A 288,358-nucleotide genomic window follows, 5' to 3' on the forward strand; every position below is an offset into this window, starting at 1 on the left:
CATGGCCACGCTAAAGCTGCAGACTAGACCGAGCTCCAGCTAGCTCAGTTCTTCCTTTCACTGCGCGTGTACCTCGGTTGACATATTCCAACTGGGTTGTCTGAAACCGTGATATCCATAATGAGCTTGGACCGTGCTATCATACAGCAAGGTCCTAAGCAGAAGCCAACATACTTCGGCCCAATATAGTATGACCGAGCTATCTGTCACCGCGCCGACCGTGGTGACCGAGCTAACCACCAAGCTCCTTCGGACCGGACTATCTACAAGGCTCTTCTGGACCGGACTAATTACAAGGCCCTTTTTACTCAGCCCTTCTTACCGTGGCCCACAGAATGGCCCTTTACCCAGCTCGACCCAATTTATATTTAAATTACCCTCTCACTAACTAACTGTTTACATGTATTAATCAGCTACACCTCTTCTTCATTCTTATTATTGTGTGCATCACTTGAATGTGAGCTGGTTGAGTGTGATTCTTATCAAGCTTATGGGCATATTGTAAGAATTTTTTTTACATAAATTAAATAATTATACATTGTATAATGTTAAATAAAGTATGAGTGAAAATATTATGGTCATGCTATGTTCACGTATGGGTTGAACAGTATGTATAGAGACCATTTTAGGCTTACTTATAATTCCATTATTTATGATGGCCTAATATACAATTGGGACTTTATATATATGTGTGTGTGGGGGGGGGGGGGGGGGGGTTTAACTTCCTCACTCCAACGAACCCTAGCTTCCATCTTATATTTTCTCCCATCTGTGTGTGAAAGAAACAAGAGTAGAGTTCTTAAACAAAAAACAATAACTATCAAGAAATCTATCACTTAGATTAAGTCCATCAATGGCGTCTACTATGTAACTATTATTGTTTTCTTCTGTTGATTTGACTTGAGATCTTTGGGTTTAGACTTCTGTTGAAATTCTACACATATTACCTCCTAATTGAAAATATCCACGTAGCTGCCTTGTGATTTTTTTTTAATGGAAAAAATTAGTGATTAGTTGTTAGCTTAGCACATTGAGGGAGTTAAAACTCACACTCATACGCCTTGTTAAAAAATCTTGCCATCCTATTTCACTCTTAGGAGTGGAACACAAGACCTCCCCTTAAGAGAGACTTGGTGGCCAAAGGGCTAGCCAACTAGACTAAAGTGCACTATTCCGTTAACGATTCAATGAAAAATATTAAAATATCCATGTTTATAAGTAATTTAAGTGTGTGGATTATGAATATTTTCATCATTTGTTTGATAGACAAAAATGCACCTTAAAGCACCCCCCCAAAAAAAAGACCCTAACACTTTATTCCACGTTTGAAGAAATTTGAAAATGAACATATGACCCATACACTTCTTGTTAACTTGAATATAATGTTCAATAGTGCAATTCAGTTAACAAACCACAAAGGGTTTATGCGATGATTTTCAAATGAGAATGGGTAATTTGCACATTAGCAAAAGTGAAGGGGTAAAATGAAAATTTTCTTTTATAATTTAATTTATTTTTATTTTAAATTTTATTTTACAACGACAAATTGACCCTTATTGTGGGCAAGTAATACCCATGACACCCGTAGACATAAGGCAAACAGAGGGAACCCATTTGCTAGTGGCTACATTTGTAGCAACTGTGACGTTCATAGCAGGTTTCACGATACCCGGTGGCTTCAATGGCAACGATGGCCGAAACCAAGGCATGGCAATTCTAACTAGAGAAGCAGCTTTCGAAGCTTTTATGGTAACAGATACAATAGCCTTGTCTTCATCCATTTCAGCAGTGCTCTTCCACTTCTATGCGGCTATTACTAACAACCAGGGTATGCTAGAGATCCAAATTCATACGGCTGCTTATCTAATTATTTGTCCTGTGGTTGCAATGGTGTTGGCATTCGTTACAGGCCATATGCTGTCTTAGCACATTCATCTGGCCTTGCTATTTCAGCTTGTGTTATCGGCAGCCTCCCCGTATTCTTTTTCTTGCTTACCCGCATCATCAAAAACATCAATGATGTATTCGCAAACACCTTTTCGGATCCGGATAAATTCCTAGTGTTTCTTAATGCTATGTTTTCTTCATTTTATTTATTTACAAGTTTGAATTGTGGCAGGTTTGTGTTCGAAAGGGCAGGGCACCCCAATCTGTATCAGTAGTAATTTCTATATACTAATATATGGTTCTATAAATAAATAAAATATTACCAAAACTCTGCAATTGTTGACACATATATTTCTATATATTTACTTGTGCCTGTCTGATGGGTGTGCGGTTAAATATGTAAAATGTAAATTTTAATTTTGACTTAAGAAGATACATATTGTTTTGCTTAAGTGGTAAATGTGTTGTTTATCACATCAAAGTCCCACTTACATCACTATATAATTTTGTACTTCATATTAAGAAAAGAGAAGACAGGGCTTCAGAACACCACTGGAGTTGTTCATATAATAGGAGAAGTAGCCCCTCCAATGCTGTTTGGGCCCGTGAGACTCATCACAAGCCCTGTTTTGATGATCCAAATCGTTTATTTTGTCAGGTATTTCGTATATTTCATCCACACAAAAAATTAAGTCGATTTGATAATTGTAACTTGTTCAATTTTTCATTAAAAAAATAGAAAACAATTATGTTTCTAAAAAGAAGTCATACATCTTTTTAGTCACAAACACAATAAATTGAACAAGTTAAAGTTATCAAATCGACCTAATTTTTTGTGTGGATGAAATACACGAAGTACCCGACAAAATGAACAGTTTGAATTATCAAAATGAGACCCGTGGTGGCTCCACGGGCCCAAACAGTGCCCTCCAGTCCAAAATCTGGACTGGAGGGCATCCTTAATAATAGTTAATAACTGTTAGGTTTTATTATTGGCAATCCCATTTGACAATGATTTCTTTAAGAAGTTGATTTTCTTGCAAAACTAGGATTACTTTTGGATTTCTATAAGTAATTGGATTTCTTCCAAAATTAGGATTACTTTTGGATTTTCTATAAATAGTTGGTTTTCTCCCAAAACTCCTCAATTCCTCCAGATCTTCTTTTTGGTTCTTAAGGTTTATATCTGGGGATTTTTTGTTAGTTTTCTTTGATGTTTTATTGAGTATTCAACTCATAGTTTAAAAAGAGTACATCAAAGGTTTTTTTTGTTATACACAAGAGAGAGAGAGTTGTTCTTCAGTGGATTCTGAAGAATTCGAGCCTGAAGCTTCGGTGGATTCTGGAGTGGCTCATTGTAAAGACAATTCCGAGGTGAAGACGGGGTTGGAAGAGGCACATAGAGGTTGGTTCAATTAGGCGTGGATTCGCTAGGTAATTGAGAGTATACCTGTGTAATTCCTTTAAATATTCTTAGTGGATTGTTTTGTGGCTGTTGCCCGTGGTTTTTTAATCACAGTTGGAGGTGTCCAATTGTGGTTTTTCTACGTTAAAATCATTGTGTCGTTTTGTCTTGATTGCTTGATTGGGATTGTTTTATTGCTTAAAATTGATACATAATCACAAATTAACATTTAGAGGATTTCTAGATTTTTCAATTGGTATCAGAGCAGGTCGTTCTATTTTTTTTAAAAAAATAATTTTAGAACGAGATTTTGTTTGATTTGTGATAATGGATTCAATTCGTGAGGGAAATTCTATGGTTCAACCACCTCTACTTGACGAATCCTCGGAGAGTGATGATGAAGAGCTTGAGCAAGCTTATGAAAAGTTGTATAAGGTGTCTCTTAACTTATTCAAATTAAATAACAAACTCACAAAGAAACTCAAAGCATGTGAAAGTGAGAATGTCAAACTTAAGGAGGAGATTTCTGAGGCCAGGATTGATGCCATCAAGATAGCTGATGATCGACAAGCTCTTTGTGCAAAACTATTGACTTGTGAGATAGAGATGAATGAGCTATAGGAAACCCATGCCATCTATGAAGAAAAAATTGAAACTCTCGAGATGTCTCAAGTTGCTTTGGAAGAACTTATGATCAAGAAAGAGGAAGAACTCAAGTGTGCTATGGCTACCATTGGTCTTTGGAACAGAGAATCAAAGACTTTGGACACTATCATTGGGTCTCAACAAATTTGTTCTGATAAGAGTGGCATTGGCTTTGGTGACAACAAAGAGCAAAAACAGAGTGCATCTACATCTCATGATACAAGAACTCAAGGAAAGGGAGAACAAAAAATTCAATATAAGGATGGACTTCTCAAACTTCCTAGAGTTGGTAAGGTAAAAGAAAAGAAGGTACACCCTGTTTTTATTTGTCATCATTGTGGCATGCATGGTCATATTCGCTCGTATTGTTATAAGTTGCATGGGAGAGTGTATTTGCCTAGACCTAAAAATAGGATGTTGGAAACCATGTCGAGACAGGTCCCCATTGAAAGCAAAAGGAACCACAACGTCAAGACACCACCCAAGAACTGCAATTCTCACAACTTTGTTCGTACTAAAGCAGTTTGGGTGAGAAAACTTGACTTGTGTTAATTTGTTTTGTCATTTTAGTTTTTGGGTTTCTGTGTGTGTGTTTTTTTTTTGTCATTACATGTGTGCTTGTTCATTTTTTTGTCTTGTTTTTTTTTTGAAAAATAAAACATAAAAAAAAAATCTCAAAAAGATTTTCTTAGTATGGTTTTGCAAGCTTGAAATTTTTGAGTGGTCCTTGGTGCATATTGGAATTGATAAGAATATCCATTACATGTTAATATATGTGTTCTTTTTGTGGTCATTACTCGTTTTGGAGTGTGTGTTTTCTGATTAGTATGTCTCATTCTGTACACACTCTTAGATTAGTCAATTTTGGAGTCTTCCACCTTAGTGATTATTTTTTCTCTATAGACTTCTGTCATTGATCTTTTGCGTTTCTAGAGGAATTGACCTATACTAGCATATGATGGGTGATGTTGAGTCTCTTAACCACCTTTCATCTTTTTGCTTCTCCACGGCTTTCCCCTCGATTCTTTGTAGTCCAGCCATGAGGAAAAGGCTACCTCAGAGTCACCAACCAGGCAATCCTTATTATACCCATGCTTCTCTGGTTCGGTTTCCATACTCTTGAGCGTGTCAGCCGCCAATGAGTGTGCAAAAGAAAAGAAAAGAAAAAAAAAATGTGCACAAGAAAGAAAAGAAAAAAATGTGCAAAAGAAAGAAAAGAAAAAGTGTGTGAAAAAAAAAAAAAAAAGATTCATTGATTGAGGGGGAGCCTCCACCTTTACTCACCAAATACCCCTTGATTCCTAGTGGTTTGACTTTTCTTTGTTGTGCTTAGATTCTCTTGTCGGCGGTCCAACTTTCAGATCACTACTAGGATTGAATCTAGTGTTTGTCGAACTCCAAGAGTCACACGCACAATTTTATCATGGGATCTATGCTTTTCACATAATGCATCACTTTCTTGCATGAGTAATCTTCTACAGACTGTGCACATTGTGTTTACTAGTAATTGTGCTTCTTGGATAATCTTGTGTGTTTTAAGGTACAAATCTGAGATTTTTTGCTTGCTCCACCATATTATTTTTTGTCGTTTTCTTCTTGTTCATTGTTTTTAGTAAGGGGGAGTTTGGTTTATCATTACAAGAGTTTGTTAGCATGAACACTTTGTTTTATTTGGTAAGGGAGATTGGCTTTAGTTGTTTTACATGTTGCTATGCACTGTTTGCTTATTATTTCCTTCTTGCATGCTCCTGATATTTACATCATCATATCATTGCTTGTGTGGTTTATGATATGGCTTTAGTTGATTGCGCTTCCTTTGTCAATTCGTGACAACAAAGGGGGATTATGTGTCTTAGTTTTCAGGTTTTCATGCTACATGTTCTTAAAGTTTTCAGGTTTTCATATTACATGTTCTTAAAATCTCCAAGTCGCATCTATTCATGTTTTCCATCTCATGCTTCAAATGCTTCAAGATAATCTAGCCATATGTTTATTACTTTTTCATATACTCTTGTGAGACTAATAGTTGTTTTGGAAATTGTGGCACTAATAGCTGTTTTGTAGATCTTAATCTTGAGAAAGAAGTTTGTGTTTGTTGGTTGTAATGGGTTGGGGTGATTAGGATTTTATTTGTTAGGTGTGTTTTGTCACGGCATTGCCAAAGGGGAAGATTGTTAGGTTTTATTATTGGCAATCCCGTTTGACAATGATTTCTTTAAGAAGTTGATTTTCTTCCAAAACTAGGATTACTTTTGGATTTCTATAAGTAATTGGATTTCTTCCTAAACTATGATTACTTTTGGATTTTCTATAAATAGTTGGTTTTCTCCCGAAACTCCTCAATTCCTCCAGATCTTCTTTTTGGTTCTTAAGGTTTATATCTGGGGATATTTTGTTAGTTTTCTGTGATGTTTTATTGAGTATTCAACTCATAGTTTAAAGAGAGTACATAAAAGGTTTTGTTTGTTATACACAAGAGAGAGAGAGAGAGAGAGAGAGAGAGAGAGAGAGAGAGAGAGAGAGAGAGAGTGAGAGTTGTTCTTCGGTGGATTCTGAAGAATTCGAGCCTGAAGCTTCGGTGAATTCTGGAGTGACTCATCGTAAAGACAATTCTGAGGTGAAGACGGGGTTGGAAGAGGCACATAGAGGTTGGTTCAATTAGGCGTGGATTCGCTAGGTAATTGAGAGTATACCTGTGTAATTCCTTTAAATCTTCTTAGTGGATTGTTTTGTGGCTGTTGCCCGTGGTTTTTTAATCACAGTTGAAGGTGTCCAATTGTGGTTTTTCCATATTAAAATCGTTGTGTCGTTTTGTCTTGATTGTTTGATTGGGATTGTTTTATTGCTTAAAATTGATACATAATCACAAATCAATATGTAGAGGATTTCTAGATTTTTCAATAATAATATAGATAAAAAGTTGACTGTAGCAATCAAAACTTAAGAGACTAAATTTAAAATTATATTCTAATAGTTGGACTTAATTTTCATAAAATCTTATTGAAAATAAGTTATAATAAAATCGTCGCTAAAAATAATTAATTTATAAATATTCAATGATTGAAATCAACAACCCCTCACATGATTCGATTAAATTTCATTCTTGTAAATCAAATACAGTCTTGGTTTCTTCCTAATGGAATGACCATGTTCACCTGTTTGTGTAAGAGAATAGTTTCGATGAAATTCTTCTCCCTTAGGCTGAGTATGTTCCATCAAATTCGAATTCAAAATTTTATGCAGAGCTTAGAACATTTCTGCTTCCAAAAAAATGGGCATTTTCCATTTTAGCTCAAGCCTTTTAACAAAATTGTTGTTCAATGAAGGTGTCTATGTATCACCATGTATTCCATTAGTATTTATGCAATCTTTATAAGACTTGTTATTATTATTATTTTTAAAAAGCTGGAAATGCCTCCATTGGTCTATTTTTATGCACTTGGTATTTGTTATGTATTCCTAATTTTCCAAATGACAAATTTCATTTTGTAGATTAGTACCCATAACTTGGATCAGGTTCGTAAATTGAAGAGCGCAATGACAAGGTTAACTGCTAGGATTCAAAAGGAATAACTACTTCCTATCATAGCTTCCAAGTTTTTTTTAATCATTAAATTCCTTTCTTTTCTAACATGGTCATATTTGCATTTTATTATTTAGTATTGTTGTCTCTTATTCGGCTTTGAAGTTTTAATGTTGAATGACTCGTGATGTTCTGAATTCTGTGCTTCTGATAATAATTGTGCTTATAAATCAATTTGATCTATGCTCACTAGTATTTCTACCTGTAGGTGAGAGATGAGCTTGAACAATTACTGGATGATGATGACGATATGGCTAGTCTTTACTTGTCAAGAAAATTCGCAGGCGCATCTTCGCTTGTTAGTGGCATGGGTGTTGGCAATTGGTGTCCTGCCTCACCTACCACAAGTTCAAAGAAATCCAGAGCAAGTAGGGCAAGTGTGGCAACATTTCGAGGAGATGAGAATGATGTTGAGGAGCTTGAAATGCTACTTGAGGTTATAACATTGGCCTACTTCTTTGTTTGTTATGTCCTCTTAATTTTAACAGTTCTTCTACTTGCACATAAATCAACCATAAAATCAGACCTATCACATGGGTGTGAAATCGATATCATGTGAGATAGTTGTGTCTAGTTTAGTAATCATTTTCTGTGTTGTTAGGCTTATTCTAATTTTAATGTCTCGGTGGTATATTTCGAGGCTTACTTCATGCAAATTGATGCAACTTTGAACAAATTGACTACAGTATGTTGGATAACTTGTATTTATTTTCTACAATTAATTCTGCTCACCAATTTCTATTGTTGATTATCAGTTTGTGGCAATATAATTATGATGATCAATATGAAATTAGTGAAAACTTTCTCTAAATTTTTATTAAACACAATCAATTGCTAACTAGTCTCAATTTCTTAGAATCCTATTTATAGGAGATGTGGCTTGCAAGCTATGCCACAATTACTTCCTAATAATGTCATGATCACAGAAAATAAATAAATAGAAAAAAAAAATTCTAAAATAATTTCAAATCTAAAATGAAAGAATTTTCTTTAAAAAATTCTAACTCAAAATGAATTTGACTAGAGTTTTGAATTAAGTAATCAAAATTTTCAAAAAATAGTAAAATTTTAAATTTGAAGACATAAACGAAGGAATTTGGCCAAAATTTAGCGCCAGCCACCACGTAGCCATAATTTGCGATAATTGGGCTGCTTTGGATTGAATATGGGTTTTTTAGCTAATCCGACACCTTGAAAAATTTATCAAATTACAATTTTTCTATCAAACTGTCAAATTACTCCATGAACAGCCGCTAATTGTAGTAGTTTCATTTAGAATGAACAAGCAACAACCAAAGGAAGTTCAAGAGGGTACCCCTAATTAAAATTGTAGCTTAGATTCTTCAACATTCCATATTAAAATAATCAAAATAATCTATTTATTTGTCTATATTTGATTGAAGAATCTCCCTTATTGCATCATCAGAATTGATCCACATTCTTAAATTTTGCAGCTGCACAAATATATTGATGATACTGAAGATTACATTAATATTCAAGTAATCAACTAGAAATGGGAACAAATATGAAAATTGAATTCATTGATCAATTTAAATATATTTAGATTTACTTCTGTTGTTCTAATTAATACACTTCATGGTTCCATTTTCCTACTTGACAATCATCGAAATCAGCTGATTCAGGTAATGTATCAATTATGCGTACTTCGTACAACATTGAATACATTGATTTCTTGTTCTGTTTTTGTGTATTTGAAAACATTGTTGGGACAATACATTTATCTTATTGTTATTATTATTATTTTACTTCGATTATGCAGCTAGAGCTTTTTCTAACCTCTGCAAGTATTTTTGTGTTGCTTTGTTCAACGATGGCTGGAATATTTGGAGCGAATATCCCATTACTTGGAACTCAAACCACAGGTACATGTTTAAATGGATATGCATACAATTTTGAATATAGTGCACATAATTCGATTCACACAGAATTAGACACGACTCTCTCACGTGAAATTTGTTTGATTTTGTGATCAGATTTTGTAACTGATATAATTTTGAATGGAAGTTTTATTTCGGCTAATTGGAATATTCTTATTCCTATTGTTGCCAGGTGGTAATCGTCACTGTGGCATTTTGTACCTGCATTTTTATACTTATCATTTCATATGCTCGCTACAAGGGTCTGGTTGGATCTTGAAATTTATAAATAAGTAAGAATTATTTAAATTACAGTAGAGGTAATTGTAGTTTTTGTAAGGGATCTCCCGTTCGAAAGAAGTGCAGATGGATCCGTGGGTCTCACAAGTTTCGCTTTGTTTTGTAAATCATTATATATAATATTGAAATGACAATTGTAGTTTCATAGTTTTTTATGAAAAGAAATTGATGGTCTATTTCATAATTATAATTTTTTTTTTAAAATGGACCCGATAATGTGACGATGATTATTGGATCAATTATTTTTTTTTTTTCTATAAATTTCATGAATGATCTACTCATAATGTCCCAAAAATAAAAAAACTTAAGTCACTGAAATGAAATGTGAAAAAATGCTTTAGAGTTCGAAATTCTGAGGCTCGATTGGCCTGAACTCAAAACGACGTCGTTTTGATTTGATTTCCCGCCCCCCTCCTCACTTTTATTTGTGAAACATAGGGAGGAAGAGAGACAGAGAGAAGAGAAAGGAATAGAGAAGAAGAGAGAGGAAGAGAGAAGAAAAAAATGGAGAAGCGCCATCACCGGCCATCCTCGCCATCATCGGCCATCCTCTGTGTGTATACGCAGATCTGTATTGATCTGTATCTCTCTCTCTCTCTCTCTCTCTCTCTCTCTCCGTGTGTTTTGTGTATCCCTCTCTCTCTCTCATTTGCGGGTTTAATTTTCGGTTTGATTTTTGTGGTTGATTTGTATTGGTTTTGATTTGTGGGTTTGATTTTTAGGGTTGATTTGTATTGGTTTTGATTTTTGATGTTTGATTTTTTTTTCCCCTCTCTCCTTTTTTTTTTTTTTTTTTTTTGATTCTATGGATAAAGAAAAGAAAAAAAAAAGTGGTTGATTTGTATTGGTTTTGATTTTTGATTTTTGATGTTTGACTTTTTTTTTTTAATTTTTCCTCTTCTCTCTCTTTTTTTGATTCTGTGTAAAAAGAAAAGAAAAATAAAAATGAGGAAGAACAGATTTAGACAGAGGAAGGAAAAAAAAAAGTAAAAAGAAAACAAAGGTGCCAAAACGATGTCTTTTTGGTACCTCGAGCCATTCGAGCCTCGGAGGATTCAGGCAACCTAGCGGGACTGAATTTGTTATGACCTCCACAAACTTAGTTGGACAGGACTACACTTCTGTCCTGTACCTTATTGAGTGTGAATTTTCTTTTGATTTTTTAGACTGCTCTTATTAGCTATTTGAATTAATAAGTTCTCTCTCTACCTTTCACCATGAAATTCCAGATTGCAAAGAAGATCCAGAAGCAGTGTTATTTCCAACCTAACCTGTTTCGAATGCGAACATAGATAATTGTGAACAACTTTTGTAGAGTCATACGTTACACATTTGATCTTTTGATTTGGAGTTCCTTGTTATTTTGTTCTTTATATACGAAGTTGGGTCAATATAGTGTCCTTTATTTTTCCATAATCTTAGTAATTATCTCTACTTAAATTGCATCATTAATGTGGGGACGTATTTTGTGAGGGATAACACGTGGCCAAGGTGACGCTGGAGTGTCAATCGAGATACCACATGGCCTGGTTCTGACGCCGAGGTGATCTCGACTAGGCCAAGGTTATCTACAGAGATATCGAAATCTGGGATGAGCAGATAAGGGACAATAGTCCTAGAACAGGGGAGGATCTCAGTCTGGATAAAGATAAAACTCTTAGGGAGTTTATCCGTATCTAGCTGAGAGTCCAAGATGAGCATTGAGCCTGAGTCCATTAAAGTTAGGCCTCTACAGGAATCAGGTCAATGTTAGCTATAAAAGTAGGGCACCCCCTTGGGTCTGAGGTATGTGTGATACACTGTAAGTGGTAAGTTCTTTCGTGTGAGTTAAGCACAATTGGCTACCTTTGAGAGATAATTACTGTTGATCGTCGGAGTGCCCCCGAGTGGACGAACCACCACCGGATTCTTATCTTTCTATGTCAGGTTATTCAGGCTTGATCTATTCTGCCGGTGCCCTCCTGCCGAGTTTCCCTGTTTAGTTATGTCGTCAAAAATCAACACCTACAATTTGGTGCCGTTTGTGAGAACGTAAGGAGAATAGATGGCTAACGACAGGCAGAAAGAAAAGATCGAGAACAACATCCCTAGTAGGAGTGGTAAGCATGCTGATCCAAACATGGAGGAAGAAAACCATAATGAAGGAACACAGGATCAGAATCCCAGGGAGAAAGACGTCAGCCAAGAGAGAGATGCACCAAAGAAAGCAGGCCGACACGAGTATTACAACAAAAGCGATCTCCAGGTATGGAAAGATAGATGCCTGAGAAGGGACGGTAAGATGAAGGGAATGGCAAACAAGTTGGCAGACCTACAATCAGTTGTCAACTTCATGATGCAGAACAACATCATGTAGCCACCGTTTCCATTAAAGGACACGTTGATTCCAGAAGCCAAGAACAACGCCCAAAAGGGGGAGCAGATAGCAATCCCATCAATCCCTCAACATGACAAAGTGAAGGAACGCTCACATCGGCCTTCACGGGACACTGAGCGAGCAAATTCAATGAGAGGAGAGTCTTAGAAGACACCTCGTACCAAGGGAACTTACGTCAAAGAACATCGGCGCATTTAAGGGAAGAAACTTTGCTTTGATACAGTGAATGAAAAGAAGTCCAAAAGGACACATAACGACACTGGGAGTAGCGCACCGAAGAGACTGAAATCCGTTAATAGCCGTGCCCCTGGTCAGACTAAGGAGGATTTGCGGGACTACCTCCAGAGGAAGAGGCAGAATGCCGAGGTCACATCACTCGTCAAGCTAAGAACGCCATTCTCAGTAGAGATGGATAAGTTTGAAGCCTCCAGAAGGTTCCATATACCGAGGTTCCAAATATATGACGGTAAGTCAGATTCAAACTTTCACATCGGCTTATACCTGAATCCAATGGCACTGTATACCAGGAATGAACTGTTGCTCTGCAAGGTGTTCCCCTCATCCTTTGGGGAAATCGCATCAGACTGGTTTCTCAAGTTGCTGAAATGAACTGTGAAGAGTTAGGAAGGCCTAGACGAGATATTTGTGGCCAGGTGCAGACACCCCATTTTTGACCGTCCTCAAGACTTGGATGTTCATGCAGGTACATCCAGTGACAAGTTTGATTGCTCATCGAGCACTCGAATTCCGAGGCAGAGTGCCATAGGTTTCAGTTTTCTAAACCCTACATCCATTCTATCTCATTTTTGGACCATGTTTTGGTCCTTTCAACATGTTGTTTTTGGTGCACTGCTGGCCATGGATTTTTGCCAATCGGCCATTGATGTGCCCTGTCGGCCATGAATGAGCCCCTGCCGGCCATCACTGATGGTCGGCCGGCCACCAGTGCATTAGTAGATATTTTCTAATATTTTCGTGCTAGCTGTTTGCACAGATTGAAGCATCTACTTACATGTGGATGGTTGGATCTTTTCAAGAGGATTTTGTATCTTCTATATATAGAAGTCATCCTCTTGCATGTAGGGGGTTACAAAATTTTGTGAGCAAAATTTCACTCACTCTCTCTCTCTAGAATCTTCTCTCTCCCCCTATTTTGTGCTTGGAAGTGGGAATTCTCTACATATTTGCACTAAGACTCTTGACCAAACACCTTCATCTTGGAGCTGAGGTTCTTAGAGGTTTTGTTTGAGCTCATAAGGTTGGTTTTAGCACAAAGTTGTAACTGTTTTGTTGCTGTGCTTCAAAGGTATAAGCTTACCTCTTTTAAGCTTTGTTTTAATTGATTGTTTGGCCACCTTTTCATGCTGTTTTGAGGCTGGTTTTAACCTCTAAAAATCTCTATTTTTAAGGTTTTAAAATGATGGTTTGAGTCTTGTTTAGTTAGGGGGTGGTCTCCTCCCCTTGGTCTTTGGCTTGTGAAGCCTTTTGTGTCTCTTTTCAAAGCTTTTAAAACAATCCTTTTTTGGCCTTTTAGCCACTGAATTCCAGGGGAATTTCAGTGGTGAAAAGTATGTTTTGAGGTTCAAAATAGGAGGGGGTGGCCTCCCCTCCCTATGCCTTGTTTGTAAGTGTAGATAGCCTAACGTGTGAACATGCTTTTCTACCTTTTTGGGACTTGATCTCAACATGTTTTAGGCTCTGATTTAGCATGCTTTAGCTCTGGTTTGAGTTGTCTTGATCATATGAGCTTTGTCTTACATGGTTGTAGTGCAAAGGCCTTCACTAGCTCAGTGTTGTAAGGCCTCTAATATGCTTTGCTTGAGTTGATTGCATGATATAGCATCATTTAACATGTGATTTTAGTGCATATATCTCTGTCACACTCTCACTTCTATCAGTCTTTCATTTTTTTGGAGAGTTGTGTTTTGAGCCTTGTTTGCGAGCTAACATGTGCGCATGATTTTCTTGCCTTTTATACTTCTATCTCAGCATGTTTTAGCCACTGTTTTGGCATGTTGTAGCTCTGTCTAGAGCTATTTTGATCATTTAAGCTTGCTATTGCATGCCTCTAGTGCAATACTCTTCACTAGCTTTGATGCTTTTGGCTTTTAACATGTTGTGCATGTGTTGCTTGCATGATCTAGTGTCTTTTTGCATACCATTTCAGTACTAAAAAGTCTGCAACCTCCCTCATTCCTACATTTTTCTATATTTTTTTTAGGGTTGGTTAACCTTATGATTGTGTTTAAGCTTGAGATAGAGCTTGTGCTCAATGGCTTTAACCCTCTTTTAAGGGTTCCTCTTAGCCAAAGGCATGATCTCTCTCATGTCTTAAGTCATCCTTTGGTTGACCCCTCTCTCATTAGAGGACACTCACCTTGGACCTAATCGGTTAAAGAATGGATCGGTAACTAAAATGTGTAAATAAAACATGACAAGTAAAACTTGAGTAAGTTAGGCATGTTGTGTTGCATTGCATGTATTCAATCGGGCGCTATATTGAACACAAGGTAGATTGGAGCATTTCATACTCAAAGTGATGAAATAGGCCAATCTTCTTTGTCTCTATTGCCTTTGATCATCCATGACAAGTTAGTGGTCTAGAGTCTTGTTTTTGTGCATTTGTTGAAAGTGTACAACTTGGATCTTTGTCCATCATGCATTGAAAGTGTTTGTTTGATGGTTTTGGATCCAAGAGTGCCACACCTGATGTTTTGAGATGATAAGGAGAGGCACAGTACAAACATGTCCTTGGAAAACCCTCATTTTTCCTCTGTTTTGGCTCTGTTGCAGTTTGGTGGTTCAGTGCACCAGTGGCCGGCAGTGCTTCATTGGTGGCCGACAGTACATCATCCTTGGCCAGCAGAGGCACACTTTTGGCCGGCAGATGGCCGACAGCAAGCACTCATGGTCGGCAGGCCACTGGTGCATTCTTTAGCATGGAATTGGTAAGGTGTAGCAGAAAGTTCCTGGAGTAACCCTGCAAACAGAGCCTCTCAAGAGCAAACAAGAGAGCTTTTCGGGGCGAATACCGAGTGCATGCATCCTCCATTACCCGAGGCAGAGCTAAGGCAGTGTGGTTCAGTGCTCTAAATGTTTAATTAGTGTACATCGGTTTTGTAATTTAATTAACTAGTTGCTAATTAGTTAAAGTGTTGTAATAATTAAGTAGCTTAGCTTAGCTATTTCTTTATTTTGTTTTGTAATAATTAGTCTAATTAGCTTAATTAGATTAGTATGAGTAGTTTAGCTCTTATTTATTCGGACCGTCCTTCGCGAGGGCACAATGTTGTAATAAGTGTGAGTGCATGCGTGTGTGCATGTCTTCTAACCCCACTTCTTTCTCATTTTTATTTAACTTCTTTCGATGGTTAGATTAGGGCACGTTTTGATCAGCATACCTTATGCTTGCATGTTTGCATCATTCATTTGTCTTACATGCACCAAGGCTCGGCGCATCATTCAAACTGCATTGTATTTCAATACACTTCTTTGAATACGTGTTTATCGCATGTTGTTCAAGTTGCTTCGTATGCCATGATTTAGATAGTCGAGCCTAGTTAATTGCATTCTTTGCACGTGTTGCATTAGTCACTTAACATAGTTGGGATCACGCATATTTCTAACTAACTTTTGTTTTGGCTTGGGGTACACTGCAAGTTTTACGCTTTAGCATACTTGCATGAGTGTGAGTGTTGCCATGATAGCATGTTTGCCATGAGGCTATTTGCTTAAATAACTAACTGCATGAATGCCTATGGATGAAGGCTTAGTTGCTTAAATTGGACAATTCATCAAATGGGCGTTTTAAGCCTACTTTGCGAAGTGGCAAATCATGTTTTAAGCCCACTTGAGGGTGGCATTTTCAAACCATTTTTGAAAACAAAACATGAGTTGATTTGTTCCAAATCTAGCGATTTAGTCTATACTTGTATGTATGCGTCACATAGTAAAGTTAGCTAATAACCGGAATAAGAACACGTGTTTATAAAACAACATATCATGATTAGTAGAGGCCAATCTTTCGATCGGGCGAGCGGGGGTGCTCATTTCAGGACTTTCCACTCTCGTACCCAAGTTCCTGAGCCAAGGCAACTTTGGTGATGATGGACACATGACCTTTGGCATGAATCAAGGTTTTCTAAATTTTCCAAAAATAAAATATTTAGGCAGTGAATCTATAATCTGGCAAAGCAGTCCAATTTTGGCATTATTTGATCTAAAATCAATTTTCTAAAATGATTTGCCGGATTGGACTCTTTGGTGTTTATCAGTTTCACATTGTACTTGTGAAACTAGATTCAAAACTGTGACAGGAGTCCGAACTATAGGATCAATTCGAGCTCTCCGAAAGGGGGCACGAAGAAGTCGAGTCTACACCAGGTTTGTTACAAACAAATTGCAACCGTTGAGGGTAGACTCCCTAATAGCTCTGAAAATTGGCGAAGGTGAAAGCCTCGGGGCGTATGCTAAAAGATATTATGAGGTGTTTAATTGAATACCAGGATGTAACTAGGAGTTGGCGGTCGTGTCTTTTAAGAACGACTTGGAGGAAGACTGCATGCTTCAAAAGTCACTAGTAAAGACTATGCCAAAGAGTATGGAGGAGCTCATGGCAAAGATCGAGAAATATGCCAAAGGAGAAGAGAATACACTAGGAGCAAAGGCACCAAAGTAGGAAAAGAGAAACGGCTCGCCGAAGCGAGGCTGAGGTAATACTGCATTTAATAGACAAGAAACAAGGCTAAGGGTTGCACAGGCAGTCACCACTGTGTTCTAGATCCCGGTTTATAAAGTACTAGAAAGGATCAGGAACTAGTTGTACTACAGAGCATCGGAGAGGATCTTTGGCGAATTTATGGGAAGAAGTCTAGGGAAGCACTGTGCTTACCACAATGAAGATGGACACCTAATGTAGGGTTGTAGAGCCCTAAAGGCGCATTTGGAAGATCTGGTCAGACAAGGTCACTTAAGGGACCTAGTAAATGAGGTCAGAACGAGAGAAGAACAGACGAGACTGCCCCAGGCACCGGTAGCATCACCTCCACCAGCATCACAACAGCAATTAGACGGACCTCGGGTGATCAATGTGATTCACTCGAGGGTCAATGGGAACGAGGTACATGGGGAGACTTAAAGGGTGAAACACTTATAACACGTGTATCAGGTCCAATAAAAGAGACCTAGGACAGACGAGTGCCAGGGACCAATGGTGTCCTTTACTGAAGCAGACCTAAACATAGTGCAGCATCTGCACAACGATGCTCTGGTAATAACCATCAAAATTGGAGAATGCCAGGTAAGGCGCATTCTGATTGACCAAGGCAGCTCTTGTGACATCTTGTATGTGTTACAAGGAGCTCGGCCTTTACCAAGATAATTTGGACTAGTCCAATAGCCTAATGGTTGGGCTCAATGGAACGCCGACATGGCCCATGGGAGCAATGAATTTGGAGGTACAGGCAGGCACCAAGAAGGTAAGTAAAGAGTTCACAATAATTGACACCCCCTCCCCTTACAATGTTATCCTGGGGAGGCCATGGTTGCACACAATGAGGGCTGTTCCCTTAACACTCCACTAGCTGTTGTGATTCCCAATAGAGCATGGAATTGAGGAGGTCAGAGGACATCAGGTATAGGCAAAGAACTACTCCATGGAAGCAATGAAACCCACTTGCAACGTGCGAGAGGCAGAAATAATAGAAATTGAGGACGAGGACATGGAGGTCCTGGATGATGTCCGCAAAGAGTCAGCCGAAAAAAACAAAAAAGCCTTAAAGAAAATTCTGGTCCAACAAGGTGATGAAGTGTGTTTCTTCCTTCTCGGCTCAGGACTGGCCGAGGAGGAGGAAAAGGAGTTAGAGTCATTCTTGCGAGCAAACATAGAGGTGTTTTCCTGGACGCCATACGAGATGCCTGGCATTGATCCCAAGATCATTTGCCATAGACTAAATGTAGACAGGTCGGGTAAACCTGTCATTCAACAAGCAAAGAAGCCGATGTTGGTCCATGTGGAGGCAGTAGAGAAAGCAGTGGACAAATTGTAAGAGGCCAGAGCCATTCGGGAGGTAAACTACCCAACTTGGTTGTCAAACACAGTTATTGTGAAAAAGAAGAATGGGTAATGGAGGGTCTGCGCATACTTCATCATCCTGAATAAGGCTTGTCCCAAAGACAGTTTCTCACTTCCCAAGATCGATCAATTAGTAGATGCCACTTCAGGGCATGGAAGGATGAGCTTCCTCCATGCTTACAAGGGATACCATTAGATAGCAATGTAGCCCCCCGACAAGGAGAAGACTATATTTATCATCCCAAAAGGGCTGTATTTCTATAGAGTGATGCCTTTTGGGTTAAAAAATGCAAAAGCAACCCACTAGAGGCTGGTGACCATGATGTTCAGACATCTGATTGGCAAAATAGTGGAAGTGTACATTGATGACATGGTCGTGAAAACCAAAGAACCTAAGAATCACCTGGTTGACTTAAAAGTAGTTTTTGATATCCTTAGAACATATCAGCTCTAACTCAATGCTTCGAAATACGCATTTGGAGTTGGGTCTGGTAAGTTCCTAGGATACTTGGTTACTAAAAGGGGCATTGAGGCAAGCCTAGATTAAATCAAGGCTATCCTGGACTTGAAAAGCCCGACATCGGCAAAACAAGTACAAATATTAACTGGAAGGGCCGCAACCCTGAACAGATTTATAAGTAGAAGTTCAGATAAGTGTAAACCATTTTTCAGTTTGTTGAAAAAGGCCATATATTTCTTATGGATAGAGAAATGTGAAATCGCCTTAGTCGACTTGAAAAAGTACCTGACAATAGCTCTAGTTCTGTCAAATCCAGTACCTAGAGGAACTATTCTTATACTTGGCCGTTTCAGAGCACACAATGAGTGCAGTGATAATCAGAGAAGGGAAGAGAGAACAAAGGGCAGTATACTATGTGAGTAAAACCCTAGCAGGCGCAGAGACCAGGTATTTACCCCTAGAGAAATTGATATTGGCCTTAGTGATGGCTTCCAAAAAGATGAATCATTATTTCTAGGCCCATAAGATTGTAGTGTTGACTGAGCATCCCTTGAAGTCCCTCTTGCAACAAGGAGATCTGATAGGCAGGGTAGCCAGATAGGCAGTGGTATTGGGCCAATATGACTTAGAGTTTGGGCCTAGAACGGCAATCAAACGCTAGGCTTTGGCCGACTTTGTGGCCGAGTTCACACCTGGTGCCATCCCACGTCGGGCTCCGGTGAGTCGCAGCTTAGGGTGTCCAGGAGAATAAACAGAGACCCAACTGGGATTGAAAAACCCGACAGCATAGCAAAATAAAGAAGAAAAACCCAAGCCCTGCGATATCTACATCGGCGACTCCTTCTGCCTATTTGTTGATGGGAGTTCAAACCGTCAAGCAGCGGGGGCAGGAGTGGTGTTGGTATCACCAGATAGGCAAATATTGGAACAGCCTATCCGTTTGGGGTTTAAAGCTTCAAACAATGAAGTAGAATATGAGGCACTAATCACGGGATTGAAGTTATCAGCAGCAATGAAGGCCGATGAGGTGGTAGTCTTCTGTGACTCTCAACTTATTGTGAACTAGGCAACAAGCAAGTATGTAGCCAGAGATGAAAGAATGATAGCCTATGTCAAAGAAGTACTTAGACTGCTAGCCTTGTTTCAAAATTGCCGACTACAGTAGGTTAACCGAGATGACAACAGCCATGCCGATGCCTTCGCTAACCTGGCTAGTGTAATGAAATCAGGGGAGGCAAGGACTATAATGGTTAATTATTTGTCAAGCCCAAGTATGGAACCACTAATCACAGAGTATGAAGCAATGTGTGTAGAGATGGGTCCAAGTTTGATGGATGCAATAGTGATGTTTCTTAGGGACGGCAAGCTACCAGATGATCGCAAAGAGGCATATAAGACCTGACTAAAGTTAGCAAGGTTTAGCCTAACAGCAGAAGGACATCTCTACAGAAGGTCTTTTACCGGTCCCCTTTTGAGGTGTGTGCATCCCCGTTCAGGTTGAGGACTTCTTGTATGAAATACATGAAAGGGTATGTGGAAGCCATGTTGGAGGCAAATCACTTGCTCATAGGGCCATTACTCAGGGGCACCGGTGGCCCTACATGCTGAAGGATGCTAAAGCATACGTCAGAAAGTGCAAAAAGTGTCAGAGATTTGCATCTTTGATACATCAACCAGCCGCAGATTTGAACCTAGTAACTAGCCCTTAGCCATTTGCCCAGTGGGGCATGGACCTAGTTGCACAACTGCCCTAAGCAATTGGGCGAAGGAAGTTTCTGCTGGTAGCAACTGATCACTTCACAAAGTGGGTAGAAGTTGAACCCCTTGCGAAGATTCGAGATATTGATATGAAGAACTTCATATGAAAGAACATCATCACTAGGTTTGGGATAAAAAAGGCAATAATAGTAGACAATATTACACAGTTTGATAGTAAGCTTATCAAAAGCTTCTGTATAAAGTACAAAATCAAGAACTATGACTCTACTCCAAGTTTCCCTCAGAGTAATGACCAGGTAGAAGTATCCAATAAGACTATCTTGGATGGGATCAAAAAAAGGCTAGAAGCAGCAAAGGGAAAATAGGTGGAGGAGTTGCCAAATGTACTCTGAAGCAGTTATCCCACTAGAAGTCGACATTCCAGGGATCAGAACCCAGGGAGTGGAAAATGGTACTAATGAGGCATTTCTAGCCTAAGATCTAGACCTACTGTCACGCCCTCAAAATAAACCCATTATATGTATATCATTGACATGCATTATTTAAAGAAAATAATTTATTAATTCATTCATCAGAGTATTACTAAATAAAAGCATTACATGTAACATCAAATTAAATGCCCTACGGGCTAACATCTTTCCAAGCCAACACTTGGACACAAAAATATGAGTTCTAACTCAAATACAAATAAAGCCCTAAGCTTGAATGTTTATCAAATAAAAACAAATAACTAAAGATGGTCTTCAAAATCCAAATCCTTCCAAGCTAAGTCCTTGGAGGTAGCTTATCACCTGGACCTGAAAATGATGTTCCCATAAAGGGTGAGCCACAGCTCAGTAGAAAAATACTAAACCAAATATAAGCATTGAATAAAGCTATAGCATTCAATAGATGGTTAACCAAGATAATCAATTACATCATTATACAGTTTTATGACACTAATGTCTATGACACGTTTCACTTTTCTTTATTATCAATATGGCTCAGAACCTGGCCAAACTTACAACAGTGAACTATAAATGTTATATTCACATTACTTCCAATATCAAACAAACAAATGAGACTCAGGCTCATATTAAAACACTTCATACTTCCCATTTGATACACATTTTAGTGTTGTATCAATGACATGTAAAAACACTTCAATATAATAAGCACACATAATAGTGATGCTAATGGAGTCCATCCCCTATCTCCTCTCAAACAAAATCCGGTTTAGAGGTCCATCCCCTATCTTCCCCTAAACCGTGGAGTACATCCCCTATCTCCTCCCAAACAATATGCATATGCAATGCTCAAACAATACATGTATTTTCTGTATTAATTCAATAGACAAGTGATTTAAATTGTCCAACTACACCATTTAATCAATAAATTCCTCAATTTCATGAATTTAACTAAATTCCCCAATTTCCTTAAATTAATTATACAAATTAATTTATTAATACAACTAGGGTTTTTCCCAAAATTACCAAAGTAACCCCAACATATCAATATACCAAAACTTAGAACAAAACTTATAAAATGGAGTAGGAATTCCCTACCTCGAAGAAAATAACCCGAATGGAGAAGACGGAGATGAAGACCCAAATTCCAAAGTGCTCCAAACCACCAAACGTTCAGATTAAATGGAAGCCCTCGACTCACTTTATCTTTTTAATAAAGCAACTAGGGTAGAAACACCCTAAAAGGTGATGAAACCGAAGAGAGAAGGTGAGTAGAGGGAGAGAGAACTCGAAACTAGGGTTTTAGGATCAAAATGATGTGAAAAAACGTTTTAAAAACCGCTGCTGCGTATATAAACCCGACAGGCTCGCTCGAGCGAACACTTGGTCGCTCGAGCGACCAGACACACGAAAACCTCGATCGAGCGAAGAAAATCTCGCTCGAGCCAAGAATGCAATGCTTCAGGTCTGCAACCCAGGAGCACGCTAGAGTGACAGAATTCTCGCTCGAGCGAAGAACTCGAAAAACAAACACCTCGCTAGCTCGAGCGAAGAAAAGCTGGATCGAGCCACCAGACACAAAATACAACACTCGCTCGAGCGACCAAGCCCTCGCTCGAGCGACCAACCCAAAAACTGGACAGCAACACTTGGTTTACGAGCCCAACCAACCTGAAACAAACCTGCCCAACACATCCTATAACTCCAAAAGAGAAAATAAAGGACGACAACAACAATTATACTATGACAGAATAAACGGAACCTAAGTCCGGATACAATAATCAAATGGGAAAAGACCGGGGTCGCTATAACCTCCCCCCCTTAAAAGAATTTCGTCGCCGAAATTAAGCATAAGTTTTTGAAAACTTTTTTTTTTTAATAATATGACAATTCAATAGTACACCACTTGACCCAATACTGGTCATTTCATCTCTTATCAAGAGGCATCTCAAATAAATCTCAACCTGCATTATTAATTTGCAATTTTCCTTCCAATTTCAACAATTTCAATATACGTGATTTCCATTTCCATATCATATTCAATTTCATGATAGAACTCTAATTCATCTAATTCAACAATATATATTCAACATATGCAATGTTACCATAAACTTCCATAATGAGGCAAGTTTCCATGTACTTCCATTAAACCAAAACATTTACAATGTTTTACAACTTAAAACATATATACCATGTTCTTAAAGTTCATTAAAATTACGAAATTTCGACACATGATTACACATCAACAAACAAGTCCGGATATTTCTCGCGGACTTCCAATTCACGTTCCCAAGTGGCTTCCTCCACTCCGTGATGCTTCCACAGAACTTTTACCAAAGGGATGGTCTTGCCTCGCAAAACTTGATCCCGCCTATCCAAGATCCGAATCGGGCTCTCCTCATACGAGACAACCTCGTCAACCACTAAATCAGTCCAATCCAACACACGTGATGGATCTGGCTCATACTTTTGAAGCATACTCACATGAAACACGTCATGTACTCCGGATAACTGCGGTGGCAAAGCTAAACGATAGGCAGCCTCGCCTATCCTCTCAAGGATCTCAAAAGGACCAATGAACCGAGGGGACAACTTCCCGCTCTTCCCAAACCTCATCAATCCCCGTCTAGGTGATATCTTCAGAAAGACATGATCTCCCATGTCAAACACCAAAGGTCTCCTCCTACGGTCGGCATAAGATTTCTGACGACTCTGTGCTGTAACAAGCCTTTTACGGATCAGCTCAACTTTCTCCGTCGTTTCCCTCACCAACTCCGGGCCCAACAGAGGTGCATCACCCACCTCGGCCCAACAAACAGGAGATCTACACGGTCGGCCATACAAGGCCTCAAACGGTGCCATACCGATACTAGACTGGAAACTGTTGTTGTAGGCAAACTCCACCAATGGCAAGTGCCTCTCCCACGACCCACCAAAGTCTAGAACACAACCCCGAAGCATATCCTCAAGGATCTGAATAGTACGCTCGGACTGGCCGTCAGTCTGAGGATGATAAGCCGTGCTAAAGGTCAACTTAGTGCCTAAGGCACTCTGCAAACTCTGCCACAACCTGGCAGTAAAATGAGGATCTCTATCTGAGACGATCGTCACTAGGACCCCGTGCAACCTCACTATGTCCCGAATATATAAGTCGGCCAAATGATCGACTGAATCTCTAACACGCATAGGAATAAAGTACGCCGACTTAGTCAACCGGTCTACAACCACCCAAACAGCATCACTACCCCGCTGAGTCCTCGGAAGACCTACAACGAAGTCCATAGTGACATGCTCCCACTTCCACTCAGCAATAGGCAAGGGTTGTAACAAACCCGCTGGCCTCTGATGCTCGGCCTTCACTTGCTGACAAGTAAGGCACTTAGACACAAAAGCTGCCACATCTCTCTTCATACACCGCCACCAAAACTGGCGACCCAAATCCCGATACATCTTAGTGCCTCCCGGATGCACCGCAAGGCGTGAATGATGAAACTCTCGGAGTACCTCCTCTCGACAAGACTCCGGCACAAACAGACGGTCTCGGTGTCTCACACTCAGGTCGGGATACACCGTCAAACCCTTCTCAACCTTCCCACCGAAAATCTTCTCACGGAGGGATTTTACCTCCTGGTCACTCCTCTGAGCCTCTAACACTCGAGTCACAAGTGTAGGCTGTACAACAACAGAAAACAAGGCCGCAACCTCAACGGATTCGCCCAGAAGTAAATCAAACTCCCCAAGTGCACCCAACATCTCCCATTCCCGGATGGCTATACTAGCTATGTCACCAATAGATTTCCTGCTAAGGGCATCGGCCACCACATTGGCCTTCCCTGGATGATAATGCAACTCGAAGTCATAATCCTCAATAAACTCTATCCACCTCCTCTGCCTCAAGTTCAAGTCTTTCTGTGTAAACAAATATTTCAAACTCTTATGATCCGAGAATACCTCGAACCTCTCACCATAAAGATAATGCCTCCAAATCTTCAAGGCAAATATCACAGCTGCTAACTCTAAATCATGCGTAGGGTAATTCTTCTCGTGGATTTTCAACTGACGTGAGCCATAGGCAACTACTTTCCCTTCTTGCATCAACACACAACCCAGACCCTCTCGTGAGGCATCACAATAGACTGCATAACCCAACCGTCTCTCCGGAATAATCAAGACTGGAGTGGTGGTCAGTCTAACTTTCAACTCCTGGAACGACTTTTCACAAGTCTCACTCCATACAAACTTGACTCCCTTCCGAGTCAATCTAGTCAAAGGTGAAGCTAACCTGGAGAAATCCTTCACAAACCGGCGATAATACCAAGCTAACCCCAAAAAACTGCGGATCTCAAACACACTCTTAGGCTGTGCCCAATCTTGCACTGCCTCAATCTTGGATGTATCAACAGACACTCCTTCCCCAGAAACTACATGGCCTAAGAACTTGACCTCTTCTAGCCAGAACTCACACTTCCCAAACTTAGCATAAAGCTTATGGGCTCTAAGTAACTCAAGCACCACTCTCAAGTGTTCCTTGTGCTTCTCCTCAGAAGGTGAATAGATAAGGATGTCATCCACGGAGACGACTACAAAACGATCTAAAAATTCCCGGAATATCCGGTTCATCAAATCCATAAAAACTGCCGGTGCATTGGTGATCCCAAATGGCATCACCAGAAACTTATAGTGGCCATACCGCGTACGGAATGCCGTCTTCGGAATATCCTCCTCCCTGACTCTTAACTGATGATAACCCGATCTCAAGTCTATCTTCGAGAAACAACGGGAACCCTTCAACTGATCGAACAGATCATCTATACGAGGCATAGGGTACTTATTCTTAACCGTAGCCCGATTCAATTTCCGGTAATCTATACAAAGTCTCAAAGCACCACCTTTCTTTTTAACAAAGAGGGCCGGTGCTCCCCATGGCGAAACACTAGGATGTATATAGCCCTTATCTAGCAACTCCTGGAGTTGGATCTTCAACTCAACTAACTCAGCTGGGGCAAAACGATAAGGTGCCATAGAAATCGGCGCCGTGCCGGGCACTAAGTCAATAGAGAACTCAATCTCTCTGTGAGGTGGCAAACCAACGAGGTCCTCGGGAAAGACGTCCGAGTACTCACAAACCACTCTTGGCAACACAGTTTGGGTCTCAATACACTCACCACTCTCAAAGCTAGCAAGTAGACCACTAAGCTCACTCCGCCCTCGTAGATCATACCCCGGTGGCAAAACACTACCAACCCGGTCCCCCAGAAAATGAAAACACTCCCCGCTCACGGTACAACATGTGACCCTCTGGCGGTAGCAATCAATAACTGCCCGGTATGACGATAACCAGTCCATATCCAAAATAACATCAAAACCCTTCATAGGCATAACTACAAAAGGAAACGGAAGTCTATGATCGACGACCTCTATATCACAACCCCTGACACCTTGTTTCAAGATCAATTCACCCCCAAGAGGTGACACTACACAAATAGGGGATGCTAACTGTGCTAACTCCAACTCCAAAACAGATGCAAATGCAGCAGACACAAAGGAATGAGATGCACCCGTATCAATCAAAACACTAGCAACCGAGTTGCAAAACAAGAAGGTACCTCTCACAACTGATGGTGCCGGCACAAGATCCTGCGCGGTAACAGCGTACACGCGCCCAGACGACCTCTGATCAACCTGCTCACCCCTAGGAGCATAAGATTGCTGCACCGACTGGGACGATGAAGCCCTCTGATTGGCCCTCGAGGCCTGACCCGACTGAGCTGGCTGCTGACCCTGAATCTGCCTCAAACCAGATGCACCAGGTGTGCCACCCAACTGCGGGCAATACCTCTTCATATGCCCTGGTTGACCACACTGATAACACGAGAGTGGCTGGCCTCTACCCTGACTCTGGCTCTGAGATCAAGCCGAAGATGATGCTGCTCTCTGCACTCCTCCCCTCTGAGGACAAACTGGAGACTTGTGGCCCAGCTGGCCACACTTGAAACAGGTAATGTCTCCCTGACTGCCTTTCCCCGAACTAGCACTCGGCACAGGAAAAGTTGATCTAGAAAAGCTACCCTGAGACTGCTGAGGATTAAAACCCTTCTGTCTCCTACCATCACTCTGACCATCCTGACTCCTCTTGGAGCCCTTCTGTCCTTCCTCCTCCTCCTGCATCATGATTTCCATGTGGGCTGCAGCATCAACCATACGCCCATAATCCCGAATCATAGTTCCCCCAACTCTCAGCTTGAGGCCACGCCTCAACTTCTTCTCAAACTCGATACAACGGCGTTCCTCAGACGCCACCAACTCAGGTGCAAACCTGGACAAGCTAGTAAATGCAGCCTCAAACTCGGCCACTGAAGAACTTGACTGCTTAAGCTGGCAGAACTGGTCTCTCAGCTTCTCCCTAACTGCTGGAGATAAGAACCTCTCCTGGAAAGCATTCACAAAAGCCTCCCATGTACCTCCTATACGACCCTTAGTGAACTTCCACCACTGACCCGCATCCCCCTTCAGCTGGAAAGATGCCAAGGTCACTTTCAACCCCTCGTCTTCGATGCCAAGCATCTCAAACGTCTTCGTTGTCTGTTCGAGCCATTCATCTGCCTTAAGCGGCTCTTTAGGATCACCCACAAATTCATCCGGGTTAGACCGGAAGAACTCCCTCTTCAGAAAAGAAGGTCCTGCATCCGCAACAACAACCCGAGCTTGATTCTCAGCTTTGAGAATGCCTACTGACTCCCTGAATGCCCCTGCTATCTCTCGGGCTAGAGCGCCCACAGCCTGCTGGCCTACTGGCTCGGCCACATTGGCCTGGCCAATTCCCTCCTGAACTGCCTGAATCTCCTCTGGCACAGGCACCTCCTGCCTACCCGGCCTACCACGCCTACCGCGTCCTCGTCCTCGTCCTGACATCCTAATAAAGGAAACAAAGACGTTAGCACATTAATAAATGTGCCGAAGCTAAACACTCGCGTCCTAATGCATTGGACAACAATAATTCATTCCACGTAAGCACATAATCACATAAGCACCTACGAATTTCATTCCTGGATGATGATAGTCCCGAAGCGTTACTATAGTTCCGGTTGGAAACGGCATTGATCAAGTGCCTTTCCAACAAGACTACTAGAAACTCAAGGGTCCAATCAACATCCTAGGAACTACATTCCATACCCACATAGTCACATAAACATGTTGTCATGTAAGCATATAACATTACACTAAGTCTCTATCAAACGAGACGAACCCATTGTGATACTAATCACTTCCCACGTACCCAAAGTATTCAAACCCGGCACGCTCTGATACCAAGTTGTCACGCCCTCAAAATAAACCCATTATATGTATATCATTGACATGCATTATTTAAAGAAAACAATTTATTAATTCATTCATCAGAGTATTACTAAATAAAAGCATTACATGTAACATCAAATTAAATGCCCTACGGGCTAACATCTTTCCAAGCCAACACTTGGACACAAAAATATGAGTTCTAACTCAAATACAAATAAAGCCCTAAGCTTGAATGTTTATCAAATAAAAACAAATAACTAAAGATGGTCTTCAAAATCCAAATCCTTCCAAGCTAAGTCCTTGGAGGTAGCTTATCACCTGGACCTGAAAATGATGTTCCCATAAAGGGTGAGCCACAGCCCAGTAGAAAAATACTAAACCAAATATAAGCATTGAATAAAGCTATAGCATTCAATAGATGGTTAACCAAGATAATCAATTACATCATTATACAGTTTTATGACACTAATGTCTATGACACGTTTCACTTTTCTTTATTATCAATATGGCTCAGAACCTGGCCAAACTTACAACAGTGAACTATAAATGTTATATTCACATTACTTCCAATATCAAACAAACAAATGAGACTCGGGCTCATATCAAAACACTTCATACTTCCCATTTGATACACATTTTAGTGCTGTATTAATGACATGTAAAAACACTTCAATATAATAAGCACACATAATAGTGATGCTAATGGAGTCCATCCCCTATCTCCTCCCAAACAAAATTCGGTTTAGAGGTCCATCCCCTATCTTCCCCTAAACCGTGGAGTACATCCCCTATCTCCTCCCAAACAATATGCATATGCAATGCTCAAACAATACATGTATTTTCTGTATTAATTCAATAGACAAGTGATTTAAATTGTCCAACTACACCATTTAATCAATAAATTCCTCAATTTCATGAATTTAACTAAATTCCCCAATTTCCTTAAATTAATTATACAAATTAATTTATTAATACAACTAGGGTTTTTCCTAAAATTACCAAAGTAACCCCAACATATCAATATACCAAAACTTAGAACAAAACTTATAAAATGGAGTAGGAATTCCCTACCTCGAAGAAAATAACCCGAATGGAGAAGACGGAGATGAAGACCCAAATTCCAAAGTGCTCCAAACCACCAAACGTTCAGATTAAATGGAAGCCCTTGACTCACTCTATCTTTTTAATAAAGCAACTAGGGTAGAAACACCCTAAAAGGTGATGAAACCTAAGAGAGAAGGTGAGTAGAGGGAGAGAGAACTAGGGATTTAGGATCAAAATGATGTGAAAAAACGTTTTAAAAACCGCTGCTGCGTATATAAACCCGACAGGCTCGCTCAAGCGAACACTTGGTCGCTCGAGCTACCAGACACACGAAAACCTCGATCGAGCGAAGAAAATCTCGCTCGAGCCAAGAATGCAATGCTTCAGGTCTGCAACCCAGGAGCACGCTAGAGCGACAGAATTCTCGCTCAAGCGAAGAACTCGAAAAACAAACACCTCGCTAGCTCGAGCGAAGAAAAGCTGGATCGAACCACCAGACACAAAATACAACACTCGCTCGAGCGACCAAGCCCTCGCTCGAGCGACCAACCCAAAAACTGGACAGCAACACTTGGTTTACGAGCCCAACCAACCTGAAACAAACCTGCCCAACACATCCTATAACTCCAAAAGAGAAAATAAAGGACGACAACAACAATTATACTATGACAGAATAAACGGAACCTAAGTCCGGATACAATAATCAAATGGGAAAAGACCGGGGTCGCTATACCTACTAGAGGAGAAAAGAGAGAGTGAGAGAGAGAGAGAGAGAGAGAGCAACAATTCAACTGGGAGCATACCAGTAACAACTTGCTAGGGCTTACAACAAGAAGGTCAACCCAAAAGAGTTCAAAGTGGGGGACCTTGTGCGGAGAAAAGTAGTCGGTAACAAGAAGGATCCTAGGGAGGGCAAGCTAGGCCCAAATTGGGAGGGGCCTTATCAAATCATCTCGTTCGCCGGCATTGGGGCATATTGGTTTGAGGACAGTGATGGCAAAGAGTTGTTGAGACCCTAAAACACTTGCAACTTGAAGTTTTTCTATCATTAGATTTTTGTTTTTCGAAGTATATGTCATAATTAGTTTGATGAATTTGAAATTTGTGTGATAGGACTTACTAGTCCCATGGCGATGTTTTTGAATGAAACATAACGAATAACTTAGACTTATTATATGGCAAAGTTGAATTATACTTGCATATAATAGAGTTGAACTTAGTTGGCGATGTTTCTGAATGAAACATGACGAATAACTTAGACTTATTATATGGCAGAGTTGAATTATACTTGCATATAATAAAGTTGAACTAAGTTAGCGATGTTTCTGAACGAAACATGACGAATAACTTAGACTCATTATATGACAGAGTTGAATTATACTTGCATATAATGGAGTTGAACTAAGTTAAATTAACCTAGACTTGCCATATCGGCTGAGTCAAACTTAGAATGGAACTAAGTTCATTAATAGAGAAACCAAGGTTGAAACACCTTAGGAAGTCTTGCAATAACTTAGGTACACATTAGGGGGCAGGGAGCTAGGAATGATAAATAAACTTAAGAGCTTGGGACTTGTTGAAATTTTTAGAGAATTTTCAGAAAAATTTACAAGTTAAAATGGGCTGAACACTTGTTAAAAATTTAGAAAAAATTAAAAGTTGGAGTTAGCTGAGGTAATTATGAATAAAGTATCCAAAATACATATTACCCGAGGTAACCAACCAGGTTGTCCAAGCTTGGAAAGGGTGAAGTCTTAATAAAATATAGCATATAAAGGTAAAAAAGCAATACTCAATAACACTTGTAAAAATATTTTGATATTTTTAAAGTGTTAGCCGAGGTATGCCAATGGTTGGCCGAGGAAAACATTCAAGGTTTATATCCGAGGTATTATATCTCGGAGTTATTATACAGTTAAGGTATATTTTGAAAAAATACAAAAAATTTCTAAGTATGGAAGTATAGAAGCATGAAAGGTATGAAAGAAAGCAGTAAACATGCATAGAAGAAAGGAAGGCATATATTCAACACTTGGAAGAAAATATAAGACTTGCATTCAAAAACAAAAAACAACTTGTTCAAGTACATAAGCTGGCACATCGGCCCGATAAAACAAACACTATTCAAAACAAAGGAAAAAGTACAAACAAAGAAAAGATTCTAAACAGACTATTTTGTATTGGCAGTTGATTGTGTTTCGGCCTCAACAGATAGTTGGAAGAGCTTCTCAGCAGCTTTCTCGACCTCGATCTTGGTGTCAATCTCTAGAAGAGTCTTGTCAAGGCTCTTCTCAGCGCTTTCAACCTCAGCTTTAGGCGTGTTCTTAGGGACCTCATCCTCATCGTTCTGAGTCAAGTCCACAGCTTGCTCATTCAGAGTTGGGGACTTGGCCCCAACAACTTCAGTCTTCTTAGCCTTGTCGGCCTCAAATTTTTCATCCTCCTCAGCTGCATCCTCAAATTGGCTTGGAACAGGAGGGAATGGCACGACAAGTTGGCTCTCGCCCCAGAGGGGTGAGTCCACAATGACAGCCAACTTTTTCAAAGCAACCATCCAACCAAGGATGTAACCCATATTGCATGCCTGTTTGACTTACTTTTTGTATTCATCACGGACGTCGGCTGCCCCTTTGGCATAGGACTTCTCATCTGCCTCCTTTATCTTGGCCGCCTTGGTAGCAAGCGCCACTTGTAACTCGGTTTGGGCTTGAGACTCCTTATCTTTGGCCCCTTTTGCCCTAGCCTGAGCAACCTCAGTAACATTTTCTGTAGCCTCGGCATGGTCCGAGGCTTTCTTCAAGGCCAACTCAGTAGCCTTGGCCTGATCCAGAAGACCACGGATACGAGCCTCGGCTTTGTTTAGTGAGGTAAGGAGTTTGGCTGCCTCCTTTGTTTTTTGGGTTAGTTCTTTCTTGAACTCATCAGTCTTGACTGTAAGGGAGTGACCCTGCTGGATAGCCTGCAAAAAAATGAAAAGAAAATTCATTAAGTATGAAAACCAGAGTTGAAATTAAACCAAAAAATTACAAGTGTTGTGACTTACCAAGACACAATGTTGCATTATCATCGCGTAATTTTCATACTTCGAAAGCTCGGCCATCCGATTGATGTCGGCTAGGAGTAAAACATTGGTGGAAATGGCGGCACCGACTTCCAAAATATCAAGCGCGCTATCCCCAGCTAGAAGAGGTCGGTCTCCGACCGTGACAGATGGAGTCCAAGTAGCGTCAGCGTGGAAACCAAAGAGATTAGGAGACCTGCCGGACCTCGACTTTTTGGAATGTGGTGGGCCAGACGTCTCGGCCTTTGCAGGCTTCTTCCTAGCAAACGTAGATTTCTCAATTTCAGCTAATTTTGAAATTGGCATTATATCCTCTGACTCCACCTCGGTGACACTAGGTTTGGCCTTCGTCCTTTTAACCCTTTTTGCCTTGGGTTTTTGCTGAGATTGAGAAGGACTGAAAGAGTGGATTGACACCACGCCTGGAATGTCGGCAAGAAGGTCGTCCAGGACGATTTTTGCATGACCTATTTTTTCGGTGGTAGCAACAACGATAACTTTGGTACCAAAGTGGATTGCAAGAAGTGTAGTAAGTGGGTTTGTTGGATCGTAAGCCGAGGCCTCAAAGTTTTGGCATTTACGGCTACGAGTTCTACTGACAGGAGTGAAAGCTGGAGCTTAGCGTTGGCATTGGCGTTGGCATTGGGATAGAGGAATTACTTGAGGAACAGAAGTGGTTGGTTGCTCAACTAGGTCAGAAGTGGAGGCCTAGTCTGGCTTTGGAGATGAAACTGTTGGAGGAGTTAAAGCAGATAAATGAGTCTTGCTGTGCCTAGGAACGTTGGGCAGAGCTGACTTGTATGTGGGGATATAGTTAAGTAGCAAGGGAGCTTTGCGAAGGTCAATAGGAAGGCCCAGCAACCTCTTCAAGTCTTTGCTGGGGAAGAAGGAATGGCGGACGTCCTTCGATGGTTGGGGAAGAGCTGCAAAAGGTAGAAAACAGACATTAGAACAGATAAAGAGAATAAAGTGGTAAAGTCTTAAACAGAGAAGTTAACACTTAGTTCTTACCCTCATCCTCTTTAAACACCGATTGGCGTAGAGGGAAGAGATGAAGATCATCATCTAGAGAAAATTCCCAGTTACTCGAGACAATCAGGTAATCATCTCCAGCACTCTTGTTAGAGTTTGGGAGGTTGGCTATGATTTTGTAAGCTGTGGATCTTGGTTTGAGGTAGTAAATGTAGCCTTTTTCAGACTTTAGGCCACACATGGTATAACAAAATTGGATGCCGGCTAGTGTTATCGTAGCGTTTTCTTGGTGAGCTAGGGCAATTATACCATTAATGACCCTATAGGAGTTAATGACCAGCTGCATAGGGTTGAGTTTGTAGTAGTGAAGGATTTCCCCAAACAGGATGTCTAAGGGAAGCTGAAGTCCACACTCGATAAATGCTACCACAGGAAAGGGCATGGAGTCCCCAACTGGCATGATAGAGTCTTTATCTCCAGCCAACCTGATCTGAACGTTGATTGGAATGGAAAACTCTTGCCTAAAGTACTCTAGCTTGGCAGGGGTGTCAACTCTCCACCTAAACATTCCCATGATGTCGGCTTAGGGAGGATTGGTGCAAAATTTTAGAAAAGATTATTTGGTATGGGTTTGAAAACCTCGGCTAAACCCTAAACTGGCACCGAAGTTAGGATTTTGAAGATATAAAGGGATCTTGTTTTAGTTTTCCTAAGGAACAAAGTTCTAAATCAAATCCCAAACCTTGGTCTATACTGAAATAAGAATCAAAGGCAAGAATCTGAAGGCAAAGCAAGACAAAGCAAAAAGGTATGCGAATCAGAATCAAGAAAGCAACATCCAAGAAACATGGAAAGTATAGATTCACGAACACTAAGTGAGTGTATGAGAGACTGTGTGCAAAAGTCACAAAAAGAAAACATGATTGGCATTCTAGTGATGAACTTTAAAGCACAACACAGATTCAAGAAATGATTCGTACAGACAGAGTATAGCTACAAATATAGATGCAAAATGGCAACAGACAGAATGTATACAGGTGGCGGATTCAAATAAATAAATCAAAAGAATAGTCAAAGACTAAACTTAAAAAGGAATGAAATTGTGAACCTACTGAGTGAAATGGACACCAGAATGAGGCTTGTTGAAGACAAACGACGTAAGTATTCGAAACTAAATGGCTGAAAGCTGGCTAGATGAGGTGATTGAAGCAGTTGCAGAGGGCTTGAAGAAACAACAATGGAGAGAGAAAATCTTGAGCATAGAGAGAATGTGAGAATACGAAGTGAGAAGACGAAGAGAGAGAAATAGAGTTTTGTTAAAAACTAAAAATGCAGCAAAAGAAAATTAATACATCTTGGATGATGTGTCTCTCAAGCGGCGTGTGCAGAAACGACACGACCTGATGGTGCGTGTTAGGATGCGTGCAGAAGTGACGCAACTAATGAGAGAAGGACGCATGGTGAAAACGGTTAAGAAAACCGTACGTGACAGTTCATGAGCAGATAAAACTTTTGGAGTTCTTAATTTAATGAAGCAAAAACCTTGGCTACAGGAACGACCTCAGTTAAGATACTTAAAGAACTTGGTTCTTGGTTCTTGGTTCTTGATCCCTGATAAAAATGGACAGTTAAGTGTTGGGTACTTGAAGCCGACGAGTAGTGATCTTAGTCGACATGAATGAATGAATTTTTAGCCGACATAGTATTTGAACAAATGATGTAGGTTCGATCAGCTCAGGATGCCGAGGTAATAGAACCTACGGGATAGTTGTGGGGACGTATTTTGTGAGGGACAACATGTGACCAAGGTGATGCCGAAGTGTTAATGGAGGTGCCACATGGCTTGGTTCTGACGTCGAGGTGATCTCGGCTAGGCCGAGGTTATCTACGGAGATATCAGAATCCGGGATGAGCGGATAAGGGACAAGAGTCCTAGAACATGGAAGGATCTCAGTCTAGATAAAGATAAAGCTCTTAGGGAGTTTATCCCTATCTAGCTGAGAGTCCAAGATAAGCATTGAGCCTGAGTCCATTGAAGTTAGGCCTCTACAGGGATCAGGTCAGTGCTAGCTATAAAAGCAGGGCACCCCCGTGGGTCTGAGGTATGTGTGATATATTGTAAGCAGTAAGTTTTTTCTTGTGAGTTAAGCATAATTGGCTATCTTTGAGAGATAATTACTGATTTAATCATCGGAGTGCCTCTGGGTGGACGAACCACCGCCAGATTCTTATCTTTCTGTGACCGGTTGTTCGAGCTTAGTCTATTCTGCTAGTGCTCTCCTACTGAGTTTCCCTGTTTGGTTGTATGGTCAAAAATCAACACCCACAGTTAAATACTTGTAATGGAATAAGTTGTTTCTATCAAATTCACGTTATTAACTTTTTGTTATTTTTAGTGTAGATCTGATTTTAGAATTCATTATTGGTTCATAAACCATGTGATCAGTGTAAACCATGTTTTTGAAGGTCTTCAGTGCTGGATTATTTCTAAATGTATTTATTTAATTTTTTCTTTTAACGTAAATAATTTTACAAATGGTTGTTAGATTATGTTAAAGTTATGTAAACCATTAGATTTTTTTTCCCAAGAAAATAATTAGTTGGGGGAGTTACAGACCAGTGCTTTGGAGCAGACTTAATTCCCATGATATCTTAACCTAAAATAATTTAGTCCATCTTTCTATTTTACCTGACATAATCACTCAACCATTCCACTCTCTTCAACAGTTTGTCTTTGTCTTTGTCTCTGTCTCTGTCTCTGTCTCTCTCTTTGAATCACTCTCAACCTCCTCTGCCGCCTTCAACGCCCCTTGTTTCAACCACCGCCATCCTCTGTTGCCTTCAGCGCCACTTGCCTTAACCACCGTCGTCCTCATCCTCCTGCTCCTCCCTCGCCATCATTGTCGCTCTCCTCACACTAGCCCTCCTCCTCTCTTGTCTTTACCATCGTTGTCACCATCCTTCTCTCCCATCATTGATCTGATATATTCAATGCCTCTGCTAGCTTCTTCCTTCATCACGGATTTATTATTTTCTACGTTGACTTCACTGAAGTCTTTAGATCTGGTCATTTCGAATGTCAATCTAGTATCGTTGCCCTCGTCGATGCCGAGATGTGGCCATGATATGAGCTCCTATTAGTGAGTTTGAGTCATGCTATGAACCACATTTGCTAGCTATAAAACTGAAGAATCTGCCAAATTTGCTATAATAAAAATTTCACTAATAATGAACAAAATCATATTGAACATCAACATCAACATCATATTGAATAAAATTAGTGATAAATTTATCATGTAAAAATCTAGCACAACAGTAACAACAATATATTGAACAAAATCAGTGATAACCCCAGCACATCAACAGTCCATAACATATTAAACAAAATTAGCTATAAATTTATCCCTACAGTAATATCAAAGTTCCAGCATAGCAACAACAATAGCATATTGAACAAAATTAGTAATAAATTTATTGTTAGGTGTTTATTCTTGGCAATCCTGTTTGACAAAACTCCTTTCAGTTGTAATTTTATTCGATCTTCTATGTCAGTGAGGCTATGCATTTTAGAAGCGAATCCAACTCGAATTGTGCTCATGTAAAGAAGTTTATGAATGAGCTGAATCCTATCATGTTTGCCACTTCGCTGACCATCCCGGGATCGAGCTACTCGGTCAGCTCGTGGGGGTCCAGGGAACAGTGCCCCTTCCTGGGTCTAGGGTAGCGCCCGAGCAGGGTCAAAGGGCAGCGCCCCTGAAGCCAAAATGAAAAATTACAATCAAAGTTGGTTTTCTGCTTGAGCGGCCAATTCTGCGCTTAAGCGGAGATGCAATCCGTTCAGAAGTTTCACTCGCCTGCAAAAGTATTGGGAGTTATTTTTTCCTGCTCGAGCAGCCATTCCTGTGCTCGAGCATCAGTCCGCTCGAGCAGCCATTCTTGCGCTCGAGCGGATATCGCAGATCTGTTTTTCTATAAATATGTGGTTCAGTCAGATCTTAGGGTACGACTTCCAGATTTTCTTCTTAGATATTAGGGTTTTCTTCTGGAGCTTCTTTTCTAGTTTCTTTGATATTTGTTTGAGTTTAACTTATGGTTTGAAAAGTATACATTAAATGATTTCTTGTTTTATTCAATACAAAGAAAGAGTTGTTCTTCGGTGGTTTCCGAGGAATTTGGGCCTGAAGCTTTGGTGGATTCTGGAGTGGTTCATAGTCGTGGATTCGACATCGGCGTTGTGGATTCAACGTTGGACAAGACAATTCCAAGGTGAAGACGGGACTGAAAGAGTCACATAGGGGTCGGTTCAATTCGGGCGTGGATTCACTTGGTAATTGAAAGTACACTTATGTAATTCCTTTATGTCTTCTTAGTGGATTGTTTTGTGACTTTTTCCCGTAGTTTTTTTTTATCACAATTGGAGGTGCTCCAATTGTGATTTTTTCACATAAAATCGTTATGTTGATTTGTTTTTAATTGTTTGATTGGATTGATATTTGCTGGTTTAAATTGATACATAATCACAAATCAATATGTAGAGGATTTCTAAATTTTTCATTTATCACTCAATATTTCAGCACATTGACAACAATAGCATATCAGTTCCGATTCGTAGCTTGAAATTCGAAGGCTCGAATTTGGCTCGACACCAAAACGACGTCGTTTTGGTGTCTTTTTTTTTTCTTTCAACCAAAAAAGGGTTTTTGAAAAAGGTGACTTTTTATCTTTCGGAGGATGAACCCAGAAATCAAGCAGAGAGAGAGATCAACCAAAAAAAATTCGTCGTTTTGATGAACCCAACAGAGAGAGAGAGAGAGAGAGAAAGAGATTAACCAAATCAAACCCATAAGAAAAATGATAAAAAGAGAAAGAGATGTTGATGAAATCAAACAAAATGATTAGTAGAGAGAGAGAGAACAACCAAATCAACCAAATCAAGCTCGTTTGGGTTTCATCAACATGAACCCGCGCAGAGAAAGAGAGAGATCAACCAAATCAAACCCAAATCAAACAAAAATCAAACCCAAATCAACACATCGTTAATCAACAACAACAACATCTTCATCAACATCATCATCATCAACCAACAAATTTTTTTTTAAAATTTTTTCTTTCATCTTCAAATTCAGAAAAAAAATAAAAAAAGAAAAGAGAAAACAAATCTGCCGGTGATGGCGAGGGCAAAGTGGAAGAGGAAGATCAAATCGTGGAAGAGGAAGGAAGATCAGATCGGCCCTTTCTCCCTTTCTCTCTCTTTCTCCCTCCTTCCCACTCTTTCTGCCCTTCTTCTTGCGTTTCATAGACAGATAAAAGAGAAAAAAAAAAATCAAAAAGGCGACGATTTGATGATTTCGAGCCATTCAGGCCTGGGGATTTCGAGGATGGTGGTTGAGGCAAGTGTTGTTAATGACGACAGAGAAGGACAGTGGTGTAAGCGAGCAACAGCAGCGGAGAGGGAGGAGGACAGTGATGGTGGTTGAGGTGAGCGGTGGCAGCGGTGAAGGAGTCAAACAACGTTGACCGTTGTGCCGGCGAGAGAAATAGTGCAGAGAGAGAAGAGAGAGAAATAGATAGCATAATAGTATTCAGGGCAACATGGGCAAAATTGGAAGAAAGATTTACAACAGGATTTATGTATGCATGAGATAGAAGCTCAAGATCTATCGAGTAATAGATTGACTTATTGCGACCGACTGGTAGATTTCCCTTAATTTTCTCAGTTTCAAAGCCCAATTCGAACTTAATTTTTGAATTCGTTTTCTCTTTTAAACGATTCTAAAATTATGACCTTCATGGAGAATTTGAGAAATTATTTAGTTGTTTTTTAGAATCAAATATTATAATTTATGGTTCGTCAAAAGGAAGATAATCTGTGAATCCAGGATGGTAGATCACTTGTACGTGCAGCACCGTACACGTTTGTAGTCGGTGACCTCTTCGATGAATTTATCCCTAATTATCTGAAAATTTAATCCAATGCCATGTTAAGAGAACTGGTAATTTATTTTTATTTTTTTAAAAAAATCTTGGAATAAACTACAAAATATGATTTAATTGATTGGCATCCAATCATATCAAATAAAATAAAATAGACTGGTCTCTCATGTGAGTTCATATAAATTTTAATTGACCTATTTGTCAAATTTAAGGGGCCTAAGTACAACAATGTTAAGGTAATCATGTTTCTTATCACAATTTATATATCACTTTACATGTCAACACTATATTGGTGTAAATTGCGCTTATTACCAATGTAATTTTGGCATATGAGATTAAAAATTAAAAAAACATTGCAGGAAAATGTAATCATCTTAACATTATTGCATTTAATAATAGTCAAATAATTTTACGAGTTTACAGAAAATGATTAAGAGTAATTCTATACAAACATAAAAGGCATATTTTAGCCCATTATGAGTCCATCACTTTAAAATAAAGAATTCATCAAGTTGACTATTAGTAGGGATGGCTATTTTAGCCCAATCCGCAAGGGTCCACCCATATTCGATCAGAACGGGGTGGATATTACCCCAGCCCGACACTTGTGTCGGGTGGGGGTGAATCACATTTTGATCTCCAGCAACGAGGGCGGGGCCAGAATCGCCTCCTCTGATCCAAATCCAACCCGATATAATTAATAATATATATAATTAGACATAAGAAAACCTTAAAGTAGAGAAACCTAAAAATGGTGTATGATTTTATGCATTTTCTTGTTTGGAATATGGAATGTGTATAAGGAATTATAATTTGAAATGTAGTTTGTTTGAATTTTTTTTCCTTGGTTCCACTTTTTTGAAAAATTTGGCCAAAATGTCTCCATTGGGCCCTTTTTTTTGAAGAAAAGGCCAGCTCAGAAATTTTTCCTTCGTAAATCCCCTTACCTAGAGGCTTTTACTTGATGGAAGATATAAAAATATTTTTTTATTTCTTTTTGGACAATCTTGTCAGTCCATATTTACGTGAGAGAACTGAGTTAGTCTTCGTGCAACAAAGGCAGTTCAGAACATGATGATGAAGAATGGTCACCTTGAGGCCGGTGAACATGGCCAATTGTATCCCACCATGACCATAGTTCTTCATTATGGATTGTGGTTCCTAGTTCTTCATCATCGTAGTTCCTATCATACCGCTCTTTTCTTCATCACTTTTTCTTTATTGATCGATTTCGAACAGTTCAGGTTCATTTGATTTTTGGTTGAGGTAGATTTGAAGCTTTGTTCGACTATCTTTGGTTGTTGTGTTTCTTCTTGTGATATGTATTTTGTTTTTTTTGTTGTTAATGTCCTGTTCTGGTCGTAAAATTTTACTATGGTAATGTATTTATTTGATCCAGCTCTATTTAAATGGTAGTAAAATTTTACTCTCGCCCGATAATAATAATGTCATCTGTCATTTATTTGTTAATGCCCTGTTTTAAATTAATAGTAAAATATTACTGTGAATCAGAGTAAAATTTTAATATGAAACAACGTAAAATTTTATTGTTTACATTAATTTTGACAGTAATTTTTTTTTTTATTTAAGAATTTCATAGTCAACTTGCGTTTTGTTTGATAAATCTTAATGAGAGAATTTTAAAAATACTAATTTTATTAAAAACTGACATATAAATTAAAAGTTATATCATTTTAAAATTTAAAATATTAAATTAGTTACTAAGGGTCCGTTTGGCAAGCAAGATTGGGGTTAAAATAGCCACAAAAGATAAAATAGGTTATTTTAGCCACAACAAACAAAACATCACATCCAACTCATAATCATTACACTCTTCTCTCACAAAAAAAGTCAAAAAAGTCAAAAAGCCAAAAAAACTCTTCCCAAAACAAGCTTTTTAGTCCAGGCTAAAATAGCCAAAAAAGTCAAAAAGTCAAAAAATCAACCCACTTTCCAAACGGAAGCTAAGGATATTTTGATAGTAGTTGTGTGTGTTACAGTTTTCAAAAAAAAAAATTGTCCTTTTTCTTAATGCATTATAAGGAGGTTTTGACCTAATTCTTTTTTTTTTTTTTTTTTTTTTTGGCAAGTTCAAATGTTATCTGGTACCTGCACGGACGGAGGTGGATTTAAAAAATTCCACCCGTAGTAAGATTGGAGCGGAGGCGGTGGTGCGGGGGCAAAGGAGGACAAAACCGCTCCAAACCCGTCTTGTGACTTTTCTTAACTATTAGTTTTATAAATGTTACTGTTATACCATTCTTGTAACATATTTTGTATAAATTTTTTGTAAGAACTTTTTTTTTTCCCCCTAGTGATTGATATGTCCAATTTAATATAGAAAATTTAGGCCTCATTTTGGTGGTAACTTTTGATTAAAATAATTAAAAAATCAAAACACTTAGGGTTTGTTTGGTAACGTTTACGTTTTCAGTTTATATTTACAAAAATTTTATAAACTGGTTTTTGTTTATTTTTAGAAAAACATAAACTGTAAACGCGTTTGGTAATTGACAAAATGTTTTAAAAAATTTAAAAATATAAAAAAGAGTGAGAAATAGCAAGTGGTGGCAAGTGGCGGCGGAAGACGGTGGTGAAAAGTGATGACGGTGGGTAACTAGTGGTGGTGGGTGGTGGCGGGTGAGCGGTGGTGGTGGTGGGTGGTGGGTGGGTGGGTGACGATGGCGGGTGGTGGGTGGTAGCGAGTGGGTGGTGGTGGCGAGTGGCGGGTGGTGGCGGTGTCAGGTAGGTGGCGGATGGCGGGTGGTGGCGGGTGGTGGTAGCGGGTGGGTGGGTGCGTGACGGTGGCGAGTGGTAGGTGGTAACAAGTGGGTGGTGGTGGTGGCAGGTGGATGGCGGGTGAGTGGTGGTGGGTGGTGGATGGTGAGTGGTGGTGGCAAGTAGGTGGCGTGTGGTGGTGGCGGGCGGTGGATGGTAGTGGCGGGTGGTGGGCGGTGGATGGTGACGGGTAGATGGCTGGTGGGTGGTGGTGGCAAGGGGTGGGTGGTGCGCGAGTCGGTGGTGGTGGTGGTGGGTGGGTGGGTGACAGTGGCGGTTGGTAACGAGTAGGTGGTGATGGCAGGTGGCGGGCGGTGGTGGGTAGTGGCGGGTAGGTGGCTGGTGGTGGTGGTGGTGGTGGTGGGTAGGTGGGTGGGTGACGGTGGCAAGTGGTAGGTGGTAGCGAGTGGGTGGTGGTGGTGGTGGTGGTAGTGGGTGGTGGTGGCAGGTGGGTGGCGAGTGAGTGGTGGTGGGTGGTGGATGGTGAGTGGTGGTGGCAAGTAGGTGGCGTGTAGTGGTGTCGGGCGGTGGATGGTAGTGGCGAGTGGTGGGTGATGGATGGTGACGGGTGGATAGCTGGTGGGTGGTGGTGGCAAGGGGTGGGTGGTGGCAGGACGGTGGTGGTGGTGGTGGTGGTGGTGGGTGGGTGGGTAACGGTGGCGGGTGGTAACGAGTGGGTGGTGATGGCAGGTGGGTGGCGGATGGCGGGCGGTGGTGGGTGGTGGCGGGTAGGTGGCGGGTGGTGGTGGTGATGGGTGGGTGGGTGACAGTGGCGGGTGGTAGGTGGTAGCGATTGTGTGGTGGTGGTGGGTGGCGGCAAGTGAGTGGCAGGTTGGTGGTGGTGGTGGCAAGTAAGTTGCGGGTGGTGGTGGTGGGTGGTGGTGGGTGGTGGCGGGTTGATGGTAGGTGGGTGGTGGTGGTGGCGAGGGGTGGGTGGTGGTGGCGAGTGGGTGGCAGGTGGCTGGTTGGTGGTGGTGGCGGGTGGTGGATGGTGGTGGTGGGTGGTAAGTGGTTGTGGCAGGTGGTGGTGGGGAGTGGGTGGTAGTGGCGGAAGACGGTGGTGGAAAATGGTGGCTAGTGGTGGCTAGTGTTGGGTGGTAAAAAAAAAAAACTCAAAACTCAAAACGGAAACACATTTTTTGTGTTTTCATTTTTTGGCCAAATTTATAAACTGAGACCACTGATTTATAAATCAAAAATTTTACCAAACAAGTTTTTATTTGTGTTTTTAAAATTTTTGTAAATATAAACAGAAAACTGAAAACGTAAGTGTTACCAAACAGCACCTTAATTATACCACTATTGATTAAAATAACTAAAAAATCAAAACACTTAATCATACCACTCGCTTTATTTTTTTATACATTATTTATAAAAAAATATTAAAAAATTAACGAAAATAATTGATTCAATTGGAAGCTATCTTAAATAATATTTTAATCAACTAACCTGAGCGGACTCACTTTCCTTGGGGCCTCCAATGTTGAAATCTTGGCTGCCCCTAGTCCCGTCCTCATGCATGATCATTTCATATGTCAACTCACATTAATTAAAGTTATAGGTTTTTATTTTTTATTATATATATATATATATATATATTATTTTTAAATTTCACAATATTTTATAAAAATACCATTAATTTGTAAGTTCTCCTTATTTTAATTGCGATGCTTTGAGTGCAACTACCATTATTTAAGGCTGTTTTGGCAACTTACTACAATAATTAAAATGTTAAAAATTTATTACCAAAAAAAAAAAGAATAAATTAAAATTGGTAAATAGTTATTTAGTTGAATTTTGTAATTTTTTTATAAAAATATGTACAGAAAATTACTTACCAAAATGTGAAGGGTACAACTTTTGGTGTGACTTTTTTGCACAAAAAAAATTACATTCCCATGTATTTATAATTATTTTTTATCTACACTGATACGTAATTTCTTCTATTAAAATACAATTTTTTTTTACTTATTTTAAACTTGCATATTATGAAACCATGTCATTTCATTTCAACGTTAGCCTCGAATCCTTAGATTACTACAAATCAATGCAAAAAAAAAATGTTTCTCTCTCTAACCCTGAACCTTCTTTCAATTCTATATTTTGAAGGTCACTTTTTCTCTCATATTGTTTTGTCTCGCCTGTATAATGTTATTCAGCTTGTTTGTTTTTATTTTTCAAAAATTACTTTTTAGAAAATTATACTTTTTTATTTTTTGTGTTTTTTTTTATTTTTACTGAATTTTTTTAATATTCTAAGCAATTTTTCTACTTTTTAGACACACCTAACATAAATACATCTAAAAAGTAAAAAAATTATAAAAAAAGTCTTTTAAAAATTCACTAAATACAAAAAATATAAAAAAAAAATACAAGAATTCAGTACATTTTTTATATTTTTATGTATTTATTAATTTTTTAAAATATTTTTTCACATATTTGTTACTATTTAGATACATCTAACTAAGGTGCATCTAAAAAAGTAAAAAAAAAATGTTTAAAATTTAAAAAATATTTACTAAAAACAAAAGAACACGAAAACTAAAAAATCTAATTTTCAAAAAACTTAATTCAGAAAACTCAAACCAAACACACTGATTAGAATCTCCATTTGAATTTCGGGCCTTAGAGGTGGCTTTGGAAGCCATTTGTTGTTTTCTTGATACTTGTACAACAGAGCTGGTGGCAGGGCCGGCCCTAGGCTAAGACCGGTGAGGTCTATGCCTAGGGCCCAAAAATTAGGCCTAGAAAAAGGTCCTTAAATCTATTAGTTTTGCACTATATTAAAAACTTAAAATGATCTAATTCTGTTTAATTAATTTAGGTCATTTTAAAGGGGGTTTCAAAAAAACTATTTGGCCCAATTGATAAAAGGCTCAATTAAAAAATATAGAAATGGTTTGAGACCTCCACAATGGACGACCCTCATAACCCCTACTAATGTATTGGCTATTGATGTGTTTGAATTTTTTTTGGGAGTTGTGTCTGACAGTGACATAAATGGTTCAGATCATTTTAGGGGTTGTGAGGTTTGTATTTTGTGAGGTTTTCTATCATCACTGTAAAAAATATTTATAAGTTTTTATAAGTTTTGGTTGTTAGTCCAATTAAAAAAATAAAATATAAATACATGTATATGTGTTAGTCGTTAGCCTAATTTTGTGTGGCCTCTTTTTTCTCTCTTTATGGCCCAATTATGTGTTTTTAGTGTTTTTCTTTAAAAATTATTTTACACAATTTTTATTTATTTATTTTGTAGATACATCTAATTTAGATACACTTAAAAACTATAGTATTTATGGGTTTTTTTTTTAAATGTTACCAAATACAAAAAATATGAATTTTAAACTCAGACAATTATTTTTGAAAGCTCTAAACCAAATAAAGTGACTTTTATTTTTATTTTTTTTATAAATATCTAAAAAGGCTCTAAAAAATTATTTCGCGTTCGGCTTCGAAAAGTCTGGGCCGGCCCTCACTGGAGACTGCTACTTATCCAGCTTTAGATGAACTCACTTTTAAGGTGTGCTTTTTTCATTTCTTTCAACAACATGCATGTTTTCTATGGAGATCAAAATGTAACAAAATTCATACCTTGAAATGCCATGCGTATTTGATCGTTTTGATTTTATCACAATTTCATGTAAAATTTTAAAATATCTCTCATTCTGTTGTTAATTTTAACAATGCCAATGCCAGATTGATTGCATATTTTAGAGACCAAAGAAAAAATAAATAAATAAATTTAAAAGATTAATGACTAAAGTAAAGTCGATGACATACATTAAGGTCCATTAGAGTAATTAACCTTAAGAAAGGTAACTTTATAGAAGATAAATAAATATTTTTTTTCTTGGTTATGAAAAAAAAAAATAGTTGAAAGAATTAAAGGGCGCCTGTGAATTTTAAATCTTTGCAGTACCTAATTTTGACATAACACTACAACAAAAAGCAGTTTTAGCGACCAAAAATGTAAATTTCGTCGCTAAAAGTAGGACAATTGGCGACTAAAATTGAATTAGTAGCCAAAAGTGAAGACTTTTGGCGACTAAAACAGTTTAGTAGCCAAATGTATACTTATTGGCGACTAAAAATCAGCTTGGTCGCTGATTATATGGGTTTTAACGACTAGAACAATTTTAGTAGCCAAAAGTGAAGGTTTTTGGCGACTAAAAGAAATTCGTAGCAACTAAAAAATGGTTTGGTCGCCGATTGTAGGTGTTTTACCGACAAAAAAAAAAAAAAAAAATTTGTAGCCAAGAGTAAAGGTTTTTGGCTACTAAAAAAAATTTAGTAGCTAAAAGTGGACAATTGGCGACTAAAATTGAGTTTAGTTGGCAAAAGTGGCTGCTTTGGCGACAAAAAATCAGTTTAGTCGCCGAAAGTGGTTAGTTTTAGGCATAAATTTATTTTTTTAGCGACAAAATTATTGGTAGTGGCCAAAACTAAGGTTTTTGGCGACTAAAAAAAATTTAGTCGCCAAAAGTGGCTCCTTTTTTTTAAATAAATAATTTATTTTTTACATAAATTATATTGAATAAAAATAATTATGTTTATATATATAGGTTAATATTAATACGGGTCAATATACTATATAAATAATATATTTTGCATATATATTCATGTGGTGTTATTGTTGCATAGTGGAAAGAGTGTTGGTAGAGGTGGTGGTTCAAAACATGGGAAGAGTAGAGGGCATTTTTTTTTTTCCGTGAAATAAGCTTTTGGCGACTAAAATGGGTGGTCGCCAAAAGCTTCAATATTGGCGACGAAAAAAATGGTCGGCAAATGTATAAATTAAAAAAAAATAATTCACTATTGGCGACTAAAAATTTAGTCGCGAAATGTATAATTTAAAAAATATAAATGAGCTTTGGCGACGAAAATTTTAGTCGCTACAGACTTGGTTTTTGGGCGACTAAAAGTTTGTTTGTCGCCAATACCTTTCGCGAGAGTTTTCCAGCGACCAAGCTAGCGACTAAAAAATTTAGTCGGGGAAACTTAAAACCCGACTTTTGGCTACTAAAAATTCACTTTTGGCGACTAAAAATTTAGTTGCCAATTGTGTTTTTTCTTGTAGTGTAATGTTAACACCAAAAAAAAAAATGTGATTATAATTTTTTTATGTTAAAAAAAATAATTTTCATTTAGAATTATGCATTTAAAAATATTTTAAATAAATTATTTATTATCTATTGTCGTGTTATTTTTATTTATTAAAATTAAAATTTTAATTATTTATATCAATGTAAAGTTAAATTATAGGAAAGGTAAATAAAGCATTTTATAGACTTAAAAATTTAATTGGACAAAAACTGTAAAAATTGAACTTATTAATCAATAAAAAATTTAACAAGAGTTTTTTATACTAAATGTATATATATATATATATTTAACCAACGGGATTAGCCCGATTGACCAGAATTCCTGCACCTCAGTAATTCAAATCTCCACACCTATGTGTGAGTCTTATTTGCCATATATTAATTGGGATTTTCTCTCTCACTTCGAAAGTTTCTTGTAAAATTTCATATTTGATCTTCATTATTATGATTGTATTAATTCATTCAGTTTCATTATTATATGTTATATGAATCATATATATACATATATATATTTGTACGACCTATATGTAAATATTCAGTGACTAAAATCATAACCCCTCACATGAGAATAGGTATTCAACATTCATTAGATTAAATTTCACTATAATAAACCAAATACAATCTTAGTTTCTTCCCGTTAGAATAACCATGTTCACCTGTTTGTGCAAGTAAATAATTTCGATGAAATTCTTCTTCGTTAGTTTGATTGTCTAAGTTTCATCAAATTTGAATTCCAAATTTTATGCGAAGGTTAAAACATTTCTGCTGTTAAAAAATGGGTATTTTCCATTTTAGCTCAAGGCTTTTAACAAAATTGTTTTTCAATGAAGGAGTCAATGGATAACTATCTATGCAATCTTTATAAGACTTTTTTTTTATTTTTTTATTTTGTTTCTGGGTTAAAGTTGGAAATGCCTCCATTGGTCTCTTTTCATGCATTTGGTATTTAATATGTATTCCAACATTTTGCAAATGACAAATTTTATTTTGTAGATTAGTGTTGTACAAGAAGTACAATTAAATTAAATAATAAACCGATTCATATATGATTTAATTCAGATTATAGAACAAAAAATGATAGAACTACTTATGCTAGAGATTATAACTTGACGAACAAAAATATATAACAGATATATACTGAAATAAAAAAGTAATAGAAAGCAAACAGAAGTTGGTGTAATACTACAGTCTTCTTAAAACATATTCACCGGCTCACCGTGGGTGTTGGAGGTATGACAGTGTCTGTCTCACTGGATATGACGATTAGAACCAACTAAGTCAGAAGCATCTTCTGTATAGCTCCGGCGAACTGAAAATGATAGTACTCTCTCATAGAGGAAGAATATAATATGAGCAAACTAATTATATAACTTGAGAGCAAAAAATTCTGTGTTCAAACCAAAGAGGATGGCCTCTTTTTATATACAAAGGGGGAGAGAGAAGGAGCCTTTCAGTAACAAATGCAGAATTCATTAATGCAAAACTGCCCAGCCAATGTACAAATAAATCTTGCAAAAACTGATGGAGTAAGCGTATGAGTTATACACTCTATATATACATGTGTATATCTATATCAGTAACCACCAATCTGACCTAGCCAAAAAAGATTAGGTTGGTAGACCACCAACCCTGTCCAGCCCAAACCTAACCTAACCTAGCATTTTTTGCATAACAAACTTGGATCAGTCTTGGCCTAAGCTCATCATTGAAACATATACAACTCCCTTCCATCGGAAAATTTGGATGTCCCAAAGGGCTCATGCCCTTATCAAAAACTTGGCATTTAAATATCCATCAATGCTTTCCTCTATAATCAATGTAGGATAGGTGGTTATACACCATTCTCAATACCTTATTCATGAGGCCAGCTTTATAAAACAATTTCTCATTCAATTCTTAATGATTTTTTGTCATTGTTTTTGTGGTGTAAAGATCTTGTTACAAAAAATCTAGACACATTTGATCCTGCCTTAACCGGTAGTTGAGACCTACTTTAATTTCACATTAAAGTCACCATAAAATCATATATTTTTTTTCAACAATCCCCTACGTGAATAAAAATTGACCGAATAAAAAAAAAGGGACAGCATTTAACAACAAAGACTCGGAGAGAGAGCACACAGACTAACCTCACATCAGAAAAGGTAGCTGTTGGCCTTGAACCTTTCATAGTGAAAGTCTATCAGATTTACTAGTTGATCAGTGAACGTGATGCATTGAACTGTTTTGCCATTTTTGTAAACTGAGACAATAGAGCTCACACAGGAGTTACTCTAACCATTATTCTTATTCTCAATTGTGTGTCCGGTTTGGTCCTGGAACATTAGCCTGGTTCAGTGAGTGCTTTTAAAGAATTTGGCCTTGTTAATTCTTAAAAAAGTGGCCCCACTCCACACTCACATATGTGACCCATATAAGGTATCTCACCAAAGCACGATTGACTATTCATATCACTTAGATCGTTAAAAGTATTAGCTTAACCTTCCACCCCCACAGGGTATCACTGTATAAAGGAATAGGCAAGAGGATTGACCTCTTCAGTGACTCACCCATTACACACAGTTATGTTATCCCTTTGAACCTACATATTGGGGTCTCCAATCAACTAGGTTGAGTTTTCTGTTCTGGCAACATTTACTAAAGGCCTTAACCCCATTCATCTTGACGATATTTCTACTAACTTTCGAGTTAACCCTTTGGTTAGCAGATCCGCAATGTCATCCTTAAACTTTACATAGTCTAGAGAGACAACTTCATTAGAAAGTAGTTATCGTACAGATATGTCTAGACTTTACTTTATACCTATCCAATTGCTGATTGGCTATCACAATGAATACAGATATCGGATACAAGTTTCGGCTAACGTGGAATATCTTTAATGGATTGGCGTAGCCATTCAACTTCTTTTGTTGCTTCATCTAAAGTAATAAACTCATATTCTATCGTTGATCTCCATATACACGTTTGCTTGGAAGATTTTCAAGACCCGGCTACGCCTCCGAGGGTAAACACATAACCACTAGTGGATTTAGAGTCTTTTATATCAGATATCTGATTCGCGTCACTATTTGATTCGCGTCACTATACCCTTCCAGTGCCGCTGGGTATTTGGTGTAATATAACCTATAATCTCGAGTGTAACGTAGATAATACCCTTCCAATGAATAACATTAGGATTACTCGTGTATCTATTAAGCCTGTTAACAGAGTAGGCTATATCCGACTTTGTACAACTCATCAGATACATCAAAGGCCCAATGACTTGAGAATATTCTAGCTGAGAGACACCCTCACCATTATTTTTGGTCAAATGTAGACTCAAGTCTATCGGTGTCCTTGACACACTCATATATGATTTACCAAATTTCTCAAGTATCTTTTTAACGTAATGAGACTGAGAAAGTAGAATACCACTATATGTTTTAATAATCTTAATACCCAGAATTACATTTGCAAGCCCCATATCTTTCATGTCAAACTTAGAGTTTAACAATCTCTTGGTAGTTCTAATCATCTCATCATTACTGCCAACAATGAATATATCATCAATGTATAGACACAAAATGACATAATCTCTATCAGTGTCTTTGACATATACGTATTTGTCACACTCATTGATTCTAAACCCATTTGACAACATAGCGTTGTGAAACTTCTTATGCCATTGCTTAGGAGCTTATTTCAAATCATACAATGATTTGACAAGCTTACAGACTTTCTTACCTTTCCCAGGAGTTGAAAACCCCTCAGGTTGCTCCACAGAGATTTCTTCATCTAAATCTCCATTTAAGAAAGCTATCTTTACATTCATTTGATGTATCTCCAGCCCATGTAAAGCTGCTATCACAATCACCATACGAATGGATATTATCCTTGTCACAGGTGAATACGTATCAAAATAATTCAGGCCTTCTCACTGCCTGTATCATTTGATAACTAATCTAACTTTATACTTATCAATTAACCCATTAGCTTTCACCTTTCTTCTAAAGATCCACTTACTCCCCAAGGCCTTACTATTTAGGGATAGATCAACCAACTCCCAGGCATGGTTCTATAAAATGGAGTCAATTTTACTTTTAAATGCTTTTTTCCACAAAAGACTTTCAGGCGAAGTCACAATTTCATGGAAAGTTCGGGGCTCTTCCTCTAACATATAAGTCACAAAGTCAGGACCAAAGAACTTGGAAGTCTTATCCCTCTTACTCCTTCTTGGCTCATCTACCTCATCTTCTTGATCACTATCACTAGCATTATCTTCAAGTTCTTTCTCAGAACTTTGATCATCTCCTCGAGTTCGGCAAGGAAACATGTCCTAAAAAAAAGACGCATTGCTTGACTCTATAATGGTATTTTTGTGTATATATAAACTATCAGACCTATGCACAAGAAACCTATATGCACTACTATTCTGTGCATAACCAATGAATATAGCCTATCGTAACCTGTTTGGGTGTAGGTTCCGCCATTTTTGCATGACACCTCCACATTCGTAGGAAATTATAAGAAGGCTTGCAATCTTTCCATAGTTCATATGGAGTCTTATCTACTTTTTTCTGAGGTGTTCTCTTTAGAATGTAATTTGCAAAGAGAATTGTTTTTCCTTACAAGTTCTGTGGCAACCTAGAACTAATCAACATTGCATTCATTATTTCTTTCAATGTCCTATTTTTCCACTCAGCAACACCATTTGACTGAGGGGAATAAGGCGCTGTAGTTTGGTGGATAATTCTAGATTGAGCACAAATCTCAATAAATAGCGATTCATATTCTCCACCACGATCACTTCTTAAAGCTTTAATCTTTCGGCTTAGTTGATTCTCAACTTCATTATTAAAAAGAATAAATTTATCAATCTCCTCATCTTTACTTTTAAGCAAATACACATAGCAAAATTTAGTGCAATCATCAACAAAAATAATGAAATACTTGTTGCCACCACATGATTGTACGACTTTCAAGTCACACACATCACTATGCACTAAATCTAAAGGCTCAGTACTTCTTTCAACAGGATGAAATGAAGTCCTAGTCAATTTTGCTTATACACAAGTTTCACACTTGTGATTTGGATTAATCTTGAAAGACGATATGTGATCTAAATTGATTAATCTACACAAAGAGTCAAAATTCACATGACCTAGTCTACCATGCCATAATTCAGGAGACTTAAGCATATAAGCAGTAGAAGAAGAAATTTTCTCATTAATTTTCAAGATAATAGTCATTACATTGAGTTTAAACATATCACTTAACATATACCCCTTTCCCACATTGACTCCGTTTTTAGTCAACATGACCTTATAAGATTCAAAACCATGTGGAAGCCATGCTTGCTTATGAGAGACCCCGAGACAAGGTTCTTACGAATGTCCGATACAAACAGGACATCATTCAAAGTTATCTCTTTTCCTGAAGTTATCTTCAGGACTACCTTGCCTTTCCCCTCAATAGTTGAGGTTACAGAATTTTCCATGAACAACTTCTCATCATTTAAAAATGGTTTGAAAGTTGTGAAAATCTTCTTCTCAGCACAGATGTTGTAAGTCACACTAGTGTCCACCCACCATTTCTTCGGATTAGACCTAACCATGTTCATCATTGAGACGACAGCTGAAAGGTGCATGTCATCAACATATTGTGCCAGATTCTCCGTTTCAGCCATGTGGGGTTGGTTTTTGTTCGATGGAGGATTCTTCTTGTAAGGCTTCTTCTTCTTGAGGTAATCAACTTCCCTATGCCCATCGCTTCCAAAGTTAAAGTACTTTGCATCAAACTTATAAGTAGGTTTCTGCGGCTTGTAAACCGGTCTCTTGTACCCTGGACTCTTGCGGTAATCAACCGCCTTTGTTTGTTGGTAGCCTTTTCTTGACCACCGAGGACTGGCCATGCTCAACCATATTTGCTTCAGCAGTGGAGGCATTTCCCTATAACACCCTCAAAATAAGATGTAAATCAACCATTCATAAGATCCACAAATATAAAGGACAATTGTAATTCACTCCACATAATCACATAAACACATACGAATTACATTTCCGAATATTGACAGTTCTGTGGCGTTGCTAGAGTTCCAGTTAGAAACGGCAGTGATTGAGTGCCTTTCCAACTGGACTCCCAGAAACCCATGGACCCGATCAACATCCTAGAGACTAAATCCCATACCCATTTAGTCACGTAAGTATGTTATCATATAAGCACATAACATCACACTTTAAGTTTCTAACAAGCGAGACAAACCCATTGTGGTACTAACCACTTCCGACGTATCCAGAGTATTCAAACCCGGTACACTCTGATACCGAGTTGTAACGCCCTCAAAATAAGATGTAAATCAACCATTCATAAGATCCATAAATATAAAGGAAATGTTATATCTTCCATTCACCAGAGTTTATATTACAAAAGAAATTACATGCATTACACTTTCATAAATATTCATCTTGAAACTATAGCATGTAACTCTAATTGATAACAACAAAAATAAATGCCCTACGGGCTTACATCTTTCCAACTTTGCTTGGTTACAACAAAGGAAGAGTCTAAGTCTCTATACGAGTAAAGCCCTTGGCTCGAATAAACACTTAACACAAAAAGAAGAACAACAAAATAGAGTCTTCAGCCCCAAGTCCTCCCAAGTTATACCCTTGGAGGTGGCATGTCACCTGCACCTGAACATGGTTTCCCAAGTAGGGTGAGCCAAAGCCCAATAGAGATATGCCAAAACAATATATGAGAATTAACTAAGGTATCGACATTAGATAAATGTTCAATACTTGCAAATCAACTTACACCCTTTCCATAACCAATACATATTGACATCCATATTTCAGTCCATTTCTACACATTTATCCAACCCAATTCATTGACATAGTTCATTGTTATCTAAACAATTCAAAACGAGACTACAACTCATTTATTAACACTTCAATAACAACCATTATTCAAACACTTCCATTTTCTTGCCAGTTTACAGAATCACATCCGAGGGAACCGGCACCCATATACATATAAGATTTCGGGACTTTCACCCTGGACACTCCGGCCGATTTAATTATCATTGGAGTCCATCCTCTATCTCCTCCCAAACAATGATCCATATACATTGTATTTAAAAGCGTGCCATATACAATGACTACCAAATTCACACATTCAACAATTTGATCAAACCATCATATTCAATGACATAATTCATATGAGTAGTTTCAATTTACCTAGTCCTCATGTAATTTCTACAACAATCATAGCTATCCTCAACCAATAGCCCAAAACAGATATTTCTAAACAGATAAACAAATCTATCAAACAGATAATTTGCCAAATTTTTCATGGGTAAGTGATTTACCAAATCCAACTACACCTTCCACTTATATATCCTTTCAATTTCGTATTTCTCGTTTCAATTTCATTATATATACAAGTAATTTATTTAACTCGTATTAGGGCAAACCTCTTTTTTTTTCCAATATCAACCCCAAGGTTCAATCTCACCATCTATTCTCATATGACATCATAACCAAGACCTCACATACATATATGGGGCCAAATATAGAAAAGCCCTCTTTCAAAAATTCAAATCCAAACCCTAACTTCACCCAAATCTTCCCAAATCCCACCATTATACAAAATGACAAACACCTAGGTTAAAACTCATATTAAAGAGTAGAATATCCCTACCTCAAATGTAGAGCTTAAAGAGGGAGAAAGAGAAACTTGAAGATATCCAAAACTCAAACCTTCTTGGATCAAATAGAAGCTCACAAGTTGCTCTATCTTTTTAACAAAGGGACTAGGGTTGAGAGACCCCCAAATCAAGGTGTATTTATAAAGAGAGAGTATTTAAAAGAGAGAAGCAGCTGGGCTAGGGTTTTAGGTGAAAGAGATACCAAAAGTGATGCAGAAGAGCTTTACTGCAAATTGATAAACTCAGTCCACGCTCAAGTGAAGGAGTCATCACTCGAACGACTAGACACAACAGTGACCTTGCTCAAGCGCAAGAAGCGTCACTCGAGCATAGAATGCAAAGCTTCAGGTCTACCACAGACGCACACGCATGCTTGAGTGCAAGAAGGCTCACTCAAACGAAGAAACAATTTCACCAGGCTTGCTCGAGCGGAGAACTCCCCCTTCCTAGAGAGACTGAGTCTAGGAGAAAACCTGAAGACCCTCAAACCTCACTCAAGCTCAAGAAACCTTGCTCAAGCGAAGAAGCAAATTACACAATGCTTGCTCGAGCGCAAGAAGCCTCGCTCGAGCGAAGAGGCCAAAATATGGGCAATAACCGTTTATACCAACTACCAACCAACCTGTTCCAAACTCGGCCAACAAGTTCCAAAACTCAAATTCAAAGAATTAAAGGAAGGAAACAAAACATAGACAACAACATACCATCACGGAACCCGAGTCCGGAACACACTAAAGGTCGGGGTAAAATCGGGATCGCTATAACCTCCCCTTCTTAAAGAATTTCGTTCCCAAAATTTTAGTACGAGTTTGGAAACCATGATTATCCAATTTTCAAAATGATTACAATTCAACTCTCATCATCATGACCCACCCACCGGTCATTCCATCTCTTTTTAAGAGAAGAATTTCACAAAACATAACTCAACACATATTACCAATATACATATTCCGAAAGTTAGCTAATTTCAACACATACATCCCAGGATTTTCCCAAACATATTCAATGTTTTATAACAAGTTTATATTTCCAAAAACTTAAACATCACACACAATGGTCTCATAAGTTCAAAACATATACAATGTCCTTACAGATTATGAACAAAATTTTAAAATCTTAACATTCACTCAAACATCAATAAGTAGGTTCGGATATTTCTCACGGACTTCCAATTCACGCCCCCAAGTTGCTTCCTCAACCCCGTGTTGCTTCCTCAACCCCGTGTTGTTTCCTCAACCCCGTGTTGTTTCCACAGTATTTTGACCAAGGGAATTGTCTTGCCTCGCAAGATTTGGTCCGGTCTATCAAAGACTTTCATCGGTCTCTCTTCATATGAGGCATCCTCATCTACCTCTAAGTCAGTCCAATCCAACACATGTGATGGATCTGGTTCATATTTTCGAAGCATACTAATATGAAACACGTCATGCACCCCGGAACGTTGCGACGGCAATGCTAAACGGTATGCAATCTCTCCAATCTGCTCAAGGATCTCGAAAGGTCCAATAAATCGTGGAGATAACTTCCCACTCTTCCCAAACCTCATCAAATCCCGTCTAGGTGATATTTTCAAAAAGACGTGATCACCCACTTCAAAAGACAAGGGTCTCCTTCTACAGTCAGCATAACTCTTTTGGCGATTTTGGGCTGTAACTAACCTCTTATGGATAAGTGCCACTTTCTTCGTCGTTTCCCAAACCAACTCTGGATCTAACAAAGGTGTATCACCTACCTCGGCCCAACACACTAGAGATATACATGGTCGGCCATACAAGGCCTCAAACAGTGCCATACCAATACTCGATTGGAAGCTGTTATTGTAGGCAAACTCCACTAAGGGCAAGTGTCTCTCCCACGACCGCTTAAAGTCAAGGACACAGCCTCGAAGCATATCTTCAAGGATCTAAATAGTATGCTCGGACTGCCCGTCAGTCTGAGGATGGTAAGTCGTGCTAAAAGTCAGTCTAGTGCTAAAGGCACTCTGCAAAGTCTGCCACAACCAGGCAGTGAACCGTGGATCTCTATCCGAAACGATCGTCACAGGGACCCTGTGCAATCTCACTATGTCCCAAATATACAAGTCAGCAAGGTAATCTAACGAATCTCTTATGCGCATAGGAATAAAGTACGCCAACTTAGTCAACCGGTCAACTATCACCCAAATAGCAGCACTGCCTCATTGAGTCCTCGGAAGGCCCACAACAAAATCTATCGTGACATGCTCCCACTTCCACTCAGCTATAGGCAAGGGTTGCAACAAACCCACTGGCCTCTGATGTTCAGCATTCACTTGCTGACAAGTAAGGCACTTTGATACAAACTCCGCCACATCCTTTTTCATACCCTTCCACCAAAACTGGCGACTCAGATCATGCTACATCTTTGTGCCTCTCGGATGCACAGCAAGGCATAAATGGTGAAACTCTCAGAGTACTTCCTTTCGACAAGACTCTGGCACAAACAAAAGGTCACAGTATCTCACACTCAGGTCGGTATACACTATCACACCCCAAATCCGGGCATGACCGGCTGTGGCCCACAGGGACTTAGCCCAAGTCACACATAAGCCTAAACATGAATCCAAAACCCTAAAGAATAAATGTGATGATAGCCCAGAAATAAATAAATCAAAACCCAATCTAGTGACATGCCACAATTGAAAAACAAGTCATAACCAACTTCCTAAAAATATATATACTAAATTGGACACAAACCGCCTACAAAATAAAATAATTTTAAATAAAACCCAACCACAATGTATGCACAAAACTCGACAAAGCAACCTAAAACAAATTAAATAAATGCCCTAGAGGTCCATGCAATTGAGTCCCGCTACGCCATGAGTCGACTCTAAGTCCTTCTAACACCTGGAAATGGTAAACAACTAAGTCAGCTGATAGCTCAGTGAGTAGCAACATGGATAGTAAATACAGTTTTGAAAATAGGGTTCAATTCTAAAATAAGATATATATCACAGAAACTAGATTGGCATACAATTTGGTAAATACAATCTGTTTTAAAAAGAAGGTTCCACAATTCAACACTTAAAATACTCATGTGTCGCAAGAACATGATAAACGACATTTTCCACTTAAAACAAATTATAACATGAACACCAATAATTTTCTAGGTACCAAGAAAAACAAATAATATGCCACACAGTTCTCAAGGCTATAGGCCCCGTTGGATCCAATACCGAACTAAGAGTCATCCTCAGGGTGGCACCTGGGCCTTTTCTCAAAGACGATCCGATTGAAGGTCACCTAGTTGTTTTTAAAGGTCATTTCCTTACAATCGTTGAGCATTAGAGTCATCACGGCCCTACCTGGATCTATTCCCTAGTTGCCAGAGTCACCACACACAGTGGAATAATTTTCCTGGACTAAATACACACATGGTCCCAATAATCAATACATATCAGTTTCGCAAAACATGGTAGTTCATCATTATAAATATGAGACCAAAACAAATAGTTTACAGTATGCCAAGTTCACACATATTTCAGAAATAATTTGATTTCATTGATAATATAATAATTTATCAAAACAATTTAGTCTTGAAACAACAATTTAATTTTCCAATAGTTCAGGGTAGGGGAACATTTATAAAAATACGTAGCATGAAACTACTCACCTAGAAACGAAATAATATAATCCTCGAATAGAGTATGAAAGTCCAACTAGTGCCCTGAACCAATATGAAAACTATACGTCACTACTAATTTAAAAATACTAAAGAATACGAACTAAGTAACCCCAAACTAAAGCGCACTAACACGACTCAACCCAACTCACCGTTACTCTTAAATATTACCTAAGTTCATGTTCTTCAAGGTCTAAAATCACCCAAGACATAGGTTCCGATCAAAACTTAACTAAAAATAACTTTAAGATAAAACAGTGTTTTAAACAAGTTTTCTCATATCTATTCGCTAACTTTGAAAATTACAAAACCCACTCCACGCTATTCGAAAAATTCTAAAACCCTCCAGATATCAACTAATATATCCTAAGTTTCAAACATTATACCCAAACAGGTTGTTTTATGCAGCACTTTAAAGAAATTGACGGTTCTCTTAATATACATGAGCAATCAATGCAAGGCCAAAAATGTACGAAACTAGACTCGTAACCGGTTCTAATGACACTAATTTGACAATTTTTGGATTTATACCCAAAGAGAACAACACTCCCGAATTTACTGTTTCGGATTGGTTTCCTAGACAGATTTGAATACCTCAATTTATATGAATTTTGACTCCCAAAAATTATGAAAAAAATTTAGATATGCAATTCAATATGTAATTGATCTACTGTAAAAATTTCAAATTAAAATTCATCCATTTGATATGGTTTCTTGATTTTTAAAGTTTGCGATTCTGTGCAGAATTTTGAACTAAGAATTACACCCATTCTTTACACATAAATTTAGCTCCTCAAATTTCTTAACAGTGTATACATATATATACAAAATACATAAACCTACAACCTGTCCATGAATGAATAAAATAATTATAGAATAAGGATGAAGAACAAAGAAAGAAGAGAAGAAAACTTAGGAGGGCTAACCTTTGATGATCACACACAACACAACACACCCAAAAGTTCTTTGATTGCAACATTTTCTTCTTTTTTTCCTTCTCTCAAACCCTCTCCCGTGGCTGCTGTGTTGTTTCCCTATGTGGTGAACAAATAATAGAGTAGGGTTTGTGTTTATTTTATTTTATACTAGTGGTGGGCACACATAGGTCAAATAAATAGATAAATATACAAAACATATATATAAGTTATATGCAACTCAAATGGTAAGAGTCTTATATATCAACCTTGTGATCTGGAGTTCAAGTCACACCCTCCTCTCTATATATATATATATATATATTTTTATAATAAATCATGCCTCTAAATTAAATACTTTCACCATAAATTTATTTTAGGTTTTAAAAGACCTTCAAATATTTAATTTGCACTTTAGGATTCACCACCAAAATATTTGAGATTACAATATTATTATTATTTAATTATTTACTTAATTTTTATATTCGGGTTCTCACATACACAGTCAAACCCTTCTCTATCTTCCCACTGGAGATCTTCCCCTGGAGGGATTCTACCTCAAAGTCACCCCTCTGCGTTTCTAACACTCGGTTCACAAGTGTAGGTTGTGCAATTACAGAAAATAAGGCTACAGACTCAACAGACTCACCCAGATGCAAGTTAAATTCACCAAGGGCACCCAACATCTCTCATTCCCAGATAGCTATACAAGCTACACTACTAATGGATTTTCAAAGTCATAATCTTCTATGAACTCCATCCACCTTCTCTACCTCAAATTTAAGTCTTTCTGTGTAAACAGATATTTCAGACTCTTATGATCAGAAAACACCTCAAACCTCTCACCATACAAATAGTGCCTCCAAATCTTCAGGGCAAAAATCATAGCTGCTAACTCTAAATCGTGAGTAGGGTAGTTCCTTTCGTGTGTTTTCAACTGCCATGAGCCATAGGCTACTACTTTTCCTTCTTGCATCAATACACATCCCAAACCCTCTCGTGAGACATCACAATACACTGAATAAACCAAACCCCTTTTTGGGATAATCAAGACTGGAGCGGTGGTAAGTCTAACCTTATGCTCTTGGAACAACTTTTCACAAGTCTCACTCCACACAAATTTGACCCCCTTCCTCGTCAATCTAGTTAAAGGCGAAGCTAATCTGAAGAAATCCTTTACAAACCGACGGTAATACCCGGCTAACCCCAGCAACTACAAATCTCGAAAGCATTCTTAGGTTGTACCCAATCCTGCACTGCCTCAATTTTGGATGAGTCTGTAGTCACCCCTTTCCCGGATACCACATGGCCTAAGAACTTAATCTCTCTTAGCCAGAACTCACACTTCCCGAACTTAGCATACAGTATATGGGCTCTAAGAAACTCGAGCACCACTTGCAAGTGTTCCTCGTGCTCCTCTTCAGAAGGTGAGTAAATCAAGATGTCGTCCACCAAGACGATTACAAAACGGGCTAAGAACTCTCGGAAGATTTGGTTCATCAAGTCCATAAACACAGCTAGGGCATTGGTTAACCCAAAAGGCATGACAAGAAACTCATAATGGCCATACCACATACGGAATGCCGTCTTCGAGATATCCTCCTCCTTGACCCTCAACTGATAGTAGCCCGATCTCAAGTCTATCTTAGAGAAACAACGAGACCCTTTCAACTGATCAAACAGGACATCGATACGAGGTATAGGATACTTGTTCTTAACCGTAACCCGGTTCAACTTTCGGTAATCAATACAAAGTCTCAAGGCTCCATCTTTCGTTTAAGCAAAGAGGGTCGGTGCTCCCCAGGGCAAAGTACTAAGGCGAATCAAGCCCTTATCTAGTGATTCATGGAGTTGAATCTTTAACTCACTCAACTCAGCTAGTGCAAAACGATACGGTGCCATGGAAATCGGTGCCGTGCTAGGCACTAAATCAATAGAGAACTCGATCTCTCGGTGAGGTCGTAAACTAACAAGATCCTCGGAAAAAATGTCCGAGTACTCACAAACCACTATTGGAAACTCAACCTGGGCCTCATCACACTCACTACTCATAAAGCTAGCAAGAAGACAACTAAGCTCGTACCGCCCATGCAGATCATACACTGGTGATAAGACTCTACTAACCCGATCTCCCAAGAAATGAAAACAATCATCGCTCAAGGTATATACAGTAACCCTCTAACGGTAGCAATCTATAACAGCTCGGTATGACGATAACCAGTCAATACCCAAAATAACATCAAAACCAGTCATATCCATCAACACAAAAGAAAAGAGAAGCTGACGATCGGTGACCTCTATTCACAGCCCCGACACCCCTGTTTCAAAATCAGCTAACTCCCGACAGGTGACACAACACAAATAAGAGATGCTAACTGTGCCAACTACAACCCCAAAACAGATGGAAATATAAACGAAATAAATGAATGGGATGCACCCGTATCAATCAATACATTAGCAATCGAGTTACAAACCAAGACGGTACCTCTCACAACAGATGGAGCCAGTACGAGATCTGGCGCGATAATAGCATACACGCACCCCATAGGTCTCTGATCTACTTGCTTACCTCTCGCGGCATAAAACTACTGCACTGACTAAGCCAAAGAGGCTCCTTGATTGGCCCTCGAGGCCTGTACTGACTGTGCTGGCTGGTGACTCTATGTCTGCCTCAAACCAGACGCACCAGGTGTGCCACCCAACTGTGGGCAAAATCTCTTCAAGTGTCCCGCCTTCTCACACTGATAACAAGTGAGCGGGTGGCCTCTGCCCTGACTCTAGCCCTAAGAACGAGCCGAAGATGAAGCTGATCGCTGCCTTTCTCTCCTCAGCACGCAAGCTGGAGACTTGTGGCCCAACAGACCACATTTGAAACAAGTAATGTCTCCCTAACCGCCTCTCCCAGAACCCAAACTTGGCTCTGGGAAGGTGAATCTCAAATGCGCTCCCTGGGGCTGTTGAGGGTTAGAACCCTCCTGCCTCTTACTGTCCCTCTGGCCATCCTAACTCATCCTGGAGCCCCTCATCCTCTCATTCTCTATATGCATAATAGTCTTAAGATAGGCTGTGGCCTCTACGAGGCGCCCATAGTCTCTGATCATGGACCCGGCAACTCTAAACATGAGTCTGGTCCTCAATCTCTCTTAAAACTCTAGACAACGGTGTTCCTCAGTCGCCACTAACTCTGGTGCAAACCTATACAAGCTAGTAAATGTGGCCTCAAACTCAACCACTGGTGTATTCAACTACAACAACTTGGAGAATTGATCCCTCAGCTTCTCCCTCACTGTAGCAGGTAAGTACTTGTCCTGGAAAGCATCAACAAAGGCTTTCCAAGTCCCTCTAATGCGCCCTCACGCGTATTTCCACCACCGACCCATGTCTCCCTTCAGCTGGAAGGACACCAAGGTCACTCTCTAACCTCTATCTTCAATGCCGCCCATCTTAAATGTCTTCGTCATCTGCTCCAACCACTCATCAGCCTTTAGTGCCTCCTCAAGGTCACCCAAAAATTCGTCCGAATTCGATCGGAAGAACTCCATCTTCAAAAAAGACAGCCCTGCCTCAGCTACTTGGGCTTGGACTTGATTTTTAACCTTGAGAATGTCCATAGATTCCCTCAAAGCTCCGGCCATCTCAAGGGCTAAGGCATGCATGGCTTGCTGACCAACTAGTACGGCCATGTTGGCCTAACCAACTCCTTACTCTTGCGCCGAAATCTCATCCGGTATCGGCATCTTGTGCCTCCTAGGCCTACCATGCCTACCACCACGACCTCATCCTGACATCCTAATAAAGGTAACAAAAGAGGTTAGCACATTTATAAATGTGCGGAAACTATCTCACTCGCGTTCTAATTCGATGGACAATTGTAATTCACTCCTCATAAGCACATAATCACATAAATACATACGAATTTCATTTTCGGATAATGACCATCCTGTGGCGTTGCTAGAGTTCCAGTTAGAAACGGTAGTGATCAAGTGCTTTTCCAACAGGACTGCCAGAAACCCATTGACCCGATCAACATCCTAGAGAGTAAATCCCATACCCATTTAGTCACGTAAGCATGTTATCATATAAGCACATAATATCACACTTTAAGTCTCTAACAAGCGAGACAAACCCATTGTGGTACTAACCACTTCCCACGTATCCAGAGTATTCAGACCCGGTACGCTCTGATACCGAGTTGTAACACCCTCAAAATAAGATGTAAATTAACCATTCATAAGATCCATAAATATAAAGGAAATGTTATATCTTCCATTCACCAGAGTTTATATTACAAAAGAAATTACATGCATTACACTTTCATAAATATTCATCTTGAAACTATAGCATGTAACTCTAATTGATAACAACAAAAATAAATGCCCTACGGGCTTATATCTTTCCAAGACTTTGTTTGGTTACAACAAAGGAAGAGTTTAAGTCTCTATACGAGTAAAGCCCTCGGCTCGAATAAACACTTAACACAAAAAGAAGAACAACAAAATAGAGACTTCAGTCCCAAGTTCTCCCAAGTTATACCCTTGGAGGTGGCATGTCACCTGTACCTGAAAATGGTTTCCCAAGTGGGGTGAGCCAAAGCCCAGTAGAGATATGCCAAAACAATATATGAGAATTAACTAAGGTATCGACATCAGATAAATGTTCAATACTTGCAAATCAACTTAGACCCTTTCCATAATCAATACATATCGATATCCATATTTCAGTCCATTTCTACACATTTATCCAACCCAACTCATTGACATAGTTCATTGTTATCTAAACAATTCAAAACGAGACTACAACTCATTTATTAACACTTCAATAACAACCATTATTCAAACACTTCCATTTTCTTGCCATTTTATGGAATCACATCCGAGGGAACTGGCACCCATATACATATAAGATTTCGGGACTTCTACCCTGGATACTCTGGCCAACTTAATTATCAATGGAGTCCATCCCCTATCTCCTCTCAAACAATGATACATATACAATGTATTTAAAAGCATGCCATATACAATGACTACCAAATTCACACATTCAACAATTTGATCAAGCCGTCATATTCAATGACATAATTCATATGACTAGCTTCAATTTACCTAGTCCTCATGCAATTTCTATAACAATCATCGCTATCCTCCACCAATAGCCCAAAACAGATATTTCTAAACAGATGAACAAATCTATCAAACAGATAATTTGCCAAATTCTCCATGAGTGAGTGATTTATCAAATCCAACTACACCTTCCATTTATACATCCTTCCAATTTCATATTTCTCGTTTTAATTTCATTATCTATACAAGTAATTTATTTAACTCATATTAGGGCAAATCTCCATTTTTTTCCAATATCAACCCCAAGGTTCAATCTCACCATCTATTCTCATATAACATCATAACCAAGACCTCACATACATATATGGGGCCAAATATAGAAAAGCTCTCTTTCAAAAATTCAAATCCAAACCCTAACTTCACCCAAATCTTCCCAAATCCCACCATTTATACAAAATGACAAACACCTAGGTTAAAACTCATATTAAAGAGTAGAATATCCCTACCTCAAATGTAGAGCTTAAAGAGGAAGAAAGAGAAACTTGAAGATGCCAAAAACTCAAACTTTCTTGGATCAAATGGAAGCTCACAAGTTACTCTACCTTTTTAACAAAGGGACTAGGGTTGAGAGACCCCCAAATCAAGGTGTATTTATAGAGAGAGAGTATTTGAAAGAGAGAAGGAGCTGGGCTAGGGTTTTGGGTGAAAGAGATACCAAAAGTGATGCAGAAGAGCTCTACTGCGAACTGATATACTCAGTCCATGCTCTAGTGAAGAAGTCGTCGCTCGAGCGACCAGACGCAACAGTGACCTCGCTCGAGCGTAGAATGCAAAGCTTCAGGTCTACCACAGATGCACATGAACGCTCAAGTGCAAGAAGTCTCGCTCGAGCGAAGAAGCAATTTCACCATGCTCACTCGAGCGCAAGAAGCTTCACTCGAGCGGAGAACTCCCCCTTCCCAGAGAGATGGCGTTTGGGAGAAAACCTGAAGACCCTCAAACCTCACTTGAGCTCAAGACACCTCGCTCGAGCGAAGAAACAAATTACACAAGGCTTACTTGAGCACAAGAAGCCTCGCTCGGGGCAACAACCGTTTATACCAACTAACAACCAACCTGTTCCAAACTCGGCCAACAAGTCCCAAAACTCAAATTCAAAGAATTAAAGGAAGGAAACAAAACATGGACAATAGCATACCATCACGGAACCCGAGTCAGAAACACACTAAAGGTCGGGGTAAAACCAAGATCGCTATATTCCCCATTTCTTCCTGTTATCTTCCTCAAGCCGAAGCCTGACAACGAGCTTTTCGACTGTCATCTTCTTTCGTTTTTGCTTCAAATTGTTCTTGAAGTCTTTTCAGCTGTTAAACAGCTTCTCAATCAAAACAGCTGTCTGGAGTGATTCATTCAGCAACATTCTCTCAGCATGAATCTTGTGCAAAATTACTGGAAAACCTTGGACTTGGCTAATGACGGTTTTAGAGTACACCATTTTGAAATCCAAAAATTGGCCAATGACAAATTTATTTGCCCCAACATCCACGATTTTGTACTTCTTGTCCAAAGAATCCCACAACTCCTTTGCTAACTTGTTGGCATAAAACAAGTTGAATAATGTATCTGCCAAGCCATTCAAAACATAATTCTTGTAAAGGAACTTCAACTACGTTCAAGCATCTAGAGTCATGAGCTTGCGCTTGTCTTGCTCATTCTCTTCTACTGTTGGTGGATCCTCACTCAAAAATCTCGTAAGGCTAAGAGAATAGAGATCTTTTGCTGCCACCTCTTGAAATTCATGCTGTTAAATTTCTCCGAGGGCTCATGATGGTTGAGCGGTCCCCCCGGAATAGCAGGAGTAGTAACAGGATTGATCACAGGGGTCACAGCAAGGTTGTCATGCCAGTTGACCTCGGATTTTAATCCCCACCAACATTTGTAGCAGTAGTAGTATCAGTCATAGTTGTCATTTTTGAAAAAGACAACATAATTTCATTATTCTATTTTTCCAAAAACCAAACTTAATACTAGAAAATCCTAAAGTCTGAAATTTAATTTAAAACTAATCTCACCACTAACTTCAGAATCAAACATGGTCAGGAAAGTTTTCAGGAAGACTAGATGGGTCACACCGGTCCCACTTAAGACCCTATTGACCTTAGACAAAACTTTCAAGAGCATGTTGACTCTTTATCCATGGGAAACAAATTTAGAATTAAGTTTTCTAGAGGATAAACTAGGTTAAACAAACCAAGTTCCAAACAAACTTATAGGCAATTAAAAATTGCAACCCAAATTACAAGCAATCAATATTGCTACAACAATTTACAAGCAAATAAAAATGCTACCAAAAATTACAAGCAAACAAACTTGCTTCAAAATATTAGGTACTCCAACTACTACTAGAACACAAGCTATAGCGATCCGTGATTGTGTGCTGTGGTTTATGCCTTATGTTTCTACCATTTGTTTCCTTATATTTGAGTTTGGGTTGTGTTGAGCGAGTTTGGAATAGGTTGGTTGTGAGTTGGGGCAAGTGGTTGCTGCCCAAGTTTTTGTTTGTTTGTTCGAGCGAGGCTTTTTGCGCTCGAGTGAGCCTTGGGTACTTATCCCTTCTCTTAATTGAGCTTTCTTGCGCTCGAGCGAGCCTTGCCTGGTATGTCTCTTCGCTCGAGTGAGAAACCTTGCGCTCGAGCATGCGTCTGCATCTCTTTTAGACCTAAAGAGTGGCATTCTTCGCTCGAGCGAGCTCTGTATTCCTTCGCTCAAGTGAGCATTCTTGCGCTTGTAGACGTCCCCCGAACGCCCTGGGGAGGAACAAGTCCCCCCGTTCCGTTCGATATTGGGCTCACAACAGCTTAGGACTCTCAAATTGTCACGGTTCTTAATCTGAACCAAAGAGTCCAAATCCGGCAAATCGTTTTGAGAAAACAGTTTTTTTTTGAAAGAAGTGCCAAACATGGACTGCTTTGCCAGATACAGAGTCGCCACCTAAATATTTTATTTTGGGGAAATTTAGGAAACCCTGACTCGTTTGCCTAAGGCCACGTGTCTGTTATCACCAAAGTTGCCTCGGCTCGGGAACTTGGGTACGATTGGGGAAGGTCACTTCGTGAGCACCCCCGCTCGCCCGATCAAAGATCGGCCTCTACTAACCATGATATCTATTTTTTGAGAACATTATGCGTTCTTATTCCGGTTATTAGCCTAGATTTACTATGTGATGCGCACAGCATACAAGTATAGACTGGATCGCCTGATTTGGAACAAAACATTTCATGTTTGTTTGTTTGAAAATGGTTTGATGGTGCTACTCGCAAGTAGGCTAAGACGTGGATTTGCCACCCTCGGGTGGGCTTAGAAAACATGATTTTGCCACTATCTAGTGGGCTTAAAACACACATTTGATGAATTGTCCCAATCCAAATAACCCAACCTTCACCCACAGGCATTCAAGGCAGTTATATCACATAAGCAAATAGCCTCATGGTAAGCATGCTATCATGGCAGTCACTCACACGCATGCAAGGATGCTAAAGCATAAAAACTCACCGAGTACTCCAAGCCAAAACAGAAACCGATTAGAAATCCATGCATTATCCTAATTATACAGAAATGCCTAATGCAACACATGCAAAAATGCAACTATAGCAGGCTCGGCTATTCTAAACATGGCATATGAGATGCAACAACTAACAAGTACTCAATTTGGAATTGAAATACGAATGCAGTTAGTATGATGCGTCGAGCCTGGTGCGTGCAAGACAGATGAATGAATGCAAACATGCTATCATACTGTATGCTAATTGAAACATGCCATAATCTAACCATCATAAGCTGGTAAATAAAAGGGAGAAAGACGTGGGGTTGGAAGACATGCATCACACACACGCACACTTATTACAATTATGCCCTCGCACAGAGGGTCCGAATAAATAACACAGTCCCGAATAAATATTACAGTCCAAATAATTACAAAATCCTAATTAATTAACAAATTAAACTAGGAAAACAATAAAACTGGCATGCAAGCCAAGGACTGCCTTGACTCTGCTCCGGATGATAGATGATGCATGTCTGGGTCGCCTTTGCACGGAAATCCATTGTGATGCCCCAATTAGCCTCTGTTTTGCAATATTTTTTGGAAAGCGTGCCAAACCCCGGAAGACTGCTGCTTCTTGATTTGCTGCAACAGAGAGCAGGAAAGGGGCATGGCAATGTAGTTTCACACATGTATGCGTGACTACTCTTCAGGGAGTGTAGTCCTCAATCCTCGTGCCACCAATCACGCATATCGATGCATGATGGCCGAGGAGTCGATTTGCATGACTCAATATGGAATGAATGCACACATAAACACAACAAAACCTAAACTCCATCATGGATAATCCGAAGTGTCGGTGACTGGGAATTGAGACACGTTCCGTCACTCGAAGTACGAAACGTCCCTCGTTTCCCGTGCTCGGGCTAACTCCTATCCCAAGCACAATGCAATATGCATGACATGCATGAATGCAACTAATATACAACCTAGCATGCACAGTGCTATGAGATGGCATACACGATGCACGAGATAACATGGCATACACAATGCGCTAACATACAACCTAGCATACGCAATGCTATGAAATGAAATGGCATACTCAATGCATAATGGACTTACACCAATACGAGTAGACCTCAGCCACACTCACATAAGAGGCCATTGGATGAAAATGAGACACTCGAGATGCGTGCACGCGTGCACGCAAACCGAGGACCGAACCTAAGGCACAAAATGCCACTCTAACAAGACATGGCAAGGCATGGAATATGGAATTCAAGCATGCAAATTTCAGTACCGAAATACGATGCAAAACAGCCCCGAAACATGGCAATATGGTACCCGATGCACGGAATGAACCCGAAACACAAAACTAGGCATATGCATTGGCCTATAGCTATACAAAACATGCATTATTTGAACATGAAATGTGAAGAAAGATTCAAGGCAGCCCCAAAAGAAACATATTTACAGTTTTAATCAAGGCCAAACAATGAACACAAATAGGTCTAAACCAATATGTAAAAATGGCCCTAAATGTGAGATAAAGAAGCAAGTCATGGTTGCTGGCCTCAAACAAGAGAGGACCCTTCAACAATGTTTAAGAGGGACCCAAAATATGGCATTTTACAGTTTATGATCAAACCCAAAACAGTGCACACGCAAGCCTAAAATACTATGCAAAATAAGGCCTAAAAAGAGGTTTAAACACAAAGAGCAAGAAGGGGACCTCAAACAGAAAAAGGCCCTTGATCAAACATGAAGAGGGAGTCAAAATAAGTCTATTTACAGTTCGGACCAGAGCCCAAAAATATAAGCACAAAGGGCTAACAAAATATGCAAAAATAAGGCCAAAAGAGGGATATAAAGGCAAGTGGAAAATGGAAGCCTCAAAAAGTGATGAGCCCTTCAACAATGTTTAAGAAGGGCTCAAAATAAGCCACTTTACAGTTTATGACAGAACTCAAAACAGTTTACACGTAGGCCAAAAATACTACACAAGAAATAGGCATACAAGAGAGGTAAAGAAGCAAGTGCAAAAAGGAAGCCTCAAACAGTGAGAGGCCCTTAAACAAACATGAAAAAGAGCTCAAAAAAATATTATTTTCAGTTGGGGTCGAAGCCCAAAAGTGTAATCAAGAATGGCTAAGAAAGTATGCAAAAATGAACTCAAAAGAGGGGAAAAATGACTCACCCTTGTAGACCAATCTTTGACAACCTCTTGGCACAAGAAATGGTGCTCCTCAGCTCTAGAAAGCAGCTCCAAGTGGCTGGAATGGAGGTGGTGGTGTGGTGCTAGGTAGTGGTGTAGAAATGGTATAGAAACTTAAGGGTTTTGAGGGTTAGGATGTAGAGAGGGAGAGATGCAACATATGAGGCTCAAAGCAAAATTTTCTAACCCCTAGAACCAGCTGGGAGTGCTGGCTATATAGACAAAAATGGTGGAAAAGAGGGGGAAAATGGGGGGGAAAACAATTCAAGTTTCCCCCCAAAAGGCCAAACCCTTGGACATAAGGCCTAGAGGAAAACAAAATTCACTTCTAGGACACACTTGGGGAGGGGGTTATGGCCAGCTAGCTAAAAAGGGCAAAAAAGTCATTTCACCAGCTAGGTGGCCGGCCTGCTAGATTTTCTGGCCGGCCTGCTACTTTCAAGACCAAAAAAAAAGGGCTACCGGAAATAAAAGTGGCCGGTGGGTGATTGGGAAGTCCAATGGTAGCTATTCAAGTGTCCAAATTGAAGCCCCGAAAGTTATCTTTCCAATGGCGCAAACCTTGCATTAAAATTCCTCCTGTAGAAAACGTTATGCCCTTTTTGGTGAAGCCGCGCAGATTTCGGTCCAACCGGAGTGATGCCCTACTTCAATCAACTATATCTTCCCCGTCCGGAATTGGATTTCGGAGATTCTTGAGTGAAAAATGAAGCCCCGAAAGTATTATTTCCAACGGTGGTGGCCTCATAGCTTGATTCCAAGTATGCAAATGAATATGCCCGATTCGGCGAGGGCTGTTCGACTCTTTCTTAACGGTTCATGCCCATTTTCTCCCCCAACTGGATTTCTTCGCTTTTCTCCTCTTTTCTTCAACTCCAAACCCCCTAAGTAAGGTGTTTTTGAAAGATTTTTCAAATATTTCATCTCTCTTTCATTCATTTCCACTTTGTCCTTGCTCGGTTTACCGAAAAACGCAACATTTGACAAAATGCGAGCCTCGGAACATCGTAAAAACTTTATTTCAAAAACATTTTGAAAGAGAGGGTTTTAAGGTCTAAAATCTTTTGATCGAGATTGTTTTGGTCCAAAAAGGGGTATGAAGTTGAGCTTTGACTCTCTCCTTGCCGAAGAAACTGAACCTTTCCCTGCACACCTTTCTCCACCATGTAAACCATCAGTCGCGTCCAAGTCTTAAGGGCGGTCAAAAATGGGGTGTCTACAGTGCTCAAGCGTGTGTCTGCATTGGTGGCTTGTAGACCTGAAGCCTCCCCTTGTCTGCTCGAGCGAAGCTTCTTGCGCTCGAGCGAGGTTCTTTCGTTGTGTCTGGTCGCTCGAGCGACAACTCCTTCGCTCGAGCGAGCCTCGCGTACATCAGATCTCAGCAACGAGAAGTTTATCACTTTTTCATTTCCTTCTTCCCCCAAAACCCTAAATCTGACTCTCTCTCTCTCTCACTCATTCTCTCTGCAAATACTCCATTTCTAGGGCTTTTCTATCCATTTCTTTTTATTAAAAAGCTAGAGTTTTGAGCGGGCTTTCTTTTGATCTAAGAAAATACGAGTTTGGAGCATCTTGGGGTTTCTCTCATCTTTCCTTTTGAGCTTCTACTTTGAGGTAGGGAATTCTTGAGTTATATATATATATATATATGTTATGTATTGTTGTTGTTGATTTAAAAGTTCCATGAAGGATTAATGTTGATTTTGATTTTTGTGATCTAAAATGTAGAGTTTCCAAAATGGGTTTAATCTCAAATCATTTTATTAAATTCCTAGTGGGCTTGTTTAGTCATTCAACTCAAGAGGATGATTTAATAGGGTTTCTTTATGGGGATGGGAAATGTTTGGTTTTTGGTGAAAATCCTAGAAATTTAGAGATTTTTGGGGAACATGGAAATGTTCATAAAACTCTTTTCTTTCTTTGAATAGAAGATGAATGGGTGTAAATTCCATAATGGGTTTTGCAAGAATGGTAATCTTTTAAATATATTGAGATAGAGAAATTGTTTTGAAAACTTCATGTGTAGTCCTTGATGAGACCATGTTGCTATGACTTGTGAAACAAGAAAATTGATGCTATATGGTTGACTTGAGAAGGAATGTTATGAACCATGGAAATTTTTGCGTTGCATATCATTTCATTTATTATTGTGCATTGTGGTTCTAAATCGTAGAGATTTACTTTTGTGAAAGAAATGGTATTGTAATGAGAACTACGGGAGTGTGTAAGCGGTAAATACGGTGGTAAGTCCAGTTAGGGGGTGTAGATGAATTTTGTTAAGTTGGCCTGAGTCTCCATGGTGAACAACCAAAACACCGCGCGGATAGGTGTCGAGCCTTCCGGTTAATACCGGTAAAAATGACAGTTTGGTAGTGCTCGTAGAGTCTACTTGCAGACACTAGCCTAAGGATTACCAGTGTCATATTTACCACCCCTTTGTCTAAAATTGAAAGTTTTGAAATGTGTTGAGATTGCAAGCTTTTATTGAGAAATGGAAATCTTTGAGAAGAACATGGAAATGAAATTTCTTTAAAAGAGCATTGCATGGCATTGGAATTACATTTACATTGGGAGTTGCATAACTATATATACTTTGTGAGAATTCTCTACTGAGCTTTATGCTCACCCTTATGGGATTTGGTGCAGATAAAGATGTGCTGATTCCGCTGAACTGAGGGCGTGGATATTTTGTGAAGAGTAAATAGCTCTTTTGTTTGTGTTGTAAACTTGCAAAGCCAAGGGCTAATGTGTATAGGTTCGAGAGACCATTTTGGTGTAACCAAGCTATTGCCTTAGAATTTGTAAGGCCTTAAGGGCATTTTGTTGCTTTGAGAATAGATGCTTCACATGCTATAGATTCATGTTTTTTCTTCTCATTGAATGTATATCCGCATGTGGAACTTTTGTAAAGACTCATTTATTAATTATGCAAAGATGGAAGAATTGTTGTAATTGATGCGGGATTGCTAATTAGTGTGGGTAGTTCATGTTGAATTATTTCGGGGCGTTACACAAGCAACAAATTGCTTCAATTATAAGAAAAATAAATCAATCCAAATAAAGATTCTTTTGGTCCAAAAACTCCTTTACACGCTTAGATATTTCTGATCAACAAAAATGTTAGTAGTCCAAATTTTTGATTTTATAGTCCCAAATTCTATTCATTTGGTTTTGTACTTATTTTTCCATTCCTTTTCGCATAGGTACTCCTATAAAGAAAGTTTGTAGAAAAATATAATATAAAACAAATAATCTAAAGAAAATGTAAATCCTCCTGCAATGCATTAAACTTTTTTTTTTTTTTTTCCATTTTCCCTTTCTAGCAATCTCTTTAATAGCACAATTAACTAAAAATAAAATGCAAGACAAGTTACAAAAGAAAACTTATAACTCCAAATAATTAAATTAAAATTTAATAGGCAATAGTTATATGAAATTACTACAAAGCAATGACCATGCAAATTCTAGAAAACTAGAAGCAATTAACATGCAAATTCTAGGGATCTAGAAGCAAGATCACGCAAATAATTCCAAAACTCTAAAAAGTAATTAGCATGCAAATTTAAACTAAAATCTAGAAAGTAATAAGCATGCAAGTAGTACTAGAAAACTAGAAACAAATAAGTCTGCAAATTAAACTGGAAAATTAGAAATAACTAGCATATCAGCCGGGTCATGTACGAGATAAAATAATATATTATTTATTAAAAATATAATAATTATATTTAATTTTTTTATATTTTGCTTCTCATAAATAAAATTTTATATATAAGTTTAAGGTTTTTGTTTCAAATGTTCATTTACTATAATATATAGTATAGATAAATTAAAATTGTTGTATTGACAATTAATAATTAAAATTAAGCTTTGTTATAATAAAAAAGAATGACATAGTTCTAATACTTCACTATTTTAGAATAAAAATATATGAATTTTAAAAAACTATCTTATTGGTTTTTGAAAATAAAATAATTAAAGGAATTTTAAAAACTTCATGAGTAAGAAAGAATCATCGTAACATGTAAAATCGCTAAAATCACAGTTAAACCAACAAATCATTCAAACCAAAAATGGTTTAGCTTAATCAGTTAGTCAAAAGACCAACCAGCTTGCACAAAAATTAATTAATTAAAACTTTTAAATTTTATTTTATTAAAATTTAAACTGTCACAAAATATGGAAAGCAATCTATTAATTTAAATTTAAAATCGGCACAATATAAATTTAAAATTATAATAGTCTATCTCATAATTTTTGTATTAAGGAGCAGTAAAAGTGACATTGAGATTATTGATATATCTATATATTTTATAAAAGAATATCTTTAAGGAGAGATTTTATGAGAGTTTCAAAATCTCATACAAAATTATTGTTAAAATCAAAACCTCTATGTGGGATTGCAAAATAAAAATTAAATGAAAACTAACCAATTGGGATTTTCTTAATTGTTTAAAATTAAGAAATCAAAAAAATTAGTATGAGATATTGATCATAAGAGTTCCCACTAAAAATCTAAAAATCTCATTTTGTTTATATAAATGAAAACATAAGATTCACTTCGTGTAAGTAAAACAATTTACTTTTTCCTTCTTTTCTTAATGGGAGATTATAAAATAAAAATTGAATGGAAGTTAACCAATGGAGATTTTCTTAATTGTTTAAAAGTTAACAATTGTTTGGGTGAGAAGTTTATTTCGAATGAAGCAATCTTAGTTGTTTAATCTTTAATTAGGTCAATTTTTAATTTATTTCGAATCAAACAAATTTAATCAATATATTTTGATAAAACTGCTAAAATCACAGCTAAACTAGTGAATCAGTCAAACCGAAAATGGTTCACCCTATCAACTAGGTCAAAGGACTAACTGATTTATACAAAAATTAATGAATTAAAACTTTTATATTTTATTTTAATTTTAAAATTTAAATTATCTTGAACTGAAACATACACAACATTAGAATGTTAAATGGGAGTATAAGGTTTATATAGTGAAACAACTCATTTTTTTTTCTCATTTTCCTGATATGGGATTGTAAATATAAAAGTTAACGAAAAATGCTTGGGAGCACTAATTAGTGCTCCCACTAATTAGGTGGCAGTGGGTCCCGTCATTAATGATGTGATGTTTTGGTCTTGGAGTTGTATTTTTTTATTTTTTTTTTTACTTTTTTAATGCATTAGTGCTATTAGTGATGGTGTTTTTAGTGGGATGAATCATTGTTGAAAGTTAACAGTTGTTTTGTGATGACCCAAAATAAAAATAAATAAATATATATATATATATATAGAGAGAGAGAAATGCTAGGGATCATGAAACAATTTTCATGAAAATAATCATGAAAGATTTGTGACATTTAGGTTATCTTGATTAGTGTATGGTGTTTTATTTTAAGTGTAATCCAAATGTCACAAATCTTTCATAATAATTTTCATAAAAGACTTTTCATGATACCTACTATTGCTAATATATATATATATATATATAATATCACCAAACCACCAAACTTGATCATGGAAAGAGAGAAATTTAAATTCTCTGCCGACCAAACAAACCAGTGGGCCCGAACAAAAAAAACAAAAAAAAGGAAAAGGAGTAGATGCTTTTATCATGAAAGGGAACACTTGGTGTAGAAAATGATAAAAGAAAAGAGGAGGTGCTGGAGTGGAATTTGGATCCTCGGCCGCCCTTTTGGGCGGCCCTTCCCAGCAGCCCCCAAAACGACGTCGTTTTGGGGGTTATCCAGGAAAAAAAAAAAAAAAAAAAAAAAATTCAAAAACCCCCAAAACGACGTCGTTTTGGGGGGCTGTTGCCTCGGCCGCCGGAAAGGGCGGCCGAGAATCCGGACTCGCTGGAGTGGGGTTCAAAAAGGTGTAAGGAATATTTTTTCAAGTGAGAGAGGACAGTGAAGAGAAAACTCTGCTTTATGAGTTGAGAGAGAGAACCCCAAAGGGAGCTTCAGATTATTAGATCCAGAGTTTCTCAATGGAGGGTAAGGAAGAGGGTGTGAAGCTTGGAGCTAACAAGTTCACGGAAAGCCAACCAATAGGCACGTCAGCTCAGATGGGCAAGAAGAGAAAGTTCGTAGCTGATGGAGTGTTCTCTGCGGCAGCTGAAGTTCTGGCCAGTTTGAGTTTGAAAGTTGCTGGAGAGACCGGAGAAATGGAGGAACCGGAGATTCCGTGGGTTGAGCTGGATTCTGGAATCTGGATAGCCTAGTTCGGCACTGGGTTCATCGGGATCGTCTAGAAGCTTATCATGTTGAGTGTGTGGCGAAAGATGAGTCATTTGTTGAGTCTGGAAACAGCTGGACTTACAAGTGCCGTAAGAGTTCAAAATTTCCATTGTTTTTGCTGTCTAAAAGCTCTGTGTGAACACTGCATCGCTACTGCAGAGTTTGCACGTGTTAGAAGGAACAAAGGGTTCTGTAATCACTACTTAAAACTTGCACTACTTCGGGAAGAGAATATGAATGTCGACTCTGATGGTGATGTGTTGCTTCACCGTGTTGATGATTTGGAACTACAAGAGGAGGAGATATTAGAAAATGAGTTAGATGAGGAAGCGGAAAACTATTTCATGAAATAGTAGCACCACAGCCAGTTGACTCTCTTTGTATAGTACGAGAATACATTCCATGAATATATGCACCTGCTAGGAATTACAGCAACATAGTTATGTACCGCTTGGCAGCAAACCTTGCCTCCAAAGCGCGTGTTGCCAGGAACACCACTCAACAGATTGGTAGTAGATTGAGTTGGAGCAGAGATTATGGAGCCAAAGACATCACATTTGGCGTGGTGGCTCGGACTTGATGCTACAGGGTATTGAAGAGTTTGCTAATACTGTTAAAGTAACCATGGGCCCCAAGGGTCGGACTGTGGTGATTGAACAAAACTTTGGTGGTTCCAAAGTGATAAAAGATGGTGCACACAAGTTGAACCTTTAATTTTGGCTCACCTTCTTCTCTCTGTCTCTCTTAATTATAATGACTATAAAACTTAAAGTGATGGAAAAATACTATGAAAGGGGAGTCACCCATCCTTATATAGAGGAGAGAAGAGGGCCAGATAAACTCTATCAGAAGAATTCCTAATCCATCAAGGTTTCCTTCTTATCATAGAAGAGTGATTATATTAAAATTCTATTTACTGAACTTGATCTCAAATATTGGCTTTATCTATTTGTGGAGTCCAAATAAATTAAAACATGTAGAAAATATGTAGGCTATTGGGCCACACTAGAAAAATAAATCTAACATTCTCCCACTTGGCCCATTAAGCCGATTATGATGCAATTATGAGTTTTTTTTTTTTTCAAAAATATGCAACTTAAAAAATTTTGACTCATTGGATTCCCCACTAAAAATTTTGACATGTGATCACGAATTTTAAAAAATAGCCAATAAGTTCAGATATATTAGAAACTATAATAATGTGATTACTTCAGATCACCAATGTGAGTCATAGCGGTTATATAACATTTATGTCATATTTCTTTCTATGCACCACACAATTGATAACCTTCACCAACCCAGTCCTTTATTGGGATATATAATTATTTGCCTGAAAGACCCCTGTAATTTGTCTTGTTAAGACATTTCCTGTTTATCAATATTCAAAATAATGTGTACACACACTTTTGGAAACAGAAAAAACAGAAACAAAATTATTATTGCGCAAATAGTGTCAAAAAAATAAGCACTCATGATTAACCATACACATCAAGGGTTGCTTAAAAGACCCATCCTGATAACATGCTCTTTGTATGTCTTTGGTGGCAATCCCTTTGTGAATGGATCAGCAATCATAAGAGAGATGCTTAAGTTTTCAATTAACACTTGTTGTTTCTGGACTCTCTCTCTAACAACCAAGTACTTTACTTCCATGTGTTTGGAACCACTGGAGTACTTTCCATTCTTAGAAAAGAAAACTGCTGCGGTATTGTCACAATATATCTTCAGCGGCCTGGCAATTGAGTTAACAACACCAAGTCCTGAGATGAAATTTCGCAACCATAAAGCATGATTTGTAGCCTCAAAGCATGCCACAAACTTAGCCTCCATAGTAGATGAAGCAATAGTGGACTGCTTCACACTCTTCCATGAAATTGCTCCACTAGCTAGTAGAAAACAAAACCCGATGTAGATTTTCTACTATCAAGGCAACCAGCAAAATCTGAGTCTGAGTATCCGATAACTTCCAACTGTTCTGATCTCCTATAGGTGAGCATATAATCCTTTGTTCCCTAAAGAAATCTCATAACTTTCTTTACTTCTTTCCAATGTTCCATTCCAGGATTACTTTGGAATCTTCCCAACATTCCAACTGCAAAACTAATATCTGGCCTGGTACATGTATGGACATACATCAAGCTCCCTACAGCTAATGCATATGGAATGTCCTTCATTTGTTTTCTTTCCAAGTCATTCCTTGGACACTGTTTTTCACTTAATTTATCACCCTTCATGATGGGTGCATCACCAGCTGAACAAAACTGCATATTGACTCTCTCCAAAACACGATCAATATATCCTTTTTGAGATAGTCCTAGCAATCCTCGAGATCGATCCCTAAAGATCTCTATGCCAATAACATAGTTTGCCTCACCCATATCGACCATTTTAAAGTTCTTGGAGAGATATTCATTGGTTTCATGCAATAAGCCAAGGTCATTACTAGCTAACAAAATGTCATCCACATATAGCACCAACATAATGAACTTGCTCCCACTAACATCCACATATATGCACTGATCAACATCCGAAAGAGGTAATGGTATCATTAAACCTTAAATACCATTGCCTAGAAGCTTGTTTAAGGCCATATATGGATTTTTTTAATTTGCAAGCTAAATGTTCTTTACCTTTCCTTGCAAATCCTTCGGGCTGCTCCATATAAATTTCTTCATCCAAATTCCTATTTAAAAAAGCAGTTTTCACATCCATTTGATGCAACTCTAAGTCATAATGAGCTACCAATGCTAGGATGATTCTAAGTGAGTCCTTCTTAGATACTGGAGAGAAGGTCTCTGTATAGTCTATGCCTTCTTTTTGAGTAAAACCTTTGGCAACAAGTCTGGCTTTAAATCGTTCGATATTGCCTTTTGCGTCACGCTTGGTCTTGAAGACCCATTTACACCCGACCTTTTTGCAGTTATTAGGCAATTCGACGAGATTCCAAACACTATTCTGTTCCATGGATTTTAACTTTTCATTTATAGCATTGACCCATTTAGAAGAATCATCACTATTCATGGCTTGTGAAAATGAGACTGGATCTTTGTTAATCCCAATATCAAAATCAGATTCCTGTAGATACACCATGTAATCATCTGGAATGGCAGGCTTTCTTTCCCTCTGAGATCTTCTCAGAACTGCCGGTTGTGGTGGTTCTACAATATTTTCAATGGTGGTATCTTCATGAAGTGGTGAAACATGAGGTGGTGAAGGATTTTCATCATGTTGTTCGTTTTCCTCAGCCTGTGGAATAGTCTGAGGAACAACAACTTTTCGATAAGGGTCAAATGTTGGCACATCTACCCTAATTTCCTCGAAATTCACCACTCGTGTTTTCTCACTCCCACTGATTTCACCATTCTCTAGGAATCTAGCATTACCAGTCTCCACTATCCTCGTACTGTGATTAGGACAATAAAATTTGTACCCTTTAGACTTGTCTGGATAACCAATGAAATATCCAGATATTGTTCTTGAGTCCAATTTTTTCTCTTGTGGGTTAAAGATTCTTGCCTCTACTGGACAACCCTAAATATGTAAGTGTCTCAAACTAGGTTTCCTACTAGTCCACAACTCAAAAGGAGTTGTTGGAACCGCCTTACTAAGAACCCTATTTAAGATATACATTGCAGTTTTTAAAGCTTCACCCCACATTGAAATAGGTACAATTGAGTAACTTAACATACTCCTAACCATATCTTTAAGTGTACGATTACGCCTTTCAGCAACTCCATTCTGCTATGGCGTACCAGGCATTGTATATTGAGCACAAATGCCTTTCTTTTCTAAGAATTTGGCAAATGGGCCAGGATTTTGGCCTGACTCATCATATTTACCATAATATTCACCACCCTTCTCTGATCTCACTATTTTAACCTTTCTATCTAATTGTCTCTCGACTTCAGTTATGTACACCTCAAGGATGTCAACAGCCTGAGACTTTTCATGAATTAGATACACATATCCATAACGTGAGAAGTCATCTATAAATGTGATAAAATATTTTTCACCACTAAGACATGGGATGTTGAGTAGCCCGCAAATATCTGTATGAATTATCTCAAGAAGCTCATTACTTCTTGTGGCACCTTTCTTAGTGTGTTTGGTTTGCTTTCCTTTAATGCAATCAACACATATCTGAAAATCAGTAAAGTCTAGGTTTTCCAAAATCCCATTCTTCACCAATTTTTCAATTCTATTTCTGGAGATATGCCCCAACCGTCTATGCCACAAGATCGATGATTTTTCATTAATTAGACCACGTTTTAAACCAATATTCGAATGCAGAGTTACTAATGATTGTGCAAACTCATGATTTAAGGTAATTTTATATAAACCATCACATAAATTACCAGAACCAATCACTTTTGAATTAAACATTAAATTGAGTTTTCCACAATTAAATAAAACTGAATATCCAACACGATCCAATTTGAATAACGAAACTAAATTCCTAGAAATTGAAGGAACATAAAAAGTGTCTTCTAGATCCATCTGATGACCCGTCTCTAGGATCAGTCGATAGGTTCCTACAGCTACGACCTCAGCTTTGAGACGGTTCCCCATATAGACAAATCTTTCACTTTCCTTTGGTTTCCTGGTTGAGAGGTATCCCTGCATGTCATTTGTAATGTGGGTCGTGGCCCCAGAGTCAATCCACCACGTATTAAAAGGTACTTCAGCAAGATTTGATTCATAACAAACAAAAGAAAATTTCTTACCTTTCTTTTCGAACCAAGCCTTTCGCTTGCTGTAATCTTTCTTCACATGTCCCTTCTTGCCACAAAAGTAGCACTTGACAGTGAAACCATTCTTAGCCTGATTTTCTTCCCCAGGTTCATTCTTTTTCTTTGGTGGATTTTTCTTTGATTTTACAAACTTACCCTTCTTTTTCTTTATAGCTCCATGAGTTACATCCAATTCAGTTTGACGTCCTTCCTCCCTCAACCTCACTTCCTCCTGAACACACATATTAGTTAGCTCATTCAAATTCCACTTATCTTTATTGGTGTTATAGTGAATTTTGAATGTGCTGTATTGTGATGGAAGTGAGTTGAGAATAAACTGCACGAGGAAAGTTTCATCAACTTGCATTCCTAAAGTTTTAAGCTTTGCAGCTTTGTCAGCCATATTGAGGATGTGATCCTGAACTCCTCGGTTGCCATCATATTTCATTGTTGTCAATTCAGCCATAATAGTGCCAGCAAGTGACTTGTCAGCAGATCTAAATCGATCTTCAACAGCCTTTAAGTATTCCTATGCATTAACAGTTTAAGGTAAGGAGGTCTTGATGTTATTTGCAATGGTCATCTTCATGAACATCAAACTGAGTCTATTGGACTTTTTCCAGGATTCAGAAAGGGCAACTTGTTCTGCAGTACTATATTCATTAATGTCTGCAGGTTTATCTTCAAGCAATGCCATATCGAGGTCCAACACACCCAGTGTAAACTGAACATGTTCATACCATTCCGAAAAATTCGAGCCAGTATGTAGAGGGACGCCCGATGCAAGAGAGTGCAATGAGGTGGGAACTTTTACTGAAATAAGATAGAACAATATACATATTAAAGCTTTGAGAATTATGATGAACTATTGATATCACATAAGTTTTTCCTTTGGGCAAAACTTAGGTATATCTATTGTCCATTCGTCAAGAATCACTTATGTAGGTCTAAAGTAATTTATGCAATTTTTCAGCTAGTCATGTTACCTTTGGGTATTCAATTCTAATCTTTTAAATTACATAAGTTACATTATCCTACCCAGTTTATAATTATTTGAAAGTGACTCTCCTTTGGGCTAGTCTCAATCTCCTAATTATAACTGCAATTGAGAATATTATCGACCTTAATGTTACCATTTTTAACAATTCTTTTATGTAGTTCTATATTCATAAGTTTTACAAATCTAGGCCACTTTGGTAGCTACTAAATTAGTAAACCCTATGAATACGGAACTAACCAACAATATTCTCTATTCATTAATTTTGAGTTATTTAATTATCATTAATTCAATCACAATTTTAATGAGATCACTATTTTTATGATTTCTAAAATTTCTTTTATGTGATTGCTATTACCAATATAATATTAATAACTCTAGATGAACAGGAATATTTATATATGTATTATAACAATCATGAATATCTAAAATAATGGTTAATAAGAATTACACCTAATATGAATTAACCACTTTAATATTTAATATTCAATGTCATAAAATTATATCATGATATCAATTTTAAATCATGAAAATATATAAATATTTAACAATAATAGACAATAAGTGTGCATAATTAAACAAAGCAAAAACATAATCCTCTAATGTGATACAATCAAATAAATATATTTATTTAATAGTCCGAACGATTCAGCAAAATTCTAAAATTGCTTTTAATCTATGCACGTTATTATAACGGCAAGCAATACACTCAATTCAATAACATATTATGATGATTATAAAAATTATTATCACTAAAATTGATAATAAATCAAAACATGCATATGAACAGCATATAGAATTACATAAAAGTTTGCACCTAACATATCACAAAACAAAGTGAGTGAGGGAGTCCATGATGTGCATACTTAGTTACGATTTAGAAATCAAGAATGAAATCTTCTTTTACACAACCTTTGACTTTTAACAACACAAAAAGAGTTTCTTTAATGCATAATGAATATGAAAAAGATTAGATGTACCATTCAGACATTGCCTAATAAATATGGCATGCAGCTTACAAGGTTGAACATACAGCGTATATTCAAGATAACCAACACATGCCGAGAGTTCAAACCTTATGAACAAAAAATATGTTGTTATGAATAATTATAATTATAATATAATAACAATATTCATAAATATATTATTATTCCAAGGTGTATTGATTCACAAACTAAAGCTCTGATACCACATGTAAGATTTAATAATACATGTAACCATAATAATGCGGAATTAAACTTTACAAGATCTTGAATTCAATACAACTCAAGAATAAAACGAATATACCTTTGTCAGCCATTGAATTAGAGAAGTTGAGAAAATACCCCTTAGAGTTGAACCTTTAATTTTGGCTCACCTTCTTCTCTCTGTCTCTCTTAATTAGGATGACTATAAAACTTAAAGTGATGGAAAAATACTCATGATATGAAAGGGGAGTCACCCATCCTTATATAGAGGAGAGAAGAGGGCCAGATAAACTCTATCAGAAGAATTCCATCAAGGTTTCCTTCTTATCTTAGAAGAGTGATTATATTAAAATTCTATTTACTGAACTTGATCTCAAATATTGGCTTTATCTATTTGTGGAGTCCAAATAAATTAAAACATGTAGAAAATATGTAGGCTATTGGGCCACACTAGAAAAATAAATCTAACATCACTAGTATTGGGCTGGGTGATGAAGTTAAGTGGACTTTTCGCAATCACATGAGGCCCTAGGTAGAATGGTCTAGGAAGGTGGACCATAAGGGTATTTGTTAGTAAAGAAAATGTCCCAATATAGCGACCCCGGTCTTTTTCCATTTGATTATTGTATCCGGACTTAGGTTCCGTAGATTCTGTCATTGTATAATGGTTGTTGTTGTTGTTCCTTATTTTCTCTTTTGGAATTATAGGATGTGTTAGGCAGGTTTGTTCAGGTTGGTTGGGTTTAGAAACCAAGTGTTGCTGTCCAGGTTTTTGGTTCTTCGCTCGAGCGAGGAGTTGTTCGCTCGAGCGAGAGGTAGTGTTTGATTTGGACCTGTAGCTGTGCATTCTTGGCTCGAGCGAGCTTTTATTCGCTCGAGCGAGTTAGTTCATCCTTCGCTCGAGCTATAGTTCCTTCGCTCGAGCTATAGTTCCTTCGCTCGAGCGTGTGTCTGGGTTCTGACCTGAGGGTTTGAGTTCTTCGCTCGATCGAGCTTTCTTTCGCTCGAGCGAGCTTTTGGGTTGTTGGCTCGAGCAAGGCTTCCTTGGCTCGAGCGTAGTTTCTCTGTGTCTGGTCGCTCGAGCGACCAAGTCTTCGCTCGAGCGAGCCTGTCCAGTTTATATACACAGCAGCGGGATTTGATCAGTCTTTTTCATTTTCTTTTGATTCCAAACCCTAGGTCCGACTTCTCTCTCTCCCTACTCACCTTCTTTCTTAGATTTGATCCACTTAGGGTGTGTGTCTACCCTAGATCCTTCATTAAAAAGATAGAGTGAGGCAAGGGCTATCATTTAATCTGAGCATTTGGCGATTTGGAGCACTTTGGTACTTGGGCACTCATCTCTTTCTTCACCTTTTGGGTTGTTTTCTTTGAGGTAGGGATTTCCTACTCCATTTTATAGGTTTTGTTCTAAGTTTTGGTATTTTTACATGTTGGGGATACTTTGGTAAATTTTGGGAAAAACCCTAGTTGTATTATTGAATTAATTTGTATAAGTAATTCATGAAATTGGGAAAAGAGGGTTAAATTCATGGAATTCATTGATTAAATGGCGTAATTGGATAATTGGTATCATTTGTCTATTGAATTGTTGACATAGTTATTTTCAGTTTTAGAAATAACTGTTTTGGGCTATCGGTGGAGGATAGTCGTGATTGTTGTAGACATTGCATGTGGATTAGGAATAACTGAAACTAATCACATTGGTTAAGTCATTAATTTTGACTATGGCATTGATACAGAAAATACGTGTATTGATTGAGCATTGCATTTGCATACATTGTTTTGTGTGTGGGAGGAGATAGGGGATGTACTCCACGGTTTAGGGGAAGATAGGGGATGGACCTCTAAACCGGATTTTGTTTGGGAGGAGATAGGGGATGGACTCCATTAGCATCACTTTTATGTGTGCTTATTTATATAGAAGTGTTTTATTGATACAGCACTAAAATGTGTATCAATCTGGAAGTATGAAGTGTTTGATTTGAGCTTGAGTCTCATTTGTTGTTAATATTGGAAGGATGTGAATATGATATATGTGATTTCACTGTTATAAGTTTGGCCAGGTACTGAGCCATGTTGATAAAACTGGAAAGTAAAACGTATCTTTGGCAATAATGTCATGAGTCTGTAAAATGTAGTAATTGATTATCTTGGTTAACCATCTGTTGAATGCTATTGCTTTATTCATTGCTTATACGTGGTTTAGTATATTTCTACTGGGCTGTGGCTCACCCTTTATGGGAACATCATTTTCAGGTTCAGGTGATAAACTACCTCCAAGGACTTAGCTTGGGAGGGTTTGGCTTCTGGATTGGAGAAGACTACCTTTAGTGAATTGTCTTTAATTATTATTACATGTAAACATTCAAGCCTAGGGCTTTCCTTGTATTGAGTTAGAACTCATATTTTTGTATCCAAGTGTTGGCTTGGAAAGATGTAAGCCTGTAGGGCGTTTTATTCGATATTACATGTAATGCTTTATTTAGTATTACTCTGATGAACGAATTCATAAATTGTCTTCTTTAAATAATGCATGTCAATGTTATATAATGGGTTAATTTTGAGGGCGTGACACCCAACAACCTGGACTTGAACCTTAATTTATGAATTTATTTTCTTCTTTGAAGGATCTTTTGGGGCCAATTTTTGGAGATGTCTTTGTTGCAAATTGAGAGTTCTTTTATAGAGGACGACACCTCAAGCAAGGAGTTAATGACACTATGGAAGTGGTATCTCCTTTGACCTGTTCTTGAGGCCAAACTGAAGAGCTTGGCGAGAGCAACATTTTGACCGGTGGAGATCGAAATTCGACAAAATCAAAAATTTGGATTTTTGCATGTCTTCTCGTCAAACTTGAGGTAGAGATTTTCTTTGAGCTATATATATATATATTTTTGCAAGATATTGATGATTTTCGAAATCATCATTTGATTTGTTCTTTTTTTTTTTAAATGAATTTTGTTGATTCAAGAAGATGAGTGATTTTGAAAATGAATTTACTTTCTTGTTTCTTTTATACTAGAAATTGAGAGTTTTGGACTATGTTGGTAAAAGAAAGATGTTTTTGGTGAGATCTTCTCAAATATTTGAAAATGGTTGGTTTTGGTGAGAAAACCTAGAAATTGGAGATTTTAAAAGAGATTGAAAATCCATGGGTAATATTGTTATATTTATTTTTGTGTGCCAAAATAAATGATGTTCATAAAATTTATTATTTATATTTGTATAAATGATTAATTTTGTGGATTATGAGAATTGCTGTCTGTTTTAGAAATGATTATTCAGAATGTTGATATAGTCTTGAAATGACTAAATTGTTGAGAATACTTGAGAAGAGGAAATTGTGTTTATTCCTTGGATGATGAATTGGAATAAAAGTAATTGTGTTCATCTTGTGAAATTGGCATATCATTTCATTTCATTACATTAAAATTTGAAGGTTGATTTGAAAACTTGCATTGAAAAAAGAATGTTAAGAAATAAGTTTTCATGAAATGGTTTTGGGATAAATATGTTGGTAAGTCTTGATAGGTGGCATAGAATAAGTTGGCTTGCGGGTTCGAGGTGGAAGACCAAAAAATTCACGCGGATAGGTATCGAGCCTTCCAGTTAACACCGGTAAAAAGGACAATTTGGTAGTACTCGTATAGTCTACTTGCAGACACCAGCTTAGGGATTACCAGAGACGTATTTACTGCCCTTGAAATAAATTGTTAAGTTTTGAACAATTGAAATTGCATGACATCATTGAACATGATGGTTTTCAAAAGATGAAAATGTAATTTATCTTCAAAAGGGACATAGCATGGCATGTGCATTTCATCTTTTGAGACTTGTATAAAATGTATATACTTTGTTAAGAATTTTCTACTGGGCTTTATGCTCATCCTACGAGATTTTTGTGCAGGAAAAGATGTGGTGATTCCACCCAACTAGGGGCGTGGAAGTATGTGTGTTGAGAGTACAATGCTCTCATTTTGCGTGACTCTGTTTTGTAAGCCAAGGGCTATATTTGTATGGGTTTGAATAACCGATATGTGTAACCGGGCCTTAGCCTTGGAAACTTTTAAACCCATGAGGGTATTTATTTGTTTTATGTTATTTTGATTTGAAGTAAATGTATTATCATTTGGGCATGAAAATGGGGGCGTTATATGTTTGGACGGAAAGTTCATTTCTAATCAAGCAATCTTAATCATTCAATCTTTAATAAGGTCAATCTTAGTTTATTTCAAATCGAACAAATCTAAACAATATATTTTGATAAAATAGCTAAAACTGAGGTTAAACTAGTGAATTAGTCAAATCGAAAACGATTCAACCTAATCGGCTAAGTCAAAAGACTAACCAATTTATAACAAAATTAATTAACTAAAACTTTTAAATTTTATTTTAAACCATCTTGAATTGAAACATGCACAATACTATGATATTAAATGGGAGTATAAGATTTACTTTATATAAGTAAAACAACTCACTTTTTATTTCTTTTCTCAATATGAGATTGTAATTATTTTAAAGTTAAATATTATGAGTGTTTCAAAATCTCATACAAAATTATTTTTAAAATCAAAACCTCTGTGTGGGATTGTAAAATAAAAGTTAGATTGAAACTAACCAATGGAGAAAAAAAAATTGTATTGATTGTAGGAGTTCTCACTAAAAATTCATTTTATATAAGTGAAACAATTCACTCTTTTTTTTTCGATATGGAATTGTAAAATAAAAGTTAAATAGAAACAACCCAATGAGGATTTTCCTAATTATTTAAAATTAAGAAAATTCAATAATCTATATCACTGAAGCATAAGATTCACTTTATATAAATGAAACAATTCACTTTTTTCTTCTTTTTTTTTTTTTTTTTTTTTTTCTGATATGCGATTGTAAAATAAAAGGTAAATGGAAGCTACCCAAGGTGAATTTTTTTAATTGTTTAAAATTAAGAAAATTCAGTAATTTTAAAATGAGGGTTTGGAGCTTCTAAAAGGTTTCTCCCTCAAAACCCCCTTTATAAGATTCACTTTATATAAATAAAACAACTCACTTTTTCTTTCTTTTCCTGATATAGGATTGTAACACTTTATATGAATAAAACAACTTACTTTTTCTTTTTTTTCTCGATGTGGGATTGTAATTGTTTTAAAATTAAATATTATAAGAGTTTCAACATCTCATGCAAAATTATTTTTAAAATCAAAACGTCTATGTGGGATTGTAAAATAAAAATTAAATGGATGCTAACCAATAATTAAGAAAATCAAAGATATTGATCTTATGGCTTCTCATTAAAAATCTTCATTTGTTTATATAAATGGGAGCATAAGATTCATTTTATGTAAGTGAAATAATTCACTTTTTCTTTCTTTTCCCAATGGAGGATTGTAAAATAAAAAAGTAAACGTGAATTTTCTTAATTTTTTAAAATTAAGAAATTTCAATAATTTTAGAATAAGGGTTTGGAGTTTCTAGAAGGATTCTGCCTAAAACCCTCAATTTCCTTATATAATATATAGATAGATAGTGAACAAACTTTGCTTTTTCTTCTTCTCCCAATGTGGGATTATCAAATAAATTATAAAGTAATTAGAGTTTTATTTTTATATGGTTAACTAGAAATTAGACAATGAAATTTTCTTTAATTGTTTAAAATTAATAAAATCAATATAAGAAATCGCGATTTTAAATCGGTGAATCGGTCAAACCCAAAATGTTTCAACCTAATCGGTTATGTCAAATGACCAATCAACTTATACAAAATTTAATTAATTAAAACTTTTAAATATTATTTTAATTTTAAAATTTAAACTGTCTTGAATTGAAGTATACACAATACTACACTATTAAGATTCTCTTTAGATAAGTGAAACAACTCTTTTTTTTTCTTCTTTTTCCGATGTGTGATTATAAATAAAATTTAACAATTATTTGGATGGAAAGTTTATTTCTAATCAAGCAATCTCAGTCTTCCAATCTTTAATCAGATCAATCTTTAGTTTATTTCGAATCAAACAAATTTAATCAATATATTTTGATAAAACTGCTAAAATCACGGTTAAACTAACAAATCAATCAAATCAAAGATGATTTAGCCTAACTGGCTAGGTCATAATTAATTAATTAAAACTTTTAAAATTTAAACTATATTGAATTGAAACATGCACAATACTACAATATTAAATGGGATGGGAGTATAAGATTCACTTTATGAGTAAAATAACTCATTTTTTTTGTTCTTTTTTCAATGTGGGATTATCAAATAAAAGCTAACCAATGGAGATTTTTTTAATTGTTTAAAATTAAAAAAATCAAGAAAATTAATATGAAATATTGAAACTCTCACAAGGCTACTCACTAAATGGGATGGAAGTATAAGATTCCCTTTATATGAGTAAAATAACTGTCTTTTTTTTTTCTTCTTTTCCAGATATGAGATTATCAAATAAAAGTTAGCCAAATGAGATTTTCTTAATTATTTGAAATTAAGAAAATCAAGAAAATTAATATGAGATATTGAAACTCTCACAAGACTCCACACTAAAAACACCATTTTCCTTATATGGTATATAGATAGATGAGCATACATATTATATTATAAAACTAAGGTAAATTACGCTTTGCACCTCTGCACTTTGCACCAAATCTCACTTCAGCCTCTATACATGAAATCATGACAGTTAACCCGCTCCACTTCTACTCAAATCCCACTTTGGTCCCTATATATGAAATTGCGACAGTCAACCCTCTGTACTTTTGGTAAAATCTTACTATAGTCTCTACACAAGTACCAATGTCCCCTTTCTATTACTCAATTATTTAAATCTTTAATATAATTTAATCATGTGATAAGAATGTCACTACGATATGAGGGTAAGAAAGGAAAATCATTTACATTTTTCACTAATACACACTTTATCCCAAAATTTACATCAAAATATGATTGTATTAGGCTAAAACCAAACACAAATTGTGACCAATTAAGAAAATAAACTATGGTTTTTCATAAATTGGAATCACGAAATTATATTTTGTATGATAACACAGTCTTCTGTCTATTCATGTTTCTTTCTTTTTGATTTCTTTGTCATATTTTTATTTTTTTTATTTCAAAAACTCTACATTATTACCTTTTCGTCTCAATTTTTGCCATATTAATGTGCTTATCATGTAAGACAGAGTGTATTAGTGGGAAACACGGATGATTTTTCTCTCTTACCCTCATTTTGTAATCACATTTTTTGTCACATGACTAGAATTTGTTAAAAGATTTAAAAATGAAGTAATAGAATATGGATATTGACACTTGTGTAGGGACCAAAATGAGATTTGAGTAAAAGTGCAGGGGATTGATTATCACAATTTCATGTGTAAGGACCAATGTGGGAGTGGACCAGAAATGCAAAGGGTTGACTGTCATAATTTCATATGTAAAGGCCAAAGTGAGATTCGGTACAAAGTACAAGGGTGCAAAATGTGATTTACCCATAAAACTATAAAAATAAAAATAAAAATAAAAGCGTGCATATCATGGTAGGAAATTAGGAATCTATCAAACTTGCACATAATGTTATAAAACTAGACTAAAAACAAACACAATGTGTTCTGTAATTATAAAATAAATTCAAATTATTAATTCTTAACAGTATGCATGCTGCACATAAGATTGAAACTGTACTATTTAATTAAATAAATATGAATTTCTAATCATGCAATTCATGTTGTTGAAACAGTTTTGATTTTGGGAAAACAAAAAGCTAGTTTTTTTTCTTTTTCTTTTCTTTTCTTATTACTAGTAGAAGCCAAAACAGTGTAATCTACTAGTAGGGAAAATTAATCTATTATGTCAAATGAATCTATTTGTCTATTCCATGAGAAATATAGTATCTGTTTTAAGATTGTTATACAAGATGTATAATTAGATTAAAATAATAATCAGATTCATATATGATTTGAAAGATGAACTTCACAATGGCAATGGATCGAAGTTACCGTGAGGGTGTTTATCACGCAAGACAAAATAGATAATTCGGAAGTAAACGGAGTGTTTGTTTATATATTGTTTTCTGGATATTTGGAAGTGAAAACATAAGAACTATATCTCCAACTATTTATAAGTATTTTGATAACCTTTGCCAAGAGTCATCATGATGTATGGGAATAGATACAATGCTATGAAGCATTGTGTCTCTTTGTGTTTAAATTCAAACACCAAAATACTTCCAGATTATTCTACATCTTGCGGGAAGGTTTATTGATCACCAAATGAAGATTATGATATGGTGTGAGAGGGCTCACCATATTATGGTGTGATCACCACTCATATCTTCATCTCCCACTTGATCACATTATAATATTGGTGATAAAACTTGAGTTGGGCATGTTAACCTTGGTACCAAAATTTTGCCTCATGCCAACTTTCATCTATGAAATTACCTCATAGATCGACGTCTGATTGTGACTTGGCCATACGTGCGCACGTTTTTGTCACCAATCTAACCGCACCTGTACGAATATGTTCTCCCACTGTCAACACATTCCAGATGACTTCAATTCACTACATAACAAGTGAACGTCATCAATTTTTAGTGATGGGTTCATAGTCCATACCCAATCACCATTGACGACTTCAGCCATACACATTTTTCATGTGTCGACCTGCACTGAAATTATTGTTAAGTACTTCCTATAAGACCCATTCCTGAAGGTTTTCCTTAACACACCTTATCAATGACTTTTTGTTGATCAAGTAGACAATATCATCTAGTTAGCACGTTGCATATTATGGACTTTACATCTCATGCTAACTATGATATCTGTACCTTGTCAGTTCCCCTATCTTGTTACCTGACCAAACACATGTTTCCATGCAAGATAGAGTCGCAAAACATCGGTTATCTAGGCGTCCCCAGAGTCATCAGACTATGCTATTATATAATTAGTTAAACCACCTAATTAGGTATTTTTCAATCCCATATTAGCTATATGTTCTCTGAATTTTTCCAGAGACAACCCTTTGGTCATAAGGTTAGCCACCATCTCTTCTGAGGGTATATAGTTGACTTTAATTTCACCTCTCTCCACTATGTCCTGAATATAGTGGTAACTAACATCAATATGTTTTCCTTTAGAGCTATTTGCTCCACTTTTTATTAATGAGATGGCAGACTGATTGTCACAAAACATACTAACCGGTCTGACAGGTATACCTAATTGTAAACTGTCAACAAATCGTTTTATCCAGACCGCATTACTAACGACTGTGCTGCAAGCTATGTATTCAACTTCCATAGTATACTTTGCAACACAACTCTATTTCTTACTTAACCAAGAAACTGTTGTTCCACCAAACAAGAACACATGACCACTAGTAGATTTTCTATCATCTACATCTCCTGCAAAATCCGCGTCATTGTATCCTTTTATATCTAGATCGCATAAACCAAAACATAACTCCAAGTTTTTAGTGCCTTTTAAATATCTGAATATTCTTTTGACTGCTTGCCAATGTTTCTTACCTGGATTGGATTGAAACCGACTTACCAATCCGACTGCATGACAGATGTCAGGTCTAGTGCTTGTCATGGCATACATTAGGCTGCCTACTACCTGAGCATATGGAACATTTCTCATTTCCTCAATGTCAGACTTAGTTTACGGACTCATACTTTTACTAAGACTTTGTTCCTTGCAAACAGGCAAACTTAAAGAATTACAGTTATCCATATTAAATCTTTTGAGCACCTTGTCTAGATATTTCTCTTGATCTAGATATAATGATTTTGAATTTCTATCTCTTGAAATTCTAATTCCTAGAACATAGGTTGCAAGACCCATGTCTTTCATTTCAAATCTAGATGCTAAGAAAGTTTTGGCTTTTATAATCATATCTGGACAATTTCCTACTAACAATATGTCATCCACGTATAAAGATAATATTGCTAACTTGTCATCATTTTTCCAGATATAAACACAGTGATCTAATGGACTTACAACATAGCCCATTTCTAAACTGGCTTGGTTGAATTCAAGTACCGTTGTCTTGAAGATTGTTTAAGTCCATATAGAGATTTCTTCAACTTGTAGACTTTATCCTCGTTACCTTGGTTTTGGAAACCATCAGGTTGCATCATATAAATTTCCTCTTTTAATTCTCCATTGAGAAAAGCTGTTTTAACATCTAATTGATGCAATTCCAAATCCATCTTGGCGACTACCGTCATTAGAATTCTTATTGAGGCAAATTTTGCAACAGGAGAATATGTATCTACGAAGTCTACTCCAGGTTGTTGAGTGAAACCCTTGGCTACTAACCTGGCCTTGTATTTCTTCAAACTTCCATCTATTTTGAATTTCTTTCTAAGAACCCATTTGCAACCAATGGCTTTTCTTCCATTTGGGAGATCAGTTAATTCCCAAACATCATTTTTCTTGATCGAGTCAAGTTCTTCATTCATTGCCTTAAGCCATTGTGTAGCATCATTTGCTACTCATTGTTTCATTATAACTAGTAGGATCATGTACTAAGTTATTAAGTTCTTCAACTTGAAAAACATAATGATCTTTCAAAACCGTAGATGGACGTCTTGTTCTCTTACTCTGACTCCCACTTATCTCAAAATTCGAAGCAGGGAAAACAACGTCATGTAATTTGTGTTTGCTCCCACTAGGAGATGGTTCAGGGAGAATATGTGGATTGTGTGACAAAGTAGGAAGAGAAGAATCCTGAGATACGTCAGAGAGCAATTCAATTTGTTCAATAGGAGTAACAAGATCAGTGGATTCAAGAAAAATAACATCTTGACTTTCTATCAATCCACATTCGGGATGGTAAAAACGATAACCACTCCCATTTTCGATATAACCAATAAACTTACATTCCCAAGTTTTGCTTCCCAATTTATTCCTTAAAGGTTTGGGAATAAATACATGTGCCTTACATCCCCAAACTTTGAGATTTTGAACATTAGGTTTAGTTCCGTGCCAGCATTCGTAAGGAGGAAGAGGTTTGGCTTTTGTTTCGACTCTATTTAATATGTACGCAACGGTGGACAAGGCTTCCCCCAAAAAATGAATAGGAAGATCAGCATGAGCCATTATAGACCTTGTCATTTTCATGAGAGTACGATTTCGTCTTTCTGCGACCCCATTTTGTTGTGGTGTATATGGCATTGTAAACAAATGTTTTATGCTATTTGCCTTATAGAAAAAATCCATAGCTTCATATTCGCCACCTCTATCATTATTCAAGTGTTTAATGGACCGACCAAGTTGCTTTTCTACCTCTAATTTATATTCCTTAAACTTTTCAAGTGCTTCTGATTTGTGTTTAAGAAGGTAGATATGTCCATATCTTAAATAATCATCAGTGAAAGTAATAAAGTATTCCATGCCTCGATGCGTTTTAGTTCTTAAAGGCCCACAAATGTCCGAATGAATTATTTCAAGTAATTCCGATGATTTCCAATGTTTAAAAAATGGTTTGCTGGTCATTTTACCTTTGATACATGGTTCACATATATCAAAATCATCAGAACATACTTTAGGCAATAAGCTATATCTAAACATTCGAGACATTTTATTTTTATTAATGTGACCTAACCTTAAATGCCACAAATAAGAACTATTATTAGTAGAAACATGCAAATAATCAGAAATACATACTTTGAATTCATGTTATAGAACAAAAAATGATAGAACTACTTATGCTGGAGATTACAACTTGACAAACAAAAATATATAACAGATATATACTGAAATAAAACTGTAGTAGGAAGCAAATTGAAACCTGTGTGATACCACAATCTCCTTAAAACGGATTCGTCGCCTCAACGTAGGTGCTGAAGGTATACCGGCGTCTATCTCCCAAGATACGACAGTTAGAACCAACTAAGTTAGAAACACCTTCTGTATAGTTCTGGCGAACTGATAATGACAGCACTCTCTTACACAAGAAGAATATAATATGAGCAGACTAACTATATAACTTGAGAGCAAAAAATTTTGTGTTCAAACCATAGATAATGGTCTCTTTTTATGCACAAAGGTGGAAAGAGGAGAAGCCTTCCAATAACAAATGCAGAATTCATTTATGCAAAACTGCCCAACCAATGTAGGAATAAATCCTGCAACAAATGTAGAATTCATTTATGCAAAACTGTCCAACCAATGCAGGAATAAATCCTACAAAAACTGATGGAGTAAGTGTATGACTTACACACTCTATATACACATGTGTGTATATCTAAAACAATAGCCACCAATCTGACTTAGCCCAAAAAGATTAGGTTGGTGGGCTACCAACCTAGTCCAGCCCAAACCAAATCCATTCCCTCAAGCTTGAAGCTCAAGATTAAGCCTAAGTCCTAAGATCCACGGACTCCGGACCCAGCCTGGTTTGGGCGGGTGGAGTGCGCACACGTGTGGCATTGTTTGCATAACCAACTTGGACCATAGTCTTGGCCCAAGCCCATCATTGAAACATCCATAACTCCCTTCCTTCGAAAAATTTGGATGCCCCAAAGAAGTCATGCCCTTATCAAAAACTTGAGATTTAAATACCCATCAATACTTTCCTCTACAATCAATGTGGGATAGGTGGTTATACACCATTCCAAATACCTCATTCCTGAGGCCAACTTTTTGAGACAATTTCTCATTCAATTCTTAATGATTTTTTGTCATTCTTTTTGTGGTGTAAAGATTTTGATACAAAAAATCTCGACCCACTTGATCCTTCCTCAACCGGTGGTTGGGACCCACTTTAATTTCACATTAAAGTCCCCATAAAACCATTTTTTTCAACAATTAGTACCTGCAACTTGGATCGAGTTCGTAAATTGAAGAGTGCGATGACAAGGTTAACTGCTAGGGTTCAAAAGGTATTATATTAGTACTTTCTATCATAGCTTCCGAGTTTTTAATTATCAAAATCCCTTTTTTCCCCATTACATGGTCATTTTTGCATTTTCTTACTTAGTAATGATGTCTCTTTTTAGGCTTTGATGTCCTAAATTTTGTGATTTTCCATAATAATTGAGCTTATAAGTCAATTTAACTGTAGCTAGGAATGTATAATTCTTAACTTGAGAATGTGATTTTAGACCTTTATGCTCACAAGTATTTCTGCCTGTAGGTGATAAACGAACTTGAACAACTACTAGATGATGATGCTAACATGGCTAACCTTTACTTGTCAAGAAAATTGGCTGGTGCATTTGTTGGAAAAATTTAGAAGTGAATGGAAATGGACTCCATTTGAATGAAATGATGTAACCCTTCTTGATATCTTTTCATATAAAAAGGTGTGGCCCTAGAGTCATGACCTTTATGAATGGTCACAAATAATTCTATAAATATTATCCCCATTGCGTTCATTTGTTAAGGAGTTTCAAGATTCATACATTATGTCTAGTCAAGTATATAAAAGAGATTGCATGATACATTGGTTCGCTATACACACAGAAAGTTGTGCAATTTCTATGCATGGTGATTATGGTATCCTAGAGGCAAGACACCTATCAATCGTAAGCATCAGAGGCGAGGGTGAATTTCTGTCTTAAAGACATAATGTTTAGATACTGGTCTCGGTCACAAACTGTTCTAACTTTTATAGGACTTTTGTAAGATATTTCTTGTATTTTATTTTATTATTTACTTGCATTAAATTGATTTTTCAAAAATATTTTCCTACAGTTTTAAGACAGAAATTCTATCTATAGTGATACAGATTAATTCTTTTCGGTTAAATTAATTTTTTGCAAATTTGGTTTTCTATAAGATTTGTTTCATGCTTTCGATAAAACTCCAGTTTTGTTACTGTCTCTTTTCTCTTATAATAGAATCCATAAACGTTGGTGGCTTTTACCCGACGCTCTGTTTCAGTGGAATTCTGTTTTATATATATTCTATTTCTAATACATAATTTTATTTGATATGTTTTAGGTATGCTTTTTTAGATAGAATTTGCTTCCCATTTAATAGAAATTGGTTAATCTGTTTCTTTGACAAATTTCGTTTACTATTTTCAATTCTGCTTAATATAGAAGTTTTATTCCGTATATTATCAGTTTTGTAATGACCCAGAATTATTATTTTTTTAAATAGCCAATGCATAATTTAATTGAGCAAATTTTCGAATTTGATTGTTGTGTAAATTCTGTGTGAAAATAATTCGGTTTTGTATTTTTTAAAAATAGTTCCTAATCTCAGCAAATTATGAAATTTTTATATGTTGTTCCTGTATGAGTCTAGCACGCTGGATAAAAATTTTAGAATTTAATGATGAGTATTTATTTTATGAAAATTCACGGACTAATAGGTGTTCAGTTTAATTTATAGCAGAATTTGAAATTTGAGTTTTGGGTGTTTGGACCATGATTTGAGATAAATTTGTTGGATCTATTTTGGTACATAATGGGACCGTGTTTGACTTATGGGTGAGACCCATGATTTAGATTTAATTTAATTTGAGTTTGTTTAATGACTCATATTTAACTGTTTGGTCCTTTTTAATTATGTGATGGGTAATAACCACATTGGGAATTCTTATTATTTATTATATAGCATTATAATAAATATTTGATAGTTGATTTTATGGTGTGTACCATATGGTGAAAAATTATATATTTTATAAGGAATGAAAATGTGTATATTTTGTAGTGAGCAAAATATTATCTTTTGTGGTGTACAAAAATGTTATATTTTGTGATGAAAAAAATTATATCATTTTATAATTTATATTATCAAATTTTGAGGTATTATTACAAAAGTTATATTTTTCTTTTGGGGAAACCAATTTTGGAAAAACAAACCCACTTGGGGTTGTCCCCCACCTCTCTCTCTCCATTGTCCCATCTTTCTTTTCCCTACCTTTTCTTTCATTTGCTTTGTTTGAATTGGCAAAAAGCTCATATATCTCTCTCTCTCTCTCTCTCTCTCTCCATTGATGCTTAATCTTTGAGCTTGAAATGGGAGTCTTTAGAGTGAGATTTTGTAAAGTGTTGTACATGAAAGTCAGAGAGCTCGTCGTGATCTTCGCAATGGCAATCTCAGATCCATGATCGGGTGATGTTTGTATTTTCGGATTAGTTTTTCTTCATATTTGAGGTATGGACTTTCTTCATATTTTTACATTAAAACTATGTTAGGGTTATTTTGAGAAAATATATCATTATAAAAGGTATTGCATATATTTTTTTTTTCAGATTTTTGTTAGGTAATTTTTGGAAGAATGATTATGTTGGAATGTTAAGAAAAGTGGTATTTTGAGGTTGATTTGGGAAGGCCTATGTTGAAATTTTGTTACTAAAAATCTAAAAAATTAAGTTTAGTAGTTGTATTGATTGTATTTACATCATATTATGATTAGATGATTTATTTTGAGAAATATTAAGTTGAAATATTTTTTTATCTTTGATTTGTAATTTATTTTTGAGAAAAATAAATTTATGTTGATGAATATTGAGTAAATGCTTAAGTTGGGATTATAGAGTTGTTTTGGGATTAAAAACTCAAAGAGTGTTATATTCATGATATTTTATAAAAGATGATATGTTAATGATTAAGTCGTGTTTATTTTTATGAAAATAAAAATGTGAAATGTGGACTTTCAAACTCATAACCTCGAGAATGTTACTATTGGGTATATTTCATAATTTTTGAGGTAAATAGTAATTTTAGAAAAAGTTGTAAAATTGTTATTGGTAGAGAATTTGGTAAAATATTACCTCTTTAAATAGCTTGGCATGAAAAATAGTTATGTTGAAATATAGTTATGTTTGAGGGATGAGGCATGCGAAGTTAGGTTTGGTATTATTAATTTGAAAATTTTAGAATATAATAAACTTACTAATTTAGTGGATTAAATTAGTTTTGGTTAAAATGTTATATCCGTTGTGGTTAAAAGTATGTTATTAAGATTATACCATAACTTTTGACATAGGATGAAAATGGTAGCATTTAACAAGTAGAGATTTCTTTTGAGTTATATATATGTTTTTGCAAGATCTAGATGATTTTTGAAATCATCTTTTGATTTGTTTTGAAAATTGATTGTTGATTCAAGAAGATGAGAGATTTTTTTTTTTAAAGTGAGTTTACTTTCTTGTTCCTTTTAAAATAGAAATTGAGGGTTTTGAACTATGTGGATTGAACAGAGATGCTTTTGGTGAGAAAACCTAAAAATTGGGGGTTTTTAAGAAAGATGTTGACAATCTTTATAGATATTGTTATATTTATTTTGTGTGCCAAAGTAAATGATATTTGAAAAATTATTTATTTGTTTGCATATAAATGATGGTTTTTATGAAATATGAGAATTGTTGAAGTTTTGGAAATTGTTGTTTAAAAATGTTGATATAGTCTTGAAGTGACTAAATGGTTGAGATTACCTAAGTGTGGGAATTTTGTCGTCCCATGGGTGAATTGGAATAAAAGTATTTATATTCATCTGGAGAAATTATATTGAAATGAGAAATGAGAGTTTTGATCACAATGAGAATATTGTGTGGAAACATTGAAAGTGGAAGAAATATTGCATTGTATTATTAATCATTGCATTGGCATATCAATTCATTTGATAATGATGAGCTTTGAAATTTGATTTGAAAACTTTGCATTGAGAAAAGAATGTTGGGAAATAAGTTTTCATGAAATGATTTGGAGTAAATACGATGGTAAGTCTTAAAAGGTGGTGTAGATGATAGGTGTCGAGCCTTCTAGCTAATGCTGGTAAAATGACAGATTACAGGTGCCGAGCCTTCCAGTTAAGATTGGTAAAAATGAAAAATTTGTAGTACTTGTATAGTCTACTTGTAGACTCCAGCCTAGGGATTACCTGAGTCGTATTTACCATCTTGGAATTTTATTAAAATTGTTGGATTAATGTGTTTTCAAAATGGCATTGCACGTAAGATTTTCAAAAGATGAGAAAAATATTTTGAGCATGACATGACATATCCATACATCTCATAAGACCGCATAAAATGGATTTTATGAATTGTTTAATTATTTGATTCAATTGATAATGAGATAATTGAATAAATTGAAAAGGATGTCCTGTTGCTATTGAAACATGTTTATTTATTTAAGTCAACTTGTTGTGGTTAATTAAATAAATTGGATTTAAGAGATTATGTAATAAAATCATATGGTTTTGACATAATATGATTTCACGTATATGTATAAGTATTTTGGTACCCGTATATCTTCTAATGTTTTAATATGAGATTGCTTGGTGAGCTAGTGGTTGCTTACCCCCTACCTATACACGTGTACAGGGAATACTTTTCGGATTTGAAGACCAAATAATGGTTTTTACCATTTCATAAGTGTAACGTAGTGATGGATAGTATTACTTCATTTGTTGTTTGGCTGAGTGCTATTTTTTTTTTTTTTTGTACAGAGTAGTGTCCTCTCTTTTATTGTAAGCCTCAGGACATTTCTTTTATTTGTACGTAAATGTTATTGTTGCATAACGAGAGGGAATATGTATATTTAATTATTCATCATTTCATCCAAGGATTAAATGTTATTTGTAAATGGACTTAATAAATGAATATTGGTAAGGATTAAATGTTATTTGTAAATGGACTTAATAAATGAATATTGGTAAGGTTATCCGAGTAATAAAATACGGGGTGTTACAAGTTTGTTTGTGATTAAATAGATTTCTATTTACCTGGGTTATGTCTGATTTGTTACAAACAATGGATTCTGATTTTGATTACAATGTTCCAAGTTAAGTTTGCACAAAATTCTATTATGTTTAAATCCAATGTCTGGTAGAATTCGTATATTTTTCTTGGGTAAAGTTTATTCGTTAGAAAATTTTAATGTGTAATTTGTTATACAGATTTCCAATTTTTATTTATATTGTATCTGTTATTTGTTTAAGGACATATCGATTTTATTTAAATTCAATGTCCATTTGTGTAATACATTTAGTATGTATATGTGGCCTATGCTTTATAGACTTGCCTCTGACAAAAGCTTTTCCCTTGTACAGGAATGTTAGTTTTGTAAGATCAATCTATAATGTGTTAGAGTTGGTTTGCTAGTCAAAAGTTTTCTTATTTGACGTGGCTGTAGAAGAAAGTTGCACCAACCATTAAAAAAAATTATTTAAAAAATGCTGCAATAGGAGTGAAAGTAGTGAATTTGACGTTTTCTATTTTTCTTCTATTCTGCTTCTGTTGTTTTAATAGATTTTTGAGTTTTATGTTTTCACAGATGTGGGTGTATTTTCAGTTAAGTTTCTGGTAGATGTTTCCTATCTGTATGTATATATATATAACTGTACATATATATTACTAGTTTTTGGATTGTGTTTTTTTAATACAAACTAGAAGTCAGTGCACAAAAATAATTATGTACACAATAAATTGTTGATGACTATTATTGATGTGGTTTTACATAGGTGTATCAATTAATTTAGAATGAGTTTTTATAACATCATGTTGCCATGAAATTTTTTATGGAGAAATTTTCTGATGATTTAATTTCAGTGCTATGTTTGGGATTTAAATAGGGGTTTTAAAAGTTTGTGAATGAAAAACCTAAGTGTTTCATGATTCAGGCTAGATTAATAGCAGCAATTCCCAAATAATTAAAACTAATAATCTAAATCAACAGGCACATACGAAAGTGATTTAGGTTGTTGCTTCAAAATAAATAAATCGACACAAACGATTTTTACGTGAAAAAACCACAATTGAACCTCCAATTATGATTAAAAAACCATAGGCGAAAAGCCACAAATCAATCCACTATGAAAGAAAGAAAGAATACAAATTTACCAAAACAAATTACCCAAACGCAATCATTTTGTCTTCAACAATGTGTATCTCTTTCACCACAGCCTTCGTCTTAGAATTGATCAGCTTGATGTTGAATCCACAACATCCATGTCGAACCAACAACTGCGCACAACTTCGAACTCCTTCGAATTCTCCACGCATGAATCTTTGGATTCCACCAAAGAAGAAGAACACTCTTGAAGTTGAACAATAAAACTCTTTGATGTATGCATGTCAAACCATGAGTTTAATCCTCAATCAAACACTAAAGAAAACTAATAAAATAGCCCCCAGAAGTAAACCCTAGAACCCACAAAGAAACTTTGGAAGCCGTACCCTGGATTCAGAGCAAACTATAGCTTTCTAGTAGCTAGACACGCGATCTCCGCTAGAGCGCAGGACTTCCATTCGAACAGGGACACTAATACGCGTGTTCCAAACTAAGGCCCATGCTCGAGCGTAAAATCACACCTCACAGTATTTTTGCAGACGAGCCAAAGTACTGAGAAGGTGAAAACTTCGCTCGAGCACAACTTTTCCCGCTTTAGCGGGAAGACCAAAACAACAAGGAAAGAACAACTTGAAGAACACAAGCTTGTTCGCGGAATTGGCAATAAGTAGGGACCTAACAATCTCCCCCTTTGTCAATTTCCAGACAAAACTTTCCTAACACTTTTTTCCTCACAAACACACGCACTAGACACACTAACAACACAATAAAACCAAACTGCAAAAAAACACAATTGCCAATTTGATTGAGAAATACTTAAAAACATTGTAAACAATCCTCTTATGGAAAAAAAAAAACCATATAAACCAAAATTGTGGAACAATTGTAACGACCCCAATATGCGTATCAGAAATTATCTTTATTTAATTATGGGTTAATGTGCTTTAATTTGATAATATCTATTGAATTGAGGAATTATCTGTTGAGTTACGACTTTAAAACTGAAATTGCCGACCTTCATGGATTCAGAAACCAAAATTGAGTACATAGATATGCTAATGGAAATTTTTAAAGCCATTTGGGAAAGTTAATTGAAAATTTATGCTATTTGATTCGTTAAGGTATGTTTGGGTGGTTAACTTTGCACTGCAAATTGAAGGTCTTAGAGGCTTTAGAAAGCATAATGTAAGACATAATTATGATCAGCATAATTTTTAGAATCATCTATGATGTTTAATTAAAATTTGATTTCGTCTGATTCGTTAAGTTGTGTTTGGATGGCCTATATAGATATACATGACTTATTATATACATGGAGCTCAATCTTTATCCTTTTAAGAGGCAAAAACATGTAGAGAAAAGGGAGAAAGAAGGAAAGAAGAAATCAAGCCAGAAGCTTGGAGATTAAAGGAATTTGAGAGAATAACCCAAGGGTTGACTTGAAGTAAGTGTAAATTCTTCTCTAATTGGTTGAAATCAAGTCTTGATATGAAGCTTTAGCATTCATTAAAATTAGGGTTTTGAGTTATGATCTTGGTTGAAAAAATCTCATGAAAATGAACATATAAGCCTTACATTTTCTTGATTTATAAATTGATTCCTTATTTGGAGTTTAATTTGAGTTAGATTATAGAATTGTTAAGTAGCCTTGAGCCTTTGCAGGATTTGAATTCATGAATCTTTATATATATATATATAGATAGATATATGTATTATTGTATTGTGAAAGGATGGAAATGAAGGAAATATGAAGATTAGGATTTTACATATTAAATTAAAAGAAGTTTGATCTCATTGGGCTTGAATTTCATGGTTTTTATAATAATATATGGTGTTTTAGACATGAAATTGCTTGAAGTAAAGCCTTGAAATGCCTTTGGAAGCTTGAAATTGTGGAGTTTTCGGACTGCTCAAGCAGAACTCAGAACTGCACGTGCGGGACCCATGGCCGCACGTGCGGGATGCTTCGCCGCACGTGCGAGGCTCACAGTCGCACGTGCGGGAAAACAAGGGAGTCAAATTGGGGCATTCTATAAAAAAGGCACGTGTGGGCGGCACGTGCGGTGGGGACTTCCGTACGTGCGGCTAATGGGAAGTAATCATGTCAACTTCTTTTTCCCTGTTTGACCCTCCGAAACTGTTGATGTGTACTTGTGATCTTTCTAAAATGCTTAGAACTAATTGAGAATGTACGAACCAGACACAAAACAAGACAATAGAAAGTGAATAACTTATATATTATGTGTATGTGCCTTGTGTAGGCCACGTGCCAGAGGGAACCGCTGCTCGTCCACATCACTGTGAGTAATAATAATGTAATGACATATATATATATATATATATATTTCTGTATTTCTGTTTATGAATTTTGTACCTTGACTGTACTTTGCACGTTCAAGATTATGGTTTATGCATTATGATAGTGAATGGCATAATTGGGATAAATGGTGCTATAATCCATGTATTTTTGCTGATGAGTATAGTATTGTGCAGATAGGTTCATTATGTTTATTAGGATACATAACTGTTATGACAACTTGGAATTATGTCTTACGTGAATAAATGGGTTACAAGACCGATAATAAGATATGATGGGCCTAAGGCCGTTTCATTATACTATGACATGATATGAACTTTTCAGTCTTTAAGACTCATGAGTTATGGGTATGAAACAAAGTGTTATACGGAACTAAGTACTACAATGGGAGTCACCTCTAGGGTCCGTACGAGTCACCTCTTGGGTCCATACATACATGCATTGGACCCAAGGAGAGGTGGAGACATGTCGATATTCCATCTACTCCATGATAAGATACAGTAATACGATAAGATATGTTGGGCCTGAGGCCGTTTTGCATGATGTTGGGCCCGAGACCATTTTGCATGATGTTGGGCCCGAGGTCGTTTTGCATTATGTTAGGCCCGAGGCCGTTTTGCATTTTGTTGGGCTCGAGGCTGTTTTGTATTGCGTTAGGCCCGTGGCTGTTTTGTCATACGTTGGGCCTTAGGTCGTTCCATCTCATGTGAGCCCGAGGCCGTTTTGGAATATGACGAGGGAGACATGTAACGTTAGATAAATATTCTCTAAGACATATACTTATTCACATGAATCTCTTTACATTATTATTATTCACTGAGCCCTGCTCACTTCATTTTGTTTATATATGTTTATGTAGGTGAACAGCTTAGGGGACAGCCCTAGGTCAGCTTCAGGAGCCCTTTTTGGTTGGTCTGTTGTGTTAAGCCTCCACAATTGAAGCTTCTTTTCTGGTTCTTTCAATGTTATATCTTTTGTCATGATTTTTGGTGGCTTTTGTTAAACCCTTGATTAATATGAAATTTTTAGTTGCGAACTCGTTGTATATACCTACATGACTTGAACTTGTATATGTATATATGCATAAAGTGTGTAATGTTTAAGATCCTGGCATTTAAGCACTGCTCAATGGACATTCTGCTCTTATCTTTGGTATCTGCTTCCGCTTAAGGCCCCGTATTTGAATAGTTATTATTTGAAATTTTGTTTTGAGGCCTAAGAACAGGCCAGTCGTGGACCAGACTTTTAGGGGCGAGTTTGGGTCGTGACAACATTATAAGTTGAATATATAGAAATAAGCACCATAGCCAAATATGTATAGATCCAATCTATCTATTCCAAAATTTCAACATATCAGCATATAGAGATAAGCACCATAGCCAAATATGTATAGATCCTATCTATCTATTCCAAATTCCAACGTATCAACATATATATCTATTCCAAAATTCCAACATATCCCAATAAACCCAAATATATACTCCCCCTTTTTGTTTGGGAGACAAGCAAAAAAAAAAAAAAAAAGAATAAGAAGAAGAAACAAGGAAAGAAACTATGCAAAGAGAAATGTACTATCCAAGTAAACAAAAAACATGCATCACGGAGCCGACAGAGGTGGAGCCTGCGGCATCTGTAGCAGGGGCAAAATCTGAGCAAGATGTTAGGAAGCCTGATTAATCGATTGCTCAATGCGGCCAATAGATTCCTCAAAGGCAGTGAGCTGTGCGTTTGAAGAGGTCTCCAAGTCGGTGAAATGGGCATCAAAGATGTCCGTCCGACTCTCCAACCGGTCAAAACGGGACACCATCGCATGCTCAAGCTAACGCAATTAGCCTTTGATAGAATGAGCCGAAGGAGGTTACTCCCCCTCACCTGCAGCAGTAGCATCAAACTCTGCCTCCTCGACCAGAGGATCATCACCTGTAACAGAACCACCCACCCTAGAAGGACCCCCTCAAACATGAGATGACTCTGGGAAACGGTATTTTTGGTGAAAGACTTGACAGTAAAGGCAAACTCATCGTCTGGGACTTCTAATTTAGGCAAGAGACGGTTGAGGAGACAGTCATACGGCAACCTTAAAGATTTTCTCTCAAACGTTGCTACCATTTTTTGGAGAATGAGGGTGGCAAGGTCTATAGAAAGATGGCGATCAATGCAAAAAAGAACAAAGCCTTGGTCCTAATTGATTTCAGAACTATGGGTGGTGACGATGATATTGGCACAGATGATTAGGTTGAGCAAAGGGAACCGAGGAAAGAGCTCATTTTGCTTGATCAAGGCTCCCTTAATCCAAGTACGGGGTGTACCGCACAAAGCAGTGGCCACCTTATTGAAATCACAAGTGGGACAAAAGGGGAAGGGATAATGAATCGGAAAGACATCTATGCCTAATAACTCACGGATAAGATCGGAGGTAATAGTAATGGACTTAGACCGAACCCATGTTTGAAACGAGGGACCAATATCATCAATTCCTTCGATATTACAGTAAAACTCCCATACCTAGACAAAATATTTTGACAACCAGAAATAGAGAGAACTAAATCACTCCCTAACAGATCAAACAAAGGTTGAATGGGGATGGACTCAAAAGTGTTTGGTTGGACATTCCGCTCTAAGTGAACAGTCCTGGAGATGTACGATTCCCTAAATGACTTGGTGTTTTCGACAGAAGAAAACCGGTCAGGGGTTTATATGTAGGGCAGTTGGCTGTAGACTTACGGCTTTTAGAAGTGGACATGGCTAAACCCTAGGGCGACAAAGACAAACACCACCCTCCCAAACCAAAATAGAAACAAAACCATTAGATACACAAAAAAAAAATATTAGTAAACAAAAAAAACATATGCAACACTAGAAATCCAAATAGAAATACCCAAGCCATTGGTTGCCAAAAGAGAATATATTATGAGCAACACTAGAAATCTAGTACCAGTGAGACACAAACCAATAAAACAGACACAAAAATGATATCAAATGCAGACTAAAATTGCAAAACCACACCCATGAGAAACTCAATGCTACAACAAGCAAATGCCAAACAAAACACAAAAATAAGTAAAATGAAATGCACAAACGTAGAAAGAACAAAACATTTATAGTGAAAAAGTCACCATTCCCAAACCCTAATGCAGACGAAGAGAGATAGACCAAAATAAAAGAAAAAAAAATACGAAGAAAAAAAAAACAAACCTGAGAGGATGAGGATGCACTAATGAAGGGGTGAAGACAAGAACTCACGAGCCAAACCACAGCGCCAGTGGCAAGAGAGAAATCGCCAATGGAGCTCTAGGAAAGAGGAGACGAATTTGGGGAAAAAATTGGACTGAAAGGTCGAGGGCTTGGTTTTTAAAGCAAGGCAGTATGCTCGAACGAGACTTTTGATGCTCAAGCAGGAGAATTTACGCACGTGGCTACGCTAGAGCCAAGATTCATGCGCTCGAGCGCAAAAAATAACCTTGTAGAAGTTTGTTGACTTTACAAAAGTGCTGGAATAGTGAAATTGGTGCTTGAGCACTAAAGTGGACGCTCAAGCGAGGAGGAACCAACAATAAAGAGAAAATGCACCCTTCTAAGCAGATAAAAACAGCTCTACCTGTCAAGTGAGACCTAAAACACAAGGAGGTGAGCACAATGGTAAGAATGTAACATTAAAATGAGATAATCCACAAACCATGAGACATGCAAACTAGCAATTTTGACGATATGAAGCACAATAACATGAGCCAATTAAGTAAACATCGATTAATGAGCATAGGCTACATGAGAATACACAAACTCAAAGACAATCAGGAGAGCTCACATAATGAATTTGTGTGTATGCAATCCTTGAGAGGACCTTGAGAGGCCACAGAGCTAAAGTTAATCCTCGTAGTGATCGAATAGCTTGACCTCTGGCAAGAGTAACTAAACATTACAGAGAAAAGTCAAACCACTAGAAATCAAGGGGTATTTGTTGAGTAAACGCAGAGGCTCCCCCTCAAGCAGTGAGTCCTTTTTTTTTTTCATTTGATTTCTAACTTTTCTTGCTAGTGGGCACTCAACAGTGGCTTACACGCTCAAGATGATGGAAACCAAACCAAAAAAGCATGGAAACACTAAGGAAGGCCCGGTTGGTGCCTTTGAGGTAGCTTTTTCCTAATGCCCGGACTTTAAAGAACTGAGGAAGGAACCGTGGAAGTGAAAAATGATGGTAGATGGTTAAGAGACCCAACATTACCCATGATATGCCAGTATAGGTCAATTCCTTTGATTAGTTCATAAAAGACATTGTTAGAGGTCCATAGAAAACTTTGATCACTTGTGTGGAAATCCCTGCAACAGTTTATCTCAAAGATGTATACAGAATGAGATCATGAAGTCAATGAGCATGAGCATGAGCATTTAGAATGAGCTATGAAAAATGAATAATGAAATCTTGCAAGCAGCATGAGAGGTGTTCATATGAGTCGAAATGCAAAGAAGACAAGTATCAATGACAATGAGATTATATCATCCAAGAACACAAAAAGCCATTCACTCTCACTCACTCAAGTAACAGGTCACACCCTAGAGACTGAGCATTACACCCAAGGTCTTTCTAAGGAACTCAAACCTAAGAAGATCAAGGGGCTTTGTAAAAATATCAATTTTTTGATGCTCAGCGGGTATATGTTCAAGAACTACAAGGCCTTCTTCAACTAACTCTTGAATGAAATGGTGACGAATGTCAATATGTTTAGTGCAAGAGTGTTGGACTGGATTTTTAAAGATATTAATGGCACTTGTATTATCACAGAAAAGGGTGAGAGTGTTCTGTTCAATACCATAATCATGAAGCATTTGCTTTATCCACAACATTTGTGCACAATAACTCCCTACAACAATGTACTCAGCTTCGATGATCGAAAGAGAGATGGCATGTTGCTTTTTGCTATGATAGGCAACCAAATTATTCTCAAGGTAAAAACACCCTCTAGATGTGCTCTTACGATCATCAGCACACTCTGCCCAATCGGCATCAATGTACTCAGCCTCGACGGTCGAAAGAGAGATGGCATGTTGCTTTTTGCTATGATAGGTAACCAAATTATTCTCTAGGTAAAAACACCCTCCAGATGTGCTCTTACGATCATTAGCACACCCTGCCCAATCGGCAACAAAAAAACCAGTGATTTCGTATGTATTGTTGGTAGAAAACCAAAACCCATACCCCAATGTCCCATTAACATACTTAATGATGCGTTTGACTCCAAGAAGATGAGACTCTTTAGGATAGTCTTGGTAACGGGCACAAACACCTACACTAAATGCAATGTCAGGAAGATTGGCTGTGAGGTACAAAAGACACCCTATCATACTCCTATAAAGCGTAGGCTCAACATCAGTACTAGAAGAGTCTTTGGAAAGGTGAAGGCTAGTGCTCATGGGTGTGCATGCATGTTTGGAAAACTTTAAACCAAACTTAGACACAAGGTTTTTGGCATACTTGGTCTGAGAGACAAACATACCCGAAGGAGACTGTTTAATTTGAAGACCCAAGAAGTAAGACAACTCCCCCATCATGCTCATTTCAAACTCATGTGTCATGCAATCTGAGAAATATTTCATAAGAGAATCAGAAGTGGATCCAAACACAATATCATCAACATAAATCTGAGCAACAAGTATATGAGACTTAGTATGTTTCACAAATAAGGTCTTGTCTACACTACTCCCTTGAAACTCTTTATCAAGAAGAAATGTAGTAAGTCTATCATACCAAGCTCGAGGGGCTTATTTCAACCCATACAACGCCTTGTCTAACTTGTAGACATGGTGTAGACATTTTGGGTCCTCAAACCCTTTTGGTTACTCAACATAAGCCTCTTCTTTCAAGTATCGATTCAGAAAGGCACTTTTCACATCCATTTGAAACAATTTGAACCCTAGAAAGCATGCAACACCGAGTAAAATCGGAATAGATTCGAGACGTGCAACAGGGGAAAATGTCTTATCATAGTTAACACCCTCTACTTGTGTATAGCCTTGAGAAACCAACCTAGCTTTATTTCTAACCACAGTACCTTTCTCATCAAATTTATTTTCAAAGATTCACTTGGTACCTATGACATTCATGTCTCTAGGTCTGGGAACAAAAGTCCAAACTTTGTTGTGTTCAAATTGACCTAATTCATCATGCATTGCATTAACCCAACTATCATCTTGTAAGGCCTCTTTTACATTCTTAGGTTCAATTAACGAAACATGGCACATGTGAGTTACCTCTTCCCGAACTTGTTTTCGAGTTTTAATTCAGTCTGAAACACTGCCAATTACTTGTTGAACCGGATGGTTCAGTTTTACCCTTGTTGTTGGTTTTAACCGTGGATTATCAGTGACAGAAGCATCAGAAGTGATGTCTCTTTGTGCACTCTTTGAACTCAGACTTACCATTGAAGCTAGTGCTGGCTCACCTTGTTGAACTTGACCTGGGGCTGCTCCTTGACTTTGTGGTTCAGTATCCAAGATTGGAGACTCACCAATTTCTTTCTCATGTATCACTAGAGTAGGAGAACATGTGTCATCTCTAACCACATTGATTGATTCCATTAGAGATAAAGTACATAGATTATAGACAAGAAAAGCTCTACTAATGGTTGAATACCCTAGAAAATACCTTCATCGCTTCGAGAGTCAAATTTTCCCAAAGGCTTTCTATCTTTAAAAATGTAATATTTACACCCAAAAGTTTGAAAGTATTTTACATTAGGTTTAAACCCTTTCCATAATTCATATGGAGTTTGTAAAGTGTTGGGCCTTAAATACACATGATTCACTACATAAACCGCAGTATTTAAGGCTTTAGCCCAGAACTTTGGAGGAACTTTCTTGCTAAGGAGCATGACCCTAGCCATCTCTTGAACAACCCTGTTTTTTCTCTCAACAAATCCATTTTGTTGCGGGGTAATAAGTGCAGAAAACTCATGCTTAATGCCATGCATATCACAAAAATCCGAAAATGAACTATTTTCAAATTCACGACCATAATCAGTTTGGATTTTTATGATACGCCTAATAGACACACCCTGTTCATTTTGGATTCTAAGGACTAAGGCTTGGAAAGCATCTAACGTATCAGATTTTTCTCTTAAAAAATTAATATATGAAAAATGAATGTAATCATCAACAGTTAAAGAAATGTATCTTTTACCTCCAATGCTTTTAGTGCAAGTGGGTTCCATAAGATCCGTATGAGCCAATTCAAGAGGACGTTTGGTTGTGAAGTTGTTCATCTTTTTACGAGGGGCACGAGTTTGCTTCCCAAGTTAACATGGTCCACGCACATGATTCACATTCTTACCCATTTTGGGTACTCCTTTAACAAGCTCTTTGTTTGCTATCTTGGTTAAGTCCTTGAAATTCATGTGACCTAATCTTTGATGCCACAAGTCAAGATTACTTATGATAGACGAGTGACAAGTAAGATCATTAGTGGTAACAATCCCATAGTAATTATCAGGTGTGCGAACCCCATGCATGACAGTATTTCCCTTCTTATCCAAAACTTCACATTTATTTTTTGAAAATAATACTTCATGATGGGAGTCACACATTTGACTAATGCTCAAAAGATTCTCTTTAAGGCCATCAACAAGTAAGACATTTTCGAGCTTAGGACGACCAGCCACACTTATAGAGCCCTTACCAATGACTCTAGAAGTGCCACCATCTTCAAAGGTAACAATTCCTCCTTCATATTTTTCAAGAGACGTGAAGTAGGATTTGTCACCAGAAACATGACGAGAGCACCCACTATTAAGATACCACATGTATGAGTCGCGAGCTTTCAGTACAGTGTGAACAACAAAACAAGCTAAGCCACTCTTTCTCACCCATATCTTTTTGGTCTTAACAGAGGCAGGCCTGTTAGTCTGGGTAAACATCTTAGTGTTGTGAACACCCTCATGAATCTTGGTGTTCCACTTAGATATGTAAGGTTGTCTCCTAACCCATGAAGTATGGGAATTCCTATTTTTTTTAGACACCTTACCAATCAATTCATAGCAATAAGGCCGAATGTGGCCATACCTACCACAATGATGACAAACAAACATAGGTTTTACCTCCCTTTGGTTGCTCTTACCCCCTTTAGGTTGATGAAGAGAGGGATCACCCTGTTGAACCTTTAGCCTTCCCTTTGTTTGAGTCTTGATGTCATATGATGTAGAGGCCTGTCCCTTTTGAACTGTGGCAGTACCATAGCCTACCCCACTTTTGTCATAACTCATCTGTTGAGATCCGAGGATGTCTTCCAGTGTCTTTGACCCTTTGTTCCACATATCAATCGTGGTTCTAGCATCTTTGAGTTCTTCCTCTTTCTGACCAACCATCTCTTCCAATGTAGCTTATGACATCTCAAGAATTTAAATCTTCTCTTCATGTGTGGCATAGACTTTTAGAAGTTTATTCCTGTCGGTCTCACAAGATAGAAGTTTTCCACAGAGATCATGCTTGTCATTTGAGATCTTAATGACATCATGTTTTGCTGTAGCAATCTCTCCATTTAGCTTGACATTCTCGCTTTCACATGCTTTGAGCTTGATAGTCAGTTTGTCATTGATCTTGGACAAGTTCAGAGATTCATTGTAAAACTTTTCATAAGCTTGTTGTAGATCATCACCATCAATCTCATCATTGTTTTCTGAAGTTTCATCATTTTCTTTTTGCTCCTCTTTCTTCTCGATCTTATCCAGACGAGCAACTAAGACATGAAAGTTGGTGGATGGTGATGAAGATGACTCTCCTCTTTCATTGACTTGACTTAAAATGTCCCATGCATCTTTGGCCTTGGTGCAATTAGCAATCTGTTGTTCTTCTTCTTTAGAAATTGCTTTACGGATTGTATTCAAAACTCTTTGATTGCTTAAATTGTCAACACTTTCACCATCCTCTTCAATTACTTGCCAACCTTCAGAGTCATGAGCACTAAGATACATCCTCAATCGGATCTTCCAAAATAAGTAATTACCCCCATCAAAGGTAGGAGCACGGTGTTGACTCTGACCATGAGCAAACTCAACTATCTTCGGAGATAGTTGAGTGATGGTAGACTAGAATATCATGTAGGTACTATCTCTATCTTCACCAGATTCGGTTTCTTCGTGTTCTTGTTCTAACGCTCTTTCATCATCCCAGGTCACTATATAGACTTTCTTGCAGTTCTTTTTTGATAGGCATTCAAGAGCAATATGGCAGAACCCTTCACATTCGTAACACTTGACACCTTGCCCCTTCACAATCTTCTTCTTAGTATTTGGAGCAGCTTTAGGTGGAAAACTTTTGAGTTTTTCAGTACCCTTATCTTTTGAACTAGAGTCCTTGAAATTAGGCTTGTTTTTCTTTTAAATTTTTTTGAACTACTTGGTAAACATCGCCGTCATTTTGGACTCTAGATCAAACTCAACCTCAGGGGTCTTAACAGTCTCATGAGCACTGGAAAAAGCCACACTATCTTTTTATTTTTTCTTAGAAATCTGGTGGGCTTCGTAAGTCTACAAGTTTCCAACCAACTGATCAAGCTTGAGGTTTTCAACATCCTGTGCCTCCTCAATAGTTGTCACTTTTGATGGAACCTCTCAGGTAAAGATCTCAAAAATTTTCCAACTACCTTAGATTCAGGGATTTTTTCACCGAGAGTAAAACAGGAATTCACGATGTCACTAAGTTTAGCATAAAAATCATCAAACGTCTCATCATCACGCATAAAAAGAGTTTCAAAAGAAGAGATGAGACGTTGAAGTTTAGATCTTTTAACAGTAGTAGCACCCTTGTGAATAGTTTCAAGAACATCCCAAGCCTCTTTTGCTACCTCACACATGCAAATATGACGAAACTCTTCAGGTGTGATGGAGCAAAAGAGGGAATTGAGAGCTTTATTATTCCAACTCGAGTTTTGATAATTGAATGTGTCCCATTTATCAAGAGGTTTGGGGATATCGACACCATCAATGATGACAACGGGTTCACTCCACCCATAGATCACACAGTGCCAAACTTTCTCATCAATAGATTTTTAAAACGCCTTCATACGAGCTTTCCAATAAGAATAGTTTATACCATCAAGTAACAGAGGTCTATGGGTCGAGTTGCCTTCACAAATTGAATCCATATCACAAATCACACAAAACCACACTCCTATAGTTTTAATAAAAACAAAGAGTGACATGCTTTGATACCAACTGAAAAACCTAAGTTATTCATGATTTAGCCTAGATTAATCGCAGCAATTCCCAAATAATTAAAACTAACAATCTAAATCAACAATCACATACAAAAATGATTTAGATTGTTGCTTCAAAATAAATAAATCGACACAAATGATTTTTATGTGGAAAAACCACAATTGGAGCACCTCCAATTGTGATTAAAAAATCACAGGCGAAAGGCCACAAATCAATCCACTATGAAAGAAAGAATACAAATTTACCAAAACAAATTATCCAAACGCAATCAATTTGTCTTCAACAATTTGTATCTCTTTCACCACAACCTTCGTCTTGGAATTGTTCATCTTGATGTTGAATCTACAACATCCATGTTGAACCAACGACTGCACACAATTTCAAACTCCTTCGAATACTCCACGCATGAATCTCCGGATTCCACCGAAGAAGAAGAACACTCTTGAAGTTGAATAATCAAACTCTTTGATGTATGCTTGTCAAATCATGAGTTTAATCCTCAATCAAACATCAAAGAAAACTAGTAAAATAGCCCTAGAAGTAAATCCTAGAACCCTCAAAGAAACTATAGAAGTTGTACCCTAGATTCGGAGCAAACTGCAGCTTTATAGCAGCTGGACTCGCGATCTCCGCTCGAGCCCAAGACTTTCCGCTCGAGTGGGGACACTAATATGCGTGTTCTAAACCAGGGTCCACGCTCGAGCGTAGGACCTTACGCTCAAGCATAAAATCACACCTCACGATATTTTTGCAAATGAGCCAAGGCACAGAGAAGGTGGAAACTCTGCTCGAGCGCAACTTTTCCCGCTCAAGCGGGAAGACCAAAACAGAAAGGAAAAAAAACAACTTGAAGAACACAAGCTTGTTTGCAGAATTGGCAATAAGTAGGGACCTAACAGTGAACTTTTAATAAATTTGTGATGATGATTATGACATCCATGCTACTATCAATTGTCGAGTATTATTTAGAAAAGCATATTTCATTTGTAAATGACTTTTCATTTAATTGTGGTAGTAATATTCTTGCAATGTCAAAGTAATCATTAACACTGAATATGTTTAAATATGATGGTTTAAATAGTGGTGTCATTCTATTTTTTTTTAGAAATGGATTGATTAATCTTTTTCTTTGATCATTATTTTGTTAATAATCAATTTGAAAGTTATTTGAGTTTTGTGACATAATTTGTCATAATAATTATGAAACTTGTGAAGTAAAGTTTGTTTATATGTTTTAGTGAATATTCATTTACTTCAAGGATACATAAGTGTTTATTGCACTAAGCATTAATCATGAAATAAGAGTAGATAGTTAATGTTTTTCTCTTGAATTTGAAATGATAATTTAATATTTTGTTTGTCACAAATATTTTTTAGATAACTAAAAGCTAAATTTATCAAGAATGAATTATTAGTTGTGACAGTGATACTTGTCCAAAAAATAAGTCATGATTTGTGTTAATTTATGTATTATTACAAATGTTGGGGGGGGGGGGGAGAGAGAAGCAGAGTTGTCACCTAATCATGTTTTATGACAAATTACCCACAGAACCTCGAACAAAAGTACTCAAATTTAAGAGCTTGAATATTAATTTTGAGGTACAAGTTGGGCAAAATTTTTATGAGAATATGATTTTGTCTAAGCATTAATTTTGACTTCTGTAGTGATAATTATTCTAGGTTTTCTATTTCATAAATTTGATTTAGAATTTTTTTTATTCAAGCACACCATAGTCAATAAGTGATGGATGCTATATTCTGATTTATGTCAAAATGTGGGGGTGTATTAAGAAAAATTAATTTTTCATATGTGGGGGGTGTTTGGAGGATTTTACTAATGCAACGGTTTCAATAATATGTCCACAAAGGATCTCAATTTTTATCTAAGGAAAGCCGGACTAGAAACAAAAAAATAATAATAATAATAAATGGCTTTGTTCCTAGGGAACATCTCCGTGATATGGGAGCGACATAGAATAACGATAAGTCTTGACGTATTTAAAGACTTAATACCGTAAGAAATTTGCTCTTAGTTGTAAATATTGTTTGAGAAAAATATAGTAAATCTACTAACTACTCAATGATATATAAAGGTGAAGATCAAACGAAAAATAGCGGCTGCTAACAAAATGTTGGACTAGAGAGCAAATGAGGAAAAGTTCATCGAACCGAATGTGATTAAAACCTATTAATTTCGAGTCGCCATAATGGCAACCTAACTTAGCTAACTAGAGATCCTAGGATCTAGGTTCAAAGAGACAACCAAATTATGGATGACTCATCAGAAATCTCTAAGGGAGTCTATCTCTTATCCATTCTATGATGAGAGTAATATGTGGAACATGTGTTGTATGTAGGGAACTTAGGATAAACTATTACTTATATCTTGAAAGATCTAGAGGGGTATCTTTTAAGAGGAGTATTTATGAGAATCAAAATAAAAATCACCTATATGAGTGTGAAGAGGCAACTTGATTAAGGTCGAAATGTACATCATTAAGGCCGTTAATTAGAATCTTTTTAATTCTCTTGCTGGTCAAACTGTATACTTTATGTGTGTTGAATGTCAATCAGGTTATACATCGTCGGAGCATAAAATGGGCAAAAAGACAAAATTTGGACAGTGTTGACTTTCCCGCACGTGCGTTGACTTTTCTAGGAAAGTCAAACCGAAGTTTTAAACCTGTTTGGAAGTCAGTAGAAGTATAAAAAGGCAAGGAAAAGGCTTTGGTAGGGTTCGGAAGTTGTTTTGACCTAAAGAGAGAGGTTAGGGTTTAGGAGAGGAAATAAACTAAAAGCTTCAAGGATGCCTCCCATGGTGGTTCCTTCTCCATCTACCTCCTTCCACTCCTCCATGAGTGGCTAGTCTCATTTTCTAGGGTTTTGATGAAACCCTAGCCATGTAATTATTTTGTTTTCTTTTTTATTTTTAATTATGTAAAGATTTGAACAATTGTATGGTGATTTAGAAGTTCTTATATATATTTTTCATTATCTCTTCGAATATTTGACTTTCTATGATCGTTGAATGTTATCCATACATGAGTTTTCTATTCCTTCACATTCAAGGTATGAGACGAACCATGCTACGAGGAACGAGTCGTATCACTACCTTAGTTTAGAGTGAACGATTCGTATTACTTGAAATGGTTTGTGCTCGTATATTGAATGTGATGATCTTCTTGTTAAATGCTTTGAGCTTGTAGTTGCGAAGCATTAATCTGTTCAAACCATAGCATAATTGATTTCAATTGGAAACCCTAATTATGTGGTTAGTGGTGAATTCTCTACCCTAGGATTTTTTCCCAATTTAGTAAACCCAATTTCATTTATTATTGATAATTTAATTCCTTAATTTAATTTATTTGTTATTAATTTAGGCTATGAACAATCAATTTTTTTATCAAAATTAATTTAGGAATTTAACAATTAAATTAGTTTCATTTCACAATTGTCCCTGTGGATCGATACCTGGACTTGCCATTATTCTGAAAGAATTTGGTGTAGTTTAGTATTTAATTTTGGTGTGTTCAACGACCCATCACCACTTCTATGAGGATTGATAAGGCTGACTTCTCTAAAGCACTTATGAAAATAAGGAATTGCCCAAGACCAAAACAGGAAGAACCGAAAGAACCAAGCTATGTTCGGAGATATATTGTGTGAATACTATTCTCTTGGTTTATATAAATAGCTGAATAATCAAGACATCACGTCCACTGATTAACTAGTAAGTCCGATAGTCTTTCACTAAGGAAGGTTCAAGGCCAAAAGCTACTATCCTGATGCAAAATATTTCCATTTTGTACTCTCTTTGTCTCTGTCTACATTTCATTTGCATCATTTCATCAATTTCATTCAGGTGGGGGGATTGTTGGAAAAATTTAGAAGTGAATGGAAATGGAGTCCATTCGAATAAAATGGTGTAACCCTTCATGGTATCTCTTAACATGAAAGGGTATGACCTTAGATACATGACCCTTATGAATGGTCACTGTTAGGTTTTTGTAATTCGCAATCCCGTTGGAAAAAAAACTCCATTTAGTTGTATTTTTATTCGCTTTATTGTATCTATGAGTTATGAGAGTTTAGATATGAATCCAACCCGAGTTGTGCCTGTGTACAGGAGATTGTGCTAACATTCCATATCTTGACTTGAGCATTCCTTGTTTGCCACCTCGCTTACTAAGTACGAGGATCAAGCTGCCTTTAGACACACTGCTTGAGCAATAAGGTGAGCGCTCGAAGCGGTCTTCGCGGCTCTCTTTAGTATAAAGTGTGTTGTTCGCTATGTTAAGGATTTAACCCATCCAAATTCTCAGTGAGGAAGAAAAAACAAAATGTTCTATATTTAAGGGTGTTTATATATGAGTTTCCTTGATGTATAGAAGGTGATTGATTGATCAAGAAACTGCATATTGACCAACATCAAGGGTTGGTTTTGTTCTTTTATTCACAAAAAGAGAGAGGAGTTTATCGATGGATAGCAGGAAATTTGGGTCTTAAGCTTTGGTGCATTCTGGAGTGACTCATCATCGTGGATTTGACATCGGCGTTGTGGATTCAATGTTGGGCAAAGCGATTCTAAGGTGAAGATAGCAGTGGAAGAGGCACATTGGGTTCAATTCAATTCAGGTGTGTATTCGCTTGAGGGTTCTCGCGTGTAATTTATTTTTGTCTTCTTAGTGAATTGTTTTGTGGTTTTGGCCCGTGATTTTTTTTTTATCACAATTGGAGGTGTTCCAATTGTGATTTTTTCTACGTTAAATCTTTGTATTGATTTGTTGTTGATTATTTGATTAGAATTGCTATTTATTGTTTAAAATTGAATCATAATCACAAATATATATGGTGAGAATAATGTTGAGGAGCTCGAAATTTTACTTGAGGTTGTAACATCAATATGCTTCTTTGTTTGTTATGTTCTCTTTCTTTTGTTGGCACGTATATAAATCAATCACAAAATTTGACCTATCAAATGGCTGTGAGACCTACATCATGTGAGATAGATGCATCTGGCTTAGTAATCGATTTCTGTGTTATTATAGATTTATTCTAATTTTAATGTCTGAAGGAAAGCGGTGGTATATTTACAGGATTACTACATGCAAACTGATGGAACTTCGAACAAATTGACTATGGTATATTGCACAACTTGAATTGAATTTCTTAAATCAATTTGTATTATTGATTGTCAGTTTGTGACAGTACACTTATGATGAACAATATGAAACAGAGAAAAATCTCTCTTAATTCTTATTAAACTTAATTAATTACTCACTTCACTAATCTTAATTTCTTACAATCCTATTTATAGGAGAAGAGAAATGGCTTCCAAGGCACGTCACAATTACAGTAATTACTTGCTAATAATATCATGATAACAGAAAGAAGAAAAAAAAAGAAAAAGAAGAAAAAAAAAAGGCTAAAATAATTTGGAATCTGGAATGAAACAAAATTTCTTGGAAAAATTTTGACTCAAAATGGGTATGACCCAAGGTCTAAATTGTAGAGTTAAAATTTTTCGAAAATCATAAATTTCAAAATTTGAAGGCATAAAGAAAGAAATTTGGCAAAAATACAGCATCGGCCATTGTGTAGTTGTGAGTTGTGATAGTTGGGCCGTTTCGGATAAAAAATTTCTGGCTGATCCAACAACATTGAAAAATTTCTTAAATTACTGTTTTACCATCAAATGATCAAATTACTACATGAATGTGCCACTAATTGTAGTAATTTCTTTTAGAATGAGCAAGCAACGACCGAAGGAAGTTAAAGAGGGTTCCCCTAATGGAAATCCAGCTTAGATTCTGGCATTCTGTTTCAAAATTGTCAAACTCGGTATTATTTGTTTACCGAGAATATATTGATGATACAGAGGATTACATTGATATTCAAGTAACTAACTAGAAGTGGAAATGAATATGAAATTTCAATTAATTGATCAAGTTAAATAGGTTCAGATTTACCTTTCTTGGTCTAAATGCACTCTCATGTTTCCATTTTCCAGCTTGACAATCATCGAAATCAGTTGATTCAGGTAATGTATCAATTATGTGCACTTTGTACAACATCGAATACCTTGATTTCATGTTCTGTTTTTGTGTATTTGGAAACATTGTTGGATAATAAATTTGTCTTTTTTTTTTTTTACTTTGTGTCTACAGCTAGAGCTTTTTCTAAGTTCTGCAAGTATGTTGGTTTATTCATTGATAGCTGGAATATTTGGTGTGAATATCCTATATACTTGGAACACACACTCGGTTACACATTTAAATGGGTATGCATACAATTTTGAATATATGAGCACAAAATCTGATTCACACAGAATCAGACACAACTCTCTGATTGTATGGTTGCATTTTGAAACTAATATAATTTTGAATGCAAGTTTTATTTCAGTTAATTTGAATGTTCTTCTTCTTATTGTTGACAGCTGGTAATCGTCGCCGGGGCATTTTGTGCTAGCATTTTTATACTTATCACCTCCTATGCTTGCTACAGGGGTCTGGTTGGATCTTGAAATTTATAAATCAATTAGAAATAATTAATTTGCAGTAGAGGTAATTGTGGTTTTTGTATGGGATGTCCGGTTTTTGTATGGGATTTTCCGATCACACTGCCCAACTCAATATTCAGCTGGAGAGAACTGACAGAATAGATGACACCTAGCTGACCTGCAACAGAAAGAGAAGATTACGGCGGTGGTTCATCTACCCGGGGGCACTCCGACGATCAAGTTAGTATATCTCTCAAAGATAATCAATAATGCTAAACTCACTGTTCAAAATATAAATTGCGTACCATAGACCCATGGGGGTGCCTCACTTTTATAGCAAACTCAATCTTAATCCCACTAGAAGCCTAGCTTCAATGGACTCTTGCTCAGTGCTTATCCTGGACTCTCCAAGAGATAAAGATAAACTCCCTAAGAGTGTTATCCTTATCCATGCTGAAGTCCTTCATCATTCTAGGACTCTTATCCCTTATCCACTTATCTCAGATTCCGATATCTTCGGAGATAACCTCGGCCTTGCTGAGATAACCTCGGCGTCATAACTTGGACACGTGGCACCTCGGCTGACACGTCGGCGTCACCTTGGCCACGTGTTGGGACTCAGAACATATATCCCCACAACTGCCCCCTAGGTTCTATTACCTCGGCATTCTGAGGTGATGGAACCTATATCGGTACTTCATGCCAATACATCGGCTTACGCCGAGACCATTACTATTTGGCCGACATGTCCTCTTAAAGATCAAGAATTCTAAGAACTTCTTCACGCGTTTGAGCAGTCATGCATCACAATTCGACCGTTTCAGTTATATGTCTTTCTCTTATTGGATCGTACTTGTGACGCGCTTGTAAGCCGTCTCATTCTCACGTGCGCCGTCTGACGCATACATTTTTCTAGGCATATTAATGACTTATTTGCTTCCGTTTTCGTGTTTCAACAAAAATCATTTCCCCCTCTTCCATTTTTTCACTTTTCCTATCGTTTCTGAAGTTTTCTCTCTCCCTAGCTTTCTTCCTCAGACCCGCCATTGCTCAAGCTCTCTCAACTCTGTAACTTTGTTTCATTTACTACCTCCGGCGTGATTTCTACCGGTCTTCCATTTCTGCAACCGTCGCCTGACTTCAGAAAATCTCATTCCGGCTTTCCTCTTTCTGGTAAGCCACTGTTTCTCCTGGTTCTTATTTCCTGTTGCTTTTCAAGAAATTCTACTTCATCATTAGTCGCCATTGTTGTTTTATTCAAACATTTGATTCATGAATCATGCATCTGAATGCGTTTATTTCACGACTTTGCCCTTTTCCCATGTCTTGAATACTTGCATTGCTCATAATTTTTCTGCAATTTTTGCAACTATTCTTGACCTTGTACCTTTTTCACACACTCTGTCACAGTGTTCTTGGTAGTTCATCCTTGTTCTTGATTCTGAAGCACGTTCTTGTTTTTTGTTTTCTGTGACTTTTCCAGATTTCTGCCTCCAATCTTGCTCCCATAGAGTTAGGTTTTGGATTTGTCTATAGAACCCTCAAGTTTTTAGGAAAAACTGAAATGAACTCCTTTTAGATCCATACAAACCCTTACCACAGTACATTTTTAGGTTTTTAGCCGAGGTTATTTAAACCCTCTTAAAACCCCTTTATTCTGAAATCCAGTTCCTCCTAGCTAGGCCGATATCATGGGTATATGGAAACATAGGGTAGACACCCCGACAAAATTAGAAAACTTTAGACGAGAGTTTTTCATTCCTGCCGACGTCCATCTAAGGTTGGCTGGGGATGACGACTCCATCATGGCCACTACTGATTCCATGCCCTTTCCTGTCGTAGCTTTTATTGAGTGCGGACTTCGGCTTCCACTCAACATCCTTTTTCGCGAGATAATCCACTACTATAAGTTAAACTCAATGCAACTTGCCATCAACTCATACCGAGTTATTAATGGTATCATAGCTTTAGCAAAACAAGAAAATGCTAGGATCACCCTAGCCGATATCTAGTACTGCTACACCATGTGTGGCCTCAAAAGAGATACGTGCTACGTTTATTACCTCAAGCCAAGATCTACAGAGTACAAAATCGTAGCCGACCTTCCTGACTCCAACAAGGGAGCTGGAGATGATTACTTTATTACCTCAGGGAACTGGGAGTTTGCTCTAGATAAGGACCTCCATCTTTACCCTCTTCCTCGAACCGTTTTTGTAGAGGGCAATGGTAAGAGCCCTGTATTCATATTACTTGTTTGTTTCAAGGTCTTCGATGCTCTATTTGTTTCTAATGTCTGTTTTTCCTTACAGCTCTTCCTCAGCCTCCAAAGGGCTTCCGTCAGTCTTTCTTTCCCAGCAAAGACTTGAAGAAACTTTTGAATTTGCCAGTTCACAAGCGGAAGGCCCCTCTGCTTCTCAACTTTATCCCCACTTATAAGTCTGCTCTTCCCGACATCCCAAAAAAGAAGAAGAAAAGCCTTTCTCCACCTTCTGCCACAACACCACAAGGCGTATCCACATCTCGGACAGATCAAGGATCAAACTCTGATCTTGCCGAGCAACCGTCAACCTCGGCTCCGTACCTAATCCCGATATCCCAGTGCCAACGTCGGCGACGAACAATTTTTGCTACTGAAATGGGCTGCCAAAAGGCAGTTGCCAAAGATCTCTTGGCCAGCATCCCATCATCCATTGACGCTCCACCAGCACAATCTCAACCCCCTGTTAAACCGAAAAGAATAAAGAAGGCACAACCAAAGGCGAAGGTGACTCAGGTTGATACTGAGGACACGTTGTCGATCTCAAAACTGGCTGGAAGTGACAAGTCACAGTCTACCACAGAGAAGAGGCGCGCCGAGGCCCAACCATCCGATTCTCTGAAAACAAAGAGGTCGAGATCATCTTCTACAACCACCTCGGGGTCCAAAAAACATGATGCCCCCTGGGCCCCAAAAATCACTCTGGAAGATAAGTCAGTTATGGCTAGTGATAGCGCTGATGACATAAATGTCGGCGTGGCCCTCAGCACTACTCTGCTCCTCTCCGGCGATCTTGACCGAAACGCCGAGTTGAGCGAGTATGAGAATTACGCCCTGATACTTCAACGCTCCGTTCAAGTAAGTGTCTTTATCTGGCAACTTTTTCTTTCTTTCTATTTTTTCCATACTTGTAATTTTTTCTAATAACTTTTGCTCTGTTTACTTTCAGGCTATCCAGCATGCCCATTCATTCTCAATACAATCTTTTGAGAACCGGGAGAGGCTTGCCAAGATGAAAATGGAGGTCTCTAACCTTCAAAAGACCAACAAAAGTTAGCAATCAAAAATGAAAAAGTTGAAAGATCAGACCGAGGCAGCCATCAAAGCCCAAAACGACGCCGAAAAAAATACAGATTCTGCTGAAGCCATCAAAAAGGTGCTTGAGGCCGAAAAGAATGATGCCAAGGAGAAAATGACCCAGGCTCAAAAAGAACTGCAAGACGCTCTGGCCACCAAAGAGGCCGAAGTCAAGGAAGCCGATGAAAAGGGCTATAATGAGGGGGTGGCCAACGTCATGGCGGACTACGAAAAGCAAGTGAAGTAGGCATGCAACAAGGGTTTCACCCTTGGTTTGATATCTTTTCTAAAAAAGTTTGATGTCCCCGCTGACTCATCCCTTAAGAACGCCGACGCCATTCCTCTTCCATTCCCTCCAACTACAACTCAATTTGATGACAAATTTGAGTCCGAGGAGGAGGTTTTGTTGAGAAACCCCAAGGAAGCTGTTGGGGCCAAATCACCTACTCAAAATGAGCAAGTCCTGGACTTGACTTAGGATGAGGAGGTTGAGGAGGTCCCTAAGGGAGCTACACCTGAGCAGGCATCTTTGGACGTGCCTCTCGCCGACAAGAGCCTTGATCAGACTCTACAAGAGATCGATGCTGAGCTTGCGGCCGAGAATGTGGTAGAGATGTCCTCCCAGCAGTCTTTCGAGATCCAGACCCAGCCTACCAATGATGCAGAGGAGTCTTAGTTTTGATTTCTTTCTTTTCCTTTCTTGTACTTTGTTCCTCCTTTTAAAGTAATGTAAACTCTTTAAGTTGCGGATGTGCTTTTTATGAATACAACTTCTTTCTTGAATGCTTGCATTGTTTGTCTTCCCTTTATTGCTTTTTGTATGTCCTTCATACTTAGAATAATTTGCATATCTTTAATACATACTTCTATCTTGTGCAACCTTCTCGGGGTAACATACCTCGGTTATGACTATTTACTTTGGCAAGTATCCAAGTAGCTTTCTTGGCGTGACCTCGGTTTCAACTTGTAAATTTTTCTCAAATTTCAACAAGTGTGTAACATCTTCTCAGTTTAACTTTAATCTTTAACTTGTAAACTTTTTAAGTTTCAACAAGTGTTAAACATCATTTCGGTTTTAACTTGTAAACTTTTCTCAAGTTTCAACAAGTGTAAAACATCATTTCGGTTTTAACTTGTAAACTTTTCTCAAGTTTCAACAAGTGTAAAACATCATTTCAGTTTTAACTTGTAAACTTTTCTCAAGTTTCAACAAGTATAAAACATCATTTCTTTTCTCTGCCCCCTAATGTGAACCTAAGTGCCACTTGGGGTCTCATTATGCATGTATTCCAAGGTTTATGTATCTTTATCAGTCACAAATATAGAAGAATTCTGCTGAAATTTTACTCATTACATCGGCAAATAACAAGGAAAATCTAATGATAGAAAAACTTCATATTACAAGTATTCCAGGGTCTTGGCAACTCTTTGCACTCACTATCTTCAAGCCGATATGCCCTGTTGCCCAATACCGAAGTGATTCTGTAGGATCCTTCCCAGTTTGGGCCAAGCTTGCCCTCCCTGGGATCCTTCTTGTTGCCGACGACTTTTCTCAAGACTAGGTCGCCGACTTGGAACTCCCTTGGGTTGACTCTTTTATTATAAGCTCTAGCAAGCTGTTACTGGTAGTCTACAAGCTGAATTGCAGCTTTCTCTCTTCTTTCTTCAAGTAGGTCCAAATCTCAAGCTAAGAGTACATCACTAGTCCCATTCTCTACTCCCTGGGTTCTGATTCCAAGAATGCCGACTTCCAGTGGAATAACAACTTCTGTGCCATAAGCCATGGCAAAGGGAGATTTCCCTGTTGATCTTCTCGGCGTAGTCCGATATGCCCAGAGCACACTTGGTAGTTCATCCACTCATTTTTCTTTTGCTGCTTGCAGCCTCTTCTTTATCCCCTCTAGGATAACTTTGTTGGATGCTTCTGCTTGACCATTGCTTTGAGAAAAGCTTGGGGTTGAAAAGTAGTTCTTGATCTTGAACTTTACACAGAAGTTCTTGATTAGCTTGTTGTCGAATTGTGTTCCGTTGTCAGCAACTATTGCTTTTGGAATCCCAAATCTGGTGATGATGTTCCTCTATAAGAAGTTCTTCACGTCTACATCTCAGATCTTGGCTAGGGGCACAGCTTCTATCCACTTGGTGAAGTAATCTATTGCTACCAACAGGTGCTTCCTTTGTCCAGTTGCTTGGGGCAATTGCCCAACAAGATCCATGCCCCATTGGGCAAATGGCCAAGGACTGGATACTGAGTTTAGGTCTGCTGCTGGTTGGTGTATCAATGGTGCAAACCTTTGGCATTTTTCACATTTCTTCACATAGGCTTCTGCATCTTTCTGCATGTAGGGCCACCAATACCCCTGGGTAATCGCCTTGTGGGCAAGTGATCTGCCCCCAGTGTGGCTTCCACAGATTCCTTCATGTATTTCATATAAAAAATCGTCAACTTGTGATGGGTGTACACACCTTAAAAGGGGTCCAGTGAAAGATCTTCTGTAGAGATGTCCTTCTGCTGTTAGACTGAATATTGCCGACTTCAATCTGATCTTGTGTGCTTCCTTGTGGTCATCTGGTAGCTTTCCTTCTTTCAGGAATGCAACAATTGCATCCATCCAGCTTGGTCTCATGTCCACACACATTGCTTCACGCTCTATGGTCAGTGGTTCGATGCTCGGGCCCGACAAGTATTCGACCATTATTGTCCTTGCTTTTCCAGGTTGTATTGCACTGGCCCGATTGGCTAGTGCATCGACGTGGCTGTTATCATCTCAGCTAACCTGATGTAGTCGACAATTATGAAACAAAGCTACTAACCTGTTGACTTCCTTTGCGTAGGCTGACATCCTTTCATCTTGGGCAGCAAACTCACCCGTTGTCTGGTTGACTATGAGCTGGGAGTCACAGAAGTCTATCACTTTATCTATTTCTGCTGCAACCGCCAGCTTTAGTCCTACGATCAATGCTTCATATTCTGCTTCATTGTTTGAGGCCTTGAACCCCAATTGAATGGACTGTTTCAATACTTCTCCATCTGGAGATACCAATACTATTCCTGCCTCTACTCCTTGCCAGTTTGAGCTTCCATCGACAAACAGTCGAAAGGAGTCGCCGATGTAAATGCTGCAAGGTTTGAGTTTTTCCTTTTTCCCTTGTTTTGTTGCATTTGGCTGGGCTTCTCCTTGCTTGCTTGGACATCGTTCACCTCAGCTCAACGGAGCCCGATGTGCGATGGATTCTGGTGTGAACTCGACCACGAAGTCGACCAAAACTTGGCCTTTGATTGCTGTTCTGGGTCTGTACTCCAAGTCATACTGGCCCAAAACGACTGCCCATCTAGCTATTCTTCCTGTCAGGTCTCCTTGTTGCAGTAAGGACTTCAAGGGGTGTTCTGTTAGCACCACAATTTTATGGGCCTAGAAGTAATGGTTCAGCTTCTTTGAAGCCATTATGAAAGCCAGTGCCAATTTCTCTAAGGGTAGATACCTCGTTTCTGCATCAGCTAGGGTTTTACGTACATAGTAAACAGCCCTTTGCTCATCTTTTTCTTCTCGGATTACCATTGCGCTGATTGCGTGTTCTGAAATTGCTAAGTACAGGAATAGCTCTTCTCCAGGTTTTGGATTTGAAAGGACCGGAGCTGTGGTCAAATACTTCTTCAGGTTGGCCAGAGCAGCCTCGCATTCTTCTGTCCATAAGAAATCTGTGGCTTTCTTCACTAAGTTGAAGAAAGGTTTGTACTTGTCTGAGCTTCTGCTTATGAACCTGTTTAGGGCTGCGGCCCTTCCAGTCAACATTTGTACCTGTTTTGCTGACGTCAGGCTTTTCAATTCCAAAATGGCCTTAATTTGATATGGGCTGGCCTCAATACCTCATCTAGTCACCAGGCATCCTAAAAACTTACCAGATCCTACTCCAAATGCACACTTCGCTGCATTGAGTCGAAGCCGATATGTTTTAAGGATGTCAAAGACTGCTTTCAGGTTAGCCAGATGACCTTCAGGTTCCTTGGTCTTTATGACCATGTCATCAATGTAAACTTCCACCGTTTTGCCAATCAGGTGTTTGAACATCTTGGTTACCAGCCTTTGGTAAGTTGCTCCTGCATTTTTCAACCCGAAAGGCATTACTCTGTAGCAGTACAGCCCTTTGGAAGTGATAAACTCAGTCTTCTCTTCATCTGGGGGGTACATGGCTATTTGATGGTACCCCATGTATGCATCCAGGAAGCTCATCCTTCCATGCCCCAAAGTGGCGTCTACCAGCTAATCAATCTTGGATAAAGGAATGCTGTCTTTGGGACAGGCTTTGTTCAGGTTAGTAAAGTCCACGCAGACCCTCCATTTACCATTCTTCTTCTTTACTACCACTGTGTTTGATAGCCATGTCGGGTAATCTACTTCTCGAATGGCCCTGGCCTCGAGAAGTCTGTCTACTTCCTCCTCCACTGCTTTGATGTGTATCAACGTCGGTCTTCTTGCTCGTTGGATTACTGATTTTGCCGACCTATCAACATTCAGTTTATGGCAAGTGACCTCGGGGTCAATATCTGGCATCTCGTAAGGTGTCCAAGCAAACACCTCAATATTTGTTCTCAAGAAAGCTTCCATCTCTCTTTCTTCCTCTTCAGCTAGGCCCGAGCCGAGAAGAAAGAAGCGTTCTTTATCCCCCTCTTAGACGAGGATTTTCTTCAGTGTTTCTTCACTTTTTTTCAGCCGGCTCCTTGCCGACATCCTCTAAGACCTTCACGTCCTCTTCTTCAATTTCTGCTTTCTCGAGTTTTCGAATGCTGCACGTGGATTTCATTGCTACCATGGAGCACTTCTTTGCCTGCAGCTAATCTCCTCTGACCTCCTTAATCCCATATTCCGTTGGGAACCGCAATAGTTGATGCAAAGTTAAGGGAACAGCCCTCATTGCATGCAACCATGGTCTTCCCAAAATGATGTTGTAAAGGGAGGGTGTGTCAATTACGGTGAACTTTGTTGTTATCTTCCTGGTGCCTGCCTGCACCTCCAAGCTGGTTGTTCCCAGTGGCCATGTCGGCGTTCCATTGAACCCGACCATTGGGCTATTGGACTGCTTCATATCGTCCGAGCGAAAGCCCAGCTCTTTGTAACATCGGACGTACATGATGTCACAAGAGCTGCCTTGGTCAATCAAGATGCGTTTTACTTGGTATTCCCCAACCTAAAGGGATACTACTAAGGCATCATTATGCGGATGCTGCACCATCTCAAGGTCGGCTTTAGAAAAAGACATTACTGGTCCTTGGCACTCCTCTGCCCAATGTCTCTTTTTCCCGACTTGGTAGATATGCTGCAGATGTTTTACCTTCTGGGTCTCCCTCCGAATCTCATTTTCGTTGACCCTCGAGTGAATTACATCAATTACCCAAGGTCCTCCTGCTTGTGGTTGCTGTGCTGGGGGAGGTGGAGCTGCTGTCGCCGGAGGCAATCTTGCCTGTTCTTCCCCTATTCTGGCCTCATCGATAAGGTCTCTGAGATGGCCTTGCCTCACCAGGTCTTCCAAGTGTGTTTTCAGGGCTTTGCAGCCCTGAGTCATATGCCCATTTTCATTGTGGTAAGCACAATGTCTGCCAAGGTTTCTTCCTATGAATTCTCCTGGTGCCTTTGCTGGTGTTCTGAAATAGGGCTGATTCTGAATTTGATCCAGGACTTTATGAATTGGGATTCGGAACACAGTTGTCACTGCCTGTGTTGCCCTCAGCTCTATCTCCTACTTGCTGGATCCGTTGTTACATCGGCTTCGCTTCGGCGAGCCGTTTCCCTTTTCTTGCTTTGCCTCATTGGTCCCCGATGTTTCTTCTTTGGCTCTAGCGTACTTCTCGATTCTCGCCATGAGCTCTTCCATGCTTTTTGGCAATGTCTTTGCCAAAGATTTTCACAGTGGACAGTTGTCTTTCACGCCGTTCTTGAAAGATACGACCGCCACCTCTTGATTACACTCTGGTATTCGGTTGAACACCTCATAGTACCTTTTTGCATAGGCCCTAAGGCCTTTTTCCTTACTGATCTTCAGAGCCATCAATGCATCCACCCTTAATGGCTACAGCTTGTTTGTCACGAACCTGGCCACAAACATCTCGGCCAGGCCTTCCCAAGTCTTTACGCTTTCCTTTGGTAATTTTTGGAACCAATCTGATGTAATCTCCCCAAAAGATGAGGGGAACACTTTGCAGAGCAATGGCTCGTTCCCACTATACAATGCCATTGAGTTCAAGTATAATCCAACATGAAAGTTGGGGTCAGACTTACCGTTGTAAATTTGGAACCTCGACATACTAAATCTCTTTGGTGCCTCAAATTTGTCTAGTTGCACTAAGAATGGTGTTCTCGGCTTTTCAGGGGAATTTACCTCAGCATCAGCATTCTGCTGCTTCTTCTTGAGGTAATCTCTCAAGTCTTCTTTGCTTCGTCCAGGAGCTCGGCTGTCTCCTGACTTCAATCTTTTCAGCATACTACTCTTAGCTTCATGGTGAGTCCTTTTCAATCTTTCTCCGTGAGTTGTGTCGAAGCAGAGTGACTATCCCTGAACATGCCGATGTTCTTTGGGGTCTGCCTCCTTCGCGCGATGCGTCCCCCGCGATTCTTCTCTTCTTGACTCTCCTCGTCCGACCTCCCTTGAAGGCCGGTGAGAGTGTTTTCCACTCTTGGTGTGTTGGGGGATTTCTGGGATTGGTTTCTGCCCTCCCTTCTGTGCAATGGCTGCTGGAATCGACATGTCCTGCAGTAAGAATGGTGGCTGCATGACATTGTTTTGTATCATAAAATTGACGACCGATTGCAGGTCCGCCAATTTGTTTGCCATCACTTTTACCTCTTCGTCCCTCCGCAGGCATCTGTCCATCCATACCTAGAGGTCATCCTCATTGTAATACCTGCTTTGTTCTGGTTTCTTTGGTACGTCGCCATCCTGGCCGACGTCTTTCTTGTTATGATTTTGGTCACGAGTTTTTGTGTTACAGTTGTCTCCTTCGATGTCAAGGTCGATCGGTCTGCCAATCTTTTCCTTCTGTCCGTCACTGGCCATTTATTCTACTTTCTTTCCCACAGACGACACCAAATTGTGTGGGTGATTTTCCAATCACACTGCCCAACTCAGTATTCAGCTGAAAAAACCTGGCAAAATAGATGACACCTAGCTGACCTGCAACAGAAAGAGAAGATTCTGGCGGTGGTTCATCCACCCGGGGGCACTCTAACGATCAAGTCAGTATATTTCTCAAAGATAATCAATAGTGCTAAACTCACTGTTCAGAATATAAATTGCGTGCCTTAGACCCATGGGGGTGCCTCTCTTTTATAGCAAACTCAATCCTAATCCCACTAGAAGCCTAGCTTCAATGGACTCTTGGTCAATGCTTATGCTGAACTCTCCAAAAGATAAAGATAAACTCCCTAAGAGTGATATCATTATCCATTCTAAAGTCCTTCATCATTCTAGGACTCTTGTCTCTTATCCGATTATCTCGAATTCCGATATCTTCGGAGATAACCTCGGCGTCATAACCTAGACACGTGGTACCTCGGCTGACATGTCTGCGTCACCTTTGCCACGTGTTGGGACTCAGAAAATATATCTCCACAGATATGATAATTATAGTTACATAATTTATTTTTTTAAAAAAATTGATAATCTATTACAAATCATAATTACCATTCATTTTTTAAAAAACAGAGCTGATAAAATTATATGATGACAATTATTAGATCAATTGAACTTTTTTTCATAAATTTCATGAATAATTTACTTGTAGAGTCTTAGGCCCATTCTAGCAAAAAAAAAAAAAAAAAAAAAAAAGCCACCTCTTTTTTCAAATTTTTTGTCTCTAATGATTTTTTTTTTTTTCAAAATTATATCAAATTTTTACTTTTTTGGTTCATTTTGTGGAAACAAATCTAAAAAAGTATATTTTAAAAAAAATCTGAAAAAAAAATCACTAAAGACTAAAATAAGTGAAAAAGTCAAAAAAATTATTTATTTTGACTTATTTTCGTCTTTTCTTGATGTTTTTGGATTTTTTTTTTTAAATTATAATTTTTTTGATTTGTCTAGTGGAGTTGAATTTAGGAATCTAAACTTTTGAAATTTAAAAATAAAAAAAATTACGAAAAACAAAAATAAACCAAACGAAAAAAGTCAAAAAAAACTTCCTAAAATACATTATGAACAACTTCACCGAAATGCCACTTGTGAGTAGAGTTGTGCAAATTGCCGCTCAATCTGTTAAAATTGTATCGGTTTGTATCACTCTATCTACTAATTGCTGTTTAAATTTTAGAATTTATAATCCATATCCAAAACTGTTTCACTCCACTATAGTTAATACATATATATTTTTTAACTTATAATGAAATATCAAAATAAAAATAAGTATGAGAGAGATTTAATATGTGAAATTTATTACAAATTAATAGTTATATATATAAAAAAAATACTATGTAAAATTAGTTTGTGTTATATATATGAAAAATATTAAGCAAATTAGTGTTATATAATATGCAAAGCTTGATAATTAGTTAGAATATTTTTTAATCCGTCAATTCGTCCAAAACCGCTCAAACTGCAATTTGTCAATTTGTTAATCTGCTAATCCGTCATTCGATTTATAATTCATTCTTAAACCGTTTGAATCGCACCGTGCGCATCCCTACTTGTGAGGGATCCACAGGCTTAACCGGAGTCGGGACCGGACTGCACTTGTGTCCGGTAACTTATTGAGTTTGAGTTTTCTTTTGACTTTTTAGACAGCTTGCACCAAAAAAGTTCTTTTTTCACTCACCATTGACAAATCAGAGAGCTTATTTCACCATGCTGTGCAAGAACGACACGATGGTCATCACTGGCAAGTGGGCTGTGTTGGGGTTGCCGATTCTATGCCACCTGTGGAGGTTGATGGTCGCTAGGATCTATGAGGGGAGGGGAGAGATGCAAGGAGAAGGGGAAAGAGATGGAGAGAGGAGACTGAAATACTTCTCTCATCTGGCTTAAAATCAATGTGTAAGAGCATCTTTAATGGTGTATTTAAAATAAATAAAAATAAATAAAAAAATTGAGTAAAAATTCTATTTGAGTAAAGAGGAGTGATGGAGACCCCCTCCCATCACCACCCCCACCACCCCCACACACATGTGGCAGGTGGTGATTGGAGGAAAAGGGAAATAAAAAAAAAAGAAAAAAAAATTCAACCAATGAGAGAGAGAGGGTCAAAGGGGGTGGGAAAAAAGGGGGTCTTAGACATTTTTCTTGAGTAAAAATTTGTCTTTCAGCTAAATTCCCAAATTTGAGCCCATTTTTGAAGAGTTTCTAAATATGTTTATTGAATTATTTATTTATTATTATTTTTTTATTTTTTGGATACTAACATAAATACTTTACACATCATTGTTAGATTATGTTAAAGTTATTGAAACCGTTAATTAATTTTTTTCCTCAAAAAAGGAAATATTTGAATCAATAAATTAATTAATTAAAATAATATTTTAGTCAATTAACTTGAGCAGACTGATCACTTTCCTTGGCTGACCCTCCAAAGTTGAAAACTTGGCTGCCCAAGTTTGTTTCTTAATTTTATTTTTTTTATTTTATTATTTTTTTTTTAGAACTTGTATAAAAAGGAGTTGGGTATTTAAATATTTAGATTGAAAATATGATATATTTTTCACTTATTTTAACACATTTTTATTGATTTCAGAATTATTTTTTTAATTTATTTATTTATGAAACATTTATCATATAAATTTTAATATCTATACGATAACCAAATGTAGTGTTTTCTTAAAAGGCTCCAAAAATCTATTCCTAAATTCTCATAATTTTAGAAAAATAAAAAAATACGTGGCATATCCCTTCACTTCCCTTCCTACTATTCAGTCTTTTTTACTCCCTCTCCCTGTAATAAAATATAAAAAAATAATAATAATATAATATTTATTTATGTCCATATTCATCTATATCCATCGCCCACAGCTCCCACATCTATATTCATGTAGTGTTTTCTCAAATGGCTCCAAAAGCCTATTCCTAAATTCTCATAATTTTTGCAAAATAAAAAAAAAAAATAAAAATGCATGGCACCTCCTTTCCCTTCCTATTTATAGCGATCCCGGGTTTACCCTTGTTGTATAGTGATCCGGACATGTGTCCATGGATGTTGGTAGTTGTTTATTATCTTGTTTACATCCTTTCTTACTTTGTATTTGAGTTATAGGATGTGTTGAGCGGGTTTGTTACAGGTTGGTTGAGTTTAGAAACCAAAACTAGTTGCCCAGATTTTTGGCCTGTACGCTCGAGCGGAGGTGTTGGCGCTCGAACGTAGATTACATCCATCCAGTATCTTGTTGTGCAGTGTTGTGAGCTCGAGCGTAGAGATTGGGAGCTCGAGCGGGGGCCTGGTTCTGCAAAAGTGCTGGGCGAGTGCATTCTGAGCTCGAGCGGGAGGTTGGCCGCTCGAGCGGAAGTCTGTGAGTGGCCGCTCGAGCGGGGTGTTTTACGCTCGAGCGGAAGACTGGGTTTAAGTCCCGAAATTGTGACTTTTCAAATCACTTTTTCACTTTCTCTTCTCTCTCTTACTTTTCCAAAAAACACCATTGTTGAGTCTTTCTCTCTAGATACTACCTTCTCTCTGGGTTTTGATCTGGTAGGAGTGATTTACTCACCTTTGGCCTTTACAAAAAAGTTGTTGATCGTCGAGGGCTTCATTTTAATCTGAAAATCACGGGTTTTAGAGCACGTTGGGTTTTGTCGTCTTCTCCTTTGGGACTCCGAATTTGAGGTAGGGATAACCTACTCCTCTCTATGGGTTTTGTCTTTAAATTTTGGTATTTTGAGATGTTGGGCTTGGTTTGGTAATTTTGTGAAAGTTTGGGGCTTTTGTGCAATTATACAAAAGTTGGGGTTTTATTCATAATAAACCTAGATGCATGTTTAGCATGAAAAAAATGGAATGATTGCTGAATCATTGAAGAAAATGGGACCTAAGGGTTGAAATGGTAATTATGGAAAATGGCCTAATTACATTGATTAATTAATTGGAATAATTAATTGGTGAGAAATGAGGAAATGAAATGTTGATTGAATATCCATTTGCGCATTTATTTTCTGTTTTAGAAATAACTGCTTGGGGCTATCGGTGGAGGATAGTCGTGATTGTTGTAGACATTGTATGTTGATTAGGCAAACTGAAACTAATCAATGGAATGTGTTATGGAACTTGACAGTTGCTAGAATACATTAATTGTTTGTATTGTGTGATTGTATATAGAACCAATGTGTTTATATATGTTATGTGTAGAGGAGGAGATAGGGGATGTACTCCGCGGTTTAGGGGAAGATAGGGGATGGACCTCTAAACCGGATAGGTATTTGGAGGAGATAGGGGATGTACTCCGTAGACAGAGCTCATATGCTTGTCTAGAGAAGTGAAGATAGAGCTCATATGCTTATCTTTGTGAAGTGAAGTGTGGATACAGCTTGTATGCTTATCTGTGGATATTGTTGATATACATATCTGTTGTAGAGTGTGGATACAGCTTGTATGCTTATCTGTGGATATTGTTGATATACATATCTGTTGAGAATGTGGATGTAGTTTTTTATGCTTATCTGAATGTGAGATATAGTTTTTATACATATCTGTGGAAATGATGATAGAGCTAGTATGCTTATCTGTTGTTAAAAGGAAAATGAAAAGTAATTGGGACTTGTAAGTCGTTGACATAAATATGTTATTTATGTGACTGTATCAGTGTTGACCAACTATCAATTGCTAATGTTTTAGTCATTGTCCAAGGTTGGTTTAGTGTATTTCTACTGGGCTGTGGCTCACCCTATATGGGAATATCATTTTCAGGTGCAGGAAGCATGCCACCTCCAAGGACATAGCTGGGAGGCTTGTGGCGGGCATAGTCTTGTCGTTTTACTTTGATTTATTACATGTAATTTCAAGCCAAGGGCTTAATGTGTAAACGAGTTAGAACCCTTTGTTGTAACCAAGTGTTAACTTGGAAAGCTGTAAGCCCGTAGGGCATTTTGTTATGAGATTAACATGTAATACTTATGTAACGGAATTCTAATGAATGAAAGGAATGTGGTTAGTTTAAATGTAAAATGCATGTCTTATCTGGTGGGTTTATTGTTTTTTTTTTGAGGGCGTTACAACTTGGTATCAGAGCGTACCGGGTTCGAATACGTTGGGTACGTGGGAAGTGATTAGGATCACAATGGGTTTGTCTCGCTTGATAGAGACTTAGATGTAGTATCATATGCTATGTGCTCAATTGATAACATGCTTATGTGACCATGTGGGTATGGGATTTAATTTCTAGGATGTTGATTGGATCCTTGAGTTTCTGGGGGTCTTGTTGGAAAAGCACTTGATCAATGCTGTTTCTAACCGGAACTCTAGTAACGTCTCGGGACTATCATTATCCGGAAATGAATTTCGTAAGTGCTTATGTGTTTATGTGCTTATGTGGAGTGAATTACAGTTGTCCATGCACTAGGACGTGAGTGTTTAGTTTCGGCACATTTATGAATGTGCTAACGTTCTGTGTTGCCTTTATTAGGATGTCAGGACGAGGAAGAGGTGCTAGGCGTGGTAGACCTGCGAGGCAGGAAGTACCGTTACAGGGTGAGATTCCGGCAGTGCAGGAGGGAGTTGGGCAGGCCAATGTGGCCGAGCCAGTAGGTCAGCAGGCTATGGGTGCCTTGGCCAGAGAGATAGCAGGAGCTTTGGGTATTCTTAGGGCTGGGAATCAGGCAGCTGAGACAGGGCCTTCTTTCTTGAAGAGGGAGTTCTTTCGGTGTAATCCGGATGAGTTTATCGGGGATCCTAAAGAGCCGCTTAAGGCAGATGAATGGCTCGAACAGACAACGAAGACGTTTGAGATGCTTGGCATCGAGGACGGAGCACTGAAAGTGACCTTGGCATCCTTTCAACTGAAAGGAGATGCGGGTCAATGGTGGAAGTACGAGAAAGCTCGTGTTGGTAGTACTTGGGAGGCGTTTGTGAATGCTTTTCAGGAGAGGTTTTTGTCTGCAGTAGCAAGGGAGAAGCTGAGGGATCAGTTTAGCCGGCTTAATCAGCAGGGCTTGTCAGTGGCCGAGTTTGAGGCTACTTTTACCAGTCTGTCTAGGTTTGCACCTGAACTGGTGGCGTCTGAGGAACGCCGTTGCTATGAGTTTGAGCGGAAGTTGAGGCGGGGCCTCAAGTTGAGAGTTGGTGGGTCTTATATTCGAGAGTATAGACACCTAGTGGATGCTGCAGCTCATATGGAGCTTATGATGCAGGAGGAGGATGAGGGTCAGAGAGGCTCCAAGAGGAGCCAGGATAGTCAGAGTGATGGCAGGAGGCAGAGGGGTTCTAACCCTCAGCAGTCTCAGGGTGCAGTCTCTAGATCGACCTTTCCAGTGCCTAGTGTAGGCTCGGGGAGAGGCAGTCAGGGAGAATTCACTTGTTACAAGTGTGGCCAGCTGGGTCACAAGGTTTCTGTTTGCCCGCAGAAGGGTGGGGGTCAGAAAGCTGCTTCTTCTTCAGCTAGACCGCCGAGTCAGAGTTTGGGCAGGGGGCAGCTCTTGATTTGTTATCAGTGTGGACAACCTGGGCACATGAAGAGGTTTTGCCCACAGTTGAGTGCCACTTCGGGAGCGTCTGGTTCTAGGCAGACGCAGGGTTTTCAGCCAGCTCAGTCTGTGCAGGCCTCGAGGGCCAATCCGGGAGCTTCGTCATCCCAGTCTGTGCAGCAGTCTTTTGCTCCGAGAGGTGAGCAGGTAGACCAGGGGCCTACGGGGCGCGTGTATGCTGTTACCGCGCAGGATTTAGTACCGGCTCCATCAGTAGTGAGAGGTACTTTTCTGTTTTGCAACTCAGTTGCTAATGTGTTGATAGACACGGGTGCATCTCATTCTTTTGTATCTGCTGCATTTGCATCTGTTTTGGAATTGGAGTTAGCACAGTTAGCATCTCCTATTTGTGTGGTATCGCCTTTGGGTGGTGAGTTGATTCTGAAACAGGGTGTTAGAGGATGTGATATTGAGGTCGCCGATTATAGGCTTCCTTTTCCGTTTGTTGTCATACCCATGAAGGGTTTTGATGTTATTTTGGGTATGGACTGGCTATCGTCATACCGGGCTGTTATTGATTGCTACCGCCAGAGGGTCACGTTATGTACCTTGAGCGGGGAGTGGTTCCATTTCTTGGGAGACCGGGTTGGTAGTGTTTTGCCACCGGGGTTTGATTCGCGAGGGCGAAGTGAGCTTAGTGGGTTACTTGCTAGCTTTGAGAGTAGCGAGTGTGTTGAGACCCAGGTTGTGTTACCGAGGGTGGTTTGTGAGTATTCGGATGTCTTTCCCGAAGATCTTGTTAGTTTGCCACCTCACCGAGAGATAGAGTTCTCTATTGATTTAGTGCCTGGTACGGCGCCGATTTCTATGGCACCTTACCGTTTCGCTCCAGCAGAGTTGGTTGAGTTGAAAGTTCAGCTCCAGGAATTGCTCGATAAGGGCTTTGTTCGCCCTAGTGTTTCACCGTGGGGAGCACCGGCCCTCTTTGTTAAAAAGAAAGATGGTGCCTTGAGATTGTGTATAGACTACCGGAAGTTGAATCGGGCTACGGTTAAGAATAAGTATCCTATGCCCCGTATAGATGATTTGTTTGACCAGTTGAAGGGTTCCCGTTGTTTCTCTAAGATAGACTTGAGATCGGGTTACCATCAGTTGAGGGTCAGGGAGGAAGATATTCCGAAGACGGCATTCCGTACGCGGTATGGCCATTATGAGTTTCTGGTGATGCCATTTGGGCTTACCAATGCACCGGCAGTCTTTATGGACTTGATGAACCGGATTTTCCGGGAGTTCTTAGACCGCTTTGTGGTTGTTTTTGTGGACGATATCCTTATCTATTCGTCATCTAAGGAGGAGCACGAGGAACACTTGAGAGTGGTGCTTGAGTTACTTAGAGCCCATAGGCTGTATGCCAAGTTTGGGAAGTGTGAGTTCTGGCTGAGGGAAGTCAAATTCTTAGGCCACGTGGTATCCGGGGAAGGGGTGTCTGTTGATACATCCAAGGTTGAGGCAGTGCAAGATTGGGCACAGCCTAAGAGTGTGTTTGAGATCCGCAGTTTTCTGGGATTAGCTGGGTATTACCGTCGGTTTGTGAAAGATTTCTCCAGGTTAGCGTCACCGTTGACTAGACTGACTCGAAAGGGAGTCAAGTTTGTGTGGAGTGAGACTTGTGAAAAGTCATTCCAAGAGTTGAAAATTAGATTGACCACCGCTCCGGTGTTGATTATTCCGGAGAGAGGGTTGGGTTATGCGGTTTATTGTGATGCCTCACGAGAGGGTTTGGGTTGTGTGTTGATGCAAGAGGGAAAAGTGGTAGCTTATGGCTCACGTCAGTTGAAAATACACGAGAAGAATTACCCCACACATGACCTAGAGTTAGCAGCTGTGATCTTTGCCTTGAAAATCTGGAGGCACTACCTTTATGGTGAGAGGTTCGAGGTATTCTCGGATCATAAGAGTTTGAAGTATCTGTTTACACAGAAAGACTTGAATCTGAGGCAGAGGAGGTGGATGGAGTTCATCGAGGATTATGATTTTGAGTTGCATTATCATCCGGGAAAGGCCAATGTTGTGGCCGATGCCCTTAGTAGGAAGACCATTAGTGATGTAGCTTGTATAGCCATCCGGGAATGGGTGATGTTGGGAGCACTTGGCGAGTTTGATTTGCTACTGGGCGAATCTGTCGAGGCTGCGGCCTTGTTTTCTGTTGTTGCGCAGCCTACACTTATGATTAGAGTGTTTGAGGCACAGAGAGGTGACCTTGAGGTAGAATCCCTCCGAGAGAAGATCTCCAGTGGGAAAGTTGAGAAGGGTTTGACGGTGTATCCCGACCTGAGTGTGAGATACCGAGACCGTTTGTTTGTACCGGAGTCTTGCCGAGAGGAAGTACTCCGAGAGTTTCACCATTCGCGCCTTGCGGTGCATCCGGGAGGTACTAAGATGTATCAGGATTTGGGTCGCCAGTTTTGGTGGCGGGGTATGAAAAGAGATGTGGCTGTCTTCGTATCGAAATGCCTTACTTGCCAGCAAGTGAAGGCCGAGCATCAGAGGCCAGCGGGTTTGTTGCAACCCTTGCCTATTGCCGAGTGGAAGTGGGAGCATGTCACTATGGACTTCGTTGTAGGTCTTCCGAGGACTCAGCGGGGTAGTGATGCTATTTGGGTGGTTGTAGACCGGTTGACTAAGTCGGCGCACTTTATCCCTATGCGCGTGAGAGATTCGGTAGATCATCTTGCCGACTTGTATATTCGGGACGTAGTGAGATTGCACGGGGTCCCAGTGACGATCGTCTCAGATAGAGATCCTCGTTTTACTGCCAGGTTGTGGCAGAGTTTGCAGAGTGCCTTGGGCACTAAGTTAACCTTTAGTACGGCCTATCATCCTCAGACTGACGGGCAGTCCGAGCGTACTATTCAGATCCTCGAGGATATGCTTCGGGGTTGTGTCCTGGACTTCAGTGGGACGTGGGAGAGGCACTTGCCATTGGTAGAGTTTGCCTACAACAACAGTTTTCAGTCTAGCATCGGTATGGCACCGTTTGAGGCCTTGTATGGCCGACCGTGTAGGTCTCCAGTTTGTTGGGCCGAGGTGGGTGATGCACCTTTGTTGGGTCCGGAGTTGGTTAGGGAGACGACAGAGAAAGTTGAGTTTATCCGCAAGAGGCTTGTTACAGCCCAGAGTCGACAAAAGAGTTATGCCGATCGTAGGAGGAGGCCTTTGGCGTTTGAGGTAGGTGATCATGTCTTTCTGAAGATATCACCTAGGCGAGGTCTGATGAGGTTTGGGAAGAGTGGGAAGTTGTCCCCTCGGTTTATTGGTCCTTTTGAGATCCTTGAGAGGATAGGTGAGGTTGCTTATCGGTTAGCCTTACCGCCGCAGTTGTCCGGAGTGCATGATGTGTTTCATGTGAGTATGCTTCGGAAGTATGAACCAGATCCATCACATGTGTTGGATTGGACTAATTTAGAGGTAGATGAGGATGCCTCGTATGAGGAGAGACCGGTTCGGGTCTTGGATAGGCGGGATCAGGTCCTGCGTGGCAAGACCATTCCTTTGGTGAAAGTCTTGTGGAAACATCACGGAGTGGAGGAAGCCACTTGGGAACGTGAGTTGGAAGTCCGTGAGAAATATCCGGACTTGTTTGTTGATATGTAATCTTGTATCTAAATTTTACATTTTGTTGAACTTAAGAGCTTTTATATATGTCTTAAGTTGTGAAACATTGAAAATGTTTTGGTTATTGGAAGTATGTTTTGGAACTTGCCTCATACGGAAGTTGAATGTGATACTATATGTGTTGAATATATTGTTGAAATTGGAAAGATAGTGCATAATGTTGATGCATGTTGATAATACATATGTGGTTTACATATTGTGTTATGTCTCTTGTTAAAGGGATGGGATGACCGGTAATGGGTCGAATTGTTGAATGTTCAAGTGTAACATTGATTAAAAGGGAGAAAAAAACTTGTTTTGAAAACTTGTGCTTAATTTCGGGGACGAAATTCTTTAAGGGGGGGAGGTTATAGCGATCCCGGGTTTACCCTTGTTGTATAGTGATCCGGACATGTGTCCATGGATGTTGGTAGTTGTTTATTATCTTGTTTACATCCTTTCTTACTTTGTATTTGAGTTATAGGATGTGTTGAGCGGGTTTGTTACAGGTTGGTTGAGTTTAGAAACCAAAACTAGTTGCCCAGATTTTTGGCCTGTACGCTCGAGCGGAGGTGTTGGCGCTCGAGCGTAGATTACATCCATCCAGTATCTTGTTGTGCAGTGTTGTGAGCTCGAGCGTAGGGATTGGGAGCTCGAGCGGGGGCCTGGTTCTGCAAAAGTGCTGGGCGAGTGCATTCTGAGCTCGAGCGGGAGGTTGGCCGCTCGAGCGGAAGTCTGTGAGTGGCCGCTCGAGCGGGGTGTTTTACGCTCGAGCGGAAGACTGGGTTTAAGTCCCGAAATTGTGACTTTTCAAATCACTTTTTCACTTTCTCTTCTCTCTCTTACTTTTCCAAAAAACACCATTGTTGAGTCTTTCTCTCTAGATACTACCTTCTCTCTAGGTTTTGATCTGGTAGGAGTGATTTACTCACCTTTGGCCTTTACAAAAAAGTTGTTGATCGTCGAGGGCTTCATTTTAATCTGAAAATCACGGGTTTTAGAGCACGTTGGGTTTTGTCGTCTTCTCCTTTGGGACTCCGAATTTGAGGTAGGGATAACCTACTCCTCTCTATGGGTTTTGTCTTTAAATTTTGGTATTTTGAGATGTTGGGCTTGGTTTGGTAATTTTGTGAAAGTTTGGGGCTTTTGTGCAATTATACAAAAGTTGGGGTTTTATTCATAATAAACCTAGATGCATGTTTAGCATGAAAAAAATGGAATGATTGCTGAATCATTGAAGAAAATGGGACCTAAGGGTTGAAATGGTAATTATGGAAAATGGCCTAATTACATTGATTAATTAATTGGAATAATTAATTGGTGAGAAATGAGGAAATGAAATGTTGATTGAATATCCATTTGCGCATTTATTTTCTGTTTTAGAAATAACTGCTTGGGGCTATCGGTGGAGGATAGTCGTGATTGTTGTAGACATTGTATGTTGATTAGGCAAACTGAAACTAATCAATGGAATGTGTTATGGAACTTGACAGTTGCTAGAATACATTAATTGTTTGTATTGTGTGATTGTATATAGAACCAATGTGTTTATATATGTTATGTGTAGAGGAGGAGATAGGGGATGTACTCCGCGGTTTAGGGGAAGATAGGGGATGGACCTCTAAACCGGATAGGTATTTGGAGGAGATAGGGGATGTTCTCCGTAGACAGAGCTCATATGCTTGTCTAGAGAAGTGAAGATAGAGCTCATATGCTTATCTTTGTGAAGTGAAGTGTGGATACAGCTTGTATGCTTATCTGTGGATATTGTTGATATACATATCTGTTGTAGAGTGTGGATACAGCTTGTATGCTTATCTGTGGATATTGTTGATATACATATCTGTTGAGAATGTGGATGTAGTTTTTTATGCTTATCTGAATGTGAGATATAGTTTTTATACATATCTGTGGAAATGATGATAGAGCTAGTATGCTTATCTGTTGTTAAAAGGAAAATGAAAAGTAATTGGGACTTGTAAGTCGTTGACATAAATATGTTATTTATGTGACTGTATCAGTGTTGACCAACTATCAATTGCTAATGTTTTAGTCATTGTCCAAGGTTGGTTTAGTGTATTTCTACTGGGCTGTGGCTCACCCTATATGGGAATATCATTTTCAGGTGCAGGAAGCATGCCACCTCCAAGGACATAGCTGGGAGGCTTGTGGCGGGCATAGTCTTGTCGTTTTACTTTGATTTATTACATGTAATTTCAAGCCAAGGGCTTAATGTGTAAACGAGTTAGAACCCTTTGTTGTAACCAAGTGTTAACTTGGAAAGCTGTAAGCCCGTAGGGCATTTTGTTATGAGATTAACATGTAATACTTATGTAACGGAATTCTAATGAATGAAAGGAATGTGGTTAGTTTAAATGTAAAATGCATGTCTTATCTGGTGGGTTTATTGTTTTTTTTTTGAGGGCGTTACACTATTATTCAGGCATTTTCACTCCCTCTCTCTATAATAAAATAATAAAATATTTATTTTAATCCATATTCATCTATATTCATCACCCACAACTCCCACATCTATATTCATCCACATCCATCACCTATAACTTCTACAACTCCTACACACACGTTTCTGTATTCAGTTTATTTCTCATTTCAGTCAAATTCAATCATTCTCTTTCATCTACCCTTTTTCTTTTCTTTTTTCCTTTCATTGACCCATCTTTTCTCAGACTAACGCATCCTCTTCATTATTATATTTTGCAAGTTTGATGATCTGAGAAAATCATATTATCCTCTCCATTGTTACATTTTCTAAGTTTGATGATCTGTAAAAATTATTACTAGGTTGGTGTAATATTATTTCGTAATTTATACTTTTGTGTATATATATATTTCTTTTTCCCAATACTTTTTCAATTCATCTACATATTTTTTCATCTTCTCCATTTTTATGCTCCTAATAATATTTCTTATTTTATATGCATTTTTCAATGTTTATTATTTGTGTGTACATATTTCTTTTTTTCAATATTTTTCAATTCATCTGCACATCTTAATCTGATTCGATTTGTTTTTTTTTTTCCTAATATTTTTCAATTCATCCACATATCTTTTCATCTTCTCCATTTTTATACTCCTAATATTATTTATTACTTTATATGTATTTTTTCAGTGTTTATTACTTTTGTGTGTATATATTTCTTTTTTTCAATATTTTTTATTTCATCTACACATCTTTTCATCTTCTCCATTATTACATTTTACATAGTTTGGGCTTAGTTGCTTTTTAATTTGTGGTTTGCATTTGTTCTTCAATTTAATCAGATTTCATTTGTTTCTTCTCATATAACAGTGTTGATATCGTCTTTGACTTTTATAAATCCTCTCCTTTACATATCAAAAGTAGATCACCTAAAATTCAAGAAAGTTAGATGTCTATCACATAACTTAAATAAATTAAAATAAATCTCACTCTCAATTAAATAAATTAATAATAAAATTATAAACCCACAAAATATATATCTATATATAAATTACAAATATCCAATGTCTATCATATTATTTAAAAAATAAATAAATAAACTCTCGAATATCTGTAACTTAAATAAATTAAAAACATATATATAAATTATAAATATCCAATATCCAATATCTATCACGTTATTTAAAATAAAAATAAAAAATCCACAAGTCTTATTCATACAATTTACTCATGTATATCTATCACCCACAATTCGCTTCATCAAATGTCTATCACGTAAAATCCAATACAAATTCACAAAAGACACTGCTTTGTATTTATTTTGTAATTTAAAAAAAAAACCTTAAAATAAATCGAACAATAAATCAAAATAGAATCCTCTTTTTAGTTTCTTTGTTTTTTTTTTTCCATGTACAACAACAATTTGATTAAGTTATTTTTTTCTTATTTTAAAATTATCGTGTCATTATTTTGTTTACAAAAAGTTACATTAGCTCCTCAATAGATGAATGTTGCAGATTTTTAATTTTTAATTTTATTATTATTTTTTTAAATATCTACAATAAACAATGATACTTATTGAGATTTTTTACTCTTTATCTTTTGTATTTTAGGTACCATCAAGCTTGCTTATCTTATTCTCTTTGTAATTGTATATCGAATGTGCTAAATTCATTATGCAGATAAATATGTGGTGTCCTCTAAATTTGTGTTTTAGCCATCGTTTGGTCATGTAAAATGCCATAAATGAATTTCAAACTGTACCATATAAAGAGGATTTACTAGTAGAAAATATTGATGATTGAAAAATCAACATATGTCGGGCAATGCCAAAATTAGGGGAAAAAATAAGTGAAAAAAATTTGATGGAAACAATATGACCTCGAGCTGAAATAAAGTAAAGGAACAATTTTTCAAAAGCGTGAAATCAAAGATGCCTCGGACTTAATGGATGCTTAATGGAGGAGGAGCGTGAAGTCCATCCACTATGGATTGAACTTGAGCAAAAGCAGATGACTCCAAATTTAACAATACAAGAGCATATGTTATATAAAAGAGCAAGTGTTTGATAAGCTTAGGAAAAAAGGTTTTCAGTCTCACATTATAATATTAATTTATGTTATAGTTAACACATTTCCAACCTCATGGCCTATACAAGATATTCATAAAAAAAAAAAAAAAAAAGACTTTCCAGACATGATTGCATTGATAGTTACGTTGGAGGAAATTGAAAATGATATGATTTGTTTACAAGCGTTGGATGAAGTGGAGCAACTCATTGGTAATGAAAATAATAAAGTGGAACAACAAGAGCAACAACAAAACAATAGTTGTGAAGGGAATGAAGTGGAGCAACAATACAAAAATGAGAACAATTAAATCAACACTCCTCATAAGGTAATTGTTAGGTTTTTATTCTTGGCAACCCCGTTTGACAAAACTCCTTTCAGATGTATTTATTTTCGCACTTTTATTTCAGTGAGGCTATGAGTTTATTAGATGCGAATCCAAACCCGAATCGAACCATGCAGAGAAGTTTGTGATGTTAATGCTTTCAAGATTGCCACTTCGCTGATTATTACGGGGGTCGAGCTGCCCGGTCAGCTCGCAGCCGAAGCAAAACGCAAAATTGCATTCAAAATTGCATGTCCGTCGTTGCTCGCTCGAGCCATGGAGTTCTCGCTCGAGCTAGGTCTCGCTCGAGCCAAGGAATACGCGCTCGAGCCAAGGATTGCGTCCATACAAAAACCTGAAAGAGTGTATTCCTCGCTCGAGCCAAGGATCCGTCGCTCGAGCCAAGGCACTAGTAGAAATCATGAAAAATACACTGCTCGCTCGAGCCAGAAAAGCTTCGCTCGAGCGAGCCTCAGAATCCGGATTTTTCAAGGAGTTTGTTTTCTTCCCAATCTTGGATTACTTTTGGTTCTCTATAAATACTTGGTTTTCTCCCAAAACTAAGTGATTGATTGAAGTCCTCCAGATCTTCTTTTTGGTTCTTAAAGTTTATATCTGGGGATATTTTGTTTGTTTTCTTTGATGTTTTTATTGAGTATTCAACTCATGATCTAAAGAGAGTACATCAAAGGCTTGTTTGTTATACACAAAAGAGAGAGTTATTCTTCAGTTGTGGATTCTGAAGAATTCGAGCCTGAAGCTTTGGTGGAATCCGGAGTGGCTCATCAGAAAGACAATTCCGTGGTGAAGATGGGGTTGGAAGAGGCACATAAAGGTTGGTTCAATTAGGCGTTGTGGATTCGCTAGGTAATTGAGAGTATACCTGTGTAATTCCTTTAAATCTTCTTAGTGGATTGTTCTTGTGGCTGTTGCCCGTGGTTTTTGATCACAGTTGGAGGTGTCCAATTGTGGTTTTTTCCACGTTAAATCATTGTGTCTCTTTGTCTTGATTGTTTGATTGAGATTGTTATATTCTGCTTAAAATTGATACATAATCACAAATCAACATCTAGGGGGTTTCTAGATTTTTCAGTAATATATCTATTTTATTTTTTTTATTTTTTTAAAGTTTATTTGTATGTAAAAAATGATAATACTTTTTTTTTTCTTCTTCTGTTGTTTTTTAACAGGTGCTTTTTGGGGCATTTGGACATGATGAACGATATTTATTGAGTTTTAATTTGTCAAATATAGATAGATTTGATTTATGACATTCAGTTTATTATTAATTTTTTTAGAATATATATGTTTTAAACATTAGGTTCATTGAGAAACAACTTATTTATTGTCAATTTCATTAATTAAAAATCAAGTTTATTATTTCAAGAAAAATATATCAGTTGGATGATTATAACATTTTGTGAATATTTGTTTTAAAGTATTATTGTCTTTACTTATGAAGCTTAAGAAGATAATCAATATGCATTATGATTGTAATTTGATGACTTAAATTAGAACTTAATGCATTATTAAAAAATTTATACGTTATTAAATCAGTTTCGTGCGTAGCACGGGTTTAGCACTAGTTAAACAATACGCGAAAGTGACTCACTGACATTTGTTTTAAAAAAATATGATAAACCCTTTCTCTCTCTAACAGGAATAGAATAAATCTCCATTTATGTAATTAATTGTGATACTTTGGGTGCATCTGCCGTTAGTAGGGTTAGGTGAGAAATCCATTTCATAAATAAATATACATATAGCGGCCTTTAAAAATATGGTTACTGGCATCATGTTCATATCATCACTTGACAACGTCTTTCAAATAATATTCATAGCTATATGACAGCTAAATTTTTTACAAACCCTAACCTACAACTAAGGTTTGTAAAAATAGTTTTTACTTTTTATTAGGCACTTGGAGTTGGGCTCAAACTCACTACAAAAAATTAAGGTTTAGAGACCAAAATTTAGAGACAAAATGTTTTTTTAGGGACCAAATATTTGTGTTGCGAAAAATGTCGCTATTATATTTTTAGGAACGAAAATTGGACATTAGTGATGAATTATTATCTTTTTAGGACCAAATTTTTTATCTAAAAAAAAAACCATTTTGAGACCAAATTATTTTGTCCCTAAAAGTATATTATTAGTGACATTTTCAAAATTTTGTCACTAAAGGCCTTATTTTTTACTTTTCGGGATGCCCTTGTAGCGACTATCCTTACGACGATAGAAATTGGTCCCTAAATGTCTTTTGCAATAAAATTTTTACTTTTAGAGACCAAAAAGTTTGATCTCTAAAACTCTTATATGTTATAGGGGCTCTGTTTAAGTGTGCAACTCTCTTAAGGTTGCACACCATATGCACCCTAAGTATTAACCCTTGGATTAAAAAGAAATGATCAACACCATTGAATTGTTTAATTGTGAAAAATGGAAACCTGGGCAACCGGTTAACCCTTTCGACTCTCTCTCTCTTCCCTCGGCGACTCTCTTTTTCTTCTCTCGCTTTTCTTCTATTCCTCTCTACTGCTCTCACCATTTGTGTAACGCTTGATTTCCAGCCTCTGTTGGGTTTCATTGTTGGATCTCTACACTATACCCTTGATTTCCATCGACGGGATAATAAGGCATTCTCTCCAACCAGATATCAGGTATGGAGCTCTGTCTCTCTCTCTGTCTGTCTCTCTCCATATATATGTATATATTCGCCCTCTTCACTTCAGCTATTTTCCCTAAACCCTAAACCCTCATCCTAACTTCAACCCCTCTACGATTCCCTAAACTCAAAACCCCTCCATCTGCAACAATAATGTCTATCTATTTCTCAATAGATTTCTAGACTAATTAGTTTTTTGTTGGAAAGATATAAAAAAGAAGGGTAAATTTTGGCCTGATTTCTAGACTAAGGAAATAGATGTTAGTAAAAGTTTTTTGTTGAAAAAAGAAAAAAAGAAAAAAAAGATAAAATTTGGACTAATTAGTTAAATTACAAAATTGATAAAATTTTGTGAACCTCTCATCATAATCTTAAATCAATCCAAATATGGAATAGAATACACAATTTTAATACTGTCTATTACATGGTTTATTGAATTGTTCATGTTTTAAAACATTAGATGAAATGAATCAAAGATCTTGAGCAACCAACTTCCAATTAAGTGTTAGCTGTAAATTATGTTTCCTTATTATTTCTAGCTTCGGTTTACATTTTCACTCTTAAGTGTTAAGAACTTAAACTTGTGAAGTCTTGCAAATCATGGGTTTGATATTTTTTGATTTTTTTTTTATGTCAATTGTAAATGGTTTTAGGAACATCCTTCTATCTATGGTCTAATTCAACAAATTTATCGAACAATTTTGGAGGATCTTACAACCATATTCAGACTAGAAGCCTGAACTACACTCAATCTTTCCATGGAACAAACTAATTTAAACAATGAATTAAATCCTGATATGGCATACATAAATTTAGGAACACTAATGTGTCCCTATTCTAATTATTTATTTTCCCTTGTAAGTATAAATTACTATTTTTTATTTTGTTACCCTCTCTCTCTCTCTCTATATATATATATATAAAGTAGCTCTCGACATGTTTGTGTTTGTGTTTGTGTTTGTGTACATGTGTCTTTTGCTTCTTTCTGATTTGTTAAGAACTGATTATGTAAGTTTATTTTCTTATTAAAGTAGACACGTGTTTGTGCTTTATTTTGCTTGCTTTTGCCATGATCTTAACTTTTTCATAATGCAAAAATCATCCATACTGTGATAAGTTTGGAAGAAATAATAGAGGAATCTAGAAGTGAAACTGAAAAACAAGGGAAAACATGTGCGCCTATGCTAAATGTATTAGGGCACTAGTTTTATATTTTAAAAAGAAAACTTTAAGTTAACATGGGAATTGGCGTTATTATTGCATTATTTATGATGTGCATGATATGTGGGCTTAACTTGTGATTTGAGAGAGCTGACACTGAAGTTTTTTCATTTTCTATAACTTGTATAGGGACATCTATTTATGTTTCTCATTTTTCCATTTGTTACTATGTTTTTGTTTGATATAGTGCTTTTGGTCCATGGTGGATTTAGGTTTTTGCTAACTATAATATTCCCCTTTTGCAGTCATAGGATTAGATGAAAACTATCTATAAATTTGATATCAGTATTATACAACATTCTATGTTTTTTAATTGGTCCATTTGAGAACCATTTCTAATTTTGAGGCCACTAGTCTGTAATATTGTTTGTTTTAGTGTTTTTCTTTAGGTCACTTGTGAAATTATATGAGTTTAATGCAAAATGGATAGTGTTTAAATAATTGTAATGGACATTCTTAGTTGTTCTCTGAGGTTTAAGGCCCCATAAGATCACATTGTGAATTCTTTTAATCCTTAGTCGCACTTGGTTGGGCCAGAGTTTAGTCCTACCCATTTCCATCACTTCCTCACGCTACTCTCGTCTACCTTTTCTGCACAAGCCCCTTGCAACCCCACCCAACCTAACACCCTAATCAACCCAAACCATCGGAACCCCCCAAACTCCTCCGGTCCCTCCCCGTCTCTACTCTGCACCATCTCTCTCTTCACTATTGTTAAAAGATACAAGTCCAAACTATGCAAGGTGGTGATGATCTACTCCCAATGTTTTGGCCTGATAATTACATGATATGTATGGAGTGGGAGAATTATATGTACCCAAGAAATTAGTCCGAGCAAGGCCTGAAACTTTGGTGACCAAAAAAATAAGAAGAAAAAATCATGAAGGAATATGTATCAAACTTTTAAAAACAAAGAATAAAAGAGAGAATGTTTGTGTTATGTATTTCTATAAATTATTAAATGGTTGAACCATCAAGTAAAATGATAAAGAATGTGAGCTTTGTCAAGATTGATTATTTGGTATCTAAATGTTTTGACTTGTGCATAAAAATCCATATAAAAAATGCTTGAGACTTAGAGCTTATGTGGCCCACTTCGACTTAAGTTTCCACACTAATGGCTAGACTCAAGAGTTGTATCCATTCACGTTTTGAAAAATCCATGAGAAAAAAGAATCCGTTTCATTATGCAACCCCGTAAGGGTTGCATATAATATTCTCCCGAACTATTGGCTCTTTTTATTTATTTATTTTAATTGCTCGAAGGGTTGGTTTTGGTACATTAGTCTAAGTCTTTACGTAATGGCTATTGATAGTTCAAACAAATGTATTCAAAGTTTCATCTCTTGTATTGCTTATGTGGTTTGTTTATGAAATGGGTTTGACGGTTTTCCAATAAATGAAAAGGTATGAATGAGGGATGTCTATTACCAATAAATTTTCTAAGGAAGTAGTGGTTCTTGAATGATAGATTCATGTCTATTTCAGACTCAAGGTTTTGGGAATTGATTTGTTAAGATCACAAAAAGTATAGTCACTCTAACTTTCTCTTTGAGTCTCAAATGATTTATTGATGTTGTTTTCGTTTTCACGAATTATCGAGTACCGTCACTGATGCAATTTTAGGTTTCTCGGAATAATATCTAGTGGATGCAATTTATCTTTACTAGGAGCGCTATTTTTTTATTTTTTAAAAAATTATTTTTGCACTGCTATATTTAACATTTGATCTCAGTTTTTTTTTTTTAAAGTTTTTTATCATGGTTAAAAACTGTGATGGAAAAATTGCACAATCACACCTGCATCCATCACAGTTTTTGTGTTAGAAAAAACTTAGATTGGCCATTGGTGCTTTCTCGGTTGGCCTAATTATATGGTCAAAATGTATAAAATGACTGGGCTTTGGAAGAGAAGTGTGCTCCGTTGGGATTGGTAGAATGTGTCAATCATGATTTGTTGCAACCATATCGTGTTCTTCATGAGAAGCTTGGTAAGAAATTTTAAAATTCTAGTAAGGATTCAAACACTGGCTATATGTGAGTTGGCTTATCAATCTTGGAATATCTATATTTTTTTCTGGTGTTGAAAATTTTGGTTTTTTGTGTAGATGATTATGTTGCCCATATAAAATTCACTGTTCCGCTAATGCCAAAAGGGTCAGATTGCATTACGTCCCATTCTTTACAGGAGCTCCAACCTACTAAAACATTAGATGACCCTCAAATTAAAGCCTGGTTAGCTTTGGGCACAAAAACAAAGAAGAAATGTGAAGGGAAGAAGAAGAAAGGTATGGCAGAACAAGCTGTCCATCTCCTGTTATAGAATAATTTTCAGTAGTTATGCTGCTCAGTTATTCATTGGTTGGAGCTACCTACTACTGTATCATGTGTATTTGCTGCTGCTGTGTTTAGGCTGGGCAGGTCTGGTTTGTTGCTCTGTTGAGTGTAGTGAGTTCATGCTGTCGCTGTAGTTGGTTGGAGCTACCTGCTGCTGTATCCTGTGTATTTGCTGCTGCTGTGTTTAGGCTGGGCAGGTCTGGTTTGCTGCTCTGTTGCTGTAGCTGGTTTGGCATACTAATGTGTGCCCCTGCAATCAAACTCAAGTTTTGGCTCGGTCGATACCTTTTGACAACCTTACTAATAGAAAAAAGGACAAGATGCTCTAGGAATCTATCTTACTAATAATAATAACCAAGGGCTTTTTATATGCCATGTCATTGCAAAGCTACAACTTATAGTAGGCATTACCTTCTAATTTACATAATTTCATGCACTTTGACCAAAGTTTCACCTTGTTTTTAGTTTCAATTGTGACAATCAAAAGTTTACATAGTTTTGGTCAAGTTTCAATGTCAATCCTCTATCAAATATCTGCCATCAACTTTGACGAGGTGTAAGCATATGAGTGGATAACACTTTCACCCCCAAGTTTCACTTTAGTGTTTAATGAGTTAATTTATATTGTAAAGTAGCTCAAATTGTCAGTAGTCATGTTATTGGGTTTACTTGTCTATATTCTGCTCTGATCTTTTTTAAATTGTATTATTCTGGTCATAATTTCTTGAACTAGTAAATTGTTTGGTTGAGTTGCTATGTAATTGGAGCCTCGACTTGAAATTTTTGTTAAGCTAGTTTGTTTGAATAGGAAACAAAACAAAACAAACTGAAAAGACTAAAATGCTTTGTTGAAGAAAATTACTCTTTTGAATGTTATCTTGTAAACTTTTTTTAGAGCTTTATTTGGTATGGATTGGACAATTATTTGCTATGTTTGGTGAGGCAGTTTGTAATGGTGGTTTCTAGGTTTGGTTCTATGTATCCATTGTTGAACTTTTTGAAGGCATACATATTGTTGTAATTATTGAAGTTATTGTCACTTGGTTTATTTTTATTTTTTTTGTTTCTTTGAGATTCATATGTTTGTGGAATTGCAGGGAGTGGCTGATCGAGTCTATCTTAGTCTCTTGCCTACTAGTGAGGGTAGTTGGGTTACTGCTGCAAGGGCATTGAGGTATTTTTCTCTAATTATTTTATAGTTCGTACCTCTTGATGACTTTTTCATTCCTGGCACCTTAATGTTATACATTTCTACGCCATGCTACGTTTTTGGTTTTAAACTTCTTTCACAAAGTGTTCAAATGACCACTGAAATTTGAATTTCATTCAATGTATGTGTTCTATCCTCCCAAAAGTACTCTATTATTTAGCCTAACAACTTTGCCTTTGCAGCGGGACCTGTTATTGTTTGTTTGGGCATTCTCCTTTTTCTCTCAAGTATCATCACCAATCTCATCTAGGTAAATCACAGGTTTTGAATTCGATGCATCTGTCTGTGTTTGGTATAAATTGACATAGGATGAGTTTGGTGCTGGTAAAATGCTTTGTATCTTGTCAAACTTTTTGTTTTTTCCTTAATTATAAAGAAAAGCATGTCTATACTGAATAGTTATAGATCACAAGGTGCATATGTGATATTATTTGCCACTCAGGTTGCCTAAGTTTTATCTGTGTTTGTGCATGAAAATATACTGACATAATGGATTTATCTTTGTTTGTTGGTCTTCTAGAATTCTATCCCAACTTCACCCTCTCGTTTTCTCTGCCTCACTTTTTTTTCTCAGCAGGTTGGTGCTAAACATGTTTATGTAGTGGAAGCATCTGAAATGACAGAATAATATGCCCGCAAACTTATTGCTGGGAACCCATTGTTGGCTCAAAGAATTACGGTGCAAGTTTTTTGTTTTCTTACATTTCAGTTTAAAGTTTAAATTTTAATGGAGTTAGTGCACTGTTTCTTGTTCTTTTTGGGGCAAGTTTTCACCTAAATCATAGGTAGTCAAGGGTAAAGTTGAAGAACTTGAATTGCTTGAGAAAGTAGATATTTTGATCTCAGAGCCAATGGGTACGCTTATCATGGCTTGTGTGCTATTGATAAATTCTAGTTAACTATGGCATTTTTGGTGATATTAAACATATAATGCCATGTTTTTTTTTTTTTTTTTGAATTATTACTATGCAATTTAGTCACACCATTATAGAATTAGCATGAAATTAGTATATGGAGACAGTTTTGTAACATTATAGAATTAGCATGAAATTAGTATATGCTTGGACACAATTGAAAATTGGGAAAGATAACTATTAAAAAAGTGACACATTGTGCATGTCTTACGATTGGAAAGTGACACATTGGGAAAGATGTTTCCTACAATTGGAAGGTGATTGTGCATGTCTTATTTTCTATGATCTTAATGATTTTTGTACCTACACAATACAATGGAAAAATGTTTAATGGTTCTCATTGTCATACTCTCTTAATCTCCTATATTAAATTCGAAGGCTTTCAGTTACTAGCTTGACTTCCCTCTGTGAACTTGTGTGCTTTGACTTTTCTGTTTATGTTATGGTGCAAATATCATGCATGGAACATATAGGAAATTCTATGAGAGATGGAAGAAACTCAATTCAAAAGCAAGCATGTTAGTTGGCAAGATTCTAGCTTAGGCCTTGTGTAGGATGTTAATTATGTTAATTATTGCTGTTTTTGTGTTTTTCTTTGATATTTATGTCACGAACGATTTTTAAATTTTCACTATGGAACGGTTTTTAAATTTTCACTATGGACTATAAGTGGGAGGCTAGGTGTTATTTATTTATTTATTTGTTAGCGGCTTAGGTATATAGTGGGGTTGGGAATGACTGAACCGAAAGTGTAACAAGGGTCCCTGGGGGTGCCTACATATATTGTCCTGATCTTCTTCCTTATTCAGAAATATGATGCAGCTGTGGGGGACATTATAATTATTGCAAACAGGACATGGATTGTAGATTTTACGCAGCCTTACATGGAATCTGGACTTGTCATAGTCGTTCCTGTCAAAGAGAAAAAATCTAGTGCTTGGGCTTTCCTCAGGCCATTTACTGTGGAAATGTGGTGTATCACTGGCCTTTTTTTCATTTTTTTCGGAGTAGTTGTTTGGATTTTTGAGCATCGAATGAATCATGAATTCCGTGGTCCACCAAGTCAACAAGTTACAACAATCTTCTGGTTAGTATCTCATAGCACATATACTTCATTGAAAGCCCTCTGATTTATGTATATTCACAGATGATATCAAAAACCTCGGTGATTGATCTATTGTTGCCTGAGTGACTAATTTTCATTATCAATCTGTTGGCAAATTATTCAATGAATGCTATAAATGGTAAGATATGCTGCTTCTTTCCTTTTACTTGTTTTTTTTTTTTTTTGGAGATCAAATAGAGCAAGTTTTACAGGTTCAATTGACTACTCTTAACTATAATGAATCATGGATTATATTTTGTATAAAACTGATGCGGTTATTTAAGCATCCTGACCTGACACTCCATTTGCTTTGTGGATGTCAGAGAATTACTAAGAATTGCTTCTAATGTTGCAGGTTCAGTTTCTCAACAATGTTTTTTGCACACAGTACATTGCTTAATCTATTGTGTTCACTTTTAATTATTGCATCATGATATTTTTTAAGTGGTGATACCTTAATATTTCTCTGCTTGGACTTGAACACAGGAGAGAACACTGTGAGCGCCCTGGGACGTTTGGTGCTGATCTTATGGCTCTTTGTAGTGCTAATTATCAATTCAAGCTACACAGCTAGCTTGACATCAATCCTCACGGTGCAACAGCTGGCGTCAAATATTGAAGGGCTTGACAGCTTGATCTCAAGTGCAGATGCAATTGGAGTTCAAGATGGATCATATGCATACAATTATCTGATTGAAGAGCTCAACGTAGCAGAATCTAGAATCAAAACATTAAAAAACCAGGAAGAATATGTTGATGCCCTTCACAAAGGTCCAAAAGCAGGCGGTGTGGCTACAATTGTTGATGAGCTTCCTTACATTGAGCTCTTATTGTACAAGACCAACTGCAAATTTAAAACTGTGGGACAAGAATTTACTAAAAGTGGATGGAGATTTGTAGGTATTTTTTTCAGTATAATCCTAAACGAGTAATTATTCCTGCAATATCTGGAATGGCTAAGCCAAACTTTGATCGAATAAGATTTTAAGGTGTCAAGATAATATCAATAGAAAACAAAACCCGTGAGATGTTACCAAAATATATCCTTGTTGCGTAAATTTGATATTATTTTATATTAGACCTGAGTTTTGGCCAAATCTTATATGCTCCTAGGCACTAGCATTTATGTTACTTTTTTTTATTTTTTTTTTATGAAATAGTGCTTATGTTATTCAGATCACTATGATTTTATTTCCAAGAAGAAAGTAAGATTGCAGAGGTTCTTGCTAATATTGTATAAACTTGTCTGTGTGTAGTGAGAGATTTTCTTGATAATGTTATCTTTAGGTTATGTTTGGAATAAAAATTGAAGTGGGAATTTTAGGATAGAAATGAAAGGGGAATAAAAATGAACTTTTATTTGATTCACTTCTCTTCTCTTTTTTTTCTTTTCTTCTGGTCCTCCACAAATCTTTGATCCAAATACACAGCCTTAATGTACCGTGTAAGTTGATACATTGGCATAAAGGTTCAATATGATTATGATGTTTTAATTTCCTGAATCAGGCATTTCAGAGAGACTCTCCTCTTGTGGTGGACTTGTCAACTGCTATTCTACGGCTCTCAGAGAGTGGTGATCTCCAAAGAATCCACGATAGATGGATATCGCTCGATAGGTGCTCTGCGCAAGTCAACCATGCCGATCAAAACGTCCTGTCTCTCAATAGCTTCTGGGGCCTATTCCTTATTTGTGGCGCAACATGCTTCCTTGCCCTTACAATATTTTTCTGCAAGTTATGCTGGCAGTAGCTGAAGAAGTATCCTCCTCACCAGCTCATAGACTGACCAGCTCATAGAGCTCATGGACAGCTGTCAATGTTTGTTAAAGCTTCTGTTATGAGTTAGTTAGACAGTTTAGGTTTCCAGTATATAATCTGTTATGAGTTAGTTAGACAGTTTATGTTTACAGTATATAAATCAATGTAAGTTCCAGATCTGAAATATAATGAAAATAATGAATTCAAAGAATCTCAATATGGTATCAGAAAAACTTCTACAAACCTCACTCTGCTCTTGGTATATGTTGATGACATCTTACTAACTGGTGATGATCCTGTTTTCATTAATCTGCTTCTTCAGCACATGCACACGTCATTTTCCATGAAAGATCTTGGTCCTTTGTCTTATTTTCTGGGCATTTCAGTTACGTCTGATGAGCATGGTTCCTTTTTATCTCAAGCTAAATATGCTGCTGCCTTATTGAATAAAGCTGGAATGGCCGACTGCAAACCATGCTCCTCTCCTATGATAGTTAAAGCTGTGTGTTCTACAACAGATTCCCTGCCATTTGCTCAGCCATCACTATATAGAAGTTTGGTTGGTGGACTGCAATATTTGATTATCACCAGACCTGATCTCTCCTTTGCTGTTAATCAAGCATGTCAGTTTATGCATCTCCCTACCAATGCTCATTTTCATGCTGTTAAGAGGCTCCTTAGATATGTCAAAGGGACTCTACATCATGGTCTCTTTTTCACTCCCAGTTCTTTTGCTCTTTCTGCCTTCTCTGACTCTAACTGGGCCAGTGATAGCCTTGATCGAAGATCAACATCAGGCTACTGTGTATATCTTGGCTCAAACTTAATTTCATGGTCCGCTAAAAAGCAGGCCACTGTTTCTAGATCATCCACTGAAGCTGAGTATCGCGCCTTAGCTCATGCTACAGCCGAGCTCACTTGGATTCAACAATTGCTTAAAGACTTTTGTGTTTCTTCTTCTCCTGTTCCTGTCCTATGGTGTGATAGTTTATCTGCCATGGCCTTAGCATCCAACCCTGTTTTTCATTCAAGGTCCAAACATATAGAAATCGATTGTCATTTTATTCGCGAAAAAGTGGTTGCCAACCAGATTGAGCTTAAGTATATTCCGACCATGGATCAGGTAGCTGATATTTTTACAAAGCCTCTTCCTCCTTCCAGATTTCATTATCTTCGTGACAAGCTGTTAGTGGTTTCCTCCCCTATCAGCTTGAGGGGGGCTGAAGAAGTATCCTCCTCACCAGCTCATAGACTCACCAGCTCATAGAGCTCATGGACAGCTGTCAATGTTTGTTAAAGCTTCTGTTATGAGTTAGTTAGACAGTTTAGGTTTCCAGTATATAATCTGTTATGAGTTAGTTAGACAGTTTATGTTTACAGTATATAAATCAATGTAAGTTCCAGATCTGAAATATAATGAAAATAATGAATTCAAAGAATCTCAATAGTATCGCAGGTTCACCCCGGAGGATGAGGAACAGGATATTGATGAGCCTGAATCTATTAGGCCTAAAAGCACATCGCGAATGACTAGTTTCAGGGATTTTGTTGATAAGAAAGAACATGAGGTCATGGAATGAATTAAGCGAAAGAGTGATAGCAAACAAGAAGCAAGCCAACATTCTCATGGGTAGCTTGGTTCACCTTTTAAGTAAATTTTCATCCATGGGCTGATTGTTTTTTCAAACCTCCTGCCCTTGTTAAGTATATTATCAATACAAAATCTCATATTCTGTTATACATGTTCCAACCCTTTGATACTGAAAGTTAGGCAGCTATGATGAAAATGTCATGTATAGGATCTATGGAGAAACTGAGAAAAATTTTCCAAGACAATTTCTTTTCTTTTCTTTTTTTTGTTATACAATTATGTTTGTACTTTGTAATTTTATTTTCTATTTAGTGGTGGATGAGAATTATATATTAGCTGGTTGTTGTGATTCCCTCTGAACTTGAAATTTCTAAAGCAAAAACAAAAATGGGGCCATGAAGCTGTTGGCCTGATGGCATTTGGTTGGCATCCCAATTACCAAGTGAGTTTGGACTTTGGATCTTGAATTCACCGAGGGATTTGCAAAGAAAACAAAATGAAATGACGGCGAAGGGAATATTGAAAAAAAGAGGGAAAAAACTATAGAATTTTTCGATCCAAACGCAGCCTCAAATTTAGGATGGGATTTCAAACCATCCCAGGTAACTCAATCTCATGTTACCAAAAATGAAATAAAAATGGTGTTTATTATCACCATTAATATGTGCTGATGCTGCAAAGTGGTTGGGATTGTGGGTGAGATAGCTAGGCAAGTGACAATAATGCTCTAATCAAGTTAATCTTCAAAGAGACTTGGAACTATGTTGTAAGTAATTTCATTAATCTTCAAACAGACTTGGAACCTTGTTGTCAGTTATTGAATTATCAATGTGTCACTTACAATGATATTGATTCTCATCACTAACCCAAACATTATAAGCTTGTCATCCATACTAAAATATTTTCCACACAAAGACCGGTTGGCAACTGAAATTTTGATTTTGATCTGTTTTTTATAATGTATTTAATATTATATTTTATGTTAATGCTAAGTATTGTAATAAAATTAGGGACGAAAGCATTTATAGAACAATTTTTATATGTTTTGACGATTAAACATTTAGTAGCCAAAAGGAAATCAAGCCTTTTTCGAGATTAAATATTTAGTAGCCAAAAGAAAGAAAATATTTTTGGTGACTAAATAGTTTGTAGTAAAACAAAAAAAGATGAAAAACAAATTTTATTTGGTGAATAAATATTTAGTAGCCCAAAAAAATTAAAGTTTTTGCATACAAAAAAATTTGGTCGTCAAAAAAGTTGTTGATAGTTTTTACGGCTAAACATTTAGTCACCAAAAAAGCTACAATCTTTTGCCTACAAAAAAGATTGGTTGTTAGTTAAAGGAGTCAATTAGATGTTTGGCTACAAAATTAATTTGTCGCTTATAATGGAAAAAAGAATTGGCGACTATGTTTTAATCAATAAATAAAACATAGTAGTGATATAATTTATCTACGACTAAAAATTCAATCGATAAAAGTTCAAATTAAATTTATAGAAAAATTTATGACGACTAAATTATTAGTCGCTGAATGGTATTCAATGGCTACTAAAATAATTTTAGTCGCTAATAATTTTCCCAACAATTAGTGAATGACCAATTGGGTGACTAAATAATTTAATTGGGAATTACATTCGTTGGCTAAAAATGATTTTTAACCACTAAAAATTTAGTTTCCAAATGTGCAATTTCTTGTAGTGTGTAACTAGTTTATTACCCTAATTAATTTCAATAGACTTGATTAACTAATAGTAACTTTAGTGATCAAATGTTCTACAATTTCACTCCACATTGACATGATATGCACTCAGCAAACAACAACCAATGTCACCTGCAACTCACGTATAGGTAAATCTTGTGGAACAATAGATGCATCTGATTTGCATAAGCTAGTTTCATAGCACAAGCAAACACATATTGAATTAAAATAGTCGACAAAAGAAAAGCCTCAAAAGAATAAAAAAAACTAGACCCTTAGACAAGGAGTGAAGGCAAAGTTCTTCCTTAATCTGTTAGGCTTGTGCAAATCAAGTGGTGAGAAGCTATTGGTTTTCAGCCATTATCTCCAACCACTTGAGTTCTTGGAAAGGCTAGTCATGAAAGTGAAGGGTTGAACTCTGAGAAAAGAAATGTTTGTAATCACCAGTGATTCCAATTCTAAGATTAGAGAGTGGTCCATGGATTGTTTTAACACTTCCCCAAATGCTCGAGTCTTCTTTGAATCAATAAAAGCATGTGGAGAAGGAATATCTCTTTACACAATTGAAAATCATCATCATCATATCAACTATTTGAATTGAGTTTCCTATGTTAAGTTCAATTCCATCAACTATGCATGAACTTAGCACTCAAAGAAACATTTGTTTGTAAACATAAGTTCTGACAATACAAAAACACTGATTACTACAAGATTTAAACTTTGGTAGTTGAGAGACATTGAATGACTCGGTGTGTTTTGTGATTCCTTGAGAGCAAATAACCCAAGTTACTATTGTGAGTCACAAGCATCAATGAAAAAATATAAAAACAACAGAGAATAATTTCCAAAAACTAAAGCCAAATAAAAGGATCACACATCCTAGCAAACATAGTATATACCTAGCAAACATAAGACATAACAAAGGAACCATGTACTTAATAATGACCACCTACTAAGAATAAAAGTTTTGAGCTTAACATTTGTGGACAATCTACAAACTAATGTTTGTCGTCCACATGATGCAGTTCATATCAAGACACCACTTGCCATCCAGTCATACCAAGACACCACTTGCCATCCAGTCATATGAAGACACCACTTGCAGCCAAAATTGATGAACTGCAACAAAAGGAAATGAAATATTCTAAACTGATTTATAAAAATCTAGCAATCGAAACAAAGGAAAGAAAATAATCAAAGTGGTTTTATTCATATTAGTAGAGATCAGAGAAACAGGGAAAGAACAAAATGGTTTCTGACTTGAATGTGTGTTCTCATGGTTGTAGTCTAATTTTGTATTGTGAAATTAGTTGAGTACAGAAATGGTTGCTCAACAATAAACTTCCACTCCTATTAGAACTAAGATGGCGAAGTTGATGTCCAGCAATGACAATGCTATTAGAAGCTATACCTGCTAAGTAAGCCTCAAATTGCTGACTCTAAATCCATTTCCTTGTTAAGTATAAATGTGCCATGTCTTCATTCTCATCTAAAAGATGTTCAATTTCATCAAGCACCTAACACCAAACAACCATTTGCTCCACATTAAAAGTAATACAACAAATAAATGAAAAGGCATAGAATCAATCACATGTAACAACCTCAATACACATTTAGTATAAAAGCTACCAAAACATTATCAATAGATGCCTCCTTAATTTGAACTTTGCAAGGAAATGACTCAATTGACAATAATGACAAGAAATAGGCCTCAATTAAAATTGACGAACTTCAGCTACACCTTCACAATTTTATAACGATTAATGATCCTTCGGTTGCATTTATTGCACAATTTTGATAGATGCGCAAAGTACTTGTGGGAATCAGAGCATATGCCGTCAAAAGAAGTCCATGTCTGAACTCTTTGCTATGTTCATACATGCACAGTTCAATATTGAGTTCTCTACAGTATATTTAACTGCTCCTGCATGGAATGGCACCACAAGGGGGTGCAAAAATCTATGACAATTGACATGTATTATGAAGCATGCCACTAAATTACAAGACTAGAGCACAAACAGTGTATGAGAGTGCAATTAGCCTGGAACCATTAGAAGCCCTAAATTTCCCACTAAATATTAGCATCCAACAGCACAAAACCTGTACAAACAAGTTTGTAAATTATCTCTACACTCCAACCTGGTTTTACACTTCATGCAAAGAAGATACACAATTTAAAATAGACAACTGGGGATACATGGGCTTTCCTCTTTTCTCATGTATAAGTTTTCCACATCAAAGTTGATAAAACAAAAATAAATAAATAACTAGCAAGTGCACCAACACCATGAAGTAATATGTTGTAACTAGTAGAAAAAAGAAATCAATAATGTATACCTTTTGTACGCGTGCAAGTAAACTGGTCAGATTGCTTTTCAAACTCCTCACGTGCTCAAGATTCTTGGTGCTAAAATTCCTCACTAGTTCATCCAATACAGAATAAGCATTTCTCTCAAGGTCTGCTACACTAGAGTCCAAATATGTACAAACAACCTTCAATGCAATCTCGAGAACTTGAAACTCAAATGGGAGGTCACACTGCAAACCTTCAACGGCTTCAGGAACGGGTAACCATTGTCCTCCAGATCATAATTGCATTTCATTATCTTGTACATCCATTTGACCCCCTCCTTGACTTTTGGACAGGCTTTTATGAGGAAGTTGTTGCCGCAGCTGATCCACAAACAGAAGAACCTCCTGGCAGAGAGGATCAAGCAACAACACTTCTTCAGCTGTAACTATAGCCTTTATAAACTCTACGTTGACAACCATAGCTTTCTCCCTAGCTGCAAAAGGGAACAATACAAATTCACTCTTATCACAACCAATCATTGGTGCTGTTTGGTGTAGCTGTTAAAACAGATTATAGATTATAGCTTAACAGATTATAGATTATGACTTTAATCAGAAGCTATTAATCTGTTTGGTATAGCTGTTGGATTATAGATTTAAGTTACTGAGTAGTGTTTGTTAAATAAGCTGTGAAGTAGCTTTTTCAATTAATTTTTATTTTTTATTATTCACTATTTGTCTACATTTTTCATAAAAAATAATAATAATATTTAATAGTCCATTTGAGTCTTTTTCTATTTTTAAAAAAATAAAAAATAAAAAAATCTAAGAGTATAACCGTGAATTAACATGTCCACAGCAGAAGCTGATAATCAGAAGCAAGAGGTGAGCAGCTTCTCAGAATCAACTTTTTTGACTTAAAATAAATTGTTAGAATCAGAAGCTGTTTGAAATAAGGTTAACCAAACAGTCCAAAATAACTTTTTAAAAGCCAGAAGCCATAAGTTGGCTTAAAAAAGCTGCACCAAACACCCCCATTATATACAAACGTATGAATCTATGCAGGTATCACTGGCAACAAATGAAAATTAAATAAAAAAATTCCACCCAGATCATTATAACAAAAAAGAGATTAAGGGTTTTCTTGATGAGTTGATGATGGACTACATGAACAGAAAAAAAAAAAAAAAAAAAAAAAAAAAAAAAAAAAAAAAGAATCTATTAGGGGATAAAGAAACAAAAAGAGATGGGACTACAGGATTGTTTGGCAATCCCATTAAATGCTTAAATCTAAAAACTTTTGGTGACCTATTAATTTTCTTAGTTAACACGTTCAAACTCAAAATTTTACATCAAAGAGATTCTACTCATCACTAAAGGATATATGTGATTTTCACATGTATTTATAACGGATAAACTTAACCTTTCAAAACTTTAGTACTTGCGAATATTCAGTACTATTAATGAGGTTTCAGAAGACCCGGAAGTATAGCGATCCCGGGTTTACCCTTGTTGTACAGTGATCCGGACATGTGTCCGTGGATGTTGGTAGTTGATTATTATCTTATTTACATCCCTTTTTACTTCGTAATTGAGTTATAGGATGTGTTGGGCAGGTTTGTTAAAGGTTGGTTGAGTTTAGAAACCAAAAACTAGTTGCCCAGGTTTTGGCCTGTCCGCTCGAGCGGGGTTTTGGAGCTCGAGCGGAGAATACGCCCATCCAGTATTTTCCTGTGCAGCGTTGTACGCTCGAGCGTGGAATTGGCCGCTCGAGCGGGGAGTTGAAAGCTCGAGCGGAGGCCTGGTTCTGTATAAGTGCTGGGAGAGTGCATCCGGCGCTCGAGCGGAAGTTTGGCCGCTCGAGCAGGAGTCTGTGAGTGGCGCTCGAGCGGAGTGTTTTACGCTCGAGCGGGGCGACTGGGTTTAAGTCCCGAAATTGTGACTTTTCAAATCACTTTTTCACTTTCTCTTCTCTCTCCTACTTTTCCAAAAAACACCATTGTTGAGCCTCTCACTCTAGACTCTACCTTCTCTCTAGGTTTTGATCTAGTAGGAGTGATTTGCTCACCTTTGGCCTTTACAAAAAAGTTGTTGATCGTCGAGGGCTTCTTTTTAATCTGAAAATTTTGGGTTTTGGAGCACGTTGGGTTTTGTCATCTTCTCCCTTGGAGCTCCGAATTTGAGGTAGGGATATCCTACTCCTCTCTATGGATTTTGTCTTTAAATTTTAGTATTTTGAGATGTTGGGTTCGGTTGGGTAATTTCGTGAAAGTTTGGGGCTTTTGTGTAATTTTACAAAAGTTGGGGTTTTATTTATAATAAACCTAAATGCATGTTTGGCATAGAGAAATGGAATAAATGTTGAATCATTGATGAAAATGGGACCTAAGGGTTGTAATGTTAATTATGGGAATTAACCTAATTACATTGTTTGATTAATTGGGATAATTAATTGTGAGAAATGAGGAAATGAAATGTTGATTGAATATCCATTGTGCATTTATTTTCTGTTTAGAAATAACTGCTTTGGGCTATCGGTGGAAGATAGTCGTGATTGTTGTAGACAATGCATGATGATTAGGCAAACGGAAACTAATCAATGGAATGTGTCATGGAACTTGACGGTTGATAGAATACATTAACTTTATGTATTGAGTGATTGTATATAGAACCAATGTGTTTGTATACGTTATGTGTAGAGGAGGAGATGGGGGATGTACTCCGCGGTTTAGGGGAAGATGAGGGATGTACCTCTAAACCGGATAGTGTTGGGAGAAGATAGGGGATGAACTCCGTAGATATAGCTCATATGCTTGTCTAGAGAAGCGAAGATAGAGCTCATATGCTTATCTTTGTGAAGTATGGATATAGCTTATATGCTTATCTGTGTATATGAGATATTGTTGTTATACATATCTGTTGAGAATGTGGATACAGCTTATATGCTTATCTGTGAATGTGGGATATAGTTTTTATACTTATCTGTTGAAATGATGATAGAGCTAATATGCTTGTCTGTTGAAAAAGGGGAAATGAAAGGTAACTTGGACTCATAAGTCGTATGGCATAAATATGTGATTTATGTGAATGTATCAGTGTTGGCCATCTATCAATTGCTAATCTTTTAGTCATTGTTCATGGTTGGTTTAGTGTATTTCTGCTGGGCTGTGGCTCACCCTATATGGGAATATCATTTCCAGGTACAGGTAGCATGCCACCTCCAAGGACATAGCTTGGGAGGCTAGAAGCGGACCTACTTTTGTCGTTTTACTTTTTGATGTATTACATGTAAATTCAAGCCAAGGGCTTAACGTGTATGAGTTAGTACTCTTTTGTTGTAACCAAGTGTTAACTTGGAAAGCTGTAAGCCCATAGGGCATTTGCTTTTGTTGTTAACATGTAATACTTCTTGTAATGAAACTCTGGTAAATGGAAGAATGTAGAACTTTTACTTATCAATGCATGTCTTATTTGATGGGTTTAATGTTATTATTTTGAGGGCGTTACAGGAAGTGTGAGCCTTCCGATTCTATTGAGCTAACACCCTTCCATCCTTGCCTTATTTTCATTTTTAATTTTAGAAAAATCCATATTCCAACTCATTCTCCCCAGAACTCCGACTATAACAAGTAATCTAAACTCAAACTCATGTATTACGCCACTCACACTCAGTAAAAGCATCCATATACCCTGATTTCAATGGATGGTTGTGCTTTATCAATTTTCGCACCAGAGCTCCGCCACAATGCTTCCATGTGTGAAAGATGCTACACAAGTAGATTGACAAAGTGATTATGAGATGAATCACTCATCCAATTTCCAAAACAAGAGGACTGGCAAAACTCAAGAGGTATGAACTATAAAATAATCAAATAAAAATACCTCAATGCCCTTGCAACAGTAACCGAACTACCCTCACTAGTAGGCAAGAGACTAAGACAGACTCGATCAGCCACTCCCTGCAATTCCACAAACATATGAATCTCAAAGAAACAGAAACAAAAACAAAAATACCAAGTAACTATAACTTCAATGATTACAACATTATGTATGCCTTCAAAAAGTTCAACAATAGATACATAGAACCAAACCTAGAAACCACCATTACAAACTGCCTTATCCAACATATCAAATAATTGTCCAATCCATACCAAATAAAGCTCTAAAAAAAGTTTACAAGATAACATTAAAAGGAGTAATTTTCTTAAACGAAGCATTTTAGTCTTTTCAGTTTGTTCTGTTTTTGTGAAAAGACCTTATACAAATCCACAAGCATAGTGATTAGGGAGTACACATAAGTTTGAAGCCCTTACTCATCTGTTCAAAGTGTCAATTTCATATTAAACCAAAAGCAAAAATCACAATTTCCCTATAAATTACTGAAAATCGACAGAGAGGGAGAAAGACCTAGAGAGAGAGAGAAAATCCTGTGATTTGTGGCCGAGATCGACAGAGACGGCGAAAGACCAAGAGAGAGAAACCTGTGATTTGCGGCCGAGATCGACAAAGAGGGAGAAAGACCGACAGAGAGGGACCTGTGAAATTGAAAAACCTAAACCCTAATTTTGAAATAGAAACGCCTCAAATCATAACTCAAAACCGTAATATCTGAACATGTACCTGAAATTGGGCGGTGCGAGGAAGAGGTACGAGAGCTCCGGCCGGAGGGAGAGGGGAGATGGCTTCGTCTGCTATGTTCGTGGGTCTTCATCAACCGGACGGAGCAATGGTCGTCGCAAGCAAAGCTGTCGCTCCGAATGACTACTCTTCCCTCCATCTTCTCTTCATGTTCTCTTCTTCGTCTTCGCTCCCTCTCTCTCGAACGCATCTCTCTCTGTCTCTCTTTCCAGCGAGTTTTTGCTCTGGTTTTTTTTTTTTTTTTTTGGGAGGGAGTAGAAATTTAGGCCAAATTTTAGGAGGGAAATTGAATGTAGGTAAAATTTTGGAGGATTTGTTTCAAATATTGAGAAACAAATTGAATTTTGAACAAAATTGGTCTAAATTTATACATTTTTTTAAGTTTTATTATTTATGTTTGTAATTAATATTCTAAATGCGAAAATAAATTTAGGGAATTTTATGATTTTAATCCATAAATAATAATTATATTTAAAAATAATTAGTATTATGTTCTTAATAATTTATTATTTAATTATTAATAGTTATTACAAATAGTAACAAATTTAATTAATATTAACATTAAAGTAATTTAACATTTTAAATTAATAATTTAATAACATAATTATTTGAACTGTTATAGTTACTTAATAATTTTTTTAGTCACTTACCAATAGTCCTGTTAACTAGATTTATTTACCTATAGGACTGATAAATTTATTAATAAGACTTAATGGGTAATAAGTCCCAAAAGTAGGGCCTATTAGTAATTTATCTTAATTTTTTTTTTTGTTTATTTAATAATTATAAAATAAAATTAAAACTTGGTAATATTAACATTAAATAAATTTCATGTTAGTTACGTGGCTAACCAATTGCAAGAGCTACGGTGGTGATTTACGGCTGTGGCGGTGGCCATGGCTATGGCCATCACAAGTAGTTGTGACAGAGAGAGAGGGAGAGAGAGAGAGGCATGAGAAATCATCGAGTATTATATGTTTGTAAAACATTACGTTAATCAGATATCGCTAGCTATGTGATCAAATTAGTTTTGTATAAAAAGAATGGACGGTGAAAAAATAAACGATTGACATAAATTTGATCCGATGAGATAGTTATCGATGTCCGATCAATGTAATCTTTTACAAACATATAGTACTCGACGACTTGTACACATTGAACGGCTCAAATTATCAAAACAGGACCCGTAATAGGCCCTCATGGGCGCAACGCTGCCTCCAGTCTGATCACGGACTAGAGAGAAGCCAAGCCCAAAAAAGATATATTATTTTTTATTGTCATAAATAAATAATTGAATATCCATAACGAAACCAATAGCTAATTAAAAATATAGTGACAATCACTTGTTGCTCCGACGAAACCACTGGTAACATCTCTCTCTAACTCATAAGTTTTCTATTTACTCGCTAGTTCGTAATTTTTCTAAGAATTCTTCCATGACCTCGATAGAAGAGTGCCATCTACAAAATTCAGCATTAATAAGATAATATATGTTACAAAATATAAAAATTTTGAATCAAGCTACATGAAAGTGAATTATATCATACCTTTCAAGGTAGTCTCGAAAGAAGAAGAGAGAAAGATCAGAGAGGATTGAGGGATTGGACTTGCAATCATCGATGAATTGCTTCAACTGTTCAAGTTCGTGATCAGAGAGGAGATTGCAGAGACGTCGAATCGTTCGATACAGAAGAGTGTGTAGAGATCAGTTAGGGTTTGAGATCTATTGATTGAGAATGCATTTGGCTTCGTAGTCTACATTTCCGTTGCTCTCACTAAACCCTAACTTCAAATAAAATGATGAATTCGAAGCTTTTGGGAAAATATGATCGAGAGACAGAGAAAAATTGATCGATTGGAAAGTGTGAATGACATACACTGTGAGGCCATGTGAAGTCACGCGATCGATCAAGGCAATGCTCGAAGAACATACCTCAAACAGACTAGAACGAACAGAGCTCGAGAGCTCTCACGCAGAGAGAGAGAGAGAGAGACAGAGACAGAGACAGAGACAGAGACAGACAGACAGGATTTGGAGAAAAACATGCAGACATAGAATGAGACAGAGAGTGGTGAACATTGTTTTTGAGTTTTTTTTTTTTTTTTGTTATTGTAAGTTTTTAAATATTTTAAATAATTTTTTTATTTCTTTGAATTCAAATAATTTACATATATTTAAAAGGAGAATATTTTTAAATTTTCTAAAAAAATCACTAAATTCAAAAAAAAATATACAATTTAATACATTTGATATATATTATATTTTTTTGGGCCATTTACATACAAGTCCCATTTTCTGAACTTATGAACAATTAAGTCCTACATAAAATTATTTACTCCATCAGGTCCCATTAATTTTTAATAAACTAATTTACCCTTACAAAAAACTTCAGGCAAACTGTCTTTGATCCCTATGGCCTTGCTCGAGATCCCGATGTCCGGATGAACCTGCTTCAACACCTTGAAGATGTAGATCTTGTAGGTCTCGACGCTTTTCTTCGACATCTTCTTCTTCTTGTCTCCGGCAGCTGCTCCGCCCTCCTTGGGCAGCTTCTTCCCCGCCTTCGGCTTCTTCTCCGCCAGAGCTTTATCGGCGACAGTGCTCTTTTTCTCCTCCGCCGGCTTCTTTTTCAGCGGGCTTGATCAACGAGTCCCAATTTTTCACACATTTTGAATCCTTTGTAGAATGCGTAAATGTTGCCTAGAAAACCACTGGTAATTTTAAGAATTTGAGTTAGGAATTTTTCTAAGAGTAAGCAACTGTGTTATAGCACTAGTTTAACTAGGGCTAAGCAAGGAATCCGTGAAATTCGTAATCTGATCCAGTCCAGTCCAGTCCAATCCGATAGGTTTGGATTGATTTTTTGAATTCGTGGTTCGGTTCCGGATTGAAGAATTAAAAATCCGTAGTCCACGGATTGGTTTCGGATTGAACCCCACGGTTCTGAATTGGAACCGATCCGGACCGTATACAAATAGTCTATATTTTTATTATACATCCTCCCTCATAGTATCTTCTGTTATTCTATATAAAACCTAAACTCAAACATAAGCCGTTATAATATCCTCCCTCATAGTATCTTCTCTTATTGGTCCTGGTTTTACCCAAATCCGGTCCAATTCGGACCATGCTCAACCCTAAGTTTAACTACAACTGAATTCATAACACAGAACTCATCAATTAAATGCACAACAAATAAATGATCATATAGACACTACAGGAATGACAGTTTTGGCGACGAAAATATTGGTCGCCAAAAGTCCAATTTTTGGTAGTCGAATGTAATTAGCGACTAAATTTTTTTTGTCACCAAGTCCGTCACCTATACTCTGTCGGCAATAGTATTGACAACTAAACTATTTTTGGTCGCCAAAAGTTAAACATTTGGCTATTAAACTTTGCTTAGTCGGGAAAGGTGATCTTTTGGTGACTAAATTATTGTTCGCCGAAATTGAACTTTTGGCTACTAAACTTTGGTTAGTCGGCAAAAGTATCTTTTGGCGACTAAAATATTAGTCGCCAAAAGTTCTCATAGAAAACTAAATTAAACTATTAGAGACTAAAATTTTAGTCACTAATACAATACGTACATTTAGCGACCAAACACTTTAGTCGCCAAAGGATGTCATGTTTTTAGTGACTAAAATATTTAGTCGGCAATTAAACTTCCCTCATTCTGATTTGTTTTAGCCACTATGTGGTTTGGTCACAAAAAGCCATTTGGTTATTTTTTGTTACTAAATTATTGGTCGCCAAAACATTTGCTTACATTTTTTGCTACCAACATATTTAGTCACCAAATACTATATTAATTTTTTATTTTTTTTAATTTCTGAACCACTTGTATCCATTATCAGTGCAACCTATACCCTGTATAAACAATATAATCCATTAATACTGAATATATTATCAACCATTCAACAACGTGCACACATTTCACTTCCAACCATTCAAAAAATTTATATTCAACGTCCAATTCTAAATGTAATACAAATTCCATACGAACCAAGTATAATTCAACCCCAATAATTTAATTCCATACATAATAGAGGATTAACCAAATTTAATAACAAAAGGAAATCTATACCACACCAAAAATTTATTCTGTACCGCCCCAAAAACTAATTTGTACCACGTCCAATGCTAATTTCTTTCGGGCCAAATTTTGGATATTTACCACTCCAAAAAACTAATTTGTATGAACCACTATATATATGGACGGAGATATAAAATAATGCCCTTTCGTACTTGTCAAAAAAAGTCATATCCACATTTGTACGTCAAAAACCATCTGCAAAAAAAATAAAATAATAATTAGTATCACTACAAGAATTAACACTTGTGCCGACCAAAAAATTGGTCGCTAGAAGCCCATTTTTGGTCGGCAAAAGTTATAAGCGACCAATTTTTTTGGTCGCTACTTTGGTCACCAATTGAGGGTCGGCAAAAGTAATTTGCGACCAAAAATAAGAACAAGTCAACAAGACTTACTTGAGAAAACAATTACTTGAGAAAACAAGACCAAAAATAAGAACATGGTGGACAAACCTATAAAGCAATTATAGAATATAACGAGAAAACAAGACAACAAGACTTACTGGAGACATAATTGTCTGATCAAGCTGAATACGAGTACACAGACTATCTTTTGCCAAAGAGGTGATATCACTAAATATAAAAAATTAAGTTGAAACCAACTTTAAAACGATGTAAAACTGAATATGTATTGGAGACAAACATGAAAATTTTAAAATGGCCTAAAACCAAGAAATTACCTTCTGGAATATACATTTATAAGGGAGCCTTTACCATCAACAATTGGAATTGAACTTATTTGAGCTGGAAAATAGAAAAGGAAGATGGGTGAAATCGGTAATATAAAACCGTATATACACCCCCACATAGTTGACCAAAATTTAGATAAATTACTCGCCCAAGCAACAACTTAACTGAAAATTTCAGATAAGAGATTTGTAGAATAAAAAAACAGACAAAAACAAAAAAATCAAAGTTTGGCTTTTACAACCCATCTAGATATAATGTTTGACTAATTAGCAATCAAACTAATACATGGTAACACCAATTCAACTGAACAATGATGATATTGGATCATTAAATGTTTTTAAAATATGACAATGCATAAAGTAGCGGCCTAAAAGGAACATTTTGCAGAACCAGCAATTTCATGTAAAGAAAATAAATTGAGTGGAAAAATCTGTTCAATAACATAAATCGATTATACTGCAATGTCACACTAAGAGAGAGAGAGAGAGAGAGCATGCATGCACATTTTTTATTATAGGAATTGTTCGTGTGTGGGGTGCAAGTCAGGTATACATAAAAGTAAAACTTTAGGCTGAAATATTAGAAAAGTTGATGCGCACCTTCTATCAATATATTAAGAGCATAACTAAGAGTTTCACTGGGACGTAATGCTAACAGATGACCATGTGCTTCTCCAACTTCACTTTTCCATGTACCTAAACGGAGGCTACCGACCGGTTGTCGTAGAATAGGTAGACAATCAAGATGGTTTTTAAAGTGCCTGCATATATCTAAGTTTTACGAGAAAAAGAGAGAAGAGAAGGTAAGCTATTAACAACAAACACAATATTACTAGAGAATGAATCTTTAAATAACTTGACAAAGCCACCCACATTTTAGTATTCCACCGAGGCATGCTATGTGTAACAACAGTGGGCAAGATTCCTCTATTGTTGAGTATATAATGGGAACAGTTGATATCTTATTTTGCAAAATCATCAGAGCCACATCTTTTAGAGACTCATCGGGACCAGCCTGTGGGTTATAGTAAAAGGGCAAAGAACTACAATATTAAAATCTATGAAACGCTACCATATGAGAATATAACCATATATCTGATCAATTGAAAAAATGAAAAACTGAAACATTTATTAAGAAATCTACCACCAAGAAATTCAAGTTTCCTTTACCAAGTTTCATGTGTGTTTTGCAAAAAGATAGGGGGAGGGGGAATTAGATGATGGGAACATGAATAAAAGCAAAAAGGCCAATATCCCCTGAATATTCTATGTGGGCAAGAGCAATCACCCATATTAAAGGCCTACAAAACATCAGCTGTGCAGCCCTAAACGCTTCTCCATATTGTTGGGATTTCCCTTCTTTGCAGGCATATATTGTATGCACTTTCAGTTGTTCATCAGTCAGTGTTGCCCGATTTCTATAAAGCTGCAGAAATTAACAAGCAAACATAAATTGATTATCCAAAAAACAAATATCTCAAGAAGAGAGCATGACATACATTGAATTACAAGGGATGCAAACAACAACATAATAATCAAGTCATATCTCCAAAAGAAAAGAAATGAGTTGCTAGTAAGTGATTGTAGAAGTCAAATTGTCAAAATTGAACTATTGACCAGCTAACCAAATGCATGCACCATCAAGAAAGATGGGAGCCCGCAGAAACAATGTGCAGTGTAAAAGCTGTCTGCAACTTACAGGTTTATGCTAGAATAAGCACCTAATTCTGGCTAGCAGATAAGAACATGCATTAATACCTCCATTAATATCAAAATGAAATCAGAAGCAGTCAGCATCCCCGAAATTTGTCTGCGATTGCTATCCCAGATTGGCACAACAGCAAGTCCCTGGGGAAAAAAAAAAGAAAAAAAAGAAAGAAGAAATAATCAACATGGTTAACATAAAAGAAAAATGAAAGCATTGATGCAAACAAGTTGAATTCCTTGAGGGAGAAGAAAAAAGAAAAGGAAAGAGAGCATATATATAACCTTATATACCCTATAGTTGGGTCAAATATTGTACTAAATTCAGTAGCTGCCAAACATATTTCAAATCGAGGATAATGAGCATTCTGACACCTCCGGGTGGATTTGCTTGCCAGTGACCATCCATCGATTACTAGCACATGGATAATTCTAGACACGTTGTATGTACAATATCTTATTAGCTGTTTGGTGACTTCTCTTGTATTAAATGCCTCTATTCTTGGATTAAGTTGGGTGTTGCAGAGATTAGCAGATAATTTTGAAAGGATAGTAGTTGAAGGTCTATAATCGTCCCTTTTCACAAGCTTCAGAAGCAATACTTTTTTTCTTTTCTAATGCACCTGAGGAGAAGAATCTAAAAACTTTGAAGATCACCGCATTATATATATATAGAGACAAACCATGACAAACCTTTAAACCCTCTTCAAAATCAAAATCATACCGCAAAATCATGACAAACCTCTTAAAAATCATCAATCAGGGCTCAAATCCCTCTCTCCGTACGGATGATCACCGCATTATATATATATAGAGAGAGACAGAGAGAGACTGAGGGCAAAGGCTAGAGAGGGAGAGCGCGAAAAACAGAGAGAGACAGACAGACAGACAGACCGAGAGTGAGAGAGAACCTGTGAGGATGCGGTGGCGGCAGCGGCGGCGGTGGAGGTGGCGCTAGTAGTGGCGTGCGACGCTGGTCAGCAATGAGGTGAGATTGGGTGAGGATCCCCCAGAAATGAGGAGTCCATTAGACAGAGGGCGATGGCGATGGCGATGGCGATGTGCGACGGACATGAGCAATGGTGGTAAGGGACTTCGGTGAGCTAAAGAGAGTGGGCACCGATTGAGAGAGAGAACACAGAGAGAGGGAGAGGGCGGATGAACATACTACACAGAGAGCGAGTTGGAGACAGAGAGGAGATCAGGGCCACAGTGCACCTTTTTTTTTTTTTTTTTTCAAGGGTACAAAACGACGTCGTTTTTTGATTGGCGACCAAATTTTTTTGTCGCCAAAAAATTTCATTACCCCCCTCCATGTTTCAAATTTCCCTTCCAAACTTTTGGCAACCAAAACACCACATTAGTCGCAGAAAAGGTACCTTCGCCAACAAACTTTTTTAGTCGCCAAAATGTAACCTTCCGCAACCAAATTTGTAGTTGGTCGCCAAAAGCATACCAATTTCTGCGACTAACTCATTTTTGGTCGCCAAAATGTGACCTTCTGCGACCAACTCATATTTGGTCGCCAAAAATATTGATCATTCGCGACTAATTAATATTTGGTAGCCAAATATCATTTTTTTGCCACCAAAATTTTTTGGGTCGGCAAAAGTGGTCGGCAAATGTGTAAATTCTTGTAGTGTATTCACTAAATATTGGCCAATTTAAAATTATAAAAAAAATATAAAACTCCAAATTAAGTAATCTTTTCAAATTAATCAGTAGTTTTGCATACTCGAGTGTATATGAAATAAAATTTTTGATGTTCAATCTGAGTACATACAACATATGAATCTAGTTTGTTTCTTTCTTATCACATGCTTTACTCCATAAATCACCAGAAATGTGTGTTGATGAATTGTGTTGATTTTGTTTGTTTCAGGATTAATGACTGATTTTGAGCTGCTCTTTCACATTGGACTATGCCTAGACTCAGGTATTTCATTAGTTTGCTCAATTGTACAAATTAATCCTCAGTAGTCTTATGATATTAATGCAATGTAGACAGTACATATTTAAAATTAAAAAAATAAAAATAAAAAATAAAAAAAAATCATGTTTATAGTTTACAAAATGTCTTCCAAAAGCAAGATGTCTTCTAAAAGCTTGATGCTTCTAAATGTATAAACATGGTTATTCAGCATTTCAAACTTTCTTAAATGTTTTCATCACAGGAAATGCTATTTACTCGTAAAGATAAGTTGCAACTCTCTAGACTGCTTGTTGCACTGATAGAAATCTCCAACAATGCAATAGCAAGAGCAAATTAGATGCTTGAAGAACATAGAAATAGTAGCATTAGTAAAGAACTACAGCTTTCTTGCCTTCTAACTTAGAATTGTAGCAGATAAAATTGCTATGAAAGTGGACTTAGAGCATACCGCATCTAGATCTATTTGAGCAACCACCACCTCAACATCCTTCAAAGAAAATTGTGAGCCTTGAGCAACCACATCCCCATTCACAACAACACAAGAACATCCATCTGCCATGGATGAAGTTATTAACCAAAAATTAACATCTTTTGATTATCTTGTAAGTAATAAAAGAAAGTTCTTGAAAAAAAAAAGGCTATTGGAAAGGGTACACCATGTGTGGAACCAATAGAAGTCAATTAAGGGCTGGTTATTACCATAATAAAGGCGGCCACCATCACATCCTTGGTGATTACTGTACATGTAAACTCCTCCACGACTATGTGTAGCACCTATAAAAGCACGAAGGCGAAGGTCAAGCTTTCGTAGTTGGTGATGACTTCCACTAGTATTCATAAACACTTCAACGCCATTCAACGCAAGCTCAGCATGCAGGGGAATGGGAGTAAATAGCTCTTCACAAACTTCAGCTGCGACCGCTCTGTCAACACATGAGTTCTTAAAAAATTAGTAAGTCATGCACCAGCTAATCACAAAAAGAAAAATTTCCTAACAGGTAGTCTGTTAATGCATATTAATTACCTAGTGTTGCTGTGAGCGACGAGTCTTGACAACATAAACATAATGATAACCACTCAGTGTACAGTTTCATTTTGTTGTTTTAAACAGAACTATGGAGGACAACTAGGTAAATGCCAAGACAGCCCGAATAATATAGTGGAGCACTTGTCACATAATGACAACTAAAAATAATCTCAAGCCATCACAAAATCAGATTATACATATGTCAATGCAAAGAATAATGAGCCATGTAATGAAGAAATAATCATTCATGTGATTGACTTGGAATTTTGGATCAGCACTAGCTCTAAAATTTGTAGAAACTGAAAGGAGACTATATTTAAGTTTAAACAGTTGTACTAGGCAACTTGATTATGATATTTTACATGTGATATATATCTCCATACAGGTACATTTTGATATAATAACCCTGTTGTTAATATATAATGTAGAGCTTTTACATCCACCATTACAAGCGTGCATGTAACTAGTCAAAACAACGAGGAATGTGAAGTGTAGAAAAAGGATAAGATACTCAGACCTTATTTATTAGAGCACTCATTGGATTCCATCAGTTGCTGTGGCCTGCGATGGTATATATTGATTGTAAGTGCTAGAACACAACGACAATAGTCAAATTAAAATGTCCACTCTTTTGAGTAACAATACAGAGCTTAAACAATAAATTTGTAACCTCCAAATAATGTAGAGTAGAGCTTTTATGTAAAACAATTCAGATGACGTTGGTAGGCACGTAATTAGAAAGGAAAATCATGCTTTTTTACAAAGCAAACAAATGTGCCAATCAGCCAGCAAATAAGGAAAATATCATGCAACATATCGGAAAGTGTAGTTTAAAAATAAATAAATAAATAAATAAGGGTAATTTATGGTCTTAATGAAGTAAACATAACAGCTTACTGACAAATATGGAAACATTTCTAAGAGAATGGAAGTATTGTTGCTTGTTCAAAATATAAGGTAAACTTCTTTCTTCTTAGTTAAGGACAAAATAGGAGGTAAACATATCACTCAAATTACTCAATTATAACAATGCCAAAAATTCGTATGGAAATATCGTTATTACTGTTTAGGATTTGAAAGAATTTTGTGTGGTCTTGTACACCAATACAATTGTGGTCCCTTTACACAGCCTTAGGATTGCTAAATGACAGATCCAAAATCCATTTAGCAACAAATCTAACACCAAAATGGAAACAGCAATACTTGCATCCACTTACTACAACTCATACAACATTAAATCTCATTAGACTTATTGTCGTTCCACGTAACACCTATTCAAACGAGGGACACAGTGTAGTTCTTATCCATTCTTCAAGCCAAATAAGTAGGCATTTACAAAAAGTTTCCTAGCCCATTTCATCTAAGAGATTCAGTTTTAACTAAATCATTAAGCTTTCTGTCTTCTGGTAACCTAATTCAAAAGAAATTCTAATCACAGAATTGAATAAAGTTACATACACAAAATTTCCTAAAAATCCAGAATGTATTTCCTTATGATAAATAGTAACTAAGTACACAGTACAGCTCCCAGCATGACAGACTAATTTTCCAGTTGCAAATTATTCCTTTTTGTGCTCAAGACATATTTCATTATAGAAGCCTTCCATATCTCCTATACACAATCTTGTGGAAGTAAAAATCAAGGACCATGAAGAACTCCAACACAATTGTAACCATTTAAAAGATTACTTGTTCAGATAGACATGAACTGAAATTTAAAATAATGAGTCTGTTAATGCATATCAATATTAACCTTTTAGATTTATTATCTTTGCAGAAAAAAGGATACAATAGGGATGGCTTTATTCTATAATGATTTTGTCATTTCAATTTGCTTGTTTAGAAAGTACATATATCACAAAAAGAGTTGTAATTGAGAGGATTAGAGTGTAGGATTAATAATTGGAATCACATCACAGGCTATCTTCGGAAAAGATTGATATCGATAAGTCAAAAAATAAAAATAAAATAAAAACCAGAATATTTACCTGTATGGCAAGTTCTGTAGTTGGGCAGATGACAATTACCTCTTTTCGGATTTGATGTAACTTCTCCACAGCAGGTATCAGAAAAGCAAGGGTCTTTCCAGAACCTGTCCTTGCAGCTCCAAGAATATCTTTGCCTTCCAAAAGTGGCGGAATAGATCTGGCTTGGATCTGCAATTGGAATTAGACAACACACGTTATACCTACTTAATAGCATTAATAGAGTTGAAAACTGAAACAAATTGTTTGAGGCAAGATTATGTGTGTGAGCATGTATATGTATATCCATCTATGTACAAGTAAATTATATATCACAATCAAATTCTGCATGAGGAAAGCACGTGGGAAGAGATACACACCAGATTTCAGCACCAACACCATGTTGAGGGCACCCTTCTTCAACTGTCACCAGTCTACTTGTGCTCCAAACTGAAGCATTGATTGTGGTCGTATCTAGTGGCCTAATTGAGCGAAGATTTATAACCTGTTTAAATAGTAAACCAACACTACCATATTTAAAACTGATACTTGAATGATTTTAGGTCTTACACCAACACTACCATATTCATTTAATGTATTTTATACCTCAGCACTGATCCCTTCCTTCGCAAGAATCTCAGCTGCCTAAACATCACAGAACACAGTTACATTTAAAAGGGGGGCACAAAATTTACTAACTATAACCAAAGGCAATAAAAACGAGAATTTGAAAGATATGCAATGTCAACAAACAACAATGATCACTAATGTTCTCATCGAAGACCAACAGACAAAGATTTGACAAGACCAACACAGATAAAACTATTAAACGACCAACAGACAAAGATAAATCTATTATGTCAGTATATTTTCATGCGCAAACACAGATAAAACTTAGACAACCAAAGCGGCAAATAATGACAGAATACCACTACCAGCACCAACATCCACAACCACAACACGACCAACAAAATCAGTGCAATTCTCAATGACTGCAGCATAATAAGTTCCTGAAACAAGCATGTTTATCATGTCAGTCACACATGCACCTTGTGATCTATAACTACTCAGTATAAGCATGCATTTCTTTACAATTAAGGAAAAACAAAAAATTTGACAACATACAAAGCATTTTACCAGCAGCACAATGGCACATATGCCTTTAACAAAGAATTTTTAATTACAAAAACAAAAGGCGAACACCTACAACAAGATCAGGAAGCAACAAATCAAAGCTCAGTGATATAACCTGTCCTCACATAATCCTGTAGCATATTTTGCTGATGTAGCAATTGTCCATAGTAATGAAAATACCTTTTGGCAAAACTAATGATCAAATACAACATGAATTTCTAAAAGGACTAAACGAATATTGCATTATACTATCTTCCCTTTCCTTTTCTTTCATTATTTTTATTTTTTAAAGTTTTTTCCATCGCCAAAGTTGTCATAGTCTCATAGAGCAAAGGTGGTTTGCAGACTTGGCACAAAATGGACAAATAATATCGAGTCAATTGTATTGATAAGAATATGTAGTCAATGATGCAACCAACAAATTGATTATAGAAATAAATATCATAAGGATGAGACCATTCATTGGAATCTTGTATGCGGTGAAAATAGACATCAATCATTTTAACAGTTTGAGAAAACCACTCGGTCATCTCAAATAGTTCAAAGACACACAACACCCTAATTCAATTTCTTGGCAATGCCTAAGACTCTAGTCAGAAATTGCTCCCTGAGGGTCCCTCCATTCAAGATAAAAGAAATTTTACATAACCACAGTTGAAGTAGCCAAAGGGGCAAAACTTGCAGAAGCTGTGGAAAAATCGAGAAATGGTGGAGGTCATGGATCAAATAATCTATTGCTTCTTGTGGTGAAGTAAGGAAAATAAGTTAAAAACCCAAGCACAACATGCTCTCTTTTACTACAAAATTATTGGAGACTGTCCCAGAGTGAAACAAAAATAGGAAAAAAAATATATTAAACAAAGGCCACCTAAAAAACAGGAGTCAAACAATGTAGAATCATAACACAAGTCCTTTTTGTCATGGGGAAGCTGGTTGTGACATCCGTAGAGTGGTTTGTGGGCCGTTTCGCATTTTCACCAACCTAACGCCCTTTTTCGGTTAAGTTTAAGGCGTTTTCGGCTCTAACTCCCAATCTACGCGTACTAATTACATTTCGCCAGTTGTCACAGGTCCTATTTGTCATGGAGAGGCTGGCTGTGACATCCATACTGTGGTTCGGCGGCTGTTTCGCATTTTCGCCCCCTTAACGCCCCTTTTCAGTTAAGTTTATGGCGTTTTCGGCTCTAACTCCCAAAATCCACATGCTAATTACATTCCATCTATTGTCACATGCCCTATTTTCCATGGGGAAGCTGGTTGTGACATCCGTACGGTGGTTCAGAGGCTATTTTGCATTTTCGCCCCCTTAACGCCCTTTTTCGGTTAAGTTTATGGCGTTTTTTACTCTAACTCCCAACCTACACGTGCTAATTATATTCCGTCTATTGTCAAATGTCCTATTTGTCATGACGAAGCTAGTTGTGACATCCGTATGGTGGTTTGGGGGCTGTTTTGTTTTTTCACCCCGTTAACGCCCATTTTCGGTTAACCGTAAGGCATTTTTAGCTCTAATTCCCAACCTACGCGCCCGAATTACATTCCGTCTGTTGTCGCAGGTCCTATTTGTTATGGGGAAGTTGGCTGTGACATTGGTATGGTGGTTCGGGGGTTGTTTCGCTGTTTCGCCCCCTTAAGGCATTTTTGGCTGTAAGTCCCAACCTACGCGTGATAATTGTATTCCATCTGTTATTACAGGTCCTATTTGTCACAGGGAAGGTGGCCATGACATCTGTATGGTGGTTCAAGGGCAGTTTGGGAATTGGGTTAGTTTTGATATATGGGTGATGAGTTGGCTTAGACAATTCAAATATTTTAAAAGGCTTATATGCATGCCAGATTTAAAGTACAGACAACAAAATTAATTAGTTGCCTTAACCAGACAGTCCGACAAGAGATTTTAATTAGACATGAATTTTCCAAAAAATCTTATTTTAGTTAAACCCTTTATTGAATATAACATAGCAATATATGTTCAACCACTATTAACTAACAAAAAGTATGCTAGAGCATGATCAACTGAATATCATACCATATTGACGGTTTCCTTCTTCTTGTGGAGAAACTGAAGAGTGTTTAAGCATGAGCATGTATCACACTCTGTAAATAGAAGCATACAAGGATATCAAGGCCATAAAACTCAGAAACATTCTGCAGCACAACGCCATAAATAATATTAGAAGCCTCTGAAGAATTCATCAAGATTACTTGACGTACGTCCAAAGTGGTTATAGCGATCCCAGGTTTACCCTTGTTGTACAGTGATCCGGACATGTGTCCGTGGATGTTGGTAATTGATTATTGTCTTGTTGCATCCTCTTTACTTTGTATATTGAGTTATAGGATGTGTTGGGCAAGTTTGTTACAGGTTGGTTGTGTTTGGGAGCCTAGTGCTGCTGCCCAGATTTTTGGACCTTCGCTCGAGCGAGGAGTTGGTCGCTCGAGCGAGATTTGAGTTCGTGTCTGGTGGGTCGAGCCAGAGTGGCTTCGCTCGAGCGAGCGATTGCGCCTGGTTCTGGACCTGAGAGTTGTATTTCTTGGCTCGACCGAGATTCCTTCGCTCGAGCGGTCTGGTTTGTTCTTCGCTCGAGCGAGAAGTCTGTTGCTCGAGCGTGCTTCTGGTTGCAGACCTGAGGGTTTGAGTTGTTAGCTCGAGCGAGCATTCTTTCGCTCGAGTGCACTTCTGAATTTTCGGCTCGAGCGAGAACTTCTTGGCTCGAGCGAGAGTTTTCTGTGTCTGGTCGCTCGAGCGACAAAGTCTTCGCTCGAGCGAGCGTGTTTTATATCAGCGGTCAGTAGCTTTTTTGAACATCAGTTTTTCACTTTCTTTTTCTTTCAAACCCTAGATCCGAGACTCTCTCTCTCTAAACTTACACCCTCTCTAAGATTTGATCTCCCTAGAGTGTGAATCTAGCCTAGAGTCTTTGTTAAAAAGATAGAGGGCGTTGAGAGCTTCGACTTAATCTGAAAAAGTTTGGTTTTGGAGCACGTTGATCTTCGAGTCTTCATCTCCTTTTTTGCTCAAACTTCGAGGTAGGGATATCCTACTCCTCTCTATGAATTTTGTCTTTAAATTTTAGTATTTTGAGATGTTGGGGTTGGTTTGCTAATTTGGTGAAAGTTTGGGGCTTTTGTGTTATTTTACAAAAGTTGGGGTTTTTTTTCATAATAAACCTAGATGCATGTTTGGCATAGAGAAATGGAATAAATGTTGAATCATTGATGAAAATGGGACCTAAGGGTTGAAATGTTAATTATGGAAAATGACCTAATTACATTGTTTGATTAATTGAAATAATTAATTGTGAGAAATGAGGAAATGAAATGAGATTGTTGAGATTGGGAATGCAAAGGGTTAAAGGGTGTAGTTGAATTATTTATCACTCACCGGAATGAAATGTTGATTGAATATCCATTTGTGCATTTATTTTCTGTTTAGAAATAATTGCTTTGGGCTATCGGTGGAGGATAGTCGTGATTGTTGTAGACAATGCATGATGATTAGGCAAACGGAAACTAATCAATGGAATGTGTCATGGAATTTGACGGTTGATAGAATACATTAACTGTATGTATTGAGTGATTGTATATAGAACCAATGTGTTTGTATACGTTATGTGTAGAGGAGGAGATGGGGGATGTACTCCGCGGTTTAGGGAAGATATGGGATGTACCTCTAAACCGGATAGTGTTGGGAGAAGATAGGGGATGAACTCCGTAGATACAGCTCATATGCTTGTCTAGAGAAGTGAAGATAGAGCTTATATGCTTATCTTTGTGAAGTGTGTATACAGCTTATATGCTTATCTGTGAATGTGGAATATAGTTTTTATACATATCTGTTGAAATAATGATAGAGCTAATATGCTTATCTGTTGAAAAAGGGAAAATGAAAAGGAACTTGGACTCATAAGTTGTATGACATAAAATGTGATTTATGTGAATGTATCAGTGTTGGCCATCTATCAATTGCTAATCTTTTAGTCATTGTTCATGGTTGGTTTAGTGTATTTCTACTGGGCTATGGCTCACCCTATATGGGAATATCATTTTCAGGTACAGGTAGCATGCCCCCTCCAAGGACATAGCTTGGGAGGCTAGAGGCGGACATACTTTTGTCGTTTTACTTTTTGATGTATTACATGTAAATTCAAGCCAAGGGCTTAACGTGTAAATGAGTTAGTACTCTTTTGTTGTAACCAAGTGTTAACTTGGAAAGCTGTAAGCCCATAGGGCATTTGCTTTTGTTGTTAACATGTAATACTTTTGTAATGGAACTCTGATAAATGGAAGAATGTGGAGCTTTTACATATCAATGCATATTTTTATTGATGGGTTTAATGTTGTTATTTTGAGGGCGTTACAACTTGGTATCAGAGCGTACCGGGTTCGAATACTTTGGGTACGTGGGAAGTGATTAGGATCACAATGGGTTTGTCTCGCTTGATAGAGACTTAGATGTAATGTTATGTGCTACGTGCTTAATTGATAACATGCTTATGTGACTATGTGGGTATGGGATTTAATTTCTAGGATGTTGATTGGATCCTTGAGTTTCTGGGAGTCTTGTTGGAAAAGCACTTGATCAATGCTGTTTCTAACCGGAACTCTAGTAACGCCTCGGGACTATCATTACCCGGAAATGAAATTCGTAAGTGCTTATGTGTTTATGTGCTTACGTGGAGTGAATTACAGTTGTCCATGCATTAGGACGTGAGTGTTTAGTTTCGGCACATTTATGAATATGCTAACGTTCTGTATTACCTTTATTAGGATGTCAGGACGAGGAAGAGGTGCTAGGCGTGGTAGACCTGCGAGGCAGGAGGTACCGTTACCGGAGGAGGTTCCGACAGTGTAGGAAGGAGTTGGCCAGGCCAATGTGGCCGAGCCAGCAGGTCAGCAGGCCATGGGTGCCTTGGCCAAAGAGATAGCAGGAGCCTTGGGTATTCTTAGAGCTGGGAATCAGGCAGCTGAGGCAGGGCCTTCTTTCTTGAAGAGGGAGTTTTTCCGGTCTAATCCGGATGAGTTTATCGGGGATCCAAAGGAGCCACTGAAGGCTGATGAGTGGCTAGAGCAATTGAGTAAGACGTTCGAGATGCTTGGCATTGAGGACGGAGCACTGAGAGTGACCTTGGCATCCTTCCAACTGAAGGGAGATGCGGGTCAATGGTGGAAGTATGAGAAGGCTCGTGTTGGTGGTACTTGGGAGGCGTTTGTGAATGCTTTTCAGGAGAGGTTTTTGTCTGCAGCAGCTAGGGAGAAGCTGAGGGATCAGTTTAGCCGGCTTAAACAGCACGGCTTGTCAGTGGCCGAGTTTGAGGCTACTTTTACCAGTCTGTCCAGGTTTGTACCAGAACTAGTGGCGTCTGAAGAACGTCGTTGCTATGAGTTTGAGCGGAAGTTGAGGCGGGGCCTCAAGTTGAGAGTTGGTGGGTCTTATATCCGAGAGTATAGACACCTGGTAGATGCTGCTGCTCATATGGAAATTATGATGCAAGAAAAGGAGGAAGAACAGAGGGGCTCCAAGAGGAGCCAAGATGGCCAGAGTGATGGCAGGAGGCAGTGGGGTTATAACCCTCAGCAGTCTCAGGGAGCAGCTTCTAGATCGACCTTTCCAGTGCCGAGTGCAGGCTCGGGGAGAGGCAATCAGGGGGAGTTTGCTTGTTACAAGTGTGGCCAGCTGGGTCACAAGGTTTCTGTTTGCCCGCAGAAGGGTGGGGGTCAGAGAGCTGCTTCTTCTTCAGCTAGACCGCAGAGTCAGAGTTTGGGCAGGGGGCAGTCCTTGACTTGTTACCAGTGTGGACAGCCTGGGCACCTGAAGAGGTTTTGCCCGCAATTGAGTGCCACTTCGGGAGCGTCTGGTTCTAGGCAGACGCAGGGCTTTCAGCCAGCTCAGTCTGTGCAGGCCTCGAGGGCCAATCCGGGAACTTCGTCATCCCAGTCTGTGCAGCAGTCTTCTGCTCCTAGAGGTGAGCAGGTAGACCAGGGGCCTACGGGGCGCGTGTATGCTGTTACCGCGCAGGATTTAGTACCGGCTCCATCGGTAGTGAGAGGTACTTTTCGGTTTTGCAACTCGGTTGCTAGTGTGTTGATTGACACGGGTGCATCTCATTCTTTTGTATCTGCTACATTTGCATCTGTTTTGGAATTGGAGTTAGCGCAGTTAGCATCTCCTATTTGTGTAGTGTCACCTCTTGGTGGTGAGTTGATCTTGAAACAGGGTGTTAGAGGATGTGATATAGAGGTCGCCGACTATAGACTTCCTTTTCCGTTTGTTGTCATGCCCATGAAGGGTTTTAATGCTATTTTGGGTATGGACTGGCTATCGTCATACCGGGCTGTTATCGATTGCTACCGCCAGAGGGTCACGTTATGTACCTTGAGCGGGGAGTGGTTCCATTTCTTGGGAGACCGGGTTGGTAGTGTTTTGCCACCGGGGTATGATTCGCGAGGGTGAAGTGAGCTTAGTGGTCTACTTGCTAGCTTTGAGAGTGGTGAGTGTGATGAGACCCAGATTGTATTGCCGAGGGTGGTTTGTGAGTTTTCGGATGTCTTTCCCGAAGATCTTGTTAGTTTGCCACCTCACCGAGAGATAGAGTTCTCTATTGATTTAGTGCCTGGCACGGCGCCGATTTCTATGGCACCTTACCGTTTTGCTCCAGCAGAGTTGGTTGAGTTGAAAGTTCAGCTCCAAGAATTGCTCGATAAGGGCTTTGTTCGCCCTAGTATTTCGCCGTGGGGAGCACCGGCCCTCTTTGTTAAAAAGAAAGATGGTGCCTTGAGATTGTGTATAGACTACCGGAAGTTGAATCGGGTTACGGTTAAGAATAAGTACCCTATGCCCCGTATAGATGACCTGTTTGACCAGTTGAAGGGTTCCCGTTGTTTCTCTAAAATAGACTTGAGATCGGGTTACCACCAGTTGAGGGTCAGGGAGGAGGATGTTCCTAAGACGGCATTCCGTACGCGGTATGGCCATTACGAGTTTCTGGTGATGCCATTCGGGCTTACCAATGCACCGGCAGTCTTTATGGACTTGATGAACCGGATCTTCCGGGAATTCTTGGATCGGTTTGTAGTCGTTTTTGTGGACGACATTCTTATCTATTCGCCTTCTGAGGAGGAGCACGAGGAACACTTGAGAGTGGTGCTTGAGTTGCTTAGAGCCCATAGGTTGTATGCCAAGTTTGGGAAGTGTGAGTTCTGGCTGAGGGAAGTCAAATTCTTAGGCCACGTAGTATCCGGAGAAGGGGTGTCTGTTGATACATCCAAGGTTGAGGCAGTGCAAGATTGGGCACAGCCTAAGAGTGTGTTCGAGATCCGCAGTTTTCTGAGATTGGCTGGGTATTACCGTCGGTTTGTGAAAGATTTCTCCAGGTTAGCGTCACCGTTGACTAGACTGACTCGGAAGGGAGTCAAGTTTGTGTGGAGTGAGACTTGTGAAAAGTCGTTCCAAGAGCTGAAAGTTAGATTGACCACCGCTCCGGTGTTGATTATTCTGGAGAGAGGGTTGGGTTATGCGGTTTATTGTGATGCCTCACGAGAGGATTTGGGTTGTGTGTTGATGCAAGAGGGGACAGTGATAGCTTATGGCTCACGTCAGTTGAAAATACACGAGAAGAATTACCCCACACACGACCTAGAGTTAGCGGCTGTGATCTTTGCCTTGAAAATCTGGAGGCACTACCTTTATGGTGAGAAGTTCGAGGTATTCTCGGATCACAAGAGTTTGAAGTATCTGTTTACCCAGAGAGACTTGAATCTGAGGCAGAGGAGATGGATGGAGTTCATTGAGGATTATGATTTTGAGTTGCACTATCATCCGGGAAAGGCCAATGTTGTGGCCGATGCCCTTAGTAGGAAATCCATTAGTGATGTAGCTAGTATAGCCATCCGAGAATGGGAGATGTTGGGTGCACTTAGCGAGTTTGATTTGCTACTGGGCGAATCTGTTGAGGCTGCGGCTTTGTTTTCTGTTGTTGCGCAGCCTACACTTGTGACTAGAGTGTTAGAGGCACAGAGAGGTGACCTTGAGGTAGAATCCCTCCGAGAGAAGATCTCCAGTGGGAAAGTTGAGAAGGGTTTGACGGTGTATCCCGACCTGAGTGTGAGATACCGAGACCGTTTGTTTGTACCGGAGTCTTGCCGAGAGGAGGTACTCCGAGAGTTTCACCATTCGCGCCTTGCGGTGCATCCGAGAGGTACTAAGATGTATCAGGATTTGGGTCGCCAGTTTTGGTGGCGGGGTATGAAGAGAGATATGGCTGTTTTCGTATCGAAGTGCCTTACTTGCCAGCAACTGAAGGCCGAGCATCAGAGGCCAGCGGGTTTATTGCAACCCTTGCCTATTGCCGAGTGGAAGTGGGAGCATGTCACTATGGACTTCGTTGTAGGTCTTCCGAGGACTCAGCGGGGTAGTGATGCTATTTGGGTGGTTGTAGACCGGTTGACTAAGTCGGCGCACTTTATTCCTATGCACGTGAGAGATTCGGTAGATCATCTAGCCAACTTGTATATTCGGGACATAGTGAGATTGCACGGGGTCCCAGTGACGATCGTCTCAGATAGAGATCCTCATTTTACCGCCAGGTTGTGGCAGAGTTTGCAGAGTGCCTTAGGCACTAAGTTAACCTTTAGTACGGCTTATCATCCTCAGACTGACGGGCAGTCCGAGCGTACTATTCAGATCCTTGAGGATATGCTTCGGGGTTGTGTCCTTGACTTTAGCGGGACGTGGGAGAGGCACTTTCCATTGGTAGAGTTTGCCTATAACAATAGTTTTCAGTCTAGCATCGGTATGGCACCGTTTGAGGCCTTGTATGGCCGACCGTGTAGGTCTCCAGTTTGTTGGGCCGAGGTGGGTGATGCACCTTTGTTGGGTCCGGAGTTGGTTAGGGAGACGACGGAGAAAGTTGAGCTTATCCGTAGGAGGCTTGTTACAGCCCAGAGTCGACAAAAGAGTTATGCCGACCGTAGAAGGAGGCCTTTGGCGTTTGAGGTAGGTGATCATGTCTTTCTGAAGATATCACCTAGGCGAGGTTTAATGAGGTTTGGAAAGAGTGGGAAGTTATCCCCTTGGTTTATTGGTCCTTTTGAGATCCTTGAGAGGATTGGCGAGGTTGCTTATCGATTAGCCTTACCGCCGTAGTTGTTCGGAGTGCATGACGTGTTTCATGTGAGTATGCTTCGGAAGTATGAGCCAGATCCATCACATGTGTTGGATTGGACCGATTTAGAGGTAGGTGAGGATGCCTCATATGAGGAGAGACCGGTTTGGGTCTTAGATAGGCGGGATCAAGTCCTGCGTGGCAAGACCATTCCTTTGGTGAAAGTCTTGTGGAAACATCACGGAGTGGAGGAAGCCACTTGGGAACGTGAGTTGGAAGTCCGCGAAAAATATCCAGACTTATTTGTTGATATGTAATCTTGTATTTAAATTATGAACTATTGTTGAACTTAAGAGCTTTTATATATGTCTTAAGTTGTAAAACATTGAAAATGTTTTGGTTTTTTGGAAGTATGTTTTGGAACTTGCCTCATATGGGAGTTGAATGTAACACTATATATGTTGAATATATTGTTGAAATTGGAAAGATAATGTGTAATGTTGATGCATGTTGAAAGTACATATGTTGTTTACATATTGTGAAATGCCTCTTGTTAAAGGGATGGGATGACCGGTAATGGGTCGAATTGTGAAATGTTAAAATGTAACATTATATAAAACGGAGGAAAACCTGTTTTTTTTTTTTTTTGAAAACTTGTGTTTAATTTCGGGGGCGAAATTCTTTAAGGGGGGGAGGTTATAGCGATCCCGGGTTTACCCTTGTTGTACAGTGATCCGGACATGTGTCTGTGGATGTTGGTAATTGATTATTGTCATGTTGCATCCTCTTTACTTTGTATATTGAGTTATAGGATGTGTTGGGCAGGTTTGTTACAGGTTGGTTGTGTTTGGGAGCCTAGTGCTGCTGCCCAGATTTTTGGACCTTCGCTCGAGCGAGGAGTTGGTCGCTCGAGCGAGATTTGAGTTCGTGTCTGGTGGGTCGAGCCAGAGTGGCTTCGCTCGAGCGAGCGATTGCGCCTGGTTCTGGACCTGAGAGTTGCATTTCTTGGCTCGAGCGAGATTCCTTCGCTCGAGCGGTCTGGTTTGTTCTTCGCTCGAGCGAGAAGTCTGTCGCTCGAGCGTGCTTCTGGTTGCAGACCTGAGGGTTTGAGTTGTTAGATCGAGCGAGCATTCTTTCGCTCGAGCACACTTCTGAGTTTTCGGCTCGAGCGAGAACTTCTTGGCTCGAGCGAGAGTTTTCTGTGTCTGGTCGCTCGAGCGACAAAGTCTTCGCTCGAGCGAGCGTGTTTTATATCAGCGGTCAGTAGCTTTTTTGAACATCAGTTTTTCACTTTCTTTTTCTTTCAAACCCTAGATCCGAGACTCTCTCTCTCTAAACTTACACCCTCTCTAAGATTTGATCTCCCTAGAGTGTGAATCTAGCCTAGAGTCTTTGTTAAAAAGATAGAGGGCGTTGAGAGCTTCGACTTAATCTGAAAAAGTTTGGTCTTGGAGCACGTTGATCTTCGAGTCTTCATCTCCTTTTTTGCTCAAACTTCGAGGTAGGGATATCCTACTCCTCTCTATGGATTTTGTCTTTAAATTTTAGTATTTTGAGATGTTGGGGTTGGTTTGCTAATTTGGTGAAAGTTTGGGGCTTTTGTGTTATTTTACAAAAGTTGGGGTTTTTTTTCATAATAAACCTAGATGCATGTTTGGCATAGAGAAATGGAATAAATGTTGAATCATTGATGAAAATGGGACCTAAGGGTTGAAGTGTTAATTATGGAAAATGACCTAATTACATTGTTTGATTAATTGAAATAATTAATTGTGAGAAATGAGGAAATGAAATGAGATTGTTGAGATTGGGAATGCAAAGGGTTAAAGGGTGTAGTTGAATTATTTATCACTCACCGGAATGAAATGTTGATTGAATATCCATTTGTGCATTTATTTTCTGTTTAGAAATAATTGCTTTGGGCTATCGGTGGAGGATAGTCGTGATTGTTGTAGACAATGCATGATGATTAGGCAAACGGAAACTAATCAATGGAATGTGTCATGGAATTTGACGGTTGATAGAATACATTAACTGTATGTATTGAGTGATTGTATATAGAACCAATGTGTTTGTATACGTTATGTGTAGAGGAGGAGATGGGGGATGTACTCCGCGGTTTAGGGAAGATATGGGATGTACCTCTAAACCGGATAGTGTTGGGAGAAGATAGGGGATGAACTCCGTAGATACAGCTCATATGCTTGTCTAGAGAAGTGAAGATAGAGCTTATATGCTTATCTTTGTGAAGTGTGTATACAGCTTATATGCTTATCTGTGAATGTGGGATATAGTTTTTATACATATCTGTTGAAATAATGATAGAGCTAATATGCTTATCTGTTGAAAAAGGGAAAATGAAAAGGAACTTGGACTCATAAGTCGTATGACATAAAATGTGATTTATGTGAATGTATCAGTGTTGGCCATTTATCAATTGCTAATCTTTTAGTCATTGTTCATGGTTGGTTTAGTATATTTCTACTGGGCTATGGCTCACCCTATATGGGAATATCATTTTCAGGTACAGGTAGCATGCCCCCTCCAAGGACATAGCTTGGGAGGCTAGAAGCGGACATACTTTTGTCGTTTTACTTTTTGATGTATTACATGTAAATTCAAGCCAAGGGCTTAATGTGTAAATGAGTTAGTACTCTTTTGTTGTAACCAAGTGTTAACTTGGAAAGCTGTAAGCCTATAGGGCATTTGCTTTTGTTGTTAACATGTAATACTTTTGTAATGGAACTCTGATAAATAGAAGAATGTGGAGCTTTTACATATCAATGCATATTTTTATTGATGGGTTTAATGTTGTTATTTTGAGGGCGTTACAATGGTTTTAGCCAACATAAATGCTTATCATAAGTAATAGCACATGACTAAATCTAATGTGAGTTTTCTAAAAGAGAGTTGAGTGAAGGTCAACAAAAATGTGTGTTATTCTAATTGTTTGCTAACTTGTGCAGCAGCTTGAGGAGCTCTATCGCAGATTTTGAGGGTTGAGTGTTGTGAGAAACATACTTGAATATCTCCAAAGATTTGAGTGTATATTCTATGGGTTGAGTGCAGTCAGCCAATATATGAGCTGTTCACTAATCTCTATTTTTCTAGATGGCCATCTGAATCTGCATTTGCCCCTGCAATGTGAACCCTAGCACTATGTTGCAGTTTAGCTATGAGACTATAAAAGGTTGATCCCTTTATCTACATTAAGGTAACAATTACTGGAGAGCTCAGAGCTAGGTATTAACAAAATAGTGCTCAGAGCTGGGTATTAACAAAATAGTGATCATTACAATCCATTAACAACTGGAGCTTCCAAACACAACATGAAAAAGATTCTTCATTAATGCTATATATTTAGTAGATCCAATGAGCTAATACCATAAGTTCTACAATCACCTTTTTATCTAAGAAACAGAAGGACAAAACAAAGAGCAGATCAATGACTTGTAATATTGAAACTGCTGAGGTATAAAAACATCTTGAAAATCAATTCCAAGTCCTATTTGTTAAGGGGAAAATCAATTCCAAGTCCTATTTTACAAATCTAATTCCCATATTAACATATCAAACAAAAAAAATGAGACGATCAATGAATCAAAATGATCACAGAAATGATTAATATAGCTAAATCTGAGCTCAATCTGTGTTAAAACAACAAAAATGAGACCCAAAAACATGAGAACGAATCAAACCCACATCTGAAACAATCGATCCATCACCACAATTCGGAATTGAAGCAAACCCAAATCTAAAAGAGAGAAGAAGATATCAAACCTGATCGAATTGGAGCCAAGAAGTTACCCAAGTCCAGATCTGTTGATGTTTTCGGGTAGAGAGAGAGGAACGAAAATTGCAAAGAGCTCCTACAATCGAATCAAACTGTATTTGTGTTGTTGTTCAAATAATGGCAATGTGTGAGATAAGAGGCGTTTGGGAGGGCTTGGTGTTTCTCTCTCTAGAATTCCGGAAAGAGACGAAGCGTTTGGGAGGGCATCGACAGAGAGAGACAGACCGAGATCGACCGAGATCGACACAGAGAGAGAGACGGAGATCGACAGACGGAGATCAACAGAGAGAGAGAGGCGGAGATCAACAGAGAAGAGACGACAGATCGACAGACCAAGATCAAGATCGACAGAGCCGGAGACCAAGATCGACAGATTTTCTGAAAATTACACCTTCACTGAAATAATTTTTTTATAAAATTTACACTTTTAGTGGACCTTACAATGAAAACAAAACATAAGCAACTTATATTTATTGTGAAATAACTTACACAATTTTTAAAAAATTATTTTTTTTGTGAAATAATTTCTTTCATAAAATTTATATATTTTGCTAAAATTTACACTTTTTTTTGAAAATGTACACATTTTCGTTGAAATAGTTACACCTTTTTTCAGAAAAAGGTGTATGTTCATAAAAGGAATAATTTTTAGAAAATGTGTATGTTCATAAAAGGAATAATTTTCTAGAAAGTTACTCCTTTTGTAAAATAATTTTTTTTATATATTTTACACATTTTATTGAAACTTACACGTTTTGTGAAAACGAAACTTACACATTTTGTGAAGCTACTTACATCTTTTTTGAAATAACTTACAATATTTTTGAAAAGTTACACCTTTTGTGAAATAATTTTGTCATAACATTTATACTTTTTCTTTGAACTTAAAGCTTTTTCGGAAGTCACTTATACCTTTTGTGGAAAAAAAAATCATCAAATTTACACCTTTTGCTTAAGCTTACACCTTTTCGTGGAAGTGCTTATATTTTTTTTTGAAAAGTTACTCTTTTTGTGTAAGAATTTTTGGCATAACATTTATACTTTTTCTTCGAACTTACACCTTTTGTGAAAGCTGAACTTAAAGCTTTTTCGGAAGTCACTTATACCTTTTATAAAAAAAAAAATTCATCAAATTTACACATTTTGCTTAAGCTTACACATTTTCGTGGGAGTGCTTATATTTTTTCTGAAAAGTTACTCCTTTTGTGTAAGAATTTTTGGCATAACATTTATACTTTTGTGCTTATATACTCTTTCACAAAAGGTGTAAGTTCGAAAAAAAGGTATAAATGTTATGCCAAAAATTCTTACACAAAAAGAGTAACTTTTCAAAAAAAAATATAAGCACTTCCACGAAAAGGTATAAGCTTAAGCAAAAGGTGTAAATTTGATGAATTTATTTTTTCACAAAAGGTATAAGTGACTTCGAAAAAGCTTTAAGTTGGGCTTCCACAAAAAGTGTAAGTTCGAAGAAAAAGTATAAATGTTATGCCAAAAATTCTTACACAAAAGGAGTAACTTTTCAAAAAAAATATAAGTACTTCCACGAAAAGGTATAAGCTTAAGCAAAAGGTGTAAATTTGATGAATTTATTTTTTCACAAAAGGTATAAGTGACTTCCGAAAAAACTTTAAGTTGGGCTTCCACAAAAGGTGTAAGTTCGAAGAAAAAGTATAAATGTTATGCCAAAAATTCTTACACAAAAGGAGTAACTTTTCAAAAAAAATATAAGCACTTCCACGAAAAGGTATAAGCTTAAGCAAAAGGTGTAAATTTGATGAATTTATTTTTTCACAAAAGGTATAAGTGACTTCCGAAAAATTTTTAAGTTGGGCTTTCACAAAAGGTGTAAGTTCGAAGAAAAAGTATAAATGTCATGCCAAAAATTCTTACACAAAAGGAGTAACTTTTCAAAAAAAATATAAGCACTTCCACGAAAAGGTATAAGCTTAAGCAAAAGGTGTAAATTTGATGAATTTATTTTTTCACAAAAGGTATAAGTGACTTCCGAGAAAACTTTAAGTTGGGCTTCCACAAAAGGTGTAAGTTCGAAGAAAAAGTATAAATGTTATGCCAAAAATTTTTACACAAAAGGAGTAACTTTTCAAAAAAAATATAAGCACTTCCACGAAAAGGTATAAGCTTAAGCAAAAGGAGTAAATTTGATGAATTTATTTTTTCACAAAAGGTATAAGTGACTTCCAAAAAAGCTTTAAGTTGGGCTTCCACAAAAAGTGTAAGTTCGAAGAAAAAGTATAAATGTTATGCCAAAAATTCTTACACAAAAGGAGTAACTTTTGAAAAATGGTGTAAGTATTTTCACGAAAAGGTGTAAGCTTAAGCAAAATGTGTAAGTTTTCATTTGTTTACACCTTTGGTAAGTCAACTCACAAAAGGAGTAAGTGTTCATAAAAGGTGTAAATGATTTCACAGAAGGCGTAAGTTTTCAGAAAAAGGTGTAAGTTTTCAGAAAATGTGTAAGTTTTTACAAAATGCGTAAGTTTTCAGAAATCAGTTACGCCTTTTTCTGAAATTGCTTACGCCTTTCGTGAAAATATACGCCTTTTGTGAAAACTTATACATTTTTTGTGACCATTTACACCTTTAGTCATATAATATATTATTTTATTAATTTAACTGGAAAGTGACCTGCTTAGCAGGTCACCAATGTGTAAGTTTTCAAATATTTTGATATAACCCAATACATACAAATGTGTAAATGTAAAATAGAATGGTGTAAGTGCCTTGCATACCATATGCAAGGCACACTTAAAAAAAGTCCATGTTATAGTGACTACAACTCTAACTTGTTTTGTAAATTGATATTTTTAGTGATTATTTGATTTTTTTTCTATATATATATATATATATAAAGTAGTGAGATCAATCATTAGATTTTTTTGGACTTTGATTCTCTCCATCTCATTTATGTAATAGAGAAACTTCATTACATATCTAATGATTATAAAACAGAAATACAAATTTATAATTAATTCAAATTCAAAAAAAATAAATTATAGTGACTTTTTAACACTTTAACTAAAATTTTAACTTCCTTCATGCTGTGGGGTTGAGTTTACTGACAATGCAGTAAGGCTAAGTTCTCAGACTAGAAGTCTTTGTTTAATCGCTTATAATTGATGAGGCTTACCAATCTAATGACTATAAAATAGGAATTTAAAATTTAATACAAACAAACAAACAAAGATTTAAAAAAAAAAAAAATTTATGGACCGTTGATCCGGTAAATGGATATTCCTAGAAGTGGATATTTTTTTTTTTTTTTTTTGGATGGAGGCCATTCTGTGATCTCTACATCACACAGAGTTTGATAAAATTAGAAGTTAGAAGGCTGAAAATTTGAAATTTGAGATTTAATATTTTAAGTTGAAAAATTATTTGATAAATTTAAGTGTAGAATTAAAATAAATTATTTGATATATAAAAAATTAAATTTAAAATTCATTATTTTTAAATTATATCTTTTAATTTTTATGTTGTTATAGTAAGGTACTAGTAGTGGTGGTGGTGGCGGTGGCGATTGTGGTGGTAGCGGGTATTCATTGTAATGCTAGTAAGTTAATCACTCATACTATCTATTATCAAAACAGAATAAGCTTAATTATACTTTACACTTTTATACTTTAATTAAAACATCACTTTGGCCTATCCACTTTTAGTTGTGATAGTCAACTATTTAGAGGACTAGGTGAATTAATAAGTTCCTTCTGTCTCTTTCACCATGAAATTCCAGATTGCATACAAGATCCAGAAGCAGTGTTATTTGCAGGTTAACCCGTTTTGGGTGCTAACACAGATAATTGTAAACAGTTTTGTAGAGTCACATTTCACTCATTTGTTCTTGATTTAGAGTCGTTTGTTGTTCTGCTCCTTATATATGAAGTTGGGTCAATTGTATTGTCCTTTATTTTTTGCATAATCTTAGTAATTATCTCTACTTACATCGTTTTCTTAATTTTCTATCTGATCAAATTCAAGTGGTCTTTTTCTTCTTCTTACTTTTATTTTTTATGGATCTGATTTCAGAATTTATTATTTGTTTATAAAACCACGTTTAGGAAGGTCTTCTGTGGTGGGTTTCTCTAGAGCATGCAGGTAGGTCTATTTGGGCCTGGTGGGCAGTCTAAACATCATTTTTGAAGAGTTTGTAAACATATTTATTGAATTTTTTACTTTACATATGATTGTTAGATTATGTTAAAGTTATTTAAACCATTAGTCTTTTTTTTCCTTCTCAAAATATATATATAGAGGAGTTTGTGCCTGTGTAGAGAAATTTGTGCTTACATTCCGTATCTTGATTTGAGCATTCCTTATTTGCCACTTCATTAACTAAGTAGGGGGATCGAGCTACCTTTAGACACACTACTCGAGTAGTAAAGTGAGCACTCAAACAGTCTTCACAGCTCTGTTTAATATAAAGTGTGTTGTTCGCTATTTTAAGGATTTAACCCATCCAAATTCTCAATGAGGAAGAAAAAACGAAATATTTTATATTGGAGAGTGTTTATATATGAGTTGCCTTGATGTATAGAAAGTGATCGATTGATCAACGAACTGCATATTGACAAACATCAAGGGTTGGTTTTGTGTTCCTTTATTCACTAAAAGATAGAGGAGTTCATCGATGGATTTCGGAAAATTTGGGTCTCAAGTTTTGGTGAATTTCGGAGTGACTCATCGGCATAGATTTAACATCAGTATTGTAGATTTAATGTAGGCCAAAGCAATTCCGAAGTGAAGACAGTGGTAGAAGAGGCACATCGGGTTCAGTTCAATTTGAGTGTGTATTCGTTAGATAATTGAGGGTTCTCGTATGTTATTCTTTTTGTCTTCTTAGTAAATTGTTTTATGGTTTTGGCTCGTAATTTGTTATCACAATTGGAGATATTCCAATTTTGATTTTTTTCATGTTAAATCTTTGTATTGATTTGTTGTTGATTGTTTGATTGAAATTGCTCTTCATTGTTTAAATTGAATCATAATCATGAATTAATATCTTGGGAGCTTTTTGATTTCTCAGTTACAAATACTTCTATAAATACCATTCCCATGGCATTCATTTGTTAAAGAGTCTTAGGATTCATATGTCTAATCGAGTATATAACAGAGAGGGCATGACACACTGGTTCGCTGTACATACAGAAAGTTGTGCAATTTCTATGTATGGTGATCATTGTATCTTGGAGGCAAGACACCTATCAATCGCAAGCACTAGAAGCGAAGGAAAATTTCTATCTTAAAAATACAATGTTCAAACACTAACCTCGATCATAAACTGTTTTAAATTTTACAAAATTTCTGTAAGAAATTTCTTATGTTTTATTTTATTATTTATTTGCATTAAAATGATTTTCCGAAAAAATTTTCCTATAGCACCTGCACCTATTAGTGGCTTGGGTGTTGCCAATTGGTGCGCTGCCTCGCCAACCATTGGTTGGAAGATATCCAGAGCAAGTAGGGCAAGTGTGGCAACAATTCATGGAGTCGAGAATAATGTTGAGGAGCTTGAAATGTTACTTGAGGTTATAACATCGATATGTTCTTTTTTTGTTATGTTCTCTTGCTTTTTTTGGCACATATATAAATCAATCACACAATCTGACCTATCATATGAGTGTGAGACTTACATCATGTGAGATAGTTGCATCTGGTTTAGTAATCGATTTCTGTGCTGTTAGACTTATTCTAATTTTAATGTCTTACAGAAAGTGGTGGTATATTTGCGGCCATACATCATGCAAACTGATGGAACTTTGAACAAATTGACTACGGTATATTGCATAACTTGAATTGAATTTCTTAAATCAATTTGTATTATTGATTGTCAGTTTGTGACAGTACAATTATGATGAACAATATGAAACAGAGAAAAATGGCTCTTAATTTTTATTAAACTCAATTAATTACTCACTCCACTAGTCTCAATTTCTTACAATCCTATTTATAAGAGAAGAGAAATGGCTTGCAAGCCACGCCACAATTACAGTAATTACTTGCTAATTACATCATGATCTATGTTACATGGACTCGTCACTTTGGGGCGAAGTACCCGTGTCGACACGACACGACACGGGTGCGGGTGTGAGATCTGTGTCGGATTCGCCTCGTCTCTCTCGGACACGGCACTTTACAGACAGCAAAGAAATGGAAGAGGAGAAAGGAAGAGAACCTGGTCACTGTTGGCTTCGATCATCGATCACGATTAGGGCTCTCACTGTTGATCACGATGGTCTTCGTCTAGGGCTTCGATCGTCTTCGTCTAGGGCTTCGATCACTGTCGATCTCGACCTCGAGCTCGATCGCCTTCGTCTCTCTCTTCGTTTCTGCTTCTCTCTCTCTCTTCGTCTCGTCTCTGCTTCTCTCTCTCTCTCGTCTCTCGTCTCTCAATATGTTCTCTCTCTTCGCCTCTGTTTTATAGAATAGATATATATCGATCATATATAATATATATAATATAATTTATCATATATAATAATTTTTATAAATTATTATTCATATTACATTTACATTAATATATAATATATAGTATAAATTACATTAATATAATAATATGTAATATTATTCATCTAAAAAAAATTATATAATACAATAGATATTATATAAATTATATAGATATTATATAATAATTATTGTATAACATATAAGATATTTATAAGATAATATATACTTATATATATTAATAAAAATAAATAAACACATATATGTAAAATAATTATTTGTTATTTATATAATATAACTCATCTTAATAACTATATTTAAAATATATATATATATATATATATATATTTAACGTATCCCCGTACTCGTATCCAAATTTGGATACATATCCACGTATCCTTAATTTTTAATTTTGAAGTGTCCGACCCCTAGATACGCACCCACACCCGATCCTCGTACCCGCGTCCGTGTAACTTAGATCATGATTACAGAAAGAAGAAAAAAAACAGAAAAAGAGGCTAAAATAATTTGGAATCTGGAATGAAACAAAATTTCTTGGAAAAATTCTAACTCAAAAATGGGTATGATCCGAGGTCTAAGTCGTATAGTTAAAATTTTCCAAAAATCATAAATTTCTAAATTTGAAGGCATAAACAAAAGAATTTGGCAAAAATCCAGCATCGGCCATTGTGTAGGTGTGAGTTGTGACAGTTGGGCAGTTTCGGATAAAAAATTTCTGGCGGATCCAACATTGAAAAATTTCTTAAATTACTGTTTTGCCATCAAATGATCAAATTACTACATGAATGTGCCACTAATTGTAGCAATATCTTTTAGAATGAACAAGCAACCAGCCAAGGAAGTTAAAGAGGGTTCCCCTAATTGAAATTCAGCTTAGATTCCGGCATTCTGTTTCAAAATTGTCAAACCCGATATTATTTGTTTAGCGAGAATATATTGATGATACAGAGGATTACATTAATATTCAGGTAACCAACTAGAAGTAGAAATGAATATGAAATTTCAATTAATTGATCAAGTTAAATAGGTTCAGATTTACTTTTCTTGGCCTAAATACACTCTCATGTTTCCATTTTCCAGATTGACAATCATCCAAATCAGCTGATTCAGGTAATGTATCAATTATGTGTAATTACACAACATCAAATACCTTGATTTCGTGTTCTGTTTTTGTGTATTTGAAAACATTGTTGGGACATTAAATTTGTCTAATTTTTATTTTATTTTATTTTATTTTTTAACATTGTGTCTGCAGCTAGAGCTTTTTCCAAGTTCTGCAAGTATGTCTATGTCGGTTTATTCATTGATAGCTGGAATATTTGGTGAGAATAACCCATATACTAGGAACAGACACTCTTACATGTTTAAATGGGTACGCATACAATTTTGAATATACAAGCACAAAATCTGATTCACACAGAATCAGACACAACTCTCTCACACGAGCTTTGTCTGATTGTATGGTTGCATTTCGTAGCTACAATAATTTTGAATGCAAGTTTTATTTCTGTTAATTTGAATGTTCTTCTTCTTATTGTTGGCAGGTGATAATCGTCACTGGGGCATTTTGTGCTAGCATTTTTATACTTATCACCTCCTATGCTCCTGCTCGCTACAAGGGTCTGCTTGGGTCGTGAAATTTATAAATCAATTAGAAATAATTAATTTACAGTAGAGGTAATTGTGGTTTTTGTGTGGGATCTCTGGTTCGAAAAGTGCAGATGGATCCTTGGGTTCCATATATTTCACTTTAATAATTTAATCTATTTATTTTGTAAATCATTATATATATATATATATATATGCATATATATATATATATAATATTGATATGATAATTATAGTTACATAATTTATTTTTTAAAAAATTTTATAGTCTATTTCAAATCATAATGATCATTCATTTAAAAAAAACAGACCTGATAAAATTATATGATGACAATTATTAGATCAATTGAACTTTTTTTCATAAATTTCATGAATAATTTACTTGTAGAGTCTTGGGCCCATTTTGCCAAAAAAAAAAAAAAAAAAAAAAAAAATTTAAAAAAAAAAAACTAGCAGGCAACCTCTTTTTTCAAATTTTTTTTGTCTTTAATGATATTTTTTCAAAATTATATCAAAATTTTTACTTTTTCGGTCCGTTTTATGGAATTGAATCTAAAAAGTATATTTTTTAAAAAAAAATTCAAAAAAAATTACTAAAGACTAAAATAAGGCCTCGTTTGGGAACAGGCTAATTTAGTAACTTTTTGGTTATTTGGCTAAAATATGAGCTAAAAAAAATTAGTATGTTCGGGATGACTTTTTTGACTTTTTACAAAAAGATGTGCAAAAAGTAGAGAGAAAATAGAATTTTTGACTTTTTGGTATGGGTTGTTGGCTTTTTGGCTAATTTAGTAACTTTTTGACTTTTTGGCTAAAAGGGAGGATTTCCAAACGAGGCCTTGGTCAAAAAAAATTATAATTTTCTGATTTGTTTGATGGAGTTGAAGGAACCTAAACTTTTGAAAAATTAAATTTTTTTTTTTCTTCTAAAAACGAAAATAAACCAAACCAAAAAAAAGTCAAAAAAAAAAAAAAAAACCTTCCTCAAATACATTATAAACAACTTCACAGAAGTATCATTTGTGAGTAGGGTTGTGCATAAAACCGCCTAATCCGCTAAAATCGTACAGATTCACATCAATTCGCACCGCTTTATCCGTTAACCATGGTTTAAACTTCAAAATTTATAATTCGCATTTGAAACCGTTTTGTCTCATTATAGTTAATACATATATATTTTTTAATCTATAATGAAATATTAAAGTAAAAATAAGTGTTTGAACTTTATTACAAATTAGTAGTTATATATATAAAAAAAATATTATGTAAAATTAGTTTAGGTTATATATATGAAAAATATTATGTAAATTAGTGTTATATAATATGCAAAGGCTTAATAATTGATTAGAATATTCTTCAATTCACTAATCCGTTCAAACCACAATTTACCAATCCGTAAATCCACTAATCCGTCATTCGATTTCTAATTTTACTCTCAAACCGCTTGAATCGCATCGCGCATACCCCTACTTGTGAAGGGTCCACAGACTTACCTGGAGTCGGGACCGGACTGCACTTGTGTCCGGTAACTTATTGAGTTTGAGTTTTCTTTTGACTTCTTAGACGGCTCTTATTAGCTGTAACAATAGTTTGATAAAGAGAGGGAGAGAGAGTAAATGAATAACTCTATATTTCTGTGTATTTCTGTGTATATTTACAAAGAGATGTACACTCTCTTTATAGAGAGGATAAGACAACATAGGATGCCAATTGAGGCACCGAAAGCATAAAGCAAGGGGACACTAATTATTAAAGTTAAACACTAACATATAATAATATACTAACAGCCCCCCTCAAACTCAAGGAGGATAGGTACTAACCAACTTGAGTTTGGAGAGAGTAACAAAACAAGAAAGTAAATTGATAAATAAAATAAAATAGGATAGGAGACATTGTATGGTTGTGTCAAATCGTTGTTGAAGACACGGTATGGTCGTGTCACACTGTTGGAGAAGACACTGTATGGTCGTGTCGGACCGTTGTAGCAGATAATGTCTAGACAGTTTACGAGGTCATGCTGGACCGATGTAGAAGCTAACCGGAATCAATGTCGGGACAGTTTACGGGGTCATGCTGGACCGATGTAGATGCTAACCGGAATCAATGTCGGGACAGTTTACGAGGTCATGCCGGACCGATGTAGAAAACTGTGGTGGTACATTAAGGGGGCGACTTAGAGAGTGCTCCATGGGGTGGCTTGGGTGGTTCGCATGGTGTATAACCATGCTCACCAGCTTTGGTGGTTCGCATGGTGTGTAACCATGCTCACCATGAAGTATGTATAATACCCCCCCTCAAACTCAAATAGGTTTGAAGATAGAAACCTATTGGAGGTTGAAACAAAGGATTGATAAAGTGGAGCAAAACGGCTCAACACAAAATGGAGATTTTTTGTGGTGTAGAACGGTGAGTGGGGTGGATCCCTGATAGGAATGAAACAAGGGTGTTGTGCAAGCTGGATGGCAAGAATGGTACAAGGTTGTTGGAGCAGAAAAATCAGTGAGGTGGTGTTGAATGTGTGTGTGTTTTGTTTTTTGCTTTTTTTTTTTTTTTGTTTTTGGGAATGTGAAACTGAAAAATGTAAAAAACTGTAATAATAATGTAAATATATGTAGCAACAGTTGAAGAATTTTGTTTTTACGTGTTATGGAAGGAAATCGAATAAAAAATATGGTGAAATCCGCATATATATACATATCAGTGATTAGACACAACGCATGTGTAGATAGACAGCTGGAAAGAGATTCTAAAGGGATGTAAAGAAAGTGCATGGCAATATTTTTTATTTTATTTTATATTTTTTTTTAATTTGTTTTTTTTTTTTTGTTTAAAAAAAAATTGACTGTGGTGATAATAACAATAATAATAATAATGAGAATTTGCTCAGGACATTGTCCAGGAAAGTGATAGGAGATAGGAGGAGAGAGAGTGGGAACAAGCCCATGTGATGTGAGTGAAAAAGACAGAGAAAGTGGTATTTGTTGGAAGGAAATTAAAGAGGCACTGAATCACACTCATGATCACAATCCATGAGCTGTTGTTCACTGAGGCTCACGAGCTCTCCAGTACACAGAAAATGAGCTCCCCTCCGACGCTCACAAGGCTCCGATCCTCCCCACGAACGATCTTCCAGCCGATTTCGACTGGCCCGATTACGGCGCCATTACTGGCGTTAAAGATCAAGGTTCATGTGGATCGTGGCACTGCTTGAGGCCGAGATAATGGCGGCGGAACTCCACCGGAGTGAGATCGAAAAACTTGGTGACGCCGTGCACGGCGGAGGGATCGAGAAGCTGATGGGTCTTGGAGCAGCGTGGGTCAGGAGCTCATTGGCATAGGAAGGGTTGTGGTGGCGGAAGACAACAGAGGCGGCTGCCATAGCAGCGATGGTCTCGCCGGCGAGGTCCGACCTGGGGTTGTTCGGGTCGATCTTGTAAACTTGCCTTGAAGTGGTCATGTCCTCTGGCCTTTGAAGGTAACCAGATCTCTGAGCTTCGAAGAAGAGAATGCTTTTAGTGAGAGCTTGTCCATAGTCATGACCAGCCAAAGCTAGAGGAAGAAGACCAAGAAGCAGAAACAGAGAAGCCATGGAACAGAGTCTCACAAACTTGAGCATTGTAAGTAACAACAGAAGGTATATTAACCGAACCTAGAAGAGTACACAGAGATGTTCTGACAAGAAAAAAATGATAGCGGAATAGGTTGAGGTCCGGCGGGTGGCCAAGGCAAGGCTGCCGCCCGCCAGTAAGGCAAAGAACAAGAGCTTAACCTATAGCTCTGATACCATGTAAGATAAATTGATAGAGAGAGAATAAATTGTATGTACTATGATTGATGTTAAGTGTGTCTTTACAATGTGAAGATGACTCTCCTTTTATAGAGGAGAGAGTGTACAAAGGGGCAAAGAGAGCCGAAAGAAGAAAGCAGAAAGTGTGCACTAAGAAAGCACTAAGAAAACAATATGATTAAAGCTCGGTAATTTACAGCTAACATATTATGCACTAATATATAATACATATAATAACATTAGCTAAGCAAGCAAGCATCGACACAGCTTGCACCAAAAAAGTCCTTTTTTCACTCACCATTGACAAATCAGAGAGCTTATTTCACCATGCTATGCAAGAAAACAAAAGCCTCAACTAACAATGCCACAGGCACGACACGATGGTCATCACTGGCAAGTGGGCTGTGTTGGGGTTGCCGATTCTATGGCACCTGTGGAGGTTGATGGTCGCTAGGATCTGTGAGGGGAGGGGAGAGATGCAGAGAGAAAGGGAAAGAGATAGAGAGAGGAGACTGAAATACTTCTCTCGTCTGGTTTAAAATCAATGTGTAAGAGCATTTTAATTTTTTTTTCATTAAATTTGAATAAAAATTCTATTTGATATCAAGACAGAGGATTTTGCGTTTTTATCAAAATACAGGTCAACTGGATGGACAATCAGGCGGATGTCTGGCCGGTTGACTTGTCACTATAATTTTTTCATAAATTTTTGCAGATTCAAAGACTATAAATAGTGATTTGAAGAAAACTCCTTAGGTGTTATTTGGGAAAAGCTCATTTGGGCTCTTTTGGCTCCTTGAGCCACAAAAGATAGAATAGACTATTTGAGTCACAACAGACAAAACATCACATCCAACCCATAATCATTACACTCTTTTCTCACAAAAAAAGTCAAAAAAGCTAAAAAACCAAAAAGCCCTTTCCAAACCAAGCTTTTGAGCCCAGGCTCAAATAGCCAAAAAAGCCAAAAAGCTAACCCACTTCCCAAACGGAGGCTTACTATCCTTAATTTGGTGAAAGGTTTATCATATCTTTAATTTGATACTAATTTGATGAAATTATTAGACTAGAAAAAAGATGATTTTTTATCAAATTTAAATTTAATAAAAAAATTGATGATATATTGGAGATGTCTAATAAATTTAAATTTTGAAATTGTGCCATTATTGAATTTGGTCTCGCTGAGGAGAGAGAAAACACATCAAATGCGGAGATAAAGTTAACCATGTGAACTCTATTTGACATCCTTTAGAGCATCCTCAGCAGCTTCTTTATAATAGCTTTTTGCTATTATAAGAGGTTAATTTTTCAGAAATCTTTTCCTAGCAGATCTCTTATCCAGCCCCTCAAATATAAGTGTTGCTACAGTGACTCCCTGTAGGGATTTACTATAGCTCCCTCACATCTGATAAATTCTTATTTTTATTTCGTTGAAGGCGCAAAGGGAATGCCCTCCTAGATGTCCCCCTAGATGTACCATGAGTGCCTGTAGTTAGAGAAAGAAAATGCCCAAAATTGGCCTAACCGGTTGACCGCCCGGTTGTTCAACCGGTCGACCACCTTTCTTTGTTTTCGGTTGCTTTGATCTGCTATTTTGATGGTGATATTTTGCACATTATTTTGGGCGTGTTTTGCACTCTGTTTTGGGCCTATTTGTTAGGGGAAGTAAAAGATTATTTTAATAGAATAGAGAAAGAATATGAAGTTTGTTAGAAGAAATAAATGAAAAAATTAATGAATTTTTTAATAATATTTTAAGGTAAAATATAAGTAGGCTGGTGTGGGGGCCGAATAATGAGGATCGTAAAGAAGCCGAGTAAATGAACTTGGAAAGCTGGAGTATAAACAAAGTGTTCGGCTTCTCCCCACGTATTCGGCCTCCTACCCTATTCGGTCGAAAGGCCGGTTGGGTGAGGGGCCGAGTGAAAAGCAGTCTTCCGCGAAAGAGGCCAAATGCCGAATTGAAGATGGGCCCAATCCTGAGGCCTAAGAAAGAAAAGATATAAATAGAAGAACATCAGCCAGAAAGAGATATATGAGAACCAATATATTTAACTTAGAATATAAGTAATCTTGAGTGTTGAGACTGACTTCCTCGTCGGAGTGCTAATTCCGGTACCCCCGACCGGAGTGTTTATTCCTTTTCAGGTAACTAGCAGAGGATCACGAGCGTCTCTCAAGATCAGAAGAATATTTCCAAACCACTTCTCCACAATTGGCGCCGTCTATGGGAATACTCAAACACATCCATGGCGGGCGTAACGAAAGACCCTTCGATAGTCACTGAAGAAACCATGCAGAGAGACGACCTCACCCCAACAAACATACTTGGATTGGAGACTATCCCTGTAAGACGTGCTTTGAACTTCGCCTCACCCTCAACTTCAGAACATGAGGCAATGCAAGCGATCATGGAACAAACAAAGCAAAATGAACAAAGGTTGGAGAACATGATCGCTGAAAATGAACGTCTCTCTCAGGATTTGGCCTCGGAGGTGGCAAAGTCCAAACAGGCTATACGCGAAGATCCGAAACGACTTGTGAGGGCAGGAGGTCGACGATCTCGAGCCTGACAACAGGACACTGATAGCGACTCCGACTCATTATCTCCAGAGCCCAAGAAGAAGGGACGATCTAAAACTTCCAGTTCCTCTGAAGAGAGTCCACGTATAAGACATAAGCGCAGACGAAACAGCTCAGATGAAGAAGACTGGCATGATCCCTTCGTACGACGGATTGCAAAGGCAGTGCTACCCAAGAAATTCAAAGCACCGTCATTCACTTTGTACGACGGTAAATCAGATCCTACCGATCATATTCGCCATTACAAGCAAGCCATGACACTGCATGCAGATGACAAGGCTTTGATGTGTAGAATATTTCCGAGCAGTTTGGGACCACTAGCTGTTAGGTGGTATTACAAACTGGAGCCGGCTTCGATTAAAAGCTTCCATCAACTCCAAAATCCTTCAGAGCAAGGTTTATTACTAATGAGGTCCAGCCAAAGCAAGCCGATTGTGATACCCCTATTCCGTGGTATGCTAATTGGTCATTAATTTGAGTATAATTATGTGATTAATATGATTTTGTGTGCCATTATGTGAATATATGCGGTTTTGAATTTCTATCTATTCACCGTAGGAATATCTGTTTGATTATCTGCTTTGGAAGTTTAATTGAAGGCCTTATCAGCCATAGAACCCGAAATTGATTGCGTCATTGTGATTGGCATAATTTTTAGAGCCTACGGTGAAGTTTAATTGAAAAATTGATTTGAACCAGATTAAATTGATTAAACTGATGAATTAGAGCCCAATTATTTATTATTATTAAATAAATGTTAGTGGGGCTTGTTGTATAAAGGCACTACACTCTCCTTTAACTCTTTTGAACTCAAAAATCTGAGATATACAATTGTGAGAGAGAGAGGGCCGGCCATAGTGAGAGAAAGGGAGAGAGATTGTGCAATTTTGGCTCAAAGCTTGGAAACCTTGAAGATTTCTCAAGAATTTGTTATAAAAAGTGAGAATCAAGACTCCTAGGTGAGTATCTCATGGATTTTGTTTGGAATTTGTAGATTCAAGTTTGATTAATGGCCAAGAACATGAATTAGTTTGATTATAAGGAATTTGAAGTCATAGAACACATGTATGTAGAGAGTTGCTATGGATTTCCATGTTTGAGCTTAATTTGTGTAATCTATGTTGAAGTTTGATTGAAATCCATGTCTATGACCATTTCTTCACCAAATAAGTTGTGAATAATGTGTATTTCTCACATGCAAGAATATATCATGAAAGTGTAAACTTTGCATATTTGAATTTGATGTGTTGGTGATGAATTTGGATTAATTTCAGACATGCATGTAGGTAATACAAGAAATTGAGCTCCATGATAATGTGTTTTGGTGTTTATATCATGTTAGTACAAGTATGTGTGAAATTGGAACCATAATATGCAAGAAATGTGGTTGAAATGTCGAATTTGAGCTCAAGAACACAATCTGGGAAAACCCAGAAATTTGATGTCCGCTCGAGCGGAGAAACCGCCGCTTGAGCGTGAATTTTGTGCTCCCAGTATTTTCTGCAGACCATGATGTCCGCTCGAGCGGGGAGCTTTTTGGAATGAACTTCCGTTCGAGCGTCTAAGTTAACGCTCGAGCGTAAAAATGATACATCCAATACTTTTTGCAGACATGGTGTCCGCTCGAGCGGGGAAGTTCACGCTCGAGTGGAAAGCCATGTAGAGAGGCCTTTTGCTCCAATGCCAGAATGAACACTCGGGCATAATTTTCACCTATCCAGTACTTTTGCAGGCCTCTAGGGTCCGCTCGAGTGGGAAAGTCCATGCTCGAGCGGGGACCTTGTTTTCTGAAATTTTGAAAATGCATTTTGTGTTTTGTTTTCTGTTCTCTTTCACTTCTAAGTACTCTTAGGCATGCATTGAGCATTGTAATTGAGTTAAAGAGATAAAGAGGAAAATGTGAATTTGGGAACGGATTGAATGGTTGTTGACCCTTTTGTGTTCATGGACTGTGTAGGGTCGAGCTCCAGGGCAAACCAACCAACCGATCACTGTGAGTAATATCGATATTTGAAACTTATCAGTTGTCCAATTGCTTATTTCTTTATAAGCCTTGTGAGTTTGCCAGTTTGAATTATGGACAAATGTTTGATACAAATGAACGAATGGGCCGAAGGCCATTTTGACGAGAATGAATGGGCCAAAGGCCGTTTTGACATGAACGAATGGGCCAAAGGCCGTCTTGACATGAACGAATGGGCCAAAGGCCATTTTGACATGAATGAACGGGCCAAAGGCCGTTTTGACATGAATGAATGGGCCGAAAGTGTCACGACCCAAACCCGGCCCTATGGGTTTAGCACTGTAACCGGCCAGTAATCCGAGATTACCGAAGGCTTGCTTTACAGTAATACAGTAAAACAGAGTACAGGGGCCTGGCAGAAGCCAATACAGTAAATAAACAATGTCCAATGAGCTGTGACGGTCTGTATGTAAAAGACTTTTTCACACATATATGCAGTCAGTGACAAAACTGTATGTACATATATACAATCATTCAGTTTAGGGACCTAATCCCTATCAAATAGTACAGTAACAGTCTATACAGTTTACAAAACAATTACAGGGACAAACGGGGGAAATTAAAACACTCCTAAGCCATAGCTTGACAGGCTTGGAACCTCGCAGTGAGGCACAGTGGTTGGCTTGACAAAATTGGAGCTTAACCCCGAAGCTTCTAGCCGCGGTCCGGTGCCTGTACACCTATATATATATATGAGCAGTGAGCTAAAGCCTAGTGAATAACATAATGCGTAAAGGGGTTTCGAATGAATGTCCTTACAGTAATGAAAATAGTTCATTAAATTAGTATTTCAGTCGTTCAGTCAGTACAGTCATATGTGGTACATCCATTAGCATAACAGTACAGTAAACAGTAGGTCTTGAAAGACTAAGCAGTAGATGATGGCCATCAATCAGTAAACGGTAGTGGTTCCGACAAGGGAACCGACAGAGATCTCTGTAACAGTAACAGTAAACAGTAGTTGCTAAGGATGCCACAATACAGTTCAGAATATAGGACATACATTCATTCAATTAACAACATCAGTTCAGAAAGCAGTACAGTTCAATTGTTCAGAAGATAATCATTTTGAACATATCTTTACACAGTTGTTACTCATGGAGTTCTGGGCTACAGTAAAGCTAGAGCGCATCCACAGTCGCCAATCCTACACAGTTTACAGATTGAACACACACTAAGCTACACAGTTAGGAAAATAATAACTTAATCCCTAATTTGCCTCGGTGTGGTTCTACATCTATATCCTCACTAAGATGCCTTAAACTAGGCCTAATAATGCCTAGGATGAGATGAGGTGCAAAGATGCACTTTAAAAACATTTTCAGAATTTTCAGGAAACAGGGGTCACGCTCGAGCGTATGTTACTACACTTGAACGGATATGCAGACAAAGGTTTTCGCTCGAGCGTATACTTACCCGCTCGAACGTCCTGCAAAACGGTCAAAAGTGCTGGATAGGTGAAAATCACGCTCGATTGGGCGCTCGACACCCGCTCGAACATGAGACACAATGTCCCGGTCGAGCGTAAATTATTCCGCTCGAGCGAACATCAAAACAGTGCAAAGTACTGGGAGCACAAATTTCACGCTCGAGCGTGAGTTCAAAATCTAGAATTTCCAGATTTGAACTTCAAGCTCAAAACCAAGTTCAAATGTACAAATTTCGATCCTCTTGGACCAATTTTCCAGAAAACATTCCAGAACTCATAATTTAACATGATTCAAAGCTCAATTTGTAAAACCAAAGCCCAAAGGAAGATCAAATAAGCTCATTTTCAAACCAATATTCATGAACAAGATGAACATGCAGCATGCATGAGTTTAACTCAATTCAAAGCTTCAATTTCATGCTCAAATGAGCTAATTTTTCCAAAAACGAGATGAAACATGGACTTAACATCACTATGAGCATGCATGTAACAGTTTACCATGAAATCAACTCACAACTCAACAATATAGGCATGCATGCAAGGAATGAGCTCTTAATTCAACAACTTGAGCTAGTTCTAGGCTTAGATCACTAAGAACACAAGAACCAAGGATGAACATTCTTAAACACAACAATAAAAGGTTAAGTTTCCTTACCTAAGTCTTGAATTAGAGGTATGGAGGCTCAATGTTGCAAGAAGTCCTTTAATCTTCCTAATTTCCAAGCAATTCTCTTAAGAACAAATCAATTCTCTCCCTCACTCTCTCTTGGTCGGTTGAGACAAGGAAAGGCTGATGAAATGTTTTGTTTACATGTATGATGAAGCTCAAAATGTGTTGCCTAAGTGGCCCACTAGGGGTGGCAAGGTTGTAATTAAGCCAACTATTGTAATTTAACTCATTTTAATCCAATTTAGTCATACCAAAGCATATTTTAAATAAATACGCCATAAATTTACATAAATCCTAATGATCATAAAACATTGATCAATTCCTGGTTCGGTCGCCGATAAGGCCTTCAATTAGCAGTTTAAACACAAAGACATGAACAGATTAGTTGACAATCAACATATAGACAATGCATTTAAACAGATACAGTCGATCAATCAGTTTCAAATTTCAGCCAGTCAGTTCAGTACTTCAGTTGGTTCAATTGCTTATCATAATCAGTCCCAGTTTAACAGTAATCAGTGGTTAATTGGTAAACGGTGGTGAGGGTTATTATAGTCTCCCTTCCTTATAAAGAGTTTAGTCCTCTAAACTCGAGTTACCTTCGTTTTGGAAGAAAACAGGGTTCAGTGGGAATAGTTCAGGATATCTTTTAGCCATGTTATCTTCCCTTTCCCAAGTAGCATACACGCCACCATGGTTTTTCCAGTCAACTTTCACTAACGGGATCTCTTTGTTTCTCAATTTCTTGATCCGTTTGTTTACAATCTGAATAGGCCGTTCCTCGTAAGTGTAGTCATCACTCAGTACTGCACGAGTAGGCTCTATCACATGGAAAGGATCCCAGAGGTAGTCCCTCATCATAGAAATGTGGAAGACGTTGTGTATATGCTCCATTTCAGGAGGAAGCGCAACTTGATACGCCACCGGATTGATTTTCTCAATAATCTCGTATGGTCCGACATATCTCGGTGCTAACTTGCCTTTGACTCCAAAACGAGTCTGGCCTTTCATCGGTGTCACTTTGATAAACACGTAATCACCCACTTCATATTCTCCATCCCGTCTTCTGACGTCAGCATAACTTTTCTGTCTGCTCTGTGCAGTTTTCAGTCTCTGTTGTATCAGTTTCACTTTTTCAGTTGTTTCATATACAATCTCGGGCTCGAACAAAGGCCCATCTCCAACTTCTGCCCAGCAAATTGGAGATCTACATTTTCTGCCATACAATGCCTCAAAAGGCGCCATACCAATGCTCGAATAAAAACTGTTATTGTAGGCGAATTCAGCTAAAGGCAAATGGCTTTCCCAGTTTCCCTAAAAATTAAGGACACACATTCTCAGTAAATCCTCCAGAGTTTGGATGGTCCTTTCTGACTGGCCATCAGTTTGAGGATGATAAGCACTACTCAGTCTCAATTCAGTACCCAATGCAGCCTGTAAGCTCTGCCAAAATCTCGATATAAACTTCGAATCTCTGTCAAAAACAATGGACACAGGCACTCCATGCAGTCGAACAATTTCATCAATATAGAGTATAGCCAATTTGTTCGCATTATAAATGGTCTTAACAGGTAAGAAGTGGGTAGATTTAGTCAGTCTATCAACGATAACCCAAATTGAGTCTATACCTTTACTGAAGCAAGGCAATCCCACAATGAAATCCATAGTAATACGTTCCCATTTCCACTCCGGTATCGATAAGGGCTGTAATAAGCCTGCGGGTTGCTGATGTTCGGCTTTAACTTGTTGGCAAGGAAGACATTTCGATACAAAATCAGTAATTTCCTTCTTCATTCCCGGCCACTAGAAATTCAGTTTCAGGTCTTGGTACATTTTTGTATTCCCTGGATGGATAGAAAATTTTGAATTATGGCCCTCTTGCAGAACTCTGCTTTTCAATTCAGTATCATTTGGTACACACAGTCTTTCTTGGAATTTCAGTACATTATTTTTAAATTTGAAACCTGGTCTTGGTTTAGTTTCCCTTTCTTCGATGATCTTCTTCAAGAAGTCATCCGATTGTTGTTTCTCTTTAATTTCTTCTATTAGTGCTGGTTGAGCAGAAATAACAGCTAAGGTTCCACCTTGTTCTTGTAAAATGATTTCAATTTCAGATTTTTCAAGGTTATAAAGTAATTCTTTCTGCCCAGTGAGCAAACAGGCTAAATTTCCAATCGATTTCCGGCTTAGTGCATCGGCAACGGTGTTGGCTTTTCCCGGATGGTACAAAATCTATAGGTCATAGTCTTTAATCAGTTCTAGCCATCTCCGCTGTCTCATGTTCAGTTCCTTCTGAGTGAAGAAGTATTTCAGACTCTTGTGATTTGTATACACCTCACATGTCGCCCCATGCAGATAGTGATGCCAGATTTTCAGTGCAAATACTACTGCAGCAAGTTCCAGATCATGGGTTGGGTAATTCTTTTTGTGCGGTCTCAATTGTAGGGAAGCATAAGCAATAACTCTCCCATTTTGCATTAAAACACATTCCAAACCCTTATGAGAAGCATCACTAAATACGGTAAAACCATTCGTACCTGAAGGTAGGGTAAGAATCGGTGCAGTTACAAGTCGAGTTTTCAACTCTTGGAATGCCGATTCCCTTTGGTTAGTCCAGTCAAATGATATCCCCTTCTGAGTTAACTGGGTCAACGGTAAGGCAATTTTGGAGAAATCTTTGACAAATCTTCTGTAATACCCGGCTAGTCCCAAAAAGCTTCAGACTTCTGTCACATTTGTTGGTTTAGGCCAGCTTACTACAGCTTCGATTTTCTGCGGATCAACAGAAATTCCATCTTTGCTAACAACATGCCCCAAAAACATAACATGATCAAGCCAAAATTCACATTTAGACAGTTTAGCATAAAGTTTCTGTTCTCTTAGGGTCTGTAGGGCAAGTCTCAGATGATGTTCATGTTCTTCTATACCTTTGGAGTAAATCAGTATGTCATCAATGAATACTACAATAAAGTCATCAAGGTATGGTTTAAAGATTCTGTTCATGAGGTCCATAAATGCAGCAGGTGCATTGGTAACTCCGAAAGGCATAATTAAAAATTCGTAATGTCCATACCTCGTTCGAAAAGTAGTTTTATCAATGTCTTCTGGTTTCACTATCAACTGATGGTATCCTGATCTGAGGTCGATCTTGGAGAACACTTGAGCACCCTGTAACTGATCAAATAAGTCATCAATATGTGGCAATGGGTATTTATTTTTCACAGTTACCTTGTTCAGTTCATGGTAGTCAATACACAGTCTCAGTGAGCTGTCTTTCTTCTTCACAAATAAAACAGGAGCGCCCCATGGCGAAGTGCTAGGCCTAATGAACTTCTTATCTACCAATTCTTGTAGTTGCACTTTCAATTCTTTCAGTTCAGTTGGAGCCATTCGGTAAGGAGCTTTAGATACTGGTTGCGTTCCCGGAATCACATCAACGGTGAATTTAATCTCCCTGTCAATCAAATCCCCTGGCAGATTATCTGGAAAAACATCTGGGAATTCTCTGACTATAGGAATACTGTTCACATTAGCACCATCATCAGTAGATACAGTCAATACAGAACACAGATATCTCTTACACCCTTTTTTAATCAATTTAACAACTTTCACAGATGAAATCAAATACGGAGGAGGTATCACTCCAACCCCATTAAACACAAATTCGGGTAAACCCGGTGGGCAGAAAACTACTTGTTTCGTTACACAGTCTATGGTGGCATGGCATTTTGTTAACTAGTCCATTCCCAATATTACATCAAAATGATCAATGTTCAGGGGCAGTAAGTCAATAAACAGATGTGCATCTCCAACAATAATTTCACAAGCAGGGTACATATATGCACAGGTCTTAGATCTCCCAATGGGTGATGATGCAACTAACAGATAATTCATGGGTTCTAATGGTCTATTCAGTTTTCGCGAAAAAGCATGCGACACATATGAATGCGTAGACCCTGAATCAATCAGTACATAAGCATTTTGAGTACAAATAGAGAGAATACCTGACACAACGGTCTCGGTATTCTGCACGTCTCCCGGTACTAGGGCGAACACTCGGCCCTGCCTCATAGGCTCTTTCCCGGTAGCTTTGGGGTTCGATTTTGGTGCAACAGTTGATGCTGCCACGCTTGATACAGCTTTACTATTGGCTTGTGGAGCAGAGGGACAGTCTTTAACCATGTGGCCCATCTTGCCACACTTGTAACAGGCTCCAGATATTTTGTAACAGACCCCTTTGTGCTTTTTGCCATACTCAGAGCTAGTTATTGACCCCGTATTCTGTCTCTTGTTCAATGGGTTATGCTTGCCTTTATTGAATTTAAAACCCTGCCTTTTACCACGCCACTCAGACGCTGGTGTTTTAGTTTTCAGTGCCTCGATGTTCGATTCAGCCATCAAGGCTCGGTCAAGAACATTTACATAATTCGGTAATTTCAGAACATTTATTCTGACGAGTATTGCAACATTAAGGTTGCCTTCAAACTTTCTGGCCTTCTTGTAGTCAGTGTCAACCATATGTGGTGCATAACGGGCAAGTTCAGTAAATTTGGTCTCATATTCAGCAACAGACATTGTGCCCTGTCTCAGCTGTTCAAATTCAGTTACTTTTCTGTCCCTAACACACTGAGGGAAATACTTTTCAAAGAAGGCTCCTTTGAATTGAGCCCAAGTCATAACAGTATTGTCATCACGGATAAGCATCCACCACGTTCTAGCTTCTTCTTGCAGAATAAAGGTGGCCAATAGCACTTTATGTGCTTCGGAGCACGGAAAAACCTTAAACAATTTTTCTGTCTCGAGAACCCATGCTTCAGCCTTTAACGGTTCAAGGCCTCCCTGGAAGGATGGCGGTTTCATTTTGGTGAACTTATGGGTGAGAGCAATTATGTCCCCATCATTAACATTCACATTCTGTTCCGGCTGTACCGAAGGAGGAGGTGGGGGCTATTGATTCTGTTGTTGATCTAGTCTTTCAATTATCAGTTCCATCATTCTTTCTAGTCTTACCATTCTTGCCTCAGAGGATGAGGATGAGGATTCATTTGCAGTTCTCGCATTATCCATTTCACTATAGGCAGTTATAACAGTTATTAACATAGGCAGTCATTTGTTTAAACAGATTAACACATTAACATAAATTCAGTCATGTCATAGCCACACACTTATCATGCTCATGTAATGCCCTAATCGCTTTTCTAGGACATCTTATAGCTCATTTAGACACGTGTGTGCAGTATAACTCGTGGTAAGTATCGCTTTGATACCACTCTATCAGGACCCAAACCTGGCCCTATGGGTTTAGCACCATAACCGGCCAGTAATCTGAGATTACCGAAGGCTTGCTTTACAGTAATACAGTAAAACAGAGTACAGGGGCCTGGCAGAAGCCAATACAGTAAATAAACAATGTCCAATGAGCTGTGACGGTCTGTATGCAAAAGACTTTTTCACACATATATGCAGTCAGTGACAAAACTGTATGTACATATATACAGTCATTCAGTTCAGGGATCTAATCCCTATCAAACAGTACAGTAACAGTCTATACAGTTTACAAAACAATTACAGGGACAAACGGTGGAAATTAAAACACCCCTAAGCCATAGCTTGACAGGCTCAGAACCTCGCAGTGAGGCACAGTAGTTGGCTTGACAAAACTGGAGCTTAACCCCGATACTTCTAGCCGCGGTCTGGTGCCTGTACACCTACATATATATATGAGCAGTGAGCTAAAGTCCAGTGAATAACATAATGCGTAAATGGGTTTAGAATGAATGTCCTTACAGTAATGAAAACAGTTCATTAAATCAGTATTTCAGTCGTTCAGTCAATACAGTCATATGTGGTACATCCATTAGCATAACAGTACAGTAAACAGTAGGTCTTGAAAGACCGAGCAGTAGATGATGGCCATCAATCAGTAAACAGTAGTGGTTCCAACAAGGGAACCGACGGAGATCTGTAACCGACAGTAGTTGCTAAGGATGCCACAATACAGTTCAGAATATAGGACATACATTCATTCAATTAACAATATCAGTTCAGAAAGCAGTACAGTTCAGTTGTTTAGAAGATAATCATTTTGAACATATCTTTACACAGTTGTTACTCACAGAGTTCTGGGCTACAGTAAAGCTAGAGCGCGTCCACAGTCGCCAATCCTACACAGTTTATAGATTGAACACACACTAAGCTACACAGTTGGAAAAATAATAACTTAATCCCTAATTTGCCTCGGTGTGGTTCTACATCTATATCCTCATTAAGATGCCTTAAACTAGGCCTAATAATACCTAGGATGAGATGAGGATGCAAAGATGCACTTTAAAAACATTTTCAGAATTTTCAGGAAACAGGGGTCACGCTCGAGCATATGTTACTACGCTTGAGCGGACATGCAGACAAAGGTTTTCGCTCGAGCGTATACTTACCCGCTCGAGCGTTCCGCAAAATGGTCAAAAGTGCTGGATAGGTGAAAATCACGCTTGATTGGGCGCTCGACACCCGCTCGAGCATGAGACACAATGTCCCGGTCGAGCGTAAATTATTCCGCTCGAGCAGACATCAAAACAGTGCAAAGTACTAGGAGCACGAATTTCACACTCGAGCACCAGTCACCCCGCTCGAGCGTGAGTTCAAAATCTGGAATTTCCAGATTTGAACTTCAAGCTCAAAACCAAGTTTAAATGTACAAATTTCGATCCTCTTGGGCCAATTTTCCAGAACACATTCCAGAACTCATAATTTAACATGATTCAAAGATCAATTTGTAAAACCAAAGCCCAAAGGAAGATCAAATAAGCTCATTTTCAAACCAATATTCATGAACAAGATGAACATGCAACATGCATGAGTTTAACTCAATTCAAAGCTTCAATTTCATGCTCTAATGAGCCAATTTTTCCAAAAACGAGATGAAACATGGACTTAACATAACTATGAGCATGCATATAACAATTTACCATGAAATTAACTCACAACTCAACAATATAGGCATGCATGCAAGGAATGAGCTCTTAATTCAACAACTTGAGCTAGTTCTAGGCTTAGATCACTAAGAACACAAGAACCAAGGATGAACATTCTTAAACACAACAATGAAAGGTTGAGTTTCCTTACCTAAGTCTTGAATTAGAGGTATGGAGGCTCAATGTTGCAAGAAGTCCTTTAATCTTCCTAATTTCCAAGCAATTCTCTCAAGAACAAATCAATTCTCTCCCTCACTCTCTCTTGGTCGGTTGAGACAAGGAAAGGCTGATGAAATGTTTTGTTTACACGTATGATGAAGCTCAAAATGTGTTGCCTAAGCGGCCCACTAGGGGTGGCAAGGTTGTAATTAAACCAACTATTGCAATTTAACTCATTTTAATCCAATTTAATCATACCAAATCATATTTTAAATAAATACGCCATAAATTTACATAAATCCTAATGATCATAAAACATTAATCAATTCCTGGTTCGGCCGCCGATAAGGCCTTCAATCAGCAGTTTAAACACAAAGACATGAACATATTAATTGACAATCAACAGGCAAACAATGCATTTAAACAGATACAGCCGATCAATCAGTTTCAGATTTCAGTCAGTCAGTTCAGTACTTCATTGGTTCAATTGCTTATCATAATCAGTCCCAGTTTAACAGTAATCAGTGGTTAATCGGTAAACGGTGGTGAGGGTTATTACAGAAAGCCGTTTTGACATAGATGGATGTGCCGGAGGCCGTTTTGACATAAATGAGTGGGCCAGAGGCCGTTTTGATAGGAATGAAGAATAAATGTTAAATAAAAATGTGAATTGGGCCCAAGGCCGTTTGGAGTATGTTGTTCTACATATCGTTTGTGTCTTCTTATTTGATATTATTCACTGGGCTATCGCTCACGCTCATTCATGTGTTTGTAGGTGAGCCAAGAGAGGTCCAGACCCAGCCCCAGTGAAGTCTGTGTGCAATAACCGAGTTTTGGAGAGTCAGTCCATGTGTCTTACGCATGAGACTCGCCTTCGCCTTTTGTCATTTTGTTTTATGTTGTCATATTGGCGAAGTCTTTGTATATGTTGTATATAGTTTTCATGGATTGACTTAGTTTTTGAATGATCCTGTTTGTACAGAACTTATGCTACTGCATTTCTGTTGTGAGTTATTAATGTATAGGTGTTTGGTTGTATAGATGTGCCACGTATGCACAGCTCCATGGACAAAGTTTTGAACTACTTCCGTTTGGCCCCCTATATCTCTGTTAAAAATACATTTGTTTTGGTTTGAGGCCGTAGGTAATCTCATGATTACTGGCCGGTTATGTCCTTAACCCACAGGGGCAGGTTCGGGTCATGGCACCGATTCCCTCTAGGCGATGCAGATTTAACCGGGGGAAACCCTTCGTGCCTACTCGGCGCGGTATTGGGAATGTTTCAATCTAGTAGACGATGCTTACAATGACTCCATGGCCATCATCGCCTTCAAGATTGTAGACGTCCCCGAACGCTCCCGGGAGGAACGAGCTCCCGTTATGTTCATTTTGGGGTCACTACAGCTCAGGACTCTCAAATTTGTCACGGTTCTAAATCTGAACCAAAGAGTCCAAATCCGGCAAATCGTTTTGAGAAAACAGATTTTTGAAAGAAGTGCCAAACATGGACTGCTTTGCCAGATACAGAGTCGCGACCTAAATGTTTTTTAATGGGAAATTTAGGAAACCCTGACTCGGTGCCAAAGGCCACGTGTCCGTCATCACCAAAGTTGCCTCGGCTCGGGAACTTGGGTACGATTGGGGAAGGTCACTTCGTGAGCACCCCCGCTCGCCCGATCAAAGATCGGCCTCTACTAACCATGATATCTATTTTTGAAAACTTTGTGTATCCTTATTCCGGTTATTAGCCTAGGTTACTATGTGATGCACACAGCATATAAGTATAGACTGGGTCGCCCGAATTGGAACAAAACATTTCATGCTTTTTTATTTGAAAGATGGTTTGCTACTCGCAAGTAGGCTTAAAATGCAGATTTTGCCACCCTCAGGTGGGCTTAGGAAAAGATGGTTTTGCCACTATCTAGTGGGCTTAAAACAAACATTTGATGATTTGTTCCAATCCAAATAACCCAACCTTCACCTACATGCATTCAGGCAGTTATATCACATAAGCGATTAGCCTCATGGTAAGCATGCTATTCATGGCATTCACTCACACGCATGCAAGGATGCTAAAGCATAAAACTCATCGGGTACTCCAAGCCAAAACAGACATTCATTAGAAATCATGCATGAATCCTAAGTATGCAGAAATGCCTAATGCAACACATGCAAAAATGCAAATATAGCAGGCTCGGCTATTCTAAACATGGCATATGGAATGCTACGGCTAACATGTATTCAACTTGGAATTGAAATACAAATGCAGTTAGTATGATGCGCCGAGCCCGGTGCATGCAAAACAGATGAATGAATGCAAACATGCTATCATACTGTATGCTAATTGAAATATGCCTTAATCTAACCATCAAAAGCGGATAAATAAAAGGGAGAAAGACGTGGGGTTGGAAGACATACAACACACACACGCACACTTATTACAATTATGCCCTCGCGCAGAGGGTCCAAATAAATATACAGTCCCGAATAAAAAAATATTACTGTCCAAATGTTACAGTCCAAATAATATACAAATTCCTAATTAATTAATCAAATTAACTAAGAAAGCTGTAAAACTGGCATGCAAGCCAGGGACTGCCTTGCTCCTGATGAATGATGCATGTCTGGGCTGCCTTGCGCGGAAATCCACTGGGATGCCCCAATTAGCCTCTGTTTACACCTTTTCTTGAAATGCGCACCAAACTCCAAAAAGTTGCTGATTCTTCATTTTGCTGCAACAGAGAGCAGGAAAGGGGCATGGCAATGTATTTTCACAGATATATGCATGCCTCGATCCTCGTGCTACCAATCACGCATATCGATGCATGATGGCCGAGGAGCCGAATTGCGCAATTCAATGTAGAATGAATGTACATGAAAACACAACAAGACCTAACTCCATCATGGATGATCCGGACTGTCGGTGACTGGGGAATTGAGACACGTTCCGTCACTCGGAGTACGAAACGTACCTCGTTTCCCGTGCCCGGGCTAACTCCTATTCCGAGCACAATACAATATGCATGACATGCATGAATGCAACTAAGATACAGCCTAGCATGCACAATGCTTATGAAAATGAGATGCCTCGAAGTGCGTGCACACGGGCACGCAAACCAAGGAAATGCATGAATGCGATCTAAGATACAACCTAGTATGCACAATGCTATGAAAAAGAGATGCCTCAAAATGCATGCACACGGGCACGCAAACCGAGAAAATGACATACGCAATGCAAATGACATGGAAATGTGATATGGGCTTACACTAACATGAGAGAGCCTCAGCCACACTCACATAAGAGGCCGATGGATGAAAATGAAGTGCCTCGAAATGCGTGCACACGGGCACGCAAACCGAGGCAATGGCATATGCAATGCAATGGCATGTAAATGGCATATAGAATGCAACATGGACTTATACTAACATGAGAGAGCCTCAGCCACACCCACATAAGAGGCCGATGGATGAAAATGAAGTGCCTCGAAATGCGTGCACACGGGCACGCAAACCGAGGCAATGGCATATGCAATGCAATGGCATGGAAATGGCATATAGAATGCAACATGGACTTATACTAACATGAGAGAGCCTCAGCCACACTCACATAAGAGGCCGATGGATGAAAATGAAGTGCCTCGAAATGCGTGCACACGGGCACGCAAACCGAGGCAATGGCATATGCAATGCAATGGCATGTAAATGGCATATAGAATGCAACATGGACTTATACTAACATGAGAGAGCCTCAGCCACACTCACATAAGAGGCTGATGGATGAAAATGAAGTGCCTCGAAATGCGTGCACACAGGCACGCAAATCGAGGTAATGGCATATGCAATGCAATGGCATGGAAATGGCATATAGAATACAACATGGACTTATACTAACATGAGAGAGCCTCAGCCACACTCACATAAGAGGCCGATGGATGTAAATGAAGTGCCTCGAAATGCGTGCACACGGGCACGCAAACCGAGGCAATGGCATATGCAATGCAATGGCATGGAAATGGCATATCGAATGCAACATGGACTTATACTAACATGAGAGAGCCTCAGCCACACTCACATAAGAGGCCGATGGATGAAAATGAAGTGCCTCGAAATGGGTGCACACGGGCACGCAAACCGAGGCAATGGCATACGCAATGCAATGGCATGGAAATGGTATGCAAACATGCTAATGGAATTTAGGCACTGAAATATGGGGGAAAACAGCCCCGAAATGAAGCAAAAACACACCCGATGCATGGAATCTCTCCCGAAATGCAAAATTAGGCACATAGAATAAACTACATCTATACAAAGCATGCATAATTGGTACATGGAATGAAAAGACAGAAGCAAGGCAGTCCAAAAATAAGCATTTTACTAGTGCAAATCATGGCCAAACAGCAAGCAAAGATAGGGCAACAATGGCATGCAAAAATGGCCCTAAACATGAGATTATGAAGCAACTCACAGCTTCTGACTCCAAATGGGTTAGGACCCTTCAACAACATTGAAGAGGGGCCCAAAATATGCATATTTACAGAATTGTAAAAATCCTAAAAACAAACATAGATATGGCTAAGCTCTTATGCAAGAAAAAGGGCCAAAAGGTGGCCAAAGAGGCAAGTGGTATATGCAAAGCCCAAACTGAAAAATTCCCTTCTACAACATTGAAAAGGGACCAAAAATAAGCATATTTACAGAACTGTAAAAACCCCAAAACAGTATACAAACATGATAGAAATGCAATGCAAAATGAGGCTCAAAAGTGGCTATAACACAAAGTATACAAAATATTCATCAAACAGCCAAAGACCGTTAATAAAACATGAAGAATGGGCCAAAATAAGACTATTTCTAGGCCTGTAAAATGACCAAAAACAGAAGAATAATGGGCTGCCAAAGCATGCAAGAAAATGGCATTCAAGGAGGATATTGAAGCAAGTGCAATATGGAGGGCTCAAACAGGGTTGAGCCCTTAATGAAACAAGAAAATGAGCTCAAAAAAATGACCTTTTCAGTTTTGGTCGGAGCTCAAATCAATAAGCATATATGGATAAGAAAAGATACCAAAATAAGCTCAAAAAAGGGGAAATAGGACTTACCTTTGAAGACAAGTCTTGGATGCTTCTTGGCTTGAGTTTGCAGCACCCTTAGGCCTCTGAGAACACCTTCAAACTTCTGGAATGGAGGATGGAAGGGTGGGGGTTGGTGGTGTAGAAGAAATGGTGATGTTGGACTTGGAGGTTTTCAAGGAAATGAGAGAGATGGAGGAGGATTTTTGCATGCAAGCTTGAAGATGAATTTTTCTAACCTCTTGAATGCATGTTGGCAGCTGGTTATATGGACCAAAAAAGAGGGAGAGCATGGAAGGAAAGGGTGGGGGAAAAGGACCAAGGCTTTCCCCCACAAAATATCCCCCGGATTGAGATATTTTCTGGGGGAAACAGCTATACAGCTGTAAAGTGAATGTTGCAAGGAACATGGCCGGCCACCTTTTGGGGCTTCAGGTGGTCGGCCGACCACCCCCCCCCTAGCCGGCCGGCTAGGGGTCAAAAAGGTCAACTTGAAATAGTGGCCGGCCACCACAAATTGGTGGCCTCCTAGGTCCCCTCATCACAACCCTGTGGTTCGAATTTGGAAACTCTAAAACAGGAGAGAGAACAAGCCATTTTCAAGAGGGGTTCAAAAGGGTCAATTTGATTTTCTGGCCGGCCAGCAACTTTTAGGGTCCTCCCATGTGTGTACAACACAAATATGTGGTTTGGGGTTGAAGAAAGTGGACCCAAGGTGTTCAACATTGGCTCGGAAGCGAGAAAAACGGGTGTCGGAGGGCGAAAATGGAATATAACTGGTTGCCAAGATAATTGCTGGCCTCCCACCCTCCAGTGACCTTCTTGGTGATAAAACAGAGGCACCTGCCAAAAATGAACGAAAACCAATGCGAAACGAATGCTCGGGGGCCAAAACACGCAGTTCGGGGTCCCGAAAATGGGCTGTTAAGCACCAAAAGTGGCGTTCGGCCACGAAGTGGGTTTCTCAGACCCCAGTGTCCCTCAAAAGGGAGCAAATAAGACGTATGCAAAAATTTAGAGCAAACGGAGATGGTTAAGCGGTCCCGAACCGAGGCACACGGCCTGACGGTCCCGAAAATCGGGAACCGGGCTCCGAAATGGGAAAAATGGCCTATAGCCACAAAATGTAGCCCACAGCCACTAAGAGATGGTCTACAGGACCTCTCCCTCCCCTCAGGAAAAGGAACAGAGAAAACCGAGTCTGGTTCGCGAACCGAGGCAAGGCACAGAAGAGTGTTCGGAAGTCCGGAGGCAGGGCTCACGGCCGCGACTCTGAAACTTCTGAACGAGCACATTATGCAATATCACTAAGCGCTCAACTGGTGACGTCTAAGTCTTAAGGTCGGTCAAAAATGGTGTGTCTACAGTTGCCCCTCTTTGACAGAACTCGGAAGTCATAAGTGACGGGAGTGAATGTCAAAGCCCAGAGACGACCCATTTTTGACAAGGCCGAAGACTTAGACAAACATACAAAATAAACAGAGATGTGCCCGCAGGCATGCCCGCAAGCAAAGGGGGCAAAATGCAAAATGATATGCAAGAAGATTTTGAAGATTGGACTTATACGCTACGCGAAGCCGGTTTTGAAAGTTGGACTTATACGCTACGCGAAGCCGGTTTTGAAAGTTGGACTTACACGCTACGCGAAGCCGGTTTTGAAAGTTGGACTTATACGCTACGCGAAGCCGGTTTTGAAAGTTGGACTTATACGCTACGCGAAGCCGGTTTTGAAAGTTGGACTTACACGCTACGCGAAGCCGGTTCGAAAATTGAGGATTCATGCAATGCACTGTAATGTAGTGGCTAAAAGGCAATGTAATGGCTAAGAGGTAAAGGTACCTCACGGGGGTAATTGGCGATGACTTACCTCATGCTGCTGGGAATCTTTCGCTTCTTCTCCGTTGAACTGCAGGTACTACTTTTCTCCCTGACTATGGTCGCAGCTTTCCCTATTCTCCGACAGGGTGACAGACTAGGTTGGTTCAGTATCCAGAATTGAGGTGCATACACGCTATCTCAACCTATGGGGCTTCCATACAGATTACAAGCCGAGGACGCGCCCCTAGGTATTTAAACCAGACTTTAGTCTCGGAAATCCCGAACCTTTGCGTTCTAGGCATAAGCCATTCGAACCCTAGTTTCCACCGTCTCAGTTGGTCTCCTAGGAACTCACTGCAAGCACAGGCAGGTGGCTATACCAGACCACCAGAAGTCGTTCGGGCACGACAAACACCAAAGGAATTGCACCTTTAGAGGATTTAAGGTCTCCTAGACCGGGTGAGTGCACAAGACAGTGCGAAGAAATGCAAGTAAAATGCAAGTACGATGCGCAAAAACAGCGCGAATGATGATGTAGGATTTAAGGTCTCCTTAGACCAGAGGATTTAAAGTCTCCTGGACCAGACAGTAAAATAGATACAATGTAATAGATGTGATGCAATAGATGCAAAGGGGGAACACACGCCAACTACGTTGGACTTGCGAGTGGAGGGAGAACAAAGAAAATCAATCAGGAGAGCGCTCCATGCAACCTAAGATAAATTCCAAACACGCTGAAATCGTGTGAGGAAGGGAAGGCTCCAATCACGCTGAAATCGTGAGAGGAGGTCCAAAAGAAAAACCCGCCCAGCGCGTCTACAACGCAACCTGGGATAAATTCCAAACACGCTGAAATCGCGTAAGGAGCGGGACACTCAAACCACGCTGAAATCATGAGAAGAGGTCCAAAACTGCTCGGGCTCGCACTTCACGCGTCCCGAGACACAAAAGAAAGGTACGAGACTGTACCACAATTATAATGAAAGTGTGCGCTAGATGTACAAAGTGAAAGAGTGCGATAGACACGCAAAATGAATGAGGAAAGATGGTGTAAACACCTGGCGCACCTGATGTTTCTAACCCAGTGAATCAGCGACCTAACGCGTCTCACGCGAAAGGCGGAAAGATGGAAATGTAAGATCCAAATGTGTTTCATGCGACTGCAGGAAAATGAACACGAAATCCTAACACGTTTCACGTGAAAGGTGCGAAGGTGGTGTAACCAGCAGGCATACCTAACCGTATCTCATGCGGAGAGGGAGAAGGTTTTAACCCGGGGAGGAAAACGATGGTGTAACCAACAGGCATATCTCAACGTATTTCATACGGAGAGAGGGAAGGTTTTAACCGGGGAGAAAAACAATGGTGTAACCAACAGGCATATCTCAACGTATTTCATACGCAGAGAGGGAAGGTTTTAACCGGGGAGAAAAACAATGGTGTAACCAACAGGCATATCTCAACGTATTTCATACGGAGAGAGGGAAGGTTTTGACCGGGGAGAAAAATAATGGTGTAACTAACAGGCATATCTCAACGTATTTCATACGGAGAGAGGGAAGGTTTTAACCGGGGACAAAAACAATGGTGTAACCAACAGGCATATCTCAACGTATTTCATACGGAGAGAGGGAAGGTTTTGACTAGGGAGAAAAATAATGGTGTAACCAACAGGCATATCTCAACGTATTTCATACGGAGAGAGGGAAGGTTTTAACCGGGGAGAAAAACAATGGTGTAACCAACAGGCATATCTCAACGTATTTCATACGGAGAGAGGGAAGGTTTTAACCGGGTAAACGTCACATCCTAATACGTTTCACGTGAAAGGAGGAAAGGTGGATTCGAAATCCGAAATGCGTCTCACACGAATTGAAGAATGACTGGGAATGGTACTCGGGGGGGAGCACTCCTGATCGCCATTCTAGCTTGAGACAGTGAAACAGTCAACAAAGTAATCTGCTCACTTTGAACATACAACTCATATCAGCATGCTACTCATTCTGAACACGCGGCTCATAACACAGCATTTGGTTTATTCGGCACACAGCTCATTCTGAACAGACAATCTGATTTGAAAAGACAGGACGCAAAATGGAACCGGTAGAAGTTGAAACAAACTCAGATACCCGACATTTTCCTCTTTTGCTTTTGCTTTGTAGTCTGGAACCCATATAGCTTCAGATAGGTCCTAGTTTCACTATTCTCACATGACCTGGGTTAAACCCTGCAGTTTTCGAAAGAACGAATCTCGTTTTGCACAGATGTGGAGAACGGCACGGCACTCAGAGCACAAAACGATTTTATTTTGGAATTGATAAATGAGCTCTTGACCGGGTATCGAGCCTACGACTGAACACAGCAAGACAACTCAACACGGAAACAAAAGGCACACAACCTAAACACCACTCAACAAAGGAAAAACAAAGTAAAACAACCTAAACACATCGAGACACGCTCGGAACGACTCAAAGCAAGAATCGAGACAAACAAAACAAAAGACACGACACACAGACGTGCACAGGGAGCCTGTTTCACCGGGTGTTGTTCCCCATCCTCTCTCATTTGTGATCCTCACATCACTCGGCCCTTAAGCTTTATTTTTCTAAAAAAGCCCTTTTCTCACTTTTTCTCTCATCGCACATCTCTCTATTCTTCAATCTCTCATTTTTCATCCCTCCCCCGGGTGGTTGATGGATGAACAGCAAATTGTGGGCTCGTGCCCCTAGCATTTTGCTAGATTCTTCTTTTCCTGCGCGCAGCTAGTGAGTTCCTCTCTCAGAGGGGTTGTGCTACAACATGATGTGTAGCAAATCTGCAGCTAACATCGGTTGATGATGCTCTGTCGGGGAGTTTGGACGTGATAAGATCTGTCCAGACGATGGAGTGGAATATCTTGCCCCATTCTAGTTCGTGCTTCATACTTGGCTTGATACCTCATTGGTTGGAGGACGTGAGAGCTTTCTGCCCTTTGTTGTGCCCTTTTCTGGTGAATACGGTGCCCTTTCCGACAAGTAGAGTGCCCTTTCCGGCAAGTATTTTGACAAAGGGGAAAAGACAGAACACCTGACTCAACTGTGCCCCTAGTTCATCATTTTGACCATTTTTTGTTTTTGCTTTCTACTAAAACAGTTTTGACCAACATGAGAGTTAGATTAACGCGCTTGTTCGATTTTCTGATTTAAAATCATGCAAGTCAGGCGATGAGCACTGACAATTTTCCTCCTTTGGGTCCAAGAAATGGTCCAGTTTTGAAAATGGAATACTTTTTGGAAAGATTAGTCAACCTCAGTAAAAATTCTCAAAAACTATTTTTGCAAACGACCACTGCTCAACGAGCATGGAACCTACTCTCGAGATGCACAACCTCGGATTCAAAGGAAAATTGCCCCTTGCTTGAGGGGAACTGCATGGCAACGGAAAGTTACCCCTTGTTTGAACGGCACCACGACGCATTGAATGGCAACGGAAAGTTGCCCCTTGTCTGAATGGCCCCGCAGCGCATCGAATGGCAACGGAAAGTTGCCCCTTGTTTGGATGGCACCGCAGCGCATTGTAGGCAGTCCTCAGAGCGACGAACACAACCAAATCCTCAGATATAGAGAAGACAAAGATCACTAGAACCATCGCATGGACACAGTCGAATTGTTTTACGGCTGGACTTCAGAATGAAGTTGCCTACGTATCCCAAAGATGGGAATCAAGCCTCACGTAGTTCGGGGTAAGGTACACTCGGGTATTTAACCTCTCCTTTTTAGGCTCTAACTTTTGCCAAGGCGCCCGTTGCGGGTTTTCGACCTTGCGAGCTTTGTTCTTCTTTTCTTTTCAATTCTTTTTCTTCTCTTTTTTTTGTTCTTTTCTTTGCATCTTTCTTTTTTGTTCTCTTTTTTTCTTTTTGCATTTTTTGCTTCTTTTTTTTTGTATTTTTCTATTGCTCTAACTTTTGCCTGGGTCGCCCTTCCGGGTTTTCGGCCCAGCGAGCCTCTCAAGGGTAAAAGTATAGCTAGTCCATGCCAAATGGTTTTGAGATCCTGAAATTATCTGAATCCAGGAGAATGGCTGTTGTTCTAGCTTCGCAAGCTTCTTTTGATGACATCTGATCTTCTTGATCTGACTTTCTTGCCTCTTGTTCGAGGGCTGCTTTGAATCCGGCCACGCAGGCCTTACATCGTAGTTGATCGTTGAACCTTCTGAATTCAAGTTCAAGGTTTGGAAGCGAAGGGGTTGAGTCTCGAGGCTGAAAGCGATCCTAGGCTGCACAATCTCAAGAGCGATTCTACACAGGTCTTCGCAGGACCGCGCAAAACATTTTGCTTTTGAAAATTTTTAAGAAAGCGACAAATCACTCGCGCTGAAAATAGTGTGAAACCAGTCTGGATCAAGCCAGGGTCCTTCTCAGTACTCACGCTAACAAGCATGATTCCATTCATTAAGGGCTTAGCACGCCTTTCTTTCTCTCAATTTGATCAAAGTTTTGCAAATCCCGAGGAATTCCTTCCTCTTTGTTTTCACCGCAGTGTTGAAAAAAAGGTTTGAAAAACTTAGGTCAATGCAATGATTTCGGGGTGCAGAAGAGTAGGCGGAAAGTACTGCTGTTTCATTCAAACTTTCTAGCACAACTGGCACAAAGCAGAAGCAAGCACAAAGCATGAAAAACCACTGCTGTTTCATTCAAATCTATTGGTACAACTGGCTCCAAGGCAGAAACAGACTCACAAGGAAGCGAAAAGACAGACGCAAAACAAAATAATGATATCCGAGGTAACACCCCCGGAATTATCCGACTTCTGTACAACAGGACTGACTCGATACAACAAGACAGACCCTACTGACTCAGTAAGAAAAGACTGACTCTGTACAAAACAACAAGACTGACCCAATTCCCAGGTCAGAAAGCATAAAAGCTAGCATTCGCAAATGTTCAAAACAGTGCATGCCATCCACCATATCTGGAGTAAACTTAAGTGCTGCCCGCAGGTGGTTCATCCCTCCAATCATATCACATTATCCCCCAAGTTCACTAATCAAGTGCCGATAGACTTTGTAGGGCCTGGTGGGAGGATGACCCCATTGTCAAATAGATCCTGTACTTCATGACGAAGACGGAAGCAGGCGTCGGTAGTATGGCCAGTTTGTTGATGGTACGCGCAGTACTGGGTTGTATCATGTGTAGCCGGAAGAGGGTTCGGGAGAGGCCGAGGCTCAAGGGGTTCGAGATGGCCTTGTCCAACAAGGATTTGGAGAGCTTTGGACAAAGGCATATAGAGGGCATGGAAGAACCTCCGACCTCGGGGTTGGTACTTCAGGGCTTGTGGATTTTTACTAGGCGCACCAGCAAAGGGATTGGCAGGCGCTGACTGGGTTTGCTGATCTCTTCTGAGTGGATGATTAGAGCTAGTAGGATCGTCTCTGGTATGACAGTCCTTCTCCTGATGTTTCCTTTGATTCAGACCGCCCCCAACTTGAACAGCGAAAGTGTCATCCACAGCTTTTGCAACAACTGCGAGGACTTGCTCTTTGTTCAGTCCCTCGGCTTTCAAGGCCTCAACAGCCAACAGAAGACGTTCATTGGGATCCATGTCCGCCCCTATCTTGTTCCTCCCACTCATCTCCATTCCGCCAAGGGATTGGCTTTCCTCAAATGCAGCCCGTTCCAACATTGGGGAGTCTCTTGACATGAAGCTCCCGGTATGTGGTGTGGTCGATGATGGAGCCAATGTCCCGGAGGCTAGATCCGTCACGGTTTTTTGAAGATCTTTAATCATTCCCATCAACTCAGAAGTAGTGGGTTCACGGGTTTGAGATGGTTGAGGTTCAGGTGCACCCATCATGCATAAGTCCATGCTTTCTGGGATAAACACCTCAGGCTTGGGTAGATGGGCCGGGGTGATGTATATGCTGGGGTCAAAGGTGGATGGCAGTATGTGGATGTGATTGAGGTAGGCAGGAGATGTTTGGTCATTGGGGTCTGAAGGTGGAGCTATCGTCCGGTTGTCGATGGGATTTTGGACCTCATGACGAAGGCGGTAGCAACGGTCGGTGCCATGACCGCGCTGCTGATGGTACATACAATACTTGGCGGGGTTATGTCTGGCTGGGAGTGGGTTGGGAAGAGGTTGAGGAACGAGGGGTTTGAGATGCCCTTTTTCCATCAAGGCTTTTAGTGTGCTAGTCAGGCTCATATAAAGGGGGGTGAAAGTTCTACCCTGAGCTCGGGCTGGGCCAGCTGTTTGTAGGCTTGGTTTGGCAAAAGGGTCGGCTGTGGCGACTGTATTGATTTCGATGGGTTTGGGAATAGCGCTACTACCAGCGTTGGTACTCCCTGAAATCACCTTCCTTGTCAGTTCCCTTGTTCTGGGAATGATCCCGCTGTTGAACGCATTCTCGACTTGAACCCCCAGTTCATGCAAACTTTTGAAAGTGAATAGTGGAGTGACTATCAACTTTTGTAACATATCATGCTCGAGGTTTCGGACCATCATCTGCACTTGATCCCTCTCAGAAGGGCGACGATCTGTCATTTGTGATGCCTTTGCTCTCCACCTTGCAATGAATTCCATAAAAGGCTCTGTTGGGTTCTGACGAGTTGCTTCAAGCTCTTGGATGGTCATTTCAACTTGGGTATTATAGGAATACTGATCGACAAAGGCCTCAGCCAGTTCTTTCCAGTTTTGCTTCACTATATCCTCCAATTTGGTATACCAAGTGGCTGCTACACCCGACAGGGTTCTTCCATACAGAGAGAGTTTCTGTGGCTTAGTCAGACCCATCGGCTTCAGGACATCTAAGAAAAGTCGGATATGTACCATTGGATCTCCAGACCCGTCGAAACGGTCGATATATGGCATTTTGAATCTGTCTGGGAGCCGGATGGCAGCCTCGGTGCGCCCATCCTCAATGCTAGAAATGGAGTTAAGGCCCTGTGCCTTTTTGAATTGCTTCTCGAGGTTTGCAATTTTCACTGCAGTCAGATTGAACTCATCAACATGAAAGGGTTGAGTTCTCTCTTTAGGCTGCACCAGGGGTCTGAGCACCTGAGCTTGAGCTAATCCTTCTTGAGGATTCAGACACTGCAAATCTTCAACTGGCGGAATTGGGTCAAAGTTCGGCTAGGGTCCCAAAGCTGGATGTGAGGCAGATGCCCCAGATGGGCGCTGCGTTTCAATACTGGTCTCAGCCTGCATGGTAGTTCCCTGATTTAGCGCTGCTGTCACGGCCGCAAATTCTTCCGAACCTTGTGCCATCACGGTCTGCTGAGTCTGAACAAAGGTGATGTGGATTAGATGAACAGATGAGCCCTGACCGGCTTTTCTTTACCTTGCCTCAGCGAAAGAACACTAGTTGCCCTTGAATTGAATTTCTGACCTAACAAAGTCTATCGGCGCTAGTCCAATGTACCCGGGGGATATCGAAGCCTTCTGAAGCTATGGTTCCAAGACTACCTAGCAAAAGAGAAAACAGACAGCACCTCAGCCTGATTTTACGACAACCCACATGAGCAAAGCTGAGTGAGTGTACTCTCTACTGAATTCTGCCCCAAAATTCGGCCTCAAAATTTGAGTCTGGTACCCACAGGTAAAGCTGACTCCCAAATACTGATAGTAATGCCCGCAGGCCTGATGCCCAAATTTGCAAACTAGTGCCCGCAGGCCTGATGCCCAAACTCATACACTGATACATGCATTCCTGTAGAGACGCACTCTAAAGCACATAACAGATAAGTGAGAGCCGAAACACCCCTATGTTGGGGTAGGGTTTCCCTGTCCTATTTTGTCAGGAGCTAGGGTTTTACTACGCACGCAGCGGTTTCAAACAACCTATAAACGGGTAAGCAACCTGTCCTAGTTTGGAATGGTCACTATGGATCCGAATATGTACTAGGTCGAATGGTCAAAGAGGGTGCCCTGGAAAAACCGGGGTTTGTGTTCCCATACTGGCAGAGCCCACAACCGGTCAGCCTTATGGTCATGCCTTGACAAGACAAGCCTCCGGCAAACCGTTCAGGAATAGCAGATGGCAAACACGGTGTCCTAGGCGCACCAATGCAAATGCAATGCAAAGAATCACACAAGGGTAGTCAAAAAAACAGATATCACGAGTTCGAGTCAAGTTCTCTAAATCCCTAGCAGAGTCGCCAGAAACTGTAGACGTCCCCGAACGCTCCCGGGAGGAACGAGCTCCCGTTCTGTTCATTTTGGGGTCACTACAGCTCAGGACTCTCAAATTTGTCACGGTTCTAAATCTGAACCAAAGAGTCCAAATCCGGCAAATCGTTTTGAGAAAACAGATTTTTGAAAGAAGTGCCAAACATGGACTGCTTTGCCAGATACAGAGTCGCGACCTAAATGTTTTTTAATGGGAAATTTAGGAAACCCTGACTCGGTGCCAAAGGCCACGTGTCCGTCATCACCAAAGTTGCCTCGGCTCGGGAACTTGGGTACGATTGGGGAAGGTCACTTCGTGAGCACCCCCGCTCGCCCGATCAAAGATCGGCCTCTACTAACCATGATATCTATTTTTGAAAACTTTGTGTATCCTTATTCCGGTTATTAGCCTAGGTTACTATGTGATGCACACAGCATATAAGTATAGACTGGGTCGCCCGAATTGGAACAAAACATTTCATGCTTTTTTATTTGAAAGATGGTTTGCTACTCGCAAGTAGACTTAAAATGCAGATTTTGCCACCCTCAGGTGGGCTTAGGAAAAGATGGTTTTGCCACTATCTAGTGGGCTTAAAACAAACATTTGATGATTTGTTCCAATCCAAATAACCCAACCTTCACCCACAGGCATTCAGGCAGTTATATCACATAAGCGATTAGCCTCATGGTAAGCATGCTATTCATGGCATTCACTCACACGCATGCAAGGATGCTAAAGCATAAAACTCACCGGGTACTCCAAGCCAAAACAGACATTCATTAGAAATCATGCATGAATCCTAAGTATGCAGAAATGCCTAATGCAACACATGCAAAAATGCAAATATAGCAGGCTCGGCTATTCTAAACATGGCATATGGAATGCTACGGCTAACATGTATTCAACTTGGAATTGAAATACAAATGCAGTTAGTATGATGCGCCGAGCCCGGTGCATGCAAAACAGATGAATGAATGCAAACATGCTATCATACTGTATGCTAATTGAAATATGCCTTAATCTAACCATCAAAAGCGGATAAATAAAAGGGAGAAAGACGTGGGGTTGGAAGACATACAACACACACACGCACACTTATTACAATTATGCCCTCGCGCAGAGGGTCCAAATAAATATACAGTCCCGAATAAAAAAATATTACTGTCCAAATGTTACAGTCCAAATAATATACAAATTCCTAATTAATTAATCAAATTAACTAAGAAAGCTGTAAAACTGGCGTGCAAGCCAGGGACTGCCTTGCTCCTGATGAATGATGCATGTCTGGGCTGCCTTGCACGGAAATCCACTGGGATGCCCCAATTAGCCTCTGTTTACACCTTTTCTTGAAATGCGCGCCAAACTCTAAAAAGTTGCTGATTCTTCATTTTGCTGCAACAGAGAGCAGGAAAGGGGCATGGCAATGTATTTTCACAGATATATGCATGCCTCGATCCTCGTGCCACCAATCACGCATATCGATGCATGATGGCCGAGGAGCCGAATTGCGCAATTCAATGTAGAATGAATGTACATGAAAACACAACAAGACCTAACTCCATCATGGATGATCCGGAGTGTCGGTGACTGGGGAATTGAGACACGTTCCGTCACTCGGAGTACGAAATGTACCTCGTTTCCCGTGCCCGGGCTAACTCCTATTCCGAACACAATGCAATATGCATGACATGCATGAATGCAACTAAGATACAGCCTAGCATGCACAATGCTTATGAAAATGAGATGCCTCGAAGTGCGTGCACACGGGCACGCAAACCAAGGAAATGCATGAATGCGATCTAAGATACAACCTAGTATGCACAATGCTATGAAAAAGAGATGCCTCGAAATGCGTGCACACGGGCACGCAAACCGAGAAAATGACATACGCAATGCAAATGACATGGAAATGTGATATGGGCTTACACTAACATGAGAGAGCCTCAGCCACACTCACATAAGAGGCCGATGGATGAAAATGAAGTGCCTCGAAATGCGTGCACACGGGCACGCAAATCGAGGTAATGGCATATGCAATGCAATGGCATATAGAATGCAACATGGACTTATACTAACATGAGAGAGCCTCAGCCACACTCACATAAGAAGCCGATGGATGAAAATGAAGTGCCTCGAAATGCGTGCACACGGGCATGCAAACCGAGGCAATGGCATATGCAATGCAATGGCATGAAAATGGCATATAGAATGCAACATGGACTTATACTAACATGAGAGAGCCTCAGCCACACTCACATAAGAGGCCGATGGATGAAAATGAAGTGCCTCGAAATGCGTGCACACGGGCACGCAAACCGAGGCAATGGCATATGCAATGCAATGGCATGGAAATGGCATATAGAATGCAACATGGACTTATACTAACATGAGAGAGCCTCAGCCACACTCACATAAGAGGCCGATGGATGAAAATGAAGTGCCTCGAAATGCGTACACACGGGCACGCAAACCGAGGCAATGGCATACGCAATGCAATGGCATGGAAATGGTATGCAAACATGCTAATGGAATTTAGGCACTGAAATATGGGGGAAAACAGCCCCGAAATGAAGCAAAAACACACCCGATGCATGGAATCTCTCCCGAAATGCAAAATTAGGCACATAGAATAAACTACAGCTATACAAAGCATGCATAATTGGTACATGGAATGAAAAGACAGAAGCAAGGCAGCCCCAAAATAAGCATTTTACTAGTACAAATTATGGCCAAACAGCAAGCAAAGATAGGGCAACAATGGCATGCAAAAATGGCCCTAAACATGAGATTATGAAGCAACTCACAGCTGCTGACTCCAAATGGGTTAGGACCCTTCAACAACATTGAAGAGGGGCCCAAAATATGCACATTTACAGAACTGTAAAAATCCTAAAAACAAACATAGATATGGCTAAGCTCTTATGCAAGAAAAAGGGCCAAAAGGTGGCCAAAGAGGCAAATGGTATATGAAAAGCCCAAACTGAAAAATTCCCTTCTACAACATTGAAGAGGGACCAAAAATAAGCATATTTACAGTACTATAAAAACACCAAAACAGTATACAAACATGCTAGAAATGCAATGCAAAATGAGGCTCAAAAGTGGCTATAACACAAAGTATACAAAATATTCATCAAACAGCAAAAGACCCTTAATAAAACATGAATAATGGGCCAAAATAAGACTATTTATAGGCCTGTAAAAAGACCAAAAACAGAAGCATAATGGGCTGCCAAAGCATGCAAGAAAACGGCATTCAAGGAGGATATTGAAGCAAGTGCAATATGGAGGGCTCAAACAGGGTTGAGCCCTTAATGAAACAAGAAAATGAGCTCAAAAAAAATGACCTTTTCAGTTTTGGTCGGAGCTCAAATCAATAAGAATATATGGCTAAGAAAAGATACCAAAATAAGCTCAAAAAATGGGAAATAGGACTTACCTTTGAAGACAAGTCTTGGATGCTTCTTGGCTTGAGTTTGCAGCACCCTTAGGGCTCTGATAACACCTTCAAACTTCTGGAATGGAGGATGGAAGGGTGGGGGTTGGTGGTGTAGAAGAAATGGTGATGTTGGACTTGGAGGTTTTCAAGGAAATGAGAGAGATGGAGGAGGATTTTTGCATGCAAGCTTGAAGATGAATTTTTCTAACCTCTTGAATGCATGTTGGCAGCTGGTTATATGGACCAAAAAAGAGGGAGAGCATGGAAGGAAAGGGTGGGGGAAAAGGACCAAGGCTTTCCCCCACAAAATATCCCCCGGATTGAGATATTTTCTAGGGGAAACAGCTATACAGCTGTAAAGTGAATGTTGCAAGGAACATGGCCGGCCACCTTTTGGGGCTTCAGGTGGCCGGCCGACCACCCCCCCTAGCCGGCCGGCTAGGGGTCAAAAAGGTCAACTTGAAATAGTGGCCGGCCACCACAAATTGGTGGCCTCCCAGGTCCCCTCATCACAACCCTGTGGTTCGAATTTGGAAACTCTAAAACAGGAGAGAGAACAAGCCATTTTCAAGAGGGGTTCAAAAGGGTCAATTTGATTTTCTGGCCGGCCAGCAACTTTTAGGGTCCTCCCATGTGTGTACAACACAAATATGTGGTTTGGGGTTGAAGAAAGTGGACCCAAGGTGTTCAACATTGGCTCGGAAGCGAGAAAAACAGGTGTCGGAGGGCGAAAATGGAATATAACTGGTTGCCAAGATAATTGCTGGCCTCCCACCCTCCAGTGACCTTCTTGGTGATAAAACAGAGGCACCTGCCAAAAATGAACGAAAACCAATGCGAAACGAATGCTCGGGGGCCAAAACACGCAGTTCGGGGTCCCGAAAATGGGCTGTTAAGCACCAAAAGTGGCGTTCGGCCACGAAGTGGGTTTCTCAGACCCCAGTATCCCTCAAAAGGGAGCAAATAAGATGTTTGCAAAAATTTAGAGCAAACGGAGATGGTTAAGCGGTCCCGAACCGAGGCACACGGCCTGACGGTCCCGAAAACCGGGAACCGGGCTCCGAAATGGGAAAAATGGCCTATAGCCACAAAATGTAGCCCACAGCCACTAAGAGATGGTCTACAGGACCTCTCCCTCCCCTCAGGAAAAGGAACAGAGAAAACCGAGTCTGGTTCGCGAACCGAGGCAAGGCACAGAAGAGTGTTCGGAAGTCCGGAGGCGGGGCTCACGGCCGCGACTCTGAAACTTGTGAACGAGCACATTATGCAATATCACCAAGCACTCAACTGGTGACGTCTAAGTCTTAAGGTCGGTCAAAAATGGGGTGTCTACAAAGATGGGGCTGCATCCCAACATGCCCTCCACAGCTCTTTGACTTGACGGCCCCTCAACAGTTTGGTCGCTGATGAAGAAAGTTAAAGAATACTATAAAGTGAAAGATGATGCCATGAGGGTTAAAGCCGGCAATATGACCAACAAGATGGCTCCTGCTGAAATTGCTCAGCCGTTAAATTCTGTAGCACCTCAGAGCCCTGAACCACGTCATCGAGGCGAAACGAGACAAGAGACGGGATTTCCGCCGATCAAGCGACCAATGCTCCCACCGAGAAAATGAACAACTGCAAGTTGACAGCAGGCGCACGAGGCGCGTTGGCAAGAAATATACGGAGTTGACAGAGCCAATCAGTGCGGTTATGTCCAAGATCCAACACCTTCCGTTCTTCAAATGGCCGTCGAAAATGGTGGGACCTTTCGACACGAGAAGACGGGATAGACGGTGTGAATATCACAAGGACCATGGCTATGATACTGCAAGTTGTTATGCACTAAAGGATCACTTGGAAGAATTGGTACAAGATGGCCGGCTGCAACAGTACATCCGAAAAGGCAACCCGACCAAAGCAATAGCCCTAAGACAGGATTCACCTCCGCTCGGTGTGATCCACATGATATACAGCCTGCCAATGTCATCCACGATACATACCATTCAGTCAAACCCCGACACTCAAGCTTAACTAACTCCGGCTAAACAACCTCATGAAGCTGCGAGCATTGCTTTTGATGACTCGGATTTGGTCGGAGTGACACTTCCCCACGTCGATCCCTTGGTAATCGAGTTACGCGTAAACCGATTTACAGTTGAGCGCGTACTCATTGATCCGGGGAGCACATCGGAGGTTATGTACTACAAGACATTCGCCAAACTCAGCTTCTTCGAATTGGATCTCTCCTCGGCCCCTTATCCACTTTTCAGCTTCAACGCCAATCCAGAGTACCCGTTGGGGAAAATCACACTACCCGTTCGAGCGGGCTCCCACACAGTGGATGTAGGATTCTTAGTCGTCAAGCTGCCATCACCGTACAATCTCATTATGGGACGGACTTGGTTGCACACCAGGCATGCCGTGCCGAGTACATATCATCAGCTGCTACGTTTCCCGACAGAGCGCGGCATTGAGCAAATCTGTGGCTCCTAGAAATCAGCACAAGCATGTTATCTCCTCGTTGGAAAAACGCCAAAGGAGTAGCAAGTGAATTCCATTGAGGTGTCAGATCGGGAGAGCCTCGACGTTGTTGGACGGCTCCCGAGTGAAAAGGCCACAGAAGGCCTAGACCGAGTTGAAATTGACAGAAGCCTAAACAAGTTCTTCATGGTCGACGCCTCCCTGAATCAAATCGACAGACAACAGCTAATTTCTTTCCTGCTCAGTAACCTTGATGTGTTTGCATGGACTCCATACAAGATGTCGGGTATAGATCCTACTATTTCACAGCACCATTTGAATGTTGACCCTAAGTGCAAGCCGATCATTCAGAAAAGCTGGCAGTCAGCCGCAGAGCACACTGTCGCCGTTATTGATGAGGTTGACAGGCTGCTTGAAGCCGAGGCAATCAGGGAAGTGACTTACCCTACATGGCTCTCTAGCACGGTGGTTGTGAAGAAGAAAAATGGGACTTGGCGAGTATGCGTCGATTTCACAGACCTAAACAAAGCTTACTCCAGGGATTGTTTTTCCCTACCCAGAATTGACCAACTTGTAGATGCAACGGCACGCCATCAACGTATGAGCTTTCTTGATGCTTACAAAGGTTACCATCAAATCGCCATGCATCTTGAGGACCAGGAAAAGACTGCATTCCATACCCCAAAAGGAACCTACTGTTACAAGGTCATGCCTTTTGGGCTGAAGAATGTAGGGACAACCTACCAAAGACTGGTCACTGCCATGTTCAAGGAATAACTCGGCCACACTATGGAAGTGTACATTGACGATATGGTGGTCAAGTCCAAGGAAGAGCATAATCACATAGCCGATTTGGAAGAGACATTCGGCATTCTTCGCAAATATAGAATGAAGTTGAACGCTTCCAAATGTGCGTTTGGGATCGGCTCTGAAAAATTCTTGGATTACATTGTCAACCACTGAGGAATCGAAGCCAACCCAAGGCAAATCACAATAATCCTAGAACTCAGCTCCCCTCGATCGGTTAAAGAAGTTCAGAAGTTAATGGGGATAGCCGTTGCTCTCAACAGGTTCATCTGTCGTTCCACGAACCGCTACCGACAATGTTTTCATACACTACGGCAGGGCAAGGCTTTTGAATGGTCCGTTGAGTGCGAAGCTATTTTCAATGGCCTCAAGACCTACCTCTGATCAGCTCCACTCTTGATAACACCGTCAGCCAATGATCCGCTCATTTTGTATCTGGCAGTCTCCGACTGGGCCGTCAGCACCGTACTGATAAAGGAAGAACTGGGAGAGCAGCGACCGGTATATTATGTGAGCAAGGCAATGGTTTACACCGAAACACGCTACCTTCCGCTAGAGAAACTCATCCTAGCCCTAGTCATGGTGGCAAGAAAGCTGATGCATTACTTCCAGGGGCATAGCATTGGTGTGCTAACAGATTATCCCCTCCGATCGGTACTCTGCAATGCAGAAGCATCAGGACGTGTTTTAAAATGGGCTCTCGAACTCGGCCAGTATGATATTCTATTTTTACTTAGAACCTCAATCAAAGGACAGGTGCTCGCCGACTTTGTTGCCGAATTCACCGAGGGTTTTTCCGACTTCAAGTCTAATGAAATTCGACCAAAGCCGAACTGGAGAATTTATGTCGGGGACATTTGGTAGTTGCACTGTGATGGATCATCCAATCAGCGGGGCAGCGGAAGCCGGAGTTGTGATCATGGCTCCAAACAGCGCAATAATTGAACAGGTCGTCAAGCTCGGCTTCGAAGCATCAAATAACGAAGCCGAATACGAAGCCCTTTTAGCCGGTTTGCGGAATGCTCATCTTCTGGGTGCTCGGCACTTGGTGCTTGCCTGTATTTTGCAATTCAAAACTGGTGATCAATCAGCTAAAGGGGGAGTACGCGGCAAGAAACGACCGTATGGCGGCTTATATGAAAACGGCCAACTCCTTGCTGACAAAATTTGACCATCATGAATTGAACCAGATAACACGTGATTAGAACACACACACCGATGTCCTTGCCTGCCTAGCCTCTGCCATTAACGCAAAGATTAAACGGACCATCGAAGTAGGTTTCATCCCGAAGCCGAGCATCGGCCCTTCGGAGGAAGTTTAGGTCAATGTTATAGAATCTGGACCGAGTTGGATGGATCCCATTGCTGCATTTCTATCTTTGGAATAGCTCCCAGAGGACAAGAAAGAAGCGCACAAGCTGCGAAACAAAGCCCTGCGATACTACTTGGATCCGCAAGGAAGGCTTTATAAAAAATCCCTCTCTGGTCCATATTTGGAATGTGTGCACCCTGACAAAGTCAAAGAGCTTCTTGCTAAAATACATGAAGGCAGTTGTGGTGCCCATTCTGGTGGGCGCTCTTTGGCCCAGAGCTATAACACAGGGGTATTATTGGTCGACAATGAGATCTGATGTGGAATGCTATGTGAAAAAATGTGAACAGTGCCAGAAGTTCTCCCCGTTAACCCATCTGCCTCCTAAAGAATTGAGCTCTATCACCAGCCCCTGGCCGTTTGCCTAGTGGGGGCTTGATATCGTAGGACCGTTGCCGAGGGCCCCAGGGAACAAGTGATACTTGATCGTCGCCACAGACTACTTCACAAAATAGGTGGAAGTGGAGGCATTAACGCACATTCGAGATTCTGATGTCAAGCGCTTTGTGTGGAGAAATATCATAACTCGATTCAGCATTCCAAGAGCTCTTATCTCAGATAATGACACCCAGTTTGATTGTGGCGTCTACCGGGAGCTGTGCAGCAAGTATGGTATCCGACCCTACTTTTCTACACCGGCTTACCCACAAAGCAATGGTCAAGCCGAAGCCTCTAACAATTCCATCTTGGACGGCATCAAGAAGAGGCTAGAGAGAGCTAAAGGCAAATGGGTCGAAGAATTGCCGAGTGTATTGTGGGCTCATGGAACTACGCCAAGGAGATCTACTGGAGAGATGCCGTTTGCTCTATGCTTTGGAACCCAGGTGATCATGCCGTTGGAGATCGGCCACCCAACCCTGAAAACTCAAGTGTTTGATATGGGACGAAACGACATGATGCTGGCTTTGGATTTGATTCTGATTGAAGAACGAAGAGACCGTGCCTTTGCATCCATGGCGCGGTACTAGCAGGAGCTTGCCAGGTCATATAATCAATGTGTTCAGCTGCGCCGCTACATACCGAGGGAGTTGGTCCTGAAAAAAGTACTTCCAGCTGCCAAGAAATCGGCTGATGGAAAACTGGGCCCTAATTGGGACGGCCCCTATCAGATTGATTCCATCGCAGGAGTAGGGGTATATCAGTTCAAAGACATGTCTAGAAGCAGTCTTCCACGAGCTTGGAATTCCACGCATTTACGCAAATTTTATCATTGACCCGACCTATGGGACATGATGCTTGTTCCGAACGGATCGTCATGTACATCTCATTTTCGGTAATACAAAGATCCCTATTTACTCACTACAAAATCCAGTTCAAAGGTGTTCTGATAAAAGCGTCCAGATTCGGAGTGCCCTTCGTGGATATCACGATTGGCCAAATAGTCTCCAGATTCGGAGCCCCATCGGCGCATGACGTCTTTGGGCTGAAAAAGCCTCCGGATTCGAAGCGCCGTTCATGGATATCACGATTGGCCAAATAGTCTCCGGATTCGGAGCCCCATCGGCGCATGACGTCTTTGGGCTGAAAAAGCCTCCGGATTCGGAGCGCCATTCATGGATATCACGATTAGCCAAATAGTCTCCGGATTCAGAGCCCCATCGGCGCATGACGTCTTTGGGCCAAAAAAGTCTCTAGATTTGGAGCGCCCTTCGTGGATATCATGATTGGCCAAAGTCTCCGGATTCGGAGCCGGAGCCTCATCGACGCATGACGTCTTTGGGCCGAAAAAGCCTCCAGATTCGAAGCGCCCTTCATGGATATCACGATTGGCCAACTAAAGACTCCGGATTAGGAGCCCCATCAGCACATGATGTCTTTGGGTCAAAAAAGCTTCCGGATTTAGAGCGCCGTTCGTGGATATCATGATTGGCCAAATAAAGTCTCCGGATTCGGAGCCCCATCAATGCATGACGTCTTTGGGCCGAAAAAACCTTCGGATTCGAAGCACCCTTTACGGATATCATGATTGGCCAACTAAAGACTCCGGATTCGGAGCCCCATCGGCGCATGACGTCTTTGGGCTGAAAAAGCCTCCAGATTCGGAGCGCCCTTTGTGGATATCACGATTAGCCAAATAGTCTTCGGATTCGGAGCCCCAACGGCGCATGACGTCTTTGGGCCAAAAAACCCTCTGGATTCGTAGCGCCCTTCGTGGATATCATGAATGGCCAAAGTCTTCGGATTCAGAGCCTCATCGACGCATGACGTCTTTGTGCCGAAAAAGCCTCCAGATTCGGAGCGCCCTTCGTGGATATCACGATTGGCCAACTAAAGACTCCAGGTTCGGAACCCCATCAGCGCATGACGTCTTTGGGCCGAAAAAGCCTCCGGATTCGGAACGCCGTTCGTGGATATCACAATTGGCCAAATAAAGTCTTCGGATTCGGAGCCTCATCGACACATGACGTCTTTGGGCTGAAAAAGCCTCCGGATTCGGAGTGCCCTTTGCGGATATCACAATTGGCTAACTAAAGACTCCGGATTCGGAGCCCCATTGGCACATGACGTCTTTGGGCCAAAAAAGCCTCTAGATTCAGAGCGCCCTTCGTGGATATCACGATTGGCCAAAATGAGTCTCCGGATTTAGAGTCCCATCGGCGCATGACGTCTTTGGGGCCAAAAAGGCCTTCAGATTCAGAGTGCCCTTCGCGGATATCACGATTGGCCAAAATAAGCCTCCGGATTCGGAGCTCTATCGGCACATGACGTCTTTGGGCCGAAAAAGCCCCCGGATTCAAAGTGCCCTTCATGGATATCACGATTGGCCAAAATAAGCCTCCGGATTCGAAGCGCCCTTCGGGGATATGTTGGTGCTCTCTGGAGCAGAATAGATACTTAATGTACAATTGGCCAATTAAAGATTCCGATTTCGAAGCCTGAGTCTAGAGCCGAATAAATACTTAATGTACGATTGGCCAATCAAAGATTTCGGTTTCAAAACCTGAATCTAGAGCAAAATAAACACTAAATGCAAAGTGCTCTTATGGCGAAACGGCAAAGTCGGTTTACACATTTACGTTGAAACGCTTCGTTAACTCGGGCTGATAAATATTTATTCAAACATTTACACTATGAAACACAAAACATGCAAATGCGTGTCAAATAAAAATTACAACAAAACACAAACACTTTTCGTCACTCAAAATTACATAGATTTCGATCAATGTACTATTATTCAAAATTACAATAAAAACAGACGATGTACTTTTATTCGATCAGTCGAAAATTACATGAGATTGCGCATTACAATGTCTACTCCTATGCGGCTTCTCCCTCATCGACACTCTTTTCGACTTCAAAGGCGGAGAAGGGAAAATGATCATGTTGGTACTGCGGTAACATCGAATCAACACCCTCTGCTCGAAGAGCCTCCGCGGCATGAAGTGTCTTAATCCAACCATGCCTAAAGCCACGGTTCTTGTATCGGCAGACCTCCTCCGCAAGCTTCTCCTTGGTTTTGTCGATTCCAATCTTCTGGCCCGCATGAAAGCCTTGTTCATACCCCATGGTTCTTGCATTTTCCACGGCAAACATGCTTGCCGTCTCCCTATCAGCTATCGTGTGACTTAATAGCCATTGGGTCACTCTTTCATCCACGACCGGGTTAGAATGACCTGCCACGCGAGGCTCCACGGTTTGAGCCTTCCTAAGTTCCCTGAGCTCACGCTTGGCTTTTTTCGCGAGAACCTCTAAACTATGTATTCGTTCTTCCTTCTTCTCTATTTCCCATCGAGCGGCGTGCAGACGCATGCCGACCTCATAAGCGGTGTACAGCCCCTTCACCGCACCATGGATGCCTTCTCAAAATACATCAAAATCTTGTCGTCCAATCATCAACTGTTGGACCTCCGGTGGAAAGATCTGTCGAGCGAACTCGACTGCTACACCTGGATCATTAATGATGGAATCCGCCTCCGTCATCGGTTTATTTCCCACGAAAATCGAAAAACTCAACGGTCGTGGCATTGCATCGGGCTCGCTTCTCGGTCGCGGTCGTGGGGAGCTTCCCCATTGCTGTTTCTCCTTTCGGGGTGATCTGCTTCAACGACTGGGGAGCTGACACCTTTCCCGTTCTTTGGACGCCCTTCCTCCCGTGCGTATAGGCTCGCTACTGCGATTCATTGCAGTGTCTAACTCAGTCAATGTTCGTCCTTCTCCTCTGCTGTTGAAGAACAACCTGTTTGACATTCGCACTTATCCCAGGCTAGTTTAAATGAAGTCTGAATAGAAATAAGTGGAATTACTGGCGCGAACTCACCCCATTTATCCTTAATGTATGCAGCGACCCCGAGGCGATGTCATTAATTTCAAACGCCAAAAGGTCAGATGCCGATCGACCTATGCCTCAGCCATTCCACGAACTAGTCCCATTCGGCTTATAAAGTTCCTGCACTGGCTGGGGCAAAGGCAGATTTATTAATCTGATCGGCCAAATATCTAGTCCCAATGCCGATCAATCTATGCCTCAACCAATCCACGAACTAGACCCATTCGGCTCATGAAGCTCATGCAGTGGCTGGGCAAAGGCAGATTTGTTAATCTGATCGGCCAAATATCTAGTCCCAATGCCGATCAATCCACGCCTCAGGCAATCCACGAACTAGACCCATTCGGCTCATGAAGCTCATGCATTACCTAGACAAGGCTAGATTTGTTAATCTGATCGGCCAAGTATCTAGTCCCAATGCCGATCAATCTATGCCTCAGCCAATCCACGAACTAGATCCATTCGGCTTATGAAGTTCCTGCACTGGCTGGGGCAAGGGCCGATTTATTAATCTGGTCGGCCAAGTATCTAAGCTCAATGCCGATCGACCTATGCTTCAGCCATTCCACGAACTAGTCCCATTCAGCTTATGAAGTTCTTGTACTGGCCGGGGCAAGGGCAGATTTATTAATCTGATCGGCCAGGTATCTAAGCCCAATGCCGATTATGCCTTAGCCACTCCACAAACTAGTCCCATTCGGCTTATGAAGTTCCTACACTGACTGGGGCAAGGGCAGATTTATTAATCTGATCGGCCAAGTATCTAGGCCCAATGCTGATCGATGCGTGCCACAGCCAGTCCATGAACTACAAGCATTCGGCTTTTTGGAGTTAAAATTGCCTAATTATCTACATGAACGATTTATCCAAAATAGCAAAACACTATATCACTCGTCAATAACACAATTTAGCACAACTAACAACAAAGTACAAAATTTTCATTAAGTAATTTGGGCACAAATTGTAGCCATTTTACATATGAAAACTACTAAATAAAATGCTACAAGTTTCCATACAAATGCCTAGCAAAAACAAAAAGAAAAAACATCTGAAATGAAAATGACTGTAGCAATACCAAACGAAAAGTTGTAAAATACATTTGAAATTCTAAAACAAAAACAATTGAAACAAAAACAATTGTTGCCCAAATCAGTCCTCGGAGTCAGACTCCAGCGGCTCAGCATCCACTTGCTCATATGGAATTGGCATAGCCAATGTCACATTAGCAACAGCAAGGGCTTTGAGCCAGCCGTGTTTGAATCCCCGATTCTCAAATTTGGGGACATCTTGCACGTAATTTTTGAGGGCAGTGCCTTTCCCGGCCTCATACGCCTTTGAAGATTCAGCGTCGGCTACCTCATTCGTCGCCTTTGATTCCGCCAAGTCCGCCTCAAGTTTGGCGATTGCCTCTTAGGCTAACTTGAGCGCAGCTTCGCTCATGTCCACCCTCTTCTCGGTAGCCAATCTGAGTTGGTTCGCATCTCTGGCCCTCTCCAACTCGGCCTCGGCCCTGGCTGCTTCCATTTTCGCCCTCAGGGCCTCAAACTCGGCACGACTCCTTTGCCCCTGAACTTCGATTTGTAAATGGCCAATTCATTCGATGGCGTCGTGCTGGTGACGACCTAACTCGGCTATCTTTCTGACCGTCTGCAAAACAAGAGTAGGAGGTTAAATCCAAACATATATACACAGAAAGGAAAGACAAGATCAAGATCTTTACCAGAAGGGCCGATTGAGTGGCTAACGCTAACGCTAAAATGTCTGGCTCCGAGTGGAAAGTGTCCATATCAGACGGCAATGAGACTGATGAGGCCAGGCTGAGCGTAACGGCTGGGTCTTTTATAATCGACGCGTCAAAGGAGATTAACATGTTTCTTATCTTTGGTTGAACCACAAAAGGCACAACTGTATCTGACTCCTCTAAACGTGGCCGTTTATTGGCAGGCTCTTCTCCGGACCCGGCCTCAACCTCGACAGGACGCTTCTCTGACTGTCGTTCAGCCTGGTCATTTGCCGACTCGATCGTCTCCAACTCGGCATTTCGCACTTGAATCGTCTCTTCTGTAACAGGCAGGGGCGGCTCAACATCTACGACGGGCAGCACTTGGGATCGATTGGCCTCCGAACGAATGGCATTCGCTCTCCGCCGAGCGGCCATCCGTTCAGCGTTGGCCTTTTTGGCGAGCTATGTAAGTGACAAGCCAGCAACATCTTCAGGGAACGCGCCAGGAAGATCCTCTAATCCGTTAAAGACGTCTTCGTAACCTTTCCCTCGACCTGAGGTGGACGGAGGGTTGGCTAAATCAAGGCCGGCTTTTTTAAACGCTAGCCTTGAAGCCTCGTCTACTTTGGCTTTGGACTAGTCTGAATCGTCGGCGACCTCCTCTGCGCACTCTGAGTCGGATCCGTCGAAGCCGATTTGGCGCAAATTTCTGAAGTTGGTCAAAATAAGAGCCGTTGGAAACTCCTCACCCCTTGGAATCGAGATGTTTTCTGCTACTGAGAAAGTCGTGTACGTCGGCTCATATTGAAGCAGAATATGGGCCGCCCTCCCTTGTTTCTGGAGGCTTGGACGGCCGAAGTATTTCAAAGCAACTTTTATCTTTGAAAAAACGGCGTCGTCGGTTGAGGTCAAAACTTTCTTCAAATCGTTTCCTGCACAAGCAAAACCATTAGGTCTCAAAAATGAAGCTTTATAAATATAATAAAAGGAAAAATAAACACAACAGGCTATACGGCCACCTGGTTCGCCCCTTTGCCTAGGAATAGGATCAAGGCGATCCTCGCCTTCACTGAACTCCCAGTTGCCTTGGACAACGACCATAACATCATCGACTCGCTTCCCAGAGCTGGAAAGCACAGTCACTAGTTAATGGTCGGTGTCCTTGGCCCTAAAGAAATAACGACCGTGCCGACCAGAGAACTTGGCCAAGGCATAATAATGCTGAATAGCATGAATACCGAGGTTGATCCTAAGACGATGGTTTAGCGCTACAATCCCCATTATGATTGTAAAGAAATTGACATTGGGTTGGGAAGGAATTAGACCTCAATGGCAGAGCACAGCCCTAAGGAGTGGGTGAAGGGGGAATCAGACTCTACCCTCTGCGATTGATAGAAGAGGAAAGACGATCGTGGTTTCGCTAGCCCTCTCCATATCGAGGGTGCTGCCTGTCACTAGAGACAGACGGACGTCATCAGGAATAGAAAAATGGCGTCGAAAGCCAGAGATTCGATTCAAAGAGAGGAGATCTTTCAAATGTTTTGCCATTTTCTTCAGGTTATAGATATATTCTAAACTAAAAACAAACCAGGAAAAAGGATTTAGAGCAGAGAGGGAGAAAACTTACAAGAGACGAAGAAGATTGTGGAACAAAGGAAGTTGCAGAAATAGTTTGGAAGGGAGGCCAGCAACAAGTATCTGAAAGTGTATGTATTTGAAAGGACGTCCAAATTTTAAATCATAATAAATAGAAGTGTATGAAAGGGCGAGAAGTTAAAATGATAACCGAGAAGCGTGTGCTCAGACATCTGCATTGGAATGAGGTCACCCGCCGAAAGCCGAATTTCGGCCTTGACTTTTCGAGTTCGAAACCCAACACTCCAACCAACTGTCATTAGTGGGGTGTTTGGGGGGCAATTATGGGGGCTAAATAATGAGGATCGTAAAGAAGCCGAATATATGAACTTGGAAAGCTGGAGTATAAACAAAGTGTTCGGCTTCTCCCCACATATTCGGCCTCCTACCCTATTCGGTTGAAAGGCCGGTTAGGTGAGGGGCTGAGTTAAAAGCAGTCTTCTGCGAAAGAGGCTGAATGTTGAATTAAAGATCGGCCCAATCCTGACGCCCAAGAAAGAAAATATATAAATAGAAGAACATCAGCTAGAAAGAGGTACGTGAGAACCAATATATTTAACTTAGAATACAAGAAATCTTGAGTGTTGAGACTGACTTGCCCGTCAGAGTGCTAATTCCGGCACCCCCGACCGGAGTGTTTATTCATTTTCAGGTAACTAGCAGAGGATCACGAGCATCTCTCAAGATCAGAAGAGTATTTCCAAACCAATTTTCCACAGCTGGTAAGGATGCTCTTAGAATGATATTTTCGTTAAATTAATTAAGCTAATGTGGATAGATCGACTGGCAAACATGTTGGGAGGCGTGCTTTGATTGGTATGAGCACCACATGGCACATAGTGCTCTTAGAGCATTGAATAATTTCTACCAATACCAAGTACTGCTCAACTCCCATTTCCAGCGTTGGACTTGTTGCAAGAAAGTTTCTAGGAGCATCCTCAGCAGCTCCCTTATAGTAACTTTTTGCTATTATAAGGGAATAATTCTTTGGAAATTCTTCCCCAGCAAATCCCTTATCCAACCCTTCAAATATAAGTGTTGCTACAGTGACTCGCTATTTGTAGGGAGTCATTGTAGCTTCCTCATATCTAATAAATTCTTATTTTATTTCGTTGAAGGCGCGAAGGGGATGCCTTCTTGCATGCCCCCCCGGATGTACCGTGAGTGCCTGTAGTTGGAGAAGGAAAATGCCCAAAATTGGCCTGACCTGTCGACCGCCTGGTTGTCTAGCCAGTCGACTGCCGTTATTTGTTTTTGGATGCTTTGGTCTGTTGTTTTGTTGGTGTTGTTTTACACTCTGTTTTGGGCGTATTTTGCACTCTGTCTTAGGCCTGTTTGTTGGGGGAGGTAAAATATTATTTTAATAGAATAGAGAAAGAATAGAGAGTTTGTTGGGAGAAACAAATGAAAAAGCGATTCCTAAAATAGGGAATAAATTTTTTAATAATATTTTGGGATAAAATATAAGTGGCCTAGTAAGGATGCTGTAAACATTATTGTTGCTAGGCGTTGGTTAAAACTTAATTTTTTGATTTTTTTTTAAAATAGATTAAAAAAATAGAATAGTGATATGACCTAAAATAGATTAAAAGTTGACATTTGACTTTTAACTAAATTTCTAAATTGAGCGTATTTTTGAAGAGTTTCTAAATATGTTTAGTGAATTTTTTTTTTTTTTTTTTTTTTTGGATACTAACATAAATATTTTACATATCATTATTAGATTATGTTAAAGTTATTTAAACCATTATATAGATCAATAAATAAATTAATTAAAATAATATTTTAGTCAATTAACTTGAGCAGACTGATCACTTTCCTTTGCGACCCTCCAAGGTTGAAATCTTGGCTGCCCAAGTTTGTTTCTTAATTTTATTTTTTTAAAAAAAACTTGTATAAAAAGGAGTTGGGTATTTGAATATTTAGATTAAAAATATGATATAGTTTTCACTTATTTCAACACATTTTTATTGATTTCAGAATTATTTTTTTAATTTATTTATTTAAGAAACATTTATCATTTAAATTTTAATATTAAACAATACACAAAAGTCACTCATTGACATTTGTTTAAAAAAATGTGATAAACCCTTTCTGTGTCTAATAGGAATAGAATAAACCTCCATTTACGTAATTAATTGCTAATTAATTGTGATGCTTTGGATGCATCTGCCGTTAATGGGATTAGGTGAGAAATCCATTTCAACATTTAAATAAATAAACATAAAGCAGCTTTTAAAAATATGGTTACTGGTATCATGTTCATATCATCACTTGGCAACGTCTTTCAAACAATATTCATAGCTATATGACAGCTAAATTTTTTACAAACCCCAAACTACAACTAACTTTTTATTTTTTATTAGGCACTTGGAGTTGGGCTCAAACTACAACTCTAACTTGTTTTGTGAATCGATATTTTAGTGATTATTTGATTTTTTACACACACACACACACAAAAAAAAGGGTAGCAAGATGAATAATTAGATTTTTTTGGAATTTGATTCTCTCCATCTCATTTATATAACAGAGAAACTCCATTACATATCTAATGACTATAAAATAGGAATATAAATTTATAATTAATTTAAATTCAAAAAAAAAATTATAATGACTTTTTAACACTTTAACTAAAATTTTAACTTCTCAAAATAGGCATCAATTTAGTGAGGTACTCGTAGTGGTGGTGGCAGGAATTCATTTTAATGCTAGTAAGTTAATCACTCATATGACCAAAGGTTTGATCTGTATTGATTCCCCAGTTGCTGTACCATCAATAGGTATTGTCTTAACAGGCAAGAGATGAAGGTGAGAGAAGGCAAGGGAAAGGGCATGATGTTGTTATAGCAGGAGGTTGGCAGCCGGTGATCTATGGTAGAAGGAAGCAGATTCTGCAAGAAACAAGTCGAGGTGGTGGGAGGAGGCTACTCACCATTTTTGTGGACAACCTACCTTGGTCCATGAGTCCAAAAGAGCTGTTCTCACTTTTCATGAAGTTTAGGATGGTGAAAGATGTATTCATCCCGAACAAAACGAGGAAGCTAACCAAATCCCGGTTTGGGTTTGTGAGATTCGATTGCCCAGTTGCTGCAGATGTCGCAATACGAAAAGCCAATGGTCTATGGTGTGATGATAAAGAATTACAGGTTAAGCTAGCGGAGTTTGAAAAAGCACATGGGAAGCTCAAAGTGGACAACCATATGAAGAAGGTAGGCGAAACTGGTGGTAGAGTTCAGGAAGGTCGGGAAAGGAATGAAGGATTAGTAAATTTTGGGCGAATAGGACCTAAGTCATATGCAGAAGTGGTACATCAGGGAAAGAGAAAAGGCAATGAAGGGCAAGTCATTCTGGGCGTTGAAGCTGGGAATGGTTGGCTATATGAAAGTGTTATTGTTAAACTTAAAAGTTACTTTGCGTTTCTAGACTTTCAAAAGAGTATTCATGAAAAAGGTTCCAAGGAAATCATAGTGAGGGAAGGGGGTGGTAAGATGGCAGTGGTGTCTTTTAGCTCGAAGGCGGAAAAGGATAACCAAATGGCATGATTGGTAGACTGTCTCAATGAATGGTGCGAATCAGTTTCAGATTAGGAACAAGGGATGGTGCTTGATCAGGAAAGATTAGTGTGGCTAAGTTGCTACGGTGTGCCTCTAAATTTATGGAATACAGACACCTTCAACAAAATTGGTCGGTTGTGGGGCGAAATGATAAGCATAGAGGAGGAAACAACTAGATCCTTGTCTTTCAAGTGTGGGCGAATACGGATTGCAACTAAGGTGATGAACTCTATTAACTCTGTGATCCATATCAAGTGTAGAGATATGTTTTATCCAATTAGTGTATGTGAAGAACAAGTTGTGGTGGTTAAAACCATTGGGGAACAGTGTTATGCTACCTCATATCAGGGGAGGACTGATCAATGGAGCAACCAAGGTATGGCGAAACAGTGCAGCAGCTATGGTGATTACCCAGGGAAAGAAGAAGCTGAGGTGGATGCCACAGGACAGACGGAAACTGCTGAGAAGGATGAGGTGGTTAATGACCAACGAATTGAGTTGGCAACCAACATGGCTGATATGATCATCTCTAGTCCCAATGACTACTCTGTCTCGGTAGTAGAGGAAACATGTAAGGTGGGTTTGGGAAGCCAATTTGTAGTCCAAGCATGCGCTGCTACAGCGGCTGGGACTCTGAAAAACCATCATCTCAGTATTAATAATAGAGAGAAGGAGGATCTTAAAGATAAAGCCAACGGTTTCATGGAAAGTTTAAGTGGAAATGGGCCTCAACTTGAGGGGATTGATTTGGCAGTTGTTTTGAATGGGGTTCAAATGGTAAGGGAGTCTGTCAGACCATATAGTAATGGGTTGGGCCAAGATGGGTTGGGCCACATTGATATAGATTCACAAACCCATGGTTGTGGGACATCAGTTTCAAGTATTCAAAGCAGTGGGTCATCTTGTGTCTAGCCCACTTTTAAACTTCTCAAACCAAATGGAGGTAGGGAAAATTCACTGCAGATCATCCATGGCAGCATATGAAACGGGGGCTCAACGTCACAAAGAAGGGTAGTTGAGCACGGAAGGAAAGAAAAAAGAGGTCGGTGCAGTAGACAAAGTGGACCAGTGACTATGGGAAGCTGGAGTAGAGGGGCGCTGTTTAGAGCTACAGTTGGAGCATCTTTAAAATCAGACTCGAATGAAAAAGGTAAATGTAAGGCAAAATCACCACAAAGGGAGGCAGAAGCAACAGTGCAGCTAGGCAAAGCCCTAGGAATATGCTTCGAAAGGAAGGAGAAGGAAGTCATTAAAAAGCTAGTCACCATGGAAGTTAATGATAGAGCTAAAGCTGCACAGAGGAAGGCTGAGGTTCAGAAGGAGCCTGCGGTGCAAGATTAACTGCACAAGATAGGTGATTAAAGGTGTTTTATCAAGTTTCCTAATGAAGCTTATTTTATGGAATGTTAGAGGTCTGGGTAGAGTAGAAAAAAGAAGGCAGATCAAACTACTCCTTAAGACAAAAGGAGCTGATATGGTCTTTTTCCAAGAAACAAAACAATCAGATATTTCTGCACAGTTTGTGAAGTCATTATGGCCTGGGGATGATATGGATTTCATGGTGGTTGATTCTGACGGTGCGGCTGGAGGCTTGTTGTGCATTTGGAAAACAAGTGTCTTCAAGTTAACTCAGTGCTGTTGTACGAGGAATTGCATTCTCCTCTCAGGTACTCTTTCACCTGATTTTGATTGTGTATTTGTAAACATATATGCACCGAATGATGTGTCCAAGAGGGGAAAGTTCTGGGAAGTTATGTTAAAGTTGAGGGCTGATGTTAATAATCCATGGTGTCTTGTTGGAGATTTTAACGAAATAAGGCACCTAGGGGAAATGAGAGGCTATTCTCGAAGAGATAAAGGAATGATGGACTTCAATTAGTTTATTGAGACAATGGAACTCACAGATCCTCCTATGATGGGTCGTCAATTTACATGGTGGAACTCCAATGATGGTGAAAGGTGTAGTAGGATAGATAGGGTACTCATGGCCTCGGAATGGGTGGAGAGGTTTAAACTCAAATTGTGGGGTTTAGAGAGAACAATCTCATATCATTGCCCCTTGTTGCTTATGGAGGATGGTAGGGATTGGGGTCCTAGGCCATTTAGGTTCATCAATGCTTGGTCCTTACACCCACAATTCTGTAAGTTTGTGAAAAAAGCATGGGACGATTCATCTATATCCGGCTGGGCAGGGTATGTGATTATGTGTAAATTAAAAGACCTAAGGCTCGCACTAAAAAAATGGAACTGTGAGGTCTTTGGGAATGTATCTGAGGCTCTAAAGATTGCTAAAGCGGAGCTTCATGCCTTTGATCTAGTGGTAGAAACTAGGAGTCTGGATGAGGAGGAAATAAAGAGGATGCGAGAAATTAGAAAGGAGTTCTGGTCTCTTAGTAGAAGGGAGGAATGGCTTTGGCTACAAAAATCTCGGATGAACTGGAGCATGAAGGGGGATAAAAATACTAGATTCTTCCATGTGGTGGCCACAAGTCGTTAGAATAGGAATTTACTGAACTCAATTGAAGTGAATGGGGAGGTACATGAAGAGCTGCAACGGGTAAAGAAAGAAGTGCTTAATTACTTTCAAAGTAGATTTGCTGAAGATTGGAAGTCTAGACCCAAGTTGATGGGTGAATTCAAGCGTATTGGAGAGGATGAAAATTTTTCTGGGTTGATAGCTCCTTTTTCTGAAGTTGAAATTTAGGGAGCAGTGAGAGATAGTGATGGTAACAAAGCTCCGGGGCCCGATAGTTTCAATATGTTGTGTTTCCAGCAATGTTGGAATGTGTTTAAGGGAGATATCCTTAAGTTCTTTAAAGAGTTCCACTCTAATGGCTGCCTAGCTAAAGGAGTTAATAGCTCGTTTATAACACTAATTCCCAAGATAGAGAATCCTGGTGGACTTGCTGATTATAGGCCTATCAGCCTTATTGGGTCTCTTTATAAAATTCTATCTAAAGTTCTTGCTAATAGACTTAAGAAAGTTTTATCTCAGATTATAGGTGAAGCTCAATATGCCTTCATAGGTGGTAGGAACATTTTGGATGGGGTGTTGATATCAAATGAGATAATTGATTGGTGGAAGAAAAGAAAGAAGAAGAGGATAATTCTTAAACTGGATTTCGAAAAAGCTTATGACACCGTTAACTGGGGCTGTCTGTTGGATTTCATGTCTAAGTTTGGCTTCCAAGATAAGTGGACTAGATGGATGAAAGAGTGCTTATCCTCAACAAGGGTTTCAATTCTTGTTAATGGTTCTCCTACGGCAGAGTGTAGTCCAGAGAAGGGTCTTAGACAAGGGGACCCCTTGTCGCCTTTCCTTTTTAACATTTTGGCAGAAGGCCTGAATATGCTCTTCCAAAGAGCTAGATCTTTGGGTGTCATAAAAGGAGTTGCAATTGGACATAGGGAAATCATTGTTACCCACCTTCAATTTGCGGATGATACAATAGTTTTTGGTGAAGCAGATGAGCTTGAGATTCAAAATATTAAAAGGATTTTGAGGTGCTTTGAAGTGATATCGGGGTTGAAGATTAACTTTCATAAAAGTCATGTGTGCGGGGTTGGGGTCAATGAGGATATCGGGGAAGTTTATGCGAAACAACTAAATTGTTTGTGTCAAAAACTACCATTTATGTATCTTGGGTTGCTATTGGGCACAAGTCCAAGGAGGAGAAGTACTTGGTTGCCTGTAATTAACAAATTCAAGGCTAAATTGGCTTCTTGGGAAATGAAGCTTTTATCATTTGGAGGCAGATTAACACTTGTTAAAGCAGTGTTGTCATCTCTACCCATCTTTTATCTTTCAATTTTTAAAATGCCTGAGAGTGTAGTAAGACTACTTGATAGGATCCAAGCCAGATTCTTGTGGGGTGGCTCAACGATAAAAAAGAAGTTGCATTTGGACAAATGGGAGGAGGTTTCAAAGAGCAAAGACATTGGGGGTTTGGGCATTAGGAAGTTAAGAATGGTAAACGACTGTTTGTTAGCTAAATGGTGGTGGAGATGTGGTTGTGAAGATAGGTCATTGTGGAAGTCTATCTTAATTAGCAAATATGGCAGCGCTGGTGGAAAATGGCTTCCATTCACTGAGGATGGTCAGCAGAGATCGAAAATTTGGGGTGATATTCTCAATACGGCTGTTAGTAACACTCAGCTCTACAGTTTCTATGTGGCAAACTGTGAAATTCAAGTGGGGAATGGATCTAGAATCAGATTTTGGGAAGACCATTGGATGGGTGAAAAGTGTTTCAAGGAGGAATATCCAAGGCTATTTGAGCTGTCGTTGGAGAAAGAGGTTCCTCTATCTCATCTGGTTGAAAGAAAAAGAATCACAGCAAAGTGGGACCTGAAGTTTAGGAGGAGAATGAGGGCTTGGGAGGAACTTGAAGTTGTAAGACTCATGGATAAGTTAAATAGCAATACCCCATGTTTGACTGAGAAAGCTGATGCCTTGGTTTGGAAGGCCTCTTCAAATTGGTTGTTCAGCACTGTCGCTGCTTACAATAAACTTACTTCTGGGCAGGTTTTACCAGCCACTGAGCTTATTTGGAAGAACGTGTCGCCACCAAAGGTTAAATTTTCTTGCTGGCTTGTTTGGAAAGGCAGAATCAAATCAAGAGCATATCTACAAAGCTTAGGACTGCTGGATCAAAATACCAGGTCTGATTGTGTTTTTTGTAATGAGGAATTAGAATCTTTGAACCATGTTATGCTATTATGTCCTGTTGTTTGGCAAGTATGGTCAAATCTACTAAAGTGTTGGGGGATGCAATGGGTTTCACCTGAAAGTGTTGTAGGTTTGGCCACTCTATGGTCTGTTTGGAAGATGAGGAATGAGTGTGTGTTTAATGGGAAACAACCTTTGATGGAGGAGTTGTTGGAACTGATTAAGACAAGAGTCATCTTATGGTTTAAGGCTGAGTCAAGGGATAGTTTCTACTCAGTTCAGGAGCTGGTATCAAATTTGCAGCATGTTAGGAGGATTCTATGCTAGAAGGTTGGATTGTGTGCCAGGTGATCACTTGTGGATTGGCTGGCAGTGGTGGAGTTGTGTTGTTGTGTTGCTCTACTCTGTGCTTTGCTGCTCTATTCTACCTTGACAGATTTGGAAGGCTGTGTGTTAATTGCTGCACAAATTCTGGTTTTTGTTGTCTTCTGATGTTCTGTTGTACTGTGTTGATGTTCCTGAATCTGTTTTGAGCTGGATTTGGTAGGGTTCAGTTGATAGGCAGAGGAGTTGAGTCAGATATTTTGTTATGAATTCAGATGGGTTTGGAAGGCTTCAGTTCTGTTCTGAATATGATCTGTTGGTCTACTCTCTGGTTTAGTCTCATGTCTTCAGTTGTTGGATGTTGGTTTCTAGGTTGGTCTGATCTGTTGGTTTCTAGGTTGGTCTGCTCTTTGGTTGGTCTGATCTGTTGGTCTGCTCTCTGGTTTAGGCTCAAGTCTTCAGTTGCTTTGCAAGTTCTGCTGGATGTTGGCTGCTGAATGTTGGTCTGCTATGTAAGGAGTAGTATGGTCCGATTCTGTTATGTAACGACTAGTATGGTCTGATCTGCTGAGTTGGTTGCTGATCTGTTTTGATTTTCTTTTTGTTTCTTTGTTGGTTTCTCACCAACTGGAGCTTGGAGCTTCATTTAGCTCCAAGCTCCTCTTTATTGATGTTTTTGTAGCTTTTTGCATGCTTTCATCAATAAAGATCTTCTTTGCCGATCAAAAAAAAAAAAAGTTAATCACTCATATATGTTATTAAAACAAAATAAGCTTAATTATACTTAACACTTATACTTTAACTAAAATATCACTTTGGCCTATCCACTTTCAGTTGTGAGAGCCAACTCTTTAGAGGACGCTTATTAGCTAGGTGAATTAATAAGTTCCTTCTGTCTCTTTCACCATGAAATTCCAGATTGCATACAAGATCCAGAAGCAGTGTTATTTGCAAGTTAACCCGTTTTGGGTGCCAACATAGACAATTGTAAACAGTTTTGTATAGTCACATTTCACTCATTCGTTCTTGATTTAGAGTCGTTTGTTGTTCTGTTCTTTATATATGAAGTTGGGTCAATTGTACTGTCCTTTATTTTTGCATAATCTTTGTAATTATCTCTACTTAAATTGTTTTCTTAATTTTCTATCTGATCAAATTCAAGTGGTCTTTTTCTTCTTATTTTTATTTTTCATGGATCTGATTTCAATACTTATTATTTGTTTATAAAACCATGTTTAGGAAGGTCTTCTGTGGTGGGTTTCTCTAGAGCATGCAGGTAGGCCTATTTGGGCCCAGTGGCAGTCTAAAAATCATTTTTGAAGAGCTTGTAAACATATTTATTGAATTTTTTGTTAACATAAATACTTTACGTATGATTGTTAGATTATGTTAAAGTTGTTTAAACCATTCACTCTATTCAGTTTCAGTTTTTAAAATTCACTTTTTAAAAAATTTTACATTTTCGTTTTTCGTATTTTTTTTTATTTCATTGATTTTTTTAATATTTTAAATAATTTTTTTAATTTTTAGACACACCTACCATAAATACACTTAAAAAGTTTAATATTTGTTAAATTTTTTCAAAAACATTCACTAAATATCAAAAATACAAAAAAAAAATGAAAATTCAATACATTTATCGTATTTTTGCATATTTATTAATTTTTTAAAATATTTTTTTACAAATATTTTACTATTTAGATATATCTAAGTAAGGTGCATCTAAAAAAGTAAAAAAATTGCTTAAAATTTAAAAATATTTACTAAAAATTAATTTTTTAAAAAAACACATGAAAAATAAAAAAACTCAATTTTCAAAAAATTAAATTTAAAAAACTGAAACCAAACACTGATTATTATTTTTTTCCTTCTCAAAAAAAAAAATATATATATATATATGGATGGATAAATTAATTAATTAAAATAATATTTTAGTCAATTAACTTGAGCGGACTCACTTTCCCTGCGACCCTCCAAAGACGAAATCTTGGCTACCTACCCAAGTTTTTTTGTTGGTTTGTTTGTTTGTTTGTTTGTTTTTATATACATATATATATATATATATATATATATTTTGAAACTTGTATAAAAGGACTGGGTCTGGGGTATTTAAATATAGAGAAAATTGGTCTAGGGTCCCTCTCCCACTTTTCGTAATGGAAGAAATTCACAAAATTATTTTTTGATGTCTAAGGTCCCTAAACATATATCAGAGAAATTTGACTCTTTGTCTCCACTCTACTCTCTCTTCTACTCTCTCTCTCTCTCTTCCAGATCCAAGGCAACAAGCTCTGCTCCTCCACCCTCCTCTACGACCTCTTCCTCAACAAGCTCTGCTCTGGTCTTGTTGCCGGTGCTACGTATTCTGGTTTGCATTGGTTCTATTACAGTTCCGATGTCAGGTGTTTACTGGTTGCCGTGGGTTTTTCCGAGATCTTTTTGTCAGCGATTATTGGTCCAGCCGATGATGTATTTCGGTTGATGGAGCTATTTCACTGGTGGTGTGTTGGTAGTGCACTACCTGTGAAGGTATTAGGCAATGCTTAGTGCTTCGGTGGTGCATGGAAGCTTGGCTATGGCGTCGCTTCTCAAAATCCGACGCCAATGGCATTTTTCTGAGGGTCCTCTTCTTGCGCGTGCCGCTAGTTTGGGGTACGTTGTGTAGGTTGTTGTGAAGAGGTGGGAGTTTGTTTCCGGCGTTGGACTGTCCATGTTTCCGGCGCTGGTCTGCTGCTTCATTGTTTGATGCATTCTCAGAAGTGTCGAAGGCAACAACTCATGAGCAGAGGCCCCAAGAATTTATCAAATTTCTCTGAATTTTCGTTTTCATTAATGTTTTTTAGTTATGAAATTATGTAAGAACACAAAGTTTGAGATTGTAATCTGTCCAAAGGATAGACTTCAACTTCAGATGGGGTTCCATGAATTCTGTTGCAGTTGAATTATTTGAAGCAAGGTTAGAAGTTCTTATTGAAAACGAAATGTTTCACCAAGGCACCATCTTCAATGATATGGTATGTGCAATTTAAGAATGATGGGTCATTTAGTTTTTACTTGAAATGGAAAATAGATGAGCTATGCATGTTAAATTGGGTTTTTTGATAATGCAATGCTCAAACATTTTAAAGTCTCTTAAGGAATAGAAAATTTTCATTGGTGTTCACCTTGTAGTGAAGGCACTAGAGAAAAGCTGTGTCAATGTTTTTTATTATAGGATCATGACTATCACGCGTAAAATAATTGCACTCATTCATTTGTTTGATAGGGCACTTGTTTTCCATGCATCGTGTGTGTAGCAATTGCTAGTAATATGATTGGTTAAACACATTTTGATGCTATCAAATTTCTTTGGGGCCAACAGATTATCGGTTCCTTGTTTGGTCCATAATGCTACAGAACACATTGGCTACTGCACAAATGCATCAAATGGCTGCAAAATTCGGTCATGTTTGGTTTGGATTTCAGAACTTGTTTCAAAATTTTTGTTTTTGCTAGAGCACTTTCTTTTGGAGTACTTTTTTCCGCTATATATTTGTTTTTGTTGGTTTTATAGTAGTAGCTTCTTCTGTATCAGATATGTGGAAAAGAATGAAACAAGATATGGCAAGGAAATGAGAGTAGTGTTTCAGTTAAGCAAGGAAATGGGTTGAGGTAGGGAAATTCTTATGTTAAAAAAAAAAAAAAAGGGGCAGAGAAATTTACAGTGGGAAGTTTAGGGAAGTCCAGAGAAATTCTTCCCAGAATTTCTTTGGACCAATTTTCTCTGACTTGAATTTTCTCTAGACCAATTTTTTCTGGACTAATTTTCTCTGACTTGAATTTTCTCTGGACCAATTTTCTCTGGATTGATGTTGAGGGACCTTAGACATCATGAAAATATTTGATGTCCTTTATACTATAAAATCATAATATCAAGGACCTTAAAAAAAATACCCCTTAAATATATCTATTATTATTATTATTATTATTATTATTATTATTATTATTATTATTGTTATTATTATTATTATTTTAAAAGTCTAAGTAGATATGTTTTCTATTATTTGTGTATCTCGAAAGTATCATTCCAAACTTATTAAACATCATATAATAACCTATATCTACCGAACAACCGAACACCTTCTAGAATTCAAACACTTTCAAATACATCAAAATATGATTATTTTTTTAATAATACTACTACTATGATTTGCTCAATATTTTTCTCATCCGCTACATTCTCATGAACTATAAGCATTCAAACATCAAATACCTTCCAATATCATGATAGGATTATTTTTTTATTATTAATTCCTCTATTGTGGCTTTTTGAATATTTTTTTCCTCCATTACCTTCTCATGAACGGTAAGTGAGAGAAATTTTGTGCAATTCAAATCAAGAATATAAAGAAAATAAATAGGTTTACAATTGATCTGCTTTGAATAAGTGGTAATGATTCAAAGTGGCCTTACTGGTAAACTGATAGCCCTTGGATTTTTTTTTTCAATTGGTTTTGTGTATTAATAATAGACTCTATTTCAGAGGATTTAAAACAACCACCCGTCACAATCCATTGTATCACTTTCACAAATAATAACCGTCTCTACTCCAGAGGGTTCTAGAACAACTATGTTTCGTTATCTAAAATAGATTCTACAATCAACATTAGCCACTTTGTTTCGGATGTTTCAAATCAAATTTGTTTCATAGCCCAATGGATTTAAATCAAAACATAACATCCCACTTTGTTTCAGAACCAAGCAATTGATCGCATTATCTCTCAATCAACTATGTTTCACGACTTTTTTTTTTATATATATATTTATTTTCATTCTCCGTTCATTGTTCTGGTATATTGATTTTTAATCATTTAAGTTTCTTTATCATCTACTTAAGTGATTTGTGTAAAATTATGTTTCACAACATTATTTATTTATTTTTGTTATGCGTACATAGTTCTTGTATGTTGATTTTTAATTGTTTAAGTTTCTTTATCATCTATTTAATTGATTTGCGTAAAACTAAGTTTCATAGCCTTTTTGATTTATTTTTATTCTCCATCCATAGTTCGGGTATATTGATTTTTAATTGCTTAATCTTCTTTGTCATCCACTTAATTGATTTATGTAAAATTTTCATCAGCCTTTTTGCTTTATTTGCTCCTTTTGTACATAGTTCTAGTATATTGATTTTTAATTGCGTAAGTAACTTTATCATGCATTTTACTTTTGTGGAGAAAACCTAATATATATGAACCAACTATGATAATGTTAACTATGAAAATATGCAGAAAGGTCTTGGCCTTTCAAGTGAAGGATGTAAAAACATACATTAGCGGCTTTTCAAACTCACATATTAATACATATGAACTGATTAGATTTTCTTGAAATCACTAATTTTTTCTTTGATCTAGGTTACATTTTTTAAGTGAAATACGTTTTGTCCCTTTATTAGTTGAAGCCTGTTCATTCTTCTTAGTTGAAATTAATTTTTTTTCCCTCTTGGTTTTAATTAATTTCAAAACCAAAAAAGAAAAAACTAATGGTATGAACTTGTTTGTCAATTTCAATGAACAAATAAACAAATGTTCATGATTTCTTACGATACTAGTCGGGTGTTTTATTTCTTCACATTTTAATTACCAAATGATTTCTACATACTTTCACATAACAAAAATGAAATAATCTGGTGAATAATATATTTAATAGTAACAAATTCAACCATGTGATATGGATGACAATTATTTTATGTGATTGGTTTCGATCTACTTTCAAAATGTTAATACTTAAACATTAATATAAAATATAGGATATATAATATGTGAAATGTTTATGCTAATTTTTATTCTTCTATCATACATTCAATGCTCACTCATACGGTCTGGTGAATGCAACTATTATAAAATGTTAAAAACAAAAAAAAAAAAAAAAACAAAAAAATTATTATAAAAGCTAATAACCAAAGAAAAAAATAATAAATTTATCCCGTGATTTAGATTAAAAATATGAGATAGTTTTCACTTTTTTTTTTTATTGATTTCAGAATTATTTTGTAATTAATTTATTTATTTACAAAGCATTTATCATTTAAATTTCAATATTAAAATTCGTTGAATTTTTTTTTAAAAAAATATGATAAACCCTTTCTCTCTCTAATAAGAATAGAATAAACCTCCATTTACGTAATTAATTGTTAATTAATTGTGCTGCTTTGGGTGCATCTGCCATTAGTAGGATTAGGTGAGAAATCCATTTCAACATTCAAATAATTAAACACATAGCAGCATTTAAAAATATGATTACTGGTATCATGTTAATATCATTACTTGACAGCGACTTTCAAATAATATTCAAAAAATTAGACAAATAGGTTAATTAACCATTGTTGTTGGCTTTCTATTTCAACCGATAAACAAAATTAAAAAAAAAGTATATATATTTAAATAGATAATAAAATGGGGACAGGTATTTGAACAGATAAGGAGAAAAAATTGAATAGATAGTCAAAATTTGAACAGATAGAAAAAAAAAATTGAACAAATAGTCAAAAAAATTAAATAGATAAAAAAATAGTTAACAGATAAATTAAGGAGGTCAAATTGGAAATAAAATGTCTTCTAAAACTAACAAAAGGATTTCTCACCAAACTATTTTACAAATGGTGGACTTCTCACCAGCAAAAATATCTATAGACCTAATGCCTTGCACCATCTTTAGATTGGATATATCATCAATTTTCCCATAATGACATAAAATTCCTCAAAATCACATCTGGCATCATGGTACCACTTGGTAAATTTCGACACCCACTTAGCACATAATTGGCAAAATTTTGACAAAACACTTAGCATCACTTGGTAAATTTTGGCACCCACTTGGTAAAACTTGGCACCATTTAATACACACCATTTAATACATTTCGACAAACACTTGGCAAAATCCTGGTAAAACTTGGCATCCCTTAATACATCTTGGCAAAGTTTAGAATCACTTGGTACAACTTGACATCTAAATTCGCACGTCTTGCCAATGCGAGCGTGGAATAGTATTTAAATTCTCATGTCTTGCTGATGTGACGTGAAATAGTATTTAAACCACCATGCCTCGCCAATGCGAGCATAAAAAGGCACCACTTGGCATCTAAATCCCACGTCTTGCCGATACGAGCGTGGAATAGCATTTAAACCCCCATGTCTTGCTGATGCAAGCATGGAAAAACATTACTTGGCATCTAAATTCCCACGTCTTGCCGATGCGAGCTTGAAATAGCGTTTAAACCCTTATTTTTTGTCGATGCAAACATGGAAAGGCACCACTTGGCATCTAAATTCCTATATCTTGCCGATGCAAGCTTAAAATGGCATTTAAACCCCCATGTATTGCTTAAGCGAGCATGGAAAGGCACTACTTGGTATTTACAACCCCCATGTCTTGTCGATGCGAGTGTGGAAAAGGTACCACTTGGCATGTAAACCCCATGACTTGCCAATGCGAGCGTGAAATGGCATCTATTAAACCCCTTGACTTGTTGATACGGCCATGAGATGGCAATGCTTGGTATTTAATACGTCCATGACTTGTCGATACGGGTATGAAAAAGCACCACTTGATAAGAACATAACTTGTCGATACGATCATGGAACAACATACGTGGGCACACCCTTGTGTAACATGTCCGGGGGATATCCGCACGCGTTAAACAGTTCGAACATAGGAGATCTCTTTGATCTAGTCTCACAAGTGCAATGTGAAACGTAGACGAGAGTCCAGATTTGGCAACTTTTATTGAAAAATCCATTTTATTGCAATTTTATCAAAAATGGACTGCGTCATCAGATTTCAGGGTTGCCACTTAATATTTCGAGAAATTAGGAAACCCATGACTCGTGCCAAGGCCACTGTTCATTGTAACCAAAGATGCTTGGCTCGGAACCTTAGGTATAAGAGGGGAAGGTCAATAATGAGCACGCTCGTTCACTCAATCAAAAGATCGGCCTCTACTAAACCATGGTATGACTTTTGTTTTCTTTATATGTTCATGTTCTGATATTTAATAAATTCTAAAATTTACTATGTGAAGCACACAATGTATAGACTAGTTTGCTCAAAGTGGAACAATACAATTTCATGTTTGTTTTTGTCGAAAGGGGTTTGAATTTGCCACTTGACAAAGTGGGCTTAAAGTTTGTGAATTTGCCACTACAAAGTGGGCTTAAAACGTACAATCATTAAATCATTCCAATTCAAGTAACAAGCTTTCATTCACAGGCATTCAAACAGTTTATCATTTAAGCAATTAGTCACATGGTAGGGTGCTAAATATAATAAGGGCTGGTTTGGCATAGCCTAAAAAAGACAAAAAGTCAAAAAGTTACTCAAAAAGTTAAAAAGTTATCACTATTCACTAAAAAAATATTAAAAAAAATTAATTTTTCAAAAATTCATACAACTCAACAATCATTCATACTTTTCGACTGTGCAGCGTTGGCACAGAACAGTAGGATAGTTTGGGGCAATTTCAACACACTGTTGTTCAGCCAGTAAGGGCCTATCACGGGTCCTGTTTGATAATTTGAACCGTTCAATGTGTAGAACTCGTCGAGTACTATATGTCTGTAAAAAATCACATTGATCGGATATCGATAACTACATGATCAAATCAGTTTTGTATGAAAAAATGAATAGTGTTATAATTAACGATTGAAAAAATAAATCTGATCAGATAGTTATCGATATCCGATCAATGTAATTTTTTATAAACATATAGTGCTGGGCGAGTTCTACACATTGAGCGGTTCAGATTATCAAAATGGGACCCGTGATAACCCCCACGGGCCGAACAAAACAGTCCACTACAACGCCCAAAAGGACCCAATAATTTCTTGCATGAATTCGCCTGGCAGATTGTACACAGCTGTTATTCACTCATCTCCAATCTTCTCCTACATATTTCTTTATATAATTTTTAATACACATTTTTTCATAAAAATTCAAAAAGTTAACCCAAATATCCATATTTTTTTTCTCAATTTTTTAATCCAAAAAAATAAAAAAGTGCACTTATTTAGGACACCCCAAACAACCCCTAAGAAAATTATGTACAAGCGGGATGCAAAAGCATAAAAACTCATATATTTACCGACGTCCCGCGAATAAGCTACAAAATAAAGTTAGTAAAATATACATGATCTTATATGCAAATCCTAGTGCAATTCACTCGTGAGAATGCTCCTAAAGATCCGACTTCTAAAATATAGCATGTGAAACATCTCAAAAACATTCAGTAGTGCACATAATCACATAAGAATTGATTAAATTCACAAATGTAAATTTAGCCGAATCTTAATGCATGAAACATGGATGCAAAGCATGGATATGCATGGCATATCAGATATATGCATATGTACAGTTAGGGAAAGCGATTAAAGAATAGGATAGAAAGAAGTGGAGTAGGAGAAATTATTATAATACTTTAAATATTACAAATATAAGAGAGATGAATAAATAAAATCCTCACAAACACTCAAAATAAAAATGAAAGTTGTAAACCCCCGGCCATTCATCAACTAGCAAAACAAACCATTTTTCATGCCAATGGAGCAGGCCTCAGCCCATGTAAACTCGTCTTCAATGGAGACCCCACTCTGATATGATTCAAGAATGTACAAGGCAACCCGACATGAGATTTTGTCCATGAAGCTCACTGATCCATACACAAAAGCACATCCATTCAGATCTTCACCAACGAGAACATGTTGCATGCTTATTGCAGTCACCAACATTAGAGCATTTCTTATGTCGATTAATACTGACAAAAGGTACATAAGAGCATTCATGCTCCTCGGTAAAAGGAGGATCCCAGCACCACAAAACATCCATAGAAAAAAAAAACAATTTCAACTGTTGGCCAGTCCACATGAACCCCTTAACCAATGGAACATAATCTCTTATGTTGAATATGCGCTGAACCGGAAGCAACCTCAGGCGGGAGTGGCGGAGTAGTCGGGGCAGGAATGGTAAGGACACTGGAGGTGAAGATGAGGCAGGCGACGACGAGGTGGTGTTGGTCGAATCACGACTGAAGGCAGTGGTCCTCAATGGAGTGCAAAGGAAGATGGTGCCTGGGTCTTGTCCCAGTGTAAAGACAGAATAATGCTGACAGAGAAAGCGAGAGAAGCGATACCCATCACCCTCGATGAAGGCGAGGACGCCATTGTTGCAGAAGATCGATCATTGTGAGCAAGGTTCTAAATATCGGCCAGTACGTGCCGTACCGGCCGGTTCGTACCGGAAAATGGGAGGACTGAGTCGGATACTCACCGGTATACCGGCGAGAATGAATTTCGCGTCTGTAGCGGCCGATTCCCAATACGTATCGGCCTGAATCCGATACGTAAGCGATTTGTTTCCGATACAGTCCGATACGGTTGAAGCTCTGTTGAAGGTTTGTTATCTGATGCTCTGTTTGTATATGTGATTGTGATGCTCTGTTTTTTTATTTTGGCTGAAGAAGACATATATATGTGATGCTCTGTTTTTTTACAAAGGGGATATATATAAGAAGTATAAGAAGTATATGTGATGCTCTGTGAAGAAGTCACCTTCGATTGCAGCTCTGTGCAGTGCCACATAACGACCTGCAAAAATGGCCAACAGAAAATTTAAAGTAAATTTAAGTTTTTAGATGCTGTTTTAAATATTGTTAAAATCCACCTACTCTCCACCTACTTCACCCACTTAAACCTACTCCACTAAACCTAACCCACTACACCACTACCACCTCACCTACTCCACTAAACCTAACCCACTACACCACTACCACCTCCACTTCACCTACTCCTTACCTACTACACACTCACCCTCTTCTATATATAGGAATCATGAATCATTGTAATTGATATCAATAAATCAATCAATATTACATCAATAATACAATTCTCTATTTCTCTTTATACATTCAATTTCAACAAATATTATTATTCAATCGTCTTCTCCACAGCTCATTAAGCCTCCGTTTGGGAAGTGAGTTGGCTTTTTAGCTTTTTTGGTTATTTTAGCCTGGGCTTAAAAGCTTGGTTTGGGAAGGGCTTTTTGGCTTTTTGGCTTTTTTGAGTTTTTTTTGTGAGAGAAGAATGTAATGATTATGGGTTGGATGTGATGTTTTGTTTGTTATGGCTAAAATAACCTATTTTATTTTTTGTGGCTAAAATAGTCAAAAAAAACCTGCAAACCCACTTGCCAAACACAGGCTAAGTTTTACTACTATTTCTGTGCAATAGGAAAGAATTTCATTTCGGGAGTAAGACTTCTTTTCAGCCCTTTAAAAGGAATATACATTATTTAAATTATAAAATTTTATTATTGGATGTCAACATCAACTTTTAAGAAAATTTTTTATAGAAGTTTTGGTAAATATAACCAAATATTGGGTACTCTTAAAATATATACTTTAAAAAGGATATATCATAAGCAGATTATAACATTTTGTGATTTTAAAATATAGACATTTTGATTAAAATGTGATAAATTAAGGTTAAAAGAGTCAAAAAAATATATAAAATTGAGTTTTAGATAGATTGCTAATGACTTTTGAAATTTCACAGCCATGACGCCCGATATCCGATACGTACCGGTCGATACTACCGATACCGATATTCCGCGATCGATACCGTTACGTTACCCGATACCGCGATTTAGAACTATGATTGTGAGGCCTCAAGCTGTGAAAAACAGTTGAATAGGCGAAGAAATCACCCTCTGAACCCCCTCCCTCAATCTCTCTCTTTTTTGTTTTTCAGCTCTCTCACCAAATTTTCTTCTGATATTGTGCCAACCTGGGCTATCCGCTCTTCACCTTTATCACCACTCCAAAGTTCATCACCTTCAGCATGTGTTGTCGGATCCAGTCCACTCAATGGCTTGTGCTTATCATTTAGAGAGAGAGTATGTGAGCCCGAGAGAGAGAGAGAGAGAGAGAGCTATAGTGAAGATAGTTTGAAGATGGCAGCACTTGTGCTAGTCAGACTCATTGGGTTGGTCTGGTTTGATGGCTGCATGAGCATTCATGGTTGCAAGAGAGAGATCAGAGAAGGAGGCTGGTTTGAGCCTTTCAGAGAGAGAGAGAGAGAGAGAGGTTGATCGTCTATGGAGGCTAGATCAAGAAAGTTAGGAGAGGTGGCTCTGTAGAAGGCATAAGTTTGGCAAGGATAAGTGGTGTTGGTGGTGGTGGTGCAGGTGTAGCCAGTGGTGTTTGGGGCTAGTTGGGCTTGTGTGAGGTGGAGATGGTAGAGGTAGAAATGGAGGAGAGGATGTATGTGTATATCTCCCCTCAAAACAGTGTGTGTGTGTAGCTCCATTTGTGTGTGTGCGCGCGTTGTGTCTTTGCTCTTTTCTTTTTTTTTTTTTTTGAACATTTGCATGGCTGTCCACCTCTCTCCTTGAAAAATATGTGTGTCACCCGAAATAAAGAGAGCTCTCCTCTTTTCTTTCCCACCCAAAATCATTAGAAGCTCCATGGCTTGAAGTGATGGTCTTGCTAGCATTCACCACCTCAACCTTTGACGCTGATGTTCGATAGCCTTCACCAGTCTCTGGAGCAACAAACAGATGGAGTGCCTCTTTTATGTCTTTGCCTTCACAACATTTTTCAATTGATCTCCGAAAATAGCACCTAATTTTGAAGGAATGAAGCTCCCAGTTCTTGTAATTGCCATTCGGTTCTTTGGGCCAACATCCTCCTACTATGATCAGAACCTTTTCTCTCTAAACATATTTCTTTTTCGTTAATTTTTTTTTTTTTTTGGAAGTCTGTGTGTCCTCCTTCCTCTCCACTTCATTGTTTCTCTCCTCTATTATTCGGTGTTGAAACTGACCTCCTTTGCAATAGAGAAGACCGGATCATCTATAGGTGCCTCCATGTCTCTTTCTTTTGTTTTTTTTTTTTTTTAAATCTTCTATCCACCCCGCCCTCATCTTTTATTTTTTAATTTTTGTTGAAGCTCCGTTCCTCCCTTACACTGCACTCCCTCACTCTTATTTTATTCACCCACTCACCCTCTCATGCTCTCCACCTTTTCTCTCTCTAACATCTCTCGCTCTGAAAAAAATAATAATTTTTTCTTCCACTCATCCTACCCACCCTAAACACACCCACCCCCCTCTCGTTATAGAGAAAAGTTAAGGATGGTGAATATTTTTTTCATCAAAATAGTTACGAAAGAGTTATGATTTTTAATTTATCTTAATTAGTGTGTGATGTTATATTTTAAATATAATTTAAAAATTATAAAATTTTTATGATTATTTTTATGAAAATTTTTTCATGATACCTAACATTATTGCTTATTATAATATCTAAAAACAATAATAAGTGTGTTTGGTTTGAATTTTATGGATTAAGTTTTTTAAAAATTACTTTTTTTAGTTTTCGTGTTTTTTTATTTTTAGTGAATATTTTTTAAATTTTAAACATTTTTTTATTTTTTTAGATGCACCTTACTTAAATATATCTAAAAAGTAAAAAATTTGTGAAAAAATATTTTAAAAAATTAATAAATACATAAAAATATAAAAAATATACTGAATTCTTATATCTTCTTTGTATTTTTGGTATTTAGTGAATTTTTAAAAAAAAAATTTATAATTTTTTTACTTTTTAGATATATTTATGTTAAGTGTGTCTAAAAAGTAAAAAAAATTACTTAAAATATTAAAAAAAAATTAGTAAAAATAAAAAAATATAAAAAATAAAATTTTATAAAAAATATTTTTTAAAAAATGAAAACAAGCCAGGCGAATATCACTTCTTCACTCAGCTTTGAAACGCCACTCCAGCACAACCCCTCATCATAATACACACCACTTCCTTCTCTATAATTAGATTCTCAGCACACACGGATGGACCCTTTCTTTTTTGTATTATATTTCTTCTTTTTTTTAAAAAAGTCATTTTCTTCCACCATCTTGAACCATACGAAATTTGAAGCCAAGCCAGGGAGATCGGCACCGCCTCTTTTTTTTTATTATTATTTTCCTTTGTTTATAAAATATTTATCAATTTATATAAAATCCACCTAAATATATACACACATATAAAATTATAAAATATTATAAAATAATACAAATTAATAATTTGACCAAAATGAGTGAGGCTTAGGATGAAAGCTTCACTTTGATTTTTTTGCTGAGAGATTCATAAAATAGTACATTTCAATTTTCATCAGCGGGTCGTCAAAAAAAAGTGTCCAAGTCTTAGGACCGGTCAAAATAGAGTGTCTACAGTTGCTCCTCTTTGACAGAACTCGAAATCATTTCATAATGGGAGTGAATGTCAAAATCCGAAGACGACCCTTTTAACAAGGCTGTAAGACTTGGGCAAACAAACAAGATGCAATGCAAGTGGTTGAACCAGAAGATTGCCTATGTATCCCTCCGCAAGGAATCAAACTAGCGTAGTTCAGGGGGCAAGATGCAAATGATATGCAGGAAGATTTTTGGAATTGGACTTATACGTTACGCGAAGTCGAGTAAATGAACAACCTAACGCATCTCACGCAAAAGGAGGAAAGATGGCGTGAACAAAACAATCTTAATGCGTCTCACGCAAGAGAAGGAAGGGTGGTGAAATCCAAATGTGTCTCACGCGAGAGGAGGAATGATGGTATGAAATCCAAGCGCGTCTCACGCGAAAGGAAAAGGATGGTGTGAACAAAACAATCCCAATACGTCTCATGCCAGAGAAGGAAAGAGTGGTGAAATTCAAACACGTCTCACACGAGAGAATAAATAGTGAACAAATCCAAACGCGTCTCACGCTAGAGGAGGAGGTGGTGTGAACAAACAAGCGCACCTACTGTTTTTAATTGAGGAAATCAACAACCTAATGCGTCTTACGCGAAAGGAGGAGTGGTGGTGTAAACAAACAGGCTCACTTGCTGTTTTTAACCGAGTTGCAATCCTAACGCGTCACACGCGAGAGGAGAAATAGTGCATCGCATACAAATGTGCATACCGCATAAATGCAAGAGGGGGTTGCATCGCATACAAATGTACATACTGTACAAATGCAAAGAAGATTGCATCGGATACAAATGTACATGCCACACAAATGCAAAGGGGGTTGCATCGCATACAGATGTGCATACTGCACAAATGCAAAGGGGGTTGCATCGCATACAAATGTGCATACCGCACAAATGCAAAGGGGTTGCATCGCATACAAATATGTATACCGCACAAATGCAAAGGAGGTTGCATCGCATACAAATGTCTGTACCGAACAAATGCAAAGAGGGTTGCATTGCATACAAAAGTGCATACCGTACAAATGCAAAGGGGGTTGCATCGCATACAAATGTACATATCGTACAAATGCAAAGGGGGTTGCATCGCATACAAATGTACATACTGTACAAATGCAAAGGGGGTTGTATCGCATACATGAAGAGTTGAACATGGGCTTGGCAAGAGAAGGAGAGACGAGGCGTTGCTGAGAGATTACACCAGTGGGCATATTGTGGTTATTGCTGTAAGGTATGTCAGCAACGATTCTAGCACCGCCACTGTGATTGTCAAGAAAACCCCCAAAACTCATGAAATTGGCCTTTTTTTGATTTGTAAATAAGGCAACTCACTCAATCACCCACCCTTTCTCTCACCTTGTTTCTCTCTCTAGATTTCTTCACTCTCTGCTAGACAAATCTACAAACACTTGTTGAACGAGTGTACAGACAATTGCATTCATATATTAGCATCATTTTTTTTACCCAACTTGAAAATTTGGAGAGAAACAACAATCTAAAATACAGTGTTTGTTGTACTATACACATACAAACAAAAGATTAATTTGGGGGGGGAAAAAAAAGAAAATTGGGGAGAAAAGTGGTAGAGGGGGCAAACCCAAATGTCTCCAACTTCTTCTCTGGTGTGATTTTATGAGAGAAAGAAAGAGAAAGGCAAGCAAAGAAAGCTGCTTTTTTGTTTTTATTTTTTATTTTTTTTCAACTTACTAACCAAAACGACTTAGTTTTAATTTCAGCCGTTGGATTGGATTACTCTAGAAGATTACTTCAGACTTTTACCTCATCGTTTTGGTTAGTTTTAATTTCAGCCGTTGGATTGGATCACTCTAAAAGATTACTTCAGAGGATCCTCATTGCCTACGTTAACTTCATTGTTTCTCTACTCTATTATTCGGTGTTGAAACTGACCTCCTTTGCAATAGAGAAGACTAGATCATCTATAGGGGCCTCCATGTCTCTTTCTTTTGTTTTTTTTTTAAATCTTCTATCCACCTCTCCCTCATCTTTTTATTTTTATTTTTATTTTTGTTGAAGCTCCGTTCCTCCCTTACACTGCACTCCCTCACTCTTATTTTATTCACCCACTCACCCTCTCATGCTCTCCACCTTTTCTCTCTCTAACATCTTTTGCTGAAAAAATAATAATTTTTTCTTCCACTCATCCTACCTATCCTAAACACACCCACCCCCCTCTCATTGTAATATCTAAAAACAATAATGTCACTCATTCACTCCCCTCATCATAATAATACAAACTGCTTCCTTCTCCATGATTAGATTCTCAGCACACATGGACGGACCCTTTCTTTTTTGTATTATATTTCTTCTTTTTTTTAAAAAACAAATCATTTTCTTCCACCATCTTGAACCATATGAAATTTGCAGCCAAGCCAGGGAGATCGGCACCGCCTCTCTCTTTTTTTATTTATTTATTATTATTTTCTTTTGTTTATAAAATATTTATCAATTTATATAAAACCCACCTAAACATATACACACACATAAAATTATTATAAAATACTACAAATTAATAATTTGGCCAAAATGAGTGAGGTTTGGGATGAAAGCTTCACTTTGATTTTTCTGCTGAGAAATTAATAAAATAGCACATTTCAATTTTCATCAGCAGGTGGTCAAAAGAAAGTGTCCAAGTCACAGGGCGGTCAAAATGAGATGTCTACACCTTGCCTTGTTGATATGGGCATAGAATGGCGAACATTGGCATCATTAGATGTCATAATGGCATCACCAAAAATTGTTTTGCCCGCTATTGGGTGACTACTCTGTTTCACCTGAGAAAACACATTTGGTTAGAGCACTATTCATCTGGCGGATTATTCTTCTGGTGGATACCATTCATCTGTCGGTCACTATTTCGGTGATAACTATTTCGGCGGGGTCACATCTCTAAAAAATTAGGTGGTTCAACCAATCATATAAAGTAATAAATTATAACAGTTTATGTAGGTGGTGAAACGCTAACCATTTAAAGCGGTAAATTATAACAGTTTGTGTAGGTGGTGAAACACCGACTATTTAAAGTGATAAATTACTACAGTTTATGTAAAATAGTAAATTAGCCTGTTGAGCGTGGAGGATGGATTCCGGTGGTGAAACAAAGAGGGAATCAAGAAGCAAGGAAATCAATGGGCAGTGCAGTAGTTTTCACAGTGTTTGTGGACAATCTACCTAGCTCAATGACTACCAAAGCCTTGTTCCATCTGTTCGGGAAGTTTGGAGTTGTAAAAGATATCTTCATTCCGCAAAAGCGTCGAAGAAACACCAACACTAGATTTGGATTCGTAAGATATAGCTGTGATGTAGCAGCAAACGTTGCTGTGTAAAAGGCTAATGGTCTATGGGTGGATGATAAAAAGCTATTCGTGAAACTTGCAGCCTTCGAACGAAGCAGAGAACAGGGGAAGTACTATGATTAAAAACCACAGCAACCACACCCCAGACAGGAAGTTCGGAGAGGCTCATATCATTTCACCAACAACAAAACTTTTGCAAACGTGGTAAGAGGTATTCAGAAACAGGACAGAGACTCCATTACAGTTAAGGCCGAGGTGCATGGTAATGGGTGGCTATACGATAGTGTCTTAGTCCGGCTTAAAGTCAGATATGTTAACATTAGTTTGAAGTTCGAGCTTAATGCTAGAGGAATTGATGGGCTTGAAGTTAGAAAAGGAGGTGGCCGTGATGTGGTGTTATCTTTCAAGTCCAAGGAGGAAATGGTAACAAAGATGAAGATCATCAAAGTAATTATCGATGAGTGGTGTGAAGATATCATCCAATGGAGGCCAGAGCTTGCTCTGGTACAGGAGAGACTTGTATGGATTTGCTGTTATGGCATTCCAATGCATTTATGGAATAGGTCCAATCTTGTTAAGATTGGTAGCATATGGGGGGAAGTTATCAGTCTTTCGGTTGCGGTAAGCTTAGGATTCTTACCAAGTGCATGGAACCTATTAATGATGTTATCAAACTGGTGACTAAGCACTCCTCTCATCCAGTGAGAGTAGTGGAAGTCCAGGTCCTTGAACCAAAAACAATAAATCAGTGCTGCAGCTGTTCGAATCATCTTGATAAGAGGAAGGAACACAGTCCAGAAGAGGAAGATGAGGAGTATGACCCTAACAGAGTTGGTAAGCCATTACAGAACCTCAGAAATGAGTCAACTCAACCTAGAGAAGGTGGGTCAGCTCAGGATTCTGAGCAATTCAAAATTGAGGCCAGACGATTGTTGACACGTGGGGATGGCAGTATAATAGGGGCAAAATGGAAGAGTGATACGTAAGTGGCCGAGTCTAGCAGCATAGTAGGTAAGGAGCTCGAGGTTGAAGTATGTAAGGAACTGGTGGCAGGTAGCAGTGCATTTAATGCCTCAAAACCAGTTGATCAAGGTAATGATGGGCAAGTCTTTACACCTGGATGTATGAGAAGCTTGAGTGGATCTGGTCTGAATTTACCTGGGCTGAATTTGGAAGTGGACTTGGGCCTTAATAACTTAAATCATGAGCTGTGTGGGTTGACTGACGATGGGAAGGCAACTCCTACTGAGATTGACAGCCCAGTTGAGGAAATGGGTGACTCTGATGATGAGATTAGTAGTAGTGAAGATGAAGGAGAAGTGGTTCAACTTGATGTAGTTGATTGGGCCAATAATATTAAGACCCAAGGGAAGGAAATTAGTAGGCCAAGATCAGAGAAAGAGATGTCTAACACTGCTGGTACTTTAGGCAGATTCTGGAAAAAATGAGGAAAATCGGGGCTCCCTTGAGAAACGGTTTTCAACGAGGTGCGTTGGTTCGAGCTGCAACAATGGCTACTTCGTCTACTTTATCCATAAGCAACGAAGTATGTAAGCAGAAGAAAGTTAGAAAAGAGACTGAAGCCACGGTGCAGATGGGAATTAAGCTGGGTCTGACGTTGGCTGGGCATGAAGATGAAGTTGTGGAACGAATTATGCAGATGGAAAATGAAGACGTGGATAAAGTGAAAGGTCAAGGGGGTAAGCCACGTGCTTAGTCTTTAGCACTTGTTCAGGGGCTACCTTGGTGAAGTATTATGTTGATATGAAGATTCTTTCTTGGAATGTTCGAGGATTGGGTAGGGCAGAGAGACGCTCAAGGATTAAAGAATTGTTGAGAATGAAAAGGGTAGATATGGTCCTGCTTCAAGAAACAAAACGCTCAAGCATTGATGCTAATGTTATTTGATCTCTGTGGCCATCTGACTTGGTGGAGTTCATGGTTGTAGATGTGATTGGCACTGCTGGAGGACTTCTATGCATTTGGAACCCGGAGGTTTTGGTGTTGCTGCTATACGAGTTTTATCTTATTAGAAGGTACTATCCATTCTAATCTTAATTGTGTTGTTGGTAACATTTATGCCTCTAATGAAGATGAGAATATGAGGAAGTTATGGGCCACTTTAGTCCACTTAAAGTCTGCGTTCCCTGATCCATGGTGTCTTGGGGGGGATTTCAATGAAGTCAAAAATATCAGTGAAAGAAAAGGGTGTATTAGGAGGGACAAAGGTATGGGAGAGTTCGGTAACTTTATTAGCTCACTTGAACTGGTGGATATTCCCATGTTGGGTAGGAGGTATACATGGGGAAATTCTCAAAGTTGGAGTAGGATTGATCGGTTTCTAGTGAATCCTGAGTGGTTGGAGTGGTACAAATATAAAGTTTGGGGGTTACCTAGACTCTTCTGTGATCATAGCCCTATTCTGTTGATGGAGGATGGTAGGGACTGGGGGCCAAAATCCTTTAAGTTTATAAATGCTTGGGTCTTGCACCCTAATTTTTTAGAGGAAGTGAGAAGAGTTTGGGCTTCAACATTGGTTCAAGGTTGGGCAGGCTATGTAATTATGGAGAAGCTGAGAGCTCTGAAAGCGGCCTTAAAACGATGGAATCTGTCAGTGTTTGGAGATGTAAACTCTAAGTCGAAAGAAGCTAAACCTGAACTACACTTTCTGGATTTGCAATCCGAACTTTGGGACCTGGATGAGGTGGAGACAGGTAGAAGAAAGGAGGTAAAGGGTGAGGTTTGGAAGCTTAGAAAAAGGAAAGAGTGGTTATGGGTACAAAAATCTAGGATGGATTGGGCCTTTAAAGGTGACCGAAATACCAGATTTTTTCATATTATGGCCACGAAGAGATATAATAGAAACTTGATTAATTCTCTAGAGGTTAACGGGGTGGAGGTTGAAGAACCAAGTATGATTAAACAAGCAGTGTACCATCATTTCCAAAATTTATTTACTGAACATTGGAGATATAGGCCAAAAATTGGTGGTGAATTCAACAAAATTGAAACTAACCAGGTAGCTGGCATTTTGGAGAGAGAGTTCTCGGTAGAAGAAGTATGGGATGCCATTAAAGAATGCGATGGCAACAAAGCCCCGGGCCCGGACGGGTTTAATATGCTCTTTTTCCAAAAAAGCTGGAAATTTTTGTAAGAGGACATCATGAAATTCATGAAGGAGTTTCACAGCAACAGTAAATTGGGAAATGGGGCAAATTGCTCCTTTGTTACTCTTATTCCTAAGATGGAAAACCCTAATTCTCTTACTGATTATCGCCCTATTAGCTTGATTAATTATCCTTACAAAGTGCTGGCTATAGTGTTGGCCAATAGAATCAAGCAAGTTCTGCCTAGTGTGATTGACAAGGTTCAGTCTGCGTTTGTGGGGAGAAGGAATATTTTGGATGGAGTGCTTATAGCAAATGAGGTGGTGGATTGGTGGAAAAAATCAAAAAAGAAAGGTCTCATTCTTAAATTAGACTTTCAGAAAGCATATGATACGGTTAACTAGAATTACTTGTTTCAAATGTTATCTAGTTTTGGGTTTGACTCTAGATGGATGCGTTGGATGGAAGAATGTGTAGGATCGGCTCGCATTTCTGTCTTGGTCAATGGCTCACCATCTGCTGAATTTTGTCCACAAAAAGGGCTTAGACAAGGTGATCCTCTTTCACCTTTTTTGTTCAATATTGTTGTTGAGGGGCTGAATATTTTGCTTTCAAGAGCAAAGGAATTGAGGATTATCAAAGGTGTGGTGGTGGGTGGGAGAGGGGTTAATATATCTCATCTCTAGTTCGCTGATGACACTATCATTTTTTGCGAGTCTGATTGGGCTGAGATTGTGGCTGTAAAACGCATCTTGAGATGCTTTGAAGTGGTCTTGGGGTTGAAGATAAACTTTCACAAAAGCCTGATTTGTGGTGTGGGCGTTGAAGTTGGATTAGTGGAACAATTTACAGCCCAACTGAATTGCCTTAGTCAGAAACTTCCTATAAAGTATCTTGGATTGCCACTTGGTTCCAACCTAGGTAGGAAGCAAGTTTGGCAACCTGTGGTGGAAAGAATTAAAAAGAAACTATCTGGTTGGAAGCGTAGGTTTCTTTCTTTTTCCGGGAGAGTTACTCATATCAAGTCTGTTTTATCCTCCCTACCTATATTCTATGTGTCTCTATTTAAGATCCCGGTGTGTGTGGCTAAAGAAATTGATAAGATTCAAGCTAGGTTTTTGTGGGGTGGAGATGGTTCTCATAGGAAAATTCATTTGGCAAGATGGAAAGAGGTGCAGTTGCCTAGGAATCAAGGAGGCCTTGGAATCCGTAACCTATTATTGACTAATGAATGTCTGCTTCTAAAGTGGTGGTGGAGATATGCCTTGGAAGATGAGGCCATGTGGAAATCAGTGATTTGTGCCAAATATGGTGTATCCGGATGAGGCTGGTATCCTTCATTGAATGGAGTTGGACCTGCTTCTATTATCTGGAGAGACATTCTGGCGATGGTACATGCTAATCCTAGGTTGCATAATTTTTTTGTTGAGAATGTGGAACTTAAGATCGGCGATGAGAATAGGGTGAAATTCTGGGATGATATCTGGAGGGGATCTCTAAGCCTTAAATCCCAATTCCCTAGGTTGTACCAACTGTCTGTAGATAAAGAGATCACTGTGAAGTTGCAAATTGCTTGTCGGGATAGCACTAACAATTGGTGCTTTAACTTTCGAAGACCCCTCCTTGGCTGGGAGGCGGATGAGGTGATTCGGTTGCAAAATATGTTGGGATCGGGGCCTTGCCTACACAGTGTTCAGAAGGACTCCATTAGTTGGAAGGCTCACCAGTCAGGATTGTTTAAAGTTGGAGATACCTACGATTGGTATGTACAAAGTCTTGGCCATGTACATAGTGTAACAGATTTAGTGTGGAAGAACTTTGCCCCTCCCAAGGCTCAATTCATTACTTGGCTTGCTTGGAAGGGTAGGCTAAAAACCTCTTCATTCCTTAGCAGAATAGGAGTCTTAACAAGGTCTGAATGTGTGCTGTGTAAAGCTGAGGAGGAAACTGCTAACCATCTTCTTCTGTTTTGCCCCTTTTCGTGGAATGTTTGGTCTAAAATCATGGTTTGGTGGGGGAATTCAGTGGGTAATTCCAGGCTCGTTTGATGACCTGATGCATTGGTAGTTGGGGTGGAAATTTAGGAAAAAAGCAAAGCAAGTCTAGAGAGCTATTTTCATCTCTGTGATTTGGTCTCTGTGGAGATATAGAAATGACTGCACTTTTAACAATACCCAACCTGATATTGATGAGTTGTGTGAGGTAGTAAAAGTTAGAGTGGCCATATGGGTGAAGTACTATGTGTTGGGCTGCACATACTCTATTCATGAGATTGTTGCAAATATCAAATGTGTGAGTCAACATATTTAAAGGTGATAGTTTGTATAGCATTGGTTTACTGGGAGTTGCTGCTGTCTACTGGGGAGTTACTGTTGGGTGTGGTGTGTTTAGGGGATATATGAATGGTCTGTTATAGTTGATTTTCCCAGTTGAGCTGCTGGTGTTTGGTGTATTTAAGGGTTGTGTTGGCTGTTAGACTATTTGGCTGAAGTCTGATTGGGTATTGGCTGTCTCACTACTGGCTAAGGTTTGAGTTGGTCTGTTGAGGATTGAGTGGCCTGTGATACTCTTGTTACTGCTCTGGGTGTGTCATGCTGTTGTGTGTCACATTTCTGCTGATGCCTGAAATAGAGTTAGCACATTAATTTCTACTGTTGTGATCATGTGGTGCTCATGCTGCTGTGTATGTAGTTTGCAGATGGTGTACCTTGCATGGAATGTCTCATGCTGTTGGGATGCTGTGGTGCTCATGCTGGTGTGTATGCATTTGATTGGCTGCTGGTTGTCTATAGGTTGTGTTTAGTTAGCAGATTCAGTAGGTTGTGTTTAGCTAACAGCTTCAGCCTTGTGTTTTCTTGTGTTTTTAGTTATTGGTTTTGTTTGCTCTGTATGTTTGGTTTCTCACCAACTTAGAGCTTGGAGTTGGTGCTGGTAGATGATTTGGTGTGCATTGAGGTGCCAACCTAGTTGGGATCTTCGTGTTTCACTATGATGCCTTTTGCACTCTCCTCTCTTTTTTGATGTTTGTTTCCCATACTTTGTATGTTTCTTCATCTATAAAGCTTTCTTTGCTGATCAAAAAGAAAAAAAAAAAAGTTTATGTAGGTGGTTTGAATCCACCCATTCAAAGCGGTAAAATAGTGTATCATAGTTTATATCACATTTTATTGAGTGAAAGTTTGCAAAAATTCACCTTTTGAAAAAATGATAAATTTTCTAATTTCCAAACTCTTTTCTGATAACCCTCAAGGTTGTGGAATATTTTTTAATTCTTGGTCTAAAGTTTAGAATTTCAACTTTAATGTATTTTTTGAATAATGTATTGGTGAAAAGGTAATGTAGAGAATTGAAAGAAAGATGAGAGATTTACCAATAAATCCCAAAATGTAAACTTATGAACCAATTGGTCCCATTTTTATTCTAGTAAACTGTTTAGTCCCATTTAATTGTGAGGGACGTAATTACCCTCATCTAACCGTTGCTCACAAATACACAGATACACACACACAGATACACACACAGATACACACACACACAGATACACACACACACACACAGATACATACACACACACACAGAGATACACATACACACACAGATACACACATACATTACGAGGGTCAGACACACACACACACAATAGCTAATCGATGCGATGCCATTGCTGACCCATCAGATCTTCCTGAGCCGCCGGTTCGTGCGCCGCCCGCCGAGCTTCCGCGGTAGTCGGAGAATGATGCGCGAGCCGAAGTTGAGGGTAAGAGAGGCGACGGCGGAGCAGATCGAAGAGAAGCAGAGCGATTGGGCGTACTCGAACCCGATCGTGATTCTGGATCTGTTGTGGAACTTCGCGTTCGTGTTCATTGCTTTGTCGCTATTGATGGTGAGTCGGAAGGAGTTCGATTTTACTCTTTTTTGTTGTGTGGAAGGGTTTGGAGGGAACGAAATTTCAGAGAGAGAGAAGCGCGGGTGAGCTTGCAGACAGAAGGGAGGAAGAGTTATAATGTGGGAGATGGTGAAGTGATGGTGAAGTGAGGGATCACATTGATGGCCCCAACAGTATATGGAAACAAAACAATAATGGGTAAAATTGTCCACACAGTTACACTAAATATGAAAAATAGGATTAACAAGAAATAAACTTCCCCACTGATAGGACTTATCCGAACAAAAGAATAAAGTTGGGACTAATTGGTTTAATAGTTTGTGAAATGGGATTTATTGGTAAATTTCCCAAGAAAGATTTGGTCAATATACATATATATATATATGTAAGACTTTTTTTTCCCTCTTTTAAAAGACAATTTTATTCCTCTTTTTTTCTCTCCCTCTTTTTCCTTATTTTTCTCCTATCTGAAAGCAATTTTTTTTTGTATTTGATTCTCCTCCCCAGTTCACTCCCCCCGTCTGCCTTTTTACAGAAAAAAAAAGACCAAAACATGTTGGAAAAAAAAAAATGAGAAAAAGACAAAAAAAAAAAAAAAATGAGAAAAAGAAGGAAATGATTTCAAAAGATTACTGTGTATCGCATAAATTTACTATGTATTTTATAATATAATAATATATATAAATACTTAAAAAAAATACACAAGAACATATAAAATTATAAAATAAAAATAAATAAACTAATAAAATATATTTTAACGGGTCAAATATATAAATTTAAGTTAAAACTGATTTAAAATATTTTGGCCAAAATGAATAACTGAGTGGATTAAAGCTTAAATTCTATCTTTTTACTCAGAATTTTGTAAGATAGTATATTTTTATTTTCATTGTTGAATGTTTAAAAAAAATATCCAAATTTTAAGGTCAGTCAAAATAGTATGCCCATACACACCACACCAAATTTAAATTTAAGTCATTTTTTATTCTCAAGTGCTTTTGAAATTATTTTTCAGTTAGCTAGCATTATCAAAAAGACAAATAAAAATAAAAGTGTATTGCCCTTCAATTCAATCTGATTTTTGACAATTAGGAGTCTTTTGTAGTTGTCAAAAAAGTCAATTTTTGAGTTTTTTTAGTTTTTTTAGTCAAAAAAAGGCAGTTTTTTACCCAAAATAATCTAGTTTTTTTTGCCAAAAAAAACTATTAAAAAGAGTCAAAAAGTCAACTTTTTATCAACTTCTCAAAATACCACTTATTAATTTTTTCTGCATGACAACTGTAACCATAGATATGTGTGGTTAAGTTATGTAAACTATAGTTAATCTCTAGGGTTTGATATTTTGTACGCTTCTTTAGACATCAAGTTGTGAAGAATCAATTTATAAATACTTGATGTTTGGCCGCTGAAAAATCTACTTCTATTCTTCTTGCCAAAGTCAGGTCAAGTTCTTGTTGTTTTGTTCATTTCTAATACTGAAACAACAACCAAGGTACATAAGCCTACACAAAGGCTGCCATCTGGTATCAGAGTTGCTGGTTTGTAGAAGCAATATCAGGTGCAAGGTGAAGAAAGAAAATCCCTAAAACTCCATGGCGGCCACAATTCCAATTTTTGATGGTGAGAACGAGTTTTGGAATGTGAAGATGGAAACTCTATTTATATCTATGGATTTGTGGGATACGGTAGAGAATGGGTACGATTGTTAATTGTTAATTGTATAGCTTTCTCTTTTCCTTTATGCTTTCGGTGGTAGTGGGTCTTTTGGTATCCAATGTACCATTCTTCTCTCTATAAAGAGAGAGTTCATTACTCTTTGTAATAAATACAAACAAATCAATAATACATCATTTATAACATGGTATTAATAACATGGTATCAGAGCTAGGTTAACAACCTAGTCATTCTGCTTCACCGGCGGGCGGCAGTCTCACCTTGGCCGCCCGCCGGACCTCTACACATACCTTCTCTCCCGCTGTTTTGATTCGGAGTTAGCAGAAGCATCACATATTGATCCACACACTGCCATACACACAGACACCACAACACACACATGGGCTGAGGGCTCTGGCTCTCTTTCTCTTCAGAAGGAAGCTAGGGCATAGAAAAACACTGCGATTTTCTGTGGGGAAGATCAGCGTCTGCTTCACCGGCCATGATGGAGTTCTTTGTCCATCGTCATTTCCGACCCACTCGACGATCTGGGTCACTCCTTCTGCTACGTCAGACCCGACCCGAATCATCTTTCTTCCTCCACAGTCCACTCGGAGGAGACCACACTTTCCGATCAATCTCCGGCGCCTCCGTCAGCGCCAACACTTCAACCCCTCTCTCCACAGCCTTCGTCGATCTCTACAGCTACAACAGCTTCGATCGAGCCTCGGCTTTCGAGAGCCGGCAAAAAGGCAACACTGAAAGTACCTCCCAAGCACGGGCCATGCTCTCACCTGAGTCTAGACAAAGCCCATGCCCCAAATGTGACTCAGATCCTCTCCGAAGACCAATCTCGAGTCAACATAATTCACTTTCGCCTTAGCTCCAACTCAGCACAAAACAATATACTGAACTCCTCCAAGGCCACTCTCCCAGTAAACTCCAGCGCCTCAATCGGCACCGGTAACTTCATCGTCACCGTCGGACTCACCCTCCTCTTCAACACCGGCAGTGACCTCACTTGGACTCAGTGCCAGCCATGTCTCGTCTCGTTCCGACGATCGTCGTAACCCATCATCAGTCTCACCCTCATGCGGACCACCTCAGGCATCGATGGCCTCTGATCCGGTACAGTCGATACACCCGCCATCGCGATCTGCCAGCGTTGCACCATCTCTTCCTCGATGTTTTGGTATCTCATCAGCTCCACATCAAAAACCTTAGCCGAGACCATCAACTCACACACCCAGCATCAACAACTCACGGCAGTCCAGAAACCTGGCCAATCATGGCCATCTCTCTCTCTCTCTAGAAATTTATTCGGTGAGGATTAGTGTGCCTAACGTGGAGGGGGCAAGTCTCATCAAAATGTGAAACCCTAAAAAGAAGTTCCCACTATACCACTCTCTAATTATTTTTCTTTCTTTGCTTTTTCGTGGGCCAGAGAGTACACCACTTTCTTTGTTTTTTTTTTTTTGCTTTTTCGTAGAACTCAACAAACCACACCACGTTCCCACCACACCATTTTACCTTTTTTTTTTATTTTATTTTATCTTCCATTTTACTTAAAAAAAAAAAAAAAAAAAAAAAAGAGACGAAGAAGAACTGCTACCACACTCATTTTATTCATGTTGGGCTCACCCCGATCACCATTTTACAACAACACACAAAAAAAAAAAAAAAAAAAAAAAACACAAAAACACAAAAACACAAACCAAAACAAAACACCCACACCCACAGTGGGATTTTTCTTCTCTACTCTACTGCAGGTCTCTTCTTTTTGCCTCCGTCCTGGGCGGCTCTTGCCGATGTTGCCTCCGTGTTTCCCACTCCACTGGGCACGATCACTCCACCCTGCTCCTCCACTGCAGCATATGGCGGCCCTCCAAATCGGAACATCACGGTGGCCTTCCGCTTCAGCTCCTTGTTTTCTGCCCTTAGCACGCTTATCTCTGCTCGCGCATCCTTATACATGCGTTGGAGCAGAGCCAGCTGGGAGTTTAACTGCTGCACCTCATTTGTCCTACTCTGCAGCCGGTGCGACAGGTTTGTGACCGCCGTCATGGACTCCACACATGCCTTCAAAGTATACTGATTAGCCTCCACATCCGTTTGCACTGCCATTTTTTGCTCCACTGACTGCATCGGGAAGTTCAACGGAGCAAACCCAGTGGTGTTTGGTTGAGGTTCACGGGACACCGCCCCAGTTCTCTCTCCTGTGGACTCGTTGAGGTCGGGAAAGAGGGTAAGCAGCCCGCGGGAAGACGAAGCCATTTTTTCTGGGCAACAGAGTGTTATAGAGGGTGTTACAGAGTATCTTCTCAGCAAAACCTTCTCAGCAAAACGAAGAGTTTTTCAGAGGATTTTCGCCAATTGTTTGTCTTCGCCTCTGCCTCAGCTCTGTCTTGGTTAAATAGCCGAGGCAGCCACGCACATCGCGCGCCTCTTCTTGCCGACAAACTGGCACGCCTTTTCATGGCACGCCTTTTGATGCATTCGGGCACGCCTTTTGATGACACGCCTTTTGAGGGTGCGGGCACACCTTTTGCGGGCACGTCTTTTGAGGGCTCGATATCTACATCCATGTATATCTTTTGGGCAGCCTATCTACACACTCATACAGTGTCTTCTACACCAGTCAGCTTTATCAATCCCTTTGTTTCAACCTCAAATAGGTTTCTATCTTCACACCTATTTGAGTTTGAGGGGGGGTTATACACAGTATCATGTTCAAGCCACCTCATGGCGCACTCCCTAAGTCGCCCCCTTGGTGCACCACCACAATCTGCTACAACGGTCCGACATGACCCCGTAAACTGTCCTGCTACAACGGTCCGACATGACCCCGTAAACTGTCTTCTACAACGGTCCGACATGACCCCGTAAACTGTCCTGCTACACCGGTTCGACATGACCCCATAAACTGTCTTCTACAACGGTCTGACACGACCACACAGTGTCTGCTACAACGGTCTGACACGACCACACAGTGTCTGCTACAACGGTCCGACATGACCCCGTAAACTGTCTGCTACAACGGTCCGACACGACCATATAGTGTCTCCTATCCCATTTTTAATTGTCAGCTTATTTTTCTGTTTTGTTACTCTCTCCAAACTCAAGTTGGCTAGTACCTATCCTCCTTGAGTTTGAGGGGGGCTGTTAATTGTTAATTGTATAGCTTTCTCTTTTCCTTTATGCTTTCGGTGGTAGTGGGTCATTTGGTATCCAATGTACCATTCTTCTCTCTATAAAGAGAGAGTTCATTACTCTTTGTAATAAATACAAACAAATCAATAATACATCATTTATAACATGGTATTAATAACAACGATGATGAGACTGACAAGGAGAAACAAAAGAATAATGCTGCAGCGCTTTCTCTAATCCAGCGAGGCGTCTCAGTCTGGATCTTTAAAACAATCATGAAAGCTAAAAAAGCGAAAGAAGCTTGGGACTTTCTTCGAAAGAAATTTCAAACAAAGAGGGTAATTTGAGTAGTCAAACTTCAAACACTAGCATTTACCATTTTTTTACGTTTATAATTTAGTGTTTGTTTTTGTTCTCATAGCCAACTCTACTTATTGAAGCACTCGCAAAGGCCATAGTACCCGCAAACATCTCAAAATCAAAGGAAACCAATTTGATAGTGGCTACACTGATAGCAACGGTGACCTTCGCAGCAGGTATCATCAAAGCTTTTGTGATAACAGATGCCATTGCCCTGACATTATCCGGTTTTGCAGTGCTTACCCACCTCTATATTATGACTGACACGATTTTACTAAAGCAGCAACTTGCTTTAACTTTTCTTTGTACTGCTTATGCTCTGTTTGCAATGTTGGTGGCATTCATTACAGGGACATATGCTGTGTTAGCATCTTCAAGCCTTTCTATTTTTGTTT

General features: G+C 38.5%; 5 protein-coding genes across 15 annotated transcripts; 4 read left to right on the plus strand and 1 right to left on the minus strand.

The window, feature by feature from the left end:
* Window positions 1–1,575: 1,575 nt before the first annotated feature.
* LOC145795685 (magnesium transporter MRS2-I-like) lies at window positions 1,576–9,597 on the plus strand. The gene is made up of 7 exons (XM_082880541.1): window positions 1,576–1,890; window positions 7,430–7,453; window positions 7,729–7,956; window positions 8,122–8,205; window positions 8,975–9,019; window positions 9,301–9,403; window positions 9,515–9,597. The coding sequence occupies exons 1-7, from the start codon at window positions 1,576–1,578 to the stop codon at window positions 9,595–9,597; spliced, it is 882 nt and encodes a 293-aa protein (XP_082736667.1).
* Window positions 9,598–38,548: 28,951 nt separating this feature from the next.
* On the plus strand, window positions 38,549–201,333 carry LOC114314554 (magnesium transporter MRS2-I-like). Its single transcript, XM_082880543.1, has 11 exons — window positions 38,549–38,639; window positions 44,460–44,542; window positions 45,342–45,382; window positions 95,978–96,047; window positions 96,302–96,377; window positions 198,611–198,760; window positions 198,965–199,008; window positions 200,623–200,664; window positions 200,777–200,806; window positions 200,952–201,068; window positions 201,241–201,333. The coding sequence occupies exons 1-11, from the start codon at window positions 38,549–38,551 to the stop codon at window positions 201,331–201,333; spliced, it is 837 nt and encodes a 278-aa protein (XP_082736669.1).
* On the plus strand, window positions 148,752–157,537 carry LOC145794895 (glutamate receptor 3.4-like; the record flags this gene model as incomplete). The annotated part of the gene is made up of 5 exons (XM_082877227.1): window positions 148,752–149,000; window positions 153,660–153,736; window positions 153,955–154,022; window positions 156,278–156,691; window positions 157,298–157,537. Coding segments are annotated over 5 exons (879 nt in total), but the record flags the coding sequence as incomplete, so codon positions are not given.
* Window positions 161,552–168,027, minus strand: LOC114269103 (uncharacterized). Of its 11 annotated transcripts, none has more exons than XR_014335080.1 (7): window positions 167,752–168,027; window positions 167,613–167,683; window positions 167,014–167,090; window positions 166,798–166,898; window positions 163,177–163,625; window positions 162,251–162,356; window positions 161,552–161,958 (listed from the first exon to the last, which is right to left on the minus strand). XR_014335080.1 is itself a non-coding variant. In XM_082877602.1 (5 exons), the coding sequence occupies exons 1-5, from the start codon at window positions 167,957–167,959 to the stop codon at window positions 163,426–163,428; spliced, it is 657 nt and encodes a 218-aa protein (XP_082733728.1). In that variant the 5' UTR covers window positions 167,960–168,027; the 3' UTR covers window positions 162,953–163,425. The 11 variants fall into 11 exon arrangements, 2 of the variants coding, with proteins under 2 accessions (XP_082733728.1, XP_082733730.1); XR_014335082.1 differs by having other exon boundaries at window positions 166,821–166,898; window positions 167,752–168,026; XR_014335084.1 differs by having other exon boundaries at window positions 166,821–166,898; window positions 167,613–167,666; window positions 167,752–168,023.
* Window positions 201,334–255,112: 53,779 nt separating the features above from the next.
* LOC114300853 (uncharacterized) lies at window positions 255,113–258,217 on the plus strand. The gene is made up of 2 exons (XM_082880544.1): window positions 255,113–255,697; window positions 255,926–258,217. The coding sequence occupies exons 1-2, from the start codon at window positions 255,113–255,115 to the stop codon at window positions 258,215–258,217; spliced, it is 2,877 nt and encodes a 958-aa protein (XP_082736670.1).
* The last annotated feature ends 30,141 nt before the right edge of the window (window positions 258,218–288,358 follow it).

This window comes from Camellia sinensis, chromosome 7 (genome assembly GCF_055761805.1).
Source record: "Camellia sinensis isolate YWXY chromosome 7, ASM5576180v1, whole genome shotgun sequence".
NCBI lineage: Eukaryota > Viridiplantae > Streptophyta > Magnoliopsida > Ericales > Theaceae > Camellia > Camellia sinensis.

What these genes read in the sequence shown, in the direction of transcription:
- LOC145795685 (XM_082880541.1), top strand. Translation starts at nt 1,576, where the DNA reads ATGACACCCGTAGACATAAGGCAAACAGAGGGAACCCATTTGCTAGTG. An exon ending in AAGATTACATTAATATTCAA is followed by an intron (nt 9,020 to 9,300) that starts GTAATCAACTAG and finishes TCGATTATGCAG; the next exon opens with CTAGAGCTTTTTCTAACCTC. An exon ending in ACTTGGAACTCAAACCACAG is followed by an intron (nt 9,404 to 9,514) that starts GTACATGTTTAA and finishes TTTTGTGATCAG; the next exon opens with ATTTTGTAACTGATATAATT.
- LOC114314554 (XM_082880543.1), top strand. Translation starts at nt 38,549, where the DNA reads ATGACGACAGAGAAGGACAGTGGTGTAAGCGAGCAACAGCAGCGGAGA. An exon ending in TGAGGTGAGCGGTGGCAGCG is followed by an intron (nt 38,640 to 44,459) that starts GTGAAGGAGTCA and finishes CACACTGATTAG; the next exon opens with AATCTCCATTTGAATTTCGG. An exon ending in GCTTGAAATGTTACTTGAGG is followed by an intron (nt 198,761 to 198,964) that starts TTATAACATCGA and finishes TATATTTGCGGC; the next exon opens with CATACATCATGCAAACTGAT.
- LOC114300853 (XM_082880544.1), top strand. Translation starts at nt 255,113, where the DNA reads ATGGAACTCACAGATCCTCCTATGATGGGTCGTCAATTTACATGGTGG. An exon ending in AAAATACTAGATTCTTCCAT is followed by an intron (nt 255,698 to 255,925) that starts GTGGTGGCCACA and finishes GTTGAAATTTAG; the next exon opens with GGAGCAGTGAGAGATAGTGA.
- LOC114269103 (XM_082877602.1), bottom strand. Translation starts at nt 167,959, where the DNA reads ATGCGTTCGAGAGAGAGGGAGCGAAGACGAAGAAGAGAACATGAAGAG. An exon ending in ATCTCGGCCGCAAATCACAG is followed by an intron (nt 167,091 to 167,612) that starts GTTTCTCTCTCT and finishes GTGGAATTGCAG; the next exon opens with GGAGTGGCTGATCGAGTCTG. An exon ending in ACTGTTGCAAGGGCATTGAG is followed by an intron (nt 166,899 to 167,013) that starts GTATTTTTATTT and finishes CTACTTGTGTAG; the next exon opens with CATCTTTCACACATGGAAGC.